This window comes from Trichomycterus rosablanca, chromosome 9 (assembly GCF_030014385.1).
Source record: "Trichomycterus rosablanca isolate fTriRos1 chromosome 9, fTriRos1.hap1, whole genome shotgun sequence".
Lineage (NCBI taxonomy): Eukaryota > Metazoa > Chordata > Actinopteri > Siluriformes > Trichomycteridae > Trichomycterus > Trichomycterus rosablanca.
The window spans coordinates 17,858,738-18,147,095 of NC_085996.1; the positions used below are offsets into that span (position 1 = coordinate 17,858,738).

The 288,358-nt window shown below is 38.2% G+C and overlaps 4 protein-coding genes across 10 annotated transcripts; 1 reads left to right on the forward strand and 3 right to left on the reverse strand.

The window, feature by feature from the left end:
* Positions 1-7,060: 7,060 nt before the first annotated feature.
* aig1 (androgen-induced 1 (H. sapiens)) lies at positions 7,061-46,221 on the reverse strand. Of its 3 annotated transcripts, XM_063001207.1 has the most exons (6): positions 46,081-46,221; positions 37,114-37,269; positions 29,544-29,645; positions 11,507-11,622; positions 8,800-8,963; positions 7,061-7,196 (listed from the first exon to the last, which is right to left on the reverse strand). In XM_063001207.1, exons 1-6 carry the CDS (start codon positions 46,219-46,221, stop codon positions 7,162-7,164), a joined length of 714 nt encoding a protein of 237 aa, XP_062857277.1. In that variant the 3' UTR covers positions 7,061-7,161. The 3 variants fall into 3 exon arrangements, with proteins under 3 accessions (XP_062857277.1, XP_062857274.1, XP_062857275.1); XM_063001204.1 differs by lacking the exons at positions 7,061-7,196; positions 8,800-8,963; positions 11,507-11,622 and adding an exon at positions 24,306-24,471; XM_063001205.1 differs by lacking the exons at positions 7,061-7,196; positions 8,800-8,963; positions 11,507-11,622; positions 29,544-29,645; positions 37,114-37,269 and adding an exon at positions 43,286-43,380.
* A 19,685-nt stretch (positions 46,222-65,906) lies between these two features.
* On the forward strand, positions 65,907-171,135 carry hivep2a (HIVEP zinc finger 2a). 4 transcript variants are annotated; one of them, XM_063002003.1, is made up of 9 exons: positions 65,907-66,196; positions 82,469-82,530; positions 148,803-148,915; positions 160,067-165,106; positions 165,316-165,467; positions 166,960-167,135; positions 167,249-167,350; positions 167,555-168,393; positions 168,932-171,135. In XM_063002003.1, exons 4-9 carry the CDS (start codon positions 160,340-160,342, stop codon positions 169,637-169,639), a joined length of 6,744 nt encoding a protein of 2,247 aa, XP_062858073.1. In that variant the 5' UTR covers positions 65,907-66,196; positions 82,469-82,530; positions 148,803-148,915; positions 160,067-160,339; the 3' UTR covers positions 169,640-171,135. The 4 variants fall into 4 exon arrangements, with proteins under 4 accessions (XP_062858073.1, XP_062858072.1, XP_062858075.1 ...); XM_063002002.1 differs by having other exon boundaries at positions 148,803-148,903; XM_063002004.1 differs by lacking the exons at positions 65,907-66,196; positions 82,469-82,530 and adding an exon at positions 118,855-118,904 and having other exon boundaries at positions 148,803-148,903.
* Positions 66,674-76,503, reverse strand: LOC134320563 (uncharacterized). Of its 2 annotated transcripts, none has more exons than XM_063002008.1 (3): positions 76,165-76,503; positions 69,386-69,781; positions 66,674-68,948 (listed from the first exon to the last, which is right to left on the reverse strand). In XM_063002008.1, exons 2-3 carry the CDS (start codon positions 69,777-69,779, stop codon positions 68,581-68,583), a joined length of 762 nt encoding a protein of 253 aa, XP_062858078.1. In that variant the 5' UTR covers positions 69,780-69,781; positions 76,165-76,503; the 3' UTR covers positions 66,674-68,580. The 2 variants fall into 2 exon arrangements, with proteins under 2 accessions (XP_062858078.1, XP_062858076.1); XM_063002006.1 differs by having other exon boundaries at positions 76,165-76,264.
* Positions 171,136-207,124: 35,989 nt separating the features above from the next.
* On the reverse strand, positions 207,125-281,703 carry adgrg6 (adhesion G protein-coupled receptor G6). The gene is made up of 29 exons (XM_063002474.1): positions 281,573-281,703; positions 277,806-277,897; positions 263,768-264,112; positions 261,239-261,838; positions 256,614-256,661; positions 251,684-251,746; positions 242,474-242,542; positions 233,045-233,115; positions 232,488-232,614; positions 227,669-230,365; positions 224,848-224,921; positions 224,648-224,700; positions 224,528-224,569; positions 224,038-224,171; positions 219,415-219,544; positions 219,191-219,279; positions 218,878-219,079; positions 217,639-217,804; positions 217,129-217,269; positions 215,635-215,754; positions 215,466-215,511; positions 215,252-215,358; positions 213,783-213,910; positions 212,731-212,999; positions 211,628-211,730; positions 211,239-211,522; positions 210,797-210,898; positions 209,683-209,838; positions 207,125-208,002 (listed from the first exon to the last, which is right to left on the reverse strand). Coding segments are annotated over exons 1-29 (6,645 nt in total). The 5' UTR covers positions 281,575-281,703; the 3' UTR covers positions 207,125-207,817.
* Positions 281,704-288,358: the final 6,655 nt, after the last annotated feature.

The window sequence follows — 288,358 nt, forward strand, 5'->3', positions numbered from 1 at the left end:
TCGAGCTGCTGCATTTTGAACTAACTGGAGTTTGTGTATGGATCTACCAGAGCATCCAGTTAGAAGAGCATTACAATAATCTAACCGAGAAGTTATAAACGCATGGATCAGTTTTTCAGCGTCATTAACAGATAGTATATTTCTTATTTTAGAAATATTACGCAAATGATAGAAAGCAACTCTAGTAATATTATTAACGTGTGTATCAAAGGAGAGATCTGAATCTATTGTGACACCTAAGTTTTTTACATCAGAGCTAGGAGTAACAGAGAAAGTGTTTAGGTTTAGCACCAGGTTAGACAACTTGTCTCTTGCAGCTTTAGAGCCAACAAGTAAAACCTCTGTTTTATCTGAATTAAGTAAAAGAAAATTACCTGACATCCAGTTTTTTATGTCGTTTACACAATCTTCTATCTTACTGATTGTGTCAGTATCATTTGGTTTGGCTGATATATACAGCTGTGTGTCATCTGCATAGCAGTGAAAATTTATGCCATGTTTATGAATAATTTCTCCTAGTGGAAGCATATAGAGTGTAAATAATAGCGGTCCCAGTACCGACCCCTGTGGAACACCACACTTTACTTTTGTTGTTTCTGAGCATTTATTATTTACATAAACAAATTGCGAGCGGTCAGTCAAATATGATTTGAACCAAGAGAGTGCAAGTTCTTTAACACCTACTGTATTTTCTAGCCTCTCCAGTAAAATGTTATGATCGACCGTATCAAACGCTGCACTAAGATCTAATAGAACAAGAAAAGAGACACATCCATTATCAGAAGACATTAACAACTCGTTAACTACTCTAATTAATGCGGTTTCGGTACTATGGTTGGGTCTAAATCCAGATTGAAATTTTTCGTGAATACAATTTTCATTCAAATAAGAGCATAACTGTTTGAAAACTACTTTTTCTAATATCTTAGAGACAAAAGGAAGATTTGAAATTGGCCTATAATTAGCTAGAACATGTGGATCAAGATTAGGTTTTTTAATCAGGGGTTTAATAACAGCGCTTTTAAACAATTTAGGTACATACCCAAGGCTAAGGGATGCATTGATTAATGTAAGCAGGGGCTCTACAATAGCTGGGAGTAAATCTTTAAGTAAACGAGTTGGAACAGGATCGAGTATACACGATGATGACTTTGATGATTTAATCAACACAGTTAGTTCATTTTGGGAGATTGGATTAAAGGAATTTAGTTGGATTAACTCGTTACTATTATCATCACTATTCTCACCAATGCTGCTCAGAGTGAGTCCATACTTAACATTGGGAAGTGACACACACTGACTCTGAAGTCATATTTTTTCTATCTTATCGTTAAAGAATTTTAAAAAATCATGGCTGGTACAGTCGGGTGGTATATTAGATTCAGTTTCATTGACGTTTTTAGTTAATTTGGACACTGTCTCGAAAAGGAATCTAGGATTGTTTTTATTTTTCTCTATTAGGGACGAATAATATGAAGATTTAGCTTTTATAAGGGCATTTTTATACTCAGTTAGAGCATCTTTCCAAGCAATCTTATACACTTCCAGTGTAGTGTGAAGCCACTTGCGTTCTAATTTCCGTGCTACTTGTTTAAGTGCGCATGTGTGGTCATTGTACCATGGAGCACGTTTTTTCTCCCTAATCAGTTTAGTTTTGAGTGGGGCTACGTTATCTAAGGTTGTGCGCAGTATGGTCTCTAGGTTTTGAGTTGCCTGATCTAGTTCTTTAGGTTCTGATGCTGATATATTTGGTAATTCTGGTAGGCAGTTTATGAACGCTGCTGCAGTTGCAGATGTAATAGTGCGCTAACATTTAAAATGGTGTGGTTGCTGTATATTATTGGATAGGGAGACTAATTAAATTAGTAGGTAGTGGTCAGAAATTAAGTCATTCTGTGGTACGATTACCAGGTTGTCTATGTTCATACCATAAGTAAGTATTAAATCTAAGGTATGTTTACAGTGCTGAGTGGGTCCCATTACATTTTGGGTAATACCTAAAGATTCTAAAATAGAATCAAATGCAATTTTGAGAGGATTACACTTATCCTCATAATGAATATTAAAGCCACCAACAATTAAAGCTTTTTTAGTTGATAAAACTAATTTAGAAAGAAAATCGGCAAATTCGTTAAGAAATTCTGAGTAAGGACCAGGGGGTCGATAAACAGTAACCAGCTTAAACATACTAGTTATGAGACATACATAACATACATAGCTATGTCAGAGATAAGAACCTCAAACGAGTTTGTTATGGGAGATGATTTTACAGTAAGACCTACGGTATGTCTTTGTCATAAATTGTGGCTATTCCTCCACCACAACTGCTAAGATGTGGCTTATGTTCATAACTGTAACCCGGAGGAGATGCTTCATTTAAACTTAGATACTCATCAGGTCTAGCCCAGGTCTCAGTTAAACAAAGTGCACTAAGACAATTATCTGTAATTATTTCATTTGCAATTACTGTTTTGCATGCAAGTGATCTGATATTTAGAAGTCCTAACTTTAGTTTAGCCTTACTAGGGTTTTCATGATGCTCATTTAGATTAATTTTAATTAAGTTATTTTGACATACTTTTTGATTTAGTTTTGGATTTAGTTTTGGCTTACACCTGCCACGGTAAACAGACACAGTCTCAATGGTTTGTGACCTAAGGATTGTCCGATGGCGACTCGCAGACAGTTGGTTAGGCCTGTTTGTCAGCTGCCTGGTCTTGGCTCTGGGTAGTCATTTACCTCTATCTGCCGCTACACTAACGTGGTGGTAAAGCCTGTCATCTATGCTGCAAGAAATGCGAGCAGCACCCTCCCACGAGGACACCATCCCGCTTCAAAAGACCAGGCCTTCCCTCAAAAGTGGACCAATTATCTACAAAATCAATGCAGTTTTCTGAGCACAATTTAGACATCCAGCGGTTCAGCGACAATAACCTGCTGTAGGTTTCGCCACTGGGTTGAATCGGTAAGGGGCCAGAGCACACTACTGCCTCAGACATCGACCTAGCTAACTCGCACACCTCTTTAACATTATTCTTAGTAACCTCAGACTGCCGTAAACGAACATCATTAGTGCCAACGTGGATAACAGTCTTCGAAAATCTACAATTAGCATTAGCCAGCACTTTCAGATTTGCTCTGATGTCAGGCGCCCTGGCCCCCGGAATACAGGTGACTATGGTTGCTGGTGTCTCTATGGGGGTTGTAATGTGCACGTGTCGGAGCTGAGAATCTCCTATAACCAGAGCACTTACATTAACAGGCTTCTCACCGGGTGGGTCACTGAGTGGGGAAAACCTGTTGGACACGTGCAACTGAGATGGTCGGTGCTTTGCCCTACGACTATGTCGCCGAGACGTCACCCAGTCGCCCCCGCTGTGAGGGCTCTAATGCCGGAGTCTGGAGTTCTGTACCTGAACTGCTGGCATTCGGGACTGCTACAGCTAAATCTAAGCCCTCACTAGTAGTAGTCTGTTCTAATGCCCGAATGCGCCCTTCTAACACTGAGATCTTCTCCGTCAGACTAACAACTAATCTACACTTATCACATATAAAGTTATCACTAAACACAGAGAAGGAATAACTGAACATGTTGCACTCGGAACAGGGATATAAAGCTCCTGCTGGGGCCATAATAACAAAGAAATGTACTTAGCTTTAGAAGATGAGTTGAAGTTGATGTTTAAGTTGGATTCACCGGTGCTTCTGCTGGTAGTCACAGAAAAACGGCTTTAATTCCGGATGAAACAGGCGTTGATAAGCTGAAATACAAAAACCAACAACCAAACAAACACAAACGCGCTTCGTTTCCGACAAAACGGCTGTAATTCTAAAGGAAAACGGTGTTTATGCGCCGGTGTACAAAATAAATAAACAACGCAGTTCCTACGGACAGAAAACGATTATAACTCCCCACAAAACAAAGGTGTTTAAGCGCTGAAGTACAAAAACAGCCAAACACAAACACGCTTCGTGCGGACAGAAAGCGGTTTTAATTCTGGATGAATAAGATGTTTATGCGCTGAAGTCAAAACTTGATTGAAAAAATAGCTTCGTTATTCCAATTTGTGCTTTGTTGCCTTTTTTTTATTTTTGTTGTTTGACTCTCATGTGGTTTAGAATTGGACATGACATTAGATGAACTGTCAGCTGAGTGGTAGCTCAGTAGTTAAGGTAAGGTATGCTCCACCACTTCCGAATGTCAATATTGGGCCCTTGAGCAAAGCCCTCAACTTTCGATTGCTTGGATTGTATTTGGTTTCATTAAAGCATTTAACAGATTTTTATCCAAAGTGACCTAAAATTGTGACTGAATACAGTGCAATCAACTGAGGCCTTGCTCAAGGGCTCCACAGTGGCAGTTTGGCAGTGGTGGGACTTAAACCAGCAATTTTTGGGTCAATATTCCAGTGCATTAACCACTGAGCTGACACTGCCCTATTCTGATGTCAGGAGATTCAAATGTTAGTCTTTTTTTATCTAAAAAGGGGAAAGATTACACATAGGGGGTTGAGAATTACTGACCCAGTAGCACTGTAATCCCCAGACATTCAGCAGAAACAGTATTTAACATTAAATATTTTTAACCCTGTCTTTTAGTTAACTATATACTAATTTGATTGTTTTATTTTATATATTTTGGCTATGCTTTGCAGTTTAGAGAAACCAGTATATAAATGGTTATACAGGTCTGTTTTCTTACTGGGTGCACCTATTAAAAGTTGATTGGTGTTTCTCAGTGAGTCATGCTTAAAACTAGAATGCATGTGTTTCTCATTTGATATGTCCTACATAACACACAGGGATTGTTATGTTTGGGCTAAGACTGTGTCTGTGAAGGCAAGGGCAAAGAGGCCAGAGAAAGTATGTGACAAACATTATATAACCCAGACAATGATTTTTCCCTTTAACTGACTAATTTGCTTTCCTTTTCTCAGCAAACTGTAACATACACTGATCAGCCATAACATTAAAACCACCTCCTTGTTTCTACCCTCACTGTCCATTTCATCAGCTCCATTTACCATGTAGAAGCACTTTGTAATTCTACAATTACTGATTGTAGTCCATCTGTTTCTCTGCATGCTTTGTTAGCCTTTAATGCTGTTATTCAATGGTCAGGACCACCACAGAGTAGGTATCATTTGGGTGGTGGATCATTCTCAGCACTGCAGTGCCACATGGTGGTGGTGTGTTAGTGTGTGTTGTGCTGGTATGAGTGGATAAGACACAGCAGTGCTGTTGGAGTTTTTAAACACCTCACTGTCACTGCTGGACTGAGAATAGTCCACCAACCAAAAATATATCCAGCCAACAGTGCCCCGTGGGCAGCATCCTGTGACCACTGATTAAGATCTCGAAGATGACCAACTCAAACAGCAGCAATAGATTAGCGATCACCTAAATAGTACCTGCTCTGTGGTGGTCCTGTGGGGGTCCTGACCATTAAATAACAGGGTGAAAGCAGGCAAAAAAAGTATGTATAGAAACAGATGAGTTTTAAGTTTACAGCATGTTTTTGTACACAGCCACTTATCCTCGCTAAAATTTTTCACACCTTCTTTTGGTAAGCTATCAATCACTGACTCAAAGTCAGAACAAGAGCATTTATTTTATTTTATAAGTATTTGAAAAAACACAGAAGTATTTATACACTTATACACTATAGTCGTGTACACTTGCAAAAAACGTAATAACCTGGATTAACGGTAATGTTCTGCCTAAACTTATAATAAACAAGCAATTTCATTTTCTTTATTTTTCAAATTAATTCATAATTTACAGTAAAATCTAAATAATCCTAGAGCATTGTATTTAATTTGCGTGACGAATTCATTTATCATCAGTAATGTTTATAATTTAGAAATTTGTGGAATTTCCTTTATGAGCTTTTTTACGTCATTCAACAGCTCCTCAGTTGGGTCTCAGTAAGTCTGGACTCTTCTTATTCTAATCAATTTATAACAGCACTTTGAATCTCTTTGTTGCAGCATTTAATTTTAACAGACTGATACTTTGACACTGTTGACATTTCTTGATACAATTTTATTGATATTGTTTCCTTAAAGATTGCAAGCTGTTCAGACCCTAATAAAGCAAAGCAGTTGTTGAGGTTTTGGTATTGGTGTGCAATGTCTTTTCCTCCAAAGACATTACAGTCAAAGGTTTGTCTAATTTATCCACAGAACATTGTTTGGGCTTGTTGTGGAAACCTTTTTGAGAAGCAAACGTACCTTTACAACCCAAACCTAAAATCTTACCTCATTTACTGGAACTGCTTAGCTCGTACTTGTTCCAGTCTGGCCAGTGAATGATTAATCAGAATGATTACATGTATTGTTAAAGACATGAGAAAATTGTTTTGAGTGTTACTGAAAATGTTTGTCTGGAATAATGAATAAAAATCATAACACATTTTATGAGTATTTACTGAAAACAACTCCTACGGTAACTTCTTGCTTTTCAGAGAGCAGTAAGAGTTGAGCATTTTTTAAGGAAATCTGGTTAATTTCTTTACAGTATCTTACAAAAAAACTATATTTAAACTAAATATAAAGTAGAATCTCAAAGCAGCCCATGCACAGAAAAATAGCTTGCTCATTTACAAACAGGTGAAACATATTGCATCCTGTTCTGATGTCAAGACAAGCTCTGTTAGCTGTAATGAACCAAATAAGATGCTCCTTACTGCTCCTTTCTTTAACTTCCTCAAACACACCACAATGAAACCATGTCCAATAACTACTGTACCCCAGCAACTGATTTTAAACTTGGTACTGAGAACAATAGGTAATTATTAGACCATATGCTTGTGGCTATGGACTATAGTTTTATAACACAGAATAAGGTATAATACTAAACATATATAAAAGAAAAGAATTTCAATTAAAAAGTAATATTTAAATATTTTTTAAAATCCAGTTGATCCATGTCTAAAAGATTTGAGTTTTTTGGATTAGGGAGAACATAGGATTGTCACTTCTGGTGGGGATAAAACGATTAGCATTAAAGTGAACTCTGTAGCATTTCTTTTTACATTAATTAATGATTACTCTCCCTGTGTCAGCTTTAATGTTCAGTTCAGATTTACTCTCAAAACAAAGGGATGTGGAATTGTGAGAACAGTCTTAAGATGATCAATGAATTGCACTGGTGAATAACTCAGTCCCCTTTATCCTTCCTGGACTCTACAGCACCTACAAACAGAAATAACAAACATAATTAGTTGTGTCCTGTGTCCTTTTTATTGTTGTAAAATTTATTACCTGCTTCTTGTGATATGTATGCTTTGTGTTTTTCATCTGCTTTCGTCTGCCGCATTGTAATTGTACATATTACAAGAGAAGATGGCAATCAGGACCACTAGCCAAACCAACCAGTGGTAATTGTGTAATGGTTTGTTTATTTTCATTCATTTGCATGGCAGTTGTGGTGTGTGGCCCTCATAGAGGAAGATTTTTGGTTCGCCAGCAATTCTAATAAATAAGCCCACCAACATCAAGCAAAGAGAGCTCTATAATGCAGCATTAAATGACCAGAGACACTGCAGGCACTTACATACTATCTCTCCCTGCCAAGTGTGTTTGTACAAGTCCAAATCAGAAAAAATATCATGGATTTCATGGAAATGCAATTAAAAAAATGCAGTGTTTCTTACATTTACATTTTATTTTATTTCAACCTAACACTGAATAGCAGTATCCATGAAAGGCTGAGTCTTTTAAAGATAAGTGGCTGTTAAAGACACAAAAGAGGGTTGGGACTCCATATTAACACTAATTTAGAATAATGAGTTTGACCAATCTTGTGGTTAATTGTTCTCATACTATGGCCCATATGGTATTTATTAGATTCAGAACAACACATTAATTGCAGCAGTTATAAGACTATGTGCTTAGGCTTGTATGTGTGGGTGCTCAAAAAGCACTCTGTGATTTGTAGGTCAGTGTTGTTTGGGTGGGCGGTTGAGAATGTGGCCCTTATCAGACTGCTTACACTCCCATCTGTCTACACTCCCATCCACAATACTCCACTGTGCTACATGCTTCAAACGATGCTAACACTAACATGTGGGTGCAGCCTAGTGTTTATATATGAGTTTAGACACTCTGCTTAAGTCTCCAATGAAACTAAGCAAAATGCAAAACTAAAGCCAATTTTTAGAAGCCACAAAGCCAGTCTATAAGAAGTTTTGTATGTTTTGCAGGTGTCAATGTACTTACGCTTCCTTCCACAACCAATAAACACGCAGAAGGAAAACTGGTTGCACCAGATTACCTCTAGATATCAATTAGTGAGTCACTGTGCAATAGATTGATGTTCCTGTCCTGCTCCCTATGTTTCAGGGTATTGTAGGACCTACCGTAAATCTGATTAGGATGAATCAGTTAGTGAAGATGAATTAACTAATAAATGTTCCACAAACACATGTTGATGCAATGTTTGGATGGTGACTAATTTTTGAAGATGTTTTACTTTTCTTATTTGCTATAATTTTCTTACTATCATTGTTTTATCTCAGCACAAGAAAAATCAAGCATGAATACATGTAAAGCTGAAGTCAAAGTAAGCTCTGGTTAGCTCTTAAGATTAGATCATACTCATTTGTACAAAAAATATGACAATGCCCAATTTAAAAGTGAAACAGAGAGGTGTGCAACATCTTAATAGTTTTTTTATTTAGATTTGTAGATGGCTAATCAATACATTTCAGTGGTAAATCTAGTGGATTAACTGTAATAGCAATGTTTTAGCAGGTGTGAAAAACTTTGAAAAACAAAGAACAACACACACACTTACTTTTTGAGGCATCCCAGATATAGTTGTTGAGGATTTCCCCCATGACATAGTAGAGGCTGATAAGTGCTGTGAGGCAGATGAAGAAGAAAACTTTGGCTGTGGTGCCAATGTGTTCCAGCAGTGGATACACCCAGACCCCGGTCACATTATGTACCCAACACATCCTTAATAAAACAGAGAAAAAGTAGTTTGTTACAATTCATCCTTGCACCTGTGATTTGTATTTTATAAAGCTGGAATGACAGGTAAGTGGCTAGTGTGAACTAAACAAACCTATCAGGGTGTGTTTTCAGGTGCCTTATGAAATTTGATGTGGTTGATCCAGTGTCTTTAATTTGTTTCCCACATTCTTTGCATGCTGGCTCTCTTTAGTCATATGCCAGAATTTTTTACTCCCTGTACCTGAAGACTACCATATCAAGCTCATGCTAGCCTGATGTTAGATTAGAACATAAGAAGAGCAGAAGAACTTGGACAGCCTCAAGATAAAGGACAGAGAATTAGGGGGAATAAAGAAAAAAGGATTAATACAACTATGGTCTCGTAACCAGAACAGGGCAACTACCATGTAAATAACTCTTGAAAATCATAACAAAAAATTACACCAGCAATTCCCCACACATCGATTGGAACAAAATAGTGCTAGGACTCGGATAACACACCTTAGCAATGTAAACTAGCTAAGGTCTAATGGTCTTAATCAATTGCTGCTCATAAACATTATTAAACATATTAACTTATACCACTTGCCTATGTTTCCTTGAAACCCAGTATAACCAATAACAAATAAAGTAAAAAAAAAAAAAACATTAAAGAAGAAATAACAGTAATTGACTCAGCTAAGCAACTTGCACAATCCTGTAAAAAAAACACCCATTAGCATCTGCCAGACAAGGCAAGACATGCTAATAAAACCATTCCATGTGCAATACCAAGCTGATGTTAGTGCTTTTAAAATTAGGTCACTTTAAAAGCACTTGTCCTCAAGGGCACACTTAACCAAAACAAAAATAGGTGAGTATTTATTGTTTAAAGCACACCAATATGCTATGCTTCATTCACAGAATACAAAATATGCACAATTGTCACCTGAAATGGCTGTGGATAGCTGCCTCGGCTCAGTAAACTAGCTGCATTCAGACACTATAAAAAGCATAGTGGCTCTTATACATATAACACTGCACAATGGTTAAGACAGCAACTTGCTAAAATGCTCAATAAAGAAGCAAGCATTTACTTATTTTAAATTGCTGCAATGTCCAGCTCCACAACCAATCCCCCACAGAATCCAGCCAGGATGTTAAATGTTAAGGATTAAAAGCAGTTCATTGCAACCCAACTGTTCACTCTGCCAGCACAATTTTTTTTTAAAAATGCAATGCACTTTTAAAAGGGCAATCACACTATGGCTATATACTGTATATGTGACGTAGTAATATTAAATGCTATAATAAGGTAACTCAGTCTCACCTGTCGCATCAGAAACTACCGTAGAAACAACATGGTTCTCTTAAAAGGGCAACAACTTACTAAATTACTCCTACCTGTTAGAACCCAAAATCAGAAACAGTTGGGACAGTATGGAATTTACAAATAAAAGAAAAATGCTGTGTTTCTTACATTTACTTTGACTTTTAGTTCATTGCAGACAGTATGAACTCCAGATATTTCATGTTTTGTGTGGACAACTTCATTTCATTTCTTACTATACATCAATTCCAGTGTTTCAGGCCTGTAACACATCTCAAAAATTTGGAATAGTGAAGAATTTACCGCTTTGTAATGTTATCCTTCCTTCTCACAACACTTAAAAGACGTTTGAACACCTAGAATAAGTGAAGTTATATAAGTTCAGCATGTGTAGGAGAGAAATCTTTCATGCTATTGGGGTGCATCAGTGCCTATGGCATGGGTGATTTGCATATTTGTAGAGGTTCCACTGAATTGGAGGCATATATTGGGATTTTTGAGAAACACATGCTGCCATAAAGGCAACATCTTTTTCCAGGGAGATCAATGATTATTTTAGACAATGTCAGGCCTTATTTTGTATGTGTTACAACTGTAGACACAGAATATGTGTATTTGACTTGCCTGCCTGCAGTCCAGATCTGTCTCCTATTGAAAATGTATGGTGCAGCTTGAAAAGAAGAATCAGATGATGGTGACCACAGACTGTTAAGCAGCTGAAGCCTTATATCTTTTGCAAAACTGCAAGAATTAGTGTCCTTAGTTCCCAAACTATTAAAAAGTCTTATTAACAGGAAAGGTGATGGAACATAGGGGTAAACACGCCTTTGTGCCAACTTTTTTGGAATGCGTTGCAGGCATTTGTATTTACATGTATGTATAAGTTCAATAAAACATTCAGTAAAAGATCAGTGAAAACATTAGGAATATTTTATTTGTACTTTTGTCAGTTAAATAAAGATTCAAGAAAATTAACAAATCAGAGATTCTTCTTTTTATTGCATTTTACAAAACGTCCTTCATCAATCTTTTTAACTAAATAAAATGTGTATTTTGGGCTTATTTGCTCCCAAAGCAAACAAATACTTGTAAGAAAGTGTTAGTGTATTTGGTCAACAAATACATAAACTCAGTGTTTCCAAAATAGTAGCGGGGTGTTTAGCATTTTGCTGCACCTAGAATTATACAAAGATTGCACCTGGATAACAGCATTGTAACAGTGAGTAAAACCAATTACCATAGAACATATCCTACTGCAAAACTGCATACAGCCAAGAGTCCACACAGCCTGCTGGGATATAGATGATGTGTAGTTCTCATCTCAATGATGATAAAAGGTAGCACTGTTGTATGCTGCAAACGAGAAAAGGAAACCAATTAGAATAATCATAAAACAAAATAGTAAATTATTATTACGGTATATAGAAGTACTGAATGACATTTCTGAATGCCCACACTGATAAACATCTTTTAGTTTAGGTGCTTTATTATTTATCAGCTGCAGACTAATTGTTTATCCTTCCTATTACATTCAACATACCTGTGATCTAAACACCTCTAAACAATTTTAGCCAGACTGTTTCTAAAATTGATTGATTTAATGGTTAAAAGTAACATTTGTTTTTACTCAGTATAGCATACAGGGTCATTTTGTTCCAAGACAGAACCAAAGACAGATAAATTCTTACTCCATACCATTTCATTTAGTAAAATAAGACCAGCAGTGGTACTCCTATCCAACACAAAAAAATCCCTAAAAACAGGTATAAACAGCAAACATTTGCTTCAATAGACCCCCTGTGTATAGTGTCATGAACAGAGGCATTACACAAGAATAAAGACTGAAGGTTAAATTACACATAATTCATTCATTGATTTAACCAACCACTTAATTCTAAACATGAATGTGGTGTTAACTTTACATTAAAGCAAATGTTGGTCACTGAATAACACAGTTTCAGTAGGACTGAATTAATGGGACCATAAATAAATTTTTTAAACCAACTTAAGAACACTTAAGACACTGACTGCATGGCATTACATACTCACACATTCACTTAATGCATGTTATTTAGAGGGATCAAAAGAAGAGAAAAAACATCTCACAGACAGTGACAAGGGGCAAGGATCGAACCCAAGACCCCAAAAACCGCGTTGCTGTGTGTTTTAAAAAAAAATAAAACTCTTTGTGGTTTCAAGAGCAAGTCTGTATGGGTCGGTAATTACTCCCAGCCTTTGTCTTCCAAACCAGATGTTGAATCTCTCATGTCATGTTTGTCTGTTCTTGTCTACTGTTATAGTCTTTACAGGTCAAGACATTCAATTTAAATGATTATGACTGCAGCTTCTGGAGGACCAGTACTGCTGGGGGAAAATTAGAATAATCGTAGTGGCCTTAAATCAGACAGGGGCCCACAAACATCTTACCACTGTCTTTGTTGCATTTTATTCGGAGATTTTGGGCCTTTGAGTTGCTTGGGCAGCGCAGCAGTTTAATGCTCCAGCCCACCACCACTGAGATTCACTTTTGAACCTCAGCTCTGCTATCAAGTGACCAGGTGCCTACACAGCCATGATTGGCTGTGTCTGTAGGGATTTTGAAAATGGTCAAGCAGAGATTTCTCATTGCTGCTGCAATTACAGTCTCTGCTGGCTGGTCCATACGCCTGCAAAAGGGTCTGTTGTTCACAGGTGGCACTGTGTGGCTCTTTGTACCCAATACTATGGTATGTGTGACCCCGCCTCTGGAAGGTAAAGAGAATCAGTCACTGGCTTCACACATGTCGTAGGGAACTCTTCTCAATCTCGGTTGGAGGGCTGCAGCAGCAAAAATTGGGATATGACTAGATTTGGAGAAAAGGGGGAAAGTAAAAATAAATAAATAAATAAAAGGTTTTAAAAGGTTTAGGCCCTATCAAATGTGTTTTGGTTTTCCCCAAATTCTGTTGTTTTATTAATTTTGGGTTGTTTTGTAAATTATTTGTATGCAATTCCACTAGGAGGTCATGTCACAAAGTTAATTTATTTATTTACTGTACAAAAATCATTGTGGACACAGGTTGACCTGTAACACACCATAGCAAAGATTTCAAAAGCAGCCAATATTTTCTTATTATGCTCAACCAGGGGTTCTCAAACTGTGGCATGTGGACCAGTTGAGGCTGGCAACATAAGGATGCTGCCCAACTTACATAGGTAAATGTAACAAGCTTTTTACACATTTAATGCAATTAAAACATAACTTGTAATGATTTTGCCTTTTAAATGTTTACAGCCACCAGATGGCAGCTATTGAACACTGACCTTAGCTGTCTCACTGCCTTAATTGACACTGAAACATTTGGTGGGAATAGCTTAAAAGAAGTGAAGAAACATGTGAAATTTTATGTTTATCCTTTCACCCAAGCATTTACACCATTTTTATGGCTAAAACGAAAGCAACATTTGAACTAACTCTTTTAAATAACTTTTCTCCTCCAGATCTTAAACCAAGCACTGCTGCTATAATTATGGTGAAAGATGTAATGCACATCATTTTAATTGAATGTTTGGTGGCAGAAAGTAAAAAATGACATAAATCTGGTAATGTTTGCATAGTCTGGAAATCTGCATAGAACCGTTATGCTGATTATTTAACATCTTGTAATGATGGCTTATTTATTTACTTATTTTTACAAATGTAAAAAAATGTTCAGTTTATCAAAGGGTGCTTGGGCGGCCGAGTGGTCTAATGCGCTTGCCCACCACCACTGAGATCAGAAACCAGCTGTGGCTATGAACTGGATGGGACACAAACACAAACGGCTGTGTCCGATGGAGTGTAGGTGGTCTAAGAGGTGCTTGGCTTCTGGCTGGTCGAGGCACCTGCAAGGCACCTACAATTGTGCAGAGGAGGCCTTAGCACCAAGAAAGACTGCTCATTTGCCAGTTTTTAATGGCACCACCCTGGTCCCTAATGCTGATGCCCTACTCCCTTATGGCACCACCCTGATTTCTGATTGGATTACATTGCCCTGATATCAGCCATTGGGAATGGCTACCCTACTTGATGGCACCCCCTGTGCCCATTGAGGACATTGCTCTGCTTCCTGAGGATGTTGCTCCTCTTCCTCAGTCCTGTTGCTGGTACCAGCTTCTATATAATCCTCCCCGTCTCCCCTCTAGCATTATTAGAATTACAGATAAAACCTACCTATTTGTGTACTGGTCCTAGGATATTCAAGCTATTATCACAAAACTTACATAAACAAATAAAAAAGTAAACCTCAATACTTATCTAAAACATTTAGAAACTATATGGCCAGCACATTCAATTGTTGGTAAACGGAACTTGCTTGACCTAAACAGTGTGTCTTTGATGGATTTTTACAAAACTTGAGGCAAATCTTTAAGACAATATTCATAGAAAGAAAAACAAGTTTAGGGCATAAGAGAGAAATGGGGCAATGTAGAACAGAGATAATTTGTCTTTTACAACTGTCAGTAATAAATGATTTGATGGATGCATCTACAAACTAAAACATGTAAGAGACATGATTCTCAGGGCAGTGATAGTCGCTGTAAATACATCAGCTAAATGATGCAGTAAAGAATGATTTTAACAAGACCCAGTAATTAGTGAGGTCAGACCATTCATCTTTGGTCAGTCTGGTTTATCAGTCAAACCCTTTTACTAATCTTTACCAGAGGGTCCAATAATTGTGAATGGGGACTGTAGTTAGACGTTTATCCATCCAACAGGTTTTCCATTTCTTCACATGACTTTTAATGCTCTTTTAGAGTGACTGTTTTTGTTACCTTCTTGACCAAGTCCCTTCTTGCCAACTTCAAGAAGGCTTACATTTTGACCAAGCTTCTTCCATTTCATAATTATTAAGGCCACTGTGGTCCTGAGAACACTCAATGCCTTAAATATTGCATTATATTGCCCTGATATCAATGCCTTGACAGCAGATATCCACAGACAGTTCCTTGGTGGTATGGCTTGTTTTTTTGTCCCAACAATGTAGTGTAATTTGTGAGCCTTATAGATAGATCAAGGTGTGTGCCTTTTCAAACTATGTCTAATCTATTCAAATATCAAAATTAAAAATCTAGATATATCATTAAAGATAATTAAAGCAAACAATGTACCTGGTCACAAACTGGAGAACCACAACAAAGAGTCTGAATACTTTTGAAAGTAAGATATTTCAGTTTTTGGTTTTATTTTTTTAAAAGTAATTTTGAATAACTCTAAAATGTGTTTTTACCTCATCATTATCAGTGATTATTATATATATCAGTTCATTATTGAAATCACATTGAACATGCGCACAAGTATTTTTTTAACCACGGTTTAACCGCAGGCTAAGGGGCCAGCCCCTTGTGATAACTTTTGAGACGGTCCCTAACTCAAGACACAAACAGCAAAAATCAAACATCTAATGTCAAACTAAGTTTAAATTGGTTGTAACCTGATAAGAGAAATACTAGCTTTTAAGTAGCAGGTACAGAAGGACTTTTGGAATGTATCGATCATATGTAATAAAGGCGCAACAATATTAGTGGGTATGAAGGTATGTAGAAGCACTGCTCCACAGTGACACATCTGGTCCCACCAGCCTCTAATGTAGAGAGACATCTTACTAAAATAAATCTCAAAGTCATCATGCAATCAGGCTTGTGTATAACAGGTGGATCAAAAAAAAGCCTAGTAATTTATGAGCAACTATGCAAAGAGACAGTTTGCCAAGAAATGCTTGTAATAAAGCAGAAGAACATTAGCCAGTGAGCTATTTCAGGGTCTCTGTGTATTTGCAAATGTAATTTGCACATCAGTACAATTAATAAGTACATAAGATAACTACGTTTTGAAGCAGCATAAGCAGCCTTCTAGATAACTTGTGTTTATATCAGTGTTTCAACATGGAGCATTACAGAGTATGACTGCATAACCAAAGTGTATGGATGATGGAATAGCCTGTCTGCAGTACAGACTCCACTCCCATTAAAAACGTGTGGTACATAATAAAGCAAAGAATATGACAATAAAGGGTACAACAAGTTACAACAACAAAAAATACAACAAAAAAGCAGCATATATTTTAATACCCAAAAAGATTGTTAAATGAAAGGTGATGTAACATAGGACACATGCTACTGTTTCATTATTTTGGAAAGTGTTGCAGGCATCCAATAAAATAAAGAAAAAAAATACTGTGGTTTTGTATTTTTAAAAAATACTGGTTAATTTATAAACAGCTGCACTGCATTATAGGGGGCTTTCCCAAATTTGGAAAATTTGACTGGATAATGAAATACTGGATACTAAAACTGCATACTGTGCACAAAGCCTAAAATCACAGCCTTAAAACAGAGTGTATGTGCTGCCAAAACAAGAACACCATGCTGGAACAAGTAGTGAAACCTTCTCAACTAAAATGACATTGATTTTCGTCAGACGTGGTTTGTGCTATTTACTTCTCTATTATGGATGCCACTTTCCCCCCGTGTCTTTCTTATTGTGGAATTGTGTACATTGACCTCAACTAAGGCAAGTGAGGCCTGCAATGCTTAAGATGTTGTTCTAGGTTATTTTGTGACGTCCTGGATGAGTCATTAATGTGTTCTTGGTGGAATTTTGATAGGCCGGCCACTCCAAGAAAGATTTTTATTTCTCCAAGAAAGGTTTTTTGGATAACGGTTCTTAGTGTTTCACTGGGGTCTAAGAGCACTGGTAATGACTTTGTAACTCATTTAGATTGGTAGATTGTACTGACTTTCACATCTGTATTTCAATCTCCTTAGAACAAGGCATCAGGTGCTTCTTTTTGAGACATTCTAGTCTGCTTCACATTGCCAGATTTTGTTGGTTATTTTACAGGTTTTATTGAAATTATGTTTTTATTTAACAGGACTGGCAGTAATCATTCCTGGGTGTGGCTAGTAAAATTAATTTATGGAGGAAGCACTCTCTTGACACACTATACCCTCACGGCTATTATTATTATTATAATACATTTTCTTTAATGTATTTTATATTGTTATATAATACATTAATTTATATTTTCATTATTACTATTTGAATACCATACAGCTATTCACATGGGTGTTTACTGTAAATGATTTTCATCGTAAAATTTTGTGAATATCACACATTGTCGGACAGCAATGTTAAACTTAATTCTGCTTCATGCTTCAGTGGATATTGCACAAGGTAGGAGCACTTAAGTACAAATTGTGAATCATAAATAACAAAGATAGGCTTGTGTTTTTAAAAAAAACTGAGTCTGTTGTGCCCAACCCTGGCATAACTGTCCAAGAGGTGCTTAAGTTCAGTTACAGTATGTGGGCGGTACATACTGATATGCCTATTTCTATTCATTACTTACTTAAGCTTTGGATTTGTGAGGATTTGGCATGTCCTAGGCCACAGTTTAAGTCCCTGATTAAGATGACACTTGCTGCTTTATTAAATTCTTGCCTGACTTAGCCCGTAAAGAGCTGTAGCTAGACACGTGGGCTAGTCGGCCGACCAGCGGAAAGCTCCCGGAGGGTATAGTGTGTCACGAGAGTGCTCCCAAGGTCAGAGCTTATGTTTCCCCACCTGGTCTCTCAGGCTGTCTCTGACACAGTACCAGTTGACAACAGGGCTCACATGACACCATAGTCCATCGCCCTCTGTCAGTGAAGAAATCTATGCTAAATACTTCAGTGTGGATTAGGAGGAGGTTGCGTGCATTCACCTTGTGCTAGGGCTGTTGTTTGTGCATTTGTCCTAATGGTGCAGTTTTGTCTATGCAGAATTGCCCATAAACCAGATGTGTTTTTATTTTGGTTGAGCCCCCATCTTGATTTAAAGTGGAAGCTCTTATTCTCTGACCACAATGCAAAGAAGTCTTGTGTTTGAGTCTTGTGGTTTTGGCCAGAGCATGAAGACTGTCTATGGAAAATTCCATTCAACATTCCACATTACTCATCCAGAAGAGCCGGAACTACAACCCCAAACCAGAAAAAAAAAGTTAAAACAGTGTGAAAAGTACTTGTGAACTGTTTCTTACATTTACTTTAACTTTTATTTCACTGCAGACAGTATAACTCTAAGATATTTCATGTTTTGTCTGGTCAGCTTCATTTTATTTGTTAAAATGAAAATAAATAAAAAATACGTGATTTTATATCAACAGGTGATTATCATCATGATTTGGTACAAAAGTATCAGTATCTACAAAAAGCTTAGTTTTTGGGATGGGCAGAGGATCTCCAGCTTGTCAACAAATGTGTGAGAAAAATATTGAAATGTCCTAAAAACAATAAATACACCCATAAATACAGTGAGTACACCCCTCACATTTCTGCAGATATTTAAGTATATCTTTTCATGGGACAACACTGACAAAATGACACTTTGACACAATGAAAAGTAGTCTGTGTGCAGCTTATATAACAGTGTAAATGTATTCTTCCCTCAAAATAACTCAATATACAGCCATTAATGTCTAAACCACCGGCAACAGAAGTGAGTACACCCTTTAGTGAAAGTTCCTGAAGTGTCAATATTTTGTGTGGCCACCATTATTTCCCAGAACTGCCTTAACTCTCCTGGGCATGGAGTTTACCAGAGCTTCACAGGTTGCCACTGGAATGCTTTTCCACTCCTCCATGACGACATCACGGAGCTGGCGGATATTCGAGACTTTGCACTCCTCCACCTTCCGCTTGAGGATGCCCCAAAGATGTTCTATTGGGTTTAGGTCTGGAGACATGCTTGGCCAGTCCATCACCTTTACCCTCAGCCTCTTCAATAAAGCAGTGGTCGTCTTAGAGGTGTGTTTGGGGTCATTATCATGCTGGAACACTGCCCTGCGTGTACTCACTTTTGTTGCCGGTGGTTTAGACATTAATAACTGTATATTGAGTTATTTTGAGGGAAGAATAAATTTACACTGTTATATAAGCTGCACACAGACTACTTTTCATTGTGTCAAAGTGTCATTTTGTCAGTGTTGTCCCATGAAAAGATATACGTAAATATCTGCAGAAATGTGAGGGGTGTACTCACTTTTGTGATACACTGTATTAGAGGGGATTGGCATATTTCTCCTTCTACAGTACATACATACAATCATGTGAAAAAGTTAGGACACTCCATGAGAACCTTTGTCTTTTTGAACATATTTTAACGTATAAACATTTGAGCTTCATTTGAACAGTATTGAGAGATGGAGCTTATATAACTAAACAAATAAAACTGAAAAAATTACCTTTAAACTCAAGTTGTAAAATGTAATGAACATAAATGGAAATTTAGAAAAATGGAAAAAAAAAGTTTAGGACAACCTATGCCCTATCTACAGTATATATATAAATAAAACTTGAATGAAACCAGGGCAGGCCCTAGGACCCCCGATTTTCTCACTGGAGTTCGGAAATAAACGCGCTTACATACAGGGCGATATGTATGAAACAGAAGGAAACTGCTGCTGTTGTGGGAATAAGAAAACGTCTGGTTATTATTTTAAGTAGTATTTGAGTTGTGTGCGCAGACATATCAGCATAACAACCTGTTTACTATTCCAATGTTTAAGTAGCGCAGTGGGCAGCGTGTCCAGAACCGGGGCTGCATGTCAGTGTGAAGATGGATTATGTAAAAATGTTGTTTGCACTATTGAGAAAAAACACAACACACAACACACACTAACACACCACCACCATGTCATTGTCACTGCAGTGCTGAGAATGATCCACCACGTAAATAATACCTGCTCTGTAGTGGACCTGGGAGAGTCCTCACCATTGAAGAACAGCATATATACAGGGGTTGGACAAAATAACTGAAACACCTGGTTTTAGACCACAATAATTTATTAGTATGGTGTAGGGCCTCCTTTTGCGGCCAATACAGCGTCAATTCGTCTTGGAAATGACATATACAAGTCCTGCACAGTGGTCAGAGGGATTTTAAGCCATTCTTCTTGCAGGATAGTGGCCAGGTCACTACGTGATGCTGGTGGAGGAAAACGTTTCCTGACTCGCTTCTCCAAAACACCCCAAAGTGGCTCAATAATATTTAGATCTGGTGACTGTGCAGGCCATGGGAGATGTTCAACTTCACTTTCATGTTCATCAAACCAATCTTTCACCAGTCTTGCTGTGTGTATTGGTGCATTGTCATCCTGATACACGGCACCGCCATTGGATGCACATGGTCCTCCAGAATGGTTCGGTAGTCCTTGGCAGTGACGCGCCCATCTAGCACAAGTATTGGGCCAAGGGAATGCCATGATATGGCAGCCCAAACCATCACTGATCCACCCCCATGCTTCACTCTGGGCATGCAACAGTCTGGGTGGTACGCTTCTTTGGGGCTTCTCCACACCGTAACTCTCCCGGATGTGGGGAAAACAGTAAAGGTGGACTCATCAGAGAACAATCCATGTTTCACATTGTCCACAGCCCAAGATTTGCGCTCCTTGCACCATTGAAACCGACGTTTGGCATTGGCACGAGTGACCAAAGGTTTGGCTATAGCAGCCCGGCCGTGTATATTGACCCTGTGGAGCTCCCGACGGACAGTTCTGGTGGAAACAGGAGAGTTGAGGTGCACATTTAATTCTGCCGTGATTTGGGCAGCCGTGGTTTTATGTTTTTTGGATACAATCCGGGTTAGCACCCGAACATCCCTTTCAGACAGCTTCCTCTTGCGTCCACAGTTATTCCTGTTGGATGTGGTTTGTCCTTCTTGGTGGTATGCTGACATTACCCTGGATACCGTGGCTCTTGATACATCACAAAGACTTGCTGTCTTGGTCACAGATGCGCCAGCATATACGGTATATACAGTGTATCACAAAAGTGAGTACACCCCTCACATTTCTGCAGATATTTAAGTATATCTTTTCATGGGACAACACTGACAAAATGACACTTTGACACAATGAAAAGTAGTCTGTGTGCAGCTTATATAACAGTGTCAATTTATTCTTCCCTCAAAATAACTCAATATACAGCCATTAATGTCTAAACCACCGGCAACAAAAGTGAGTACACCCCTTAGTGAAAGTTCCTGAAGTGTCAATATTTTGTGTGGCCACCATTATTTCCCAGAACTGCCTTAACTCTCCTGGGCATGGAGTTTACCAGAGCTTCACAGGTTGCCACTGGAATGCTTTTTCACTCCTCCATGACGACATCACGGAGCTGGCGGATATTCGAGACTTTGCGCTCCTCCACCTTCCGCTTGAGGATGCCCCAAAGATGTTCTATTGGGTTTAGGTCTGGAGACATGCTTGGCCAGTCCATCACCTTTACCCTCAGCCTCTTCAATAAAGCAGTGGTCGTCTTAGAGGTGTGTTTGGGGTCATTATCATGCTGGAACACTGCCCTGCGACCCAGTTTCCGGAGGGAGGGGATCATGCTCTGCTTCAGTATTTCACAGTACATATTGGAGTTCATGTGTCCCTCAATGAAATGTAACTCCCCAACACCTGCTGCACTCATGCAGCCCCAGACCATGGCATTCCCACCACCATGCTTGACTGTAGGTATGACACACTTATCTTTGTACTCCTCACCTGATTGCCGCCACACATGCTTGAGACCATCTGAACCAAACAAATTAATCTTGGTCTCATCAGACCATATGACATGGTTCCAGTAATCCATGTCCTTTGTTGACATGTCTTCAGCAAACTGTTTGCAGGCTTTCTTGTGTAGAGACTTCAGAAGAGGCTTCCTTCTGGGGTGACAGCCATGCAGACCAATTTGATGTAGTGTGCGGCGTATGGTCTGAGCACTGACAGGCTGACCCCCCACCTTTTCAATCTCTGCAGCAATGCTGACAGCACTCCTGCGCCTATCTTTCAAAGACAGCAGTTGGATGTGACGCTGAGCACGTGCACTCAGCTTCTTTGGACGACCAACGCGAGGTCTGTTCTGAGTGGACCCTGCTCTTTTAAAACGCTGGATGATCTTGGCCACTGTGCTGCAGCTCAGTTTCAGGGTGTTGGCAATCTTCTTGTAGCCTTGGCCATCTTCATGTAGCGCAACAATTCGTCTTTTAAGATCCTCAGAGAGTTCTTTGCCATGAGGTGCCATGTTTTAACTTTCAGTGACCAGTATGAGAGAGTGTGAGAGCTGTACTACTAAATTGAACACACCTGCTCCCTATGCACACCTGAGACCTAGTAACACTAACAAATCACATGACATTTTGGAGGGAAAATGACAAGCAGTGCTCAATTTGGACATTTAGGGGTGTAGTCTCTTAGGGGTGTACTCACTTTTGTTGCCGGTGGTTTAGACATTAATGGCTGTATATTGAGTTATTTTGAGGAAAGAATAAATTTACACTGTTATACAAGCTGCACACAGACTACTTTTCATTGTGTCAAAGTGTCATTTTGTCAGTGTTGTCCCATGAAAAGATATACTTAAATATCTGCAGAAATGTGAGGGGTGTACTCACTTTTGTGATACACTGTATATATATGGTGTATATCTATGGTGTAGATTGAACTCCTCCAGTGTTGTAGCGAACATCTAAAAAACAGTGGGAGTGGCAGTGATCAATTTCAGTGCCAAAGCCAGATCCTATCCTGATGTTCTTCAGGTGCAAAATCTCATTAGGAGAATTGTGACTGGTCCCGCAGGTCTACGTTTGTTGACTTGCATCAGACACCTTTAATATGTTTGTATGTTAATGCTTTTTCAACTAAATTCTGTTTTGGGGCAAATGCATAAGTCTACTATGCCAAACTGATTTACATTACAGTGCATTACGTTACAATTTTACAAATCTCCTTTGCACTGTGTATTATGCTACAATTGTGTTATAATAAAACAGATGTTTTCACATGCTTAATTAAATTTGAGGTTTACAGAGGCTAGGAACTTTATGTGTAGGAGCAAATAATGTCATAGGTCCACCAAGTAATAGATAAAAATTCTACTGTTAAGTCACTGTGTCAAGCTTTCTAAATATTTACTTAGTTATAGGATGAGGTTACTAGGCCAGCTATGAGTCCATTTTAATGATGGGATTTGAACAGAGCAACTCAATCATGAATTCAGAATGAGACTGTACACTGCCAAACCCCAAATGGTAGTGAAATATTAGCATCACAAAAATATTAACCAGCAATTATTGATCATTTTAAGTAATCTCCTAGCACTTACATAAAACCAAAGGAAATAGCTTAACTGACAGCACTTAAAACAAGGAAAGAATTATTTTACTAAAAATAGAACTTTTTTTGCTTGTTTAAGCGTTGTTTTTTCCATTCTCTTCACCAGCTCTGTCTCCCTCTATCCAGTAGAGCACAGTTGGCTAACTAAATGTACTTCCTGATTGTACATGTACATCAGAAGTGAAGTCTATGGTTTCTTCTGGAAAATGCCTTTTTCAGATTTCTAGTAATGTCATGTATGCAAACATTTTACATGCAAAATGCAATTAAATTTATTGTAAGTTAACAATTTCACATTCCAAAGTTCTGGTGCAAATAAAACTTATGCTGCAGACAGAAGTACAAAATAATGAAAGCAATAACTGTAAGCAATATAACATAATATAAATTTAATGTCAAAACCCATTTCATATAAAGTAATCATGCTTTTCATCAAGGAGTATGAGCTTGTGTGGCCTAATGGTAAGAGCCACGCTGCTAGTAACAGCAGTGCCTGAGTTCCAAGGGTTTGAATCCTGGACTGGGGTCACAAATACAGAAGGTGCATGGTGTAACATGAACCTAGCCATCAGGGGGACACATATCAGTGCACCTTTAGTGTCGGTACCATGCCAGTATAAACAGGAGGGTTTGGCCAGGAAGGGGATCCAGCATAAAAACTGTGCCAAATCAAATATGCAGAAAACTAATCTGCTGTGGCGACCCCTAATGGGAGCAGCCAAAAGGAATAATTTGTTCATAAACATTATAAGAAGGTTTGATTTGGACTGCAGCCGAGTTCAAGTGATAGGTTTCAAATTTTTATATGTTTTTTTTTTTTTTTGGCTAGTTATAACTTTTAGTTCAATTAAATTTTGTGTGTGTATCATTCAAATTATCCTTCAGGCCACCCAAGGAGGATGGGGTCCCTGCTAAGTCTGGTTCCTCTCAAGGTTTCTTCCTGTAATTTTAGAGGAGTTTTTCCTTGCCGCTGTAGCCCTCGGCTTGCTCAGCAGGGGTTTTTGGTCTGTCGGTCCTGAATTCTGTAAAGTTGCTTTGAGACAATGTCTATTGTAAAAAAAATTGCAATACAAATAAATTTGACTTGACTTGAAATATCAATTTAATAAATGTTTTAAATAAACACATCAAATAAATCAGCTTTTCAAGATCTTAAGGGTGTAGCAAACACTCCTGAAGTGGCTTTAAATGTACATTATTCTATCAATTAATTTATTGGACTCACAGTCACAGTTCCACCTGATGCTCCAGTTCTAACTCTAACACTTTAAATTCACATTCTGTGAGTTTTATAGAACATATGCCAGGTTGAAGGGCTTCAACTGTTGAAAGTGATAAGTAGGCTTAATTACTTTTATACTTTTACTTTTTAAAGTAGGTTGCATTTAATAATTACTGCAAATAAATGTCAGTTTGAATGTGTGCATTAAACACTTAAAATTAAACTATAAGGAAACAATCGATTTTTCGTTTGTTAAAAATGCTGACTAACAAACATTTTTAAAGTGCTCATGGTCATGTGATCATATTTGTTACACTATAAACTTTGAGCCTTTGAGAGCTTTGTGTAACCCACAAGCCATCTTCCGGATTAAACAAAGGGTAAGAACTATACCCTTGTTAACTTTCTTGGTAAAACACACATTAAATCCACAAGCCTGCCAGTCAAGTAAGGCCTGAAGATTTTAATTGGGTCTCTATAGGTACATTCACAAACGTGCAATCTAATATGTTTAAACTAATCTTATCTATATGCTAACTGCTCAACCAAGCAGCATGTTAAAACTAAATTCTTAACAAAAGAATAAAGAAAAAGAACTCAGTATAAAGCAGGAGTGAATATAATAAGGGAGATGCAGCAGTGTCACTTCACTGACTGATGACGCTTGCATCCAGAATGGATTCTTTCGTGAGGTCCACGTATAAAAGTTGTATACAGACCCGTTTCCTCATAATAGCAAATGCCTACATGCCTACATAAGCACAGGTCAAAAATATAGACTGGATCGAGTCCAGAAACTTTCTCAACTGAAGCAAATCAGACTTCTTACTTTCTTAATCGCTTATCCAATTAGGGTCATGTGGGGGAGGGGGGTGCTGAAGCCTATCCCAGCTTTTCAATGGCCGCAAGGCACACAGTAACACCTTGGACGGGGCACCAGAATTTTTAAAACATGTGCTATTGCTAACTGAATAGCTTTCTAAAATATGTAGTCATGTTACTGTAGTATTATGTTGCTGTCAAACTTAAATAGAGTCTTGGAAGTTGAATTAATGGTGATCGCTTGGTGGCCAATGTTTTTCAGATAATACATTTACAGTACTTTGTGCAGTAAAAAAGCTAAACTCTACCTTGGTCAGTTTAATGGGTTTGATGAACTGGTTACAAATGCTAATACAATTGCCTAAATCAAGTCTGAAAATGGTTGATTGTATGAACGAGTAGAGGAGTGTACGCTACTGAAAGCCTGAAAGAAGCCCATGAATAGTTGATGGTAAAGGAGGCTGGGAGGGCTGCTCTGGCAGAAAGACTACTGTGGTATATCACGTTTGTCTACCCTATTTCTAGTTCACTGCCCAACAAAGGCCCAGTGTAGATATAGGGGTTGTTTACTTTAGGTAATCAGTTATAATGGCCCCTGTACACAATGCGATTCATTCCAGGAGCTTGTGTCATTTAAAGCTCCCCTGAACTGACCTTCTGAATTAAATATGAGCACGGCCTGCAATGCCTAAGAGCAGAATGCTAGAGAGCCTCAACTGGCACATTCAAACTTTCCAGATGTGCCAGAAACTAAACCTGTTACAACTTTAGTTTGGCCTCACTGTTTAGGTTTGATGTTTTGATGTGTGTTGTAAGTTGTACTGTAAAAGGTCTGAAGGCTGCAATATGTACTTTTAGACGTGTCTGAGGACTACTCAAAATTTGGTTTCATTTTTATGTGTTACCCTGTGGTGGGTCTGGTTTCCCCAGAATTACCGGGTGCAATGCAGTAACACATTATACATATGACAAACGGACAAGACACCAATTAGTTACAAGGTCTCTGCCATCTCCACCTCAGACATAGCAAATCATGCCTGCATGAAGACGCCTGTCCAGTAGATAGCACCGCTGGGAATTCAAACCTTGGATCCTTGCGGTAGTGTGTTAGTGTAATTTTAAAACACCAGCTATAAATAACCTACCACTTTTTTTCTCAAACAACACAGAACAACTTTGTTGTTACAATACTGTTTTCCGTTTGAAACAGCACTGAGTTGTTTCTTTTAAATATGTTTATAATATGATGCCTACCATAAAACATTCATTACCTACATTAGGATTATAGTACTTATTGGCAAGTAAACAGTAGTTATGACATAACAGAAGCAACATGACCTTATGTCAGTTCCAAAAGCTTCAAAATTTGCTACTGATAAAATTAATGTTCCATCTGATAGAGGCCTTTTAAACACTGATGCCCTGTCAGTGCCACATTAATTATGCTCTGTTTGCCAAACACACAGCACATGGCATAAAATGTTTGAAACTGTCCGAGGTATGTAAGAAAATGCTATCAATGCTAACAGTAGTAGATGTTAGCTCTGATAGCAGTTTTTTGTGCTGTTTTGCTATTTGATGTCTCTTAATGTCCCTTGAACCAGGAACATTTCAGAACATTGCTGGATAGTCCTTCTCAACAACATACATTAAAACATGTTTACATTCCATACATTCCAATATTTGTGTTTGAAAAATATTTGTGTGTGTTTAATCACAGTCACAAGCATCCGCCAAACAGTAACAGAACCCAGTCAGTATTTCCTCCTGTAAGTAGAGGGAAAGCACAGGACTGTTGCCATGGAAGCATAAATAAACAAACAAGATAGCATGGAATGCAGCACAGGTGGAGTAATGCTCTCCTAGCTTTCAACAGCTAAACTGGCTGAGCTGGAACCTTCGCATTTCCAGAACTGTTTTCAGCAGTAGGATGCTTTATTTGCTTTTAAGAACCTTTTTTCTATTCTTAATTTCTATGTTAGGCCATCTAGTGGAGCACACCCAGTATTTTTTTTCTGATAGTGACAAATGGTAAAGTCATTTTAAATGCAAATGTTTTATGCATTGAACATAATTTCAGTTATACATTTTATATTAAATAATTAAAGCATATTTTCTTATTAAGGACACACAAGTCTGTAAGTCAGGGATAAGAATAAAACTGATTTTTCGACTGAATTTTATATCCCCTTTTATGTAATCAGTCATTCTTCAACAACCGCTTAATTTTGATCATGGTCATGGTTTGTGCCTGAGGGATTTGTCATTCCATGGTTCATGTTGGCTTTAATTTTGACCTTATACACATTTTGTAATACATGATGGAGTGCATATGTAAAGTTTAAATTGGAAGCTTTTGACTAAAAATAATTTTGATTATTTTTTAGCCTTTTTAAACTGCCTCTGTGTAAACTATATATATATATATGTACAGTGGGGTCAAAAAGTATTTAGTCAGCCACTGATTGTGCAGGTTCTCCTACTTAGAAAGATGAGAGAGGTCTGTAATTTTCATCATAGGTACACTTCAACTATGAGAGACAAAATGAGAAAAAAAAATCCAGGAAATCACATTGTAGGATTTTTAAATAATTTATTTGTAAATTATGGTGGAAAATAAGTATTTGATCAATAACAAACAAGCAAGATTTCTGGCTCTCACAGACCTGTAACTTATTCTTTAAGAAGCTTTTCTGTCCTCTACTCGTTACCTGTATTAATGGCACCTGTTTGACCTCGTTATCTGTATAAAAGACACCTGTCCACAGCCTCAAACAGTCAGACTCCAAACTCAACCATGGACAAGACCAAAGAGCTGTCGAAGGACACCAGGAAGAAAATTGTAGACCTGCACCAGGCTGGGAAGAGTGAATCTACAATAGGCAAGCAGGTTGGTGTGAATAAATCAACTGTGGGAGCAATTGTAAGAAAATGGAAGACATACAAGACCATTGATAATCTCCCTTGGGGTCAAGATCTCATCCCGTGGGGTCAAAATAATCATGAGAACGGTGAGCAAAAATCCCAGAACTACACAGAGGGACCTGATGAATGACCTGCAGAGAGCTGGGACCAAAGTAACAAAGGCTACCATCAGTAACACACTACGCCGAGAGGGACTCAAATCCTGCAGTGCCAGGCGTGTTCCCCTGCTTAAGCCAGTACATGTCCAGGCCTGTCTGAAGTTTGCCAGAGAGCATATGGATGATCCAGAAGAGGATTGGGAGAATATAATGTGGTCTGATGAAACCAAAATGGAACTTTTTGGTAAAAACTCAACTCGTCGTGTTTGGAGGAAGAAGAATGCTGAGTTGCATCCCAAGAACACCATACCTACTACGAAGCATGGGGGTGGAAACATCATGCTTTGGGGCTGTTTTTCTGCAAAGGGGACAGGACGACTGATCCGTGTTAAGGGAAGAATGAACGGGGCCATGTATCGTGAGATTTTAAACCAAAACCTCCTTCCATCAGTGAGAGCATTGAAGATGGAACGTGGCTGGGTCTTCCAGCATGACAATGATCCCAAACACACCGCTCGGGCAACGAAGGAGTGGCTCCGTAAAAAGCATTTCAAGGTCCTGGAGTGGCCTAGCCAGTCTCCAGACCTCAACCCCATAGAAAATTTGTGGAGGGAGTTGAAAGTCCGTGTTGCCCAGCAACAGCCCCAAAACATCACTGCTCTAGAGGAGATCTGCATGGAGGAATGGGCCAAAATACCAGCTACAGTGTGTGCAAACCTGGTGAAGACTTCCAGGAAACGTTTGACCTCTGTCATTGCCAACAAAGGTTATGTTACAAAGTACTGAGTTGAACTTTTGTTATTGACCAAATACTTATTTTCCACCATAATTTACAAAAAAATTCTTTAAAAATCCTACAATGTGATTTCCTGGATTTTTTTTTCTCATTTTGTCTCTCATAGTTGAAGTGTACCTATGATGAAAATTACAGACCTCTCTCATCTTTCTAAGTAGGAGAACTTGCACAATCAGTGGCTGACTAAATACTTTTTAACCCCACTGTATGTATGTACTGTTGCAAAGCAATCACATACTAACCATTCCATGGTTCAGCCACTGAGGTATAACATTGTCCAAGAGTCTTGGATACACCAGGTCTCTATCATAAAGGTACAGGGTCCAGAACATAGTCACCACAAACTGCAAAACAAAGAAATTCACAGAACAGTATTAGTTTTATTATTATTATTATTTTGTATAACCTTACTTATAGACAGTCCAGGTCAGTTACTGGTAGCAGGGATTTTAAAGTCTATTATAATTATAAAAAGAAATTATAATAATAGAAATAAAAAATTCTGAATTTAAAGAATTTAAGATTACTGGTTTTAAATGTTGGTGCCTCAAACCTAATGAATCTGAAGTATGATTTTTAGCTCCACATCCACCTAAGGGTCCTCCACCTTGCGTTTACAAACAATGATGGGCCAGGCAGTTTTCTTTAGGAGATTGCTTTTTGCTTTCACCATCTACTGTTCATAATACAGGGTGGGGCATAAAGATCTCCCACACTTGGAGTGGGCACCGTATGGGCTGTAGTGGCAGTAGAGAGGCGGGACAGGTTTCATTCGGTAGGCTAGGCTCTACCATTTTGTTGAAATGTTGGAGAACTTTCTGCGCCCGAAACTGGATGACTTGGATACAGAACATGTATGGTTTCAGCAGGATGGGGCCACAGCTCACACAGCACGACATTCGCTTGGAGTGTTGAGGGAAATGTTTCCTGGGCATTTGATCTCTTTAAGGGGAGACGTGGGGTGGCCGGCAAGGTCACCAGATTTAAGCCCTTGTGACTTTTTCCTTTGGGGATACCTAAAGGAAAAGGTTTTCCGACATCGTCCTCGAACTCTTGAGGATTTGAAGGAAAGGATCCGAGAGGAAATCGACGCAATACCACCTGAGATGACACGGAGAGTCTTGGAGAACTTCCGGGAACGACTCCATCAATGTATTGCCAACAACGGCCGCCACTTGTCTGATATAATTTTTAAAACCCATTAAAACAAAACTGTTTTTTATGTACTTTTCAGAAATATAAGCATTTTTTTTCTATATAGTTGGGTTCTTTTGGTAGATTCATTCAAAATGTGGGAGATCTTTATGCCCCACCCTGTATTATAAAAAAGGAAATCTAGAGAGTTTATGTTGGGGAAAGCCAGAAACCACTGTTTAATGTGCGTGACCTTTAAGCTCTCGAGTCAACAATGCATGAGAATTTATAATGCTACTGTGAAAAATAAATATACCCACATGGGCTCAGGAGTTCTTTAGAAAACTGTTGTCACTTAACAGAGTTTGCATCTATAAATGCAACCTGAAATTCTACTACACAAACAGAAAGCCTTTCATCAATTTTGGGCAGAAATACCTTAGAGCTCTCTTAGATAGTCTGAAAGACATTGAAATGGGTGCTGTGGTCAGATGAGTATAGCCACGATTTATCTTGATTTCGGGAAATAGATGTCAAATTCTCTTTGCCAAAGAAAAAAAAGACTGTTATCCATATAAGAGACCTAAATATGGGGATTCACAGATGCTCATCATCTAGTCTGACAGAGCTTAGAAGAACCGGATAAACTGCCAAAACACAAGTGTAAAAAAGCTTGTAGAGATATATCCAAAAAGACGTCTGGATACTTCTCAGTTTTTGATTTCTAATGAATTTTAGAATTTTTTTTTTAAATCCACTACAAAATAAAGTCCAGAAGTATGAATACTTTCTAAATCCAAAATCACCAGCTGTAGTTATAAATACTAATGAGGATTTATAAGGTCATGTCACAACAATAAATGGGAATAATCTATGTATGCCTTTTTCTGACCCAGCACACTTTCTAAAAACCTTTAAAAAATTATGAAAGCACACCTCACTTTTCCACTTTTTTGGAAATTCATGTGCTGGCTTGTTTTTGGAAGATGGATTACACCCCAAATTCTACCAACCTCTTGCTCCACACCATGCCACCTTTGGTGACATAAAATGAATAAAAAAAAACAACTGGCAAGAACCTTAAGTGTTTGAAGTCCTCAGTGCTAGAAAAGTGTTTCCACAAGCCATAAAAGTCCAGCTCTCCTTCCTCTGTCATGCCTTTGATCCACGCAGTCTTGACTGCTCCCAAACCATTTGCATTAATAGACCTCTTTTAAAAACTCTAAAAGATCCTGTTTTCATTGGTCATTTTAAATAATTCTGTCAGAACCCAGTTTCCAGTACTGCTCTGGTAACAGACAAATAAACATGACCGTGTTGAAAGGACAGGTTTGGTGAAAGAAGGTCATTGATGTGGTCTACTCAAGCATGGCTGACTTCCTGTGGAGATGTAGACTACCCAGTCAGGAGGTTTATTTTGCCTTTGCCTTCTCATCATCCTCAACACATTATTTATGCCACCATGACCTTTTGCACAAACCACATGCAGGGCAATGAGGTTTTCTTTCTCACCCAGTCAGGCCAAACCCATCTGCAGCCACAGGAGGGAACAACCATCCTGAGTGTTTTCAATAGCTGCTATAGAATGACCCCATTGTGGGGACAGTTTTTTTCAATAATGCTTTAACAACAAGTGTACATCAGGATATGTCAGTATTCAGACACCTACTTATCCAACAAAGGAAACTAGAGAAACATTTACTTCATAATAACATCACTCACAGAAGAAATAGAAGATGAAACTTTTGCCAAAACCCTTCAAACTTGTTAGAAAATTAGTATTCTTTAACTGTGCATCATTGAACACCACTGACATCTCTATTCCATGTTGCCATTTTTACCAGGCTGTACACAAAGTTCAGTCAGTAATGGCTTATTAACAAATGAAAAGAGATGTCCATATCATTTAAGATCCACTATATGTAACATTTACAATGCTTTAAAAACATTGAATTCTCCAAACCCAGATCGTTTGAGACCCACAATATGTAACATTTACAATGCCTTAAATGACATTAAATTCGCCAAACCATTCGTCACATTATTAACTTTCACAAACTGGGGTTCCTATAAATTTGCCTAAGCATTTTCTTAATCAGACACTAATTTTCTCGATGAAAAAACAGAAGAATGGAAAACTCTTATTCTCTCTCTCAGAAATCCCTGAGGTTCTCAGATGCTTAATGAAGTTCAAATTAGTAATGGACTGGCAATCGGTCAGAGGTGTTTCATGCCTTGAATCAGAACCACTGCGACTCTGACCAGGATAAAGCTGTGAACAATGAATGAATGAGTGAATTAAAGAATACAGTGGACCCTTGACTTACGAATTTAATTGGTTCCGACGGGCTGTTTTTAAGTCAAAATGTTCATTAGTTAAACCTATTTTTCCCATAAGAAATCATGTAAATAGAATTAATCCGTGCCAGACCTCCCAAACCACCCCCTTACCTAACCTTTCTAATATATTAAATGGTCTTTTTTTGTTATAAACACAAGTATATTTGCCCTTAAATCTTAAATTATAGAAAATACATTCCTGTAATAAACAATAATAAACAACAATACTCAGTAGTACTGTACTGTACATAAACACACATCACATTTCAGTACAGTACGTGTGCTGTACCATACACCATAATATATTGTATCTACCAGAAACAACAATAGCTCTCATATTTCACTATTATTTCCTTCTTTATTTCAATAGCATTGTATTTTGTAGGTGTAATTTCATGAAAGAAAACCTCCTTCTTCTCTCTTACTCAATGTCCCCTCTGTCTGATACACAGTGACAGCTACTGGCAGGAGTAATTATACAACAACAAAAAACTGCGCTTTCTCTGCACCTTCTCTGGGGACATTTTAATAGAATTTTACAAAATATAAAGAAAACACCGGAAAGACACTGTCCGCTGTCCAAATGTTCGCTCACTGTATATATATATATATATATATATATATATATATATATAGAGAGAGAGAGAGAGAGAGAGAGAGAGAGAGAGAGAGAGAGAGAGAGAGAGAGACGGTCGGAGTCAACTTGTTCGTGACATCACATGTTTCACGAATTTCGGTTCGTAATCCGAAATACGTTTGTACGTTAAGTTGAAAAAGATCGTTCATAACCCAAAATGTTCGAATGGTAAACCGTTCGTAACTCAAGGGTCTACTGTACATGTAAAAGGCCTCTTGGCAATTTTGACATTAAAGAAATTAGAATTGGAATTAGACATTACAATTCAATATTACTCCACTTCTAGTTTAGGGAACCCTTTTATCATTTTATCAGGCCCTACATGTGGTTAATGCTTGAAATAGTGATGTGACAAAAAATCTTTAAGCAGGGTTTAAACCTAAAATCATTTTGAGGGGGTGATTGGTTTAAAAAAAAATGGTAATAAATGATATCATGAAATAATTGCCCAATAGATCATGAACATTTTGTTTAAAAGTATTTTTTAATTTCCCCACATTACACACAAAAAAATAAGTAAAAATAAAACAGAGAAAAAAAACACCTCTTCTGAAACAGTGATGACAAAACATCTACTCAGTACTACTCACATTTAACTAACACCAGTTTGCCATGTTGCAATCAAAATATCTATAGTAATAGTTAAAGGACAAAACACATTATGAACTGATTGGTGTCTAAAAAAACTAAAAAAAACTTCTAGATATAACACAGAGCTTCTACACAGACAGATCTCTTAAATGCTAATAGAGTCAATAGATCTTAATCATAAATGATTTTTGGACTTGAGTCTGCACTCTTTAGAATCTGTAATTAGTAGGCAACATTCCTATCACATGTATATAAGCTACAGTAGACAATGTTGTAAAAAGTAATTGTAAAAATAACTGTTAGTGCTTATTTTTCTAAATAAAGATTTTAGATCATTAAACAAAACAAAACCTGCAACTTTTCAGTTTCTTTGAATTGGTATCATTTTCACATCCCTGTAAGATTTTAATCCAGTCTCCTCTGCAGATCTGTTGTAAATCATACATACTGCTAGATGTTGAAGCATGAACTGCTTATTACAAAACTTGCCACAACATCTCGATTGGGTTCAATTCAGGACTAGGCAACTCCAACAAGTTGTTGTCCAAAACATGTTTTTGTTTATTTTGTATCCATTAAAATGTGAACTTGAACACATTATGTCAGCTCATTACCTAATTAGCATCCCTGCAGCTGCTTTAGATTTAATTCATGTTTTTATTTTCAGCATGCAGAGGATTAACATTATACTGTACATTCTACAAGCACAGTTTTAAACCCAGCCCAACAGCTTAGCCCCTTAATACACCACATGGCAATAAAACATTTTACCTAGCCACAAAGTATAACATCTGCAGGTTATATTTAAATATTTCCACAAATTTATCTGATGGCTATCATGGATACAGAATGAATAAAAGCAAAAGGAAAGTATGTGCAGTTTCCTTTTGCCCAGAGCATGGGCCCTTAATTCTTGCTAATACTCTGGAGCTGTGTTATTCCATCTGGCATAGATAGATGGTCTATGCATTTGCAAAGCAAATTCCCTTTATATTGAAGACAATGTGCATTGCTGTCCCTTTTTACTTTATGCAAAGTCACATGTGAGCATGAAGTCCACATAGCGGAATAGGCAAACCAAATATACTCAGTGTTTGCTCTCATGACAAAAGTGGGATTTAAAATTCTACTAAACTAAAATTCTACTAAACTAGACATTTTACTTTTAAAGTTAACAAGCTTTAGTTGAATTAAAATAATCCCAGGACCATTTGCTGTCTATTTACATCTGATCAAACCACCTCATACATTTTCCATTTCTTCATTTTTCCATTCAATACAATTAAACCTTCATCTTAAGAAACAACAACCAAACATGTGATCTGGTTTTGGTGAGTAAATCAAGTGTGAACTCCAAATAAACATCTTACTTTAGCTCTCTAAACAGCTGTCTAAAATAAACTTAGTTTATACATTAACATTAACGGCATTTAGCAATTTTATCCACAGCGACTTACAATTATGACTGAATACAATTTGAACAATTGTGTGGTAAAGGCCTTGCTCAGGGGTCCAACAGTGGCAACCTGATGGCAGTGAGGCTTCAACCAGAAAACTTTTGATTACTCATCCAGTACTGAAATAAATCTTTTTATCAGATTTTGAAGGTTTTTATGGTCTTCCAGTCCCTTTTTGTCCTTGACCTATGATTACTCACAATTCTTTATATATAGTCAATATATCATTACTCACTACAGACTTTATTGAAGACTAGACTGAATAACAACTCTATTATTATTTATTTAATTTATTAATTTATTAATTTATTTATTTATTTATTTATTTATTTATTGCCAGTTATAACTTTTAGTTCATTTAATTCTGTGTTTGTATGATTTGTGTAAATCCTATTTATTTCAAGTATCCTCCAGACCACCCAAGAAGGATGGGCCCTGCTGAGTCTGGTTTCTCTCAAGGTTTCTTCCTGTAATTTTCAGGGAGTTTTTCCTTGCCACAGTCGCCCTCGGCTTGCTCAACAGGGGTTTTTGTATCTGTTGGTCCTGGATTTTGTAAAGTTGCTTTGAGACAATGTCTATTGTAAAAAGCACTATATAAATAAATTTGACTTGACTTGACATTAGAGTCATAGAGTCAATATACCATTGCCAGAACAACAAATCTAAATGGTGGCCCATAACATTTTTACAGTACAGTATATCAGGTCTAAAACTGGGGGAAAAAGCATTAAGAATAACAAGAGAACAAACAATTCAAATAAAAGTGTGAGGAAACAGCTATACAAATAGGTATTTATCTGAAAATGCTTATCTACATTTAGGGCATTAATAAAAAAAAAGATTAACATCTTGTGGTTACCAAGTCTCCAAAACTATCATCAGAAGCCACCTTCATGCCAACAGATTATTTATAAGGCTTGTCAGAAAAAAAAACTTTTCCTGTAAATATATATAAAATGAAAAAAATAATCTGTGATTTGTTATTTAATACAATATAAACACAATGAGAATTCAATGCCTGCAACACACTCCAAAATAGTTGGGACAGTGTTGTACCCTTATGTTTCATCACATTACTTAGTAATGAGACTGTAATTGTTTGGGAACTGAGGACACTAATTGTTTAAGTTTTGCAAGTGGACTTGTCAATTCTTCCTTGTCCTCCTCAACCGTCCATGGTTGCTGTTGTCTCTTCACTTTTCATCATACATTTTCGATAGGAAACAGATCTGGACTGCAGGCAGGCAGGTCAAGCACACATTTACAGGTCAAGGATTATTTTTTTCTCTTTTTTCCATGTAAGATTAAGATAATTTACCAATAATTTACATGTAAATTAAAACCTTTTAGTAATTTTACCAGGGGTGCCAATAATTGTGGAGGGGACTGTAAAACAATATGCAATGGAAATTTTCATTTTGTCATTATTAGTGATTAAAAGTAGATTGATAGGTTAATTACAATTAAAACACAATAGAGTGTCTGTGATAAAGGTATACAATGTCTGAATCCACTGTACTCTTGACATACGTGAGCCATTAGCTGCCCAATATCAGTTGCATAAAACATTTGTACTTATTTTTATTAATTCAGCAAAGCTATATGTAGGCTAAATACAATAAACCAAAATTAATAAATCAAAGGAACACTAACCACTCCCACAGGGAAAGCCAGAACAGCCATCATCCAGTCCCGTAGACCAATCAGCTTCCGGAGCTGCCGTTCCTGCTCCACACTGACTGTGCCCTTCATCAAAAGGCTGGAGATGTCTGTTAGTACACACACACCAAAGAACACAGCTTGGATGACCTGAAAAGAAAAAAGACCACGAAATACCAGTTTGTACAATGCTTTAATCCACCAGTAATGTGACATATCACCTGTATTAAAAATTATTAAAAAACTGAAATCTTTTAGAGGTGGAAAACCAAAATAAACTTAATAGTGAGGTTGCACACTTTTAAACTCACACTTAGTTGAAGCACTTAGTTTTTTGACAGCATTCAGTCTGTTTAGGTAGGAGTTTATCAGCACAGCACATCCTGACTTCGAACTTTTTGCCTACTCTTCTTTGCAAAAGTTCTTCAAATCTGTCAGATTGTGAGAGCATTGTCTGTGTATACCCACAGGTCACCCCACAGATTTTTAATTGGATTCATGACTGGGCTCTGGCTGGGCCATTGCAAAACTTAGATAAACTTCAGGTGAAGCCATTCTTTTGCTGATGTGGAGGTATGCTTTGGGTCACTGTAGTGCTAAACATTTCTCTACATTTTCAGATTTTTAGGCCTGAAAGTTATGTGCTGAAATTAATATCTTATAATATAAGCTTACCAATCAGTTTTAGACATTAAGCTATGCATGGATTTTAGGTGACCTGATTAAACACAAAAATTCAACAAACAGATTTCCTGACTCTTTGTCCTGGCGTTAATCCCGCAGTGCAGGGTCCGCTCTTGTGCACAGTCTTCTCCATTTGGCGCGATCTAGGATGTCTTCTGGGGCCGCGTTGACAATCTTTATGTCTATATTGATACGGTCCAGCCACCGCATCTTTGGTCGGCGCCCTTGAGGGTTCAGTTTCAGGGCTCTTTGGGCCACTGAATCTGCCTTGCTCCACGTGACGTTTCCATACCAGCGCAGCCTCGCCTCTCTCATCTTTTCTTGGATAGGGGCAATGCTCAGACGGCAATGCTCAGACGTTTCCGGACGTCCTCGTTGGTAATGCCCTCGTTGGTAATGCCCCAGACTCCACCTGAGCATCCGCATCTCCATGACATGGAGTGCTTGCTTGTGTTTTACAGATGCCGGCCAGCACTCGGTGCCATTGAGGGCCACTGGGCGGACGGCGGTCTTGTATATTTTGGCCTTGAGATGGTCAGGCATATGGCGGTCGCAAAGCACACCTGTGACTTGGCGCCACCAACAAACAGATTTCCTGACATGAACATAAATTCTCCAGCAGTTTGTCTGTGAAATAATGATTTGCTTATTATATCAGTATACTAACAGAAATACAAAATACATAAATTACATAAACATATATGTTATAAAACAAAATTTACAAATGTATTTCATTCTGTTAGAAGTATTGTTACTAAAAATACTATTATGTGCAGAAAAGCATGTTTTCTTTTTGTCAGCTTGGGTTTCTTTGAATACGCTAGATTCCCTTCACCTCTCAAAGGCATGTTGGTAAACTGGCAATATAAATTGCCTCTAGGTGTGAATTAGGGAGTAACATATGCGCCATTTTACTGTACATAAATAAAATCAAATTATGTTTTCATACCACACTTCCTCACTAAAGTTAGCATAAGCAGTTCGATGTGCACTTTTGAGTTTGCCAGCAGTGGTAAAAGATTAGATTTGAGGTACACATCCATACACACATACATACATACACACTGGACATGCATGAGAAGTCACGTTATGTGATAGCTCAGCTCATTGCCTCACTCCTTAAGTGTGTGATGGTGAGAATGGAAACCTTAATCAGAACACATTAAATAATGAATGAACATCTCAATGATATCGTAAACAGCTAAAATCACAGAAGTCACTTACAGAAGCCAAGTGTATGGTAAGTAGGAGGGTGAATATAAGGTAAGCATTAAAACAGTGTTAGATAGATAGATAGATAGATAGATAGATAGATAGATAGATAGATAGATAGATAGATAGATAGATAGATAGATAGATAGATAGATAGATAGATACTTTATTAATCCCAAAGGAAATTTGGAAAGAAAACTTATGAATTATAAAATGATCAGGATAGATTTACCTTGTTTGTCCTGGGAAAGAAATGCCACTGATAAGTAAGTTATAGCATTCAAATGATGACTCTCCGATTACTACACTACCATAACTATCTATTATTATAAACATAAAGGTCTAATAATAGTGCAGAATCATCTCACTGTTAAAACATACTTTAAAAGTAGGTGGACAAACTCCATAAGAAACAACGGCACAGCCAGTGAAAAGAAGTTTTGGCGCTTCTCATGTGAATGCACCCTAATTCAGAGTGGTGTCCACATACTTTTGGCCATATAGTGTATATGTCAACCAAAAAAAACAAAACAAATGTGAATTGTTTTTACAGCTAAATGTCCAATACTGCTAAGCTAACATACATTAATACATTTAGTTATACACAAAAAAGAAGATATTACGATTTTGAATATATATAAATGAATAAATGGCTTACATTTAATTTTGAAATAGTCTTGGAGCATTTTGTCTTAAAGAAAAAAAAATTCCCATTTGTTAGGCAATACACACATTTTTTCTTTAAATAATTCGTATGCAGTCACTAGTGGTATGGCATGTGTTGGCTGCCTTGGTTTTCCCCCTCACTAACTGGTCCACTTTCTTGTTGCCTGCTATTCCTACAGTGTCCCAGGATTGATCAGAATCTGAGTTTTTTCTAGAATGTCAATTATAGTTGGGTGTCAGAGTGTGTGGGCTTCCATTGTTTGCAGACAGGACTTAGTATCAGTACATATGAGAAGATATACTTTATTTGTCACATATACATATACAGGAGTACAGTACAATGAAATTCTTTCTTCGCATATCCCAGCTTGTTAGGAAGCTGGGGTCAGAGCGCAGGGTCAGCCACCTTACGGCGCCCCTGGAGCAGACAGGGTTAAGGGTCTTGCTCAAGGACCCAGCAGTGGCTGCTTAGCAGCGAGGGCGTTATACTGCTGTGTAGAGTAAATGAATTCCAGAGTCATTAGTAGGGCATATGCCTCAGCCGTAAAGATTAAGCTTTGTTGCGGCAGGTTTACTTTATTTGTATACTGGCCGGGTAGTATTGCTGCTGTTGGTCTGTTGTTTTTAAGCCATCTGTATATATGTGCGAGTATGCTGGAATTTCTCTCTGATTCTTGGAATACTTGAAAGTACATATTTGAATATGCAGTTGGTTTCTTGCTGTGGGCTCTGAGCATGACTGCATACATGGGCCAGTTTCAAGTGTCTGTGTTTGAGTGAGGGTTCTTGAGCCTTCACATATTGGCTTTGAATGAGGGATGTCAAAAACGCTTCTAGCGCCATTAGATGCCCTAATATAGTCTTATCAGTGTTCAGTGGATACGAATGAGTTTGAAGAAATCTGCACCCCACTTGAAGCTGGCCAGAATCTTTGCTATAGTTTCTTTCTGTTGCAGTCATTTTTGATGTATTGATGTGTGGGAAAGTCTAGGAATTTGGCCATTTTAACCACTTTTATGGGATTTTCATCAAGGAGGAGTTCTGGGTCGAGGTGTAGTGCTTGGTTTTGACAGAAGTGAATACACAGTGTTTTGTTTTACATAAAGTGAAAACCGTTGCTGACTGTAATCATGTATTTTCCCTGATATCCGATGCATAGGTCACCAACATAAAAGCAAAATAATGTGTCTGGTGGTATTTCTTTTGTAACACTGTTTATTTTAAGTTTGAAGAGGGTCCTGAGATTGTACATTTCTCACTCCTTCTGACACGTGCTGCAGCGAACCGCTTCTTTTCCACCCGCACAAGGCGAGCTCATATGGAGAGCTGTTTCTTGCATGAGGATCTCTGTTATTCCCCATCACTATGCAGACCTAATGCAGGTCCTAACTGCTGCAGTTATGAGAAATTACTTCCAGCATCACAACCTTCGGATATATCCGTGAGATTAAGATCTCTGGTGTGCTAGCATGTTTTACCGCTGCACCACCCAAGAACAATTGGTTCAATCAAGGTTTTTATAGTCTTTCCTTAATTTTGCAATGGGGATGACAGTTGCCTCTTTCTATGCAGGTGTAATTTTCCCTTAGTGTCTTATCTAGTTGAAGGTTTTCAGAAGCAGGGCCATTGAGTCTGGTGGTAAGTGCTTCAACATTTGATAATGGATGTCATCTGGGCCAGCTGCTGTGTTATGGGTTTTTTTGTAATAAGAGTTGTAACTCTTCTAGTGTGAAGTCTTGATTATGTGTCTCTGTGTTGTCGGAGAAGAAATCAATTCTATTTTCCTCCATTCGTGCTTGGATTATAAATCCTGGACTGGAGTTGCTGTCAAGTGAGGCTTTTTTAAGTTTAGAATCTGCTAGATTCCAGACTTTTGTAGATGGAGTGTTTGCTGTGATATCACTAATGAATGATTTTAGTGCTGCACTGATTATATAAAAAGTACATGTAGTTTGGTGGCTGCCAGGTCAATAAAATGCTAGGGCTTGGACATGGATGAAAATAACTGGGAGTGAATGGGACAAAAAGGGTATAAAAACAGCTGTGGCAGTTGAAAGAGTGTGCATATCCAAAAGCTGTATACAAGCCATGTTGTCATCAACAAGATGGAAATTTTAGAGTTGGAATCGTGTCAATATCCCAAAAACTGTGGGAAAAAAGCTGGATTAAAAAACAGGCTGAATAATAATAAGAAGAAGAAGACTATTGAATAACGATTTCGTGATTGCCTACTGGAATTTCTACACATTTTCTTCCTAAAAAATGCAAGTGTGATTGCCTCTCAGCAGTAGTAGAGTATGTGGGGGAGGGTTAAATATTTTTTGTGAGAGATGTGGGTATGCAAGCATGTAGTTGGTGGGATGCAAATACTTTTGCTCAGATATGTGATCTGTGTGTGCAAACCCATATTTAGTGGTGGTGCTAACGCTTTTGCTCAGACAGGTGTTTATTATACAGACAATTAGATGTATATCAAAAATAAACTGTGAAATATAAAAACTTTAGATGTAAGATAAAAAGTGATATATAAAAAAAGTTTTAAAAAATACAAAATTTACATTGCACATGGCATTTGTAACAGTAAATATGAGTCCAGATTATTTATTATTGTAAATGATCATGTCTGGAGCTCTGGTTGGGGCAGTGCTGCTTGTAGAGTCTGACAGTGGCAAGGAGCTGCAGTATCTCTTCTTTGAACACTGCAGGTGAAGGAGCCTGTTACTGAGGAACTTTCCACAACTGTGACTGTCTCATGCAGTGAGTAAGAATGACAGCTTGGCCATCATCCCTCTTTCCCCAACTGCTTCCACCGAGTTTAGTACACAACCCAGGACAGAACTCGTCTTTCTGATCCGTTTGTTCAACTTCTTCCTGTCTGCTGTCATTATTTCACTACCCCAGCAGACAACTCCATAAAAATGGCTGAAGCCACCACAGAGTCGTAGTAGGGATTAAGATGTTCTTGTATTTCGAAGGACCAAACACTCCTCAATAGATGCATTTTGCTCTGGCTGTTATTATACAGTGCCTGTGTGTTATCAGTCCAGTTTATTATTTAGAATTACACCCAGGTACTTGTAAGTGCTGACAATATCCATTCCCTGGATGTTCACCAGTTTTGGTGGAGTGAACTTAGTGAACTTAACCTGAAAAAGTCTGCCACCATCTCCTTGGTTTTACCTTTATCTATCTGGAGGCTGTCATCACCATGCAAGATGTAGCCGTGAAGTAGGTGGCAGTGGCTGCGTTACTGGTGAAGTCGGCAGCGTAAAAGGTGAAGATAAATTAGACCAGGATTATCCCCTGTGCTCCAGGAAATTGTGTCTGACACAAAGCCCTTAAGCCACACATACTGTGGTCTGTTTGTGAGGTAGTCCATAGTCCATCTGGCGAGATGGTGGTCCACCCCTGCACTCTAGATCTTGCTTCTCAGAATAGTAGGCCTGATGGTGTTAAAGGCACTAGATAGATCAAAGAACATATTCCTCACAGTGCTTTCTGTCTTTTCAAGATGAGAGAAGGATCTTTAAAGCCTTTAAGAGGACTGGCACTCTCACCTGTTTTAAGTTTAGGTGGAAGATGTCCTGCACTATCCCACACAGCTGGTCTGCACAATGCCTCAAAAGCCCAGGGTAGACATCGTCCAAACTTGCAGCCTTCCTTACTTACATCTTACTGAGTTTCTTCCTCACTTGTTCTCTGGTAAGGAACAAAGGAGAACAGGACTGAGTTCTGGGTGACAAGAGCAGAGATTTAAAGCACTGAGCTGTGGTGGTTGATGGGTGCAGTGAGGGTGGACAAGGGGGCATCAATGACAAGCAGGTGAGCACAGAAGAAACAGCAGAAGGGGAAGCTCCTGCTGGGTATGGTGTTCTCCACACATAAATTCATATAGTTCGTAATGCAGTTTGTAAGGTTGTCGACATCCTCATCATGTGACTTCCAGTCTGTTGTTTCAAAGCAGTCTCTCAGAGACTCATAAGCCTCATCAGACCAGCTCGGCCTTATGCTAACAGCTAAGAGTTCAATGTCCAAACTTGTTCAATAGTGATGTGTCCTGGGTTACAAACACAATCAGTCTCCCTCCTTTTCTCTTAACACTTTCTTTTGTCATGTCTGTACATCAAATTTGGAAGCCGTCCAGTACGATGTTAGCACTGTAACGTCTGTAATGTCTCTGTAAACAGCATTAGGCTAGACTCACAGAATTCTCACCGGTGCCACCGGAGTCAATGCCACCAACTCATCCATTTTATTGGGTAGTGATCCTTTATTCCCCATGATGACTTATAAAAGGACAGGTTTATTGCACCTCTTACAAGCGCGACGCTCAGCACAGGCACGTTACTCAGTTTCTGTCTCTTTAGTTCTCATGGAATATTAGTAAACTCCTTCAGGATAACAGCAATGCTAGCAGCAATACTCTGGTGTAAACAATAGGAGCATGGCTATGCGCAAGTTCCCTTGATATGAGTGCAAACAGTAGTCCCAAAAACAGCAGAAGAAAGACAAGTGTTTGGACCATGATTCAGTTGAGTTAATTAAAAATAAATAACATTTAAATAACAGATTTAACACTCAAATAATCAAAAAAGTGAAAAGAGGTTAAAAAAACCCAGGTAAAAACAAGTAAAAAGACTGCTGCAGCTGGCTGCCTCTCAAGCAGCACATCTTCAATCCTGCCAGGCTTTTGGATAACAATACTATAATTGCCTACTGCAATCATTGTAAAAGGCAAAGAAAAAACAAGCCGTTTATATGGAAAACATGAGTCATTACAGATAGTAGGATTAAACACCAGGTGAGTAGGCGCTGCATTTGACCATGCACAGACAGATGCGTCAGCTGACCTACATTTGTTCCAATGTGTTAATCAACTCCATATTTACCAGACAACTTCAAAAATATTTACTATAGTTAATACAAACTTTGTTATTAAAATGTCTTGTTCTTTAAGAGAAGAGAGTTTCATGAATAATCACAACACTACATGGCCCAATGTGCAGTTGAGCTATGCACACTTGCATGCTATGCATGCATATAGACCTGAGCTTATATTTAAATAAAACCTAATATATCACTCATTCAAAGTTGATTCATAACTACAATATCTAATAACTGACCACACCAAGTTTAAATGCATACATGTACACCAGAGGCTATATGTTCATATATATGTTGATTCTGTAGTAAGATGTCTGACAAGTAAGCACACCAAGTTTGAGGATCTGTGGTGGAATTTTGTTTTGATGGGATTTAACACACTTCAATATAATTATGAACACAAGCATATACCCTTGGAACTGTATCTGTGACAGACTCTTCAAGATGTTCCACATTTCAACTTCATTCTATTGTAGATCATCTTACGAGTGTCCACACCAAGCTTGAAGCAGATCTGAGGTGACTATAATGCATGTCAATGCATGTGTATACATCTGGATATATTTTTTAATCTCATAATGTATTCCTTATTACAAGTTGATTAAATAGTGCAAGATCTGACAAGTGTTGACTTCTAAGTTTTAACGCATGTAAACATATCTGGGTCCAATATATTAGGTAAAGCTCATAATATAGCACATATCCCTACTTGGTTTTATACTACAACTGAGAAAATATTTTCTCAAAATATTTTTTAAAGTTTTTAAAGTCTATATGCAGACATTAATAATTCCAGTATGCATTAGTGTGGTTACATTTACAAAACTTAAAATTTCCATGACAGAACTGCCTCAAACTGGGTGTGGACTTTTAATTTGATATTGTTGTAGAATCAAGCCGAGTAATTTATTTTAAGCTTAATAAACATTTAGGCCAAGGTGTACATACAGGCATTAATAATTACAGTATACATTAGGCTGGTTACCTTACCAAAACTCCAATTTTTTAAATAGATCTACTTTAAACTTGGTGCGGATACTTGTCTCCTATTCTACAATAGAACTGAGTTTAAATGATGGACATATTATGTGATATTTTTACAGATACAGCCTCAAATGCATATGTTCAAAATTACAGAATTTATTAAGATGTGTTAAATCCCTTGTGTTAAATGTCCACCATGGATCAGCTTCAAACGTATTGTGGTCAGTCATCAGATATTGTAGTTCTAAATCAAGTTGAAATAATTAATATATTATAAGCTTTATTGGAATTTTATACTTAGGTATATATGCATGCATGAACATAAAACGCGTTTGCAATGCACTACCTTAATTCAATACAATTTAAGCCGACAAGTATGTATAAGAGCAGATAGCTTGACTGTACGATAGTGTTAGTGTGCTTGTGCTGGAAGGAAGCATGTATGAAACAGGACTGCATTTTCTCCTGGATCTTCCTGTGATTCAATCTTTTAGGCCAACTCACATAAAATGCGTTTTGAAGAAAACTTACCAAGTCTATGAACGTCAAAAATTTCCAGCTGCCTCCGTATGTCTGGTGTGCAGGCATGTCTATGGCTTTGTAATTGCAGATGATGGAGAAATAAGATAAGAGTATCGCTACTCTTAGTATCTGAGAAGGTATAAGCGCCATGTTTGCCACTGCTGTGTTAGAGATGCTGGGATGATGCTGACGCTGCTGTGTGTCGGGCAGGAGGAATAATAAACGAAACAGAAATAGGCCGGAGGCAGTTGCTATTAGTAACAGCTGAAGCTGCCAAGCTGGGTTGTTACACGCGTTCGCGTCAAGTAATAACGCGAGATTTTCCGAGATTTTGGCTTATTGCGTAAGAGGGGGTATTATTTTCTAGTGTTCCCTTTGTGTCTATGAGACTTTAGTTCTGGTAATCATAGTTCAGTCCAGTGGTTCGGGGTGCCACCTGACCCACTCTGGAATTAAGCAATTAGTAAAACTATTTAATCTATGCAGAAATTCAATAACTCTACAAAGCCAATCAGGGATGTACAGTGTATCACAAAAGTGAGTACACCCCTCACATTTCTGCAGATATTTAAGTATATCTTTTCATGGGACAACACTGACAAAATGACACTTTGACACAATGAAAAGTAGTCTGTGTGCAGCTTATATAACAGTGTAAATTTATTCTTCCCTCAAAATAACTCAATATACAGCCATTAATGTCTAAACCACCGGCAACAAAAGTGAGTACACCCCTTAGTGAAAGTTCCTGAAGTGTCAATATTTTGTGTGGCCACCATTATTTCCCAGAACTGCCTTAACTCTCCTGGGCATGGAGTTTACCAGAGCTTCACAGGTTGCCACTGGAATGCTTTTCCACTCCTCCATGACGACATCACGGAGCTGGCGGATATTCGAGACTTTGCGCTCCTCCACCTTCCGCTTGAGGATGCCCCAAAGATGTTCTATTGGGTTTAGGTCTGGAGACATGCTTGGCCAGTCCATCACCTTTACCCTCAGCCTCTTCAATAAAGCAGTGGTCGTCTTAGAGGTGTGTTTGGGGTCATTATCATGCTGGAACACTGCCCTGCGACCCAGTTTCCGGAGGGAGGGGATCATGCTCTGCTTCAGTATTTCACAGTACATATTGGAGTTCATGTGTCCCTCAATGAAATGTAACTCCCCAACACCTGCTGCACTCATGCAGCCCCAGACCATGGCATTCCCACCACCATGCTTGACTGTAGGCATGACACACTTATCTTTGTACTCCTCACCTGATTGCCGCCACACATGCTTGAGACCATCTGAACCAAACAAATTAATCTTGGTCTCATCAGACCATAGGACATGGTTCCAGTAATCCATGTCCTTTGTTGACATGTCTTCAGCAAACTGTTTGCGGGCTTTCTTGTGTAGAGACTTCAGAAGAGGCTTCCTTCTGGGGTGACAGCCATGCAGACCAATTTGATGTAGTGTGCGGCGTATGGTCTGAGCACTGACAGGCTGACCCCCCACCTTTTCAATCTCTGCAGCAATGCTGACAGCACTCCTGCGCCTATCTTTCAAAGACAGCAGTTGGATGTGACGCTGAGCACGTGCACTCAGCTTCTTTGGACGACCAACGCGAGGTCTGTTCTGAGTGGACCCTGCTCTTTTAAAACGCTGGATGATCTTGGCCACTGTGCTGCAGCTCAGTTTCAGGGTGTTGGCCATCTTCTTGTAGCCTTGGCCATCTTCATGTAGCGCAACAATTCGTCTTTTAAGATCCTCAGAGAGTTCTTTGCCATGAGGTGCCATGTTGGAACTTTCAGTGACCAGTATGAGAGAGTGTGAGAGCTGTACTACTAAATTGAACACACCTGCTCCCTATGCACACCTGAGACCTAGTAACACTAACAAATCACATGACATTTTGGAGGGAAAATGACAAGCAGTGCTCAATTTGGACATTTAGGGGTGTAGTCTCTTAGGGGTGTACTCACTTTTGTTGCCGGTGGTTTAGACATTAATGGCTGTATATTGAGTTATTTTGAGGGAAGAATACATTTACACTGTTATATAAGCTGCACACAGACTACTTTTCATTGTGTCAAAGTGTCATTTTGTCAGTGTTGTCCCATGAAAAGATATACTTAAATATCTGCAGAAATGTGAGGGGTGTACTCACTTTTGTGATACACTGTATATCAACAAATGAGATGAAGTTGACCAGACATATAATATCTTGGGTTCATGCTGTCTCTAAAAGAACAAAAGTCAAAGTTAAATTAAAAAGCACTGTGGTTTATTTATGTTTGCATTTTTCATACTGTCCCAACCAGTAGCGTAACTATATATATATATATAATATATACAGTATATATATTTTTTAGACTTTTCTCTAAATTGAAAGAATTCTATGGATTATAAGCCAAAAACACACATAATTTGCTTAATAATTTAATGTTATGACTATTGCAGTTATGTGCTATTTTATAAAGCTTAGTTTATAACATTTCAATAAGTATAATTATCAATGTAATCGATAATATAAAAAATTTTTGTGACCCAAAAAAAATCATATTACTGTAGATGAAACAGAAGATGCAGTGGATCCAAAAAGCATTTAGACTTTTGACTGTCTGCAGACTTTATTTTGTTGTGAATTTGATTTTGAATGAATATAATAGTCATGTTACCCACAAATTAATTATCCATGAAGACAAGATGAAAACATAATAAAAATTTAACTGAAATATCTTATTTACAAAAGCATTCAGACCTGTGTATGTGTGATACCATGTCATTATAATAAATGTAATGATAATATTTTTATGTCATATATTTTTTTTTATGTCAGCCTTATAGAGAAGTTGAATTTATCATGTCAGCAGACTCACCATGCAATTTCTATTACTAAATATGACAAAGCCATGCCCACATTAGCAGCTTAATTAAACCATACCATGTTAATTGCAGATGAGCCAGTTTGTTTTAGCAACTGGCTATAAAAATCATTGTAATTATTTGGCTTACCATCTACTGAAATGTACTTGATTTTACATTGTGTGTGTTTGTGTAATATTTCAGACAGTAACTGCAGTGTACTTAAGCATGTGTTCCCCACAGCATGCTGTTGGCAGTTGGGGAGTTCTGCACCAGTTTTAAAGCTGAGGTTTGTTTTTTTGTTTATTAGGAGTTTCAACGTCATGTTTTACACTTTTGGTTACATTCATAACAGGAACGGTAGTTACTCATTACACACAAGGTTCATCAGTTCACAAGGTTATATCAAACACAGTCATGGACAATTTTGTATTTCCAATTCACCTCACTTGCAATCCTGTGTTCACAATACAAAAGGTTTTTTTTACACTTTCAAGGAATGGCATTAGATAAGGTATTTTGTTTTTGAAGACTCGTTATTGTTGTAGATTGTTGTGCAACAGCAGGCATCTGTGTAAAGTCCCTAAAATGTTAACTTGACAGATCCAATAATTCCCTCTCGTTCAACATGCATAGAAATCACTATTTTCAACATTATAATTTAAATATTATCATAACTATGATTATACACGCAAATATAATTTGTATGTGTTTTATTAACTGTGTACTTTATATGATCCAAAAACATCAAGGAAAAATATCTCTAAAATGTTCGTATACACACTTACAAGGACACTTCATCAGGAACACTTATTTGTTACATATATTAATTAATTATTTTTAGACTACACCTTCCATACAGAAAAAAAAAATTTATTTGGGCCTTTTCAATTGATAAATTGGGTACAACGGTGGCAAAGTGTACAGAGCAACTGATGGGCTACTGTCAGTAATTGTATATACACCTAGTGTTTTAATATTGCAGTTTTACATTTGCTTACACAATATTGCAGTTTTACAATGTCTCTTGCAATAGACACACTCACCACACACTTTATTAGGAGAAATACTTTTGACAATATAGTATATATACAGTATATATATACAGGTCCTTCTCAAAAAATTTGCATATTGTGATAAAGTTCATTATTTTCCATAATGTAATGATAAAAATTAAACTTTCATATATTTTAGATTCATTGCACACCAACTGAAATATTTCAGGTCTTTTATTGTTTTAATACTGATGATTTTGGCATACAGCTCATGAAAACCCAAAATTCCTATCTCAAGAAATTAGCATATTTCATCCGACCAATAAAAGATAAGTGTTTTTAATACAAAAAAAGTCAACCTTCAAATAATTATGTTCAGTTATGCACTCAATACTTGGTCGGGAATCCTTTTGCAGAAATGACTGCTTCAATGCGGCGTGGCATGGAGGCAATCAGCCTGTGGCACTGCTGAGGTGTTATGGAGGCCCAGGATGCTTCGATAGCGGCCTTAAGCTCATCCAGAGTGTTGGGTCTTGTGTCTCTCAACTTTCTCTTCACAATATCCCACAGATTCTCTATGGGGTTCAGGTCAGGAGAGTTGGCAGGCCAATTGAGCACAGTAATACCATGGTCAGTAAACCATTCACCAGTGGTTTTGGCACTGTAAGCAGGTGCCAGGTCGTGCTGAAAAATGAAATCTTCATCTCCATAAAGCTTTTCAGCAGATGGAAGCATGAAGTGCTCCAAAATCTCCTGATAGCTAGCTGCATTGACCCTGCCCTTGATAAAACACAGTGGACCAACACCAGCAGCTGACATGGCACCCCAGACCATCACTGACTGTGGGTACTTGACACTGGACTTCAGGCATTTTGGCATTTCCTTCTCCCCAGTCTTCCTCCAGACTCTGGCACCTTGATTTCCAAAAACAGTACTTTGGACCACTGAGCAACAGTCCAGTGCTGCTTCTCTGTAGCCCAGGTCAGGCGCTTCTGCCGCTGTTTCTGGTTCAAAAGTGGCTTGACCTGGGGAATGCGGCACCTGTAGCCCATTTCCTGCACACGGCTGTGCACGGTGGCTCTGGATGTTTCTACTCCAGACTCAGTCCACTGCTTCCGCAGGTCCCCCAAGGTCTGGAATCGGCCCTTCTCCACAATCTTCCTCAGGGTCCGGTCACCTCTTCTCGTTGTGCAGCGTTTTCTGCCACACTTTTTCCTTCCCACTGAGGTGCCTTGATACAGCACTCTGGGAACAGCCTATTCGTTCAGAAATTTCTTTCTGTGTCTTACCCTCTTGCTTGAGGGTGTCAATGATGGCCTTCTGGACAGCAGTCAGGTCGGCAGTCTTACCCATGATTGCAGTTTTGAGTAATGAACCAGACTGGGAGTTTTTAAAAGCCTCAGGAATCTTTTGCAGGTGTTTAGAGTTAATTCGTTGATTCAGATGATTAGGTTAATAGCTCGTTTAGAGAACCTTTTCATGATATGCTAATTTTTTGAGATAGGAATTTTGGGTTTTCATGAGCTGTATGCCAAAATCATCAGTATTAAAACAATAAAAGACCTGAAATATTTCAGTTGGTGTGCAATGAATCTAAAATATATGAAAGTTTAATTTTTATCATTACATTATGGAAAATAATGAACTTTATCACAATATGCTAATTTTTTGAGAAGGACCTGTATATATATATATATATATATATATATATATATGTGTGTGTGTGTGTATATATATATACATATATATATATATATATATATATATATATATATATATATACAGTGTATCACAAAAGTGAGTACACCCCTCACATTTCTGCAAATATTTAAGTATATCTTTTCATGGGACAACACTGACAAAATGACACTTTCACACAATGAAAAGTAGTCTGTGTGCAGCTTATATAACAGTGTAAATTTATTTTTCCCTCAAAATAACTCAATATACAGCCATTAATGTCTAAACCACCGGCAACAAAAGTGAGTACACCCCTTAGTGAAAGTTCCTGAAGTGTCAATATTTTGTGTGGCCACCATTATTTCCCAGAACTGCCTTAACTCTCCTGGGCATGGAGTTTACCAGAGCTTCACAGGTTGCCACTGGAATGCTTTTCCACTCCTCCATGACGACATCACGGAGCTGGCGGATATTCGAGACTTTGCGCTCCTCCACCTTCCGCTTGAGGATGCCCCAAAGATGTTCTATTGGGTTTAGGTCTGGAGACATGCTTGGCCAGTCCATCACCTTTACCCTCAGCCTCTTCAATAAAGCAGTGGTCGTCTTAGAGGTGTGTTTGGGGTCATTATAATGCTGGAACACTGCCCTGCGACCCAGTTTCCGGAGGGAGGGGATCATGCTCTGCTTCAGTATTTCACAGTACATATTGGAGTTCATGTGTCCCTCAATGAAATGTAACTCCCCAACACCTGCTGCACTCATGCAGCCCCAGACCATGGCATTCCCACCACCATGCTTGACTGTAGGCATGACACACTTATCTTTGTACTCCTCACATGCTTGAGACCATCTGAACCAAACAAATTAATCTTGGTCTCATCAGACCATAGGACATGGTTCCAGTAATCCATGTCCTTTGTTGACATGTCTTCAGCAAACTGTTTGCGGGCTTTCTTGTGTAGAGACTTCAGAAGAGGCTTCCTTCTGGGGTGACAGCCATGCAGACCAATTTGATGTAGTGTGTGGCGTATGGTCTGAGCACTGACAGGCTGACCCCCCACCTTTTCAATCTCTGCAGCAATGCTGACAGCACTCCTGCGCCTATCTTTCAAAGACAGCAGTTGGATGTGACGCTGAGCACGTGCACTCAGCTTCTTTGGACGACCAACGCGAGGTCTGTTCTGAGTGGACCCTGCTCTTTTAAAACGCTGGATGATCTTGGCCACTGTGCTGCAGCTCAGTTTCAGGGTGTTGGCAATCTTCTTGTAGCCTTGGCCATCTTCATGTAGCGCAACAATTCGTCTTTTAAGATCCTCAGAGAGTTCTTTGCCATGAGGTGCCATGTTGGAACTTTCAGTGACCAGTATGAGAGAGTGTGAGAGCTGTACTACTAAATTGAACACACCTGCTCCCTATGCACACCTGAGACCTAGTAACACTAACAAATCACATGACATTTTGGAGGGAAAATGACAAGCAGTGCTCAATTTGGACATTTAGGGGTGTAGTCTCTTAGGGGTGTACTCACTTTTGTTGCCGGTGGTTTAGACATTAATGGCTGTATATTGAGTTATTTTGAGGGAAGAATAAATTTACACTGTTATATAAGCTGCACACAGACTACTTTTCATTGTGTCAAAGTGTCATTTTGTCAGTGTTGTACCATGAAAAGATATACTTAAATATCTGCAGAAATGTGAGGGGTGTACTCACTTTTGTGATACACTGTATATATATACAGTGTATCACAAAAGTGAGTACACCCCTCACATTTCTGCAAATTTTTCATTATATCTTTTCATGGGACAACACTATAGACATGAAACTTGGATATAACTTAGAGTAGTCAGTGTACAGCTTGTATAGCAGTGTAGATTTACTGTCTTCTGAAAATAACTCAACACACAGCCATTAATGTCTAAATAGCTGGCAACATAAGTGAGTACACCCCACAGTGAACATGTCCAAATTGTGCCAAAATGTGTCGTTGTCCCTCCCTGGTGTCATGTGTCAAGGTCCCAGGTGTAAATGGGGAGCAGGGCTGTTAAATTTGGTGTTTTGGGTACAATTCTCTCATACTGGCCACTGGATATTCAACATGGCACCTCATGGCAAAGAACTCTCTGAGGATGTGAGAAATAGAATTGTTGCTCTCCACAAAGATGGCCTGGGCTATAAGAAGATTGCTAACACCCTGAAACTGAGCTACAGCATGGTGGCCAAGGTCATACAGCGGTTTTCCAGGACAGGTTCCACTCGGAACAGGCTTCGCCAGGTTCGACCAAAGAAGTTGAGTCCACGTGTTCGGCGTCATATCCAGAGGTTGGCTTTAAAAAATAGACACATGAGTGCTGCCAGCATTGCTGCAGAGGTTGAAGACGTGGGAGGTCAGCCTGTCAGTGCTCAGACCATACGCCGCACACTGCATCAACTCGGTCTGCATGGTAGTCATGCCAGAAGGAAGCTGACGCACAAGAAAGCCCGCAAACAGTTTGCTGAAGACAAGCAGTCCAAGAACATGGATTACTGGAATGCCCTGTGGTCTGACGAGACCAAGATAAACTTGTTTGGCTCAGATGGTGTCCAGCATGTGTGGCGGCACCCTGGTGAGAAGTACCAAGACAACTGTATCTTGCCTACAGTCAAGCATGGTGGTGGTAGCATCATGGTCTTGGGCTGCATGAGTGTTGCTGGCACTGGGGAGCTGCAGTTCATTGAGGGAAACATGAATTCCAACATGTACTGTGACATTCTGAAACAGAGCATGATCCCCTCCCTTCGAAAACTGGGCCTCATGGCAGTTTTCCAACAGGATAACGACCCCAAACACAACCTCCAAGATGACAACTGCCTTGCTGAGGAAGCTGAAGGTAAAGGTGATGGACTAAACCCAATTGAGCACTGTGGGGCATCCTCAAGTGGAAGGTGGAGGAGTTCAAGGTGTCTAACATCCACCAGCTCCGTGATGTCATCATGGAGGAGTGGAAGAGGATTCCAGTAGCAACCTGTGCAGCTCTGGTGAATTCCATGCCCAGTGGGGTTAAGGCAGTGCTGGATAATAATGGTGGTCACACAAAATATTGACACTTTGGGCACAATTTGGACATGTTCACTGTGGGGTGTACTCACTTATGTTGTCAGCTATTTAGACATTAATGGCTGTGTGTTGAGTTATTTTCAGAAGACAGTAAATCTACACTGCTATACAAGTTGTACACTGACTACTCTAAGTTATATCCAAGTTTCATGTCTATAGTGTTGTCCCATGAAAAGATATAATGAAATATTTGCAGAAATGTGAGGGGTGTACTCACTTTTGTGATACACTGTATATGTGTGTGTGTGTGTATATATATATACTATATTGTCAAAAGTATTCCTCCTAATAAAGTGCGTGGTGAGTGTGTCTATTGCAAGAGACATTGTAAAACTATATACTGTGTATACACTATATTGTCAAAAGTATTCTCTTACTCACCCATCCAAATCATTGAATTCACGTGTTCAAATCACTTCCATGGCCACAGGTGTATAAAATCAAGCACCTAGGCATGCAGACTGCTTCTACAAACATTTGTGAAAGAATGGTTCGCTCAGTGAATTCAGTGTAGAGCTTCATGGAATGGGTTTCCATGGCCGAGCAGCTGCAGCCAAGCCTAACATCACCAAGCGCAATGCAACGTGTCGGATGCGGTGGTGTAAAGAACGCCACCACTGGACTCTAGAGCAGTGGAGACGAGTTCTCTGGAGTGACGAATCACGCTGCTCCATCTGGCAATCCGATGGACGAGTCTGGGTTTGGCGGTTGCCAGGAGAACGGTACTTGTCTGACTGCATTGTGCCAAGTGTAAAGTTTGGTGGAGGAGGGATTATAGTGTGGGATGTTTTTCAGGTGTTGGGCTTGGCCCCTTAGTTCCAGTGAAAGGAACTCTTAATGCATACCAAGAGATTTTGGACAATTTCATGCTCCCAACTTTGTGGGAACAGTTTGGGGATGGCCCCTTTTTGTTCCAACATGATTGCGCACCAGTGCACAAAGCAAGGTCCATAAAGACATGGATGAGCGAGTTTGGTGTGGAAGAGCTTGATTGGCCTGGACAGGGTCCTGACCTCAACCCGACAGAACACCTTTAGGATGAATTAGAGCGGAGACTGTGAGCCAGGCCTTCTCGTCCAACATCAGTGTCTGACCTCACAAATGCGTTCGGGAAGAATGGTCAAAAATGATCATAAACACACTCCTAAACCTTGTGGAAAGCCTTCCCAGAAGAGTTAAAGCTGTTATAGCTGCAAAGGGTGGGCCGACATCATATTAAAACCTATGGATTAAGAATGTAAGTCACTCAAGTTCATATGCATGTGAAAGCAGATGAGCGAATACTTTTGGCAATATAGTGCATGTCCTAATAAAGTGCGTGGTGAGTGTGTCTATTGCAAAAAGACATTGTAAAACTGCAATAATGTGCAAGCAAATGTAAAACTGCAATATTAAAACTGTTTAGCAGACAAAAAAGTCTAACTATTATCAAAACTAATAATTTGCAACACTTCAAATAAGTTCTAATTTAAACTGTAATGTCTTATTGTGTAACTGAAACTTTCATTTTATTAGTTTGAACTGCTTTAACCTAGTTATGATTGCAGTGGGCTGATGCCACATGGAAACATTAGATGCAGGATGGGCAGGAACACACCCTGAACACTTCAGTAGTTAATTGCAGAACACACACACTTATACTTAAGGAAAATTTATATTAACAAATTCAGCTTCCGCATATTCTTGGAGATAAAAGGAATTTAGAGGGGAAACACATGCAGACACAGGAAGAAGTACAAAACTCTTAACACACATGATGTGGAGCAATAGTCAAACACAGGTTCTCAGGACCCATGCTGTTTTGTGACACCTACACTACCAGCCTTAACACTCTGCCACCATTTGCCATTTGTTAAAATTCATTTGTTGTTAGAACAGACAGATATGTAACAAATCTTGGTTACTTTAATGTCAACATAGATCAAAGGGATATTAACAAATTATTTACTAGCTTTAAACTGGAGGTTTTGACTGTCTTTTTCATTTGTAATATTCACCTTTCTGACAAGAAGAGACTATACCTATACCTATAAGACTGTCCTTCAGGGACATGCACTAAACAGTAAGGGCAACGCTGTGCTAATCCTCTGGTTCTTCAGGCATCTTCGGATAAGGCTGCATTCAAATCCCTTCACTCTTATGTTGAAATATCCTCACAAGTCAAAACACGCAAGTCCAGGCACAGGCATGTTACAACATATAAATAGCCTGGTAAACCTTATTAGGATGCCAGTTTGTTTGCACCAGCACAGTGCAACACATACCATCTCATAGACTGAGTCTTGTGCTTGTTTTAGAAACACAAAAATGCAATTCATCTAATAGAGGAAAAGGTATGTAAATGTTGCAATTATCACTCAGTTGTTGCATACATTTGACACAATTACATGTCCAACCCTAATAGTACAACCCCAAATCAGAAAACATAAGGACAACATGATGGAAAATGCAAATAAAATAAAAAAAATTTAATTTTAAATGTATGTTCTTTGATTTCATTGCAGACAGTATGAACAAAAAATATCTCATGTTATGTCTGATCAACTTTTCAACATTTTATTTGTTAATATACATCTGTTCTTGCATTTCAGGTCTGCAACGTATTATAAAAAAATTTGCAACGCTAAAGCATTTACCACTTTGCTTTTCCTTCCCACAACACTTAAAAGATGCAGTGAAGCGATAGTGTTTCAGGTTTTTTTGTCCCATTCTTCCTGCAAATACATCTTAAGATGTGCAACAGTGCAACACAACACTGCTGCAAATGTACTTTATTTACTTGTGCATGATGGTGGGAGTTCATTATGAAACCCTTGTCTTCAGGCATTCATCTGTCTGAAGGTCTATATGTTTTTGCTCATGGCAAGTCTAATGTAACCTCGTGCTTAAGGTTAAATATGCTAACAAACTAATATGTGCCTTCTGGTGACCTTGACTAGAAGGTCAAGCAGACTATAAAGAAAGAATGGACAAATAAATTAAATAGCTATGGAAAATGTATCAGCTAAATATAGCTCAGTCTGCTCCAAAAAACTGATACTTTCTATCCCTTATCAGGGTCATTCATACACTACAAAGCAGAAAATTGATATCTCTTCAAATGCCAACACATAGATGTGCTTTCCAGGAATAAATCTTTGCATGGTTGGTGTGGTAAAAAGTATGCTGTGTTTGGTCTATGGAGCATTTCACTATCTGGCAGTTTTTAAAATTTAGTCTAGGTTTGGTAAATGCTTGAGTGCCACCAGCCTAAATACACAATGGCAGTTTGGAAAATTGGTTCAGGAAGGTCATTTTAATTATTTAAGATAATTTGTTTAAGCAAAGGGAAATTATGCTACAACATACACAAAAACTGAGCTTTCAACTTTGTATCAAATTTAAACATTTCTGCATGACAATACCCCCCATGACAAAATATAAAGTGAGCTGTAAATCCATAAACATTTGTATTAGATAAAGCAGAAATTTACTATCTTGCACAAAACCCTGACCTTATTAAAATCAAACACCTTTAAAATGAATTGGAATGCTGACCATGAGGTATAACCATTATTGTCTGTTATTGCTTAATCTCACCAATGTTCTTCTGTTTAATTAAATATGTTCAGGCAAATAAAATGTAGTCATGTGTTGAAATCTCGTTGAAATCTCGAAAAAAATATTGTACACAGCAAATGACTATAATCCTCAGCTCCACCAAATTGATCACATCAGTTGCTGGGTCAGTTTGCTAAATACATTTATGCTTTTTGTTTTGATACAGGTAGAAAGTAAAAACATTTTCATGTTAATTAAATAAAACCCAAATCAATAAAGAAAAGTAAAATGCAAACAAATAGAGTAAGCAGTGATTTGTAAACTGTCTTTAAAACTGTTTATTTAAAAGATATGTTTTACCACTTCAATTTTTATTCTTTTGGTTCCTCTATAATAAGTGGTAGCTACAGCGGATTTGGTCTGCATGTTTATGTTGGATGCCCCTCCTGACACAACCCTCCTATTTTTATTCGTGCTTGGGACTGCACTGTCAGCACACTGTCAAGAGCACCTCCCAAAGGCCAGGCTGTTCGAAGTAAGTTACACACTTTATCATCCGCAAGATGTACTACAAATCCCAGAAGCTGTAGCACTTATGAGCATTTCTGGTAAACCTTTTAGGACCCACCATACTAAAAGTGACCTACCTGCTCCCAAACATTTTGAAGGCGAACCAGGCCATTGTAGGGTCTTTTTTGTAACAATGCTTTCTGGCTTTTCAGCTTTAACTCTCACATTTCCCAACCAAGCGGTCGATGGCATGTCTTTAGTCACTTTGCAGATTGGAGTTTTTTAGATATCTATTTTTACTTTGTAAAATCACATTCATAACCCTATATAGCCCTATAAACAGTCCAGATATGTAAATAGCTGGGATTTAGGGCTAGTAATGAGGTAAAAAAAAAAATAACTTAATGATTATATGATTTTAAACAGGTGATGTCAACAGGTGACTGTAATCTTGATTTTGTACAAAAGCAGTATCCACAAAAGGCTCTTTGAAGAGCAAAGATGGGCAGAGGGTCTCCAGTTTATAAAAAAAACAAAACAATAATCATCAAAGAAAGTTTAGAAGGATTTGGATATTTCTGCATAATATCATTAAACGATGTATGGAATCTGAAGGAATTTGAGTGCATAAAGGTCAAGGGGTGCAAGCCTAAGCTAAACACCCGTGATCTGCAATCTTTTAGACAGCTCTGCATTAAGAACCGTCATTTATCAATAGCTGAATGTTTAAATAGCAAAAACAATTTTTTGCTTGGTATTCTCGGTGCCAAAACAGTTAAGAGTTGTGAGAAGGAATGGCAACATTACAATGTGGTAAATGCTTTACCATCCCAACTTTTTTGAAATGTATTGTAGGCCTGAAATGCAGGAATAGATCTACGTATATTAACAAATGAAATGACACTGACCATCTTCATACTGTCTACAATGACAGAAAATCCAAAGTAAATGTAAGAAACACTTTCTTTTTTGTTATTTGTATTTTTCATGTCGTTCCAATTTCTATATTATTATTATTATTCTAACAATCATAAATGTTATGATGAATGTGATGCAGGATGGGCATCCAAACAAATTAATCTAAAAAAATTAATTAAGTCATAGTTTTAGGTGCAATGTCCTGTGTGCTATACACACCAGGTTTTAAAAAAGAAGGAGAATTGTAAGCCAGTTATTTACACCTTTGTCAATAAAGTCAATAAAGATCAAGGCTACCCTAAATGGGTAGGTTAAATGTAAACAAATAATTTGTTTAGTTCATGTTAGGTTACTACTGTAGATTCACACATTTTCACCAATTTTAAAAATTTGCTCTGTTGGAAAAAAAAATAATTATGTACCAGGCTTTTAAAACAATTGTCTCCACTTTTAGCACTGCATTATGAGAAGTGTGGTGGGTTTGCTTTGTCAGCTTTACTGAGAGTTTAATTGTATTAGCTGAAAAAAGCATTTCTCTGTGAAGGAATTCACTATCAGGGGTTATTAGCAGTCTGTCCTGTTACCCAGACAAGACTGACATTTGTCAGCTGCAATGTGTTCTTATGTAATTTTCTGGCAGAAAATCAAGTGAAGACAGAGCAGGGATTTCTCAGAGTGACGTGGTACTAATCACGTGGTTTAATGAGAAACAGTCAAAGGGCAAACGCTGGTCGTAGTTTACTGAGAGCAAAAAAATAGTAAAAAAGTAGGAAAATGCAGGTGGAAATGTGGAGCACTGCTGTCAATGAGTAATGGCTGGCAAATGTTCTGCTGCAAGTTGTTATTCTGTATCTACTGGAAACTTTAGTACATCCTAAGGCAATGTGTGTGAGACATGGATGGGGTATGTGTTTTATAAAAGACTTCTCAGTGAGTAATACCATGTCAGGAGGTAAGGTTTAGTGCCTATTTGCATTTTATTAATGAATCTTTTTCTTTTTTTAAGTCTGGGCTTGCTTTTCATATTCCACTGTAGAAAAAGTCATCTAGAATAAACATGAACTTGTGCAGAATGTTCCTATTAGAGACCTAGTTTAATCCATGAACAGGTATCATTCATTAATTTTTACTAACCACTTTATCCCTGTCAGGGCTGACATGACTGAAGTGCTCAATTACTCATTTTACATTCAGCATGTTTTGGACGGTGAGGAGACCAAAGTACCTATGGAACAACCTTTATTACAATATCATCTCAAATTCTGAAGTTAAGAAAGTACAGCAACATGGATCCCAAATTCAGGTTTTGCTTTATTTGACTTCTTGTGAGGTATTTTGTTTGCTTTCTCTATGTCCTTGAAAGTTTATTACTGGTTACTTCTGACTCCAAATAGCTCCCAAAAACATGAAGAATGTAGATTTGCTAGTTTAAACTATCCCTGGGTTATAGTGTGTGTTTCCCTGCAATGAACTGGTGCACATCTGCAGTGTTTCTGAGAGGAGCCAGACCCATCATGATCCTAATGAAATGGTTTATAAAAAAATAATTAATGAATAAATTGATGTGACCTTGGCACCTACAGTGCCAAGTTTTAAAAGAGGTTTAACTTTACCAGACAATACAGCATGTTGAAAAGTATTCCTGTGAAAGTGTTCTCGAAAGCAAAGAACTAGACTAAGAACTATGGTAATGCTAAGCTAACCAAGGGACACAATGACTAAACTTAATTGCTACACTAAATATTAAGCTAAGCTATTACAAGAAAAATATATATCAAGAAAAAAATATATTACATTGGGTTTATATTGTCTGCAATTAAAAAAGTCAAACTGAATGTAAGAAACATTGTGTTTCTTTTTTATTTGCATTTACAGTACAGTCCCAGCTTCCTATTTTAGGTGCCACAGACCTGCTCATGAACTTGCAAACAAAGCCACAAAATTAACGGACTTACAGTATAATAACTATTGTCACTGTCAGTTAATGGTTAATGCAGAGCAACCTTGCTTAACTCGGTGGGAATAACCTAAAGTGCCCTTAAAAAATGAATTTAGTTGCATGTAGACACTTGCACCAGCAACCGCAAGGAAAACAAGATAAGTGACTCAACAGATACTATTGAAACATGCTCTTTGGGCCAGGGCAGAGTTTTTTATGCTGTGCACTCTCAATGAACAGGGCAGTCTACTGTGAAATTGTCTCTGTGCCCAAGTCCCATGCTAACACTGATTTACGTGTTTGCTCAGGTATTGCTCTAACAGTTTAGATACTTGTATCCCTTCGGTGATGCCCTTTTCAAAGACATAAAATAGATAGAGAAAGAAAAAGTGAGAGTATGTTATAGAGAGGAAGAACTCAAAGATAACAAAAACACACAGGCATATGTTACAATTTATATAATCCAATATTCAGACAAGCAGAACATGATATAAACACACAAAAAATTTATTAGAATGAATGAATAATTTTGACAGATGACCGTATGAACTGCTTTTGCAGGCTATAAAGCTGCCTTTTCACTTCGCAAAGATTAACTTTGCAAATATAAGCCTACACATCCATCAATTTTTTTTTCGTGCTTTTGTAAATTTATTTAGTATAAGTAATATAAGCAGTCTGTGTACAGTATATGAAAGCAATAGGATAACTTTAAACCATAGTCTTTATATCTCATTCATTTTTTGCAGCAGCTGAAACAATAAAACAGCAACTGTTTCATAACAGTAATGTCAGTCAACTAGAGGTAGTAAAGTCTATACTTCGATTGTATGTCAGTGGTTTACTTAAATTGTCATTAACCGCTTTATCCTGGTCATCTGGGTCATGGTTAGTTTGATTCCATCCTTTTTTTTTTTTTTAAATCAGCAGTAGTGCCAAGTATGGTGCCAGGCACACCACAAACCCTGACCAGGATAAAATGTTTTAAATAAATAAATCAATAAAATAATTTATTTGTTTTGAACTACACTAATTAAGGGAAACTTAATAAAAAATTTACGGAACACTTAAATCACACATCGGATCTCGATGAACGAAAGATTCAAGTTGAAAATCTTTACTGATATAAATTGTGTAATTAGGTAAAGGTAGATAAAGGTTTAAAGGAAATTACACATTCTTAATTTCATAGCATTTTACATAATTTCCTAACTTATCAGGAAATAGGGTTTGTACATGCCATGAAATGTATAGGCACCCAGCCTTTATGAATGTTTTAAAAAAGCAGTTTAATGCTTACATTTTTTCCAGTTTAACTTTTAATAAAATAAATATTTTCAAGATTCAGTTTCATACATACATACATACATTTAAGAAAAATGCAAAATATTTCACTAACAATTGTTGTTTTTATCAGAATCCTGTTGCCATATTGCCATGAAATAAAGTGAAGAATTAAGAATAAACATATTTTGACAAAGAAAACCCAGCTTTCAGTTATTTTGATATTTAGTTGTTTGATACTAAGACGTTTAATTATTTTTGACTTGCTGCGGCATCCACTGATCTGTTACTCTCTTATGGTCACAAGTCACAAAGTGGAACGAGGAGTGGGAAGGATGGAAGTTATTTTCCTCTGACAATTAGTGTAAAACTAACTGTACCGGATGAGGCCGGTATCTCTGCCTGCACTCTGGAATGTACTGAGGAATCCAGTCACTGTCTGAACTCATGTATGCATAAATTTAGGACATTATTCTTGAAATTCAGTGATGCCACAACTATACAAATCTGCAACATGGCATTCCTTTTTTTATTTAGCTTAGCATGATATAATGTGATCTTATGTGAGATAATGTATACAAAATACAACAGAGTCTTTAGGACCCTGTTGCAGTGCAGCCTAAACACTACTGTCCCATTGTTCTGTCCACAGTGTGAAAAGTCTGCCTGCAAAACATGACTATGTGAGTGAGTAGGTGTATAACAAGCCAGGTTATTAAGGTCATTCACATGTAAACATAGGCTAAAACAGAAAGATTCCTCTATTTGGGGCCAAACTTCAGAACCCTTAAGAACACACGCTCAAACATTTTTAAAAATGTTTGTTTGTTGGGATTTTAACATCATGTTTAAAACACTTTGATAACATTTTTGACAGGGGACAGGTAGTTAAAGGTTACACATGATTCATCAGTTCAAGTTCAATGTCAAACACTGTCACTGGCAATTTGTATCCCCTATTAACCAAACTTTTATGTCTTTGGACTGTGGGAGAAAACCCACACAGACACGGGGAGAACATGCAAACTTCACACAGACAAGACCTGGAGCGCTCAACCTGGGAAATGTACCCAGAGGTGACAGTGCTACACAGCTGTAGCCTAGTGGTTAAGGTACTGGATTAGTAATCGAAAGGTCGCTGGTTCAAGTCTCACCACTGCCAGGTTGCCACTGTTGGGCCCTTGAGCAAGGCTCTTAACCCTCAATTGCTTAGACTGTATAATGTCACAGTACTGTAAGTCGCTTTGGATAAAAGCGTCTCCTAAATGCTGAAAATGTAAATGTAAATGTACCCACTGAGCCACTGTGACGTCCTTTTAAGATTGTACACTGGAAGAAACAAGTACTAAATTATTTTGTCTGTATGTCTGGATATAGTTAGCATGATGAGATTGCCTTTTTCTCTTATATGTCCAGGCCCCAAAAACAGAAAAGCAGTTTTTCTTTTTAAATATTTTTTAACTGATCACTGTTGTTTTTGGAAAAACCATTTTGGTTGTTTTTGGTTTGTAAGAACAAAGTCACATGACATTATGTATGAAAATTTGGTTGTTGTAGATATATGCACTGAAAATGCAGTGCATACAGCACAAATATTCAGATCCCTTGATATTTTGCTTGATATATTATATATTATATACACTTATATATCACTCATAATAAAGTGCAACAGTTTTAGATGTTTTTTAAATTCATTAAGGAGCAAAAACTGAAACTTTTTATTTATTAAAGTATCCAGACCCTTTATTCAATACTTAGATGCTTTTTGTCAACAAGTACAGCTGAAAGTCTTTTAAGATACTTCTCCACAAGCATTTGCCATCTTCGAGTATATATACAGATGTTTTATGGGGTTTTATTCCTGGCTTGGTCACTTAAGGACATTTGGAGACTTGTCCCAAGTGTTTGATCTAAATTAAAATAACTACAGGTTGTTGCCAACTGAGTTCTAGATACATATCATATATAATTATACAGCATGTAAATACCTAAAAAACACATTTGTGTTTTTTCATTATGAGTAATTAAGTGTAGATTGATGGGTGAAAGTGGCAATATCCATTCAAAATCACAAATTTACAAAACAAACTGTGCAAAAAGTCAAGGGATATGAATAGTTAAGAGAATGCACTGTACATTAAATTAAAAAAAGTTGTTAAGTATCTTACTGTAGATTAGGGTGTCCATATGTCCGATTTTAGGGCAGACGGACCGGTTTTTCATCCGTCTGTCTGCAGTCCGACACCATGCCTGGATGTCTGTTTGTCTGTCTTTGCAGGCTAACCAGATGTTTGTAACAATCATAATTAATTTGCCTGTCATTGGCTTATGAACATATTGTAGAAATGACTTATGGTTTTAAGCCACCACTTTCTGTGAGGACATCCCCCACTTTATTGTGGAGCATCCAGCACTGAAATGCTAGTTAATTACTACATTTTAATAACATGCAAAAATGAAAAACACTGTACAGGTCTGAGTGGTCAGCTCACTACACTTTCATTTCGAGGAGTAGGAAAGATGATTTTCATGCTTTTTGTACTAAATTATCACAGATAGACTCTAAATGTGGTGAGTAGAACATTCATCAGTTTGGCAATTTTCTAGTTAATTTGGTTGCATCACAAATATATCAATTAAGGTTTTGATTTTGTGTGCTGCAGACACTATCCTGACTACCCACTGTCATGCCCTGCTTTTTGGGGTCTGATATCCTCCTTTTCGGGGTTATGGAAGTGGCCACCCCACTGTAGATACACATGTAGATAAGTACACATGAGGTCAAACATAAAAGCATTAAATGTAAGCGCTAGAGTTCCGCCCCCAGTGGGGTTTACTGTAGGCGACCAGATGAGGCCGGTTTCTCTCACTGCACTCAGGCACGCGCTGGGGGATCCAATGACGTCACAGTCCAATACACGCACGCGCGCCCTCACACCTTCACGCTCATGCCTTATTCTGTTGCTCCCTCTCTATCTCTCTCTCTCTCTAGCTGTATTTTTCTATTCTGGGAAGCAGTGCTATGAATAACTCTGTCTACCGCCCTCCATCGTGAGCTTCTTCTCTCTATCGAGCAGGAAGCAAAAAGACGACACGAACCGGACTGTTTACACTCAACACACTTGACTGTTCCAGGAACGAGACGGCGTCATCAGCAGCATCAGCGCTCCTTTATCGTGCCTCTTACTTTCCTCTATCGCGAGTTTTTAATCTGGCGGCAGCGCGGTGGACCGCTTCACATCATGTCGGAACAGAACGGGAACGACTGGCGTTCCTCTGGATACTGCGGCCGTGCTTGAGAAAAAGCTTATCACGGTAAGCTAGCGAACAAACTCCTGTTTGCCTATTGAGAGCTGACATTGCTGTAGCGCTGTCTCCCAGTGCTGTTGAATGCTGCGAGTATGCTTACTGGAACTGCCGCTCTGTGGGGGAATACCCACTTCCCACAGGAGCATTGCGTAACATTCCCAGGAATTTGCACTGAATGCGCTGTGTTCGCCTAGGCGCAGGGGCGGATCTAGAAAAATATTCATGGGGTGGCGAGAGGGGGGCAGGAATTTTTGAGGGGTGGCAACATATGGCAGACGTATTTATACTGAATTTAATCACAGTTTGATGAGAAATAGTATGTACACACTTCAAAAGGGTCAGAGTGGCAGCGTTGCAGCCAGCATTTGTACAAGAAGAAACTATCCAAAGAAAAACGTACCCATGAAGATCTATGGACTGAGCTGTACTAAGGTGAGCATAAATACACTGTGGAAATAAATGGGTCATGGCACTCAAACAAGGTACTGGACATTGCTTTTATTTTTTACTCGAAACACACATTCTCCCCATTTGTCCCTTAGTAGCTTGAACAGATTTATACTGTATATACGAAAGAGACATTAAAAACAACAACAATAACAACAACACTATAACAGCTGAATGCGGCGATTTCCATTTTGCTCAGCAAAACGCTTAACAAATTTATCTAGGTCTAATGCTTTTGTGCGTTTTGATTCAATGCTGAGTACAGCCAAACTTGATAGTCTCTTTTCTGTCATAGTAGACCGCAAATAAGTCTTTATGAGCCTGAGAGATGAAAAACTTCGTTCACAGGATGCACTGCTCACAGGTAAAACAACTGCTATTTTACACAACCTGAACAACTCATAAAAAACATCCTGGTATGGGTCCAAAAACTGAGTGAACTCCATTAAAGTGGTAGGACTCTCCTTTTCCCCCTTTTTTCTGTCTAGTACTCTTTTTGTCTGATGTAACTCGTGTTTGAGATCCTCAATATTTGAATCATAAGCTTCAGCCAATAACAGAACAGCCTCCTCCCTCAAAAAAGTTGGACTTGACGGATTTAGTGCCTGGACACCCTGCATAATTTTACAATTTGTGTTAGAAAATCTTCTTCCTATTTCTCCAATCATGTTATCCAGAACTGGATAGTACACAGAGACACAAAAGGTGTGTTTGCTATCTGGAACTACATGCTGTCCCAAGGTGGAGTGGATGACAGTATCCTGAAGCACCTTTGTTGTCTGTCTTGGCCTCTTTGGTTTTCGCTGAGTTGTATCAATGTTACTTCGCTGACATAAATCTAGTGTTTTACTCCACATTTCCTCAAAAGAGGTTTGACTACGGTACTGGACCAGTGTCTCTTTAAGTGCTTCAATAAGTTCAACAGCCTTGGCATAGTCCACTGTTTTAGACTGGAGCATGTCTGATAAAAATTTGGAGTCACTCAGGACCTTTTTGAACAGAACAAGAGATCCAGCAAAATTCAGATCAATTTGAGCCAATATCCCTCTTGCTTCAACAGCTCTTTGTGGATGGTTCTCAGATGCGATCTCTTCAAGCACCTGTACTATTGCAGGCAACCTGTCCATAACATTGCGACATGCTATGTGCCTACAGGCCCAACGTGTATCACTTAGCTGTTGGAGTTCCCTTGGTGCACCATCAAACATCTCCCGCTGCACTTCCAGCCATTTGTTATGTACATAAGACCCAGACATGAATACATACAGTCGTTCCAATAATGAGAAGAAGTTTCCTGCATCTGCCACACTTTTTACAGCGTCTACTATAACTAAGTTCAAGCAGTGTGCACTACAGTGAACATAGAAGGCATGTTTGGCTACTTCTTTTATTTTTGCTTGAACACTTGCATGTGCCCCGCGCATCACTGCCGCGCCATCATAGCCCTGGCCTACAAAGTTTTTCTTGTACTCCAGCCCATGCTTCTCAAGGAAGCATATAATCTTGTCACTTAAGCTGGCAGCATCCAGGTGTTCTGCCACTTCAAACTCCAGAAAGCTCTCATGAACCACACCGTTGTAAAAATATCTCAGAACAAATTATATTTGCTCTTTTTTCTTAACATCTTTAGTTTCATCAACAATAACTGAAAACTGCTTGCTCGTTTTAACTTCCTGGATGATTTCCTCTTTGACCATTGCAGCCAAGCACTCAAGTATTTCATTCTGTATTGTTTTACTGGTGTATTTTGCATTTTTAACTTGTTGTTCAAGTCTTTTTTTAATGATGGGGTTATGGTTACCCAGCAAGTCTAACACAGACAGAAAAACACCCTTTTTTCTGAGTCGAGATACTCCCTGTGCTATGTTTTCTGTGGCTGTTAGAACTAAAATTTCAGCTAATGTTTTAATGTAGTATTGATTTTCAGCCACCTGCTTCTTTTTTTACTCATCCATTAGTCCAAACATTGAGGTATTTTTATCCATAATTTTCTTGTTCTCTGTCCATGCAAACATTGCATTTACATGGCCTTCAGATCTGGCATGAGAACAGAAACCACTGTCTTTCATTGTAGCCTTTTTCCAGTTACGATAACCCTCGAATGAGGTGAAAACAGTCCTTGGAGCATCGGGGAGGGAAAAATGCCTACAAGCAAAACAGTAAGCTGCATCTTTGGATTGCGAGTATTCTAACCAGGGATGAGATTTGTACCAGTCGCTGCGGAAGCTTCTCCTGGCTCCTCCCTGGAGGGTCTTAGGGAAACTCTCTCGCATTGGCTGCACTGGCACCTCACACCTGGACTTGGATACGTCTAGAAGATGGAGGGGAGGAAAGATTCAAACTGTATTACATCTGAACTAATAATACAATATAACAACTAGTAAAAACATAATCAATTTGGAACTGTCATTGATTAGTTATAACTATCAGACTGTGTTAGCACACACTAACATTTTAGCCTGGAGAGTATTTTTAGGTTTATTTGTGTAATTTTGGAATTTAACCTTAGCAATAGATCTAAAATACATTGTACACAAAATATTAAAACTCTGTCCCCATCTCATCACACTTTCACACTTACAAGTTTCCCCAATTATTCATATTTAAGCAAACATGAATATTTATATTTATTTGAAGAAGTCTAAGCAATGTCTCTTAAATACACCTTACAGCAAAATGTCCGTTTTTGTCATTTGTTGTTCTTATTCATATGTAACTTAGTAATCTATGCAGCAACAATTTCCATACCATGTGGACCAGCTCGACTGGAGATCGTTGGTGATGGCTCAGGCACTCTCCTTTCCCTTTCACTGTCTGAGCCCTGTGTGTTATCTTGTCTCTCGCTTTCTCCCTCCTCCATATCTTCACCGCTATGGTGTTCTCCTACCTCCTCCTGTCCCTGGTTGCCTTGGCCTATTCTATCTCTGTCACGTTTCTGTTGCCCTCCTCTCTCTCCTTCCACCTTATCCTTCTCTTCTCTCTCTCCTTCCACCTCTTTTATCTCTCCTTCCACCTTATCCTTCTCTTCTCTCTCTCCTTCCACCTCATCTTCACTGTTTACCTTGCTCGGTTGTTCATTTTCTATTTCTGTCGCCTCTCTCTTTGGTGAGAAAAAACTATGTATGCTACCCTTCCTCTTCATTTCTGTAAGATTCAAAGTAACATTCAATGTTTTCCTTGACAGACGTTGAATCAATATTAGCTTTTATAGCCTACTTTACACAGAACTAACGTCAGACCTAGCTAACATTACATGTTTACAGACATCCCAAATCTCCCGAAAGTTTCGGGAGTCTCCCGCATATACATAGCGGCTCCCTGATGCCCCCAAGTCAGATAAAATCTCCCGGAATCTAGAACGAGCGGCCAAGAGCGCGCGAGCGCGCACACACACACACACACACACACACACACACACACACACACACACGTGCATGCAGGCGACACAGACCTTTTTTCCCATCGCGTATTAAATCTGTTATCTGATATACAATCTAGTGCACTATGTAGGGAACATAAATCAATTGTCTTATATACAGTCTAGTGCACTATGTAGGGAACATAAATCAATTGTCTAATATACAGTCTAGTGCACTGTGTAGGAAACATAAATCAATTGTCTTATATACAGTCTAGTGCACTATGTAGGGAACATAAATCAATTGTCTAATATACAATCTAGTGCACTATGTAGGGAACATAAATCAATTGTCTAAAATACTGTCTACTGCACTATGTAGGGAACATAAATCAATTGTCTTATATACAGTCTAGTGCACTATGTAGGGAACATAAATCAATTGTGTAATATACAGTCTAGTGCACTGTGTAGGAAACATGAATCAATTGTCTTATATACAGTCTAGTGCACTATGTAGGGAACATAAATCAATTGTCTAATATACAATCTAGTGCACTATGTAGGGAACATAAATCAATTGTCTAAAATACTGTCTAGTGCACTATGTAGGGAACATAAATCAATTGTCTAATATACAGTCTAGTGCACTGTGTAGGGAATATAAATCAATTGTCTAATATACAGTCTACTGCACTATGTAGGGAACATAAATCAATTGTCTAATATACAATCTAGTGCACTGTGTAGGGAACATAAATCAATTGTCTAATATACAGTCTAGTGCACTGTGTAGGGAATATAAATCAATTGTCTAATATACAATCTAGTGCACTGTGTAGGGAACATAAATCAATTGTCTAATATACAATCTAGTGCACTGTGTAGGGAACATAAATCAATTGTCTAATATACAATCTAGTGCACTATGTAGGGAACATAAATCAATTGTCTAATATACAATCTAGTGCACTATGTAGGGAACATAAATCAATTGTCTAATATAGTCTAGTGCACTATGTAGGGAACATAAATTAATTGTCTAATATACAGTCTAGTGCACTATGTAGGGAACATAAATCAATTGTCTAATATACAGTCTAGTGCACTATGTAGGGAACATAAATCAATTGTGTAATATACTGTCTAGTGCACTATGTAGGGAACATAAATCAATTGTCTAATATACAGTCTAGTGCACTATGTAGGGAACATAAATCAATTGTCTAATATACAATCTAGTGCACTGTGTAGGGAACATAAATCAATTGTCTAATATACAATCTAGTGCACTGTGTAGGGAACATAAATCAATTGTCTAATATACAATCTAGTGCACTATGTAGGGAACATAAATCAATTGTCTAATATACAATCTAGTGCACTGTGTAGGGAACATAAATCAATTGTCTAATATACAGTCTAGTGCACTATGTAGGGAACATAAATTAATTGTCTAATATACAGTCTAGTGCACTATGTAGGGAACATAAATCAATTGTCTAATATACAGTCTAGTGCACTATGTAGGGAACATAAATCAATTGTGTAATATACTGTCTAGTGCACTATGTAGGGAACATAAATCAATTGTCTAATATACAGTCTAGTGCACTATGTAGGGAACATAAATCAATGGTGTAATATACTGTCTAGTGCACTATGTAGGGAACATAAATCAATTGTCTAATATACAGTCTAGTGCACTATGTAGGGAACATAAATCAATTGTCTAATATACAATCTAGTGCACTGTGTAGGGAACATAAATCAATTGTCTAATATACAGTCTAGTGCACTATGTAGGGAACATAAATCAATTGTCTAATATACAGTCTAGTGCACTATGTAGGGAACATAAATCAATTGTCTAATATACAGTCTAGTGCACTATGTAGGGAACATAAATCAATTGTCTAAAATACTGTCTAGTGCACTATGTAGGGAACATAAATCAATTGTCTAATATACTGTCTAGTGCACTATGTAGGGAACATAAATCCGTTATCTGATATACAATCTTTCACACAATCTAGTGCACTATGTAGTACACATTAATGTGTTTGTGACACAAACAGTTAACTTAGTAGCTCAGTTAGCAGCTCCTAAAAGTTCTGTTATCACCCATATCCTTTGGTGTGTGCGAAAAGTTTTTTAGCTGTTTTTTTTGGGCTTAGGGGGTCAGGGTCGTGGTCCGGGGGTACCTCCCTGAAATTAGTTTTTGCAACTTGGGATGTCTGTGTATAGTTAGCGAAATAATAATAATAATAATAATAATAATAATACATTTTATTTATATAGCGCTTTTCAAGATACTCAAAGACGCTTTACATAAGACAAATAATCAAAACAAATACGTACATACACCATACAAATCATAGTACAAAATCAAAATAGTACATCAACATCAAGAATAATTAAGATAAAAACAAAGACAGCAGCATAAGACAGTTCATTAAAAATTAGCTAAATTATGAGAGAGAACAACAAATATAGAACAATTTCTTAAAATTAGACAGAAACAGGACAGATTTACATGCAATCAGGAAACTGAAAACTTTACAAGTTTTAGGATCTAGGACTTCACATTTCTGTCGTGATCTAAGTATAAAAACTATTAAAAAGAATAGCAAAAATAAAAGCATTTATTTCGTGTTGTTACAAGTTAAATGCCATATTGAATAGATGAGTTTTGAGAAGTGACTTGAATTTGGACAGGTCAGGACAATCTCGTAGGTGTTTGGGGAGAGCATTCCATAAAGATGGAGCAGCTATGGAAAAGGCCCTGTCACCCCAGGTCCGGTGCTTGGTCCTAGAGGGTATGGACAGTAGGTTAGCCTCAGAAGAGCGAAGGCTACGGGAGGGAATGTGCTGATGGAGCAGGTCGGTGAGGTAGGATGGGGCCTGATTATGGAGAGCTTTGTGAGTGAATAGAAGAATTTTGAATTGAATGCGTTGAGCAACGGGAAGCCAATGAAGTTTTTGTAGAACAGGTGTAATATGATCACGGGAGCGAGTATGAGTAAGGAGGCGAGCAGCTGAATTCTGGATATACTGAAGTTTTTTTAGGATTTTGTTAGATGTACCATAAAGGATGCTATTGCAATAATCAATTCTGGATGTAATAAAAGCATGAATCAAGGTTTCGGCGGCAGAAAAGGAGAGTGATGGACGTAGACGTGCTATGTTTTTTAGATGAAAGAAAGCAGTTTTGGTGATGTGATTTACATGGCGGTCAAAAGAGAGGTTGCTATCAAAAATTACACCAAGATTTCGGATGTTAGAAGACGGAGACAAAGTGTCATTATCAATGGTAATTTGAAAATTTTTTGTGGTTTTTGCCAGGGTTGTAGGACCTACGATGATCATATCTGATTTTTCACAGTTTAATTTGAGGAAATTAGCTTTCATCCACAATTTCATTTCAGTGATGCAATTTGTCAGAGTGGAGTGAAGTTCAGTATTAATGGATTTGGAGGAGATGTAAAGCTGAATATCATCAGCATAGCAGTGGAAATGTAAACCATGCCGACGTATGATGTCACCAAGGGGGAGCATATAAAGAATAAACAAAAGGGGACCTAACACTGAGCCTTGGGGAACGCCTTGGGACAGTGGAGCAATGGCAGAACTACAATTGTTGATATTAACAAACTGTTGTCTGTTTACGAGATATGACCTTAACCACAAAAGGGCAGTACCAGTGATGTTGACAGAGGATTCAAGGCGGGACAGAAGAATGGAGTGATTAATGGTGTCAAAAGCTGCAGTAAGATCAAGGAGGACGAGAATATTAATTTGTCCAGAGTCTGAGGAAAGAAGAAGGTCATTTGTGACTTTGAGGAGGGCTGACTCAGTGCTGTGCTGGGGGCGGAAACCAGACTGAAATGATTCAAATAGATTATTGGAATTTAGGTGATCTTTGAGCTGTGAGGCAACAACACGTTCCAGTATTTTCGACAGAAATGGAAGATTGGAAATGGGCCGAAAGTTACTCATAATGTTAGAGTCAAGTCCAGGTTTTTTAAGTATGGGAGTAACAGCAGCCAATTTGAGTGATTGAGGGACTGAGCCAGAACTAAGAGAGGAATTGATTATCTCTGTGATAAGTGATGAGATAACTGGAAAACAACCCTTAACAAGTTTTGATGGAGCAGGATCCAAAACACAAGTGGAGCTTCGCATCCCTGTTAAGATCTCAGATAGGTCCAAATGAGACACAGGTGAGAACTGAGACAGAGGCTGGGTAATAAATTGAGGTGAGATAAGCGGAGAAACAGAGATGACAGGGGAAACTGTCAGAAAATTGTGGATATTCTCAACTTTTGTTTGAAAAAATGAGAGGTAAGAGTTACACTTGTCAACTGTAAAGGAATTGGTAGTATTGTCAACTGGTTTGAGAAGTTTATTTATTGTGGAAAAGAGAGTCTTAGGATTTGTTGATCCAGCATGTATGAGTTCGGAATAGTAAGTGGATCGGGCTGCCGTAAGAGCGTCTTTGTAATGTTGAAGATAATCAGAATAAATCTGATAATGTACTGTTAGACCGGTTTTCTTATAAAGTCTTTCAAGCTGGCGTTTACGGGATTTCATTTGGTGAAGCTCAATTGTGTACCATGGTGCAGAATGACTAAATGAAACAAATTTGGTTCTCAAAGGAGCCAGCTCATCAAGACATGAGGCGAGTATGTCATTATAGTAATCGACAAGGTCAGATGAATTACTAGACAGTACAGGACAGACAGACATCTTTTTAACAAGAGAATCTGAGAAAGCAGAGGGAGAGATATATTGAAGATTCCTGAAGGATATTTTACGTTTAGCTCTAGTGATGGGCCTAGTGACCTCAATGTCCATGATGATTGTCAAATGATCAGAGACAGTAAGGTCATGGCTGGACGGCTGATGAACTAGGACACCAGTAGAGCAGACAAGGTCAAGAGTATGACCTTTTTTATGAGTTGGAAAATTTATATGTTGTGTGAAATTAAAACACTGTAACAATTCCAAAAATTCCCTGGCAAATTTACAGTTGTTGTCATCAATATGGATGTTAAAATCACCCATAAGCAGTACAGAGGATGAGAGGGCACTAAGCTGGGTTAAAAAATCTGAAAAATCAGAGAGAAAGGAAGCGTTTGGCTTTGGCGGACGATAAACTACAGCAGTGACCAGAGGAGTAGGCCCTGACAACTTGAAAGCCAGGTGTTCAAAAGAAAGAGCAGCAGGAAAAGACAAAGTGGTTATTTTAATATCATCCCTATAGACTGCAGCAACACCACCACCTCGCCCTTCCATACGAGGTTCATCAATATACGAGTATCCCATTGGCGTGGTCTGATTTAACGTAAAATAATCCAAGGGTTTATGCCAAGTTTCAGTGAGACAGAAAAAGTCTAGTTCACTGTCAGATATAAATTCACTGAGTACAGTACTTTTTGTGTTGAGTGAACGAACATTAAGCAATGCCATTTTCAAGTGGTATTGTTGTGTAGTTGGCTGTGAGGAACGAGGAAGAGAACGGAGATTTGCTAAGTCCACTCCGCGTTTCCCATCCCACTCCGTGGACAGCGTTGTCATGGAGACTACACCGCTACTGGTGTGCAAGGCAGCAGCGCTCTGATGACGTGTTTGCGGAGCGACAGTGCGCACGGCTGACCAGAAGGATGGAATAGCGTTACCGTTTCGAAGATAAACAAGCTTTCTCCGGGAGCCCCTGTGAATATAACGAGGCCGGCGAAGGAGTCCAAGCTGTTTGATGACTGAAATACACGATGGAGTAGTGCAGTTGTTGAACTTCCTCAGCTGGTCAACGGAATAGTTCAACATTGTGCCGATCCCAGGAAAACTCACCCAACCGTTCACCACCGGCCGCAGACGCGATGTACAGTAGAAAGAACAAAAAGTATCAAAAGCACAAATAAAAGTATCAAAAGTAACATAAAAGAAATAGATCCACAAGGTGTGTAAAAAGATGAAAACGAAAAACGATAAAAATACAATAAAATACGGTAACGGTAGCGGCAGCCAAATGCGCCAGCGTCCACCATCACCATGGCAACTGTTCTTCAACCTGATTTTTAACATCTCAAAATCAGCATCGCAACTATACTAGCACTGTGCTTTCATTATAATTTAATTTCTTGATAGATAGTTACTCAGTTTTTACCTTTTTCCTCCCGTGTCTCCTTTCCTCGCGACTCCTGGCTCCCTCGCTTCGCGCCAATCTGACGCGCTGCGCCTCTCTGACGTTATCTCGTGCTGCGTTCACTGCAGTCGGACATTGGAGATTCGCTTGTAAATGTCAAATTGGCCATAACTTTTATTTTAATTCGTTGCTGCCAACTGGGGTGGCAGCAGGGGTGGCAAGGCTTTCTTTTAGGGTGGCATGTGCCACCCTATGCCACCCCGGTAGATCCGCCCATGCCTAGGCGCTGTATATTGGGCACCATTTTTGCCGCTGTGTCATCATTTCTGATCCATAAGGTGTTGTGTACTACACTGTGTACATGTATACATGCCTATCAGGTGTGTGTACATGCATGTATGAGTTCGTGCGTGTGTGTGTGTGTGTGTACCCAGGAGAAGGTGGGTGGGACGCTGGCTCGTTCCGGGAATGTTCCATGACGTGTTCCCCGTCAGTGAAGGGAGGGGGGAATTCTAGGTAGACTCGCACAGGGTGCTGTCGTTGGCAACGTGCTGTTTAGATTCACTGTGCCTGTTGAAGAACATCAGGTTAGCCTAACAAAATTCTGTTTGTATTTTTATATTGTTTGTTTTGTGCATAACACACAGACCAAATTCTGGTCGTTTTATTCTTCTTAGTCTGTCACAAAATCTTTTAGCTGACAATTGGTTGTCAAAGCGTTATTGCACTGAACTATTTCATTCTGTCCTGCCAAGTTTGTCACTCATATAGTATATGGCAGCACGGTGGTGCAGACTTGGGTTTTGATCATCATCTCTAATCACTGTCTGAAGTGTATTCGGAATGCTCTTCTCATGTCCATGTCAGTTTTTTTTCCAAGCACTTTGTTTTTCTTTTGACCTGTCATGAATATGCCCATAGCTGAACATGTGCTCTAAATTGCCCCTTGTTTTGGGTGAATGAATGGAATGAATCCATGATGGCTTGGTAGTTTATACAGGCTGTATTCCATTCTTCCAGTGTTTCTGGGTAGGTTTCAGGCTAAACTCAGGATGAAGTGTTTCCTAAAGACGAACAAAATATTATATTTATTAAATTAAAGTAATGGGAAAAAACAAAGCTAACCCAAATCTATATACAGTATTATTGGTATCTACAAAGGTATTATTGGCTGTAAGCATGTATATTGTATTAAGTGTATTCAGTAGTGTATTCAATTAAAATACATGCATAAAAGTTAAATATTTAGAATAGATGTAGAATACACTTTGACTAGGCAATTGTGAAAAACATTATTTACTCTGTTCCTCATTGTTGTTCTCTAATATCTTGTCCTGTGCTTGCCAGTTCCAGCACTTTACTGGCTTTAAGCTATTTTCCTCTTCTGCCAGTAGAGTTCTGTAATCGTTGCTGTTCTGTTAATGGTGCGGCAGCCATAGTATAGAAACAACTGCGAGAGAGACTACAAGAATGAGTGAATAATAAAAGTCTTCACCTGTTCATGATTAACTGTAGCCTACTTGTTTTCTCATCAGTAGTTTGTTGCTGTCCAGAGAGAGTGAAGACACAAAAAAACACACATAACCAGGTCTATTTTTGTTCATTTTCCATATGAGGGACAGTTTTTAAGGCTTTTTATTTAGAAACTTAATAAGAGAATATGTATAGTTTAATGTAACAGAATGCCCTTCAAAGTATTAGGAAAAACAGCTAAAGGCCATGATGGTATTTTACCATGCTCCAAAGATAATAAAAACTTTTATTAAGTTGAGACAGCATAGAAATACAACTAAAAACAAAACACAGCTTTTCTTACTCTAACTTTAACATTTATTATTACTACTGACAGTATGAACCCAATATATATCATGTTTTGTCTGGTCAACCTCATTTCCTTTGTTAATATACATCCATTCCTGCATGTTAGCCCTGTAATACATTCCAGAAAATTTGGGACTGGGGCAATGTAGGACTAATAATAAGGTAACAAACTAAATAATAATGTGATTTCAAACAGGTAATGTCAACAGGTGGTTGTAATCATGGTTTGGAACAAAAGCAGTATTCACGAAAGGCTGAGTCTACGAGGAGCAAAAAGGGGCAGAGGATCTCCAGTTTGTCAAGAAATGCGTAAAACAATTATTGCAATGATCCTCAAATAAAGATTGGAAGGAATTTGCATATTTCACACTCTACAAAATCATTAAATGATTCTAGGAATCTGGAGGAATTTCAGTGTGTAAAGGGCAAGAGTGCAACACCTGTGGTCTCCAATCCCTCAGATTTAACTGCATTATAAACAGTCATTCATCAATAGCTGATATAACCACATGGACAAGGAATTACTTTAGTAACAATTTGTCAAGCTCTACCATACAGAGTTACATTCACAAATGCCACTTAAACCTTCACTGTGCAACAAAGAAGCCCTATGTTAACCATGTCCAGCTGGGCTTGGAGGCACCTGGGACGGACCATCACAGAGTGAAAATGTGTATTGTGGTCACACAAATCACTATTTTAGATCTTTTTTGGAAGAAATAGACGCTGTGTTCTCCCCACCAAAATAAAAAGCATTATCCAGACTGTTATCAGCAAGTCCAAAAGCCAGGGTTTTTGAAAATGTCATAAACACAGTGTTTTTTTAATCAAGTTCTTTCCTGTTCAGCACTTTACTTTCCTATTTATATTCTCTGTGGGACATTTTGTTGCCACTTCACTTTTATTGGATTTACACCACTCTGTTTAGCTGTGTTGTATCATTATTGAACGGGGCAAGGTCTCTCTGTGGGAGATATGTACTAGATAGGAGATCTTGTTGGTTCCCCTGTGATAGAAGTGTGATATGGCATGGCCTCCACGTGGTGTTGATGTTGTGTGCCAGCCACAGATTTTGTGGCTGGAGCGTAACATAACATAACTAAACATGACATGACATGACATCACATTTTTTGTTGTTTAATGTCAAACACAGCAAAGCAATGACTATTTGTACCATATCTTTGCACAAAGATTTTGCATTTTCAATAGCTGTTGTTTATACCTCATCCTTTACACAACGATGGTATAGCAAAATATAACCTGTGCACTGTGCTGCACCAGATGTGGTTAACCTTGCTAAATTGTGCAGCAACTGTTACACTGGGATAAGGAGCATGTATGGTTCCGTATGCATTACAGCTAAGTATGAGACTACCACCAAGTAAATGTTCATTAATGTCTGAGATATATATATATATATATATATATATATATATATATATATATATATATATATATATGGTATATAGTCAGTAATTGTAGAACTTCAAAGTGCTTCTATATGGTAAGTGGAGCTAATAAAATAGACATAGAAATAGAAAATAATAGTGAGTGTAGAAACAAGGCAGTGGTGTTAATCTTATGGTTGATCGGTGTATATACTGTATATTTTATTGTCACTGTCTATTTTATTAGCTCCACTTACCATATAAAAGCACTTTGAAGTTCTACAATAACTGACTGTAGTCCATCTATTTCTTTTCATACTTTTTTAGCCTGCTTTCACCCTGTTCTTTAATGGTCAGGACCCGCACAGGACCACCACAGAGCAGGTATTATTTGGGGGGTGGATCATTCTCAGCACTGCATTGACATGGTGGTGGTGGTGTTAGTGTGTGTTGTGCTGGTATGAGTGGATCAGACACATCAATGCTGATGGAGTTTTTAAACACCTCACTGTCACTGCTGGACTGAGAATAGTCCACCAACCAAAAATTTCCAGCCAACAGCGCCCCATGGGTAGCGTCCTGTGACCACTGATGAGGATCTCAAAGATGACCAACTCAAACTGTGCAGCAACAGATGAGCGATCGTCTCTGACTTTACATCTACAAGGTGGACCAACTAGGTAGGAGTGTCTAATAAAGTGGGCAGTGAGAGAACACGGTATTTAAAAACTCCAGCAGGGCTGCTGTGTCTGATCCACTCATAACAGCACAACACACACTTACACACCACCACCATGTCATTGTCACTGCAGTGCTGAGAATGATCCACCACCCAAATAATACCTAATCAGTGTTGGTCCTGTGGGGGTCCTGACCATTGAAGAACAGGGTGAAAGCAGGCTAAATAAGTATGTAGAGAAACACATGGACTACAGTCAGTAATTGTAGAACTACTGTACAAAGTGCTTCTGTATGGTAAGTGGAGCTGATAAAATGGACAGTGAACGTAGAAACAAGGAGGTAGTTTTAATGTTATGGCTGATGTGGCTGTAACGTATGCTACATGTACATTTCTTTCAAAGAATGTCATAGTTTCATTTGCTGTTTTTCTCTAAAATATGATTTTTATCATGCACAATAATAAAATCAGGTGCTTTCAAGAAAGATTGGCATTATAAATTAAAACCTCTTTGTACTCTTTAGCATTCATGATTTGTTGACATCGGACTCAAAAACTTCAAAGTTGGTTTCATGTCATAACACTCTTGCAAGATTGCAAATAATTTAGTCTTCTAGCACCTGTTGTTCATAATATTGTGAAATGATTTAGGGAATCTGAACATATCAATTCATTGTAGGTCAATGCCAGAAAACATTGTTGAATATGCGTAACCTTTGAACTCTCAGATGGCATTGCTGTGTAAACCGTCAGTGATAAATATAATGCATGGGATTGGGGGTACCTCAGAAAAACACTGTCACCTAACACATTCTGCTGCTGCATCAAACAATGCAATTTGAAATTCAACTACACATGAGAAAACCATACATTATTTCTATGCAGAAACACCTCAGAATCCTTTGGGCCCCAGCTCATCCCAGAGGTTCCAAAAGACAGTAGAAACGTGTACTGTGGTCAGATAAGTCCTTGTTAAAATGTATTTTTTTTTTTAAATAGCTTGTTTTCGGAAAAAATGGATGTTGCGTTTTTTTGAAAAGAAGTATTTAGACTGTTATCAGCCCATGGCATGGGTGACTTGAATATTTACATATACTATTCTATATTATTGTTTATTATATTGTACTGGTATACATACTGTATATATTATTCTGTATTATCTCACCATTACTGAAATTAAACAATTTCTGGGTTAAGACTTTCAAATACTAAAAAAAGATGATAAAACACCTCACCTCAGTAGAATTACAATATGTAATGTATAAATTTTTGTTTACACATTAGGTGGTCCTATAATCACCCAAATTACCCAAATGTACAAGGTCTAGTAAAAAATTTGGTTTTTATGCAAGATTTTGACTTTAATTTAAGTAAATAATCATTCCATTCCCAGGTAACAGGGGTTTAAGTTCTAATAGTAAAAAACAAGCAAAGAAAATACTCAGTTCTCTAATTAATCCCAGACCATGGGCAAACCTCAATATTTTAGTATATTAACCGTTGTAAACCAACCCAGCCAGACTAAGCAGATGTGCAAGTTTGTATGCATACTCTTTTTCAGAGCAGTTTTAGCACATCACAGGTTGTGTACCCATTTGTACTGATGCCTCGCCTAAATAAATGCTGCTAATGACGTCCTAGCTCGCCTTAACTGCACAACAGGAAACACTTGTGGCCTCCCCTTCTTCCTGCTTTAAAATGAGGTAGTCTCTCTCTCTACCTGCCTCTCTCACTCCCCTTCCTTTTTTTGCTCTCTGCAGCAGCATCAGTCACAGCTGAAACCTAGTTTCTACTTCAGAGTTTTTTTTGTCAGCCACCGCTGCTCAGCTGGTGTGTCCCATTAGTGAATCTTCTTTACAAATGCTTGTAACTGAAATACCATGATTCTCTCCCTTTCCTGTTGATCGGCTTCTTCCTCTAACAAAGCAAGGTTTGCTAGAGAGTTAAAGAGCATGTAACAGTGAGTAAGCGTGAGAGGGTGGAGGGGTTGTTTTTGGTAAGAGTGGATATGTGCTTATGCTACTGAGCAATGTATATGACACAACTGGCACAGCAGAGATTTGGACCCCCCTATCCAAATCCAATAGAGATAGGTGGTAGGTGGAGTACACTTTGTCAGGTGGGCAGCTGGTCAAGCACATCACAGCAAGTAAAAAAGTGAGCCAAAAGGCCTGGATGTCACTAATGCCCTGTGTGATGCAAAATCTGTATGATGCAGGGGTTTGATGAGTGAACCGAAAAGACAGGGTGGGTGCTTGTTTTTTTAGTTGTGATTTTGGTGAACAGTTCTAGTGTTTGTGACGCAGTATGTTAAAGTCTCTGATTCATAAACACTGACTAAGACCATAAACTAATCTATTTGCCTTTGTGTTGTGGTTTGAGAGTCTATGTGTATGTTCATTTGTTTAACACTCCCTTTTCCATTTCTCACAAACAGGGTGTGTGTGGAGCATGTGTATCTGGATTAACTTTTGTGACTACTAGGGGACAACGCTACAGGTAAGATGATTTTCATATACATTGCATATACATTAGATTTGCAACTACTGAATATGTTTATTATTATTGTATATCTTGGGAACTGGGGAACTAGTTATGCTAGCCACTACCTTTAAAAAATTACACATTAATCAGGAATACACAGCATTTCAATATTATGAAGAAAACATTGAAAAAACAGTGAAACACATTTGAATAAATAATTTAATTTACCAGACCACGCAATAAGCTAGGCAGTTTTTTGAGACAGATTCAGTTAGCATCCCACTGCTTTGTTAGCATGCTGTCATTTACTTACATTAAGAGTACTTTCATGTTCACACTTGCTAGCCATCTGTTTGTAACAAATGTATTCACCTACAAATATGATGATGCCTTAGATTTTAAAACCTGTAGCTAGAACCAAACATCACTTTGTAGAACTTTTAAATTATTTTTGCAGTATCACCAACTGATCAGTTGGCCATAGAGAAGCAAGCAGTAGATTAAAACCTTCTAGGTGCTATCATAAAAAGATTTTTATATCTATATCTCTCTATATATATTTCTATATATTTTTTACAAATCATTTTACTTTGTACAGTTGATTGTAAAAGAAGTTAAATGTTTGCACTTATGTGTTCTTTAATGAAGTTAAGTGCAGTGTGGTGAAGCACTATCCATCTTTGCTTGCAAGGACTGAGCCTTTGGTGGACCCTTCTTTTATACCCAATCATGATACTATGAGAGTGCCATATCACATGCCCAAATGAATGTAACTTGTGAGACTTAATGTAGTTCAGTAGCTCATGTTTTGTTCTGACCATCTTGTAAACTTGCTCAGTGCTCATCATCTTCCTCCATTAGATTTTCTGATGCACTTGTTTTTAAAAGCCTGAATATGGCTGTCTTCAGTATATAGGCTTTACATCCACAAGTGGCTACTGGTCAGACCAAAGTATTCATCAACTGTAGCTTGGTGATGGTGATAATTGACTGTCTTTTCATATTCCTGTCAATTTGACCATCACCCAATTGTCTTCACTTCACCAACACATTCTGCAGTATAGTAAGACATTTATTGTTGATGTTTATAATTACAAATATCTCTCTATCTGGAATGTTTTTTTTTTCATTGTTTAATACCAGTGACAGTAAAAGTTAATCATTTACTACTGATCTAATCATTACTCTCTGATGATCATGCCATTTTTAAATTGTAGCCTCCAACCTTTGTTAATAGAAATGCATAATTCATAACCTATTAAGTTGAAGAAATTATTTATAACAAGAATGACGAAAACCATGGCAACAGACTGAGCCAGGAAAACACTTCCTACTGGTGAATACTCAGCCATTTGTATGGTTTCTGTGCTAAACATAGCTGTTTCTTAAAGCATTTGGCATTAACAAAGAAAAAAATAGCAATAGCAAGAAATAAATGCAGCGTTTACTGGCTGTCCAAGCACATTTTAGCCTAATGAGGTCCAATACAGTTTAAATTTGGCTTACTGTCTCGGAGTCATATTTTGTTTATGTGTCTTAAACTAGGTCCCAATAGGACAAAGTATGGCTGAGTTATTACCCAAAGAATTTAGAAGCTTGGGTGGGTTGATTGATATGCTTAGCTACACTTTGTCTAATTTTAAGCTGCACAGTCCATTTGTTTTTTGTAGATGACATTTAGCACAATTGGATGTAAACTCTAGTTTTAGAGGAGTTTTTTAACATTTAGCAGTAACAGGAAAATGGTTAGAATAACGAAGTGACTTTTGACTTTTAAGTGCCCCAGTGGCTATTTTTCACGCTTCAGAACTCCATAGTTGAAAATGCATTAAAATTTTCATGGTGGTTGGCCAATTTTTGGGTGGTTTGCAATCTGATTGGTCAGTGACGGCCATGTTTTTGTGATATGATATCAGGAGCATACAACCTGAAGTAGTATATGACACAGATGCACTATGCCAAACTTCTTGTTAATCGGACAATCTTTGTTTGCATAACATTATCTTGCATGTTATAGTGCAGTGCAGTTACACTATATTAGCATATGAACCTCCTGTGATATTTGCCTTTAAAGATTTGTGACAATCAGTGTAATGCTTGCTGAGTTTGAGCAGTATATGTGTGCATTATACTTAGCTTGCTTCACCCATGTTTTTGATTGGCATCTGACAACAACACTGTCAAACAATTCAGAGCCTCGTTTGTGCTTAAAAATTTATGTGATTTTGTATTTTATTCAAATAGGCTCAAAAACAAGTGGGTGGAGCTGTATGGTTCTTTAGTCTTTTATTGAGACAAGCAATTAGGAGAAAAATAATTTTGTCTCTACATTGTACTTGGTTGGAGATATTGGCCTTGATATTTGACTTAACACTATAGCAATACAATTACGGCTTCCGCAGTTGGTCGACCACATTGACGACGCATTTTTCAATATTTTAAATTGATGTATCGTTTTTAAAACTGTTTATAAATGATCCCTTTTAATTACAACGTCTCCATTCATAAAACCATTCATATGATTTCCCTCAGTACTACACAGCAACACTAGCGATGTTGCACGTCTATATTGTTTCATTAAACTTCTTATTCGCAAGATCTTGGAATACAGTATTTCTTAGCGAGTTTAGTTTAGGGCACATTCACTTGAGAAGCAACCAATTTTTGCGGTTGCCGCAGCGTTCAAAGCACAAAAAGCTTCTCATGTGAATGTGCCGTAACGCTTACCACTTTGTTTACATCGCTTAGAATTTGAAGTAAGTTTTGAGTGAATCTGGACTCATTCTGTCTGTACTGTACGTTGGACTTAATGAAACATGCCTACCTCTATTTTATTTCTGCTATAAGTTTAAGCACTTTGCTTTGTGTATGGAATGCCATAAACACATGTTGCACTTTGTTTAATATGGAGCACTTGGGAATTTGATAATATGGACATAAACCCTGTGTACATTTAGTTTTGTACCATATTATTATGTCATACGGTTTGTTGTTAAAATAAAAGAAGCTTAAATGAGATTCAAAATAAAATTTTTGGGAGGAAAATTAATTGTTTAGATTAATCTGTAAAATAGTCTATAGATTTATCGATAGAAAAATTGTCGTTAGTGGCAGCCCTAAATACCATCAGGCCATTCAGGCTGAGCCTGAGAGCCTGAGTAGCCTGCTACCTGTTGATCAAGTCTCATGAACGTACCACTTACGGTTTGGTCTCTTGTGTTATTTATTATCAGAGAAAAAGAATAATAAGAAAAAGAAAAGAAAACTATAAAAACAATAGGGCTCCAGCACGTTTGGTGAAGATCGGAAAGATCTTGATGACCAGAAAGGAAGTGCGTTTTTTATCTGAGTATGCATGTTTTGTGTGTGAGGTCAAATCTTTAAGACTCAAACTGTGCATATTTCCATGTGTACTGTTGTTTGTTTTTATGTATAAATCTAAGCATTATGAGTTAGAAACATAGCTGGCATGTGACACAGTTGCATGGGTAGGCTTTAGCCAAGACCAAGAGAAAAACTGATTCTATCACCAGCATCACAATCGTGGAAGAACAACCAATTCATTAAGCTTTTACACTTTCACAATTACTCAGTAACACTTCATATTGTTGTACTACTGACAATCAGCAAAATGTAAATGTGCTTTTCAAATGAGCTAAGAAAGCTTACGTTGGCACAGACTATCAGTCTATGATTTCTCAGAGCCGATTTCTTACCACATTCTTTTATGATGTTATGTGGACAATGATGTACTGTGAAGTGGCTTCTCTAAGGTGCTTCTAGGTTTTGGGTTAAAATGACTTAATAAATTAATTTATAAATTAATGAAAGGCCTTCAGTGGACTCAATTTAAGGTGTTTTATTTGTTGAGACAGGTTGCTGGTTGCTGATCATGTAGCACTTAACTTGGCAGTTGTGGGACCCTGAACCCCAGCAGTAGTGGGCTAGTGTAAAAAAAGCTTATGCCCAAACCTATGAGTAAACAGACTTCACTTTAAAGACTTTGTTAGTATACTGGGAGTATACTTGCATTGTGCTCAGGATAATGTAACACATTTTGGGATGTTGTTGTTGAGCTGTTTTATGTACTGTTGGAATCAGTGGATTTGAAATGACAGAATGGAAGTAGAAGGGCTTTTAGATATTGTGCTTTTTGCTAATTGGAGCAAAGCATGCTGGATCTCCTGTTTTCACAGTGGACAGAAGTGCAGCAGTCAGCTGACTGCCTCTGTCTGTCTGTGTCTCTGTAACAGTCTCCCCAGAGAACGTACAGTGTGTCAGGCATGAGGAGGTTGGAGGTCATACAGCAGACTTTTGTTACACTGTGGAATCCTACCTAGGGGAAATAATTTCTATTCTACAGTTTTAGGGCATGGACTATATGAAAAATTAAAAGAAACACTTTGCCTTGCTGATCCAAATATTATAAAAAAATTGTGCAATGGCACAAAATGTATTGCTTGAGTATATATACCAATGTCTTCTGGACATTCTTTTAAATTTATGTTCTCTTATCAGCCAGTGTGAGTTGTTCAGAATGTATATCAGTACAGAGTAGCCATTGTTAACAACTATGCTGCTAGTTGTCTCGTGGTAAGCAAAACGCTGCTCGTTGAGGTCGCCCACCCTTGGTAGCATGACAGGCTGTGTGAAGGCCAGCATTTGTTAAGTGAGGAGGGCAGGGTCTTTTTATGGAGTTATAACACTGCTTACTTCAAAATAGCTGTTTTTGCAAACAACAAAAGCCAGTGTTGGAGTGTTGGTTAATTGAATGGCAGGGGCGAAAAAATAAAAGGGCACCTACTGCATGACTTTGTGCCCTACCAGCTCGCAAAAAGCTATGATGCACCATGTATGATACAATAGTCCTCATTCTTCATTAAAATTAACATTTTGTTATTAGGCAATAACTATTAGAAAACTGTAAACCTATAAAATATTTCTATTACAAACACCTCTAAAGCTAAAACACAAAGGAAACTATTAATGCTAAATCTCAACTCAATATTGTGTCTGTGTTTTTCAAATAATGGAACTGGCTGAGCCCTATAAAAGCATTGTTAGTTTAATGCTTTATACAGCCATTCATAAATCCCTTTCTATTAGCAGCCTAGGGTGGAGAAATAGAGTCTTTACTGAGGCTCTCATCTACAAGGGCAGGAATAGATACCCATCTAAACCACTGAAGGGATTCCATACCCTGTTATTGGCTGGAGGGAGAAGATATGTGCTACTGGTCAGATCTTATCTTTTGTGCAGCCTGGTTCTCAGACAATGCACAAACCCCTACTAAAGTAGCAACACATACGCTGTTTCTATGGGAACACTTCCAGAATTACGCTTTGTCCTTGACTGAGTCAGGTGGAGATACGTATAAAATGAGTGTAGCTAAGATGAAAAAAAAGAGGAAGAATGAAAAGAGAGACAGGAAAGCATATGTAAATAGTTGTGTGGCCACAGATAAATAGATGAAGTGTTCTGAAAATGCCCTGTGAAAGTGTCATGTGATCATTAGTCCTGTTTATTTGGGTGAAGCCCTCATTGCCACATGGCTGATAGATTGTTGTCCTAAAACACTGATATCCCTCTCTCTTTACTTTGATCTCCTTTATCGATTTACCCATATCGATTTGATACAGGTAGAATTATATACCACCGCAGGACCTGATTGTCTTGGGCTCACAAGCGCTGTTTGCTGACTAATTGTGCCATCATCAAAAGCAAACGAATGTAGTTGGTTCAACAAAGCAAGCAAAGCACCACAGAGGCAATGTTCATGCTGGCACATAGGGAGGCACAGACCAAAAAATCTGCACTGAAATGTATTCTTACTCTTCTTCAGCTGAACAACAGTTAGCTGAGCGTTTGTAGCTGTTTTTTGGGGATGGAGTATGCACCCACACGTGCCACCCTTTTGCGCACAAATGCATTGGCAATTATAAATAGGTATGGTGCAACCGTATGCCACACACTGCTAGTTAATACTGTCAAAAATTGTTCTATATACTTTATTGGCTTTTTCTACCTCTGGCTTGGCTGACTTCCTGATAACAGCTCAATTTGAATTAAATAGCACTGGGTCAGGGACCAAAGCCCACAAGTTGCTTTTTCCTGTATGGCAGAGACTGTAGTGGGTGGCATGTGTCTGTAGTCAAAGCACATGGAAAGTAGCAAGGCAAAGTCAGGCCACATAAATTAAGCAGGAACTTGCCATGCCTTTTTTCTCACATGGGTCAAGCATCTTTCGTTTCCTCTTTTATAAACCATGCAAATGACTTGCTTGGGTAGTACAGCAGCACAGAACACTTCCTGTTGGAGTACAATTGGAATGTATGTATAAGATAGATCTGTTTGTGTCTACACATATTGATCTAATATTTTCACCTGATCTGTTATATAAGTCAGCAATAATGATTTTACCACAACTAACCACCATCATTAGCATGAAGCTATTTGCACTCTTACTGCATTTTCAGGGGTTGAAGTGGGTATCAGGGGCACTCGAGTGGTACAGGGGTCTGTTATTCTAGCCCACCATCGCTGAGATATCCAAAAGCACTGCTGTAGATTGGTGCCCTGTCCAGGGTATTCCCAGTGGAACCGGACCTGCTATAACCCTGACCAGGATAAAGCGAATGATGAAAATTTAATGAAGGAAAAGTTGGTATCAGTGCTTGGTGTTCAGTGGTTCAGTGGTTTCTTTTTTCCAAATATGTGCAAGTTGGATTATTGGCTACTCCAAGATATGAACAAATTTAAGGCTAACTGTTTGATGCTGTAGATGGACTTGCACCCTATCCAGAGTGTATTCCTGCCTAGTGCCCAGAGTCTCTGTACAGTGTCAAATCCAGACCTTGATCAAGACTAACTAACTTGTAATTGGTGCTTCCATTATAGGCATTGGCTACATTGCAGCAAATGACAAGAATTAAGTGGATTCTGAAAATGAATGAATTAATGAATACTTTTGATTCTGTTTGCCAAAATTACCCCTAGGTGTAATAAGTAAATGTGAGTGCATGTTGCCCTGTGATGGATTGTCAACCTGCCCAGGGTGTAGTCCTGCCTTTTGCCCAGTGTTTCTGTGCAGAAACAGACCCAGACCTTGACCTTGATACAGAGTCTAATTTGGGTAGTAAAATTAATGAATGAAAAATAAGCAGCATACTGATATTATTGCTGTTTACTCTTGCCCTGATTAAGCAAATAATTGGTATAAAATGAGTAAAAGTGATAAATATATAGGGGGTAAATTCGGAAAAAACCCTGCTTTTCTTTTTGGTCTTTCTGTCTTTTCCTTTACATTTAACTGGTAAAACAGGTGCTATGAAGGGCTTGTAGAACGGTTACTGGGTGGGTAGGTGAGGTTGTAGTAGAGTCAAGAAGCAGCTGCAGTAGACAGATGAATGAAGCAGCCATTTCCCTGTCCTTCCATCAATGGTGCTTCATCAAGAGTGATGCACCTGCAGTCCAGAAGAACACTCAAGGTTGCCTTCACCCTATTTAAATTAGCAAAGAAAAGTGGCAATCAGACTGTTTTCCCTCTGCAAACTGAAACAAACTGGCTAAAATAGAAATCAATTGAACCTAATGCCAATTGATAAGTGCACCTCCCAATGGTTGGACTGTTTTGGCCACCCCCCTTGGATATTAGCCAATTATGTCCATGCGGATGCCCAACCTGCCAATAGCACCACTGAGATCTCTGAATCCAGATATCTGAATCCCAGTGTTAGGAAGCTAGCTTACTTAATCGCTGCACTAACTAAGTGCATTATGTTCTAACAAAATACCTGTCAATACAATTTTCAAGGGCGCTGTTGTCTTATAGCAAGGAGGGTCCAGGTTTGAGTCCCTGGCTGGGCGGCTAGGGTTCTTTCTGTGTGTTCGTGTGGGTTTTCTCTGGCTGCTCCATGTCCTCCAAAGACATGCAGTCAGGTTAATTGGAGTTACTAAAAATTGTGTTTGTGTTTGTCTGTGTCTGCCCTGTGATGGACTGGCAACCTGTCCGGGGTGTTTCCTGCCTTTCGCCCTATGAATCGGACCCACCACAACCCTGACCAAGATAAAGTGGTGGTAAAACAGACAATGAATACATTTATTTCTAAACTTTTCTAAACATTTCTAAACTTTCATAACTTACACCGTTGGCCAGGGGAAAAATACAGTTTAATTACAGTGGGGTCAAAAAGTATTTAGTCAGCCACTGATTGTGCAGGTTCTCCTACTTAGAAAGATGAGAGAGGTCTGTAATTTTCATCATAGGTACACTTCAACTATGAGAGACAAAATGAGGGAAAAAAATCCAGGAAATCACATTGTAGAATTTTTAAAGAATTTATTTGTAAATTATGGTGGAAAATAAGTATTTGGTCACCCACAAACAAGCAAGATTTCTGGCTCTCACAGACCTGTAACTTCTTCTTTAAGAAGCTCTTCTGTCCTCCACTCGTTACCTGTATTAATGGCACCTGTTTGACCTCGTTATCTGTATAAAAGACACCTGTCCACAGCCTCAAACAGTCAGACTCCAAACTCAACCATGGCCAAGACCAAAGAGCTGTCGAAGGACACCAGGAAGAAAATTGTAGACCTGCACCAGGCTGGGAAGAGTGAATCTACAATAGGCAAGCAGGTTGGTGTGAATAAATCAACTGTGGGAGCAATTGTAAGAAAATGGAAGACATACAAGACCATTGATAATCTCCCTTGGGGTCAAGATCTCATCCCGTGGGGTCTAAATGATCATGAGAACGGTGAGCAAAAATCCCAGAACTACACAGAGGGACCTGATGAATGACCTGCAGAGAGCTGGGACCAAAGTAACAAAGGCTACCTTCAGTAAACACACTACGCCGAGAGGGACTCAAATCCTGCAGTGCCAGGCGTGTCCCCCTGCTTAAGCCAGTACATGTCCAGGCCCGTCTGAAGTTTGCCAGAGAGCATATGGATGATCCAGTAGGGGATTGGGAGAATATCATGTGGTCAGATGAAACCAAAATGGAACTTTTTGGTAAAAACTCAACTCGTCGTGTTTGGAGGAAGAAGAAAAACACAAGAACACCATACCTACTGTGAAGCATGGGGGTGGAAACATCATGCTTTGGGGCTGTTTTTCTTCAAAGGGGACAGGACGACTGATCCATGTTAAAGGAAGAATGAACGGGGCCATGTATCATGAGATTTTAAGCCAAAACCTCCTTCCATCAGTGAGAGCATTGAAGATGAAACGTGGCTGGGTCTTCCAGCATGACAACGATCCCAAACACACCGCTCGGGCAACGAAGGAGTGGCTCCGTAAAAAGCATTTTAAGGTCCTGGAGTGGCCTAGCCAGTCTCCAGACCTCAACCCCATAGAAAATTTGTGGAGTCCGTGTTGCCCAGCAACAGCCCCAAAACATCACTGCTCTAGAGGAGATCTGCATGGAGGAATGGGCCAAAATACTAGCTACAGTGTGTGCAAACCTGGTGAAGACTTACAGGAAACGTTTGACCTCTGTCATTGCCAACAAAGGTTATGTTACAAAGTATTGAGTTGAACTTTTGTTATTGACCAAATACTTATTTTCCACCATAATTTACAAATAAATTCTTTAAAAATCCTACAATGTGATTTCCTGGATTTTTTTTTCTCATTTTGTCTCTCATAGTTGAAGTGTACCTATGATGAAAATTACAGACCTCTCTCATCTTTGTAAGTAGGAGAACCTGCACAATCAGTGGCTGACTAAATACTTTTTGGCCCCACTGTATGTAGGTAACAAATGTTCCGCTGCTTTAGGGAGTGGCATACAAAAGGCCACACAAATCAGACATGACAAATGTGTATACTGGTTTCATGTCTGACTACACTTAGAAATGTAGACTACTGTACTACACCTGTACTACACTTAGGTTTTCTTGTGGCAGACTTGTGGGTTTTTAAAAAAAAAATTTTAGTTAGATAAACCTCTTTTTTAGGTAGGCTGTAAGATATTTAAACTGTATCTATTGTGTTATGACTGATCTATAGCTGCAGAGCAACATGTTTGTACAGTGATGTTACTAATTATACAAAAGTGCTGTTTGGTCACTGTTCCACTGCTTTCTGTCCTGTTTATATGATCATTGGCTTTACTTTGATTCTGCCTTTCATGAATGCTTCTCTGACATTATTGTATGTATGGGATTTATTTTGTAATAAAAAAGCATACTGGTGCTTCAATTACTCTTATTAGCAGCATGGATTAGATGTTAGCTTGCTATGACATGATTGCGCAGGGCACACGTGCCTCTTACATGTGTTTCCCAGTGTTAATTCTAGGTGACTTAGAATTGAACCAATAATTATCTGGTCTCTTTAGGGTAGCCTTTTTACTAAATGTCCACAAATAAATATACTTGACCAGCTGCAGAAATGACTCACAGTGGATTGTACAGAGGAGGTAGTCCACCCTCTTTCCTCCCACTGAGAGAGGCCTGCAGTAAGAGTGCCTATATTTCCAGCTCATTGCCGGCCAGGTCGTTAATCTGTGTACTCTATAATTAGTGGCCCTAATACTGTTCCTCGACAGCTGTGATTCATGCATGTGAAATAAGATAAAAGTCTCATGATGCAGTAGCTGATTAGTGCACTTCTGTCGATACAAATTTTTGCTGTAAATTGTAATTAGTTCAGGTTGGTATAAACGGAAAGATGCATGGCATACATGCACAGCTTGCGTTATGTACCATAAACTGATTTATCTATAGCTAATCAGTCCTCCTAGCTACACTTTTCAGTATGAGGCCTGATGCTTCAAAATGAACGTAGTTATACATGAAAAACAATCCCTTAACTATAACTCCAGTGAAAACAGCACTATTGGGTTGATGTAAAGAGAAAAAGTAACTCTGAACAGACATTACATTATATAAATATACTGTATGTAAAAGTATTCGAAAAATGAATGGTTTAGAGATATTAAGTAGTTTGCTTTTTGGACATAAAAATGGTTTTACCTCTTATTAAAATTACTACTTGGGCTATAAGACATGAACATAATTACCATCCGATAATACTTTATATGCGCTACATTATTAAGTAAAAGTGTGTTTATACAAGACATCAACTGAACAGAATCAGAGTTTGTAACTAAATAAAGAACCAGGATTTTAGGAAATATTAAATGCAGACAGAAATATAGAATGCATTAGAGGTGCATTTTAATGGCATATTTTGATACTGATGTCTTATTGATTCTGATTACCACCGGCTGATTTTCAAACCAAACTAACCAGTCACTACATACTGTATGTGGGCAGCAAGTTCAGATGATTTTGTTTAACTTTACCTGCCCATCCAACTCTCCTTTGCTGCTATTTAAATTTTTCAGAAGCTTGTTGGGAAGCATTTGTCAGACTTCAGTCCAATGGCATAAAAAAGAAGATTATTTAGGAACCATTAAAGATGTATCAACAATTGTAAAACTAAACATTAATTATAATCAGATGCCCCTCTATGCTATGGGAGAAAAAAATAGAATACTCTGGAGACCTCTAGGTGTTTTATGAAAGGTGCCATCCTACATAAAATGTGGTAAAAATGTGGTATTTGCCTGATCTTTCCCTTGCTTTATTTACCACTATGATAAATAGTAGGTGAGGTTTAATTATGGCACACATAATAAAGCTCATTTGTTCTCTCTAAAGCACTGGAAGGCTACATAAGCCTGGAGGGCTGTATAACAGCATCAGAATACATTATTGGGCAAAGCTGCCAAGCAGCAAAAAGGTATAGTAAATTGCACAAAACAATTGGCTAATTAGCTCAATGTTATTTTGGACACTCACCTCACTCACCCGTCAAAGTTCTGCTGTGATTGCTGAAGAGTACTCAGCACAGGTGCATAAAGTGTACACAAACTGAAAACCTACACACAATCCATGCTAGGTATTTATGTTTTGTTTACTTGTAAGTACCTTCTAATGAAAAGAAAAAAAAGAGAGCTTATTAGAGGGGTTACTCTACAGTGGCTGCTAGTGCATCTGTTAAATTTAATGATCAGAATTAATGCAAAATGCAATACCTACAGATAGAGCTGGGCTGTATGGCGGTACATTCGGTATACCGGCTTTGATTCTTTGTACAGTATGGATTTTTCATATACCGCCATACCGTAGCACAGTTAATTTTTAACAGCTGTAGGCTTCAAGCAAATAATATAATCATATAATATTGTTTGCTGCTAAAAGCACAATGGATCTCTGTGCAGATTAGATACAGCTCACTTGTTAACCAGGTAGCGTTAGCATAACAGTGTTAACAGATGAGAAAGGCTTTCTTGATATGGTGGAAAAAATAAACAAATACAGCAAAGACATGAGCTGTGTTGGCAGTTAAGTTTTTTTTTTGTTCTGACACATTAAAACACTATACTGTACTATTTGTTAGGACTTTTAAATATTATATTAATAATAAACTTTGTATATATTGCACCTGTTTCACACATACTGATTCCATCATATATTGTCATTTTGTGGGTCCAAGCAAACCTTATAGTACCCAAAACCATCACTATATACACGGTGAAATGAAAACTTTTTATATTCTATGTACTTATGACAGTAAAATCAGCCACAAACTAAAAAAAAAAAACATACTGTGATACAAAATTTTGGTCATACAGCCCAGCCCTTCCCACAGAAATAAAATCAACCTGGCAACCCTGGCAACTAGGTGGTCCTGAGATCCATTCAAATCATATACGTCCCGACTACCTCTGACTGTGTTTATTAACTGTCAAGACACTATGACTTTGCCTTGTTATAGTACAGATCAGTGGCGATTTCTCTAAGACTGCAAGGAAAGCTCAGCTTCCCCTAAAATGTCAAAAATTAAATGGTCAAATATGTACAGTTGTGTTAACATTTCATTGACTACAAATGCGTTAGAACACGTTCATCTTGAAGACGAGTTCGTTCAGAATCAGCTACTTATCACAAATCGACTCGATTTTGTTAACTTAACTCATACATTCCCGGAGCGTCAATGCATTTACCCGCAGACGCTGAGCGTCTCTTTGCTTCTATGGGGCTGCATGGGGATTTTGTCCCGCCCCCAGACGCTGAGCGTCTCTGGGGGTGAATGGGGCTGTGGGCGGGTCTGGACACTGAGCTTCTGCAAGATGATTGGAGGATCAGTCGAAAGGCTGAATGTGTGTTTTGATTGACAGCTGTCGCTGGGAGCTTCAGTACCATCGCGGATTTTGCGAGTGAAGTCGGAAGACAAACTGCAACCCATTTCATGCCATTTTCTTGAAAACTAACAAAGAGGAGAATTTATACATTTATATATAAATAAATTGACAAATTTTATGATGTAAGCCGACAATGAGCTTCCCCTCTTTGAAAGACCAGCAGCCGCCACTGGTACAGATTATACCTGTAGTTAATGCTGATCATTTATGATCAGATGAACTAAGAGTCTGAATGGTTGGAAACATTCTTGGTTACACAACAAAGCTCTTTTTTAAGCACACTTTCATTTCCTCCGAACTTGGTTTCCACATGTGAGAGGGTTGCCACCTGCTTGGTGTGATGTCAGTGATATCTCTTCGCTCAGCTTGCGGTGTGATGTGGCGGAGTGAGAGGAGGTGTTGCTGGTGCTTTTGCTCTTGCATACACACACACACACACACACACACACACACAGCAAAGACGCAGGCTGAGGAAGTGTGAGCTGCCAGTGTCAGGTCTCTAGTGCTCCCAGCGGCCCACACTACATACACTCAGCTTCCTGCCTGAGCCTGCAATCTGCTTTCTGCCTGCTTATTCCTTTGTGTGTACATGTATTCGAGTGCATCTTCACACCAAAAATAAAGTCTTTTTTAAAGGTAGTGTTTAAATTAAGTCCATTAGTGTAGACTAGGCCACAAACTTTAAAGTTCTATACACCTTGAATTGTCTGGAAGAAGAGACTATAATGTCTTAATTACAAGCTGTGATTTCCAACTTTTTCTGTAGCCAGAATTTCTCCACCCTGTTACTAACTCTGATTTACCCCTAAGCAAATCAGATTGTGTGGCAATGTGGGATTTTTTTAAGTTTGTAAGAAACAGATCCTAAAGTATTAAATCTTGGCAGGACTGCATCGGTAGAAGAGCAGGATGGTGGGGAGGTTGTCTACTTCATCTCAGTGCTGCTGCTTTTTTTTGTGTCCCATCTGTGTGCTTGGCAGTGGACATTAAACCAACATTGCCAATCTCCGGGTTCAACTTCTAATTTAGGCCCTTATACCCACCTGACAATCGGAGGCACATCCGCTCTTCTGGTTTCCATGGCACTCATGGCTAGCTCTGTTGCAGCTTGCCAGTTTATGCACATGCTGTGTTTCAGAAATTCTGTTCATAACACTGTAGGTCTTGTATGAGCACTAGTAATTCACTGTGGTATGCTTTGTTCTGTCACAAGCACCAGGCGTTTCGGGGAAAAAGGAAAGAGTTCATCTTGTCAGAATTGTTTTGTGCTAATGCACTTGCATATTTATTTCAGCCAAATGCTACAATGGATTCAATTTAACCAGTTAACCTTATTTTACAAATATGATCACAATAACACAGATTGTTCCAGAACAGAACATTTTAACTCACTGTCGAAACTGCAGAGTGTTTAAGGGCGGGTTTTTCCAGTTTCTAACCACTGTATTTTGTACATCATGGTGCTGTTGAATCCAAAATGGTTAAAAGTAGTTTCCAGTAGTAATTAAGTAGTCTGAATTAGTGCAGCTGTAGGGTGAGTCAAAGGTAGGTAATAATGGATACATTTCAATATATTAGTTAGCTAATAGACAGGCACGTAAGAAATCTCACAGCTTTTAGAGTATTTTTTTCCAATCAAACGTGGACCACGTGTTAAGTGCATTTAAATTTACAGCGACACTGAAAGCAATGCTGTTCAGATTTATTCTACTCACTAATACCACACAAATATAACTTACTTAATCTTACACATACACACAGATGTAAGTCATTTTTAATTTTGTTAAATGTCTGGTACTTTCTTGTAAGTCTTGTGTGGTTTTTTTTGCATTTCCAAAACTTCGTTCAGCATTTGTCCTAAATGCCTTGATTTCATTTACTTTAAGAATATTGAATAAATGAATAGATAAAGTGCACACACCAACATCATGCATTAAAATGGCTCATTATGCATTTAAAATCTCCATCAGGTTTAAACTAAACAAAACACACTTCAGTGTAATCATGTGTCAAAACATTCTGTCTGTCAGACAGAGATGTATTTATATATTTATTTCTTTATGTTATTAAATAATACAAAGTAAAAAAAAAATCACAGTCAGCTTTAATCAAAATCTTTCCACTTCATGTCAAATATGCACATAAGTCTGAAACAATATGCTGACTTACACAGCATGTGTATTTTTAGATTTTTAGATCAACTATTCAGAAAAGCCAGTGGAAGACAAGCAATCATATGGTACTAAAATAAATACCCATCAATTACAGTACCAATAATGTTGATATTTATAGTGTTTAGTATAAAGAACATGGTTTAAGATGCTTGTTTTCCAGTGATGTTGGGAAATGAACATCACCCACAAATGCACCAGCAACAGACATCAATGTGTTTTTGATGAATGCCAAGAATGTTCAAAAATGCTGACATTGTGCTGATGCACTTTCAATCAATTATTTATTTTTGGCTGTGAACGAAGAGCATAGTAAATGTTTAAGCAGTGGACGACAGTAGACACTGGTTAAAGTAGTACCCAAAGAAGTGCAAGGCTTAGTATTTTAGCCATGAAGCAGCCCCATATTATTATGTATTCACCTATGTACTTCACTTAGGGTTTGGTATTTTTGTTTTGACCAGAGTACATTTTTCCAAAAATGTTCTGATTTAGATGTGCTTGTGTGTAAATATTTCTTCTTCTTTTTTTTAGCACAGATGTTTTGCATGGAGTATAGCATAGCCATTGGGAGATACTCTTGTCAGTGCACTCTCTGTGCAGGTCTCAAGCCTGGATAAAAATAGGTGGGTTGTGTCAAGAAAAACATCCAGCATAAAACTGTAGCAAGTCTGTTATGCGGACCAGATCTGCTGTGGCAACCCCTAAATACAGGTTGAGATACTCTTGTCAGTGCACTCTCTGTGCAGGTCTCAAGCTTGGATAAAAATAGGTGGGTTGTGTCAAGAAAAACATCCGGCATAAAACTGTAGCAAGTCTGTTATGCGGACCAGATCTGCTGTGACAACCCCTAAATACAGGGACAGCATTAAGTCCAACTCATTGCCTTTAGTTTGTGTATCTGTTTTTCTTTTTTTATTCTGTATGCCACACCTGTCTGGAGACAGTAAACTGTGGTTCCACACTTGCAGATTTTAAAACCATTTGTATTAACAATGATGTTCCAGGTGTTAGTCATGCCTCTGTAGTACTTTCCATTTAAGTGTTGTTTGCTTTGGTTCCTGGGAAATTTAGGAAGCTCCTTCACTATGCCTTCACCTCATTTGCCAATTGTTTTGTGAATTGTTTATGCTTACTGGCAACATGTGACCTTAACACATTTCTTTTCTTTCTGTCATTTTTTTTATATCTCTGCTTCACCCTCAGTATTTTTCCCCTTTTATGCCTTTTTAGCATTTTGTCTTGCAGCAGGTCTTTTAGAATAGAACAGAATGCCTTTATTTGTCATATATACATATACAGATGTACAGTACAACAAAATTCTTTCTTCACATATCCCAGCTTGTTTGGAAGCAGGGGTCAGAGCGCAGGGTCAGCCATTGTACGGCGCCCCTGGAGCAAAGAGGGTTAAGAGCCTTGCTCAAGGACCCAACAGTGGCTGCACGGAAGAGCTGGGATTCGACCTTTCAACTTTTCAATTGATAGTCCAAAGCTCCACACGCTAGGCGACCTCTGTCCCACCACTGTGTTTCTTTTATGATTCTTTCACCAATTAGTCCTTCCCCTGCCTGATGTCCTACATGGTGCTGAAAAAGCCTATGGGAAACTGTTCTGGCAGCATCCCGCTGTTTCCTCATCTTTTTCTTTGCAGATGAGCCCACGGAAAGGATCTAAATTTAGCAGTTTCACTGTCTCTGTTGTTGCAAGCTGCACATTATTAGATAATTAGATGTTGCTTGCATTATGGTGGAGCCAGAACTGATGGATGCATTATACAATGCGTTGTATAATTTAATGCATATTTTATGTTGAGTAACACAAGAGCAGCCATATAATGAGGACAGGGATTTGTAGCAAAATGAAAGTTAGTGCAGTACTTCTTAGCCTGAGACAATTACAGATTGTGTGTTTACATTTACAATAATTAAATAATATTAAGCAATCAAATTTTGCTAATAATCCAATAAACAGGTTACATGCACTTCAGTATACTGATGATAAGAATCTTAAAGCTCTACATGAATTAGCATTATTTTCTTTAGCATTAGTACCTGTGCTAAAGCTGTTGAGTTTATATTTAGTTTACAATATTGTAGCATCACTACTTTTCAAATCATATGTGGACTCCTGACCATAAGCTTTTTGGACATTCCATTCCAAAACCGCTATATGGAGTTGGCACATCTTTGTGGCTATAAAAGCCTATACTTTTCTGGGAAAGCTGTTTAGTATCATACAAACCAGCACATTCACATAGATGCAGGCCATCGTACTGTACTGTCCATTTTACTAAATTATCTTCTGTTGGTGTCAGAACTTTCAGTGCCACTGCCCCTAAACTCTGGAATGTGTGACCTCAACACCTCAGAGCTTGCACAAATATTTCCTTCTTCAAATCAAAACTTAAAATATCTGTCCACTTTTTTCTTCACTTGTAGCAGGACTAACAAAAGGAAAAATACAGATTTGTAATGTTTTCACTGATCAATTTCATTGTATTTTGTAAATGAAAACAAATTTATAATTTGATGCCTGCAACACACTCCAACTGTTAACTGCAATATTTTGTTATACACTATATGTAGTATGGGATATCCCTTCTAATTTTTGAATGAATGTCTTTCAGCCACAACAATTGCTAACAGATGTAATAAATCAATTATTTAAAATAAATGTATGCTTCGAAATTTGTAGCAACAGTTAAAGAAGGCCCTTTCCTTCATTTTATCATGACTGTGCACAAGCAAGCTCTATAACGACATGAAGAAAAGCTTGGTTTACAGAAACTCAAGTGGACTGCACAGAGCCCTGACCTCAGCCCCACGGAACAACTTTGGAATGAACTGGAATATCAACTGAGGCTTTTTTGGCCAATATTAGTGCCCAGCCATACAAATGCTCTTTTCACTAAATGGGCACAAATTCTCACAGACATTCATCATACAAGTCTTGTAAAATTCCTTCCTAGAAGAGTGGCTGCTGTTGTAGCTGAAAAGATCACATAGCGGTCACTATATTTTAATACCATTTGTGAATGAAATGAGATGTCCAACAAGCTTATGGTCAGATTTTACTTGTTGTTCACTTTTTTTTGTCATCGTTAATTTAAAACTGCACACTTTCTCTAAATACATTTAACTTATGACAAATAAAGTATTTGTACTTGCTTTTGGATTTTTTATAAGGTGTGGGTACAGTTGACTTTGTGTGTGTTTATGGTGCAGACTTACAGAACATGACCAAGTTTAGCTGCTTATTCATGAAACTTTCCAGGGCTGCATGTCTGAGATGGTGGGGAAGTTCATGAGGCTGTCAGCCATATTTTTAGAAAGCATCAGATATTGTCCCTCAGTCTGGGAAAAGGCGCTTCAGATTTAACCTTAAACATTCTATACTCAGCTCTATTTTCTTAAAAACCTAACAAATCTAAGCATTATGTTGTAAATGGTAAAGCTAAATATTAAAATTCAAAAACTAATATTAAATATGTGCAGCATAGTGGCCCAGCAGGCAGGATTATATCAACTTCTCGGCCCTCAGTTCAATCATCATCTTCTTTCAGTAAGTTTTCTTTATGTACTCCAGTTTCCTTCTACCTAAAACCAAAACTACCTCCTAAAAGGTAAAACTACAAGCCCAAATCAGAAAAAGTTGGTACTGTATGGAAAATGCATATACAGGGGTTGGACAAAATAACTGAAACACCTGGTTTTAGACCACAATAATTTATTAGTATGGTGTAGGGCCTCCTTTTGCGGCCAATACAGCGTCAATTCGTCTTGGAAATGACAGATACAAGTCCTGCACAGTGGTCAGAGGGATTTTAAGCCATTCTTCTTGCAGGATAGTGGCCAGGTCACTACGTGATGCTGGTGGAGGAAAACGTTTCCTGACTCGCTTCTCCAAAACACCCCAAAGTGGCTCAATAATATTTAGATCTGGTGACTGTGCAGGCCATGGGAGATGTTCAACTTCACTTTCATGTTCATCAAACCAATCTTTCACCAGTCTTGCTGTGTGTATTGGTGCATTGTCATCCTGATACACGGCACCGCCATTGGATGCACATGGTCCTCCAGAATGGTTCGGTAGTCCTTGGCAGTGATGCGCACATCTAGCACAAGTATTGGGCCAAGGGAATGCCATGATATGGCAGCCCAAACCATCACTGATCCACCCCCATGCTTCACTCTGGGCATGCAACAGTCTGGGTGGTACGCTTCTTTGGGGCTTCTCCACACCGCAACTCTCCCGGATGTGGGGAAAACAGTAAAGGTGGACTCATCAGATAACAATACATGTTTCACATTGTCCACAGCCCAAGATTTGCGCTCCTTGCACCATTGAAACCGACGTTTGGCATTGGCACGAGTGACCAAAGGTTTGGCTATAGCAGCCCGTGTTATGATGTGGGGAGGAAGGACCCAGGGATGCGGAGGTATAACTAAAAAGGGTTTTTATTTACAAAATCATAAACATAATATACATAAAATAAAAGGAATAACAATAACAAAAAACACTTCGGGGAATCCCGAAGGCAGCCGGACGTCAGAGGCTGAAAAGGAACAAAAAAGGCATACGAAAGAAAAGGGGAAGCGCGAGGCGCGAACCCAGGACTCTTGCCTCCCGACCGGGAGCTTTAACAGCCTGCCACAGCGGCGCTAGTGGCAGACTCGCTCCCGGCGCTATTGAAGCAAAGAGTGGGTTCGCGAGATGGACCACCTCGCGCTGTTGGCCGTAGAAGGGGGGGGTAACACCAACGATAGCTGCGTGGCACGGCGCTTTCCAGCAACCAATGCTGGCTAGAGCCATGCCAGCTACCGGGTGTTATCGATTTGCGGGTTTCATAAGTTAAATGACAAAAGGCGCTGTCACCAGCCAGGGTGGCTGGGAAGTGGCCATTTGCTCCTGCGCTCCAGAGGGCGGAACGTGACGCTGTCACCAGCGGTAGCTGGGAGGGGGTCACGTTCCTCTGGGCGCAGTCATGGGGTCTCTAGGTGGCGACGGCTCGGCGGCTCGGCGGCAGCGGCCCGACGGCGACCTGAGAGCAACCACCAGGCGGCGGCGGCGGCACGACAGCTGCGGCACTCTGGCGGCAGCTTGGCGGCGGCGGCGGCGTGGTGGCGCCCACTAGCGGTGGCCCGGCGGCAGCGGCACGGCGGCGGCGGCACAGTGCGGCGGCACAACCTAAAGCTAGAAAAAAAAACAATAAACATAAGAGGACACCGCAGTGTCAAACAAACTCAAAGAAAGAAAAAAAGAAACAGCCAACTAGAGCAGAAGGTGCGACGGCTACAGCTCTGCACCTATCCCTTAAATAAGGGAAGGCACAGGTGTAGCCACTTCGCCCTAACGAGCTGGCCAGGTATTAAAAGGCACAGCTCGTTTCTGCTCTGTAAGGCCTGTGGCGTCAGGGAGAGATGGTACATTCCCCTGATGCCACAGAGCCTAACAGTACCCCCTTCTTAAGGAGACCTCTCCTGAGGTCTCCAGCCGGCGGTCCCGTCCCCACCAGTGGCTAAAAGCCACTGGGGGAGTGCCCCCCCAAAAAAATCTTTGGGAGAGGACGGGGTCCTCCGCTGGGTCCAGTAATGGTCGCACCTTGCTGTTATGATGTGGGGAGGAAGGACCCAGGGATGCGGAGGTATAACTAAAAAGGGTTTTTATTTACAAAATCATAAACATAATATACATAAAATAAAAGGAATAACAATAACAAAAAACACTTCGGGGAATCCCGAAGGCAGCCGGACGTCAGAGGCTGAAAAGGAACAAAAAAGGCATACGAAAGAAAAGGGGAAGCGCGAGGCGCGAACCCAGGACTCTTGCCTCCCGACCGGGAGCTTTAACAGCCTGCCACAGCGGCGCTAGTGGCAGACTCGCTCCCGGCGCTATTGAAGCAAAGAGTGGGTTCGCGAGATGGACCACCTCGCGCTGTTGGCCGTAGAAGGGGGGGGTAACACCAACGATAGCTGCGTGGCACGGCGCTTTCCAGCAACCAATGCTGGCTAGAGCCATGCCAGCTACCGGGTGTTATCGATTTGCGGGTTTCATAAGTTAAATGACAAAAGGCGCTGTCACCAGCCAGGGTGGCTGGGAAGTGGCCATTTGCTCCTGCGCTCCAGAGGGCGGAACGTGACGCTGTCACCAGCGGTAGCTGGGAGGGGGTCACGTTCCTCTGGGCGCAGTCATGGGGTCTCTAGGTGGCGGCGGCACGGCGGCTCGACGGCTCGGCGGCAGCGGCCCGACGGCGACCTGAGAGCAACCACCAGGCGGCGGCGGCGGCACGACAGCTGCGGCACTCTGGCGGCAGCTTGGCGGCGGCGGCGGCGTGGTGGCGCCCACTAGCGGTGGCCCGGCGGCAGCGGCACGGCGGCGGCGGCACAGTGCGGCGGCACAACCTAAAGCTAGAAAAAAAAACAATAAACATAAGAGGACACCGCAGTGTCAAACAAACTCAAAGAAAGAAAAAAAGAAACAGCCAACTAGAGCAGAAGGTGCGACGGCTACAGCTCTGCACCTATCCCTTAAATAAGGGAAGGCACAGGTGTAGCCACTTCGCCCTAACGAGCTGGCCAGGTATTAAAAGGCACAGCTCGTTTCTGCTCTGTAAGGCCTGTGGCGTCAGGGAGAGATGGTACATTCCCCTGATGCCACAGAGCCTAACAGCCCGGCCGTGTATATTGACCCTGTGGAGCTCCCGACGGACAGTTCTGGTGGAAACAGGAGAGTTGAGGTGCACATTTAATTCTGCCGTGATTTGGGCAGCCGTGGTTTTATGTTTTTTGGATACAATCCGGGTTAGCACCCGAACATCCCTTTCAGACAGCCTCCTCTTGCGTCCACAGTTAATCCTGTTGGATGTGGTTTGTCCTTCTTGGTGGTATGCTGACATTACCCTGGATACCGTGGCTCTTGATACATCACAAAGACTTGCTGTCTTGGTCACAGATGCGCCAGCAAGACGTGCACCAACAATTTGTCCTCTTTTGAACTCTGGTATGTCACCCATAATGTTGTGTGCATTGCAATATTTTGAGCAAAACTGTGCTCTTACCCTGCTAATTGAACCTTCACACTCTGCTCTTACTGGTGCAATGTGCAATTAATGAAGATTGGCCACCAGACTGGTCCAATTTAGCCATGAAACCTCCCACACTAAAATGACAGGTGTTTCAGTTATTTTGTCCAACCCCTGTATATGCATACATGAAACACTTATACGACATTTTGGCGTTGAGGATACTATGCAATGGAACATTTCAGGTAGTATGTGTCATATTTTTTCTGCAAACATGTCTTAAACTGTGCAACAGTACAGGATATTCATTGTTGCATTTTTCATTTATAAATGTTCCACACATTCTCTTTGGCAGGCCAGTCCAGTACCCATACCCTCTTCTTCTGCAGTCGTGCTCTTATTATGTGTGCAGCATTATCTTGTTGAAAATTACATAGACGTCCCTAGAAAAGCTATGGTCTCTGTAGTCCTCTGTGCTAGTACCCCAGCCAGGCAGCAGAAGTCACTGTTGTAGCAGCAAGTAATTCCCAGCTGGCCTTCCTTTTGTCAGAAACAGCCAATTGTACCTGTTGCTTGTGGCAGTACAGAACTTGGAATTTAGACAGACTGGTGCCCAGAGGCGATTTAACCTGCCTGTGGGCCCAGGGGCTACGGATGGTTGTGGGCCCCCATGTATAGTTTTCATAAAATCAGTACACAACGCAAGACACTAAGACTGTATATACAGTGTATCACAAAAGTGAGTACACCCCTCACATTTCTGCAAATATTTTATTATATCTTTTCATGGGACAACACTATACTGTAAAAATAAAACTTGGATATAACTTAGAGTAGTCAGTGTACAACTTGTATAGCAGTGTAGATTTACTGTCTTCTGAAAATAACTCAACACACAGCCATTAATGTCTAAATAGCTGGCAACATAAGTGAGTACACCCCACAGTGAACATGTCCAAATTGTGCCCAAAGTGTCAATATTTTGTGTGACCACCATTATTATCCAGCACTGCCTTAACCCTCCTGGGCATGGAATTCACCAGAGCTGTACAGGTTGCTACTGGAATCTTCTTCCACTCCTCCATGATGACATCACGGAGCTGGTGGATGTTAGACACCTTGAACTCCTCCACCTTCCACTTGAGGATGTGCCACAGGTGCTCAATTGGGTTTAGTCCATCACCTTTACCTTCAGCTTCCTCAGCAAGGCAGTTGTCATCTTGGAGGTTGTGTTTGGGGTCGTTATCCTGTTGGAAAACTGCCATGAGGCCCAGTTTTCGAAGGGAGGGGATCATGCTCTGTTTCAGAATGTCACAGTACATGTTGGAATTCATGTTTCCCTCAATGAACTGCAGCTCCCCAGTGCCAGCAACACTCATGCAGCCCAAGACCATGATGCTACCACCACCATGCTTGACTGTAGGCAAGATACAGTTGTCTTGGTACTTCTCACCAGGGCGCCGCCACACATGCTGGACACCATCTGAGCCAAACAAGTTTATCTTGGTCTCGTCAGACCACAGGGCATTCCAGTAATCCATGTTCTTGGACTGCTTGTTTTCAGCAAACTGTTTGCGGGCTTTCTTGTGCGTCAGCTTCCTTCTGGGATGACGACCATGCAGACCGAGTTGATGCAGTATGTTGCGTATGGTCTGAGCACTGACAGGCTTCAACCTCTGCAGCAATGCTGGCAGCACTCATGTGTCTATTTTTTAAAGCCAACCTCTGGATATGACGCCGAACACGTGGACTCAACTTCTTTGGTCGACCCTGGCGAAGCCTGTTCCGAGTGGAACCTGTCCTGGAAAACCGCTGTATGACCTTGGCCACCATGCTGTAGCTCAGTTTCAGGGTGTTAGCAATCTTCTTATAGCCCAGGCCATCTTTGTGGAGAGCAACAATTCTATATCTCACATCCTCAGAGAGTTCTTTGCCATGAGGTGCCATGTTGAATATCCAGTGGCCAGTATGAGAGAATTGTACCCAAAACACCAAATTTAACAGCCCTGCTCCCCATTTACACCTGGGACCTTGACACATGACACCAGGGAGGGACAACGACACATTTGGGCACAATTTGGACATGTTCACTGTGGGGTGTACTCACTTATGTTGCCAGCTATTTAGACATTAATGGCTGTGTGTTGAGTTATTTTCAGAAGACAGTAAATCTACACTACTATACAAGCTGTACACTGACTACTCTAAGTTATATCCAAGTTTCATGTCTATAGTGTTGTCCCATGAAAAGATATAATGAAATATTTGCAGAAATGTGAGGGGTGTACTCACTTTTGTGATACACTGTATATATATATATATATATATATATATATATATATATATATATATATATATGCAGTGGTGTTAAAAAAAATAGCAGTGATTTTAAAAAAGTGATTAAGCACAAAATCATTATAATAACTTTTTTTTTCATAAATGCAAATGCACTGAAAATACTACACTTTCAATTCTAAATCAAAACATTAACAAAATTTAGCTAGTTTGTGTTAATCCTTTACAGAAAATTAAGAAAAATGAATATTAGGCTGTTTAGGTTTCACTTTACTTTAAATTACTGAACTAATATTTAGTGGCATAACAATTGTTTCCGAGATCTGTGTTGCATGGAGTCGACCAACTTCTGGCACCTCTGAACAGGTATTCCAGTCCAGGATGATTAGACTACATTCCACAGTTCTTCTGGAATTTTGGGTTTTGCCTCAAAAAAACGTGTTTCAGATATCAGCCCACAAGTTCTCTATGGGATTGAAGTCAGGGGATTGGGCTGGCCACTCTATTACCTCAATCTTGTTTGTCTGTAACCAAGATGTTTTGGGTCATTGTCATGTTGAAACACCCATTTTAAGGACATTTCTTCTTCGACAGAGGGCAACATGATCTCCTCAAGTATTCTGATATATTCAAACTGATCCATGATCCCTCGTATGTGATAAATAGGTGTAACACCACGGTATGAAAAACATCCCCATATCATCATTTTGTACCACCATGCTTTACTGTCTTCACAGTGAACTTTGGCTTGAATTCAGTGCTCGAGGGTCATCTGACAAAAGAACAATTTTGCTTTCACCAGTCCACAAAATGTTGAGCTATTTCTCTTTGGACCAGTCAATGTGTTTCTTGGCAAATTTGAACCCATTCAGGACGTGTCTTTTTCTTAACAACGGGACTTTGCAAGGAGTTCTTGCTGGTAAATTGGCTTCACTTAATCATCTTCTGTACTCACTGGTAACTTCAGATGTTCCTTGATCTTTCTGGAGGTGATCACTGGCTGAGCCTTTGCCATTTTGGCTATTCTTCGATCCTTTCAAACAGTAGTTCCCCGCTTCCTTCCGCATCTTTCAGGTTTTGGTCGTCACTTCAAGGCATTTAAGATCATTTTAGCTGAGCAGCCTAGAATTTGCTGCACTTCTCTGTATGTTTTCTCCCTCTACAATCAACTTTTTAATCAAAGTACGCTGTTCATCAGAACAATGTCTGGAACCCATTTTACCCAGTATTTCAGAAGGAAATGTGCTATGACTAACCTGTGCAATATTTGCCACCCTCCTACATTAAATAATGGCCAAAATTGACACCCGTTTTTCTGCAGAATGAATGACTTCACCAATTGAACTCCTCACTGCTATTATTTTGAACAACCCCAATCAATGCTTCGATTACTCAGAATGAGCGGCATGCATGTCCTAATTGTTGGGTTTGTTTTGTTTTCATTACTCTACTACACTTTCAAGTACATTTTTTGCTATGTCGAAATGGCATTTCTACTAAAAACAGTGATTTATCAGGTTGATGGTGTTGGACTGCTATTTTTTTGAACACCACTGTATATAGGTCTAGTAACGTTAAGCAGGTTTCCAAAATCCAAAAATCCTTCGCTGTGCACTCACTGTGTATTGTGATTACATGTATTCTGATATTTCATTGTCTTTTAGTTATTTTTATATTTTACTTAACGAAAATATTGTCGTGTTTTTACTTTCGCTATCGCGGCACTTTACCGCTAGCATTAGCCACTTGCTACTAGAGGGTCGGCTCACCTAGCCGCTGTCCGGTGGGGATGCATGGGTCTTTTGCTGTGCGGTGGTGGAGGTGTGGGAATAAAGGCACACGAGAGGGTAGAGTCACTTTACCTGTTTAGTCAGGACTTCAATGAGCGTTACAGCACTTTAGACCACCTAGTTCCAGAACCCGAACTTTAATGCTGGGACCATAAGGCGAGTCTCATATACAGTGTATCACAAAAGTGAGTACACCCCTCACATTTCTGCAAATATTTTATTATATCTTTTCATGGGACAACACTATAGACATGAAACTTGGATATAACTTAGAGTAGTCAGTGTACAGCTTGTATAGCAGTGTAGATTTACTGTCTTCTGAAAATAACTCAACACACAGCCATTAATGTCTAAATGGCTGGCAACATAAGTGAGTACACCCCACAGTGAACATGTCCAAATTGTGCCCAAAGTGTCAATATTTTGTGTGACCACCATTATTATCCAGCACTGCCTTAACCCTCCTGGGCATGGAATTCACCAGAGCTGCACAGGTTGCTACTGGAATCCTCTTCCACTCCTCCATGATGACATCACGGAGCTGGTGGATGTTAGACACCTTGAACTCCTCCACCTTCCACTTGAGGATGCGCCACAGGCGCTCAGTTGGGTTTAGTCCATCACCTTTACCTTCAGCTTCCTCAGCAAGGCAGTTGTCAACTTGGAGGTGTGTTTTGGGTCGTTATCCTGTTGGAAAACTGCCATGAGGCCCAGTTTTCGAAGGGAGGGGATCATGCTCTGTTTCAGAATGTCACAGTACATGTTGGAATTCATGTTTCCCTCAATGAACTGCAGCTCCCCAGTGCCAGCAACACTCATGCAGCCCAAGACCATGATGCTACCACCACCATGCTTGACTGTAGGCAAGATACAGTCGTCTTGGTACTTCTCACCAGGGTGCCGCCACACATGCTGGACACCATCTGAGCCAAACAAGTTTATCTTGGTCTCGTCAGACCACAGGGCATTCCAGTAATCCATGTTCTTGGACTGCTTGTTTTCAGCAAACTGTTTGCTGCCTTTCTTGTGCATCAGCTTCCTTCTGGGATGACGACCATGCAGACCGAGTTGATGCAGTGTGCGGCGTATGGTCTGAGCACTGACAGGCTGACCTCCCACGTCTTCAACCTCTGCAGCAATGCTGGCAGCACTCATGTGTCTATTTTTTAAAGCCAACCTCTGGATATGACGCCGAACACGTGGACTCAACTTCTTTGGTCGACCCTGGCGAAGCCTGTTCCGAGTGGAACCTGTCCTGGAAAACCGCTGTATGACCTTGGCCACCATGCTGTAGCTCAGTTTCAGGGTGTTAGCAATCTTCTTATAGCCAAGGCCATCTTTGTGGAGAGCAACAATTCTATTTCTCACATCCTCAGAGAGTTCTTTGCCATGAGGTGCCATGTTGAATATCCAGTGGCCAGTATGAGAGAATTGTACCCAAAACACCAAATTTAACAGCCCTGCTCCCCATTCACACCTGGGACCTTGACACATGACACCAGGGAGGGACAACGACACATTTGGGCACAATTTGGACATGTTCACTGTGGGGTGTACTCACTTATGTTGCCAGCTATTTAGACATTAATGGCTGTGTGTTGAGTTATTTTCAGAAGACAGTAAATCTACACTGCTAGACAAGCTGTACACTGACTACTCTAAGTTATATCCAAGTTTCATGTCTATAGTGTTGTCCAATGAAAAGATATAATGAAATATTTGCAGAAATGTGAGGGGTGTACTCACTTTTGTGATACACTGTACAAAACTAACTGCAGAACGTCCGAACGCATGTGTATAAACCTGCTGCTGCATTCTGATTGGCTGAGCTGAATGTCACTCACATACTAGCTCTAACGCTTATGTTGCTTAACTGAAACCACCAATCAGAATTACAGCAGCTCGTTAGAGTTTGTCTGGCCAATCAACAGTCAGAAATATGAATAACGTGTAAATGATTTACAAAATCATTGGTTTGTAAGCTTCCCCATTCTTATTAACCAAAATAACTAACAAAATAAAAAAAATAACAAAACAGCCAATCCAGGGCCCTTAATTATTCGGGGCCCCTGGGCTGAAGCCCAGGTAAGCCCCTGCATTAATTTGCCCCTGCTGGTGCCCCACCTGAGCAATCCATAATTCAATGTTTAAAATAATAATTAATTAATGTTGGAGTCAGCTGCGGTGCCACATGCTTTGTGCTTGAGTCTTTGTTGGGGCAATAATTGCAACAGGGGTGTTCTGTTTGGGAAGCCCCCAGTGCTTATTTCTGGCACTGGCCAGCCAATCTGACATAAAGCCAAGTTTAAAATTGGCCATGCTACTCTGAATGATTGCGTTTAGCTGACACTGCACTGGAATAAGGGTGGGGTATTAAAGGGCACCAGGGTTAAAGGATTAATATTCTGCCATGTCTGGCTTTTCTAGTAACAGGTTCCTCAGATCAACATGAGAAGGGCTTCTCATGAGGTTGGTATGGCCCTGAACAACATGGAACTATAAACACGATTCCTTATTAGCCAAACCTTAGCATTTCAGAGTGCTATGGCCCTCTAGCGGTATATTGCCAGTTGTTTTTTGGAATACACAATGGCAAATTTTTGCAAATCAGATGGATCAGCAAATCCCAGAAAACGCATAAAAGACTCAGATTTTCTAAATATGACACCGATTAAGGTGAGTTTGCTACATTCCATTAACAGCAAATTAACTTTATGTACAAAGACTCTAAAGAACTGCTGTGATGTGTTGGTTGAGGGAAAGCCTCAAACTGAAATCAACACAATAAATAACAAAAATGCCATGCCATGCTACATTCTATTATACAAACTTAATCAGGAAGAATATAAAATGCTAAAGGAGATTGTTGTGGATGATCAGTGCCATAGCATGAAAGAAAACCTCATATTTACCAGGATTGAGAAAAAGATTGCTAATAACCCTAAGAAAAACTAAAAACCTTTTCCAATCTGCTCACAAACTCCTTTTGACACAATAACATTTAATTGTGTTTACAGACCAAAGAACAAGAACTTCTACCATGCCCAAAAATTCACATCACAACACACATTCACACATGTATAGTACAATGTAATTAAACACCTACGCATTCATATTAAAATCTGAACACATGTAAACTCATATCAGTAATCAGTAAGTTTGTAACCTGGAATATACAAGGAGCTGGTTCACAGGCTAAAAAAATAAAACATTTGAACTATTTAAATAAATTACAAGCTGACTTATGCCTTCTACATGAAAACTCACCTCATCCAATCATATCATTATAAAAATCACCTCAATTTAATCAAATATTTTCCTCAGGCTTTAACTCAAGACAAAGAGGCGTCTCAATATTCATCAATAAGAGAATAGCATTAGTCCACAAGTCCACAATTACTGATCACTGAAAAAGAATTTTATGATGTTATTTAATTTGATTTTTATATGCCAACAAAACAATATAGACACAAAAATCATCTCATCAATTGGAATTCATGCATCACCCAAAAAAAAAAAAAAACAATGCCTGAATAAGGACTGGCCTTTGGGAACTACCCTGGGTGTAAGTAACTGTAATTAAATTAATGCTTGGTCCAGGGTGTGTTCCAACTTAGCAAACAGCATTAAAGAATTGTGGCACAAGATGTTAAAAACATTCCATTAAGATTTTGGTCCATGACGACAGTTTGCAATCTACACACTCATGGTGCATTTCACCCATTCTGTCACATCCTAAAAGTGCTCTATTGAATTCAGATATGGAAACCAGAGAGCCTTTTAAATGACACCAAACTCAATGTCATGTTTATAAAACCATCTTGATATGACTTGTGCTTTGGGACATAGTGCATCATCATGCAGGAATTAGCACTTATAGGATGGGTCTATTGTGGATATAAAAGAATGCATATGGTCAACAGTAATTAATTCCAAGATAGTTTTGGCATTAAACAATGCTTGATTGTGACTAGGGAGTCCACTGTAATTCATAAAAGCATTCCCCACATCATTACCCCACCACCAGCCTGAAATGTTGGCACATGGTAGGCCGGGTTTATTGATATGTTGTTTGCTTTAAGTTTCTTCCTGTGTCCGTGTGGGTTTCCTCTGGGAGCTCCGGTTTCCTCCCACAGTCCAAAGACATGCAAGTGAGGGGAATTGGAGATACAAAATTGTTTATGACTGTGTTTGACATTAAAGACTTGAACTGATGAATTTTGTGTAATGAGTAACTACCTGTCCTGTCATAAATGTAATCAAAGTGTGTAAAACATGACGTTAAAATCCTAATAAATAAAAAATAAATAAATACAGTTTAATGCACACCCTCAACGAGGTAAAAAAATATTTCAGTATAAGAAGTATAAATAATCCAAGCTCAGTTACTGGGAAATATAAGTATGAATGACCACTATTAATATTGTTAAAAAATAGGTATGAAACCAATTGATCTATTTTTGCTTATGCTTCCTGTAAGACTTGATTAAATATTGATGTACAAAAAGTCAATTTGCTGGAAGAGTCTATTGCATGGTTCAATGAGCAATTGCAAGTAGTATTAAACAGTGCAGTGTTATGCTGGTAATAGCATTAGACATTGTTTGTTTCAAAGAACATGTTTAGTAGTTTATTTATGTATGTAGTTTGCTCGTCTGAATCACCCTATAGAACATCATAAATATAATGTTCTGACTTTAAATCAGCCTTTGAAAGACAAAGTTCTGTATTTGCTTTTTGACACATTTGATAGCAGACAGTATGAATCCAAGATATTTCATGTTTTGTCTGGTTAACTTTATTTCATTTGGTAAGTAATATTTATTTATTTATGCATTTCAGGTCTGCAATATTTTCCAAAAAAATTGGGACAGGGGCAATTTAGGGCTAGTAATGAGGTGAAAAACAAAACAAAAAATAATGGTGTGATCTTAAAAGAGTGGTGTCGAATGGTAACTGAAATGATGATTAAACAAAAGCAGTATCCATGAAAAGCTGAGTCTTTGAGGAGCAAAGATGGGCAGAGGACCTCCAGTTTGTCAAGAGATAGTTTTTTTGTGTTATTGTATTAATGTTTAAAACATGTTCCTCAAATAAAAAATTGAAGTGATTTGCATATTTCTTCCTCTACAGAGCATAAAATCATTGACAATACAAGGAATCTAGAAGAATTTTAGTGTGTAAAGGGCAAGGACACAAACCTAAGCTAAACACCTGTGATCTCCAATCCCAGATGGCAATCAATAGTTGATGGGCAAGATATTACTTTGTCAAACCTTTGTCATTCAGTACAATACAAAGTTACATTTATAAATGTTACTCAAAACTTTACTGTACAAAAAGAAGCCTTATGTTAATTATGTTCAGATGCAGCATCAAGTACTTTGGGCTCGGAGGCATCTTGGATGGATCATTAAACAGTGGAAACATATAATGTGGTCAGACATATCAGTAAACACCTTTTGCTCTGGACCTAAGACAAAAACGACCATTCAGATTGTTATCAGCTACTGTGAGATTTCTTCTTCAGAATTTTGAAATTTAAAATGGGACACCAACAACCCTGTATTGTTGCACACCGTAAGATGTGTTTGCAGGAAGAATGCAAACATAACAATGGTGCAACACATCTTTTAGGTGTTATAAGAAAGAAAAGTGGTAACTTCTCTACTGTCCCAACTTTTTTATGTGGGGCAGGCCTAATGAATGGATGTATATTAACAAAAGCTCACCAGTCAAAACATGAAATATTTTGAGTTCATACTCTCTGCAATGAAATAAAAGTCAAAGTCAATGTAAAAATACAATGACTTTAATGAGTTTGAAATTTTACATCCTGTCCCAGCTTTTTCTGATTTGGGGTTGTATTTACATCCTGTATTTTTGAGGTGGTTTTGAGACGGTTCATGCACTTTCATAGCACTGTGTGAGTGAGACAGTTTTCCCATACTCAATTATTTAGTTATGGTAAATTAAAAATCCAAACAAGACTAACAATGACATTAATACACTTTGGGGTCAAAATAGTAACAAGGCTGAGATATATTTTGTCGGAATGAATGCATTTTCATTATACATGCTTTGCAAAAGTATAAGACAAATTTCATTTAGTGGTTTGGTAAGATAAGCATAAGTAACACTTCAGACTGAGGAAAATGGGGAGGGTAAGAGGGAATATTCTCATTTTTCCCAGCATCTTTTGTACCGGAGCCTACTGCTGAGAGGAGCACTCAAGTTTTGGCTTATGCCCAAGTTAGCATCTTAGCCATTAATGCAATTGTTCAGTGCAGATACCAGCTGAGAGTCTCTGCCTGACCTTTTGTCTTATCCTGACTGAAGAGGCTGGTATGAAGTGGTAGCTGTGTTCCTAATGACATGAAATCATTTGTTTTTGCTATGTTACAAATAATGTCTGGAATACTTCATGTAGCATCAAGACACAATATTCTGTGCAGAGAAGCACTATTTTATACATCTCTGCACTGAAGCTTTGTACCTTAGGTGTTGAAAGATATTGGTATAGGTTATGATATGCCCACATGGAAAGAAAATACACACACCATCTAAGCATTTAGCTGTAGGCAAATCATATAGCTGCATATTGATTAAATATCAAAGTTTTCTTCTGCTTACCTTTAAAGCAAACAGGATGAGTTTGCTTGTGTTTCCATATGGACACATTTAGCTGTTGAATTATTGATTTGAAGAATATTGTAATGACAGAAGGGCATGCAAACATAGCAAAGAGTGTCTCTTAGAGCTACTATATTTTTTAGAGCAGATGGTGCATTTACTCTTGACTCAATGAAGATATTTCTGCACTGAATACAGCCTTTATATAATCTTACAATACGAAAGCTCTGGTTGTATGAATGCTTACATTCTGTACTCGTTCCACTTCTCCACTCTCTGAATAGCCACAAGAGTTTATGGAGTAAAAGATTTTTCTTCTTTTTCTGTGCCTGAAAACTACAGAAATTAGCTTTGGAATGTTTTATGATAATGAAAATAAATATTTAAGAGATGAATTTTCTATGAAGTAATTTGTACTGATTTTCTTCTAGAAGAAATTTTACAGAACATGACCACAACATTTGTAGATACCCAAACATTCCAGAAAATAGAATTCCAAAATACAAAAAAAAAAAAACATTCTAAAAGTTGGTCACCTCTTTGTTGCTATGCTTTATGGTTGAAAGTATGCCAAGTTTGTTGGACATTTAAAACCATGGGCGTCTACACAGATTCCCCGTATTCCAATTATAGGTATTGCAGTCTCCATTTTTCTGGAAAAACTTTCCATGAGATTTTGTGTCTGTGCACTTTGTGCCCATTCACTTAAAAGAGCCATTGTGAGGTCAGGGACTGGCTCTAAATCCAGTGTATCTCAATGTTTTCCATAGATATAGGTCAGGGCTCTGTGCAGGCCTCTAAAATAAATGTACACAAAACACGTCAAATCATGACTTTAGATGCTTACTTTGTGCATAGGGGTACACATGCTGGAACAGCAAAATGACGTTTTTAACTGCCACAAAGTTGAAAGCATTTAAATGTAACATCTTCCAAAGGATAATTTTTGGAACATAATCCACTTTACGTATTAGTGGACTCTTAATTGGTGTCTTTTATTTCCAGAGAGACTGCATAGCCAATGACATCTCCCGGCCAAATCATAGAACATATTTTTGTAGGTATCATATGCTTCTTTGTGGTATTCTTGTTGTTGTTTGATAGAGCAAAACCCAGAAATTAAATAGGGTGTAGGAATGACTAATTAAACGATCAACCTGTCAGTTAAAGAAGTCATTTAAATTTATTTTTAACAGCTCATGCTTTATTTGAAGTGAGAGTGAAGATAATGATCTATACACACGAGAGTACAGACGTGAATTGAGTTCACCTCTTGAGTTCACCCCCTTTTTACAGCTGAATCATCACACTCCCTCTCCTACACATGTCCAAACTTTATCCACTTCTTATTACCTGCCAGTGTTGGGTTCCTACACAGAGCCATATCATGTATGGAGAGTCACTCTAGGCTCCATGTCATAAATGGTTCTGCTCATGGTTCTGAGTGTTTATCTTACTGTTCTACATCAATTCCAATGTTTTTAATTAAATAAAACATGTGTGACTCTAAATTTGCATTCCTAGGGTGATTAGATACTGTACACTACATAGACAATGTAGTGTAACTATAATTTTATGCTCTATACAATTATTTATTCTGGAGTTTTTGATGAATGGTAACAAAAAAAATGGCATAAACAGCTGCACTGTTGCTTATTTAATAAAGAAAAAAAGTATTTACATTTACCCGACTATATTTAAAGACATTTTATTTTGTAGCATATATCAAAATATTATTTTGAGTTTAGGCATTACAAGCTTCTACGTGGTACTCATCTTTCCTGAGAGTGTTGTTTGCTCCTAGGCTTGTTTAGACAGGGAACATTAGCCCTGGAGAATCAGACCCGCTGTTTTTTTTTCCTTTTCTCTAACAGTCTCTGGGTGAGAGGTCCACAGGGGATCACAGAATCCACGCTCTGGAAGTCAGGGGAGGTCAAGTATATTTAGCTGTGCAAATTGGGTTTTCTAATAAGGGCAGAATGCATTTGACAGTTCAGAGAAAAAAAACTTACAAATTATTTAGCAATTTGGTTTAATCTAGTAATACCCAATGATTTTATTTGCACTAGTTTCAGCAGGCTGACGTCTATATGGGGTTTTGAAGGACTGAAGTGTGTAGCACATGTTTAAAACTGGGATTGCCAAGATTCTGAACTCCTCGGTTCGAAACTCGCCGTTGCCACTGGTCGGCTGGGTGCCATCCGGCGGGCGCGATTAGCAGTGCCTGCAGCAGATACTAATTGGCCACCATATCTGTAGGGTGGGGGCCGGACTATGTGTGGGGTGGGATCTGGCTGTGTAAGGACCATGATAGGCGGAAGAGACGCCTGTGCAGAATGCAGGGGTGAGAAGAGGAGGGCTGTGCACTTGTCAGAAGTGGCGTGTACAGCAACGTGCTCTCCTCAGATGCAATCGGGTATCCCTCAGCAGATTTCACAAAACTTAGGGTCTAAACAGACTGAGGTCCAAACCACAAATGCAAGTGTGTAAACTCCAGAGTGCCATTGACTGTGTGTATTTTTTTGGAAATAATATGCTTTCCCTCCTACCCAAACTCCTACCCAAACTGCACACACCTGCGCCAACACAGACTGATCCTATCACTAAGTCATCATATCACTGTCCAGCCAGCCAGGAATAGAAAGGAGAACGCATAACTCCGGAGGGATTCTGCAAGCATTAGCCTGCTGAACTATTTATAACACTAGAAGGGGGGTGCAGGAAGAGGAAGTGTTACCTTGTCTGCATGCCCTGCTTGGCATACTCATGGACAATCCCTAGGTCAAACGCACAAAGGCCAGACAGTTAAAGTATGGTGTGATAAAACACTGTCTTATGCAAGCATATATACCAGTAGGGCACTTTCAGTCTGTGTCTCCTGCTAGCTGCTGTCTGTCTTTCGACCCATCTTTTTGTGGTCATTTCTCGCTTCAAAGAAATGTAAACTTCATAATTGACGGAGCATGAGAGGCACAGCCTGGGCTGCTGAAAGTGCCTCTGAACGTAGTCTGTAGTGTAATCCCTCTGTGGGCCCTAGTGCTATTTTTGTTCCTGGATATGCGTCACTAGACTGGGTATTTTCTCTGGTGACTAGCTTACATCAGTAGGTCTCCTAGCATACGCTCTATCAGCAACTGTCTTCTGATTGATGGGAGTTTCACTTGGCCGTTTTGCTGCTCATATTCTTGACTTCCTAGGAATGGACAGGGGTAGTTTCAGGCCAGAGGAATGCAGCAGATGACTGAGGAGCCAGTGAAGCCAGGTTGGTATGGAAGTCCTTTTTTTTTTTTTTTTCAGCCTCTTTTTCTTTAAATGGCTGTGGTGTTTGTCTCAGTTCTTTGCGGTCAAAAGCTGACAGGCTAGCAGAACCAGAAAAGAGAAGCAAGGAAGCAGTGGCAGAGAAAGACAGCTTGTGTCAGAGTGGGTTTGTGTATTGTGTGCTTTAAAGAGACACTGGCTGGAAGTTTGTGGTTGATTGCTGACTATAAACTAATCTTACTTGTGTTATCAGATAAAAACAGCTCTTTCTTCCTTTGTTTACTGCACTGCTTACTCTGCCTCAATGGAAAGCTACCACTTTTATGATAATGTAGTTTTGAAAATCTTGTTCGGTTCTTGGCTCCACCGCTTTTTGTACCAGGCAATGCCAGTTTCCTTGGACAGTCTATGAAATTAGCAAGTTATGCTACTTTACTAGATGTGTTTCCTTTTGCTTAATCATTATCTGTAAATACCAGTTGTGTTGCTACCAATCAGGAATAACTTGCTACATGATTATATGATTATGATGGGCAGTTTAAAGACCAGGTACACCATAGGTGTGGGACTCCACCTTTTGGACAATGTTATGGCTGACAGATATCTGTGTAAAGGTTAAAATACCGTCTTACAGTGTTTTACTGACACTACAAATCTTGCTTATCAAGATTTCATGAGCATGGGGTAACCCCGGCATTGAGATTACACTGACCTTGAGACATTGCCTGTGGTGCGGATTAGGACTGAATTGTTTTCTCATTCTCTTCCTCTTTTCCTTCCTTCTTCTGTGAAGAGTTAGAGTCGGCCCTTCTATCTGTTAGCTTTGGAATAATAATGTAACTTGTGTTCTAAGTGTGCTAAAGCCTTTTCCATTAACTAATTTTTAGACGCTTCGATGCAACAGTGGCTCCCCCGAATCGCTTTAAGATTAAATGAAAGTGAAGCCTTTGTTAGGAAGTTAGATCAAACTGACACAAATGTAGGAATCTGTGTTAAACTGTCCAATGAGAAGTTGGCAGCAGGGCGGCACGGTGGCAAAGTGGGTAGCACTGTCAACTCACAGCAAAAAGGTCCTGGGTTTGATCCCCAGGTGGGATGGTCTGTGTCCTTTCTGTGTGGAGTTTGTTCTCCCCATGTCTGCATCCAAAGACATTCAAGTGAGGTAAATTGGAGATACTAAAATTGTCCGTGACTGTGTTTAATATAACCTCATGTGAACTGATGAACCTTGTGTAATGAGTAACTACCGTTCCTGTCATGAATGTAACCAAAGTGTAAAACATGACGTTAAAATCCTACAACAAACAAACAAACAAGTTGGCAGCATAGTGATGTAGAAGTAATGTTTACAGTTTGTTTTGCCCAGTTGCCGTTTCTTCTAGATTAGGGATCACTTTATACTTTATAATGTGTCCTTTTATTTTGTGTAATAATAAAAAAATGTGTATCATCTTATTGCTATTTATTATTACACTTTTTTTCAGAAGTTCATTAATTAATACTGTGACCCTAAGCTTAAGCTAAAAGTGACGTCATTCAAAATCGCAATATTAAACAGCACAATCACAATTAGACATTTTTTAACAGAAGTTTTGGGTGACTTTAAACAAACAAAAAATTGGACCACTTATTTTGTGTTTAATAGATTCATGAGTCATGTGACTCAGAGTTTTGTTTCTTCATAGTTATTTTAAATACATATATAAAAAATATAGTTACTGTGTCAGGGACCTTTGGCCCAAATATTCCAATTTTTGCTGTTGATTTTTGACTTGAGCTGCTCAACAGTCCATGGAGGCCGTTGTCTAATTCTCCTCTTCATGATGACATTTTCAATAGGAGAAAGATCTGGACTGCAGGCAGGCCAGTCAAGTACATGTATTCTATGTCTGTATATGCAGATCACTTATGCCTTGGTGCATATGCATCCTCATGCCATCACAGATGCTGGTTTATGTGCTTTTTGATGGTAACAGTCTAAATGGTCTTTGCCATGTAGAATCTATTGTCTGTTTGTCCCAGAAACAAGCTAAAATGTGGACTTGTCTGACCATAGAACTTGTTTCCACAGTCTTTCGGTGCATCTTAAATGACTTCTGGTCCAGAGAACTCACCTGCATTTCTGTGCAAAATATATATCTGGGCTTTAGTTGAAAATGTTAGTTGAAAATGATTTTCCAGAGCACCCCCAAGCCCACTAGGCTATGTCCATCACAGTAGAATGACAGTTTCTCGGACAATACTACCTTGGCTTGATGGCCATGCACATGGTGGTTTCTACCCTTAATCTTTTACGCATCGAGATTTTCTTTGAATCTTTTTTTTATATTATGCACTGTATGTGGTGAAAGACCTAAATTCTTTGCAGTCTTGCACTGAGAAACTTAGTCTTTAAACTGACTGACAAGTCAAGTAAGTAAAGTTTGGCACTGAGTGGTGAATCATGACCCACTTGCAAAGGCTAAGCCTTCAGTGGTTGCTCAGTCTTGAGGACCTCAACTGTTACTGGTTAAACTGATAATTGTGGAACCTTCCAGAACAGTTTTACTTGTATAACCATAGTTTTGTTTTGCCTCTGTTTTCATATTTACAAAATACAGTTAGGTTTTCAGGGAAAACACTAAAATGTTTTCTTTGTACTTTTCAGTTTTATATTATATTTCTAAATAGTGTCCTCTTTTCTGGAAATAAAGCTTGTATGAATCTCCTGCATGTTGTTGACATTCATTAATAGAGGCAGACATAACAAACATAATGATTCACATTTTAGTTTCAGAATAAGATAAATAATTGAGAATTATAGTTGCTGGGTTCTGTGACGCAAACGCTAACAAATTTTGTGCCAGAGCACTGTGGAGGTGTATATCTGCTGGTACTGATCCTGATCAACCCCCTCCCCTCTCTCCCTGTCAGTAAGAGTGTCCATGGTCCATGCTCTTGCTGTGATAAGCCCTCAGTACCTTCTGTCACACCCAGGCACCTGCCAGCCCCTTAGCAGGAAATTGGGTTGAAAAGCCTGGCTGCTGTACAAAGGGCAAAAACTTGTGGTCTTGTCCTCTTTTCAAACAAGGATCAGAGCCTGGTAGAAAAAAAAATGAAATATCCATGTGAATGCGATTTCTATTGCTGTGAATGATGTACATTAAATCATTCTTTTGAATCAAGGATGTGTGTTGATCTTGTTGGAATGTAGTACACTTTTGGAAGGTTAAAGAAAGTATAAAGAATAATTAGATAGTTTTTTTAATATTAAAATTTTAACCTAATATTGTGATAATCTATATAACATAATTCAGTAAATACACAGTTGTTGGTATAAGAACATTGTAAATCAGTACCGACTGTACAGCATGTGCTAAATCTTGTATGCCAGCAGTGTGTGATTTTGGAGCAAGTAGCTAGGTGTAGTGAGTGGGATGAGTTCAGGAAGTGGGCTGATAGGCATGTGGCCCTTTGCCACTGAGGCCCAGGGCTCCTTTCACAGATGGCTCACTGACACTAGCCCAGGTTTGAGACACGAGAGACAGTCTGTCAACTTTTTTAGTAGAAAAAAATTTAGAGGATAGGACAAAGGCATGGGGAAAGGCATCTGGCATCTTTCCCTAATGTAAAAAGGGCACAAGGTTTTGGCAAGCTACCAGAGGTTTCTGAGACAAAGATAAGTTGGATTTAGCATAAATGGCAAGAGATGGAAATACCACAGACTCCACGCAGAGGTGTGACAGAACCTCCAAGAGCAGCCAGGAAAACTGCAGGTTTGGTTCCACAGTGTTAACTCTCGATCTGCAGGTGTGTCCAACTGTCATTACTTGCCCAGCATATGCCTGTCCTAGTCACACTCCAGGTAAAAAAAAGCTGGTGGATGTGGTGGAGATTCACATTAAAACTACAGAAGGCACATTTTATGCACAAAGCTCTAGAATTCCATCCAGTTGATTCATCTTTATGATCTATGCATTCTTACCAGTCAATCAAATCAATATCTTGCATTTTGATTAAATGTACCTAAGTGTAGCTTACACTAAGCAATAATCAACATTTTGCAACAGAGAATGATCGGTTAACTAGGATGTAGAGATCTTAAATAGGCTGTAAAAATGGAATAGGTTGTAAAAAGGTTATAAATGGATAAATAATATAAACATAAAAATAATAAATGAAATATTTCCCCAAACTGAACCAGAGGAGATAGAGTGATGTGAGCTGAATGGCTGTCTCTTAAACCACACACAGTTAGTACTGTGATATTTGGGACACAGCAGCTCATATGGACCAGTAGCATATTATTTAACATGATTCAGTTTGGAATATTGTAATAAAATGTTTAAAGAATTTTCTCTTTTGATCATGCAAAGACACCTTCTCAAAATTAGCTGGAGGTCAAATTTAAGTTAAATTTAGAAACGTCCAAATCTGACAACAGCTCTATCGTTTGGTTCATCATTGCATGCTAAACTTGTTGATTTTTGTTTTGGTTGAAAATCAAGGTCAGTTTTACCTCACTATCTTTTAGCACTCTGGCCTGCAGCTCTTTGGCATTATTTGCTTTTCATCTGCTTCTCACCCATCTTGCTTTTAGTTCCAGGAAAGTCTGCTGCCCCAAGGCTGGAAAAAATATGTGGGTTATCTTACCAGGCAAGGTGGCTTTTGCCATTCAATTAATGTTTGTCTTCTGGCTTATTTTTCTTTTTTTCTTTTGTGAGCACAGGTTTGATTTTATGATTTGTATCCAGAAGAAAGCAGGAAAAAGGTGCCAGCAATGCAACATGCAATAAAAAGACAACTGAATCAGAGAAAACAGCTTAATCTACTTTTGACTGAAATGCTCTGGCAGTATCTGTATCACTGAGTGAAAGAAGATTTGAGGAAGGGAAATAAAAAAGTTGCAGGGCAGAATTGAGAGCAGTGGGCTGCCAAGGACAAGGCTATGCTGCTCTATTTAAAAACCACAGGAGTCTGAATTCTGCTGTGGGGTATATGTGTGTGTGTGTGTGTGTGTGTTTTGTTGTGTGTGTGTGTTTGTGTATGTTGAGAGAAGGTGTAAGTAAGTAGGAGAATAGAGTGAAGGAAATAGAAAACCGCCGCTAGTATCATACTTCTCATTACAGTGCCATCCGGTCCGACCACATACTTAAGCATCAAGCATGACAGCAAGAACTGCCATTCATTGTGACACTTCACGCCAAAGCTTACTGCTAAGATACTTAGCATATGTCTTATGAATGATCTTGGTTTTTATATGAATTATATACTTATAAACTTATTCCTATTGTTTTTTTTTTTGCTGGAATGAGAAAGAAAATTTGAACATAACAGAAGAAAGTTATTATGATGTTACTGCATGTTTTTAAATGACATGACCTGCCAGTGAATTACATTATTTAGAGCAATGATCCTTCTTGAAATTCCAGTTTGGCCTACCTATTAGTAACAGTCACCCAGGTGAGAATGTACAACAGCTTTTAAACTCATTTTAATGTACTAACTGTTCTAGCTTATTAATCACTTTATTAATTTTTCTTTAGTAACCTTTTCCCTCTGGGATAAATTAATGGGGCCTAAACTGATTCGGAGAAATTGGCAAGTAAGCCAGCAAAAGTTGTGTTTACTATATACAGTACTGCGCAAAGGTATTAGGCTACCCTTAGATTTGTTGTTTTAGCAATGGTATAATGACCATGTATAATTATTACTCAGTTTCTTTATTAGAATGCAGCCAGACAATACAGATAATTTGTATGCAGTATAAAAAAAACAGAGAAAAAAACTAAACCTAAATGGAATGGAATCTTAATTTCTGTCATTGCTAACACCTGCATTTGTCCTACTATTTTATGTCAAAATGACTGCTGTAACAAAAAGGTTTATTACACCAGGTGTGCATGACATGCTTGAGCATTACTGTACATACACATGTTGTATTAGTTTCATTCATTGAAAACTCACAAATATGAGTGAGACCAACTTTCAGTCACATTATTTCATTAAAAATGCCAAAGATCACAGATTTTGACAGACATAAAATCCTATCCTATCAGTAAGGCAACTCTTAAAGGAAAATCATCAAACAACTGGATACTCAAGATGTGATATTTAGCTGTTATAACGAAATGTAAAGAATCAGGAGAGGTCAGTGAAAAAAAAGTAATGGAAGGCCAAAAGAAAAATCAAAATATGATGAGTTTACTAGAGTTTTGATTAGGAATGGTCTTAGCCAACAGACCCCTTTTACAGAAGGGAGACAGGGTGAAAGGCTAAAACAAAAAAAGAAAGCTGAAAACTGAAGTGCTGAAAGAAGATTGGTATAATATACCAGAATATTACTTCAAAACAATCTCCACCAAAAGAGCTCAAGATGTTCTTAGTGCCAAGGGAGGTCACACTAAATAATGACTTTTGCCTGCAGAAGCCATTTTGTTTTGTACACATTTCATGTGTTTTCTGTTTGTATCCTAATAAAAAGACTGAAAAATAAATATAGATTGTCATTAAAACTTTGCTAAAACAACAAAGCTAGTAGTGACCTAAGATTTTTGCACAGTACTGTAGCTCCTATAATAAGCTCTTGTTATTATGTTACCAAAGTGCTCATTTGTAGTTTATAGCGAGCCAGCTGGGACATGGCCTGTGTTTACATCATGGCGTTATGTCATGCAAGGCATGACCAGTGAATAATACTTGAATAACACAGAAGTGATTATCACCACATGCTTTTACATTACATTGATCAGTGGCATTATGTATTGTAACTTTAATGCTAATGCCGATAGTTTAGCACAGTGCTAATCAGTCATTATTTAGAAGGAATGTCCTAATTCCAATACTGACAATACCAATACCAACATTATACCGACACTCTAAATCACTGTAGATGTGAAAGTTATGAGGAGACAATGCGGTAATACTGGTAAATTTTAAAATTAGTCTTTGTTTATGTAAATAATCTGTGTTGTGTTAGCCAGCATCTCTTATATTCACAGCCTACAAAATGCCAGTGTAGTGGTTTAGAAGATGTGACAAGTGCATTCTAAAATCTAACTTTTTAAACCCCACATGGACATGTGTTTTCCGCAGCTGATGCGAATGGCAAGTTTCTAGAGTGACCATGCAGTGCACAGTCAGCCTTTTAAAAAAAAATAGATAAAGATAAAAAGAAAGTGAAGTAAAAGAGAGAAGAGCTGGTCACTTTTATGTCTGCAATCACCCGAACAGGCGAACCAAAGAAAGTAATTTGGGCTTTATTTGGTTTCTGTCTACATTTATCACCTGAGGAAATGGCCAAGGTCAGCCAGGACATAATGAGAAGAAAAACCACAGTAAGAGCGGACAGTGTAGTCAGAGGTTTTTTTTTTTTGCATTACAGGTGGTAATAAATAAATAACAAGCAGAGCTAATTCATTCACTAAATTAATAAAAGGTCATTGAAATGTTTAAACATGTTTGTCATTGTCACAGTAGCTAGTGTTGTTGCTGCACAGCTCCAGAGATTTGTTTCTACTCAGTCTGTCATGTCCTTCCAATTTTCCTATTGGTTTGCACTGAGTGCTCTAGTTGCTTCAATATTCTAAAACAATTGATGAATTGACTATTCTAAGTTAAACATAGGTGTTACTGAGTAAATAATGCCCTAAAATACATTAAAACACCTTGTCCCCCTTGCACCCAGCCCTGTGTTTCTTGGTAGGCTCCAGCCCCACCTTGACCCTGATCAAGATAAAGAGATTACTAAAATGATTCTTTAAAACATTAGATTTGTCTAAATAAAGCTTATTCATTCTTTAAATTTATTTTATAAAATATTAACCCATTTTAATTAATACATAGACCTACTTGTCACATGGTGCATGCATGTTTTGCGCTCTGAAACAGACTGTTGCCCTGTCCAGGATCTATTTCTGTCTTGTTTCTGGTGTTTCTGGGATAGGTTTGGACCTAGACAGAATAATGCGGTTACTGAAGATGAATAAATGAATTATGCTGAGGCATTTTTATGTACCTGTTAGGCAACACAGACATGAATACATGAACATAGTCAAAATTCCTTGTGCTCACATACTCAGGAGAACACAAACAACTGTTGTGAGCTGTAGCAGATGGAGTGCATGCATGTCTGGCCTGCAGGCAGAAAGGAATGTGGAAACCTTGTAAGGCACCTCAGAATTTTCCATTCCCGCTGCGTACACATCCCATTATCAATTTTATATGGATGCTGGAAACTCCTCCAGCTGGGTAGCTCTCATGCCTGGCTGGGGGAGCCTTATGCTTAATCTGCGTGGTGTGCCTTTGTGGCCATATAGTTGTACCAATTGTCCACCCATGCGGCCCTGAAAAATGCAGCTTTAGTGATTTTCAGATGCCCATAGAACACTACATAATGAAGGTGTTATTTTTAGGGTTAGAGGGTACAGGTGAATGTGAGTGTGTATGTGGTGGTTCTGACAAATGCAGTGTAATTTAGTAAGCTTTCAATTGATTAAGTTTCCGTCACTGCTTATTTGTTGACTCAAATTTGTTTAAAAATGATTTTGGTCAGCTGTTTTTGTCCAGTGGCAAAATGTTAAAGGAATGGTTGATAGAATTCAGGTGTGTTATCAAAGAAAGTGTCTCATCCAGTTTTGCATTGCAAGTACAAAACCTCACAGTGCACTGATCAAGGTGCAAACAGAGTATTTGTGCCCATCACATTGTATTAGTGTGCACTGCTTAGCTAGCTGATTTCTCCAGTCATTCAGTCACTAATTGATTTCTTACAGTGGCTCTCTAGGCCATGACTTACATCCTACAAGTGTGATGGGCTAAAAAAGAAACTGTAATCAGTCAGAGTTAAGTCTTTTCAGTTTGCCACTTTTTCATCATCCTGCACATTTATCCATTAATAAAACACAGACTTCAGCAGCCAGATGGTGGGCAGAGCTTATGGAAAAATTCTGCTTTCACCTTCTTAAAAAGGCCAACTGGGAGATTTGATTGTGTTTTCTTTTTATTTATTTGACTGAGACTGATCTAATCTTTGATGGCACTCCAGGGAGATGCACTTACACACAGACAAATGTGTGTTTATATACCACAGCCACTCACACATAGAGTTACATGGGCAGAACAAGTACAGTTGTCTCACACATGAACTGGCCAATCATGTTTGTATGTGTGCTTTAGGCAAGATGATGATGGTTTGATTGCAAATTAGTCTGAGCCTCACAGAGAACCCAGTGTATTTCTACACATGCATACACAAGTTCCCAGCTATGTGTGGAAACCCCTCCACCCCGGCAAGAGTGCCGCTGCTGCTGCTGTAACAGCTGTCAGAATGGGTACACACACTTCTGTGGACACACACACATACACATCATCAACATTAAAAAGTACAGCCCAGTAATAGCTAGCCACTTTCTCCAAAAGAAGTGTATGGTATACACTACATAGCCAAAAGTATTTGAACACCTGACCATGAGCTTGTTGGACATTTTATTTTAAAAACAAATGCTATAAAAATAGATGTTTGTCAAACAGATACTATATGATGTTTTAGCTATAACAACAGCCACTCTTCTAAGAAGGCTTCTCATAAGACTTTGAAGTATTTCTGAGAATGTCAAGAAAGCACTTGTATGGCTGGGCAATGTTGGTCAAGAAAGCCTCAATTAATGTTTGAGTTCATTCCAAAGTTGTATAGTGGGGCTGAGGTCGGAGCTCTGTGCAGGCCTTTGGAGTTTCTTTAAACCAAGCTTTTCTTCATGTTTTTATAGACATTGTTTTGTGCACAGATGCACATGCTTAGAGAAGGAAACAGTCTTCCCTAAACTTGCTGCAAAGTTGGAAGGATATAATTTCCTTTTACATAATTGATTTATTACACCTGTTAGCAAGTGTTGTGGCTTAAACACATTAATTAAATTTAGAAGGGGTGTCCCAATACTTTTGTCCATATAGTGTATTTACATAGGGCTCCTTTTCATTCACGGATTTTTCACTGTGTGATGTTCACTTTATTTTCAAAAATGAGCCCACCGGTGCTGAGATCTTAAGTTTGTGAGTTAAAATCTCAGGTCTACTACTGACAGACTAGATTGGCTAATGTTATAGACACCACTGGATAACGTCTGCCGGGTGGGAGGGCTCCGGCAATTGCTGCTGCAATTGTGGCATCTGCTGGTCGATGGTGCCTGCATAGAGACGAGGGATAATGGAGATCAGTGTGCGACTCTTCGTATGCAATACTGATCCCTGTGTGAACCTGGCTTTTGCAGGTGAAAAGAAGAGGTTGGCATCTGCTTGTGTCAGAGAGGGTGTGTGTTAGGAACAGCCCTTCTTGGCCTGCAGCAGTGGAGGGAGGTACAACCAGGTTAATTGGAAATGACTAGATTGTGAGAAGAAGATAAAAAAATGCACACATACAATATTAAGTTACAAATGTTTATGGTTAAAACACAACACCTCCATGATCAATCTGAATTTGTTATCACATTTTGTCTAATTAATCTGGATGGTATAGACTATTCTGGTACAGGGCTGCAGCAGGTAGTGTTGACTCACTTCTCCAGGGTTCTGGCTTCTATCCAGAATTCTGCTTTCTTATGTACTATTTTCTTGTTGGTTGGGAAGGTTTGTCATGTTACTCTTGTCCCCTGTGAGTGTGTGTGTGTGTGTATGTGTGTTCTGCTTTGCCCTGCCCTGTTCTGCGGTGGACTGATGAGCTGTCCAGGGTTTATTCTTGCCTTTTGCTCAGTGTTCCTGGCATAACCTTTGGTGATGCAATGTGAGCTCCCCAAGGACTAGTTGCAAGCCCAACAATTACAAACAATAAGAGCATGAGAGGATTTCCTTTCTTTGGGAAGGAAACAGAATAAAGATGATTTAAACTAGAGAAGATATAATGTATTTATTTTTTATATATACATGTGTTCATGTACAGTACAATGAAATTCTTCATCACATATTCTTTGGAAGAAGCTGAATGTATGCAGGGCCATATCCTGGAGCCGAGAAGGTTAAGGGCTTTGCTTAAGGACCCAAGAGTGGCTGCATGGCAGAGCTGGAATTCAAACCCACAACCTTCAGTTAGTAACCCACTAGAATACATTTACATTTACATTTTCAGCATTTAGCAGACGCTTTTATCCAAAGCGACTTACACAATGAGCGGAACACGATGAGCAATTGAGGGTTAAGGGCCTTGCTCAGGGACCCAACAGTGGCAACTTGGTGGTGGCGGGGCTTGAACCGGCAACCTTCTGCTTACTAGTCCAGTACCTTAACCACCAAGCTATCACTGGAATACCACAGTTTCAGTAGAAGAAACTAAATTAGTCAAACACAGAATACTTGCATGGGTCCTAAACTACATGCAATATTTACACTATATTATTATACGCTTGTGCCCTTTTGAGGGTTTTATTTGGTCCTATGTTTAGTGATTCTGGGATGGGTCCTGGACCCATCATAACCCTGATCAGGACAACACAGTAACTAACGGAGGATAAGGGACCATCAAATTTGCCAACAGAGGAGCTGGCAAACACTGATAAAAAACAAGACTTAATAGGAAACCTTCCACATGGAGCAAAAGAGAGGGTGTGTTCGAAAACCTAGGGAGCTGCCTTGCTGTCTTACTGTCTTCATAGGCAGCTGACTTAGTAGAGAGGATTCTAATAATCAGTGACTTATAAGTCAGGTTATTCGAACGCACTACTTAGACAGCGATTCCATCGGGTTTAGCATTTCGCGTTTAGCATTTAGCATCTCGCCATTAAATTCATTAAACTGAGGTAGCACAGCACGCTAACGTCAATATAACATCTCCCTTCATGTACCGATAATGGTTAAATTTCCTGACAAGCCCGAACTTGCAAATAAAAACACTCGGTACAAGTTTATACAAGTTAAAAATCAGTAATATTTTATTTACGTTTGAAAATAACTCCATTCGTTTCTCCGCCCCGTCAGCCATTAATGCTGGGATTGTCTTGATCACTAAGGCAGCGTTCGATGCTCACTCGTTCTTGAGCCAAAATAACATTGAAATAATAAGATGCCTCAGAAGTGTGGATTTTAAGGCATCTAGGATTTCGAACAGCCTCCTTCTCGGGAGCGCGCACAGGATGACGTAAAGTGCTGCCTATGTAGACAGCACACTAGCTTTTCGAACACACCCTAAGTCTGAAAGAAACTGACAGATTTGCATTTTATTTTGCAGTCCTAACCGGCATGGCAGATGAAGTAAAATTCTGCAGCTGGGCCCAGTTGGTCCAGTTACACTATTTAGTAAGTAACAGTTTGCAGCCATAGATAACTTGTATGCAGCAGTTGACTCTCTGCTCCTTTAAAATTTTAAATCCGCTCCTTTGCAAAAGCATACTAGAAAGTAACTTAAATAAAATTTAACATATGAAGACCATTTTTGGCTCTAGGACCGTTGTAAGGCATTCCATAATGCAAGTGGCTGAAGAATGTTTTTGAGTCCTGTTAATTTTACACTTTACTAAATCCCAACCGGGTTTAGTCTCAGTGGACCTCATTACCACAAGTTACCAGACAGGGCAAAAACAGAGGGTGGAGGGCAGAAGTGACTGTGGTGGGAAACACAATACACAAACAAACACATCAGAAAGCACCGGGAGGCTGCGGTGCATCTCAGTGGAGCTGGAAAAACACTTACCATTGATGTTCTAATTAAGAAGTACTATGAGGTTTGTAGAAGTCCTCCTTAAAAGCAGGGTACATTCTGAATGAACTTACCCACCTTTCTGAGTTGTCGCTATGATGCAGCAGCTTCCCTAATTGATGGAAATTCATTTTCTGAAAATTAACTGATCTTGTACAGCGGATTCATGTTATGACAGGCATGGAAAATAGGCAAGAGTGCTGCACCATTTTCTTTCCCTTTCCCTTTGGCAGTGGCTAGCAAGCAATAGAAAAAAATCAGTCAGAACCAGCATGGGAAAAAGAGTGTTTGTGTAGAAGAGAGAAGGTAAGTAAGAGTGAGCAGTCATGTGTGAATTTTTCCATGGGTAATACTTAGCTGTGGGGAAATATTGGCTGTGTTCCACTTGCTCCACTGGGGAGCTTGTTGTTGTGAGAGAGAACAGGAGGGAAATCTGAGTAGCTTTTCTCCAGTGGAACCCACTTTCCAGGCCTGGAGGTGCCACCTTCTGTTTGTACAGAACTTGAGTAAGAAATGTTTTCTGAATAAAGGTTCTTTGTGACAGGTCTCCTTTAAGCTAGGATCTCTAAGGCTGTTCCAAGGTATTTGAACCCTGACTTTGGAGTAAATATTTTCCTTTTTGACAAGTAGAAAGTCAGACTATAGAGCAATGTGTAGGCGTGAGCATGTGTGGAGAGTTAGTCAACGTCATCTGCACAGTTGTGGGGTTGTTGCTCAAGTCTCTGGGGAGTCAAGTTAACACCTCTTTGTGACCACTTCCCCCAGCATCACTGACACGTTCCGACCTCACTAACTGCTTGTTAAATATAAGATGCTGCCAATCTGTAAACCTTGCTCTGGAATGGCTCTTTCTGTAGACCTTTTCCACTGCACAAAATATTGAAACTTTTGGATCGAAGAAATGGTTTTTTAACTAGTAACTGGAGTAGTACCAGAAGTTTCAGTTCCAGTACCAAATGCATCTGCTTGGTTCAAGCAGCAGCATGACCCAGTGGGACTCGTGGGTGAGGTTTTGGCAAATGTATTTTGCTAAGTGATTAGCCACACATTGTGCAAGACTTATTAACCAATAACTAATTGGTGCTGTGTATCTGCTATAAAAAGCAAGGTTTATAGTGCATACACGTTGTGGGCTGTGGATGTTTTTTTGTTGCTTTGTTTCTGTTATTTAGGCCACTGCATGGCTTTGCATTTTTCCCCTTTTGTTAGTGCATTTTTTAGCTACAGTATTGCTCTTCCCTGGTCAAGCATCCTACACTTGGGTTCATTTTTAATTATTGAAGGTGCAAAAACTTCACCTCGTCCCTCAGTAGCAGGATGCCACTTGTCCTGTTACAAAAAAAATTTACATTATACATCAGCCGCCCATGTAAAAGCAGATTTAATGCTAGAGGTAGACATCACCTCACATGTTGGCAGGCCTACAACTACAAGATACCTATACACTCACAAAGCCCCTTTTCAGGTACATTTATTCATTTCCCAATAAAAAAAAAAAGACACCCAGTAACCAGATGTTTCGGTGGTGGACCATTTCACACTGCATTAACACTAAAATGGTAATGACAATGTAGTGTTGTTCTGTTATGAGTACATCAGGTGCAGCATTGTCCTTAGGACTTTTAAACACTGTTTAAACTTATTGTTCAATTTATTAGGAACACATACCCTGTTAGCACGTGTGGATGTACAGTTAAGAGACTAGAGTTTTCTCTTTTTTCATTTGCATGATCAAAGGATGCTGTAGGCATGATTAGGAAGGTGGAAGATCATATGTGTGCCATCTTTATAAGTTTTTAACATCCTTACCTTGCCCATTTTATTTTATTTAATACACTTGCCATTGTGCAGGTTTCTAATCCTGTTATAAGGAGGTAGCCTTTTCGTCACTTTGGCTAAGGGCTCAAATTTTTTGGAAAAAAGGCTAAAACAAGAACATGGCCTTTGGTCCTGTTTGGACTGGTTCTGTTTTTAAGTGTACAGTGGAAAATGCCCTTAGTTAGATAAGAAGACCACATTATTGTGTTGTTGCCTGCTGTTTCCACTCCCCAGCCCTTTACTGCTAAACATAAGATCCTCATAAGGAAAGGATGTCAAGTATTTTTGCAGCTGCCTGGTTGTTAGAATGATTTTAATGAACTAATTAACTGATTGAAGACACACCTAATATCTCCTAACATGTGTGAGATTACAAAAGTAAAGACAGAAACTGCTTGTATTGCTAAAAGAATCCTGGAGGTAATGCTTTTATTTACGCTAATTTCACACTTTTGTCAGGGGATGTTTGTTGCTGTAGTGGCTTCCTCATTCTGCTATTCATGCAGTAAACCCAGGCTGTGATGGGTGATCTCTGAGAAAGTTGGCATGCTGAGGTGTGGTTGTGAATAGATAATGTGCTTTTGAGGACAGAGACAGCTTCCCACATGCTTCTTTCACATACTTTCCTTAAAGAGAGATCTTTATCATCTGTTCACATCAGTGTTCAAATGATATCATAGTGCTTTTGTAAAATTGTATACATACTTTCCATTCCTCTTTTGTTAAGTGTTTTGTTCTTCTCTTTACTTGTTACTTGTTGCATTGTATTGGTCAAAAAATAAAAAGGCCTATAACATCTGAGACCAAAACTTTTAATTTAGTAGTCAATATTAAAATCACTCACAGTCCAGAACTGTTTTGGTGGAGTGCATCTGTATTGTCATTCACTGCTCACTTTAAAAAAAATCTTTTGTCTAATATCTCTTTCTCTAAAATGCTTTAACATCTCAAAACTGTGTAAATATTAAAGTTTAAGGTAAAAATGACAGTACATAAAGCAGCCTTTTGCTGGCTTGCTTGCTAACATTCTTTTTTCAGATTTTTAGGAACTAGTCAGTGAACAATGGCAGCTTTCTGGTTTTGTAGCTGTCTTGGCATCCTTTGTTTTCCCTTGGGAACTTTTTAGCTACTTCTGGTTTTCTGAGTTCATCTTTTCTGAAAGGCATTTTGGTTGTGGCTCACCACTGGATTGAGTAGCTGAAGGAGTTGCACCCGGGTGCTCTTTTGGTTTCTTCTCCAGTCTTGATGTGTTGCCTGTCTTCCTTGGCGATCATGCTAAGTGCAGTGTTTCTGCTTTAGTGGTGCTATCACTGGTTTCTATTCTCAAGTCCTGCCTTGTGGCTTTGGTTTGATTTTGTTTATTTCTTAAGTTTCATAACTTTGGTTCAGCCACATTATTGTCCTGCTTAGTTAAGTTGGCAGGTACAGAGTTACACCTGGCTTCTCTGTCCCAAGGCCTTCACCACCCAAGACAATACACAGTCAAAACAGTAATAATAGTATTGATAACACACTCATTTACCTACTATTTAATACCTAGAGTGTGGTTTGGAAAACATGATTTGTATGGTTAGCCTATTAGCTAGAGCTAACAGAAATGATCAAAGATAAGTATTTGTAGTGATTTTTATCAGCTTTGAAAACTTTTTAGTAATGTAATTTCCAAATTTTTTGTAATGTAATTACCAAATGACCCCTCAGGATTATGTAATTAAAGCTTAGAATGTCGGCTTTTATATATATAATTTTAGCTTTTTTTATTTGTTACCTTAAAAAAACAAAAAGTACATTCTGATCAATAAAAATATTTTTATTTTATAATATTACTGATTTGTATTAGGGATGTCTCGATCACGTTTTTTTTGTTCCTGATCCCGATCATTAATTTTGATCCCGATCCGATATCGAGTCTTAAACCGATACTTGTATTTTCTAGATATTGTCTAGATATGAACTAGATAATACTGTTCACACAGTGCACACTTCAAGTACATTACAGTTATTCAAATTAATCCAATGTATATGTTTAACAACTGAATAGCTCTGCAGTGCTGTAGGAAAATAATTGCCTGCATCCAAGCTATTGCTTAATGTTCTTTTATTTTTACAAAATAAAAGTAAACAAACTTAGTGCAGCATTGTAGTAGTAAAACTAGAACACTCAAAATAAAGTGAAGGTTCTTTTTGAGGAAAATCAGCATCTCTGCCTTGTTAGCGGACAGCCGGTTCCTCTTTTCATCATGTAATAATAAACTCGCTGTATTCGGCTGAGTGTTTATTTTTTAGGTGCCGTATCAAATTGGTAGTAATTGTAGATCGTTTGGTTAAATGATATCTGGTTTGTTTCTTATGAGCCATACTTGTATGCTTGTTGTAACTGTAACAAACTTTTCTGTGGTTGTATTGTGACAATGGTTTGATGGACGTTTCTACGCGAAGTGAGTGTGTTTTGACCCTTTGGGGCTTCCATAGCGCATGGAATAACGCGATGACTCTAGCTGTCTGCTATTCGGTACCATAACAGAAGAAGTTAATAAAGTTTTATGCTCCCGACAATTTGTGAATATACCGTGTATTCATTTCTTTATTAAGCAAGTGCATCACTACGACGCTCGGTTATATAACTAAGCCAATCAGAGTGCTTGATACTGAGATGTCGTTCAGTCTTGTAACACGTAAACTCGTAAAAGCTGTATGTTATGGTCCTGAAGTTTTCATACTCGGATTAAAAGTTATTGTTTTGTAAACCGGTGTGATCCTTGACTCACACACCATATAAATAGTAAAATTCTACAGTAATGAACGCAGCTCTGCTCCTACCGCCTCGTGAAAAGCTCGCATTGCAGACATTACACTTCGCTATTGGACTTGTTTCACTTTCCAATTTAAAGTATTTCCACACAGCGGGCATGCTGACGTAAAACAAAGGATCGGGCTTAGGATCGGCCTTAGTAAAGCCGATACCAAACAGTTAAAAAATGCCTTGATCGGCCCCGATTCCGATCTTTGAGATCTAATTTGTATCAATATTTGTATACTGGCCATTTGCTTCAAATAAATGAGCATCAAAAATCCAAAAGACATATAATTACAGCTGGTACAGCAGGCGAAACTTAAAGTGTCATAAAGTTAGCAATAACATATCCCACCCATTTAGAGTGACTATATGATTGGTCAATTTTACTGTCAGTTTTATTGCTTGGTCCTCTGAAAATCTATGGTTACAGCACAATGTTCTTTCTGCCAACAACACAGCACGAAAATGGGCTTCTTTAATTGAATATTTTATTTTCCAACACAAAGTGAATGGCAAGTACAAAGTATCTTGGTTTGAAACGTCATTTTGTTATTGCCTTCTTGCTAAGCTGTCACGGTCAAGGTGTATGTAAAGTTTCAACAATTGCCCAACTTCATTCTTCATAAATAGTGGTGCAAAGCTAGGATGTGAACTATCCAAGACCAGCATTACACTACTGGTACTCAAGGGATGTATTAGAGGATGTATTGGAAAGTCTAAAAAGGGTCTGTATACTGTCTGTGTTCGGTTCACATCTATGTATGTACTGTTTACCTCTAAAAAGTGATGGCATTTAGAAGAAATATTAGTTAATGTAGGTGCTACATTGCTCCTCTGTCTCATGTTTGATGCCTGCCTCCAGTTACCTTCCAAAAATATACTAGTGGGTGGGTTTGCTAAAGGAATCTTTACTCTGGTTTATTTCACTATTAAATGAAACTGGATGTATTGTATGATCAACCCATTTAAATGTCCATTTTCTAAATCCTCTCCTAGTTGCTTGTCAGTCATCAAAAGAAGAGAATTCTTTGTGAGCATTTTAACACTTACCATGTCTAATGTAGTGGAAGGTTGTTAGAATTGGTACATCTTTTGAATTATAAGATTAAGATTGAGATGTGAAAGTTGCAGTGACAGGCTCATGACAAGCTTGTTGCTTGGAAACAGTGATTGAATTTACAGTAAAGCCTTATGGCCATGAACCCCAAACTTCCTCTTTTTTAGAAACTCCCCAACTCCTTGACAGACATCTTGTTAAATCTTATTTAGGAGTGTCTGAAAACAAATGCTTCACATATCCCTTTCTCTCCCTTTTTCTTTGTATTAGGATGCATACAGCAAATACTGAAAATATGTGATATACACAAAAAAAAAAAAAAAAAAAAAAAAAAATTTATAATTACTGTGACCTCCCTTGGCCTCCCTTTTTCCAATACTTTTCTCTATAATATCCAAGTCTGGACTCTGTGGAGGCCAGTCCATGACTGGCAGTGATTTATCAGCTGTTCTTCTTTCCAAATATGATTTATCTGCATTAGCAGTGTGCTTGGGATTGGTATTATGCTGACAAATAAAATTATTTCCCAACAGGCGTTTTCTAGACGGAACGCAGGATAAATTAAAATTTTGTATTTTTCAGCATTCATGTTCCCATCAATTTGAACAATATTGCCTCAACCACTGGCAGAAATGCAGCCCCAAACCAGGACAGACCTTTCACCATGTTTAACTGAGAGCTGTAAGCACTCATTCTCTTTCTTCTCTCTCATCTCAATTCTTTTTTTACATGTTGTTGACAACTGGACTCAAAAAATTCAAACTTAAATTCATCACTCCATAATACTCTGTTCCACTGATCTTCATTCCTGTCTTTGTGAGCTTTAGCATCTTAGCCTTTTTACCAGTCAGTTCCCCTTCTGTAAAAGGGATTTGTTGGCTGCTATGCTTCCAATAAGACCATTCCTGATCAAGCTTCTTATGACTGTAGAAGGACTAACTTCTCATCTGATTTTGAAACTTTTCCTCACCTTTCAGTCTGTAAAGCTTGTAAACCACTACTTGGGTATCCGGTTTATTTGCTGATTTCCCTTTAAGAGTGCCATTGCCGATGCAATATTATGATTTTTTTGTCTGTCAAATTCTGATCTTTGGCATTTTGAATGGAATGATGTGATTGAAAGTTTGTCTTATACATATTAGCAAACTTCCAATTAATAAAATGTATATAACATGTGTGGGCGGCATGGTGGCTCAGTGGATAGCATTGTAGCCTCACAGCAAGAAGGTCCTGGGTTTGATCCCCAGGTGGGACGGTCCGGTTCCTTTCTGTGTGGAGTTTGCATGTTCTCCCCGTGTCTGCGTGGGTTTCCTTCAGGAGCTCCGGTTTCTGTAGGATGTAGGGTGGCCACATTCATAGCCACAAAAAGGAGGACATTACACCCCAAAAGGAGGACGTCATACCAGGAACAGGGGGACATGATACTGCAACACACAGAATGAAACCATAACCCATATAACAGAGTTCTTGACCAATTTAAGCAAGAATTCTATAACAAATTACTGTTTTACTCACCATGTTGTGTCTACTTTTAATATTTAAGTCTGTTCCTCGCTGCCTCCAAAAGTTTACTAATTGACTCAGATATTCAACCACCCAATCACAGACTAGCATTTAGAGGGCGGAGCTTTTGCGATTGGCCAATGGTGGGCGAGCATTTGTTTCGACATGTACCTGAGCCAATTACAGATAATATTGATAAAAAATTTAACCAGTTCATTCCAAAAGGAGGATTTTTAAGTGTCCGTCCTAGCGTTGCATGGGCGGAGGACTGGCAGCTGAAAAACCGGACTGTCCGACCTAAAGCCGGATGGCTGGCCACCCTAGTCCAAAGACATGCAAGTGAGGTGAATTGGAGATACCAAATTGTCCATGACTGTGTTTGACATTAAACTTGTGAATTGATGAATCTTGTGTAACGAGTAACTACCTGTTTTGTCATGAATATAAGCAATGAGTGTAAAACATGATGTTAAAATGCAAATAAATAATAATAATAATAATACAATCTGCATAAAGCATGTCTTGCACAAACCTGGTGTCACAGCAGTCATTTTAACTGTAAATATTAGCACAAATACAGGTGTTGGCAATGACATTATTCAGGGTTCCATTCCATTTAGGTTTGAGAGCCAGGTTCTTGCTATTGCTCAAGTGTAAGGAAAGATCACACTAAATACTTGCCATTTTAGCCTGTCAAAGCTGTTTTAAACTGCATATGCATTTCCTGTTTTTTTCTGGTTGTATTTTAATAAAGAGACTGAAAAATAATTAGATTTTACTATTGCTAAATCTAACAATACTGTATCACCACGAGACATATGAAGATTATAATAAGTTTTTCAAAAGTTGCTCTGTCCGTGTGAATGGCTGATGATGTCTTTGATGTGGATTTTTGCAAGTTTTCGGTATAGCTTTAATTTGCTTTGACAAAGCTGGGCTTTTCATGGAACATGAGGCGTGAATGGCACCAGCACACTCCCAGTAGTTTCACTGAGCTTAAGCTTTGAAAGCTTTAATCCCTCACTTGCATCAAAGCGCCACTGTATGACTAAAGTGTGACAATGAGAGCAGTGCTTGCTGTCAGACTGCTATGTGTGTGACTTCTCTATCAAATTTTCAGTTGAGGGACTGGTTTTACAAACGTACTGTATCATTAAAGATAGAATTACAGGCTATTCAAGTGGTCAAAACACAAAAGCACAATAATACAATTGATGCATGTCTTGTACATTCCGTTCACTAGGGCTTTATTTATAGCTAGAATATAGTGTAGAATATCACTGCAGAATCCATCTTTTAAGAAAATGGTATATAAAGACATCCCTCTTTACACCATATGACCAAAAGTATGTAGACACTCATTCTAATTGTGTAGGCAGTTGTAGCCTAGTGGTTAAGGTACTGGACTAGTAATCCAAGGGTCACTGGTTCAAGCCCCATCACTGCCAGGTTGCCAGTGTTGGGCCCTTGAGCAAGGTCCTTAACCCCTAATTGCTTAGGTAAAATACTGTCACAGTACTGTAAGTCGCTTTGGATAAAGGTGTCTGCTAAATGCCGAAAATGTAAATGTAAATGTAATTATATGCCCATTGCTAAGATTTAGGCCCATTAGGATTTGGCTTGATGAGAGGTTTGAAGGCACAGTAAATACTTTTGGGATTAAATGGAACATAAATGGACATGGTTTAGTAACAGGTAAGTTCATGGTCAGGTATCCACATACTTCTGGCACTATAGTGTAGCATGGTAAAGATAGAGTTGTGAGAAAACATTAGTGACCCTTCAAAATAATCTAGATTTCAACATTAATCACTTGTAAAATGTGATATCCATAGAAGTATTAGTAACAGCTTGATCTTTGAACTGAATTGTTCACAGACCAGGCTAAATAAAGTACTTAAACAACATTCTTAAGCAGTTTGTGTTGCACTAGTGAAGATAATTTTTACACTGTTCTGGACAATCATGCCAAAGCAACTGAATTGCTAATTAACTTGACCATCACAAAGCACAGATTGTTTTATTGTAACTTTTTACTTGTATGGTTTGGGTGATAGTCTCCTTAAATTGTGTAACTTCTATTACGCTTCAATTGAAAGTCCCTACATTCTCCAGTATTTCTTTACAATTTTGAGCAACCCAGCACTAGAACTAATGCTTTCTTCACCATGCTTTACATTCATATGTGGGTTTTGTGTTTGTTTGCAAGCAGGAACATTTACAACCCCCATGTTATTAATTACAACACATTTCTTTTGTAGAGGTTGTTTTAACAGCGTGGACTGTGAATAATTAATGTGTTATTTATTATATATATTTGAGTCTTTATGTAGTTTAGGTAGAAGTATTTGGACTTGGGTGAAGATCATACCACAATTCATGCAGAATCTATGTCATTCTAAAGGATTTGCTACATGTAAACTATAGGAAGTGGTGTATAGCCATTAAGAATTAGGCTTACTAATGCTGATAAAACAGCAAAAATGCAACTGCACTAAATAAAATAACTTTGGGGTTTTAAATGATAGCAAAATGTCTGAAACAGAATCTGTGTGTCAGTCTCACTTTGTTCCACTGTAAATTGAATAATCATAGATGTCAAAACCCTTTCCTTAACTGGGTTGCCATTTAGGGTATTTTTGAAAGGCCACTATAAAAAGGAGACATACATGATGTGCCACTGTTCTGTTGCTGGGCTTTTTAAGCCTATCAATTACATTACTATAAAAACTCTCATTTTAACCAACAGAAATCTGCCAAAATCCAACTAAAGCGTCTGGATGCTTTTAAAGCTGTGGTTTAAGAAAATAAAACTGTGTCAAAAAGAGAGAGAGAAAGGCATGTAAGTGAGAAAATGAGTGTAAAATGGACAGACGGGCTTGGATGGCTTTTACAGATTGATTCAGAAAACCACACAGTGCCAGGTCCCTAGCCTTGTATAACAACCCTAAGATTGGCACGGATTGTGTTCTTTTGACTCATGCCAATATCATGAAGAATCTGGTGTTGTTTTTCTGTGAAAAGGTAAGATTAGGCCAAAAATCTTACCTTACACAAGCCAATCACACTAAACTCAGTGACCTCAGAATGTTAAGCTAAGTCTATAGGTCTGTGGCTTACAACCAGAGATGGTGAGTAAAGCTAACAAAATTACTCTGTTTTACACTCTGTATGATTTCTGTGATGACTTGTATATAATTGTGTCATCTGTTCATCATGTGGTGTCCCTTATAGAGTCATTCAACTTCCTGTTTGTCAGCTTAGGAAAGGTATTGACTGCCTCCTGCTTTCCTTACTGGTACAACTTAGACCAAACAAAAAAAAGCTTTTGTCATTATGCTCTGATGTAAAAGCCATTTCCTCCTTTCAACCTAGAGTGCAAAGTTGAAGCTACAGTAGTCATCGCTGAGTGTAAAGGGGAAAGGCAAGTGTTGGAGGGCTGAGAAGATGACACGAATTAACCCGTTTTGTAGGTGTCCAACTACCTCCCAAAAAGTGGTGATTTATGCCTGTTAAACCCCTTGTTGCACCAATCTGTTGCTGCCTAAATCCTGTCCATAAAGCCCTGAATACAGAGTGAGTGTCTGTATCTTCTACAACAGCGGGTCTAAACCATTTTTTAGACCCCCCATGTTAAAAAAATGTTTTTAGACTACCTTGACATGGGTTATAATGTTGTTTTTAAACAAAGGTTTAATAGATGTTTCTTTAGGCTTTTTACTGTATTGGTGATGTTTTGTTTGGAGGTCCTATCAGTTTATTTGACTTCACATAATGATTGAAAAGTATTTGAGGTGCACCTTTGCTCATGGGAAATTTGATAAATTCATAATGAAGGTATACAGTGTATCTTGGTATTTTCTGATTTTGGTTGATGTGGGCTTACTGCTAATGTTGCAAAGCCTGTGTAACTGGTGGTGGAAGCTTCCTCTACTGGGTCTATTTGTCCATTTTCAAACTCAACATAGGTAATTGGTAGTTTAAAATAGATTTTATTACACCACAAGAGGTCTACCACATTCTAATAACTTATTCATTTTGCTATTTTATCACAAGTGATTATTTATTCTCTTCTTAATAAAATGTAAGCCCTCTGGGCTAACTGAGCCCCCCTAGTGTCCTGCTACGGTAAAGAGACCCTGATTGTGGGCCGCACTACACTGCACTGCTGCCAATGCAGAGTTTGTGTTCTACATTGTGTATGTCATATTAAGTAGTACTACTAAATAAGGATGATATTTCAGTGATGAGGTGTCACCAAATGAGTGACCAAGTTATTGAAAAAAGGATTGAAAGGCATTTGCATATTTCTCCCTCTACAGCGCTTGGATCACTTTATTGCATAACAGGCAAGGGCACAAGCTGCAAACCCATGATCTGTGATCCCATTGTCTGCACTGCACCAAGAACCATTATTTAGCTTATTATTATTAATAGCTGATATCACCTCATGGGCAAGGAATTACTTTATTACTGTTGCACACCTAAGATGTGTTTGCAGGAAGAATGAGATAAAATAACATAGGGCAGGGCGGTATGACCAAAAATTTACACAGGCAGCTGCCTAAGTAGAGAGGATTCTAATAAGTCATCAACTTATAAGTTACAGTATTCGGACGCGCTACTTAAACAGCGTTAATAGTTTTCGCTTACTAAGCTAACACAGTTAGCCTTATGCCATTCAAACCAATGGGATGAGATGGCACAACGTACTAGCATGTCAACTAACATCTCCCTCCGTGTATCGAAAATGGTGAAATTGTCACTGACAAGTGACACTTGTACACATTTATACAAATTAAAAAATGATAATTTATTTACATTTGAAAAGTACTTGTTACTAGGGAGCATTTTAATGCATCTAAGAATTTGAACAGCCTTCTTCTCTGGAGCACATGTAGGATGACGTCAGATGCTGTCTACGTAGAGAGCTGGTTAACAAGTGAGCTGCACAACGCTCCATAGCGCTTTCAGTGGCGAACAATATTATATGATTTGCTGCCTATTGAAGCCTACAGCTGTTGTATTAACTATGCTTTGGTATGGCGGTATATGAAAAATCCATACCATACGAGGAATCAAAGATGGTACACCAAATGTACCGTCATACCGCCCAGCTCTACACACCTGAAACACTTCATCGCTTGGTCGCTTTATATGTGATAAATGCTTTAATGTTCCAACTTGTTTGGAATATGTTGCAGTCCTGAGATGCAGCAATGGATGTATATTAACAAATGAAATGAAGTTAACCAGACAAAACATTATATTTCTTGGGTTCATACTGTCTGCCATAAAATAAAAATAAAAATTGTAAGAAACACTTCAGTTTTTTTATTTGCATTTCCAAACTGTCTAAACTTTTTCTGATTTGGGGTTGTATCTCTATTAATAGTTCTTGACCTATATACTATATAATTTTACTAGGCGACAGCCAGTACCACCAGAAAATCCACTTTGGCCAATTTCCCGGCTGTTGCAAGGGGTAATGTGACACTTCAGTGTTGGCTGTCAGGGGAACACTCCTAGGCCAACAATAAAACACAAACCTCTGATGTAATGTCCACAGCTTTGCTGCAAATTCCACTCTGATGCACTCATCTGTCAGCCGTGCTTTTTCCATTAGTCTGCTATTGGGAGATGTTGAAATAGAGATGGGGCTAGAGAAGGGAGAATAAAAAGAATAAAGTGTAGAAGGGATGGCAGGAGTGTTTTGTGCAGCTTGAGAACAACAGATATTGCCGTTCAGATTGTTTGCACTAAAGCACTTGAGACAGTTTAGTAAAATCCACCACTCTCCCACATCACCTCCTATAAAGACAGAGCAGACAGAGAGCTGTCGCCGGGCTCAACCAGGCCATTGTTCAAATGTACTTTTCAGTTTCCTGCCATAAATTTTTAAGTTGTCCCATTAAATGTAAGATAATTGCACTGGATCTGCAGAACACCTGGAGCCACATGCTTTATTAAAAAGACACAGAGGCAGTGGAGTATTTAATAAAAGGACTTATATTAATTATGAACAAGGCACAGAGAACAAAATTAGGAAAAATTTCATGAAAAAATCCATTGTTGTCAAGGACAGTGAGTGGTCTGAGATATGGCAGGAGCACAAATCAGCCAGAGACTAGTGAATAGTAGAATAGTGCTTAAAAAATATTGATGCACTGGAACATGTTATGATTTTGGTACCATTACTGTTCTGTTTTACTACATTGTGTCATAATACTGCATTGTAATAATCTTTAATATAATAATATTTAATATTTCTGCAGATTAGAACCACTAAAGGGTAGAATATAAAAAAAAAGTAACTAATTATTCACACTGCCAGCTTTATACAATCATTCATCAGGTTGCACCATTTTACCATTTCACTCATTAAAAAACACACAGAGGAATTCACATAGGCACTCGGGTGGCACACCGGTGCTACCCCACTACCACTGAGATCTCAGATCTTACCAGTGCTATTAACCTAGTGGGGTGTCTAATAGGCAGAATTGGCTGTGCCTGTAGGAGTGAGGTCAACAGCATTCTTTATTGTTAACAGCAATGTGACCTCTGCTGGCTGGTTGAGGTGCCTGCATGTGTGGTAGATGATTCACATAGAGCATAGTGTGGCTCTCTGTCTGCGATACAGCTCTCTGTAATACTACCTCCCACAACAATACTGGTCAGGAGTTAAACAATTAATGAGTATCAGTTTTGATAGGAAGGCTATTTGGTGGAAACAACATAAATCTACAAGCACAGTATTTACTACATACATATTATTCATTAAACATATTATTATAATTATTGGGTGAGCAAAAGCATTTCACCACTAGATGTACTGTGTAAGTCTACTGTATGTATGTGACTTTGATTTGATTTAATTTATTGTTAGAGGGTTGGAAGATTTTAGCCTTAGGCAGGTGCACCTTACAGGGTGCTCGTTGGTTCCTATGGTTGCAGTGGAAAGGGGATGCAGGGTGATGACAGGGGCAAATCACTCCAGGGCTCTTCCTGCACTGTAATACCATTAGCTTATTAATGCCAGTTTGAATGATTAGACAAACTTTCCTCTATTACTTCACATAAAATGTTAATGAGTTTGAATAATTTTGTAGAAGGGAAGTAAGAGGAAAGCTCAGCACCCTGATAAATTTCATTTCAAATTTTGTTATGAAATGGTTTTAATTTCATTTAGTCCATTAACTATGTTTACTTTTATTTATTTTAGCTTTTTTATATGTATGAACTATTATATTTTACAAGTGTTAACACTTGTAGCTTTTTTTACTAAATACCAAACTCCCACTTTCAGTATAAAGCTTTTGTTTGTATTGCACATGAACCTTTAACATTAAAGTTCAACACAACAACTACAAATTTATCATGAACATTTTGTATGCTATGCAGTAGAATTTGTACTGACGATAGTATGATAAAAAAAATCTGTAAACAGTGGTTTCTTGTTGGCTGGTTTTAGGTACTCTGGTTTTCTCCCACCTCCTGAACACATGTAGTTAAGTGAATTGACTTTTCTATTCACACCTAGGAGTTAATGAGAATGATTGATTGCCTGGCACTCTTCCATGGGGTTTTAACACCTTGTGCCCAGTGTTCCAAAGATCCAGACTTAAAGTGGATGCTGAGGATGAATGAATAAATTCATGAATAAATACAATTCTTGCTGCTGAGCAGATTATTAGTTAAATGTTTTATAGCAGTGTCATCTGTTGTTAATATATTCAATTGTATTGATAAGATCTCAGGCAACTTAATTACATTTTACTGCAGTGCTAAATACACACACCACGTGTGTATTCCTAAATAGCTGTTAATGATGTTGATCATTACAAATGCTAGCAATGATAAAGCTATTGTACATGACCTAACTGCTCTGTTTTAGTCTGTTCAACATAGCTGCAGTGAGAGTTTATCTTCCAGGCTTAATAACCCTGCTTCCTGTGTTTACTCTGAGTAAACGCCATTACTAATTGTGATGCAACCCCACAAAAATGTCTTGTTTTTCTGGGTTCGCTGAGCCAGCATTAGTGCAAAAACATGCAAGTAAAATCATGCTTGAAATTTCTCCAGGGTTCTAGCTTACTGAAAGATGGTTAGTGTCTGAAAGTTCATTTCACAGCAGACAGACCACAAAGAGTTGACATACACATGTTCAGTCCTGTAAAGGCTAATGCAAAGCAAGAGCTAGGGATGTGGTAATGGAATACAGAAAGTACAAGCTTATGTGTGTTTTGCCATTTTTCTCTGTCTTTGGGTGTCTTACTAGGAATTGATCTTTTTTGGATTGAAATGAGCTGTTTCTTGCGTAATTTGCGGTTGTGAAATTCAAAATTTATTCGTGTAGCATTTAAGTGTCTCACGTTTACTGGTTAATTTTTGCTATGAGGTGGTCCTAGCAATCCTGCGGCAATTCAACTAGCAATCGATTAGTCAAAATGTCCAACATGTCGAAGTCCAAAGCAGCTAAAATCACTACTTGGGTAACTAAGTTTGGAAAATTCTGTGGATGCAGAGAGGGGAGCATTAAAACTGACATGACATTTTGTAACATGAATCCTCACTGGATGTTCTAGTTTACATTCTACATTACTACAATTTAGTAGTGCCCCATTCATAGGCGACCTTGTTGTCTGCTGCTGCGTTTACATGCGACCTATTAATCCATTTATATTCAGACTGATAGATCATCCAAAATAGAAAATTCAGATGTATATACCTTAAACTGTATGAGTCAAAAAATTATGACTGATTTATATGAAACTTTTATCCAACTGTACCAGGTGGGTACTATTTTAATAATCCATTAAGCAAAAAAGAAAAAAAGTATTCATGTTATTACTTTTTAAAGATTTATTAAATGTGGAGAGGGTACATTAAGGACCTGAGTGATGCAGAACATGAACTTTTCTCCTTGTCATCTGTGACATTTGGAGGATGTTTTTTTTCTGTGATTAACATTATTAAAGACTCATTTAAATAAAATAAAAAAACAGTTTAATAAACATTCAGCTAACATTCTAATGTAGCTGCTCATATGGGGTACAATATGCATGTAGTTTCAAATTGTTCAAATTGACAAAAATCTTTTTTTTGCATGTAAACATATCCAGTATGGTTATCACAGCTGCTTAATTCCTAGATGCATGGTGGTAATTGTTTGGGCACAAGCCTTTGAGTAGTCCCAGGACTCAGGACTCACTTTAATAATTATTTTGTAATGTTGTGGATTGGGCATAATTATTCACCAGCTTTTTGCAGTTAAAAATAAAAATTGCAAATTAAGATTAGATTAAAAGCAAACCCTATTAGGTCCTATTGTGGGTGGTGAGATTTGTGCAATTTGTCAGGTGCTGTCAGCTTCAAAAAAGGGTTAAAGGGTAAGATGAATTTGGACCACAAAATAAAGGGAAATGATAGGATGAAATGATTGTGAATGCCCAGGTATAGATGTCTTGCACAACCAATGTATTTTTTGTTCATTTTAAACCCTGCAATGGATTTATGCCTCATGCCCAGTGTTTTGGTGGAACCTGACCAGGATAAAGCAGCTGATAAAAATTACATGAAAATCTGTTTCTTTTTTGTGGCTTCTTTGTAACAGTATTGTTCTACTCTGGTTTAGTCTCTTGCAAATGGGTTCAGATATTATGACCTTGCAGGTGCAGGGCTTTACATTGTTACATCTTGCTTGCATGTTTCTACCACAATAAAGCTATAACATTTAGAAAATGACACAGGTCTAATGTATCTAGAAGAACATACCTAACCACAGTGGCTAACATAGAAATCACAAAAGACTTCAAGCTCTCTATGCAGCAGTGATATATATGTGGTCTATTAATAATATTTAATAATGGCTGTTACACTATTTGCAGTGCACTATACACCAAACATAAAGTAATTTTTGGTTAATCAGTACTTTTTTAAACCCTTATCTAAAAACATGCTTTTTTAATTTTATTTTGTGAGGTTAAAGAGCAAGACAATAACATACAGAATTATTAAACATTTTCAAACTCTTTCTATCCTAATTCCTTTTCTATCTCCACAGTGGTCTGTGTAGCATCAGTGCCCTGGCTAAAGGATACCTCTCAACACGCCTCAGGCTCCAGTTCTCCTACTTGACCCGTTTGCCAAGGAATACACCAAAAAGTGAGTTAATGGGTGAGTTCATGCACACACAGCTGAAAATGAGTCAAACCTGGCCAAGTCACATAGTAATCTACATTATTATGTAAAATGCAGTACATTATAAAACATGTTTTAATTATTTTGATGGTCTTTAAACCAGAGGGTAGAAAAATTCCAGCACAGCACTTGTAGAAGCAATTTAGAAATAATGGTGAGTCACATTTATTGAGAAGTCATGTGACTACACTTAAGTTTAGATTGAGGAACTGCTTTTAGTGTTAGAAAATTTTGTGAAATTAAACTGTTAAAACTTAAAATTAGTCAGAATGTGCATAACAAATAAACCATTCACTTAAAACTCAGGTTGTTTTAAAAGCCTCAACATAATACATACATATACATCTTTTCATTTTCCTTGTTTCTATCAATTTAGTAGTTTTCAGTTACCCATTATAATTCCTTTACCATTTGCCACATCCATTCTAGGCCCCAGACTAGCACACCCGTCATCCATGTGACGCCACTGTTTTTTACAAGAGAGTGCTGGCTTATTTCTTATTTTATTGTCATTAATCTGACAGTGCATTGTAAAATCTTTTGTGGCACATCTGTCTGCAGACAATTTGCGATTCTTTAAACATTTCAACTGCAGATTGTCAAACGAGTTGTACTAACAAGGACGTTTAAGGTGTTTGCTATAGCTCTCTTTTTTTCTGTGTGTATTGTTTAATAATTTTGCCAACAAAACTAGAAAGCTTCTTCTCCTTAACCTTAACCATAATTCTTACTCATTCCACGAAGCAGCCAACCAATATCTTTTGTTGGTGTGAAGTTACACACTATTGTAAAAAGATTTCAATCTAAAGTAATCTCTGTGGTGAGTTCCGTGTAGAGCGAGGCTGGAAAGCACGTTGATTGTGTGTAACCTTTGAGTACTCACATTGCATAAGAAACTACTGGGATACGTCATGCCACTGGGATAGATATAATGTGGGCTAGGAAGTACTTTGGAAAATATTGACACCTAATACAGTTCATCACTGCTTTTAGAAATACAACATGAAACTCAAAGACAAAAAGGACCATCCGTACATTGACCAGAAAAAGGTGCAAAAGCCAGAAATCTGGTGCATCAGTGCCCATGGCATGGGTGACCTGCATTTGTGTAAAGGTGACATCTTTACTCAGTAAATCAATAGTTATTTTGACAAAACAATGTCAGTTCTTATTCTGCAACCATATCAACAGCATGGCTTTATGGGCACATATGTGTGCTTGACTTGTCTGCCTGCAGTTCAGATCTGTGTCTTGAGAATGTATGACCAATCATGAACAAGAGAATCCTCAGTTTACGAATTATTAAAGAGTATTTAATAGGAGGTTTTGTAAGTTATGTACATAACAATATAGGCTATGTAAAACAGTTGTAAACATGCCTCTTTCATAAGCTTTTTAGATTGTCTTGCAGGCATCAAATTTTAAATTGCTTAATATTTACAAAATACAATTAAGTCTGTAAGTGACAATATTTTGTCAAAAAAGATTCAAGACAATTACCAAATCAGAGATTCATTTTCCTAAATGTCCCATATTTTGTAGAAATTGCATTTGTGTAGTATATGTGTGAGATAAATCATAAAAATCTGACCCAGTGCCTTGGCAATATAAAGTGTTATTTAGGGGCTGCAGTGAGGTCTTATTTTGCAGCAGCAACTGCCAGACTGTTTGCACACAGATTTAAAGCTGTTAACCTTCCACAGTGTTTGGAGCTGTTTATTTGGTTTACTCCATTATAGTTCCATTTTTGGGATCTTGGACCCCAGATGCTCTCTCGTTTGTTTTGCACTTTTCCAGTGGAAATCCTTGGAAATCAATATTTATTTTCTTTCTAATTAAAATTTAGATTCCACTGAAAGTGGAATCAGCATGTGTTAATCCACAGGCTATGAAGTCGTTAAAGGCATACAGATCCTACACCCCTCAGGCTGTATGTTTAAAAAGTTTACAACTGGCTACAGATTTATTGCTTATATGTTGTTAGGCATACTGTAGTTGTAGAGTTTTAAGAGAGGGATCCAAAGAGACAGTCAGACACCCAGTTCCTTCACAGCTGCTTCCTGACATTTCTGCAAAATGTGGTGGAAAATTTAATGAAGGCTAGCTGGTTTCAATGGTTTCAAGCTTAGCCAGTGGAAAATATAAAAGTCTTTCCATAGACAATTAAGAACAACTTTAAAACCAAACCCCTCCTTTGTTTCTAAAGCAATTCTTTGTGCTTAAGACAGACTAAATGGAAACATGTACAATTAACAGCTTCAGCTGCTTGACTGTCCTACGAGTTATATGTTTCCAAAGAATGATTTTTCCTTTCTCCACAGTGATTTTCACCATCATATCAGTCCAACAATACACAGCTTTTTTTTAGCCAAACTCCCTGGGTATCACTGTTGCCCCACAGCGAGAAGGTCCTGGGTTTAATTCCCAGGTGAAGCAGTCCCGGTCCTACATGTTCTCCCCATGTCTGCATGGGTGTCTTCCAGGTTTTCTTCCACAGTCCAAATACATAAAAGTTAGGTGAACTGGAGATACTAAATTGCCTGTGATGGTGTTTGACGTTGAACTTGAACTGTGGAACCTAATCACATGTCCTGTCATGAATGTAATCAAAGTGTAAATAAATCAATCAATCAAGAAATACAATAGGACATATGAATACTAGAATTGTGAGCATCAAGGGACAGTGGTAGCCAGAATCCCAGCTCTGCCATGCAGCTACTGTTGGGTCCTTAAGCAAGGCCCTTAACCCTCTCGACTCCAGGGGCCAATATACAGTGTATCACAAAAGTGAGTACACCCCTCACATTTCTGCAAATATTTCATTATATCTTTTCATGGGACAACACTATAGAAATAAAACTTGGATATAACTTAGAGTAGTCAGTGTACAACTTGTATAGCAGTGTAGATTTACTGTCTTCTGAAAATAACTCAACACACAGCCATTAATGTCTAAATAGCTGGCAACATAAGTGAGTACACCCCACAGTGAACATGTCCAAATTGTGCCCAAAGTGTCAATATTTTGTGTGACCACCATTATTATCCAGCACTGCCTTAACCCTCCTGGGCATGGAATTCACCAGAGCTGCACAGGTTGCTACTGGAATCCTCTTCCACTCCTCCATGATGACATCACGGAGCTGGTGGATGTTAGACACCTTGAACTCCTCCACCTTCCACTTGAGGATGCGCCACAGGTGCTCAATTGGGTTTAGTCCATCACCTTTACCTTCAGCTTCCTCAGCAAGGCAGTTGTCATCTTGGAGGTTGTGTTTGGGGTCGTTATCCTGTTGGAAAACTGCCATGAGGCCCAGTTTTCGAAGTGAGGGGATCATGCTCTGTTTCAGAATGTCACAGTACATGTTGGAATTCATGTTTCCCTCAATGAACTGCAGCTCCCCAGTGCCAGCAACACTCATGCAGCCCAAGACCATGATGCTACCACCACCATGCTTGACTGTAGGCAAGATACAGTTGTCTTGGTACTTCTCACCAGGGCGCCGCCACACATGCTGGACACCATCTGAGCCAAACAAGTTTATCTTGGTCTCGTCAGACCACAGGGCATTCCAGTAATCCATGTTCTTGGACTGCTTGTCTTCAGCAAACTGTTTGCGGGCTTTCTTGTGCGTCAGCTTCCTTCTGGGATGATGACCATGCAGACCGAGTTGATGCAGTGTGCGGCGTATGGTCTGAGCACTGACAGGCTGACCTCCCACGTCTTCAACCTCTGCAGCAATGCTGGCAGCACTCATGTGTCTATTTTTTAAAGCCAACCTCTGGATATGACGCCGAACACATGGACTCAACTTCTTTGGTCGACCCTGGCGAAGCCTGTTCCGAGTGGAACCTGTCCTGGAAAACCGCTGTATGACCTTGGCCACCATGCTGTAGCTCAGTTTCAGGGTGTTAGCAATCTTCTTATAGCCCAGGCCATCTTTGTGGAGAGCAACAATTCTATTTCTCACATCCTCAGAGAGTTCTTTGCCATGAGGTGCCATGTTGAATATCCAGTGGCCAGTATGAGAGAATTGTACCCAAAACACCAAATTTAACAGCCCTGCTCCCCATTTACACCTGGGACCTTGACACATGACACCAGGGAGGGACAACGACACATTTGGGCACAATTTGGACATGTTCACTGTGGGGTGTACTCACTTATGTTGCCAGCTATTTAGACATTAATGGCTGTGTGTTGAGTTATTTTCAGAAGACAGTAAATCTACACTACTATACAAGCTGTACACTGACTACTCTAAGTTATATCCAAGTTTCATGTCTATAGTGTTGTCCCATGAAAAGATATAATGAAATATTTGCAGAAATGTGAGGGGTGTACTCACTTTTGTGATACACTGTATATATGAATATTATACATACCCCGTTTTATATATATAGTGTATATATACACTGATCAGCCATAACATTAAAACCACCTCCTTGTTTCTACACTCACTGTCCATTTTATTAGTTCCACTTACCATATAGAAGCACTTTGTGGTTCTACAATTACTGACTGTAGTCCATCTGTTTCTCTACATACCTTTTTAGCCTGCTTTTACCCTGTTCTTTAATGGTCAGGACCCCCACAAGACCACCACAGAGCAGGTATTATTTAGGTGGTGGATCATTCACAGCACTGCAGTGACAATGACATGGTGGTGGTGTGTTAGTGTGTGTTGTGCTGGTATGAGTGGATGAGACACAGCAGCACTGATGGAGTTTTTAAATTTCGTGTCCACTCACTGTCCACTCTATTAGACACTCCTGCCTAGTTGGTCCACCTTGTAGATGTAAAGTCAGAGACAATTGCCCATCTATTGTTGCTGTTTGAGTTGGTCATCTTCTAGACCTTCATCAGTGGTCACAGGATACTGCCCACGGGACGCTGTTGGCTGGATATTTATAGTGAGGTGTTTAAAAACTCTATCGACATTGCTGTGTGTTATCCACTCATACCAGCACAACTCACACTAACACACCACCACCATGTTAGTGTCACTGCAGTGCTGAGAATGATCCCCAACCCAAATAATACCTGCTCTGTGGTGGTCCTGTCATATGTCAATGTCTTGTCTCAATTCTGACTTTTTGGATAAAATGTAAATCAAAATGCATGCCTGATGTTATAATAAAGGTTAATATTTAGAACAAGACGTCTGTGGACAGAATTGTATAGTTGGCATTAATAAAAACCAGCTTTAATAATAAATGATGCAGGTATTATGACAGGTTAATGTGGATATACCATATCTGTTCACAAATCACAAGCAGATCCTGTTCTTTCTTTCCTTGAGAAAATTAAGCATGAGTTGTAGTTCATTTGAAAGCAAATGCCCATCATTTGCCTAAGTGCCTAGCCTGTAAATGTCTGCTTCTTCCGGCACATTCTCTTGCTTCCTTCTGCTTTCTTCGAGTGCCTGGCATTGCAGCTGGTAGATAATTGCGCATTTGACCAAATGTCTTGATCCGGCTGCCGTGGTTTCCAGCCCACTCTGGCCAAGCGTTGTGTAACCCTCCCCCTTTCATAACGCAATTCATCACCAACATAACCCTGCATGTTATTCATGCCTTCCCCTCCCACACAGGAACTGTCACCCACGCTCCTCACCCCATCTTGAGATGGCTGTGGATGCTTCCCACGCATGCTTTCTCTCCAGCATTCACAAACTGTGTGCACACACACCAGTGCTAACAGACACATGTGCACACACACTAACACACTTACACACCAACACACTTACACACATTCAAGCTCTCTTGTTTATGATGTAAAAATACCTCATCTTTTATTTTATCACTTCCTCTCTGCTCCACATATCTCAATGACATTTTTTCACTACTCTGTGTTAAGAAAAAAAATAAAACTGTGTATAGTTTATAGATATTTATTTCTGCCTGTTTGAAGACCATGTGTATGGGCCCAGACCTTTTGAAATGTGCAACATACTGTTTTGACCCCATTGCTGTTTGCGCACTTTGTGTTTCGAATTTTATATTGAATGGATATAATTGCAGTTTTACCTGTCATCCATACTTAATTATCCAAATTACTTAAAAATCGAAAAACTAAAATATCTTTTTCAGCAAGTATTCAGACCCGTTGCTGTGGCACTCTATTTAGAGCTCTATATTTAGAACTCATATGGAGTCCATCTGTTGCAATGTGAATTGGTTGGACATAGTTTGCAAAGGCACAAACACAGGTCCATAATTGTCCACAATTTACACTGCATTGTAAGGACAAAATCCAGGCTATAAAGTTTAATATTTTTGAACAAAGTTCAATATTTTCATCCCTGTAACCCCTGTAAGGCATGTATTAGCACATACATAAAACAATATCTAAGGCAATTTTCACAGAACCACAGTGGCTTTAATGGATGAAGCTTGGCACAACCTTGAACCTTTCTTAAGAGTGCCGTCTGGCCAAATTGGGTGTTCAGGAATAGCACTCTCTAATTCTAAGTCTCAGATGGTAGTTCAACATACGCTCGCCATCTTTTTTGATTTTTGATGGAGCTTGAGAGAACTGCACATAAAGAGCAGGCTAAAAAGTACAAATCCTGGTGTGCAAGACTTGTGGATGTGTAAACAAGATGAAAAAAATGTAATATTGTTGATTGCGGGCCTGGTCTTCTTTACCTCCATAAGTACCTAATTTCACAAATGCTCTTTTTACTAAATTGGAACAAATTCACACTATCACATTCCAATACCTAACTTTACCAGCAAAATACATTTATTCTGTTATAGCCACAAAAGCAGTCAATTCCATATCAATTTTCATGATTTTGGAATGGAGTGCCTAACAATCTTATTATCAGGTGTTCATATACTTTTGGCTATATCATGCACTTATTTTGTAAATTGTATAAGCAGCACTTACCATATAGAGGAATCTCATAGATATTCAGTTGACTGTAGCCCATCTAATGCTCTGTATACTTTGTCACCCACCTCTACTATATTTATCAATGGAATCTGACCCCCACTGATCATATAGATATACTGGTATTATTATTATTTACAAATAATGGAGTTTATTTATTTTCTAGCCTTTTGAGTAGACAGTTTCTGACCACAGGACACTGTTGGCTTTTTGTGTTTTGTTGCACCACTGTTTTCTTCCTAATATTGATACCTTTGAGTATCCCAATAACATTGTTGCACCTAATACACTTATAACAGTACTTCACACAAGGAAGGTGGTAAAGTATACAGAGCAACAGATTACTTACCATGATTAATTATATTGTATTATTTATTATATTATATTTAATAAAATCATCTATACATTAGGTATAGCTCATAAAATAGGCAGTGCTGACCATCTGAATGTGATCTGAACCATCCTGTCTGTGTTGGCCTTTTACCAATTACGAATGCCATGCTCTGATCTGTATTTTATCTTGTGGGTTCTAATGAGCAATTAGCAGGATACTCTGGGTGACTAATTTGCACATATTTTGGGTGATAGATCCCCCAGACCTGCTAACATAGTCCAAAAATACACAGTAAAAGTTGCTGGGTAAGGAAAGAGACAAAGGTTTTTTTGATTGAAGACAAACCACAAATCTTTTTAACCCTTTGATGCACAACCTGGGTCAAAAGTGACCTAACTGAGTTTTTTATTTTCTATATCTTTGCAATAAATTAATTTCGTCATTCAAGCTTCCATGAATTTTTCAATTAACTTGTTTTTGATCATCACAAATCCTTATTTCAGTTTTATATTTTTTGCTTTTTTAATAAAAATCATTTTTGTATCACTACCCTTCTAATGCACAACATGGGTCAAAAATGTACAGTGGGGTCAAAAAGTATTTAGTCAGCCACTGATTGTGCAGGTTCTCCTACTTAGAAAGATGAGAGAGGTCTGTAATTTTCATCATAGGTACACTTCAACTATGAGAGACAAAATGAGAAAAAAAAATACAGGAAATCACATTGTAGGATTTTTAAAGAATTTATTTGTAAATTATGGTGGAAAATAAGTATTTGGTCAATAACAAACAAGCAAGATTTCTGGCTCTCACAGACCTGTAACTTATTCTTTAAGAAGCTCTTCTGTCCTCCACTCATTACCTGTATTAATGGCACCTGTTTGACCTCGTTATCTGTATAAAAGACACCTGTCCACAGCCTCAAACAGTCAGACTCCAAACTCAACCATGGCCAAGACCAAAGAGCTGTCGAAGGACACCAGGAAGAAAATTGTAGACCTGCACCAGGCTGGGAAGAGTGAATCTACAATAGGCAAGCAGGTTGGTGTGAATAAATCAACTGTGGGAGCAATTGTAAGAAAATGGAAGACATACAAGACCATTGATAATCTCCCTTGGGGTCAAGATCTCATCCCGTGGGGTCAAAATGATCATGAGAACGGTGAGCAAAAATCCCAGAACTACACAGAGGGACCTGATGAATGACCTGCAGAGAGCTGGGACCAAAGTAACAAAGGCTACCATCAGTATACACACTACGCAGAGAGGGACTCAAATCCTGCAGTGCCAGGCGTGTCCCCCTGCTTAAGCCAGTACATGTCCAGGCCCGTCTGAAGTTTGCCAGAGAGAATATGGATGATCCAGAAGAGGATTGGGAGAATATCATGTGGTCAGATTAAACCAAAATCGAACTTTTTGGTAAAAACTCAACTCATCGTGTTTGGAGGAAGAAGAAAAACCCAAGAACACCGTACCTACTGTGAAGCATGGGGGTGGAAACATCATGCTTTGGGGCTGTTTTTCTGCAAAGGGGACTGGACGACTGATCCGTGTTAAGGGAAGAATGAACGGGGCCATGTATTGTGAGATTTTAAGCCAAAACCTCCTTCCATCAGTGAGAGCATTGAAGATGGAACGTGGCTGGGTCTTCCAGCATGACAGTGATCCCAAACACACCGCTCGGGCAACGAAGGAGTGGCTCCGTAAAAAGCATTTCAAGGTCCTGGAGTGGCCAGTCTCCAGGCCTCAACCCCATAGAAAATTTGTGGAGTCCGTGTTGCCCAGCGACAGCCCCAAAACATCACTGCTCTAGAGGAGATCTGCATGGCGGAATGGGCCAAAATACCAGCTACAGTGTGTGCAAACCTGGTGAAGACTTACAGGAAACGTTTGACCTCTGTCATTGCCAACAAAGGTTATGTTACAAAGTATTGAGTTGAACTTTTGTTATTGACCAAATACTTATTTTCCACCATAATTTACAAATATATTCTTTAAAAATCCTACAATGTGATTTCCTGGATTTTTTTTTCTCATTTTGTCTCTCATAGTTAAAGTGTACCTATGATGAAAATTACAGACCTCTCTCATCTTTGTAAGTAGGAGAACCTGCACAATCAGTGGCTGACTAAATACTTTTTGGCCCCACTGTATTTGCTATGGAATTTGACAGAAACTACTGATATTTGTAAGTGTTTGTAGTCAAAAACATATTTACTGATCTTTTGAAAGACAACCAAAGATTAGGCTCTTGAATCTTGAATATGTCCAATACTATTTGCTTGCTAGCTGTTTACATATTCTAGTATAGATAGCTTTTATTAGCTAAGACAGCAAATACATGAATAACTGACAAATGTGCATATGAAAATATTCTTGAATAGATGAATATGGGTCATTTTTGACCCATGTTGTGCATTAGAAGGGGTTTGCTTAGCTTGTGCATCAAAGGGTTAAGAGGTTTGAATAGGAGTAGACAGGTAGTGGACTTAAAAATCAGTGTCATGTAGACCTACTACATTCATCTTTTCTTCAGCAGTATTGGGTATTGGGACATTAAAAAACCTGCATTTATTCCAACATACAGACGTGAATGGTTATGTCTGAGGGGGTATGACCCTGGGATTGATTGGTGTCCTGTTACTGCATTGTGCCCAGGGATTCCATGCAAGTCGAACCTACCACAACCCTGACCAGGATAAAGTGGTGAAAAACATAAAATTATTATTATTACTCAACAAGATGGCCACAAGTTTAGTCTACATAATGAGAATATAAAACCAGACATTACATGAAAGTATGCTAGTGAGCTTTAAGGGTTTTAAGGTTTTTTTTTTTACCCTTTTTATTTTAGGGGTAAGGGTATTGTGTTTATTTTTATTCCATAATGTACTATATTCATATTCTAAACATTGTATTGCATAATTATGCTGCATATAACTGATGCTATAAGTCAAAAAGCAACCATGTGTCTCTGCATTAAAACATTTGTTATGTCTATATTTATAAGGTAATTTTACTGTCAGGCTTAAATAAAAAAATGAAAACTAAACAAACCTAAAAGTCACTGTTTTAGTGTGCTATAAATATATGTGGCTTTTGCGCTGTGCTATTTTAAGGGGTTACACTGGATACCAGACATTAACGTCACAGTTTCCTCACTTGTACTCAGAGTTCTGAGAGTAAGAAAATACACAGACATGTTTGGTATGGTAAATCACTTTAAATGCTCAGTATCATGTACTAAATGAGTCTTTAGAGGAAGTTAAGATACAAGTATTTATTGAGAGTGGAATCATGTTTTAGAGTTTTAACTTAACAACTAAAAAGAAAATCAACAGTAAATGCTATAAAGTAAATTAAAGTAAATATAAAGTAAATTTCTTTATAGCTTGTGTTTCTCATTTTGAGTCATTTGTACATTTTTGTGTGGGCGTAACTGTTTCTGGTGTATTGAAGAAAAAATTATCTTCCTGTACAGAAGATAATCAAGATCCATGTTGTAAGCTTGAATTTACTATACTTTAATTAAACAAACATTCATTCATCCTGTTTAGGTGGATCTGGTACCACCATGAAACATTGGGCACAGGGCAAGAACACACCCACACTCACTTTATTATACCTACAGGCAATATAAAGTAGCCAATCCACCTTCTTTATGTTTGTGTAAGTAAACCAAAATACCCAGAGAAAACCCATGCAGTCATGAACTGAACATGCCAAACTCAAACCCAGGACGTATGTTGTGTGGCACCCACCATATCAGCTGTCTCACCAGGATTACCTGATAAAACATATGTTTAAATTGTATATATATAGGATTTACTGCTTTCTACAATGTCCTAAATATTGTTTGTATATATTAAAATGTTCTTTTTGTCTTCTGTTTTAGGTGACTAAGGATTAGAGGACCCTGAAAGCAAATTGTAGTAGAAGGACTCAAAGTGAGCTTGGATGAAAACAAAAGTTAATCAGTATACCCATGCCAAAAGGGTGATTGATGGACAGTGAGCAGTTACAAAAAATCAAATGAAAAGCAACGAAAAATGAAACTCGAGGACTTTTTATTACTTAATTGTTATTAAGTCATGACTATATATACTATATATGTGAATGCAATCTACTAAATAGTACCCTAAGTTACCCAGCTGCCATTAAGAACAAAATGGAGCCCCATGAAACATCTGCTGGACAAAAATGCAGTAAGGAGCCACGTGAGAAAAACCTTTTACAAAGGCAATGGGTTTCTGAGCCCTCTACAGGTACAAAGAGAAGCATTTACACAGAAGGTGTTGGTGAGGCGGGGATTACAGATTCTGTGAAGCCTCGTTTAAGTGGAGAATGTCAGACATCTTCAGAAAGCCAATTTTTCGCCCAGGTCTTACTAAGGTCTAAGTTACCACAATCATACCCTCAGCAGCCCATGCAAAAACCCTTCCTAACTGGTACAAAGCCACAGCCGGGCCTGGAGCGCCATGCTTGGCCTTTTCCAGGGCAGCTGCAGTCTCTGCCAACTGATGATATGTTTTCTGTGCACTCTCGCTCTCATGGAGCTTTTCCTCATCAAAAATCTCCAAGTTTACCTAGTGCTTTTGGCCAGTATTCTCAGTCAAGCTCTGAATCGAAAGAAGAGGGACATAAAAAGGAACAGAAACCTAAGAAACCAGGGAAGTACATTTGCCAGTACTGTGGAAGGGCATGTGCTAAGCCCAGTGTGCTTAAAAAACACATTCGTTCCCATACAGGGGAACGTCCCTATCCATGTGAGCCTTGTGGCTTTTCATTCAAAACCAAGAGTAATTTATATAAACACAGAAAGTCTCATGCTCATGCTATTAAAGCAGGACTTGTTCCATTTTCTGAGATAGCTGCTCGGGCAGATATTGATCAAGCATCTTCTATTGGTGAGGCAGAGGTACACTCTGATGGAGATCAAAGTACTGACACCGATGAGGAAACTGCAGAAAGAGCAATGTACCCAGAAAAGAGTGGCTCGGTACCCCAGATTTCATTTGAGTCTGAAAAAAGCACATTAGACAAGCGTGGAGAACCAGCATATGCTGACTCAGCAGACCTGACCCTGGCAAATATGAAAGTGCCTATCTTAATTGTCCCAAAACCAGGGTTTCCATCTACAGCCATAGAGTGTATGCCATTTACAGAAATCAAGGGGTCTCATATTGGTGGACATATTGCCAGAGGAGATGAGTCACATACTATAAAACAGAGACTTGCTTTGAGACTCACAGAAAAGAAAAGCCAGGACTCAGAGCCTTCTCAGAACCTGTTAAGTCCACACAGCAAAGGCAGCACAGATTCTGGTTACTTCTCTCGCTCAGAGAGTGCTGAACAGCAGATTAGCCCACCTAACACCAATGCAAAGTCATATGAGGAGATCATGTTTGGAAGATCTTGGTATTATAGACCTAACTCTAGATCTAGACATGCCATTGGAATGACTACTACTGCCATTTCAAACCCTCAAATTAAATCTTCCATGAGAGAGCTGGAAATTGGAAATATGTCAGATGACCACATATTTATAAAAGGTGTTTCCATTAAATCACAAATGGTTGCAGGCAGTGACACAACCCAGTACCCTAAAGGTTCTCTCCTAGAAGCTCCTTCTGACTCAGGGCCACTTATAAGAAGTAACTCAATGCCAACACCATCCCCAACAAACCTTAATGTTCCATCAGCTTTAAAAGGTAGTCTTTCTTTTGATGAGATGATGTCTCCAGATGATGTATTCTATCCAGGAGCATCTGGTCTTAGAAGGTTAAGAAGACAGGCTGCTTTTGAGCATGGGGAATCCGAGAACTATGGCAAGACGACAAGTCCATTCTCTACAATAAAAGTAGGGGAGAGGGGGCAATTGATACCTGAATTTAAAGGCTCTGGATCAGAGCTTGCTTGTCCTGAAATCCGTACATCATATGGTGCCTGCAGTACAAAAGTCGGAATGTCTGAGATGACCACGAGAAAACGTCGTAAAGAAAAGAGTGTAGGTGATGAAGAGGATTGCCTTGTGCAGTATGAAGGCATTCAAAGTGGTTCCTCTGAGACAGCTGTGGAGTATGATCTAAAACAGGGGAGTCAAGAAGGTTCAAGAGCAACCCCCACAGGTAGAGGATCTATGTATAGTGGTTACAGCTCATCAGAAAGTTTTGATAAAGGTACTGTTATGGGCCAAGAGGAAGTTCTTACCCAAGATCCAGACAGAAAGGCTGTAAATGTAATATCCGTCATTCAGCATACTAACTTACTCAGCAGGCCAAGCTCATTTGAAAAGTCTGAATCAATTGACCATCCATCGTATCAGCCAGAAAAAGCTTCCAGTCAACTCTCTGAACAATCTGATACAGAAAACATTGATGATGTGCAGAGTCCTGACTCTATTCTAAGGTCAGAGAGCATGGAACATCAGCAGCAGAGTGATAGTGAATTATCATCTATTTCACACAGTCAGCAATATCATATGCCCCACAAACTTGTACGACAACCAAACATTCAAGTACCTGAAATAAGAGTCACAGAAGAGCCCGATAAACCAGAAAAAGAACCCGAGGTACCAGCAAAAGAACCAGATAAACCAGTGGAGGAATTTCAGTGGCCACAAAGAAGTGAGACACTGTCCCAACTCCCAGCAGAAAAACTGCCCCCAAAGAAAAAACGTCTCCGTCTTGCAGACATAGAACACTCATCTGGGGAGTCAAGCTTTGAGTCTACCTGCACCAGTCTTTCAAGAAGCCCAAGTCAAGAAAGCAACTTGTCCCATAGCTCAAGCTTTTCAATGTCATTTGATAGAGAGGAAAGTATAAAATCAGTGTCACCAACCAAGCAAGATGAATTTGGTAAACAATCTGAGTTCTTAACTGTACCAGGGAGTGGTAATTCTCTTTCAATACCTGGCCATCATCAAAAGGAGATGCGCCGCTCTTCATCAGAGCAAGCACCTTGTGCTTTACCAACTGAAGCACTAGAGAACCGTAGCAAGTCATTTGACTATGGAAGTCTTTCACCAACTTCAAGGCAAGGCGAGGTATATGCTAGTGCATCGTCCATGAAGGAACGTAGGCGTGGATATCTGGTTAGACAGGCATCTTTAAGTGTCTACCCTGAAGCTGTACCTCAAGAACAAGTCTCTGAGATAAATATCAAGCAAGAGCTTTCTGAGCCACATATTTCACCATCTGTTTGGCAAGGTAATTCAAATGTATCTAGCGTGTCTCACTCTACAGCTGGAAGTGACCTAGGATGGCCCAAACGAGGATCATATAACTTGCTTCAGCAGAGCATTAGTGAAGACAGCCAATCAGAAGACTTTCAAAAGTCACCTCGCTTGCCAGGCCAACTCTCATCAGACAGTGAGGCTTCGGTACATGAGCACATGGGCCAGGATGTAATGCAGCACCCCTCACATCATAGTAGCTTGGTATCATCAGCTTTTTTGCCATTTCAGACAATGGTCTGGCATTCTGAATCAACCCGAAACAAACAGCAACAGACTTTCTATCAGTTGCAAAAACCACATATCAGAATGCCAAATGTACAGCCTATGCTAGAGAAATCGCACAAACCTCTTCATCAAATGCAAGCACAAAATGACTTAAAGGGTGATGGGGCAAGTCAAGATTATCCATACTTCTCAAGAGCTTCTTCACAAAACCTCAGCAGTTGCTTATCAAAGGTTTTTACCACAAACTCAGCTTTCTTGCAGCAAGTTCAGCCAGTCTTTGCCACTCAGAATTTAGGTTCGCAGCCATCACTTCCTGGAATGCAGGTTCCAGTTAGAATTCAAACCAATGTGCCATCATATGGTAGTGTTATGTACACAAGTGTTTCACAAATTATTGCTACTCATGCTCAAAGTACTAATTCAGTTAGACTAATATGCTCTAACAATACATCTACGAGTTCACTTTCAGGTATATCCTCAAATCACCCAGTGATGCTGAATTTGTCAAAAATATTAGGCCATCCCGAAGGATCTTCTCAATATTCACTTTGGAAAATTCCAGAATCTTTACCTGGAAGACTCAATACTGGAATTCCATTGTCATTAACATCAGGGACTATTTCTACAACAGATGCTTCTTCCAGTCTTGGAGGGAGTAAGAGAATGTTGTCCCCAGCCAGTAGTCTTGAGCTCTTTATTGGAACAAAGCAACAAAAACGGGTCAAGGAAGAGAACATGTATGGTCAAATTGTAAAAGAGCTAAGTGCAGTTGAGCTGAGTAATTCAAGTGCACCAAGTGACAGTGACACATCACCACAGACTAATCCTTTAAATGATTCAGATGATCAGGAGAGGATGTCCTCATCTCCACCAGCTAATTATCCATCAGCTATTTTGTCTGTAAATCCCTCTGCATCTCATTTACCTGATACACCACCCAAAGACAGTTTCACCCCACCTCTACAAATTGTTCCAAACTCATCTAAAAGATCTGAGTCCCCAGAGGAGTTTGATGTAGACAAATCAACACCAGAGGACAGCTCAAGCCCACAATCAATGATTTCCTCAAGTGATGCACATGATGAATTGAATACAACCATGAGCAGTAAGATCCCAGTAAATATGCTGGTGCGACTTGCTGCCAGTCACAGTACACTACTGCTCACTGATCTAGCAGACGTTGAACAGTTCTTTCAGTTTCCAAGTCTTCGATCAACAACAACTGTCAGCTGGTGCTACCTAAATTATACTAAGCCAAACTATGCTCAAACAAGTCCCTTATCTTCTGTGTATGGCTCTTGGAGTGTCAGCTCCTTTAACCCCAACCCACTCAGCCTCAGCACCAAGGCAACCTTGGCATTACTCCGGTCCAAACAGAGGAAGAACACAGAAACTTATACAGTGGCTAATATGTATCAGCAGGGGACTGGAAAACTTGTCTCATCTCTGTTGTGGAAACAGAAGTTTGAGCAGGTAATTCATTAGTGTTTGTTAAATCCATTCTTACAAGTAAGACATACTATTTAAAGAAAGAAAAGAAATAAAACTCTTTATAAATAAGATAAATTATAGTTTGCATATTGTTGACTTTTAAATGGTTAATGTCTAAATTGTACTCACTTATGTTTACATTTTAAGGTATTGGTATTACATGTTCAATGTATTTTGGTTTAAATCTTTAGATGAAGCCAGAGCTCATGCAGCTTGATGTTGGCAAGTTTGGGAGGAAAATGAAAGGGATTACCCCAAAGGACAAAGGGAAAGAAGAACATGGAGAGAAGGAAGCTTCTTCAAAGCAGGCTGAACCCACTCGCATTAAAATCTTTGAAGGAGGGTATGTACAGAGTACATAAATCCTGTAAAGTACATAACGTTAAATCCTGTGAATGGTTTGTGCTGGCACTCAACAAATTTAATGGAATTGTAAAAATTTTTTAAAATTGATCAGGATAATTAAGGTCAATGCTAATGAGATTATTAAAATATACTTTTTAGAAATGTTTTCTTTGGCAAATGACACAGGGAAAAGATACAATCTCAATAGTTTAGGATCCAAAGGTGACGTCTGATGGCGACTCACAGACTGTCAGTTTAGCAGGTTTGTCTGCTGCCTGGCTTTAGATTTGGTGGATGTCAGGTGCCTTGGCCCCTGGAACCCCTCCTATAACTAGAGCACTTTCATTAACAGTCACTAAGTAGGAAATACCTGTAAATCACATGAACCTGAAAAGACATATCTCCTGGTGTCACTAAGACATAGCCCATTTGCCCCACTGTGAGGGCTCTAGTGTCTGATTTGGAGGCTCTACCTCTGTGTAAGTGGCATTCAGGTTTGCTAAAACTGTTTCTAAGCATTTCTCACTATCACTGGTCCTCTCTAGCGAATGCACCGTTCTAATGATTAAGTCTTCCTTGTCATACTAACAACTAATTTACATTGATCACATGTAAAACTATCAATAACATACCACATTCAGCACAACAGAGCTGCTGCAGGAGCCATGATAAAAGTAAGATACTCTGAATGATAATGATAAATTTCATTTTTATATATTTTTATATTTTCTATAGTTTTTATATTGCACGAAACTGCACCTTTTTAAAATTACAATGTAAATTGCACATGCTAAATGTTTACAATGTTTTCTATGTTTACAGGTATGAATGTGTGTGTTAGAGAGAGTGAGCTGTGTGAATAAGATTGTCTTTACTGTATTTTTCGTGCACTGCAAGCATCTGTGTAACCAAAAACAAATTCCTTGTATGTGTGAGCATACTTGGCCAATAAAGCCCGATTCTGATTCTGATTCTGATTCTGATAAAGTGCTGTTTGGGATGGATCCTCTAGAGTTTCTGCTGGTAATGCCAGAAATGGCTTTAATACCAGATGGAAAAAGTGTGTTAATGCCATAGAGCAACAGGTACTGCGAGTCCCCAGCAACAGATTTCAAACAACAGGATTTACATTAGATCATACGAGCTCTACTTTAAACTAAAGTATAACACTATGTAGCTTAAAATGTTATAATATTAACTACCAGCACCACATAAATATGATTAACCAGATTAACAAAATGTTAGTTCTGGATGGTCCTTTTTGTCTTTAATATGTAAAACATGTAAAAAATGTATGTGTAAAACTGTATGTGTCACACAACATAAATGTCAGCAAGAAATTTCTGTGATTGCATCAGCATCAGGCTGTTAACTTTTTTTTCTCTACAATTGGAGCTTTGGTACCAGAATTGTATGAAAATACAAAAATGATTATAAGCATTCCCAATATACATAAAATGATTAATTATTACTAATTTTACTTATTTCAGGTTCAAATCCAATGAGGACTACGTTTATGTGCGGGGACGAGGTCGGGGAAAATACATCTGTGAAGAGTGTGGTATCCGTTGTAAGAAGCCAAGCATGCTCAAAAAACACATTCGCACCCACACCGATGTCAGGCCGTACGTCTGCAAGTTCTGCAACTTTGCTTTCAAAACAAAAGGTTGGTTTCTTAATTTAATTTTAATTTTAACGTCTATCTGTACACTTAAGTATAAAAAAGAGAGATTCATTTCCTTACCATTTCAAAAAATAAATCTTCCACTTTGGTTTCAGGAAACCTAACAAAACACATGAAGTCAAAAGCCCACATGAAGAAATGCCTGGAGCTCGGGGTGTCTGTGACATGTGTGGACGATGTGGAGGCAGAAGAAACTGGTATGAATCATTCATTAAGCATATTATGTAGAGTAATATGAATACTGAGATACAAATAATGATGTTCTGAGACATTTTTGTAAAGCATTACTTTTGGCATACTAAACTGTCATAAAAATACTGTAGGAAAAACATTATTATAATTTTTTTTTATATTTTTAATGTTTTTTTCCCTTCATTTCAATTTAAAAACAATTTGTTTAGGTTCCACTGCTGACGTCCAAAGAGATACTGGAAAGATTAGCATGTTAAGTATGACAGAACACCAGTTCTCAGATGCTGAAGATTCTGATGGTCCTGAAGAAGATGGTGATGAGGTTGACGAGGATGAAGAAGATGAGGATGATTATGATGGTGATTTGACACCAAAGACGCGTTCACGAAGCACTAGTCCACATCCCTATGTAATCCCATCGCACTCTGTCACTGCAGATGCTTCACTGCAGATGGGACCAGTTCCTAAGCAGCCTCTGTTTGGCTATTATAATAGTTTACCCAGTATTCAAATCACACAACTCATGGTGCCCAATGAGAAAGCTAAAGAGGGCCAAATGTCGGAAAACCAGAAACTGCGTGATGCTTTTGGTGAAGAATACAAAAACAGACTGGAAATGTCTGGCTCTATGGATGAAGATCCTGGCCTGTCTCCAGGTCATAGCTTATCCTCATTTGATTTCTCACCTTCTCGACTGTCCTCACCAGGCTGTGACTCCTCACCTCTTCGAGAGCCCTCGCCCACATTTAGGAGGTTCTTGTCTCCAATACGGGATCTCTCGCCACGGGGTCGTTTGTCACCTAGACGAGAAACATCCCCTCTTAGGCCTCTGTCCCCCAAGAGAGATATCTATCGAAGGGATTTGTCTCCAAGGAAAGACCTTTCTAGCAGACGAGAACTCTCTCCCAGAAGCCGCCCCAAGGGTATAATCAGACCATTGTCCCCCAGAAGACCACCTTATCCTCACAGTGGTCCTTGGACTCCTAACATACATGTAGATATGCCAACAATGACTCAAAAGAGAAGGAGTCACTTAGAAATGGAGATGGTAAGTCACTCTTATTTCTGTTTTTTTTTTTTTTTTTTTTTTCCATTTTATGGTGTTGTCAGTGCTTTTGGGGTTGTGATATTGCCATAATTTTTAAAATATATTTCAAATCAGTTTCTCATTTTACCATTAAGATTAATGATCTGTAAAACCAAAACCTTCAGTGATAGACCTTTGTGTATCATGTACCATTGGTTTATCATGAGATTTTAACAAAAGTAATGTAGACGTAGCAAAATAAGAAAGGTAATAATATAAAAAATACAGAGAGCTAGGCTCTGAAGGGTTTTCTTCCTGCATATATTTGTGAATTCCTAAAGCTGTAGCCTCCCTTACCGCTGGAATAGTGTTCCAGATTACAGTTGAAACATACGACTTATAAATGTTTTTCATTTAGATTTAAAACTGTTGTATAATTTTTAGTCATTGTTATAAATAGGAAATTATTTCATAAATTGCTAAGATGCTTTATGATGCATGTTGAACACTAAACGCATTAAAGAAATATTTTTTTATAACTTTATTGTTTGTTTTTTAGGATAAGATGAAGAGTTGCTATACTCAAGGAGATGTTTATAGCCCAGAGGATTCTTGCACCTCCCAGGGTCTGTTCAGCCATCTACCACTCCACTCACAGCAACAAACTTACACACCATTCCCTATGATTCCAATTGGTGGTATCCAAGTGGTGCCAGGCCTGGCCCTTCCCACTCGTTTCCCTTTCACAAAGTCCACTTCAGAGGAGTCCAGTGAGGCATCCTTCAGCTACTCAGAGGTTTGTGAGGCTAACAGCAACCATGGTGCAAAATATTTAAATCAATCTCAGGAGTCCTCCAGGGCTGTATGTTCAGACCTATCACTTTCTTCTCAGAGGCCCAGAGAAGACAGCAAAGTGATCAAGCAAGAAGAAAGCATTCAGACATGTACTAAAGCCATTGCTTCTTTGCACATTGCCTCAGAGGAACCCATCGAAAAGCCCATTGAGCCGTACCATCAGCACACATTTTCTCATTCATCCATAACCCAGCAAGAGAGTGCAATAGACAGTATTCAGCACTTTAGTAGCTCAGAGGTTAAGCATCCCCTGCACTCCAGCACAGAAACTGGTGCATCTATCACAACAAAAACACCCACAGAATGCCATCCTACAGTCTACAGTACAGGGGCTCCTAAACAGGACCCTAGTGAAAAACCATCCAGTGCAAAGAGGAGAAATGAGTTAACAAAAGACACCACTGACAGGTGAACAACGTAAAAATTACACTCAAATAATGTTTACACAAATACAGTCACACTCAAATGCTCATACAGTCTTTAAACAAGAAAACTGATTATTCAATAGTTTAAATCGACATGTACAGTGTAGCATGCCTTTTACAAACTGGTTTGCTGTTCTAACTATGGTTACTTCTTATTTAAAATGTCACATAATATACATATATGTTAACTTATACCTGTATATGAGCCTGACCAAAATTGCTTATGAACTCTGTCTGGTACTTTTAAATGTACGGATATGTGTGCCTTTTCTTTACATTATGCTTATATTATTATAAGCATATAAAACAGGAAAACATGTAAATATTTCAAGTTTTGTGTATCTGCTTTGTATTAAATGCAATTTGCTGTCTTTTTGGACACCCGAGTCTACTATGTGAAGTAACAATATAGGTATGGTTGCACTATATTTTTATATATATAAAATTCAAAGGCTTTTGTGTACAGCAACAATTCTACAATACTATTTATTGTATAATGTTTCATAAATTGTAATTTTTTTTTCTTAATGTTGTGGATGCCTTTGCTATGTAAAACATTGATTTTACTATTGCATATTTAAAGAAAATTATGTACACCATATGATGATTCATGTTTTATATATATATATATATATATAAGGAATCTTTGTACTAGTTTTACCTGCATATAAAATATTTACATAAAAGACTTACGTTTGTGCTTAGATTTGACATCATTGACACACAAAATATACAATACTGTAGCTCTAGGTGCTTGTGCTTTTTACTTTTCTTTCATCTAAATATGCTACACTAGTTTACTGCTTTTTTATATACAATTGTCAAGCATTAATTAAGTCAACATCCCCACACATATGCATTCACACAAAAGAATTTTAAAAAATCATAGAATGTTTATCATATTTAAAGTATTTAATTTGTTGATTAGTATGGGAAACATTCCAGCAAATGTAAATATTTAATACTTGTAATCCCGTACACTTTCACATTTATACACTGAAAGAGTTCATTTAGGGCCATGCCATCAGTCCATGGACTTTTACAAAGACTTACAAATGAATAAATTACAATTTTAGGAACTCTAAAATGCACCTTATATTTCTTAAACATAAAAAACATGCTATGTTAGTTTTGGAAATGGGATTTAAAATTTGAATGCTTTTTGATTTTCTGTGTGAGCTGGAGTATGAAACCAGAGCGCTTTGTGTGTTTATCTGTAACTTGTACTCCATGTATATCTATGTAATTTACTCCTTGAACATTTTTTGTCAGTAGTACTTGGTATTCATTGTTAAGTGTATTAACATGTTTAAACTTAAGGTATCAAAAGCATAAATCATTGTGATTTAGATAATGACAAACATAGTTATAATGGGTAACTTTGTGATGTCCAGTAAACAAGTCAATATCATATACAGTTTTGAAAATGAATGACAACCAAAAAAATCCGGATTGTGTTTTTAAATAAATACAACTATAAAAACTTATTGTCCTTATGTGCTTTAATTTTCTTTAATAAATGTTTTATGTTTTTTTTATTGAAGCATTAAGTACTGTGCTACATTAAAACACTTAAATGTTATATCTTGTATGTTCAAGACTCAAAAATCCACATCCACACTATGCACTTTAATACAGATTTAATACTTACTTATGGTATAAACATAGACAACCTGGAAATTGTACCACAGAATGACTTAATCTCTGATCACTCTCTACTAATTTATGAAGTGTCCCTGTCCAATAAGGTACAGCAACCAAATCGTTTTAAATATAAGCGCACTATTACATCTGCAACTGCAGCAGCGTTCATAAACTGCCTACCAGAATTACCAAATATACCAGCATCAGAACCTAAAGAACTAGATCAGGCAACTCAAAACCTAGAGACTGTATTGCGCGCAACCTTAGATAACGTAGCCCCACTTAAAACTAAACTGATTAGGGAGAAAAAACTTGCTCCTTGGTACAATGACCACACATGCGCACTTAAACAAGCAGCACGGAAATTAGAACGCAAGTGGCGTCACACTACACTGGAAGTGTATAAGATTGCTTGGAAAGATGCTCTAACTGAGTATAAACATGCACTTATAAAAGCTAAATCTTTATATTATTCGTCCCTAATAGAGAAAAATAAAAACAATCCCAGATTCCTTTTTGAGACAGTGTCCAAATTAACTAAAAACGTCAATGAAACTGAATCTAATATACCGCCTGACTGTACCAGCGATGATTTTTTAAAATTCTTTAATGACAAGATAGAAAAAATACGACTTCAGAGTCAGAGTGTGTCACCTGCCAATGTTAAGTATGGACTCACTCTGAGCAGCATTGGTGAGAACAGTGATGATAACAGTAACAAGTTAATCCAACTAAATTCCTTTAATCCAATCTCCCAAAATGAACTAACCGTGTTGATTAAATCATCGAAGTCATCATCGTGTATACTCGATCCTGTTCTACTTAAAGATTTACTCCCAGCTATTGTAGAGCCCCTGCTTACATTAATCAATGCATCCCTTAGCCTTGGATATGTACCTAAATTGTTTAAAAGTGCTGTTATTAAACCCCTGATTAAAAAACCTAATCTTGATCCACATGTACTAGCTAATTATAGGCCAATTTCAAACCTTCCTTGTGTCTCAAAGATATTAGAAAAAGTCGTTTCCAAACAGCTATGTTCTTATTTGAATGAAAATTGTATTCATGAAAAATTTCAATCAGGATTTAGACCCAACCATAGTACCGAAACCGCATTAATTAGAGTAGTTAACGAGTTGTTAATGTCTTCTGATAATGGATGTGTCTCTTTTCTTGTTCTATTAGATCTTAGCGCAGCGTTTGATACGGTCGATCATAACATTTTACTGGAGAGGCTAGAAAATACAGTAGGTGTTAAAGGACTCGCACTCTCTTGGTTTAAATCATATCTGACTGACCGCTCTCAATTCGTTTATGTAAATAATAAATGCTCGGAAACTACAAAAGTAAAGTATGGTGTTCCACAGGGGTCGGTACTGGGACCGCTATTATTTACACTCTATATGCTTCCACTAGGTGAAATTATTCATAAACATGGCATAAACTTTCACTGCTATGCAGATGACACACAGCTGTATATATCAGCCAAACCAAATGATACTGACACAATCAGTAAGATAGAAGATTGTGTAAACGACATAAAAAACTGGATGTCGTGTAATTTTCTTTTACTTAATTCAGATAAAACTGAGGTTTTACTTGTTGGCTCTAAAGCTGCAAGAGACAAGTTGTCTAACCTGGTGCTAAACTTAAACACGTTCTCTGTTACTCCCAGCCCAGATGTAAAAAACTTAGGTGTCACAATAGATTCAGATCTCTCATTTGATACACACGTTAATAATATTACTAGAGTTGCTTTCTATCATTTGCGTAACATTTCTAAAATAAGAAATATACTATCTGGTAATGACGCCGAAAAACTGATCCATGCGTTTATAACTTCTCGGTTAGATTATTGTAATGCTCTTCTAACTGGATGCTCTGGTAGATCCTTAAACAAACTCCAATTAGTTCAAAATGCAGCAGCTCGAGTGCTAACTAGAACTAAAAAATTTGACCATATTACTCCTGTTCTATCATCTCTACACTGGCTGCCAGTTAAATTTCGCATTGATTACAAAATACTTTTACTAACATAAAGCGCTACATGGTCTGGCTCCACAGTATCTGAGTGAACTTATTAATCACTACAGCCCAGCGCGTCCACTTCGTTCACAAGATGCAGGGTTACTTATAGTTCCTAGAATTAAAAAGATCACGGCTGGTGGAAGAGCGTTTTCTTACAAAGCTCCACAACTCTGGAATAATCTTCCTGCCTCTATTCGGGATTCGGACACAGTCTCAATGTTTAAGTCTAGACTGAAAACATATTTATTTTCTCAGGCTTTTGATTAGTATAGACAAAGGCGCAGAGCTTGGGGGTTCTTGGTCATAGAAACTTGTGGTGATCAGGGATGTTGGGTTGCTGTCGTTCTGCCTCTCTTGTCCGATCACTCAGGTTTGATGACGGTGGGGAGATGGGCGCTGATGTCCTGTGAAAGCCTTCATGACCTTGTTACCTGCTTGCTCTCCCTTTTAGTTATGCTGTAATAATTAGGGCTGCCGGAGTCTAAAACTCTCTGTAAAACTGTTTGTCAACTAGCATTGTACATTATTAACTACAGGGGTTGGACAATGAAACTGAAACACCTGGTTTTAGACCACAATAATTTATTAGTATGGTGTAGGGCCTCCTTTTGCGGCCAATTCGTCAATTCGTCTTGGAAATGACATATACAAGTCCTGCACAGTGGTCAGAGGGATTTTAAGCCATTCTTCTTGCAGGATAGTGGCCAGGTCACTACGTGATGCTGGTGGAGGAAAACGTTTCCTGACTCGCTTCTCCAAAACACCCCAAAGTGGCTCAATAATATTTAGATCTGGTGACTGTGCAGGCCATGGGAGATGTTCAACTTCACTTTCATGTTCATCAAACCAATCTTTCACCAGTCTTGCTGTGTGTATTGGTGCATTGTCATCCTGATACACGGCACCACCTTCAGGATACAACGTTTGAACCATTGGATGCACATGGTCCTCCAGAATGGTTCGGTAGTCCTTGGCAGTGACGCGCCCATCTAGCACAAGTATTGGGCCAAGGGAATGCCATGATATGGCAGCCCAAACCATCACTGATCCACCCCCATGCTTCACTCTGGGCATGCAACAGTCTGGGTGGTACGCTTCTTTGGGGCTTCTCCACACCGTAACTCTCCCAGATGTGGGGAAAACAGTAAAGGTGGACTCATCAGAGAACAATACATGTTTCACATTGTCCACAGCCCAAGATTTGCGCTCCTTGCACCATTGAAACCGACGTTTGGCATTGGCACGAGTGACCAAAGGTTTGGCTATAGCAGCCCGGCCGTGTATATTGACCCTGTGGAGCTCCCGACGGACAGTTCTGGTGGAAACAGGAGAGTTGAGGTGCACATTTAATTCTGCCGTGATTTGGGCAGCCGTGGTTTTATGTTTTTTGGATACAATCCGGGTTAGCACCCGAACATCCCTTTCAGACAGCTTCCTCTTGCGTCCACAGTTAATCCTGTTGGATGTGGTTTGTCCTTCTTGGTGGTATGCTGACATTACCCTGGATACCGTGGCTCTTGATACATCACAAAGACTTGCTGTCTTGGTCACAGATGCGCCAGCAAGACGTGCACCAACAATTTGTCCTCTTTTGAACTCTGGTATGTCACCCATAATGTTGTGTGCATTGCAATATTTTGAGCAAAACTGTGCTCTTACCCTGCTAATTGAACCTTCACACTCTGCTCTTACTGGTGCAATGTGCAATTAATGAAGATTGGCCACCAGACTGGTCCAATTTAGCCATGAAACCTCCCACACTAAAATGACAGGTGTTTCAGTTTCATTGTCCAACCCCTGTACATTCTCTGTTGTTTTACCCCGAGGGCATTCTGATGGAAACCCTTACCCGCCGAGGTTAAGGATTAAAGTCGAGACTGCCGGGACAACGATGCTGCTCCTGTCAGATGTGACGGGTCTGGAGTAATTGCAACGACAAGAAATCACTACAGACTTTATTGAAGACTAGAGCAGATAACAACTCTATTATTATTTAATTGTTTATTTATCTATTTATTACCAGTTATGACTTTTAGATCATTTAATTCTGTGTTTGTATGATTTGTGTAAATCGTGTATTTATTTAAAGTATCCTCCAGGCCACCCAAGAAGGATGGGCCCTGCTGAGTCTGGTTCCTCTCAAGGTTTCTTCCTGTAATTTTCAGGGAGTTTTTCCTTGCCACAGTCGCCCTCGGCTTGCTCAACAGGGGTTTTTGTATCTGTTGGTCCTGGATTTTGTAAAGTTGCTTTGAGACAATGTCTATTGTAAAAAGCGCTATATAAATAAAGTTGACTTGACTTGACTTTCAGAAAGAAAAAGATTTCGAAGTTTTATAGACATGCGAGTTGTTCATTTTAGCTGGGCTCCTAATTTGTTTAGTAGCAAACAGCACAATTTACAGCCAAATTTTAAGTGGCTTTAACTGTGCAAAATAATTGCTGATAGTGGTTTGTTTCTAACTTATTAATTATTTCTCAATCATTCAGAGTACAGCAATGATTATAAAGCCAACATAAATCAGCTTATGTCAGCTGGTTTGGTAAACTGCCTAGAGGTTAAGTTATTGTGTTAATTAATATAACATACATTTAGTTTCAATGCATTTGAAACAGTATTGTTCTTACTATGGCAATTTTTGTCAATGTTCTACTGAATTACACATCACAAAACCAACCATTCACTCATTTCCATGTCAGATATAATGTATAATGGGTAGAAAATCACTTGTATTAAATGATGAAGGGAGTTATGAACAGTTCCAATATAAGTCAATGTTGGCAAAAAGGATAAAGAGGAATTTTACATTTCAGCATGACAATGACCCAAAGCATACCTCCACATCAACAAAAGAATGGCTTCACCTGAAGAAAATCAAAGTTTTGGAACGGCTCAGCTAGAGTCCAAACCTGAATCTAATTGGAAATTTGCGAGGTGACCCACAAAAGGCTGTGCACAGAAGATGTCTTTTCTTCTGTGCTTTTGAGAGAAGTTGTTAACATATTGTAGCACATTATAGATCACATTATAGGTAGGAAAACTTTGAAATTATTACTTTTGGTCTAATTTTCTGCATTGAGAAAACATTATTGTAAAAGGGGTGAATAGACTTTTTTATACCCATATTATTTTTTTAATTTGAAGAAAACTACAGTATTGCAGTCATTTGTAAAGGGGATCAATGTGTTGTAAATAAGTGTGACATCCAACTCTATCACCTCTTACCTTTCTCCTCTTCACTTACAGAATTTTAGACAAGCAGCATTACATTGGATCAGTTAGATTAGGGCATTTATTTTTTTAAATAAATCATAGAATTTAAAAACCTACAATTCGTCTGTACAAGCCCAATTTCTGTAACCACAAACATTTGTGGAGATGCCACCACTCTACACTAACCTAGCATAATTAGAATAATTTTGTAAATTGCAATGGGCCAGATATCACATGGTATAAGATAAATGAAGATTTATCCAAAAGTTAGCTAAAATAGCTGCCAAGGTGATAAAGCCAAGTACTAAAAAAGAGAACTAGTGAATACAAACCCTTTGCTGAAGAAGTTTACAGTTACACTTTTTAATTCTTTGGGAACTGAGGATACCAGTTGTTCCATTTTTGCATGTGGATTTTCCCTATTCTTGTTTAACAGAAAACTTGAGCTCCTTGACAGTCCATCGTGGCTATTGTCTGATTTTCCTCTACATGAGGCCTCATACATTTTCAACAGTTGTCAGACCTGGACTGTAGGCAAGACAGTCAAGCACTATGTCTCTACGATGACATGGACCTCCCAGGATTTACCCTATGCACTTTAAGCTGATTACAGTCTGGATGGTCCTGTTTGACATGGAGAACTCAATGTCTGTGTTTTCAGGCTGATGTGCCTTGCTAGATTAGAACATTCATTGATGACATTCATTAAAACATGTTATACACTTAATACACTTGCTTAATTTAATAGCATTTTATTAAAATGTGAAACATAAGATTTAGGATCATATACAACCCCAAATAAAAAAAAGTTGGGACAGTATGAGAAATACAAATAAAATACAAACACAGTGTTTCTTACATAGACTTTTATTGACAGTATGAACCCAAGATATTTCATGGTTTGTCTGGTCAGCTTGATTTCATTTGTTAATTTACATCAATTCATGCATTTCAGGTCTGCAACACATTCCTAAAAAACTTGGAACTGTGGCAATTTAGAACTAGTAATAATGTTAAAAAAGACTAAATAATGATGTGATTTGAATGACGTAAAACATCAAACGTTTCATTGCAACGCTGCAATGAAATAAAAATCAAAGTAAATGAAACTGTATTTTTTCCATACTGTCCCATACTGATGTGGGGTTGTACTTTGGAACTGTGTCTTGTGTTTTCTGTGGAAAAAGTTTGGAAAACTGACTGGAAATGTTGCTGCTTTCAGGAAAGCATGTTTGGAACAACTCATTCTCAAACCCCCTTCTTTTTCTTTTTTTAAAGAGGCAAGTTCTTGGCAGGAAAAGAAAATGAAACCACAGCTCTCATTTTCCGTGTAACAGTGTCCTGCATTGCTTTACTCAGTGTTTTAACAAAGACCTGCTCTCATGCTGGTGAATGAGTGTTCTGCCATCACTGAAAAAATCATATACCTAAGGATGACAGTGGTCACCTTTACGTAGTAGTCAGGCTACTTTACAGTATTTTTTATCTGACAGATAATATTAATAGCCATTTAATATGTGCATGTAATTGTACGGTTAAGTAAAATGTAAAGTTTAGTTTTAATAAGTATGTTTATTTATTTCTCCTAAATCTTTGCTGCCCTCTGTTGATGGAGGACATTATCCTTCTTATCCTTCATTCCGGTAAGGAAATCTTTTTTTTTTTTTTTTTTTTGCAGACAGGTCAGTCCAGTAGCAGTAGCAGTTGCAGCCATACCTTTGTAAAGTGTGCAGCATGTGGTTTTGCAACGTCTTGTTGGAAAATGCAAGGATGTCCGTGGAAAAGATGTCAACTTGAGGGCTGCATATTTTGCTCTAAAGTTTTAAAGTAATGTTCTGCATTAATGCTGTCATCGCAAACAGTGTAAATTACCTTTGCCAAGGTACAATGCCATACCATGACAGACCCTGTTTTTTGGACTTATAACAGTCTGAATGGTCCTTTTAATTATTGGTCCAGAGCACCAGAGCATTTCTTCTAAAAAGAATACTGATTTGTCTGACCACAATACATGTTTCTACTGTGTGATGGTCCATTCCAGATACCTCAGAGCCTCAACGCTGCTTCTGGACAAGGTCAATTTTGCACAGTAAAGTTTTAAGTGACGTTTTTGAATGTAACCCTGTATTGCAGTGTTTGATGTAGGTTTGTCAAAATAATCCCTTGCCCATGTGGTCATATCAGCTTATGATGAATGAAGTTTCTTGATGCAGTGCCGTCTGAGGGATCAGAGATCATGAGTGTTCAGCTTAGGCTTGCACCTTTGCTCTTTACGCACTGAAATTCCTCCAGATTTCTTGATTTTTTTAATGATAATTTGCACTGAAGAGCAAGAAATATGCAAATGTTTGTAAACATTTTAATAATTTTATCACACATTTGTTGACAAACTGGACATACTTTGTGGAGACTTTTTTTGTAACAATCATCTGTTGAGATCATCTATTTAAAATCACATTATTCTTTCTTTTTTTTTTTACCACAGTACTAGCTCTAAATTGCCCTGTCCCTGTTATTTTTTTAATGCAGGAATTTGACCAGACAAAACATTAAATGTCTTAAGTTAATACTGTCTGCAATTACACTGCTCAAAATTAAAAATTAAAGGAACACTTAATCATCACAGTATAACACAAAGTCAGTTAAACTTCAGGTACATCAATCTGCCCAGTTAGGAGGCATAAGCTATTGAGAATCAAGTTCACCTGCTTTGGTGCAAATGAAAGTGACAACAGGTGCTCCGGACAGGCAACAGCAAGACAAACCCCAGAAAGGGAATGGTTTTGCATGTGGTGGCCACAGACAAATACTCTCTCCTTATTCTTCCTGACTGATTCTTCTATAGTTTTGTGTTTTGCTAGTGTCCTTGTCACTACTGGTAGCATGAGGTGGTACCTGCAGCATTTTCAGCTTGCACAGGTAATCCAGCTCCTCCAGGATGGCACATCCATATGTGCTGTCGCTAGAAGGTTTGCTGTGTCTCCCAGCACAGTCTCAAGAACATAGAGGAGATACCAGGACAGGGCCGAAAAAGGGCAACAACCCGGCAGCAGGTTTTTTGTGTGAGGAGGAACAGGAGAAGCACTGCCTAGAAAGTGACCTCCAGCGGGCTACTAGTGTGCATGTTTCTGAACAAACTGTGGGTCTCCATGAGGGTGGTATGAGAGCCCGACGTCCTCTAGTGGGACCTGTACTCATTCGCCAGAGAACACCAGAATTGGTAGGTCCACCATTGGCGCCCCGTTCTTTTCACAGATGAGAGCAGGTTCACACTGAGCACATTTGACAGATGTAAAAGAGTCTTACTTGAAAGTATACAAATACAATATCTTTTGATCAGACGTATAGGGTGTGTTCGAAAAGCTAGTGTGCTGTCTACATAGGCAGCATTTTACGTCATCCTGTGCGCGCTCCCGAGAAGGAGGCTGTTCGAAATCCTAGATGCCTTAAAATCCACACTTCTGAGGCATCTTATTATTTCAATGTTATTTTGGCTCAAGAATGAGTGAGCATTGGACGCTGCCTTAGTGATCAAGACAATCCCAGCATTCATGGCTGACGGGGCGGAGAAACGAATGGAGTTATTTTCAAACGTGAATAAAATTTTACTGATTTTTAACTTGTATAAACTTGTACCGAGTGTTTTTATTTGCAAGTTCGGGCTTGTCAGGAAATTTAACCGTTATCGGTACATGAAGGGAAATGTTATATTGACGTTAGCGTGCTGTGCTACCTCAGTTTATTGGTTTTAATGGCGAGATGTTAAATGCTAAACGCGAAATGCTAAACCCGATGGAATCGCTGTCTAAGTAGTGCATTCGAATAACCTGACTTATAAGTCACTGACTTATTAGAATCCTCTCTACTAAGTCAGCTGCCTATGTAGACAGTAAGACAGCAAGGCAGCTCCCTAGGTTTTCGAACACACCCATAGTGAACTATTTGGGAGGAGGTTCTGCTATTTTGTCCAACATAGTGCACTACATAGGGTGAAAGAAGTCTTTGAGATAGTGCCATTAGTCTCTGCTCCTCAGAGAACACTGTGGTGTAGAAATTATTATATTATTATTATATCATTAAGATAATAAAAATATAATGTTATTGGTAATGTAATGATAAAATAACACTACTAATAATAAACACCATTTAAAACATAATGCTTTACAAAAATGTATGAAGTTAGATTAACAGAAGATTTAATCTGCAAATTGCCTGTTTTCTTCAAATGTCTGTGACACCTTAGATTTGGGGCTAATTTCAGCTTTGGAAGGGTGGGTTTTAGACCTGTTAAACCTGTTTTGTAGCTTGCTGCTCCAGCAATCCAAGTAGAAATGTTCATTACTGTAATTCATATTCATCCTTTTTTAATTCTTATAAGTTAGCAGTTTTGTATATTTTAATATTTGAAATTGCATGTTTTGCAAGCTGTGTGTTTCTTTTAAGTTACCAGCAGTGTTAATTTTGACAGCAAATTTTGATTTAGTTTTAGTCATAGTCTTTTGACTAAAATGTAATTTAGTTTTAGTCATAATTTAGTCATCTGAATTGTTTTAGTTTTAGTCTAGTTTTAGTCGACTAATTATCATAAGAATATAGTCGACTAAATCTACAGTTGATTCAGTCGACTAAAATACATATTTGTTTGTTTATTAGGATTTTAACGTCATGTTTTTACACATTGGTTACATTCATGACAGGAACGGTAGTTACTCATTACACAAGTTTATATCGAACACAGTCATGGACAAATGTAGTATCTTTAATTCACTTCACTTGCACGTCTTTGGACTGTGGGAGGAAACCGGAGCACCCGGAGGAAACTCACGCAGACATGGGGAGAACATGCAAACTCCACACAGAAAGGACCCGGACCACCCCACCTGGGGTTCGAACCCAGGACCTTCTTGCTGTGAGGCGACAGTGTTACCCACTTAGCCACCGTGCCGCCCTAAAATAAATATAAAGGGTGTAAAATGTAAATGCTTTTTTATCACTTCCCTTAAATTATTTAAGTCATTATATACACTTACACAAAATGAAACATTTTTAACCAGTTATGGAATATTTTTAATGTTTGAATGTGCAATACACACAAAAACAGATTTAACTTATTTCAAACAACATCTTTATTTACCTGACCTTGCTTATTGAGCATAACAATAATAAAATATTAATGACCAGTAGGCCTGCTCTGCCTGAAACATATATGCATTGTTCATAACAAATTGCATATTACATTCTTTATAAAACTGGGTACTGTAAAAGCAGCTGTGACATTATGTTGCCATTATACTGCCAGCAGTGCCAGATGTTTCAGATGTGTTGTGTTTTTACCAGAGACCGTCGCCCCACATGGTTTACACATCGTCTTGTTTTTCATGACGTCAAATGAGAAATGTGTCCAGATATCGGCTCTCCTCTTTCTCCCTGTTTACATTGTGGAGTTAACCTGGTTCCATGAGTAAAGAAAGTTCACAGGCTAGTCTGGTCTTCCCGGGTTCAGATCAAATATGTGCAAGTGTGCTCTTAACGCGGAACTGCAAAAGATTAGTACTGATTGGATGGCTAATCGGCTTGTCCCGCCCCTCCTCATACGCTAAAGTAGTTTTGATTGGATCTCTTCCTAAAAGTCCCTACCTTCCACAAAACTAAATCAGTTCTGATTGGATGTCGTCCCTGCCAAACATTTTCGTCTCGTTTTTATTCGTTGACGAAAGTGTCGATTCATTTCGTCATAGTTTTTATCTTTTTTTGTAGTTTCTATTTAGTCATCGTCTCGTTTTCGTCATGAAAAAAAGGTTCGTTGACGAAAACTATGACGAAAATCATTCGTCAACGAAATTAACACTGGTTACCAGCTCACTTGGTGACCACTAGTTTAGTGATTAGACTGCTAGCTAGCCAGATCCATTATCCTAAAATGCAGGAGAACCTGTCAATTTTTTGTTAGCAGTAAAGATAACAGTAGAGTAGCCTTATAGCTCTTAGCTGCAAATTAATATCATAACGAGCGGGAGGGATATGTAATCAGCCTGTTTTTTTCACATGAAGTTGTTTTTATTTCATTTTATATTTCCACCGTATTTGCGATAGTAAATATTTTACTAATTACTAATAGTAAATAGTAATTAAATGTTAACCAAATCACACGTAATGCATTTATGCAGTACAGCTTCCGTATATCAGTTATGAAGACCGAAGTCATTTCTTAGTCGTTTGCGGCCTCTTGCGGTCAATTATAGACTCACATCTGCAGTATTCAAGTGCGAGCGAATGCTTTAGAATAAGTATTTCAGACTCTTTCAGTCGTAAATTCCTTATACACCTATTTACTTAATCACAGTTTTAAATTCTGTCTACATAGTATTTTTCTCATGATCTTGTCCTACTCTATTTACAGAAGAAAACAAGGCGTGTAAATTAAGCTGTGATGGATCTGTTACTTTCTGTTTTAGGTTTCATTTAATTTTTAGTTTAGGCTCTGTCACTTACCAACTACTGGTCTACTTTATTAGAAGACACCAATCAATGTGCCCTCTCAGTATAAGGCAACCTAAACATGCCTGAAGACTACTCCGTTAATGTTGCCTAAAAGATTCTCAGTATTGGCTGGTCTTCTTTGCATTCATCAATCATTGAAGTAAATGAATAGCATGCATTTTCTTCATTTAACAAGGACACCCAAGCACCCTATCAAAATAGTGCCATAAGACAAATAATAGTTTTCCTCCGTTTTACTGTAAGACATTAAAGATGTTTAGCCTCTCCAAAGTAAAATGTCTGGAGGTACATTATTTACACTCTATGATCAAAAATATGTGATCACCCTTTAATAATTGAATTTAGGTGTTTTAACACCCTTATTGTTACCACATGTACACAATAATAGATTTAATAATGATTTAATTAACTCTTTGCATCTAAATTTGTGACATCCGTTTGTGAACAACCCTCAAAACGAAATACAGTTTGATTAGTTTTTTTCCTGTAGGAAATAACCACAGAAAAGACCATTGTCTAGATTTGTTTGTTTATTAGGATTTTAACTAGGATTAATTAGGATAATAAGCTCTTTCTAAATTTTACATTAGTCCTTCACATTGCTGGCATAAACATCTCATTTTAGTGTTCATCAGAACACTAAACGTCTGGGAGTAGAGGATGCCATCATCTACCTGCTCAACCGAGTCTACGCTCACCTGGACAAGCCAGCCAGCACTGTGAGGGTCATGTTTTTTTATTTCTCCAGTGCATTCGGCCTGCTCTTCTGGGTGACAAACTGGCAGTGATGCAAGTAGACGCCCCCCTCGTGTCCTGGATTGTTGACTACCTAACTGGCAGACAACAGTATGTATGCCTGCAGCACTGTGTGTCGGATAGAGTGATCAGCAACATTGGAGCTCCACAGGGAACGGTCCTCTCTCCCTTTCTCTTTACCCTCTACACCATGGACTTCAGCTACTGCACAGAGAACTGCCATCTACAGAAGTTTTCTGATGACTGCAATAGTTGGATGTATCAGAAGGGATGATGAGGATGAATACAGGGCAACGGTGAAGGACTTTGTCGCATGGTGCGAGCTGAACCACCTGCAGCTCAATGTGACAAAGACAAAGGAACTGGTGGTGGACCTGAGGAGGGACAAGGCACCGGTGACCCCTGTGTCCATCAGGGGGGTCAGTGTGGACATTGTGGAGGATTACAAATATCTGGGAGTGCACATTGACAATAAACTGGACTGGGCTAAGAACACTGATGCCCTCTACAGGAAGGGCCAAAGTCGGCTTTATTTTTTGAGGCACCTGAGGTCCTTCAACATCTGCCGGACTATGCTCAAGATCTTCTATGAGTCTGTAGTAGCGAGTGCTATCCTCTATGCTGTTGCATGCTGGGGAAGCAGGCTGAGGGTGGCAGATGCCAACAGACTCAACAAATTGATCCGCAAGGCCGGTGATGTTGTGGGTGTGGAGCTGGACTCTCTGACGGCAGTATCGGAGAGGAGGACGCTGTCTAAGCTGCAGGTTATTATGAACAATGGCTCCCACCCACTTTATGAACAGTGATGAGACAAAGGAGCACATTCAGTGCAAGACTCATTCTACCAAAATACACCACAGAGCGCCACAGGAAGTCTTTTCTACCTGTGGCCATCAAACTCTATAATTCCTCCCTTAATGTGTGACACTATGGTTCATCTGTGCAATATTCAGTATTCATATGTGCAATAATAATAATGTAAGCATTTTAATTATTTAATTATGTTTAAATAACTTTTTAACTTCTATTTGCAAATTTTTCTTCTTTTTTATTTGTTTTAAGCTAGTAGAGTGTTTATTCTTTCTACATAAATGGGTGCTACTGTAAGAACTGCAATTTCCCTCTGGGATCAATAAAGTATTCTGATTCTGATTAGACTAGGTCAGTTAAAAACTTGGATTAAGTTTATTCTAGCCATTCAAGTGTAAACAGTAAGTGTTTACACCTGAATGGCTAGAATAAACTTAATCCAAGTTTTTAACTGACCTAGTCTAATCAGAATTTACACTTACATGGTCATGGCTCTCAGTTTACCTCCCAGGTTTGGAGATCCTTCATGCAGTGGACGGGAATTAATGTCAGTCACCTAACCTTAGGTCATCACCCTAAATTTAATAGACAGGTGAAGAGACTTAACCAGGAGCTGCGACATTACATCTGTTTATATCTACTGGCCCTATGTACAGTATATACCTCTGCATGCTCGGCTCCCAAAGCCAGAGGAAGACCACCAAGGCAGACCTCAGGAGCCCCAGAAACAACTAGGAGTTGGGGTTTTGTAACAAACTTCCAGCAATCCAGGCTCTAGTTTAGGTAGACAATAGTCTGAGGATACAAATCCGCTGAAACCCTGTTGGAACAAAGGCTTTGTATAGAAATAAATAAGAACATTAGTATATGTTAATTGTTAGTTCTCAGCTTAAGTGCTTAGTAAACAGGTGAGTTTTTAATCGTCTTTTGAAGACAGTGAGAGACTCAGATGTTCGGACAGACAGAGAAAGTTTGATCCACCACTTGGGTTAATGTATAGAGCCTTGACGCTTGTCTTCCTCGAGTTCTGGGTGAAGGATCAAGGTGAACAACACTAGTGGCTCGGAGGTTGTGTGGTACAGAGACATTTTTTTTAGTTCTCTAAGGTAGCTTGGGGATGGTCAATTTGTTGGCTTTGTAGGCGAGCATCATTGTTTTAAACTTAATGTGCACAGCTTCAGGAAGCCAATAAAGAGAATGCAGCAGTGGGGTGATGTGGCAGTGTTTAGGTTGGTTAAAAACCAGGCGAGCTACTGCATTTGAAAAAGTTGCAAGGGTTTAATAGTGGACATGGGAGCTCCTGCCATGAGGGAGTTGAAGTAGTCCAACTGTGAGATTATTAGTGATTGGACAATAATCTGAGTGGCTTTAATAGAGAGAAATGGCTGAATCTTCTTGATGTTGTTGAGGAGAAAGCGGCACAATCTTGTCATGTTGACTACATGGTAAGAGAGAGACAGCTGGTTATCCAGGACAACACCAATGTTTCATACATTATCTGATCTGATCTGGTCTGATCTGGGAGTCATCAAGAGAGATGACTAGGTCTTGGGTTGAAGATTGATCTCCAAAAATAAGTATCGGCTCTGTCTTGCTGGGATTAAGTTTTAGATGATGAGCTGACATCCCTAGTAAGAGGATATGACCTTACCAAGAGGGCTGGTGTAGATGAAGACGAAACTAAAACCTATGCTAAGCTACTACTAATGCTAAATACTGAAAACAAAGCAACTAATCCTTACACTAAGTAAGGGAAAAAAAACATAGATGTCAATCTCAAAACTAAGCTAACTGCTAATGCTATCACTAATGCTATTGCTAATGCTAACCTGAAAATAAATTTAAAAAACAGAGAAAGAATCCATACAGAAGAACAAGGCTATGAAACACTAATCAGAAAAATCAAAAAAAGTTGGGACAGCATGGAAAATGCAAATAATAAAAAACACAGAGTTTTTTACATTTACTTTGACTTTTATTTCATTGCAGACAGGATGAACCTGAGATATTTTATGTCTTGTCTGGCCAATGTCATTTCATTTATTAATAAACATCCATTCCTGCATTTCAGACCTGCAACACATTCCAAAATGTAATGTTGCCATTCCTTTTCACCACACTTAAAAGACATTTTGGCATTGAGGATACCAAGTGATTTAGTGTTTCAGGTTTTACTTTGTCCCATTCTTAGATGCCCTGCAAACACGTCTTAAGATGTGCAACAGTACGGGGTCGTCGCTGTCGCATTTTTAGTTTTAAAATTCTCCACACATTCTCTATTGTGTGACCTATGAAGATTCTCCAAAAATTAACAGTCTGGATGGTCCTTTTGTCTTAGGTCCAGAGCACAGTGTCCATTTTTTTCAAAAAAGACCTGGAATGCTGATTCATCTGACCACAATACACGTTTCCACTGTGTGATGGTCCATCCTAGATGCCTCCGAGCCCAGAGAAGTTGATGCCACTTCTGGACATGGTTAACATAAGGCTTCTTTTTTTGCACAGTAACATTTTAGTTGGCATTTGTGCATGTAACTCCGTATTGTAGTGATTGACAAAGGTTTGCCAAAGTAATCCCTCACCCATGTGGTTATATCAGCTGATGAAAGATCACAGGCGTTCAGCTTAAGCTTGCGCCCAGGGCCTTTACGCACTAAAATTCCTACCGATCCCTTGAATGGTTTAATGATATTATGCACTGTAGAGGAAGAAATATGCAAATCCCTTCCAATCTTTCTTTGAGGTACATTGTTTTTAAACATTTCAATCATTTTATCATGCATTTGTTGACAAACTGGAGATCCTCTGATCATCTTTGCTCATCAAAGACTCAAAGCCTTTCCTGGATGCTGCTGTTGTACCAAACCATGATTATGTTGACATCACCTGTTTGGAATCACATCATTATTTAGTTTTTTCACCTCATTACTAGCCCTAAACTGCCCCCGTCCCAACTTTTTTTGGAATGTGTTGCAGGCCTGAAATGCAGGAATGGAGGTATATTAACAAATGAAATTAAGTTAAGCCGACAAAACTGTCTGCAATCAAGTGAAAGTCAAAGTAAATGTAAGGAACACTGCATTCTTATTTTATCTGCATTTTTCATACTGTCCCAACTTTTTCTGATTTGGGGTTGTAGAAAACATGAGAAGGTCATAACACAACACAGGGAATCGTAAAATGCCTGACAAAGAGAACAGTACAAAAGGGGTACTAAATACACAGACTCATGGGGTAAATGGTGAACAGCTGTACATGATAAATATAAAAACACAGTGAAAAGGAAGGGAAGGAGACTGAGTGTGCATGCCACAAGGGAGGACTCAGACTGTCACAACTTATGAGTATTGTAACTTAAAAAAGTTTTAGTTAGTTTTTCAAACTAACAAATACTTCTCTTTCAAGCAACCCTGGCCAGAATGAAGCAGTGGTAAAACAGACATGAGTTGAATGAATGTTTTGCCTCCAAATATTACTTAATATTATATTATTTAAGACCTCGAATTTTTTAAATGATCATTTTATTTATTAACGAGGAATGTTGAATTAAATTAATTTTACTCTTAGTTATTTAACCAACAATTTAACTAAATTTAATTTAGTTACTGTACTTTATATAAGTTACTTACTGTATATAATAGTAATGATATAAACAGTCATTATCTCTGAATAGTTCCCAAAAAGTGTGTGACCTACAAAGAGAAAAATGTTTACCTATAGTGTAAAGCTAACTAGAACTTTTACAATACCACCAATCAAACATGGTATATTTTAAAGCCTAGATGGCTTGCCAGACCTAGACGGAGCCATGTATTTTGCTCTGTACCAGAAAAAGTACTCAGAATCTGTAATCTTAAACTCAACCACAAATAGATAATGCAGTGAGACACAACATTATGTCTTTACATGGCTTAAAAGAAACAAAATTAATGTTTAGGATTGGTCTGCTCAAACCTCTTAAGATCTTGTAGCCAGACCTGGAGTAGCCTAGACAAACTTTCTTATATTGCAGGACCTTAACTGAACATTTATAAAAACAAAAATATGGCTTAGTCATTCAACTGCCTTTTGAATCTTGTGTGTCCTAATATTTTAAGAGGTTTGGTTTGTTACAAATGTAAGACATGTATTTATGATGTTTAAAATAGCATGCTAAACACTATAGATCAGTGGTTCTCAAACTTTTTAGACCAAGTACCACCCATTATCAAACCAACACTTCTAAGTACCACCTACAGTATGTTTCTCATCACAGAACCACATATGGCACACATTAATTAGGTGTGTGTGTATATATTAGTGGTGGGAATTATGGCTTCTTGAAGGGAGCCGGATCTTTTGGCTCGGTTCCTTTTAAAGAGCCGTTCAAAGAAATGGCTCTTCGTTCTTCGGGAGGCGCTACTGGGTAAACTTATAAGACACCCCCGATATTAATATCAAATTTTGCTACCTTGCCTTAAATGTATTCCTAATTCAAACAACACTTAAACGAGAAAAAAAAGTTACTTCAAAAGGAAAAAAACTACAGAGAAGAGACGTACTGTGATTGCATCGCATTAAGTTTCAGAACAATCCTCTGTTGTGCAGAGATGTGACTGTGTTTGTTTCTGCTTTAAAACATAAGCGCCATGAAATAATCAGATTTAACACAATTAAACAAGTTTATAGTTTATTTCTCAATTATTTGCCATTATACTACTAGCTCTCTCTCTCTCTCTCTCTGTGTGTGTGTGTGTGTGTGTCTCGCTCTCCGTGATACTTAAAGTGTTTCGGATTTGAATATCGACAATAAACAGCTCTTATTACAATTTACGATTAATTCCCTCTACTGATGTGAAGCTGAATGGGTGGATTACAGTCTAGAACTGCACAGAAATAAAAGACTCGGTTCCTTTCGTTCATTTCAAAGATCCGTTCAATAGAATCGGATCGTTCGCGACTCATCACTAGTATATCTGCAGTTACCACTGACCATTTCAGTGAGTGCGCCTGTTTAGCGGAGCTGCCTCGTGATGTCAGGAACGAGATCAGTGAGATTCAAACGCAGATCTGCTCTGATAAAAGCGAGAGACCTACTGATAACTTTACTGATAACTTTTCTGAAATTTCGAGATGGAAACCGCGAACGTGAAGTATAGACGTAATGAAGTACGGTGGCTGCGTAGCCCCGAATATTTTTAAAATCACATTCGTTTTAATTAAACTGATTTTATTAAAACAGAATTATAAGAACTTTGAAACAGATTTTATTTAATTTATTTTATTAAATTTTTTATTTATTTATAATTATTAAATTATTTATTTTTTCGGTGCATGTAATTACTTTTCCGAGATTATCTGGCGTACCACCTCGTGCTGCTTCTCGTACCACCAGTGGTACGCGTACCACAGTTTGAGAACCACTGCTATAGATAGTTAAACATGCACAGCGGTTGTGTTTAAAATAGTACAAGAAGCATAAAAACAGCATGTCCTGACTTTGGCAACATTAGTTTTTATGTGAGTCACACAGTATTTATGTTGGTTACTTGCTACTCTTAGCTCAGGAACCGGAACAAGAGACTGTTCATTAAACTTCTTCCACAGACAAAAACAGACACAGGAGGTTAGAATTTGGCCTGTCTGAAGTTCATATCCCTCCCTCTTAAACCCCCCCTCACTTTACCTCACAAACCTAATTGCTGTAGCCAAGGGCTCTGGGACCAAATAAGTTGTTTTGTGTTTTACTAGGCCTTTAATTATCTCCCCTGAATGCAAAACTAAGCCTAATTTAGACCAACAAGAAAATGAAAACTAAGCTACAATATATATTTATATATCAACAGGTGTGGAAAAAAAAACTTTAAAATAAGAATGCTTTCAAAAATTAAAAGTCAATAGTTATTAACTATTACCTATTAACTTATTTTTTATTTTTCTCAATTAACAAAATGCAAAGTGAATGAACAAAAGAGAAAATAAAATTAAATCAACATTTGTGCAAAATCTGTTGCTATTTAATGGCTTCACTGTGACTTTTCAGCATTTGAAAACATAGGTACACCCAACTACAGGAAAACCGCATCAAGGGTGGTCATCTGGGTTAAATTCTGACCACATTAAGGTTTAGAGGCAGCAGATGATTAACTTATTTATATGGCCCTTAGCATTTACAAAAAAGTCTGGCACGCAGATGCTTTAATCGAGGTGTTTGAGTTGGTTTTTTTAAATTGTTTTAATGAAGATGGAGGTTTACCACAACGGGATTCCCTTGGTTTGGAGTCAGACAGCTTACTTATTTAAAAACAATGGTTTTCCTCTTTGACTTATGCCATTACCTTTGATCTAAAAAAAATCTGAGCAAAATTGTACTTTCAGAGTTCTGATTTTGTTTAAAATTAGGCACTAATCATTCTATATTACTAATATACATTATGTACAAACATATAAATACACTAAAACCACATGTATGTTGAGCATGTATGGTGGTGTGGTCCTTAGAAGAGGAATTGTACACAATGAAAAAAGATGTGGGAGGAGGTAGTGATGTGGACGGTGGTGTTTGGTGAGAATCCAGAGCTTGCTCTGACTCCACACAGCACAAGTTTCTTCTGTCTTCCGCATAGGCAGCTTGATGTTGAGAGCTTTTAGGCGCACAGTTCATATATATATATACAGTATATATATATATATAGATTTTTTTTTTTTTTTTTTTTTTTAAACAATCACTATGGAGCTTTCCCTTTTTTCCTTCTTCATCATTGTCCTAATTTTGATAATGGAACAGGCAGGTAAGTAAATTCGCTGTTTTTATGGCATGGGTTTGTTTAGTTTCTTGATTACAATTGGGAAAACACACAACTAATGATAGTCATTTTACACAGCAAATATTAATATTAAATATTTAAAGTCATTTTTCAGGTTTTTGCAATGAGATGTGTGCTGATTTCTTATCATTAAAATAGAACACAGTTTATTCATATTAGAACATAATTCATTTCATAAAGGTTTTATGTTTATCTTATAATTTAAAATCAATTAAAAAAACATATGAAAGTCTATAAAAATTATCAAAAGACGTCTGCAATTTATTGTTTATAGTTTACTTTTCAAATGTAATTAATCAATTCACCAAAATTAGCAAGTCAATGTGGCTAACTAAACATACACCAATCAGCCATAATGTTAAAACCACCTCCTTGTTTCTACACTCACTGTCCATTTTAACAGCTCCACTTACCATATAGGAGCACTTTGTAGTTCTACAATTACTGACTGTAGTCCATCTGTTTCTCTACATACATTGTTAGCCCCCTTTCATTCTGTTCTTCAATGGTCAGGACTCTGCCAGGACCACTACAGAGTAGGTATTATCTGGGTGGTGGATCATTCTCAGCACTGCAGTGACAATGACATGGTGGTGTGTTAGTGTGTGTTGTGCTGGTATGAGTGGATCAGGCACAGCAATGCTGATGGAATTTTTAAACACCTCACTGTCACTGCTGGACTGAGAATAGTCCAGCAACCAAAAATATCCAGCCAACAGCGCCCCGTGGGCAGCGTCCTGTAACCACTGATGAAGGTCTAGAAGATGACCAACTCAAACAGTAGCAATAGATTAGTGATCGTCTCTGACTTTACATCTACAAGGTGGACCAACTGGGTAGGAGTGTCTTATAGAGTGGACAGTGAGTGGACACGGTATTTAAAAACTCCAGCAGCGCTGCTGTGTCTGATCCTCTCATACCAGCACAACACACACTAACACACCACCACCATGTCAGTGTCACTGCAGTGCTGAGAATGATCCACCACCTAAATAATACCTGATTTGTAGTGGTCCTGACCATTGAAGAACAGAGTAAAAGCAGGCTAAAAAGATATGTAGAGAAATATATGGACTACAGTCAGTAATTGTAGAACTACAAAGTGCTTCTATATGGTAAGTGGAGCTGATGAAATGGACAGTAAAGGTAGAAACAATGAGGTGGGGCTGATCAGTGTATATAGGGCTTGATTTCCGCCAGCTCTGTAAAACATAAATCTCACTTTTGTCTTTTTGGCTCAGGGACAGAGGCAGTTTCACAAAACGGATGACTCTAAAAACAGTGTTGAATGTACATAAGAGTGAGGAAATACAGCTAAAGCACTAAAGATGTGTCTCTCACCTCAGCTAATGTCAGTTCATCGGCTGAGATTTAGGAGTGTAGCAGGATTTAAAACCATTGCTAACAAAAAGAAACATTTTAAAATAAGAACCACAGTGACTTCTGTTCTATAGGCAGGTAATAAGAACTTTATGCTTTATTCACATTCCTGTTTATTCAGTTCAGTAGACAAATTATTCATTATGTAAACTTAAATAAATCTCTAAGTTTAATTTACATGCAAAGTGTCCTGACCAGCTTAACTTTAGTGTGTTGACAACTATCATTACGTGCCATTTTGGAAATGCTGCTAGGGAGGCCATACCAACTGACTGCTTCATTAACCAGTTTGGTGGAATCCCAAATTATATGATCTGTCTACTTGGTGCTTCTCTGTGACTCATGGGTTTTCCATGTGCTTTTCATTAAAGAACACCAAGGTGGCTACTTACTGAGTGTATAGGGCTGTTACTGGCCATCTAGCAAATGTGGGAAACATCCTGCTGTAGTGTTTGCAGACCTTTAAAATATTTGCTGCTCAATCTCACTAGTGACAATAACTGGCTAAATAACAGCCTCTATTAAACCAATTATAGAGTGTTGAGTGGTCTCAGTAATTGTCATATAGTGATAACTGTGACGTGTACACTAACTTTAAATAGTGAGTACTATAATAGAGCAACAAAAAAAACTATTATTACAAAAATTGATAAAGGATGGGCAGAAAAAGACACAGGGAGCAGAAAAAAACTGGCTGTTTAATGCAATGCATTAAAAATACTGCATTTACTTACTCATTTACATACAGGGCAGTTCATGGAGCAAACTGTTCTGTATAATGCACTGGCCTTACCGCAGATCTGAATTCAATACACTACACTACTTTTGGATGAGATAGAATAAGAGATTTAATGCATGAATGTCCAGCTGGCAAATCTATTCAAATATACAGTGTATCACAAAAGTGAGTACACCCCTCACATTTCTGCAGATATTTAAGTATATCTTTTCATGGGACAACACTGACAAAATGACACTTTGACACAATGAAAAGTAGTCTGTGTGCAGCTTATATAACAGTGTAAATTTATTCCTCCCTCAAAATAACTCAATATACAGCCATTAATGTCTAAACCACCGGCAACAAAAGTGAGTACACCCCTTAGTGAAAGTTCCTGAAGTGTCAATATTTTGTGTGGCCACCATTATTTCCCAGAACTGCCTTAACTCTCCTGGGCATGGAGTTTACCAGAGCTTCACAGGTTGCCACTGGAATGCTTTTCCACTCCTCCATGACGACATCACGGAGCTGGCGGATATTCAAGACTTTGCGCTCCTCCACCTTCCGCTTAAGGATGCCCCAAAGATGTTCTATTGGGTTTAGGTCTGGAGACATGCTTGGCCAGTCCATCACCTTTACCCTCAGCCTCTTCAATAAAGCAGTGGTCGTCTTAGAGGTGTGTTTGGGGTCATTATCATGCTGGAACACTGCCCTGCGACCCAGTTTCCGGAGGGAGGGGATCATGCTCTGCTTCAGTATTTCACAGTACATATTGGAGTTCATGTGTCCCTCAATGAAATGTAACTCCCCAACACCTGCTGCACTCATGCAGCCCCAGACCATGGCATTCCCACCACCATGCTTGACTGTAGGCATGACACACTTATCTTTGTACTCCTCACCTGATTGCTGCCACACATGCTTGAGACCATCTGAACCAAACAAATTAATCTTGGTCTCATCAGACCATAGGACATGGTTCCAGTAATCCATGTCCTTTGTTGACATGTCTTCAGCAAACTGTTTGCGGGCTTTCTTGTGTAGAGACTTCAGAAGAGGCTTCCTTCTGGGGTGACAGCCATGCAGACCAATTTGATGTAGTGTGCAGCGTATGGTCTGAGCACTGACAGGCTGACCCCCCACCTTTTCAATCTCTGCAGCAATGCTGACAGCACTCCTGCGCCTATCTTTCAAAGACAGCAGTTGGCTGTGACGCTGAGCACGTGCACTCAGCTTCTTTGGACGACCAACGCAAGGTCTGTTCTGAGTGGACCCTGCTCTTTTAAAACGCTGGATGATCTTGGCCACTGTGCTGCAGCTCAGTTTCAGGGTGTTGGCAATCTTCTTGTAGCCTTGGCCATCTTCATGTAGCGCAACAATTCGTCTTTTAAGATCCTCAGAGAGTTCTTTGCCATGAGGTGCCATGTTGGAACTTTCAGTGACCAGTATGAGAGAGTGTGAGAGCTGTACTACTAATTTGAACACACCTGCTCCCTATGCACACCTGAGACCTAGTAACACTAACAAATCACATGACATTTTGGAGGGAAAATGACAAGCAGTGCTCAATTTGGACATTTAGGGGTGTAGTCTCTTAGGGGTGTACTCACTTTTGTTGCCGGTGGTTTAGACATTAATGGCTGTATATTGAGTTATTTTGAGGGAAGAATAAATTTACACTGTTATATAAGCTGCACACAGACTACTTTTCATTGTGTCAAAGTGTCATTTTGTCAGTGTTGTCCCATGAAAAGATATACTTAAATATCTGCAGAAATGTGAGGGGTGTACTCACTTTTGTGATACACTGTAACTAATCATGCAAATAGATTTATTTTTTCATAAAAGAGTAATGACATAAAAGTGTTTATTATATTTTGGTAGAAACATGATTAACTGACATAAATCACATTTTTTCCTTTACCTTTCACAGCTTTCCTGCAAGTTCCCCATTTAGAGAAAAGCCTAATCATGCAGCTTAGTGCCAAGGCCCAGCATCGCGAGAAACGCTGTTCCTGTGAAAACCTGAAGGACAGGGAGTGTGTGTACTTCTGTCACATTGGGATTGTTTGGATCAACACACCCAGGTACATACATCACCAAATAATTATTTTCCTTGCTTAAAATTGATAAATAAATAATAAATATACACTTGCAGTCAAAATAAATGGCACCCCTGAATATTAAGTGCACCATGTAAAATAGCTCCTGTATAGTGCCACAGTTTAGTAAAACACCTTCATACACCATGTCAAGACTGAGCATAACAAAAAGACACAATATAACCCCAAATATTCAACCTGTCATTAAGAACTATTTTTAAAGTAAAGAACAAGGAGTCCTGTAGGTAATGATATGACCCCAAAGAGCCCTGATCTCACACAGCCAATAATCTCAACCTGTGATTAATTAAAAATTAGATTCACCTGTCCCCACCTTTTCAGTGCTCACATGACTTTAATTAGCCTTTGAATGTTAAAAAAGCCAGTATTGTTCCTGAAAAGTACATATTCCAGTATTATAATATGCAAAGACATTGGCATCTTGGCTTCAACAGTTCAAAATGTTATCAAGAGGTTTACTACTCATGGAACAGTCAAGAACCTGGTGGAGGGAGGAAAAACAGGGTTCTGTAGGTGAAGTTGAAGGCAGACCCCTTTGCATAAAATAAGGCATAAAAAGAGCACCTGAGATTTACCAAAACATACACAGACAAACCATTATCCTTCAGGAAAAATGCTCTATTGATCAATAAAACCAAATTAGTGCATTTTGACAATGCATACCAGCAATGGCCAGCAATGAGTTCAGATCTTAATCCAACTGAAAATCTTTGGAAAGAGCAGAAATCTGCTTTTAGGGAAACAAACCCTACAAACATGTAAGAATTTGAGAGAATTGCACTGAAAGAAACCACGAGCAGACAGGTACATTAAAAATGTTTGGAGGCCGTTATTGTTGCCAAAGATTGTGCAACCAAGTATTATGGAAGGATGCCTTTAATCCTGTCCATGCTATATACTATGTTTCTTCTTTATTTTGTTTTTAAAATGACTGCATGTACAGTGTATCACAAAAGTGAGTACACCCCTCACATTTCTGCAGATATTTAAGTATATCTTTTCATGGGACAACACTGACAAAATTACACTTTGACACAATGAAAAGTAGTCTGTGTGCAGCTTATATAACAGTGTAAATTTATTCTTCCCTCAAAATAACTCAATATACAGCCATTAATGTCTAAACCACCGGCAACAAAAGTGAGTACACCCCTAAGAGACTACACCCCTAAATGTCCAAATTGAGCACTGCTTGTCATTTTCCCTCCAAAATGTCATGTGACTCGTTAGTGTTACTAGGTCTCAGGTGTGCATAGGGAGCAGGTGTGTTCAATTTAGTAGTACAGCTCTCACACTCTCTCATACTGGTCACTGAAAGTTCCAACATGGCACCTCATGGCAAAGAACTCCCTGAGGATCTTAAAAGATGAATTGTTGCGCTACATGAAGATGGCCAAGGCTACAAGAAGATTGCCAACACCCTGAAACTGAGCTGCAGCACAGTGGCCAAGATCATCCAGCGTTTTAAAAGAGCAGGGTCCACTCAGAACAGACCTCGCGTTGGTCGTCCAAAGAAGCTGAGTGCACGTGCTCAGCGTCACATCCAACTGCTGTCTTTGAAAGATAGGCGCAGGAGTGCTGTCAGCATTGCTGCAGAGATTGAAAAGGTGGGGGGTCAGCCTGTCAGTGCTCAGACCATACGCCGCACACTACATCAAATTGGTCTGCATGGCTGTCACCCCAGAAGGAAGCCTCTTCTGAAGTCTCTACACAAGAAAGCCCGCAAACAGTTTGCTGAAGACATGTCAACAAAGGACATGGATTCCTGGAACCATGTCCTATGGTCTGATGAGACCAAGATTAATTTGTTTGGTTCAGATGGTCTCAAGCATGTGTGGTGGCAATCAGGTGAGGAGTACAAAGATAAGTGTGTCATGCCTACAGTCAAGCATGGTGGTGGGAATGCCATGGTCTGGGGCTGCATGAGTGCAGCAGGTGTTGGGGAGTTACATTTCATTGAGGGACACATGAACTCCAATATGTACTGTGAAATACTGAAGCAGAGCATGATCCCCTCCCTCCGGAAACTGGGTCGCAGGGCAGTGTTCCAGCATGATAATGACCCCAAACACACCTCTAAGACGACCACTGCTTTATTGAAGAGGCTGAGGGTAAAGGTGATGGACTGGCCAAGCATGTCTCCAGACCTAAACCCAATAGAACATCTTTGAGGCATCCTCAAGCGGAAGGTGGAGGAGCGCAAAGTCTCGAATATCCGCCAGCTCCGTGATGTCGTCATGGAGGAGTGGAAAAGCATTCCAGTGGCAACCTGTGAAGCTCTGGTAAACTCCATGCCCAGGAGAGTTAAGGCAGTTTTGGGAAATAATGGTGGCCACACAAAATATTGACACTTCAGGAACTTTCACTAAGGGGTGTACTCACTTTTGTTGCCGGTGGTTTAGACATTAATGGCTGTATATTGAGTTATTTTGAAGGAAGAATAAATTTACACTGTTATATAAGCTGCACACAGACTACTTTTCATTGTGTCAAAGTGTCATTTTGTCAGTGTTGTCCCATGAAAATATATACTTAAATATCTGCAGAAATGTGAGGGGTGTACTCACTTTTGTGATACACTGTATGTTGACAGGTGAACTTTTTAGCTGAATGCTATTAAAATACAAACCCAATTTCTTGAGAAGTTGGAATGTTTTGTAAAATGCAATAACTAGAGCAATCTGTGGTTTGTTAATTCTATTGAATATTTAACTGATAAAAGTAGAAAGAAAAGATTTGCAACATTTTTACAAATCAACTTAGAACTGTACTGATCATCTAGAATTGGATGCCTACAACACACCTAAAAAGTTGGGACAGCGGCATGTAATCACCTGTAATTGAGACTTTTAATGGTTTGGGAACTGTGGACACTAATTGTTTAGTTTTGTAAAAATTTTTTCCATTCTTGCTTGATTTAAGACTTCAGCTGCCTTACAGTCCATGGTCCTAGTTGTCTGATTCTCCTCTTCATGACGCACTGTACATTTTCAATAGCAGACAGATCTGCACTGCTGGCAAGCCAGTCAAGCACACACACTTTTGTGTCTGTGAAGCCATGTTTCTGTAGAAACATCATTGGGAGTATTGTCTGAGGTCAGGGCTGAGGTCAGGGCTCTATGCAGTCCACTGGAGTTTCTTGCTTTGTATACAGATGCACAATAATCAGTACAATTCTAAGTTGATTTGTAAAAACATTGCAAATCTTTTCTTCCTACTTTTTTTGTTTTGTTTGTTTTTTTAAGTTTAACAACTTTTTAATGCTGGAACAGGAAAGGGCCTTCCCTATACTGTAGCCGCAAATTGGAAGCAAGGGGTGTTTTGCAGTGTTAATTTTGACAGCAAATTTTGATTTAGTTTTAGTCATAGTCTTTTGACTAAAATGTAATTTAGTTTTAGTCATAATTTAGTCATCTACAGTCGATTCAGTCGACTAAAATACATACAGTATTTGTTTGTTTATTAGGATTTTAACGTCATGTTTTTACACATTGGTTACATTCATGACAGGAACGGTAGTTACTCATTACACAAGTTTATATCGAACACATTCATGGACAAATTCAGTATCTTCAATTCACCTCACTTGCACGTCTTTGGACTGTGGGAGGAAACCGGAGCACCCGGAGGAAACTCACGCAGACACGGGGAGAACATGCAAACTCCACACAGAAAGGACCCGGACCGCCCCACCTGGGGTTCGAACCCAGGACCTTCTTGCTGTGAGGCGACAGCGCAACCCACTTAGCCACCGTGCCGCCCTAAAATAAATATAAAGGGTGTAAAATGTAAATGCTTTTTTATCACTTCCCTTAAATTATTTAAGTCATTATATACACTTACACAAAATGAAACATTTTTAACCAGTTATGGAATATTATTAATGTTTGAATGTGCAATACACACAAAACCAGATTTAACTTATTTCAAACATCTTTATTTACCTGACCTTGCTTATTGAGCATAACAATAACAAAATATGAATGACCAGTAGGCCTGCTCTGCCTGAAAAATATATGCATTGTTCATAACAAATTGCATATTACATTCTTTATAAAACTGGGTACTGTAAAAGCAGCTGTGACATTATGTTGCCATTATACTGCCAGCAGTGCCAGATGTTTCAGATGTGTTGTGTTTTTACCCGAGATCGCCCCACATGGTTTACACATCGTCTTGTTTTTCACGACGTCAAATGAGAAATGTGTCCATATATCGGCTCTCATCTTTCTCCCTGTTTACATTGTGGAGTTAACCTGGTTCCATGAGTAAAGAAAGTTCACAGGCTAGTCTGGTCTTCCCGGGTTTAGATCAAATATGTGCAAGTGTGCTCTTAACGCGGAACTGCAAAAGATTAGTACTGATTGGATTGCTAATCGGCTTGTCCCGCCCCTCCACATACGCTAAAGTAGTTTTGGTTGGATCTCTTCCTAACTTGTCCCTACCTTCCACAAAACTAAATCAGTTATTGGATGTCGCCCCTGCCAAACATTTTCGTCTCGTTTTTATTTGTTGATGAAAGTGTCGATTCATTTCGTCATAGTTTTTATCTTTTTTTGTAGTTTTTATTTAGTCATCGTCTCGTTTTCGTCATGAAAAAAAGGTTCGTTGACGAAAACTATGACGAAAATCATTCGTCAACGAAATTAACACTGGTGTTTTGTCAATACAATTATGGACATAGTTCCACAGAAACACTCCAAAATACTATATGCACAGTAAAAAGTCTTTAGTACAAAAGAATGTTAACCATTGAATAAAGTCAGTGAAGTCACATGTCTGTCTGTAATTTAGTGTGGTCTTGTTAATTTGGTTCATGCATGAAGACCTAAGGCAGACAGACTCTGTGAAATGTTGCTATGGACCACAAAGCCATTTTAAGCCATTCTGTGTGTCACACAAAACTTCCCAGTATCACATGTGTGAATGATATACTTTTACAATAGATGGATGCTCCTCATCAATCATCAAACCTTATATGCCAATTACCAGCCTAAACTTAAATAAATAGTTTTGTACGTTTTAGCCATGTTATAATTCTCATTAGTTCTAGCAGTACTGTCTGTGTTAATGTGAATATTAGATGGGCATGGATAGCCATTGTCAAATTTTTTTCATTTTCAACAAAACTGTCCTAAATTATTATACTATTTTGTGTACAACTAGTAGTATATGTTCCACAGTTTGAGAACTAGCTGTACAGTTAGCATTATGTAACATATGCAGTTGCTATCAGAAATACCTCCTCACCTTATTCCTCCTCATCTTAGGTATTATATTGATGTGACCCTGGACAGGTCAGCAGTCCATCACAGGGGCAAACACACACACACACACACACACCCTTAGGATCATTGTTAGTAGCTCCAACTGGCCTAACTGCATGTCTTTGGACTTGCGGGAAGAAAACCAGAGCACCTAGGAAACCAGCAAGGACACAAGGAGAACATGCAAACTTCACACAGAGAGGACCTTGGTTGCTCAGGCGGGAAATCAAACCAAGGCCCATCTTGCTGTGAGGCAACAGTGCTACCCACTGCACCACCATGTCGCCCTCTTAGTAAACAAGGAAATAATATTTATAACATACAAAGAACTAGACAACATAGTTTGACAATTTTAAGTTTATAAATTTAAAAAAGCAAAAAAAATTGTCTTGTTTATGTTCACCATTATTCAACCCCCACCTCAGTACTTGGTAGAACCTCCTTTTGCCATGATAATCTTTAATAAACAGTTTCATTAAGTGCTAACGACCTTCAGGCACATCTTTTTTACACCTAATCCCTGTCTATTCTTCTTATACAGAAACTTCTTGCTTATTGAGATTTAGTGGTTGTTGTGCTGCAACTGCTTTCTTTAAATACCTAAGATATTTTTTATGGAATTAAAATCTGGAGACTTGGGAGTGCCACTCCAAAATATTTTGGGATCTTTTCCTTTTTTGGTTGACTTGGAATTATCACAAAGGTTTACTTTAAACACAGAATGAATGTTTCTTCTCAAAATGCCTTGGTATTTTTTTAAATAGATGATGCCAGTCACATGGACAGTTCCTCCTCATCATCACTGATCCACCTCTATGACTGTGTGGAATGTGTTATGTGTTTTTTTTTTTTTTTTTTTTGGTCATAAGCCTCACCTTACCCGCACCAGACAAATTGCATATCCACATGGCCAAACGATTCCAGTTTTGATAGCCAGGCAGGTTTGTGCTGCTGTGCTATACATTTGGAAATTCCAGACAATATTCCCAATGATGTCTCAGGGTTATAAATATCTTTATACCCATTGCCCTTTCGGTGCAATAAAATGATCAAGTCTCAGCTTTTGCACAGCTCCTTAGTTTTCATTATGGCTGCAACACACCTTGAATACATCTCTGGGCAGTGTTTATATGACATGTTACAGCTAAAGCAAATTAAGGGTTTTTATCGAGTTTCCAGTCATGTGGTAGCCCAGACTAGCAGTAGGTTTAAAGATCAGCAGTATTATGTGAGAGCTGAACAACTGTGACAGAGAAGTTAAATAACTGTGATCAAAATATCCTGATACTCTAAAATACAAAAAAAAAAAAAATCAACAGAAACAATAACTGATACACAATTTAAAGCTAAATCTGGCTCTGCATAAAAAGTTTTGTTTTTTGGGGATGTTGCATAATTCTGATTGCACCTGTGTATGTACATTTTTTCATACTATTTTAGTCAAGTTACTCCTTATGGAGTGGGCTCCCTCCGAATGCGCCCTCGAAGAGATGTGAGACGATGCTTATGCACAAAGAAGAGTGATACTGAGTGCCAGACATTCTGCTCATATTGGTATTCTCAGTAAGTGTTACATCATACTCATTAATCTATAATATCTTAAAATCTCCATGTACTGACCTATTACTCGTGATAAACAATTACATACAAATCTTTTATATTTTACAGAGGTAAAATCTTCCTCCCCCAGAATATACAAAGAGTATACAAAGAAAGATATAAGGCCACTGTAAAGAAGAGAAAAAACAGTGCCACCCACAAAACCTGAAGAATGGCAAGAAAACTGTTATGTTTGCATTGCATTACCTAACATGGACATCTGAATCAGTTTAGTTTCAAGAAAAATGCCTGTTAATTGTTAATCGTTATAATTCAAAATTTGTCAACCATTACAACTTGCAAAATGGAGCATTTACATATTTAATTAAAAGAAACTGTATTTTGTTATTGTTTTTATGAACTTAATCTTCTATATACTGTATATTCAAAAGACCCGTCATATGTACATAAACTTTTAACCAATGCACAAAAACGTGCATGTCATTGCCTGTTTCATAACAATAGAAACTGTTCATGTCACATTCAGGGATATATCTCAGACCACTGTTGTTGAAGTGAATGTGTCACAACAAATCTGTGTATGGGGCTGCTGGTCAAGGCACCTGTGCTAACTTCTCGCCATTGTCGAAAGCACCTATGATAAGCACACATGCATCAGAGCAGGTTGTCTGATCAGAAGAAACTTTTTCTTCAAGATGATGTGGGCTGCTGGACACTTGTGCATCGTTTACCCTGAATATATGCCATTACAATGCGCTGCAGGACGATTGCAAGATACAGAAGCTAAAGGACCTGCTGGTAGTGTCCTGGTACCATATACCAGAGGACACCTTCAGACTTTTTATTGAGTCAGGAGACTAAGAGCTAAATTCACAACATAGTAGGTGGGAGGTCCTAAAGTTTTGGTTCATTACTGTATGTAGCTCACATGAATACTTTTTTTGCACCTTTTATAATAGGACGGGTCATGTCTCGCCACTGAGGTACCTGCAAGATTTAAAGAACCCAATATGTGCTATAGAAAAAAGAATAAAGAGAGGTAACAAGTACAAACACGTGAGTGGCTATAAAAAGAGTCGGGCAGCCATGTACGGGGCCCCCTCATAAGAGGGCCATCATGCTGCTTCTGGAGGCAGATTGCCTGTCCAAGTTGGTTTGTTTGAAAGAAGTCACCTCACTACCAAGTTTCCAAGAAAAAAGATTACATATGCCAACATTTGCACTGGTGTGAAAGAATCCAGACCGGCATTATAGTTTAACAAAGAATAGATACTGAATAGAACAGAACAGAGACAACTCTGTGAGGAGGAAACCATAATTAAATAGAGGGACTTTCACCTGGACTAAAGAAACGTGCACAGATAGACCCCTAGTGGTGCTCAAGCACCTGCCATTTTGCCCTGGATGAGAAAAGTGCCCTTTCTGCTGGAGCCCAATTTTTTTCTACATTCATTAATATTTAAAAATAAATATTACCCTCTCTGTCATCAATTCCCCCCAAAAGTGTTTCACTAGTTTTGTTTTATTTAAAATCTTACTTATTTTGATGTGAAAGCCTGAAAAAAAAAAAGCATGAGCACAAACATTTTGCAGGAGAAAATCAAGTAGCTCTCACAGTAAAGTGTTGAAAATAGATACAAACATACAGTATTTTATAATTACAGCATCCTGGCCAAAACACTGTGTAGGAAAAGTCACCTTCAGTCAAGGAGTTATTTTCATGCAAGCATTTATACTTCAACAGTTGAGGTTTACAAATGAGGAATAATTTTGCTAGTTAATTAACATTACAAACTAATATATGTAGAAGGCTAATTATAATGCTCTATGATATAGAACAGCATACAAAACATGATGAATAAATAGGAAAATGTTATTTAGCTGTCTATTTGATTTTATTGGCATAATAATAGGCCCATTGTTAACATTAACTACCCAAAGTGGGTTTCTAATTTGAAATCAAAGGTAGGTCTTAAGTTGAGCTATTTTTTGATGATTATTTAATATATTGTTTGGTTATTAAAAAGCGCACAATATGGCCTTGGTTTTTTTGCCTGTTTTTTTATTTATTCAATTTGATAATTTGAGTTATTTGATTAGATGTGTATTGATTGTGTTAACAAAAATAAACTAAGCTTGGCTTGAGCACCTGCCCCCAAAAATGTCTGTGCACGTGCCTGTCAAGGAACCACTACAACAAGCCATTAAAGGCATGATACTGTAAACCGTCACAATAGTGCCAGCTGCTGGATTTACCAGCCAAGTTCTCAGAAAAAAAACGACTATATAGAGGGAATGTCTGCCCTGCTCGTTATATGGCCATTTCTGGTTTGTACTAAGTTCCCTCTCTTGTTTCTATCCTTGTCTGTCCACTTTCTCTGCTACATGCTGCAGATGTTTTTGTGCATTTTTTAAAAATACTTTTATTACTTTCTGCTGTTCTGCTCACCCATTTTTTTATTATTTCCCTTTTTGGTTTCTGGCTCTTTGGTCACCTTGGTCAAGCATCTTGCACATTGGGCTAATTCTTAAAATCCTGCAGGTGCTGGGATACACCTGGCACCTCAGTCTTAAGATGTAACCCACCCCATTACACTTTGACTGATCATCTAAAATTCCTACAGTTTTTTTGTCTCTATAAAGAATTGAAGGACTGTTGTTTTGTTTAAAAGACATACAGAAATATGAGGAATTGCTAAATGTAGCTGATATTACAGAACTTTATATGCACTTAAACGGCAGGTATATTTATTTTGTTTAATGAAGAATTTTGTAAATAAATACATTGGTTTTCATTTTTGATATTTATGTTGTTTGTTTTTTAATAGATGTTTTATTTTAAGTGACAATGATCATGTTTACACCAAGCTGTTTTATATTATATGTCTGAATTTAACCACTTATTATTGCTTAAACAAATACATTTATCAGTACCAGGTTAAATAAAATCTGATAGCTGCATTGCACATACTAAGCAATTCAGCACATAAAGTTTGATAAAAATTTATGCTTTACTTGTTTGGTGATTTTACATCACAGTTATTTATGAACTGTATAATCCTTCAGTCATGTTTTATCACCAATGTATCCTGGTTGTGGTTGTGTAGGGTTTAGTTTCTCGGAATCACTGGTCCTAATGCAGTAACACACCCTAGATCAGGGGTCACCAACCCGGTGCCCGCGGGCTGTTTCGAAAAGGTTGGTGACCCCTGCCCTAGACAAGACGTCGATCTATCGCTGGACCTTGGCCATACATACATTAAAAAATGTATTGTGAGACTGCGAGACATAGCTATAATAGCTATAATGCATGAGATTTGAAAGGTATGGGGAATCAAACCAAATGCCCTTCAAGATACTGCCTTCATTTGCTAATACTACAGATAAACACTCCTATTTAAATATTTAAAGCATCTATCTGTTCAGCAAAGGGACCAGTACGATGCTCATAAAACTAAAAAAGGTGAGTTGTCTTTTTATTAAAGGCATTGTAATGTGTAATATCCTAACCTCCCTATCTGCATAATCTAAAAACAATGGCTATATCAAAACCAGTTGAATTTTAATTGTCTTTTATTTATAATGTTGAATAGCTTGAATATTTTTACTCCATACAGTGCTGTAAAAAGTGGTTGCCCCCTTTTGATTGCCCGTTTTTCATAAAGTCAGAAAAACAAAAATAAAAATAAAAATAATTCCTCATTGCATTTTCCATAATTATAAAGTGGGGTTAATTTATTGTATAGCTGTGTATGTACAAAACTGATTCAAATCCAATAAAACAAAGGCATGAGCCAAATAAGTCATATTAGTCTTTTACATTGCCGTGGTAGATTATTAAATTCTTCTTTGCAGAAATGCTTTAAATCTTACTCACAGCTAGGTTTTATGTGTCCTGCTACATAATTAAATTACACTTTAGCTGCAGTTCATGGGTGACAACATTTCTATTAATTTTTAAAACATTTTTGGAATTAATATTTTCCTTAAAAACAGCATGACGTCTAAGTTCTAACTCAGCAAAACACCCCCCACCATTACAGTACCACTGCCATGTTGGACTGTTGTTATTATGCTTTTAGAAAATGTTTTATTTGCTTTTTACCAGATATAATAGAACCTTTGTTAGACAGAATATTAAAATACCTTTTAATACCTCTGAAATTGCTTTGTAATGAGTTTTTATTGTAGAATAGAGTTTGGGTGACAGTTTGACTTTTGCACTTACTTAGTTTATCCCACCAATATTGTTCTTAAGAGTTAAGTTCTTCATCGGTACAACAGAAAAAAGTGATCAAGAAATCATCAGGAAATTGATTATTCATATAATTGTCAACATTTTACATCCATTTACCACTTGCATTTCAGCTTCAAAAGAAGAGGAAGAAAGTGAACAAGTGAGCACATAGAACATTATTGCTGGATCCATGGTGTGTAGTTTACTGCTACTCTTGTTTTTAAAATATTGTTTTTAGATTTTTAAGGAGACAGATCAGATAGCAGCTTGTTTAAGCTCTTTAATATAATATACAGTTAAACTTACACATTCTCAAAAAGTGTAAGTCATGGTAGAACAATGGAAATGTAATAACACATGAAACATTGTAGGTTAACTCTCTTGACAGTTTATAATAATAATAATAATAACAATAATAATAATAATAGTAAATTTTTAAGTTTTTATTTTGACAGACCTTGATGTTAAACCTAACTGTTTGTAGACAGAGCAGCTCTTTGGTAGAGCAATGAGCAATGTGCATGTAGTTAAAACAACTCTTCTATTGTTTATCAGTAGTAAAGCAGGTATGGGCTTCAGTCATAAATAGTATAAAACAACTATACAGTGGAAATGCTTACCTGGTCTAATTTAAGGATAAAAAGGTTACCAATAAATATAGTAGAATGACAGAGTATGGACTGTAATGGCGTAATGTTGATTTTCTAATCTATATCTATGTTTAACTAATGTTCTAAATTCTTGGGAACAATGGTCCTGCACATGTTTGTTACTTAGAAAACAAAAGTATACACAAGAGAAAAGTATAAACAAATGTACAATGACTATGTCTATACAAAAAAGCTGATTTAAATCCAAAAACAAAGGCATTGCATCAACCACCCCCTCCCCCATCCCCAAAAAAAGACAATACAGTAAAATATACAATGAATATTTCCAGAACTTAACATCACAGTTTGCAAAACCCACTTTTTAAAAAAAATTTCTCATGGGGTTAAACTTTTTTTCTGTCACTCTGATTGATTAGTTAAATATGATACAGTATACACATGGCTAGGAATTTGCTGATCTTAATAAAAAATGTCTGTCCATCACAGGTTGATGCCCAGTGTACTTTCTATTTAAAACTTGGTGGTGTTACCAAAGCTGTCTGACAAAATGATGTTTTTGTAGAAGTTATCTGAGCGTACAGAACAGTAGCCTTTCACCTTGTCCAGAACCTGGTGAACAGGTAAAATGGAGGAGTTGGATGCGTCGGCATCAGAAGCGCTGCACTTTTGGCCACTTTGGTTGGAGCAACCTTTACCTGCAAGTCAAGCCAAAACAAGTTAGTGCGTGGTAAAGTATGTGGTGAAGGAAATAGTTGATACGTAATCCTTAAAGTTCTGTTATGGGCTATTGGTTTTACATTTTCTGAAATCAATCTACAAAGCCCTTTTCTAAAAATGCAATAAAAATCTGTTATTTTGTTAATTGTCTTCAAACTTTATTTAACACAAAAGAACAAAGAAAAGATTGTCATTATTTTCAGATACAAACAAAAATGCAAGACTTGAGCTGCTTAACAGTCTGTGGTTGCCATTGTCCTCTTCATGATGCAGGATATATGTAGAACAGGAGACAGATCTGGACTGCAGGCATGCCAGTCAAGCACACACCTTCTGTGTCTATAAAGTCATGCTGTTTTAACTCATGCAGAATCAGACATTGTCCTGCTAAAATAGACATGGAGTTCCTGGGAAAAAAAATCATCTTGACGGCTGCCTATGTCTCTCCAAAACATCGATGGTACCTTCACATATATATACATTTTTTTCTCAAAAACAAGCTGAAACGTAGACTTGTCTGACCACAGAACATGTTTATTGACTTTCAGTCCATCTCTGATGACTTTGGTCCCAGATAATTTGCCTGCGTTTCTTTTCATGATATTGATTATATGAACTGTAGATGGTGAAAGACCTAAGTGTTCTATTTAGAAACATTCCATGCCATTTTACTGACCCACACTGTCTGGTTAAAGTGGTGGCACTAATAGTGGTGGAATACAAAGAGCAATAGTAAACACTGCACCAGTTCATTGCAGGGCATAAGAAATTCACCCACTCATATTCACTCACATAAAGAGGCAATTAAGAGTGAGCAATTCAACTATTGACATGCTTTAAAAAGCTGGTCAAAAGAAATCCACACACAAGCAAAAAACAGGGGCAAGGACTAAATATGGATCCAGGGACCTGTAAGGTACCAACACCACCATCTGTGGCAACAGGTAATCCATATTATTATTAATAATATTAGTATTAGTAGTATTAATATTACTTTAATTATAACACTGTATAATTTCACTGGCTAGCTAACCAGATAATGTTGACAACTGTGGCAATGTGCAATTCACCAACTAATGTGCCATTTTCTAATTTAAAGAATTAGAAAAACAAATTTTTCACAACATGACTTTAAATTAAATCCAGTCAGTATAAGTAGGTGGGAGGTGTGAGGTGCACAAAGTTACACACAAACTTGTGTTGTTTTACCTTAATAAGACACTCCATTGCACTAGCGGTGAAAAAGACCTATACCACAAGCATAAATAAAAAACAAACAACACTACTAAATTTGGACAGGCAGCAATTCAGTGCAATGAGTACCACAGAAAATAGCTTTTTGGGTCATACAAACATTATGTTGTATCATACATTATGTTGTATCACATAAATAACCTTAAACAATGTATTAAAATATATAAAAAATCTTGTCTACATAGTGTTAGCATGCCAGCTTTTTTTGGAAAAGCTCCAATGGCTAGAACATTATAATAAGAAATCTTGATAATGATTGTTATATGGTGCATTGTCACTTGCTGACAAGCATAACGTTTCCACATAATACACATTAATTATTTTAAATTTAGTGGAAGAGTAAAATATTAGAAACAAGTAACAATATAATTACTTCAAGCAGTATGTGTTAAAAAAGGGCTCACCTGAACTTCTGTGATGCTTTGCAAAGGGATTCAATGTGGCTTTTGCCTTGGATGTCCAGTGGGCAGTGGTGGAGCCAAAGGAACTTGAGGACAGTGATTTTCCAAGATTGTCTGAGCTCACCTTTTTGGTGTTGTTTGTAGGAGTCTTGCTCCAGTCTGCAACAATTGAGTGTTAGGTCATGTTACTTTGCAAGAATATACAGTACTTTAACATTTTAAATAACTCTGACAATTTATAGTAGACTACTTGATAGGTGGAGCAGAACAGATGTAGAAAATTGTTTAATATTTATGATACAAATCTGACAAGATTTTCTGTTCTCAAAAAAGGACATTTTTGTGTTGCACTATTAAAATTATTGTTATTATTATATGATATTCATTATAAAATCATAGACCACAATGTGTGCTTTATACACATATTATTCATGCATAGCATTAACTATCTTTCTAGTAAAAAAGTAAATTCAACCAAATTTGTAAGCCAGAATTAAACAAAGAAAGCAGCAGCTCTCACACACTTCAGTCATTGAATGAAAATGACTTAAACCTGTTATATACACCCCTGAGCAAATAAATGGGCTAAATTTAAAATTTATTTTGGGTGGAACTTGTTAAATGCAAAAAACAGGATCCTGTAATCTGCTAATTATCTTGAGTGTGTGAATGTGTGTGTGTGTACTGTTCGCCTGATGAATTGTACCCACTGTGTCTCTGAATAGGATAAAGCGGTGGTAAAACAGACAATGACTTAATAAATGAATGAAAAAAGACTTTTAACATTTTGGCTGACCAATTTTAATATAATTTAATTATATTTTGCAAATATGAATGTGCAATTTACAAAGAATGAACAATTTATGAAATGTTCATGATGCCTTATTGGTGAAATAAGAGTGAAAGGTTTAAAGAATTTTCAAGTAACACTATTTCATAACATTACACAATAAAGAATGGAAGTATATTAACAATTAAAATGAAGCTGACTTGACAAGAAATATATTGGGTTCCTACTGTCTGCAATGAAATAGAAGTCAAAGTAAATGTAAGAAACTTGTTTTTTTATTTAAATTTTTCATACTGTCCAAAGTTTTTTTATTTTTTATATATTTACCTGAATTATCTGACAAACGTAGCTTTCCACAGCACAAGTATCTTCTCCACTGCTTCTGAACATTTTCTTTCAGAGCACAATGGAATATGAATATGAATAGCCCTGTTAGATGAATGAAAGAAATAATAAAAATGTTATTTTTATGGATGTGCTGGTTTTCTGTGATCACATAATATGACAAAAATGGTCGTCTGTCAGTAACAATCATGTTGTCAGCAATTATAGCTTCAGAAATTTGTCCTCATTTGTAATTGTTTAGCTTCTTAGCAGAACTACAAAAAGAAAATGTGTAACTTTGCCATGTTTTAAATACATAGTGTATTTCAAGAGATTTATATTCAGTTGGGACTGTTTGGTGTAAAATTGATTTTGTGAAGCATATTTGCACTCAATATGTTTCCGTTAAAGAATAACTTTTCATGGTGTTTAACTATGAACACACCTTGCAGGGAGTTAAAAATGGAGAAGAGGTACATGAACACCAAGCTGACAGGGCCCCATGCGAAAAAAGCAAAGCCCCAGGTCATGCCAAGTAGGAAGGTGAGGCTGATCACACTACGTAGGTTACGTAGCACCTCCTCCTGAAAAGTGCGGTTGCTGCGCTTGCCATTTCTGCCACAGATCTGCATCATCACGACAATGAACATTGCCACATTCATAAGGAAGACAATGGAGAAATACGCCACGCATGTCACGTAGAAGACCACCCTTTTTTGTATCCAGCAGCTTAAAAATAGGAAGATTAAGATAAACAAGAAGATTATTAGTATTATCTTAACCAAATCACAACAACTATTTTAAATGTACATTTCAATGATATTGTTAACATACAATTCCGATAACCCATGGCTATTTTCTTCTCTCCCGTAATACTCCTTGCCATAAGAATTTTTGTCCACTGCAACCACAATGGCTACGATCACAGCTGGAAGACCTAGATAACCAAGCAAAAAGAAGATAATACTTTAGTTGGTGTAGTACAGTATAGAGAAAATAAAGATTAATAGTGTAGTTTATTGCAATAGTTTTTCCAGTCACCAAATTTAAATCTAATTAAGCATCTTTGGGAATTGGTAGAAATATAAATTTGCAGCATAAATGTGGAGCAATTATGATGATAAAAATCATGTAAACATGGATAAAAATCTACACAAAACTAAATCTTTACTACGAACACGATGTTTCTAATAAAGTGGCTGGTAAGTATACAGTACTGTAAGTCTTAGGTCAGTACTAGCTTTGTTGTTTTAGCAAAGTTTTAATGTCAATCCATATTCACTTTTCAGTCTCTTTAATAAGATACAAACAGAAAATACAAGAAATATACACAAAATAAATTAAAAACATTTTTCACAACAAAAATGGCTTCTATAGGCAAAAGTCAGTATTTAGTGTGACCTCCCTTGACACTAAGCACATCTTAAAGTCCTTTTGGGGAGACTGTCCTGAAGTTCTTTGAAATAATCTTCTGACATATTATACCAAGCTTCTTTCAGCACTTCCCAGGGTTCGTCTTTAGATTTAGGCTACCTTATGTTGGGATGTTTTGATAACCTCACTGCAGCTTTATTATTTGATTTGCCTTCTTATTTAGTTTTGTGTATAACATACATCACTTTAATTTGTGTAATTATGTGTTTTTCTTTATTTGATCAGTACGGCACAGTTGGCTAATATAGTTGACTTACCCATAATTATACCACATGGATTTACACCTAGAGAGAGTGATTTCGGATATGTGGGAAAAGCAATTTTTGTTTTCCTAAACTTTACAATGCTCTTTTAGTTCTTTGCAGTAAGTTTGGTCATAATAGTCATAATAGTCATAAATCGGTTAACAACAAGCCATCACCTGAAAAAAAATAATAAATGCTTGCCAGACAGAATTATATATGTGAGATGCAACCACTAAAACAAAAAATACTGTGACTCACCCCATCCAACAATGCAGAACTTGAGGATGTACCTTCGGATGTAGGTGTTGAATACCTTGACTAAGGCAATATACATGTGAATAGACTCAAGGCCCATCCAAGTGAATGAGGTGAGCAAGAAGAAGTGCAGCAATGCAGCCACAGCTATACACAAACCCTGCATTTCATAGGACGCCAACCAGCCATCCAGCAGAAACACCATGTTGAGGAAGAGTAGCGAGGTGCACAGATTCATCAGGATCTTTGATGGATAATCTCTTCGCAGTTTCCTAAGTAAAAAAGTCTTGTATGAATGCATTGTGCATGTTAAATAATGATGAAAAACCACCCAAGATTGGGAAGTGATTTCCATAAGATTTTGACATGCGCTTTTATTTGTAAAATATAAAAGAACATCCTTAAAATTGATCGGTAATGCTTTAAATACCCTGCTCATTTAGATACTAGCAACACGTATGCTTTGTGGCTAGGAGGTGTGATAAAATCAAATCAGTTTGTAACAAATCCTTTCTGAAATCGCATGGCTTTACTGAGGTGCCAGGTGTAACCCTGCACCTGCAAGAACTGGAAATGAATCCAATTTAGCAGAGGTAGCAGCTTAGCAGAGGTAGAACAATACTGTGTAATGAAGGCGGACAAAGAAACAAAATAAAGATCTGAAATAAAACAAATACGTCTATATGAAGACAGAGATATCGGGATCGGACCCTGGATTTCAGTGGTAGTGCTAGTGGGCTAGCACACCATAACACACACCATAACACGTACTTTATTGTGTATGGATTGTAAATAATTTGTTAATATGAAGTAATAAAAAGATCTGTGATGTGGAGCACAGCTGGGCAATTTATTTACAGCCACACCTCAATTAGAAAATACATTTGGCCTAGATTATTTTGTATTAAAATCTGGTCCCTGTACCTTAAACAAAATAAAGACAAAACAGGCTGAAATTTTACAAATAGATGTACCTAAAAGCTAAGACGACATGTCATTGCAGTCTTTTGTATTTTCATATTTCAAGAAGCACAAAGACCATGTGTAAAACTTACTCAAATGCAATGTAAGTTAGTAATGTCACAGCTGAGAAGATGGCTGAAAGGCCACATCCAATGTACGTGATAAAGGTGAGAATCCTGGTGTTCCTTTCATTAATTTGTGCTGCAGCCCCAGATATGTCCTATATAAAGGAGAGACAGATGTTTTAGACAAAATATTTCAATTCACAATATTACAAAAACAGTTTGTCAGCATGTTTCTGCCTGTTTATACATTTACAAACATGATTTAAACATTTAAAGCTTTGAATTGCATCTAAACCTACATTTTTTCAGTCTGCATATACAGTGGAAGGAAACCAACCACTGGGAATCGGAAATGACAAAAGGCAATTCCTCACACCCACAAAGCAGGGATAAATGGATAAAGTGGACGCCTAAAGCATTATTGAGGATTTAACAATAAGATGATTGTTGTTTCTGCCAGACAGGCTAGTCTGAGGATGTCAAAAAATTGTTGAGTTTTGCATACATAAAACAAAACATCCAGTGAGCTGCAGGTCTTCAGGTGAAAATGCGTTGATGATGATGAGAAAGGTAAAATAAGAATGTCAAACCCTGAACTTACAGGAAGTCTATGATAACCTAAATAACTACTAATAAAACCAAGAAAAGAAAAAAAAAGTCTGGTCTAGTCTGATAAATCCCAGTTTCTACTGCAGCATGTAGAAATGAGGGTCAGAACTTATTATCAGTGTAAATCCATAGATCCACCTCATGTCTCTTTCGCCCAGCCCTGTGTCACTAGGCTGGTGGTGATGATTGTGTGGAAAACACCTTAAACGTTTTCACACCCTTAAGTATCATTGTTGATCATGTACATCTTGGCTACAATTTACTTATAATGATTACATATCCAGCATAACAATGCACAGTCTCACAAAGCACAGATCAGGTTAAGCTGGTTCCCTAAGTTTAGTGTATTTCAAATGCCGTTCAAGTCAGCTGATCTGAATCCAATAATACACACTTAAGATGTGATAGAACAGATCTGTTGGAAGGTTTGTATATTGTGTAAAGACTATTAAAACTATTTAAATAAAAACCTATTAGCACACATAGTAACAACCCAGTAAGCCCAAACATACCCTTATCCAACCAAACAACCCACATCTTCCCATGTGAGAAAAAAAGAAATAAAAAAAGCAAAATTCTGAAATTATAAGCAAAGTGATTTTACAATAATGTTAAACAGGCTCACCAAATATCATAAATGACATTTATGACAGTTCTAAACAAGCATCTTTTTCCAGAGAAAACAGGACACTTCACTAAGCCAATGATTTTATTACAGTGGGGAAATGTTTTCATTAAAAACATTTTTTTTTAAACTGTACCATGGGATACTATGACACCTCTAGAAATCTTTATTGCAAACAAATTTAGGCTGTTAGTGTAGATACTTTCATGGAAATAAAAAATAATACAAATAAAAACACAAAACATGGTGATATGCATCTTACCATCAGAACACCAAAGTGTGTTAAATGGTTACACAGACACACTGTTCTGTTTTCACTTGATTCTGGACCGAGACGACAACCCTCACTATTCCATCCTCCATTACCATCTGTTGGATATACAGTAAAATTACACATCTCCAGAGACAACACATGTCCCGTCATACACAAAAGATAAAGAACATACTTGACAAAAAGTCAATAACTGCAGACTTACTTTTCAGGCCAAAATCCCAAAACACACATAGTCGATTTGAATTCCTCTGAAATAAAGACAGATTGATTCATATTCCTAACATGATATTTATAATGTAACGAAATGTAATAGAAAATGTAGTGGGGGACTACATGATCCTTATTCTGGTAAAAATTGTTGTTTAGGATACCTGGTACTGCAGATGGGAAATTTCTATTTGGACAGGGTCTCTCAGATTACTAATGGTCAAGTTGCCAACACTGCTGGCCACCACATAACTGTTTAAGGTCAGCCCGTTGCTCGGCTCATCCTAAAGAAAACAATTAGTATTCAGTTTCACACAATGGTTCCTGGCAAAGACTGTACGAACTAGAAATGGAAGACACACAATCAGATTTAAAAAGATTGTTTGCAATACAATGATCTAACCCAAGAAACTTTATAAAAACTAATATTTAATTTATTCCCAACTGTGGATAGGTGTAATTGTATTTTAATGTGATTTGGATTTTAAAATGATTGTCTGGGGTTTAGTATACTATTGTGTTATCAAATATTTATTTTACAGAATGTGTTTCACAGGTGTGCAGCAGTACTGAGCTACATTTATTCTAATAAGTAATTTGTAATCTGTACTTGTAAGACAGCATTTGTTAGTTGTAGCATGTTTTCCTGATAATTTATATTTGGGGCTGAACCTCAAGTGCTATCACTTTATTATGACTAGATTGTAGGTTCTGAAGTTCAAATTCTACATAGTTGTCTGTGCAGTAAAAAAAAATAATTTGGCTACCAGACCTTGTGTTAGAAAATATCCCCATGTACAGACATGTGGAAGATGGCAAAATACAAATAAAACAAATCTAATAAAGGGTAATAGTTGGAATATCACAAGACATATCACATACATAGATGGCATTTGCATATGGCAGTTACACTTTGCCGCCTGTGAGAGATCAGCAAATCTAAAAATTAAGTAGAAACTGCAACCTTGCTACTACTATTATAAATAATCCGAAATGGCCTATTTAATTCTACCATAATAATGCACTTGTTCTTGATATCCTTCCAAGAAAGTATTTTTTAGGTAAGAAATTACAAAATTATATTTACAAGGTATAAAAACCTTCTCAATAGATACTTTCTTACTTCTACTCAAGGAATTACTTGGATAAGTAATTTTACTCGTGTGAAGTAAATTCATCTTTACTTGTTTATATTTTTACATTACCCAGTTTTTCAAAGAATGTTTTTAAAGATGTTTACTGTTTTTATTTGCTAAATTTTACTAAAAAAATTGTTATTATTACATATTATTAATATTAATTACAAAATTATTAACAGGTCAAAGTTAATAATTAAAAGTATTAGATGTACCTAAATTACTACATTTATATGAACCAATGATTAATAATTTTTTGCACAGATATTAATTGACCCTAGACATTAGTACTCATAGTCACAGGGTATTTTTACCAGATCTATTACTTTACCATAAGTGATCCAAAACGTAATAAAAATAAAATAAAACAAATAAAAACATTAAATAATATGTGAGTTAGATATCTTTAAAGAAAAAGTTAGTACATTTAATATTGTGCACCATAACCCAAATTGTCCCTTGCCATCACAGTAAACAAATAAAACACAAATAAAATCTATCTCTGTTTGGGACAGCTCTTACCTGAAAAAGTCCTGTCTTGCTGAAGAACATGAAGTGAATTCTGGAAATGGTCTCAATCTCAGCTCTGCTCACATTATGAAGCAACGTGGCAGGCAGAGAAATAACAGCTAGGGGATTCTGGATATCTGATTCAAAATCAATCTGAAAAAAATGGTGCAGAGAAGAATGTTTCTTATTACTCAAAAGTTCTAGACATCCTTTGAATTTAGCAGTCCTCAGATAATCACTAACTTGATTCTGATCTTCTCATTTGGAGTTTATTAATATGGTAAGTGAGTATACAGAATATTCTCAAATTGCGTAGCTCCATGTAAAGCAATGTAATTCAGAAGGTCTACTGCAGTGATCAAATAATATGAACATCTGAACAAGTATTAATAAAATACAGCAATCTATCCCTGTTGTAACATCATCATGCCTTAAACTTCTTTAAGCTGTGTGCTGTTAATTTAAGCCACCAAGCCTTATTGCTGTTCGCTTGAAACATACTAACAGCACAGAAAGTGGTACCTGAGGGTCAGAAGAATTTAGAGCTGTAAAAGCACTGAAATTGGCCCCGCTGAAATTGCTAATGTTAATGGCAGAAATTCCCACTGCCAAGTGCTTAGAGGTGATGGCCAGAGAAGGGCCATCAAACTCAATCTTCTGCACCAGTTCATCCACAGTTTTCAGAGTTCTAGAAGAAAGAACACAGTCATGAAGCACACAAAATACAAACACACTTTCCAGAAATGTTGGGTTATTTTTAATAAAATGAAGTAAAAACAAGAGTATAATTTTTTACTTGTCTTGAACCGTTATTTAATCAAAAAGTACAATGAAAATATTGTGTTTTCACTGACCAACTAAAATGTATTTTGTAAATATAATGTTTACCAGTGTGTTACATCACCTAATACTACACGGAAAAGTGGAACTGTTTGCCTAATCTTGTTTGATGCAAACCCTTAGCTGCTTGATTATTTGCAATTACTTGTTTGGCAACTTCAGTGCCGGTCCCAACACAGATAAATAGGAAGTGCATCCAGTATAAAAACCAAATCAAATATGTTGCTGTGATGACCTTTATCGAAACTAGCTAAAAGAGATCATTCAAAGTTTGTTTGTTTATTTATTAGGATTTTAATGACAGCTCAAGCGCATGCAAACTCTACACAGAAAGGACCCAAACCACTCCACCTAGGAATCAAACCCAGGACCTTCTTGCTGTGAGCCAACAGCACTAGCCACCGTGCAGCCCCATTCATTCAGAATAATGTGTTGCTGCATTGCACATTTTGGAAAGACTGAAAACTTGAATACTAAATAGAGAAAAAACAACAAATTCAGGTATACTTGATTTATTCTGCTAAGTAGGTCAAATAAGGTCAAAAATCCCAGGTTGTTTCAGAAGCTTGCTCATGGCTATTAGAAGCAGCTAATTGATTTGAAAATGGTTAAGGGATAAATATTAGGTGCGTTATGTATATTCTGAAACAAAAACAATTTTAAAGGATAAAGAAGTATGTTTTTATGTATTACTATTGGATGTAAACTTTTAAACTTTTCCATATAAGTTGGCAATTTTACAAGATTTACAAGTGTAGAACCTTAATCTAATTCAATATCAAAGACAAAAGGTAGAAATCATGCTGTTGGTGATATAAAAAATCAAACAAAGGAAAAGTCTGTCTTTAAAAAATAACATATTTAAAATTAACCAAGTTTTAACTGTTAACTGTAACTAATACTACAGCCAAAAATACATACCTTTCCGAGGCAGCCAGCTGAGCAGAATCAGGGCTAATCATCACATTGGAGATTATTGTTACCACAGTAGAGGCCAAGGTGGCATTGATCCGGACCACGTTTACCAATTTCTGCACCATATGAACCACCTTGGATATCTCAACATGGGAGAGCTCGTTGTTTGTGATGTCTGCAAGCTGAACGGCCACCTCTGCAGCATTTTCTGTTATTTAGAAAGGTAAACTCTGTAAATCTGACTTTGACAGTTACTAAACTATGTGTGTTTGATGATTAAAACAAAAATTAAGAGTGAAAGTACAAATTAAAATACTACCTTGTGAAATGTCAATGTCTTCTATATCTGTGCAGTTTTCAAGGTTTGGTCGTCCCCAAAATGAAGTATAATTTTCTGTGCTGATCATGCTGAAAGAATGACATCTCATTTTAATCTTCCTTTTGTGTATCATTTTTCCAGTATTTTTGTCTTTTAAATCCTGAGCTCACATCCTTATTCAGTACTGCATTGTTAAACAGTTAAAGGAACATTAGGCTACATACCATGTCCTGGATGCATTCTGTTCTTTGTAAGGGAAGCAGGGAAGGATGACTGAAGATGGTAAATTATTGACTGATGGTCTGCTCTCAGGCCATTTATAATGAAGTGGATTCTCCTCTGCCTGGCAGTTTTCTAAAATCACAACCAGACACATTAAATACATGACAAAAATATTTAAAACAACTCTAAAAAGTCTCTCTTCACCTACAGGCAGTTTAAAATTACACTCAGCATTTTTGCCACACTTAATAAGCTAAAATGTTTTTTTTTTGTTTACAGTCGACCCTTGAGTTACGAACGGTTTACCATACAAACATTTGTTGTTTATTATTGTTTATTACAGGAATGTCTATTCTATAATACTATAATACTACTATAAAGATTTAAGGGAAAATATACTTGTATTTATACAAAAGACCATTTAAGACATTAGGTAAGGGGGTGGTTTGGGAGGTCTGGCACGGATTAATTCTATTTACATTATTTCTTCTGGGAAAAATAGGTTTGTAGGAACAGCCTTTCGGAACCAATTAAATTCGTAAGTCAAGGGTTTACTGTATTAGCTAATTCTCACTCTAAAAATATAAAAAGTCTAACCCTTAAAATAATTTTTTTTTTAACAAAACAATGTGTTATTAATTAAAACAAACAAAAAAAGTCAAAATTCTTTCACAGTAATATTACATTTACAGCTATCAGAAAGATTTAATTGCAGTTGCTGCAGATAAAGAATCACAGTGCAACCAGTGATTCATTTTAGCAGGGCAATCACATTTTACACAGGTGATACAGGTTTTGCATATTCCTTAAGAATATTCCTTGTGTGTAACCACTTTATTGTGTTGTTCTAGTCATAATACAATTTGTATGAGATTTTAAAACAATTTAATGTGACGATTATGCTAAAAAAATCAAAAAATCAGGAGGGAGCAATTTTTTACAACACTGTCCATTCTTTTACTCATGGGCTACATATAGGCATTTGCCCTAATCCAATATGGCTGAAAAGTGTGTGTATGCCAGGACATATTTAAATATTTGGTAGTCATACTTTTGTTCAATAAAAAATAGTTAATGTATAGCACATACTATACTATGCTAAGCTATGCTATACCAAACCAAACCAAATTTTGCTTTAGCAACATAAGACAGTAGCTTGTAGGCCTCTCCAGGTCTCCATCTAACTATTAGATGATCAGATGTTGGCCAATCTGTTTTGAACTCATCCTAAAAGATGACCTTACCTCAGAACTCCACAGTCAAATCCTAATGATTTTTTTCTGCAAACCACAGCATGGAATTGCTTTGCTTTTCATTAATAAGGAGTTGTTACATAGCTTAACCCCAGCTGCCTTTTACTACTTTTGAGATACTACTAGCACTGTTTTTTCACCCAAAGCAGTAGTTTTTATGATTTTCCTTTTTAAATGAGATTTGGCTCAGGTGATTATTTAATTAGTGCCTCATCTAGTAGAATGAAGTGTGCCTGTGTTGAAATTCAACAGACACTGCAATGGAATGGCTGACATGTGGAGATGCTCATTTAAGAAAAATCTAAAGTGGTTTCTTAATTCTTTCACTTACAAAATCCATTTCCCTGAAAAGTTGAGACATTTCCTAAAATAACAAGAATCTGTGATTTTTGGTAAATTTATTTAACTGTCAAATTACAAAGAATAGATTTCCAGTGCTTCTCTAAGCAAGGTAACTGTATTTTGTAAATACACATTTTGATTTAGATGCCTGCAACAGACTGAAAAAAAGGGCAAAAGCATTTTTACCATGTGTTACACATTCGCCCCTTTTAAATTACTCTTTAAAGCTACTTTTTTAAAGCTAATTTTTTAGTGTGGTATTGAATCCCACCTCAGGTAATTGGATTATTTTCTCTTGTTTGTTCTTTGTAATCAGCCACTTAGTTTACATTTATAGATCCTTTTGTTTCCTTAATTCTGATTCTGGCAACTGACAAAAAAATGGATCCTATGTACTCTATACCCAATCATGTTTATTTTGGACATTTCAATACAGCATAACTGAATATTCTATAAACGTATCATTGTTACCTCTTCCCTCTCTTAACTTTTCTGAGTGTTTTGCAGGCACCAAATTCAAAATTTGTTAACGTGTACAAAATAATTACAATAAGTTGGTCAGCCAAAACATTTCGTTTTTAATAAATTTGGGGTTTGTAATTAAAAAAAATAGTAACGCAGTAATAGCAGTAATGCTTAAAATGCTGTGTTGGGCAAGATACTTTAAAAATACACTTTACCACAAATGGCAAATTGCAAGTTACTGTACAAAAATGTAGTTCAGCTAGAGTAAACCTTTTTACCAGGTAAAAAACAGCAACAATGACTACACTAAAGACTTTATACATTCTTTACTTTTTATCTATTCTATTTATAATACTAATAAAGGTAAGTGTTAATAAACCAATATAAGTATTAAGTATTATAATAATCAACAAATAATAATACATGCAACATACAGTGGAAATCACAGGAAATCCCATTGTAGGATTTTTAAAGAATTTTTTTGTAAATTATGGTGGAAAATAAGTATTTGGTCAATAACAAACAAGCAAGATTTCTGGCTCTCACAGACCTGTAACTTTTTCTTTAAGAAGCTTTTCTGTCCTCCACTCGTTACCTGTATTAATGGCACCTGTTTGACCTCGTTATCTGTATAAAAGACACCTGTCCACAGCCTCAAACAGTCAACCATGGCCAAGACCAAAGAGCTGTCGAAGGACACCAGGAAGAAAATTGTAGACCTGCACCAGGCTGGGAAGAGTGAATCTACAATAGGCAAGCAGGTTGGTGTGAATAAATCAACTGTGGGAGCAATTGTAAGAAAATGGAAGACATACAAGACCATTGATAATCTCCCTCGATCCCGTGGGGTCAAAATGACCATAAGAACGGTGAGCAAAAATCCCAGAACTACACGGAGGGACCTGATGAATGACCTGCAGAGAGCTGGGACCAAAGTAACAAAGGGACCATCAGTAACACACTACGCCGAGAGGGACTCAAATCCTGCAGTGCCAGGCGTGTCCCCCTGCTTCAGCCAGTACATGTCCAGGCCCGTCTGAAGTTTGCCAGAGAGCATATGGATGATCCAGAAGAGGATTGGGAGAATATCATGTGGTCAGATGAAACCAAAATGGAACTTTTTGGTAAAAACTCAACTCGTCGTGTTTGGAGGAAGAGGAATGCTGAATTGCACACCATACCTACTGTGAAGCATGGGGGTGGAAACATCATGCTTTCTGCAAAGGGGACAGGACGACTGATCCGTGTTAAGGGAAGAATGAACGGGGCCATGTATCGTGAGATTTTAAGCCAAAATCTCCTTCCATCAGTAAGAGCATTGAAGATGGAATGTGGCTGGGTCTTCCAGCATGACAATGATCCCAAACACACCGCTCGGGCAATGAAGGAGTGGCTCCGTAAAAAGCATTTCAAGGTCCTGGAGTGGCCTAGCCAGTCTCCAGACCACAACCCCATAGAAAATTTGTGGAGTCCGTGTTGCCCAGCGACAGCCCCAAAACATCACTGCTCTAGAGGAGATCTGCATGGAGGAATGGGCCAAAATACCAGCTACAGTGTGTGCAAACCTGGTAAAGACTTACAGGAAACGTTTGACCTCTGTCATTGCCAACAAAGGTTATGTTACAAAGTATTGAGTTGAACTTTTGTTATTGACCAAATACTTATTTTCCACCATCATTTACAAAAAAAATCTTAAAAAATCCTACAATGTGATTTCCTGGATTTTTTTTTCTCATTTTGTCTCTCATAGTTGAAGTGTACCTATGATGAAAATTACAGACCTCTCTCATCTTTCTAAGTAGGAGAACTTGCACAATCAGTGGCTGACTAAATACTTTTTGGCCACACTGTAATTTTTTTTTATGAAGTTCAGGTGGCATTCAGGTTTAAATCTTGGCAGCACTATTAGCTGGCTGGACATCTACACAGACATGATGGCCTATCCTTTTGGGGAAGGGGGGGCTGCACGTTGTCCATGGTATTAAAGCCTTGATGAAAATGAAATGAATTTCTTTTCCGTCAACTTCATTTTATTAATTTAAGTGAGCAAAAATCTGTGTGCAATAGATAAAGACATTCAATAAGTAAAAGTATTTATTATTTAAATATATTAAGATATTTAATGATATACTTAATGTAAAAAGACACACCAGGTAACAGTGTGTTGGTAATAAGCTAATAACTAATGTCATTAGCTAAATTTTAACATTTTAATAAATTTGAAGATTTGTTAAACTGACAATTTATAACCCTAATGCTTATTATTATTATTTGTTGTTGTTCGTGTGCAAGCCACATTGGTTTCAGTGCAAGAAAATACAACAATGCAGTTTTGAATACAGAAAAAAAATTGTTTACCTAATGAAGCTATTAAAAAATAAAGCTACAACCTTGTTACTGAGAAATATAGTTACACTAACATTCACAACGTTCATAGTTAGTGTACTGCAACCTTGTACTGTACTAAAAAGTACAAGTGCAAAGTACAGAATAATCAGTCTGTAGAAAGAGTTAAGACAAGTTTTAGTTGAATCAAACAATGTACAAAAAAAAGAAATTTCATACCAATGACTTCTACTGCAACATTGTTTAGCACCAGACCAGTTGCAGAAATGCTCCTCAGCCAGTTCTCAATGTCAGTGTCTGTCAAAAACTTCCCTCCAGTGTGTTTATACATTAGCAGGGCTTTAAAACTGTGTCTGAAACAGCAAAATGTACATTTATGAATTTCTTACTTTGTGCATTTAGTTTTGCCATATTCATAATAGGGTGAATTGCTTCAAAATTTCTGTCCTTAAAAAACAACTTCTAATGATTGGATCAAATCCACCTACACAAAGTAGTCTGAGCATGTGCTTAAAAACAAATAATAAAAAATTTATATTATGTACAAATTAATTGGCATGGTCAATTTCAAAAATGTGCTTGCTTGCTTTTCAGTAGCACTAAATACTAAGGAATTTTGAAATTTACAAATTATATATGTAAATGTCCACAAACAACTTTTCAATCAAGGCATGTTGAATACACCACAGTAGTTAGAGAGGTAGTTTACCTTGTATTTGGGGTACTGGATAAGTCTGTGTTAGGTTGAACACTGAAAAAAGGACAAATACTTGTTAATACTAACCACAACATCAATATCTGGTAATGCGTGGTTAGCAAACCTTTTTACCTGACATTTAATAGGTAAACAGTGTAGTTCCAGTCCTGAAATGTTTGGTTAAACTAGAAGAGATAGATCAACAGACAGATTGATAAATTGATTGATGCAGTAAATGTATGTGTATATAGAGTTGAATACTGTGTTATGTAGTTTACTCATTTTAGGCAGAAATGTTTAAATAATAGTAGTAACAGGATATGCTGTTATACCCAACGTGCCATGGCTTCATCTGTAATGTCTTGATCATCTGTTACAGTTAGAGAGATCCTGTAGAATACTTTCTCTGCCAATCAAAAACAGTAAAATAAATTTGTTTACAAAGTTGTCTGTAATAAAAAAAACAAAAAACACTTTTATACTTCTGTGGAGCATAGCAGTAGTGTATATACGCCATAATATTAGTTAATAATAATAATTTAAATATGTTAAAAAACTTTTTGCACCAAGACTTCAGTAGTAATAGAATTACTTAAAAAAAACTTAAACAGACTTACTAACTTAAAAAGATATTTAGATTCTAAATTCTTAATTGTTAACATGATAGAAAATATTTTAAATATTGGATTAAATATTGGAATGAATACTGAACCTCTCTGTTATAGGACCCATCATATAAGGAGAATTCCTTTTAATGTTTGAACAAAAAAAACAAAATTTATGTCACACTCACAAATTAGCACCTATATTTTTCTATTTATTTTATTTTTTGGCTGAAACACAATTATACTTCCACATACAAAACCCATTAATGAAAAAGTTTGGACAGTTGAGAAGTTGTGTAAAATGCAATGAGCAGGTGAATTGGTAACAGGTGAGACAATCATGAATGGGTGTAAAAAAGAGGACTAAAACAAGGATCAGTCTTTGCAAGCAATGATTGGCTCAACACTTTGTGCCAAATTCATGAGAGAATTGTTAATCAGTTCAAAAAGAACATTGCTCAATACAAGATAGCAATTACTTTTACCATCTACTGTTTATAATATTGTAAATAGTTTCAGGGAATCTGGAGAGATCTCAGTCCCTGTAGGGCAAAGCCAGAAATCACTGTTAAATGTGCTTGGCCTTTGAGCTTCCAGATGGCATTGCATGAGAAAAAAATTATGCTACTGTGATAAATATAGCCACATGGGCATGTGAGTACTGAAGAAAGTCATTGTCACTTAACACGGTGTACTGCTGCATCAAGGAATTCAATCTGAAAATATATTACACAAATGTTGTACATTAATTATATGCAGAAACGTCTCCGATTTCTCTGGGCCGAGTTCACCTCAGATAGACCGAAAGACAGTGGAAACGTGTGCTGTGGTCAGATGAGGGCCATTTAGACTGTTATCAGTAAAAGGTGCTAAAGCCAACATCTGCCATGGTATGGGGGCATTAGTGACCCTGGCATGAGTGACTTGCATATGTATAAAGGTACCACTGACATGAAAATGCATATTGAGATTTTAAAGAAAAACATGCTGCCATTAAGGTGGCATCTTTTCCTGAGAAGTCCAGATTTTTTCAGCAAGACAATGCCAGGCCTCATTCTGTACATACTACAAAAGTGTGGCTTCGTAGGCACAGAATGTGTGTACTTGACTGGCCTGTCTGCAGTCCAGATCTGTGTTCTATTGAAAATGTGTGGTGCATTATGAAGAGGAAAATTAAATGAAGGTGACCACAGACTTTTAAGCAGCTGAATCAAGCAAGAATGGACAAAAAAACTACTTAAAAAACTGTAACAATTAGTGTCCTCAGTTCCCAAACCATTAAAAAGGGTTAGTAGGAATGCAATGAAACATAAAAGACATAAAATTTTAAATGTGTTAATATTAACATAATGCAATAAAGCTGATCAGTGAAAACTGTAAAAAAGTTTCTTTTTACTTTTGTCAGTTTACGAGTATTAACAAATCACAGATTCTTCTTTTAATTGCATTTTACAAAATGTCCCAACCTTTCTGGAAATGGGGTCTGTACTTAATAATCACACTGACCATTTATAAAATGTTACTTATTAAAACTTATTAAAACTAATACATCAGTTATAGTTAATAATATCTGTAGCTAGTCATCAAACTTATCTTATTAACCAGCTTTTTAAATCTAGCTTTTCTTTATAACGTTTTAGATTTTAAGGCCGTATGCAGATGAGATGTTACCTCCACCATGCTTTACAATTGGAATGAGTTTTGATGTTGGTGTGCAGTGGCTGTTTTTTCTCAAAACAATAGATTCAGTCCATCACTTATAGCTTAAAAGGGGTAGGATGATACAGGACAGTAACCCAAACACACTTGTAAATCAACAACAGAATAGTTATGAAATTGTGATTTGGAATGACCAATACAGATTCCTAATGTTAACCCAGTTAAGATGCTGTGGTGTGACTTGACCTTTGAAAGATCGTGTGAGGAGTAAAATAAAAAATAAGCTGATAAATAGGCTCCTAAAGACAATGTACAATATGGGTCCTTAATTTTTGTTTCTTTAATAATAAATGATCTATTCATATGTGAACCAACTACTGTTATGCCCCACAGAAAGCACAAGGTGGCTCTCATGTATTTCATAATGTTAGTGCTGGACTACGGCAAATCTCTAATGCTTCCTTCTTAGGAGACTCTAACATGGAGATGTAATAATTTCTTTTAGACAGCAGTACGTTTAGTAATTTTACTCATCTGAAACAATATTTTTTCAGTCATTAAAAAGAAATTTTAAATATATTAACAATTTTTAGCTGTAAACATTAGAACAGTCTCCTAAGAAAGAGAAAATAAAAATCACACAATGAGACTCTACACCCCACTTTTTGCAATATGAAGAGCACTAGAAAGCAGTGATTTGTGTTAAAACTGATGTTAATAATTTCCTTGTGCCACTAAATTAATGACCATCTAAATCTGAAAATGACAAACCGATAATTCCCTCCCCCTAAAACAACTATTCTGTAATAGCTAGCATACCAAGCAAAGATGTAACTATAAAGAAGATCTAATTTCTTTCTAACATCTATGTTGTTATTGGAAAACATACTGTTCCCGGCTGAAAATCCACACAGACATGAATTATGAAAGTGAGCTTTACATGGACATGAAGCAAATTCAGCTGGGTCTGTAGTAGTCCCATAGGTGGTGCCAGTGGGCAAAGACTGCAAGTTTGCAATGGCTTCCCTAGAAGGAATTGTTGGAGGAAGCGTGCCATTTACTGGGACAAAGGACTGGTCGTCAGTGGCCGGGTGAGATGGATGCGTTTCTCTGTCACTGTCGGCAGGCCGGACAAAAAGCATATTGTTGATATTGCCTGGGGGCTTTGCTGATTCATTCTTGACCAAAAATGGCTGCTCTGTTGTTGAGAACTGGGCATATTTAGTATCCTGAAGGTGCTCACTGTGGTTTCTTGAAATGCTGGTATCCACTGGGTAACTGGGTAAAATAGGGGTATGCGCACTTGCTTCTAACCCTAAAGGACTTGACTGTTTGCTGGGAAAGATGGTGTCATAATTGAATCCACCTGCTGGTTTAGAGAGAACTGACATTGCTTCATCTATAGTCTCATGTTCACCTAGAGTTGGGACTGGTGAAAGCAGAGCAATGGAGCTGGAGATCGGTGAGCTTTCTTTGCTTGGAAACTTAGACTGAAATATAGTGAGTGGATGTTCTACAGTGGTTGTGAATAAGCTGATCATGCCATACTTTATTGAGACATCCGTTCTATTATGAAAGTATGTACTATTTGGATTAATTGGGTGGTAATTAGTGCCTATGCTGGTGGGTGTGTCTGGGACATTATGAACTTGAATGTGTGCTGTGATATTGTTAATGTAATTGCTGGCATCATCCTTTGCCTGAATGTATAAGCTGGTTGGTTTGCTATGTAAAGTGTGTGTTCTTGTAGGAGTAATGAATCCATTAAAATCCTGAGACTTGGTGACAAATATGGATTCATTTTGAATTGTGCTTAAAAATTGAGTTGATGAACTAGGAAAAGAAAATGTATCCTTGTCTTCTGTAAAGCTCTCTTGCTCAGAGTTTGTTTTCCTATGTGTGGCTGTTGAGATGTCCTGCCATGCTGCCTGAGACAACAATAAACTGGGGTCATAAATGTTGTGAGAGGGTGAACTAAACATGGTCAGTTTATGTAACCTCTCAGTTCTCATTTGAAAACTTGAATGAATAGAAGTATCAAATATATGTGATGTGGCCCAGTAATCTGCCTCAGAAGGACTGCTGTCCTTTCGTCTGTTTAAGCCTATGGATAGAGTCTCCAGCATTCTGTCTACAATTGATGGCTCTATTCCATGAGGTGAATCTAATTGAGTCTGACTGACCACAGATGATGCAATATATGTACATCCATTGTCCAAATATGAAGCAGCAAGTCCTGTAGTATTTAAATAGTTTAAGTTGTTATTAGTTAAATCTTTAATTGGGATAAATGGATTCTTTGTTAAAGGTAAAGCCAGGTCACTGTTGTCTTTTGAATTGTATGCAAATAGACTTTCAGCAGATTTAGAGGTAAAAGTCAAGAAAACATCAGCAACCAGTGAGTGGGATAATGGAGTGGGCCTGATGATCTTCATTAAATAACCTTTTTGCACTTCTGTAGCAGACATCAAGCTGGTGTAGTAACTATGCTCCTCCAAAACAGTCGGGGTACTGCGAGGTGAATCATCAAACAGCCTTGATTTAGTGGTTGAAAAGTAAGGGAGAGCAGGGGTAGGATTTTCTGTTATCAAAAAAAAGCTACCTACTGTAGGCCATTTTGTAAATAAAGCTGTTTGATAAGAGAGATATTGATCGGAGACGGCGATGCTGGAGTCATGAGTGGTTTGTAACATCACATTTCTGCCATAAGCTTCTGCCGAAGTAACAGTCTGTCCTTGTGTAACCTCTGTGGGTTTTAGTAGATGAGAAGTCACCGTTTTGTAGGTAGAGGATGGCAATGGTACTGAAGGGGATGGACTGTATGTTGTTTGTTCACCCAGTGTGCTTTGTCCAGGTCGTTTCACTTGCACATCTATTACGTCTAGATCTGAAATAAGCATGCTGCTCCTTTGCGTCTCAATATGAACCACTTCTGTCCATGGCAAACTAGAATTTGATTTGTGCGAATAATCCTGCCTGGTAACAGGTTTGCTCATATAATTGGGGGGTGTTGTATTGGAGCTGTTAGTATGCACACTGTCTATTTCTAGCATGGACATGTTCAGGGGGATATCAGTTGCCAGGCCTTCATCTGATGAGTATGTAGAATCAAAGTTAAATAGTCTGAAATCATCCTCATCTAAATCAATATCATAAAATAATTCTTCTGAGCTAGAATCAGACGGATAATCATGTGTCTCAGATCTGCTCTTGTTGCTTTCACTGAGACCCCACTGTGCAGTCAATGGCTTCTTCTTCCGATTACTAAGTGATGCCACCTCTGTTCGGTTATGTGATAACAACACCTGGGAATAAGCTGGCCTCCTTGTTGTCAAGTTTGTTGTCTTTGCATAAAATAGTTCTTCAAGAAGTTTGGGCATAGGGGATGCAGTTGTCATGCTTTTCTCAGGCAAGGAAGGTGGTTTAGTCAAATGTACAGCAGAGTGGCTGGGGGTCTGAGTAACTATCGTCTCTGGTTTCTTTCTTACAGGCCAAATGAGAGGAGTGGAGATAAAGCCAAGAGAAGTTTTGGAACTCCGACCAACAGGAGCATCTGGAGGTCGAGAAGGTGGATGAGCAGTAGTTGCTGAATGCAAAGTTAGTCGCAGAAGTGACCTAAAAAAAGCAGCCATCTCTTTTTCTGAGCCAGTCAGTAGACAGGAAATTGGGAATGGAGAAAGCAGGATGTCATTAATACTGATTCTGAATAACGTTACATAACAACATTATGCTTAAAAAGTATGGTACAAAAACAATATAACTTGTTGTATTAATTAAAAATAAGTACTGAAACAAAATCAGTTACAGTTATAATAAAACCAGTGAAGAAAATGTAAAAAAAAAAAAAAAAACCTGAAAACTAAAACAAATGTTAACAAGAGTCATATAAAATTGAAAATGTATCTCTGTAAGCAAACAACCTAAATGTAAAAAAAAAACAATGATTCTCGGAGATCATTTAAGAGCACACATGACCAATTAATGTTAAGATAGCACAAAAGTAAATGATAAGGAATTAATAAACTACAACCAGAACCATATAAACACAAATCTATGCATTGTTATATGTATAAAGCCAAGTACAGCTATTGAAATTAAGGTTTAGAAAAAAAAATTATTTTCATATACAGTAGTGTTCAAAAAAATAGCAGTGATTTTAAAAAAGTGAATAAAGCACAAAATCATTATAATAACTTTTATTTCCATAAATGCAAATGCACTGAAAATACTACACTTTCAATTCTAAATCAAAACATTAACAAAATTTTGCCAGTTTGTGTTCATCCTTTACAGAAAGTTAAGAAAAATGAATATTAGGCTGTTCAAAAAAATAGCAGTGCCAGCATTTTTCTTTAAAAACTCAAAAAAATTATCTATAACATGAAAAAATGTTTGAGGTTTTACTTTACTTTAAATTACTAAACTAATATTTAGTGGCAAAACAATTGTTTCTGAGATCTGTGTTGCATGGAGTCGATCAACTTCTGGCACCTCTGAACAGGTATTCCAGTCCAGGATGATTAGACTACATTCCACAGTTCTTCTGCAATTTTGGGTTTTGCCTCAAAAAAACGCGCTTCAGATATCAGCCCACAAGTTCTCTATGGGATTGAAGTCAGGGGATTGGGCTGGTCACTCTATTACCTCAGTCTTGTTTGTCTGTAACCAAGATGTTTTGGGTCATTGTCATGTTGAAACACCCATTTTAAGGACATTTCTTCTTCGACATTGGGCAACATGATCTCCTCAAGTATTCTGATATATTTAAACTGATCCATGATCCCTCGTATGTGATAAATAGGCGTAACACCATGGTATGAGAAACATCCCATATCATCATTTTGTACCACCATGCTTTACTGTCTTCACAGTGAACTTTGGCTTGAATTCAGTGCTCGATGGTCATCTGACATACTGTCTACAGCCACTAGACCCAAAAAGAACAATTTTGCTTTCACCAGTCCACAAAATGTTGAGCCGTTTCTCTTTGGACCAGTCAATGTGTTCTTGGCAAATGTTAACCCATTCAGGACTTGTCTTTTTCTTAACAACGGGACTTTGCAAGGAGTTCTTGCTGGTAAATTGGCTTCACATAATCATCTTCTGTACTCACTGGTAACTTCAGATGTTCCTAATTCTTTCTGGAGGTGATCATTGGCTATCAACTTTTTAATCAAAGTATGCTGTTCATCAGAACAATGTCTGGAACAACCAATTTTACCCAGTATTTCAGAAGGAAACGCGCTATGACCAAGCTGTGCAACATTTGCCACCCTCCTAAATTAAATAAGGGCCAAATTTGACACACGTTCTTCTGCAGAATGAATGATTTCACCAATTGAACTCCTCACTGCTATTATTTTGAACAAGCCCCTTTCAATCAATGCTTGAATTACTCAGAATGAGTGGCATGCATGTCCTAATTGTTGGGTTTGTTTTGTTTTCATTACTCTACTACACTTTCAAATAAATTATTTGCTATGTAGAAATAGCATTTCTACTAAAAACAGTGATTTATCAGGTTAATGGTGTTGGACTGCTATTTTTTTGAACACCACTGTAAGTACACGTGGGTGGGTAGTAGTGACATCTGCTCTGTTCTGCTCTCCTCTTGGCCTATCTACTCCTTTCCAGCCCTTTTTCTTCTGGTCCTATATTCTAATCTCCTCTTCAGTATTTCCTCCTTTTCTCACACACCTCCATGTTACTTGCTTTCACTGCCCTGTCAGCATCCTCATACTCATCTCTTTTGTCTGACCACATCAGAGTGAGCATCAAGGAAATGAACGATGTTTTCCAATGTTCAGGAAATGGAGTATTGACCATATCTGATGACTGGCAATTATTACATCAGGAAACACTGACTCATCTCTTGTACCACTGTAGTCTTCTATTATCTGACTAGTACTCATTTTCCTACTGTTTAATTGTTCTATTTCTGAGGCTGACCAAAAAACTGGTGAACGTCACTGCAACCCTTCTTCTTACTCATTATGATTTAACGTGAATGAAAGCCGACTGTAGAAAAAATAAAACCACTTGCACTTGAATGAAACACATACAGACTTTATTGAAGACTAGAGTGAATAACAACTCTATTATTATTTATTTATTTATCTATTTATTACCAGTTATAACTTTTAGATCATTTAATTCTGTGTTTGTATGCTTTGTGTAAATCGTGTATTTATTTAAAGTATCCTCCAGACCACCCAAGAAGGATGGGCCCTGCTGAGTCTGGTTCCTTTCAAGGTTTCTTCCTGTAATTTTCAGGCAGTTTTTCCTTGCCACAGTCGCCCTCGGCTTGCTCAACAGGGGTTTTTGTATCTGTTGGTCCTGGATTTTGTAAAGTTGCTTTGAGACAAAGTCTATTGTAAAAAGCGCTATATACAGTGGGGAAAATAAGTATTTGATCCCCTGCTGATTTTGTAAGCGATCAAAGGACGTCAGGGACGTCAGCTCCCTTGAGATCATTGACAAGCTCCTCCCATGTAATTCTGGGCTGACCTCACCTTTCTCAGAATCATTCTTACCCCACGAGCTGAGATCTTGCATGGAGCTCCAAAGCGAGGGCGATTGACTGTGATCTTGTATTTCTTCCATTTTCGAATTATCGCACCAACAGTGGTCTCTTTCTCACCAAGCTTCTTGCTGATGGTCTTGTAGCCCATTCCAGCCTTGTGCAGGTCTACAATCTTGTCCCTGATGTCCTTTGATAGCTCTTTGGTCTTGCCCATGGTGGTCGAGAGATTTGAACAGAAGAAACTGATTCTGTGACAGGAGTCTTTTATACAGGGACAGGACTAATTTGTGTGCCTTTTGTGCACATAACCGGTCTGTGGGGGTCAGAATTCTTGCTGGTTGGTAGGGGATCAAATACTTATTTCCCTTAATTAAATACAAATTAATTTATAACTTTTATTTAAAGTTTTTTTTCTGGATTTTTTGTTGATATTCTGTCTCTCGCTGTTAAAATAAACCTTCCATAAAAATTATAGACTGTTCAAGTCTTTGTAAGGGGGATCAAATACTTATTTTCCTCACTGTAAATAAAGTTGACTTGACTTGACATACTGATATTTATCATAAGCATGTACAGCTACACAGAATATTATACAAACATGCAATAGATGAAAGCCATCTACTATAATACACATGCATCACAATGATTGACACTTTAACGAGACTTTATGTAGGTTTTCTAACAGATAATGTTAAGACATTGACTTTAGTTGAAAACACCTGTGACTATTGTTGGTCGCTGCGTGAACGTGTGGCTAATTAATTTTTCATGTAACTTAGCTATGATAGCTAACATTAGGGATGGTTGATGTATTAACACTCACAGATCGACAATTACTGACATGTCATAGCAAAATGTTTCCATAGTGACATTACACAAAGCTAGTAATACAATATAATAATATATTTACAGTGGAGCCTTGCCAATCTTGCACAATTCGTTTCAGGAGACTCTTTGAATTGCAAATTGTACGAATTCTGAATCATTATTTTCCTATAAGGAACAATGTAAATTGGATTCATTCATACCTGACCCCCAGATGAGTGCATATTTAAACCTAATAATAATAACACTTAATACATAACAGCATACATAAAAACTAAAACACCAATCAATGTACATAAAATTTAACTGCAATTTACCTGTACAGAGCAGAGCTGATTGCATAAGTGGAAGGTGAAGAGAAGGCAGGATGGAGGGATGTGACACACTGTCTCCACACAGCTGTTTTACGTTAATCCTGACTAACATTTTTTTACTTCTTGAATTATAGGTAACCTATACATGCCAAGAATTGTTACACCTTTTGCCACATTAATCCCTTTTATTGTCTTTTTATTTTTAAATATGGATGATGTAGTGGATTTTTTCATACCTTACTAAGTGGTCCACTTTTAAACCTTGCAATAAATAGTTTTTCACTTAATTGTCACTTCCACTGATTTTCTTTTAGGGTTGGTTGAATCACTAATCTTTTTTGGACCTACAGTTACACTGGTTTTAATAAACAACAATAAAATAACTTATAAAAAAAATATCTCATGGAGCTTATACAAATAATGCCTGGCAAGCGAGAGCCAACACGATTTGCATGACTGATCGCATGACTGGGACTTGGTTGGGATAGTGTGGTCCATATTTGGACAATCTACAAATGCTTTAAATTTAAATTTTATTCATGTTGGAGAGACAGAGCTGGTGGGATTCTACTATTACTACTATTCTATTTAAATTATTTTAATATTGTGTGTGTGTGTGGGGGGGGGGCTTCTTACATTAGATTGCTTATAATTATAAATGGCAAAAGGTGTATAGGCTCTTTTCAAATTTCAATGTTTTAATTTTTTTATCATGCAAATTATTAAAATACTTTCACATAATAAACACATAGATCAAATGAATATTTCAATCTTTTACAAGGATTCGTTTATTAAAATTTAATTTAATATTTTGGCTGATTTTATTGTAAAAATAAACACATTTTAAATTTGATGCTTGTGACACACTAAAAAGATCTGGGCAGGCAAATATTCTAAAAAAATGTTAATGAACTGGTAACAGGCGAAAGTATCATGATAGGGTGTAAAATGAGGATCCGCTAAAGGCTCAGTCTTTGCAGGCGAAGATACACTATATTGCCAAAAGTATTCGCTCATCTGCCTTCACACGCACATGAACTTGAGTGACATCCCATTCTTAATCCATAGGGTTTAATATGATGTTGGCTCACCCTTTGCAGCTATAACAGCTTCAACTCTTCTGGTAAGGCTTTCCACAAGGTTTAGGGTGTGTTAGAGTGTGTTTATGGGAATTTTTGACCATTCTACCAGAAGCGCATTTGTGAGGTCGGACACTGACGTTGGACGAGAAGGCCTGGCTCGCAGTCTCCGCTCTAATTCATCCCAAAGGTGTTCTATCATGTTGAGGTCAGGACTCTGTGCAGGCCAGTCAAGTTCTTCCACACCAAACTCGCTCATTCATGTCTTTATGGACCTTGCTTTGTGCACTGGTGCGCAGTCATGTTGGAACAGGAAGGAGCCATCCCCAAACTGTTCCCACAAAGTTGGGAGCATGAAATTGTCCAAAATCTCCTGGTATGCTAAAGCATTAAGAGTTCCTTTCACTGGAACTAAGGGGCCGAGCCCAACTCCTGAAAAACAACCCCACACTACAGTATAATCCCCCCCCCCACCAAACTTTACACTTGGCACAATGCAGTCAGACAAGTACCGTTCTCCTGGCAACCGCCAAACCCAGACTCGTCCATCGGATTGCCAGATGAAGAAGCGTGATTCGTCACTCCAGAGAACACGTCTCCACTGCTCTAGAGTCCAGTGGCAGCGTGCTTTACACCACTGCATCTGACGCTTTGCATTGCGCTTGGTGATGTAAGGCCTGGATGCAGCTGCTCGGCCATGGAAACCCATTCCATGAAGCTCTACACTCTGTTCTTGAGCTAATCTGAAGGCCACATGAAGTTTGGAGGTCTGTAGCAATTGACTCTGCAGAAAGTTGGCGACCTCTGCGCACTATGCGCATCAGCATCCGCTGACCCCGCTTTGTCATTTTACGTGGCTACCACTTGGTGGCTGAGTTGCTGTTGTTCCCAATCGCTTCCACTTTGTTATAATACCACTGACAGTTGACTGTGGAATATCTAGTAGTGAGGAAATTTCACGACTGGACTTGTTGCACAGGTGGCATCCTATCACGGTACCACGCTGAAATTCACTGAGTTCCTGAGAGCGACCCATTCTTCCACAAATGTTTGCAGTCTGCATGCCGAGGTCCTCGGTTTTATACACCTGTGGCCATGGAAGTGATTGGAACACCTGAATTCAATGATTTGGATGGGTGAGTGAATACTTTTGGCAATATAGTGTAGGTCTTGGCTACCACTTTGGACTGAACTTTGTCAGAGAATGTCAATCAATTAAAAAAAAAAAAATTTCCTAATGCAATATGGCAAATTAGTTAGGACTTTAGGATCCACCCATCCACCATAAATAATATGTTGCAAAAGTTCATGAATTCTTGGAATAAAAAAGACCGAAACCATTACTGAATGTGCATGACCTTTGAGCCCTCAGACAGCATTGCATGATAAACCATTATTGTATGTCAAATCACCTAATCCAAAGCGATAAATGTAGCCACATGGGTTTGGGAGTACCGCTGTTACTTATCACAGTAAACCCAGAAATGCAACTTAAAACTTGATAATGCAAAAAGAGCCATACATCACTTTTATGCAGAAACACAGCCAAGTTCTTTAAGCCTGAGCTCATCTCAGATGGACCGAAACAAAGTAGAAATGTGTGCTGTGGTCGGAGAAGTTCATGTTTAAGGCAAAGTTCTCCACACCAAATGATGTGAGGGTTCAATCAAGATTTGTCTACTATTGAAAATGTATATTAGATTATGAAGTGGAGAATCAGACTACAGTGGCCCAGCTGAAGTCTTGTATCATTAATTAAAATCCTCAATTTTCAAATGATTAAAAAGTATAATTAAAAGGTGATGTAACAAAGGAGTAAACATCCCAACTTTTTGAGTGTCGCAAACATCAAAATATAAATTAGTTTTTATTTACAAAATACAATTAAAATGCTCAGTAAAAACTTTGGTATTTTTTTCCTAGTATTTTCTTTGTGCTGATTTTAAAAAGAGATAAATCTCTCCTGCTTTACACAAATAAATTATTCAGCGTAACTACAAATATAAACTAAAAATGACATTTTTCTCTCAATAGCTAATATTAACATTATGAGTTATTTAAAACCCATTTTTAATGTTACAAATTAATATATAAGCTATATAGAAGCTATAAAAACTCACTAAATACTTTGTAAAAACAAAGGTTTTGTACTTGCTCAAACATAAGGTCGAACTATTCCCTGTCAATTCTATATTGTGTCAAAAAATGCTGTGTATATTGTGTCAATACTGTAGCTTACAGCAACCACAAAATGTGACATTTGAGAAATTAAATGCAAATTTAAGAAGGCCCTGTTTTAGATTGGTGATTTTACCCCAATTAGTCAATTGTCCCTACTGTAATGGCATCCTATATACAGTAGATATATAAAATGGTACAATTGGACATCCTTAAAAATCCAAAAAAGTACATGAAAATATATTTACATAAAGAGTTACATGCAGTGCTGTTAAACAGTATTTCCCCAAGCCAATTTCTATTATTTTTGAATATCTGTCACATTAAAATGTTTCACACCATCAAACTATTTCTATATTAGACAAACTAACCAACCAAATTTTCCAAATGAATCAAACCTACTGTGACCCTGACCAGGCTAAAGCTGTAGTAAAAAAAGGAATAAATAAATGAATATTAGTTAAGTGTAGAAGGTGGTGGAAATAGTTATGCTTACCAGTGGTTTCGGGTAAAGATTTGCTAGAAGGTAAAGATATGCTAGAAGCATCTGTGTATGAAAGGGTAATAGAATGATCTGTTATAGACAATGTAAAGTAAGAACATGCACTTACATCAAGATACAGCGAAGACCAAAAGTTTCAGACTATTTGACATTTTTCTTGAATTAATTAAATCTCAAATGAAAGAACATGAACAAGTACAAAGAACATGAAGACCCTAAAATAACAAGCGTCAGTGCTGACTGTAATGGACTTTCCTCCACAATCACCTGACACTATCAACCATTTATTGGTTCACTTAAGGACAGAGAAAGCCAAGCATTCAGTAACATCACATCACAGGATGCTCTTTGGAATATTGTAAATCCAGACTATGATAACATGGACTATCAGATTTTTCTTGTTTATGCCAGCTGGAGTGCATTCTGTCTTTACGGCAAAAGACGGCTCTAAAAATGACTAAGCATTAATTGGTAATGAAACATGCACACACATACAGTGCTGTAAAAAAAAGTATTCGGCAAATCATCAAATCATGAAAGTTGAAAAATGAAAAAATGTGTTGTTCAGTCCTAAATGGCCCTATGTAAAAAAAAAAGTCATTTCTACCTTAGCAACTATGATGTCAAATTCAAATGCAGATAAAGATACAGTCATTAAAATCCCCCAGTCATTGCTAAAGTCATTGCTAAAGTCATTGCAAAATGGGGCTGATTCATATACAGTGTATCACAAAAGTGAGTACACCCCTCACATTTCTGCAAATATTTTATTATATCTTTTCATGGGACAACACTATAGAAATAAAACTTGGATATAACTTAGAGTAGTCAGTGTACAACTTGTATAGCAGTGTAGATTTACTGTCTTCTGAAAATAACTCAACACACAGCCATTAATGTCTAAATGGCTGGCAACATAAGCGAGTACACCCCACAGTGAACATGTCCAAATTGTGCCCAAATTTTGTGTGACCACCATTATTATCCAGCACTGCCTTAACCCTCCTGGGCATGGAATTCACCAGAGCTGCACAGGTTGCTACTGGAATCCTCTTCCACTCCTCCATGATGACATCACGGAGCTGGTGGATGTTAGACACCTTGAACTCCTCCACCTTCCACTTGAGGATGCGCCACAGGTGCTCAATTGGGTTTAGTCCATCACCTTTACCTTCAGCTTCCTCAGCAAGGCAGTTGTCATCTTGGAGGTTGTGTTTGGGGTCGAAGGGTTTTCGAAGGGAGGGGATCATGCTCTGTTTCAGAATGTCACAGTACATGTTGGAATTCATGTTTCCCTCAATGAACTGCAGCTCCCCAGTGCCAGCAACACTCATGCAGCCCAAGACCATGATGCTACCACCACCATGCTTGACTGTAGGCAAGATACAGTTGTCTTGGTACTTCTCACCAGGGCGCCGCCACACATGCTGGACACCAACTGAGCCAAACAATTTTATCTTGGTCTCGTCAGACCACAGGGCATTCCAGTAATCCATGTTCTTGCTGACTGCTTGTCTTCAGCAAACTGTTTGCGGGCTTTCTTGTGCGTCAGCTTCCTTCTGGGATGACGACCATGCAGACCGAGTTGATGCAGTGTGCGGCGTATGGTCTGAGCACTGACAGGCTGACCTCCCACGTCTTCAACCTCTGCAGCAATGCTGGCAGCACTCATGTGTCTATTTTTTAAAGCCAACCTCTGGATATGACGCCGAACACGTGGACTCAGTTTCAGGGTGTTAGCAATCTTCTTATAGCCCAGGCCATCTTTGTGGAGAGCAACAATTCTATTTCTCACATCCTCAGAGAGTTCTTTGCCATGAGGTGCCATGTTGAATATCCAGTGGCCAGTATGAGAGAATTGTACCCAAAACACCAAATTTAACAGCCCTGCTCCCCATTTACACCTGGGACCTTGACACATGACACCAGGGAGGGACAACGACACATTTGGGCACAATTTGGACATGTTCACTGTGGGGTGTACTCACTTATGTTGCCAGCTATTTAGACGTTAATGGCTGTGTGTTGAGTTATTTTCAGAAGACAGTAAATCTACACTGCTATACAAGCTGTACACTGACTACTCTAAGTTATATCCAAGTTTCATGTCTATAGTGTTGTCCCATGAAAAGATATAATGAAATATTTGCAGAAATGTGAGGGGTGTACTCACTTTTGTGATACACTGTACTTTGGGGGATACTACTTGCTTAACTGCAGGTTTTATCTTGTCCTATTCTTACCTCAGATTGCATTTCGTCGCTCTCCTCCAACTTAGGGTATCCTCTTAACTATGTAATTTGTTTTCTCTTTCTCCTTCTCCTCTGGTGCTCATCTATTTAAGCTGCATCAGTGTCCTTAGACTGTCTTTTGATGGTTCCCTTTTCCCTAGTCACCAAGCTCTATTCTCTCCCTGTCCTTTGCTCTGCCTCATCTCTTTTACCTGATAACAGCTCTGTTAAAATCAAACTGCTCTTGGGGAGGACTAACAAAATAAGCTCTAAAGTAAGCATGAGATTGGTGAGGTTTGTATTACTCAGTAAATGTACTTTTAATTCTGTTTTGTGTGCGGAATTGGTGTTCACATGACACACTTGCAACTGGTTTGATCCTAGCTTAATCTTAATTAGTTTCTAAATTTTAATTAATAAAACAATATGCAAAACAGTCAAATGTGAAAACTGTGAAATGACAAATTAAGCATATGAGTCCCTGAAAATCATTACTTCATCTGCACTAACATTACATGAGAAGTGTGTCAATAGGTTCTTAAGTTTCTCTGCACCATAGAAAGAGGACCATTTGACTTTTCTTGTTCCAAAACAGTAAACCATGACAGAATATTCATTGCACAAGCAGGGAAATCAAATCAAATACAGTTTCACAGCACTGCATATATACACTCTTGGGCAAAAAAAAATTCTTACTTTGGTAGATTTAGGTATATTTTTGATGAATTTCTCTTTGTATACAAGAAAAATGAGTAATTTACCCTGTTTCCAGCATCACCATCCCCACCCCCTTCCCAAGGAGTGCATTTTTTTTTTACTTATTGCTAAGTTTGCAATGAAACCATAAAAAAAGAAATTCTGGGTTTAGATAGTCCAGATCTGTCTCCTCATGAAAATGTATGTTATATCATGAAGAGGAGAATCAGACCTTAGCCATGGACTGCTGATTAGCTAAAATATTGTATTAAGCAAAAATGGGTACATTTTATCTGGCATAAATTATTTAATGCATTTTCCCCAGTTTTTCTCCCAATCTAGTCAAAGCCAATTACCCAATTGGATGTTACTTCCTTTACTGCTACAGGCCTCCACGTCACTAACACACGCCCCCTCTGACATGAGCAGTAGCCGACTGCTTTTTTTTCATGCAGAAAGAGTCACGCACCAATCAACATTATTCCTTGTCTCTGTGCAGGAGCCACTGATCAGTCAGCAGAGGCCGTAACTGCAGCAGTTATGAGAAATCCTCTCCAGCACTCCCACCCAAAGACATGCCAATCATTGTCCGTATAAGCACCCAGTCTGGCGGTTGAGGAGCAGAAATTCTAACTCGTTAAGTCCATGATGTCAGCTCTGGTGTGCTAGCATGTTTTACCGCTGTGCTACAAATGTCATTATTTCAACTTTTGTTTTGACATCAAATTCTACATTTCTTTACTGTACAGTTGTCAGTTAATAAAGGTTTAAGAGAATTATTAAATCATAGATTCTAGTTTTTATTGCATTTTACAAAATGTCCTAACTTTTTGGAAAAATGGCATTTGTAAAAAAAAAAATAGAATCAAAAAGTAAATGTTTAGTTTGATATGTTTTAATAAATAGTATTATAAAAAAAATGATTTGTATAAATTGTAACACTGTAATGCAGCGCATAGTTTGATTTTCATACAAAAAAAAGTGCTATATTGGGTGTAGACATCTGATCTAACCAAGTCATTTTACAAAACCAATCAGTGTACACTCCTGGTGCTTAACTCCAAACCAGGGGTGTAACTGCTTGGGTAAAAACTGTGCACCAACTCATAGAGGTTTGGATAAAGAGTATGTAACTGAAGAGAGACAGTAAACTCCTTTTAAATCTGAACCAAATTAAGAACTTATGGCAGCTTCAAGACAACAAAAGCAAACATTGCAAAAAACCTGTGTATTTATATAAGTTTTTCCACTTTTAAATACTCATGCAATGGTTTCATGTCAGCATTAACCAATAAAAACAAAACTTAACTTTGTTTAAATGTGGATTAGTAGTTTAAAATGCTTACCGTTGGTTGCTACATTAGTAGGAATGGTGTTAGTGGTGACAAGGGATGAGGCAGTAGTAATTAAAGATGCTGGTAGCAGAATTGGAGAAATGTTACAGTGTCATTAATTGGATGTCAATGCCATAGCAAAAATGCATCAGCTATTAATAAAGCAACCGTACACTCTTGTGTAGCACAAGTAAAGCAAAGATGCACTAAAATATGAGAGTGATACCTGAACCAGACAGTACAAATATAGGTTTACCCATTTACAGTGGATAGAATAGGTCTGTACATCCCTGTGACAAAGCCAGGTTTTTGTGATGTAAAAATGACACCAAAGTGAATAATTTACACCATTAATGTGACATAATCTAATAAAAACTAAAATCTTTGATAAAGTACTTTTTGATTTTATGTGAGTAGGAGTCTTATCAGTGTTATCACATGTTTGCCCACTCTTTCTTGCAAAATCTGTGAGATTGCAAGATTATTCCCTGTGCACAGCCCTCTTCAGGTCACCCCACAAATTTTCAGCAGGATTCAGGTCTGAGCTCTGGCTGGGCCATTCCAAAACCTGGTAAAGCCATTATTTTGTTAATGTGGAGGTATGCTATGGGTGGTTGTCATGCTGAAAGGTGAAATTCCTCTTCATCTTCAGTTTTTTTTAGCAGAGACCTGATATTTATACACCTTGACTAAAGCCCCAATTCCAACTGAGAAAAAAAAAACAGGCCAAAGCATAATGCTGCCACCACCATGCTTTACTGTTGGTATGTTATTCTTTTGGTGATGCACAATGTTGTTTTTGTGGCAAACATTCTTTTTAAAATTATGACCAAAACATTCATCCTTGGTCTCATTAGACCATGACACAATTTCCCACATGCTTTTGGCAGACTTGATGTAGGTTTTTGCTAAATGTAGCTGGCCCTGGATGTTCTTCTTGCCACTCTACACCACAGCCCAGACAGTAGTAGACAGACTGTAGTACACAACCAGTACTTGCCAGAAATTCCTGCAGCTCTCTTAATATTGCTGTAGGCCACTTTGCAGCCTATTGAAGCACATTTTTTCATCAATTTTAGAGGGAAATACAGTTCTTGGTAATTCCTCTGTTGTGCCATAATTTACTCACTTGTTGATGACCGCATTCACTGTGTTACATGATATGTAATGTCTTGGAAATTTTTTTGTTTCCTTTTATTGACTGATACCTTTCAACAAGAACATCCCTTTGATGCTTTGTAAGACGCAACTAATTAAATTTCAGGAAAGCCCTACTGAAAAATCTGAAGTTTATATGAGTTTAATCAGTTTAATTGATGACAGGTGTCACTGACTAGTATTAGTATTAGTACTAGAACAGTTTGAATGTAATTGGTTATTTCTGATCATAGCCACATCCGAAATTATAAAATGGTGTACACACTTCTGCAATCACAATATTTTAGTTTTTGTTTATTTCCCCCCTTTAGGTTAGGTTAGTTTTAGGTTTAGGTTAGTTGTTCAACTGATATAGGTAGGTAGGTAGGTAGGTAGGTAGGTAGGTAGGTAGGTAGGTAGGTAGGTAGGAAATTAATCCAAAATGATTTTTTACATCACAAAAACCTGACTTTTTATATTCACTATATATGTGATAAGTAAATAATTCTATTTTATAGTTTTTCTATATTTCTATATTATATTTATTATGTCTGTTTTAAAAAAGGTTTTAACCAAAACAATGATTTAATATTCAGTGCAACACTAAAAAAAATCAAATGAAATACAGTCACATTTATATTTCTTATGAGATTATATCTGTGGATGTTTCTAGTAAAACTTCTCATTTCAGATTGAGACTGTTCTTTATCTGTACTTTATTAGCCTGATACAACATGCCGACTTTCCCCATCATTTACACGGTCATACAGTCACACTCTGGATTTAATCTGTGCTATGGGTCTGCTTGACACCTCCGTTTCTGGTTCACTTTCTTTCCTCTGTATTCAATCCTAATTCTTTTTTCATAATGTCAAAGCTGTTGATTCAGCTCTTCTTCAGTCTTTAGTCCTGCCACATCAAACGTAACTACCTGTCAGCTTAAGACTACTTCCACCTCACTTCATAAGAAATGTCCCTCAGTTATCTCTGACCCTATCTGTCATTTCATTAACTCATCTCTCACTTCAGGTAATGTTTCTACCACTCTTAAAACTTCTGCTGTCACTCCCATTCTCAAGAAGTCAGCTCTGGATACAACCACCCTCAAACACACTTTTTAGCCAAACTGTTAGAGCATTGTAGCTTCTCAAGTGCAGTCTTCATAAAGAGATCTCTATAAATCTGTTCAGTCCAGTTTCTGTACAATGCATAGCACTGAAACAGCCATTTTATTTTTAACCATTTACATAGTATATTCCTAATTATGACATCCCCCGCCTTTCAGCTACTGCCATTACTAACACTGCACTTTCCTAGTTCATATTCTACATCTATAATAGATTTCACTTTGTTGCTTTTGGTAGGCGTCATTCTGCTATTAGTGCTGTTACACAAGGTGTTCCACAAGGATCAGTCCTTGACTCTCTACTCTTTATTATCTATATGTTACCTGTCAGTTAGATTATCTGCCTTCATGGACTTGATTTTCACTGCTATGCTCATGATATTCAGATCTAACACTAACCTTCCACCCTGCATTTTTATTTAAGACCTCAGTCAATGGATGAAAAGTAACTTTCTGAAACTATACACTGTCAAAATAGAATTGTTTTTATAAAGGCTAAAGCCCAATTTTAATCACTGGCCTTGGTCTGTAACTGTAAGTTTACTGGACACTTAACCTGGATTATGTGACAGTAAAAACTTCAACTGTAGTCCATAATTTAGGTGTACTTTTTGATCCTGGTCTTTCTTTCAAACCTCTTATTAGGGCTCTGGTCAAAAAAAAATTTTTGCATCTCTGTAACATTGCTCGTCTTCGCCCTAAGCTCTCCATAAAAGATACTGAAACTGGTTTCTTCTTTAGTGTCATCCTGCTTGGACTAATGCAACCCACTTCTTATTGGTGTTCCAAACAAAACCATTCGCCCTTGACAGTATTAAAACGCTAGTCAGTTACACTAGTAACCTGTCCCACTTTGTATCCAGTTAATCTCTACATAGTCTAAGACCAGCCTATTTAACCAAACTCATGAACCATTTTTGCCCTGCCTAAATATTTATGTCCTCTGCTGAGTCTGGTTCCTCTCAAGGTTTCTTCCTGTATTTTTAAAAGAGTTTTTCCTTGCCACTGTCACCCTCGGCTTGCTCAACAGGGGTTTTTGGTCTGTTGGTCCTGGATTCTGTAAAGTTGCTTTGAGACAATGTCCACTGTAAAAAGTGCTATACAAATAAATTTGACTTGACTTGGCTATTACACAGGGCATCTGTCCTAAAAGTAAGTTTGTTCACTGTTAGAGGCAGATCTTTTACCATCATGCCCCCAATCTATGGAAGACATTACTTTAATCTCTTTGTGTCACTATGGGCCTTCAAAGCTCAACCTAACATGTACCTCTTTTCACAAAACACAATATACAATTCTTCTACTTACTGAAGCCCACCCCCTTTTTTGACTCAACCCTGGGGTTAAGAAAGGCACTACATAAATGACAAACTACAGAAAAAAATAAATAGAACCTGAACACAAAAATTTGTAGAAAAATGCCATATTTAAGGTTTGACCTGTGAAACATGGAGTTTGACCAGTGATGTCCAAACCTTTGCATACTTTACTTGTAATTTGATATTAAATACTCCATCTTAGAGAAACTGCTGGAAAATCTTTAAATATTTAGAAAATAATCTAATACAGTAGACCCTTGAGTTACGAACGGTTTACCATACGAACATTTCAGGATACGAACGATCTTTTTCAACTTAAAGTACAAACAAATTTCGGATTACGAACAGAAATTCGCGAAACACGTGACGTCACGAACAACTTCACTCCAACCGCCTCTCTCTCTCTATATATACAGTGCCATCAGAAAGTATTCACACCCCTTCACTTTTTCCATATTTGTTACGTTATAGACATATTTGAAAACAGATTTGAGTTTTCTTTTAAAAAATCTACATGAAATAGCCCATAATGACAAAGTGAAAACATGTTTTCAGACATTTTTGTAAATGTATAAAAAATGTAAACATTTAAACTAGGGCTGTCGAAGTTAACGCAATAATAACGCATTAACGCAATCTCAATTTAACGCGATAAAAAAAAATAGTGCCGTTAACGCAAATTCTATTTGGCCCTGCGAGTCATCCGTAGTTCATGTTGAGACTTGACCATGCACCAACGTTTTAACGTCGGACTTGCCACCGTTTGTTTCATTTGCGGTTTGTTAACATAATGTAACCGAGCATTGTAGTGATGCACTTGCTTAATAAAGAAATAAATACACGGTATATTCACAAGTTGTCGGGAGCAGAACACTTTATTACTTCTTCTGTTACGGTACTGAATAGCAAACAGCTAGAGTCATACCGTTAGCCAAGCATGCTATTCCATGCACTATGGAAGCCCCAAAGGGTCAAAACACACTCACAATGTTTGCTGATGGAGAAATTTTAACCTACAATCTGACATTTATACGAAGTCAAGGGTCTCTGCTGGATAGTATTACTGCCTAGTATGTGAGTGAATAAAACAGCCTTACAGTTTTCTCTTGTCCCAGCAGTTTTTAACATAAGTACATTTAGCATAAAATGTGTTCACCATTTTAATTGTAACATTTCACTTAAAAATCCTTGTTTTCTATAACATTTACACAGATTTTTTTTAAATGCGATTAATCGCGATGAACTATATGAAATTCTGAGATTAATCGTGATTAAAAATTTTTATAGTTTGACAGCCCTAATTTAAACATAATAGCTAAGTAGTGTGAATAATAAGTATTCACACCCATGGCTTAATATTTTGTTGAAGCACCTTTGGCAGCAATCACAGCCTCAAGTCTACTTGGGTATGTCTGTACAAGCTTGGCACACCTGTTTTTGGGCATTTTCTCCCATTCTTCTCTGCAGATCCTCTCAAGCTCAGTCAGTTGGATGGGCAGTGTCTGTAGACAGCCATTTTTAGGTCTTTCCAGAGATGTTCAATTGGATTCAAGTCCGGGCTCTGGCTGGGCCACTCAAGGACATTCACAGACTGGTCCTGAAGCCACTCCTTTGTTATCTTGGCTGTGTGCTTTGGGTCATTGTCAAGTTGGAAGATGAATCATCGCCCTAGTCTGAGTTCCAGAGCACTCTGGAGCAGGTTTTCTTGAAGAATCTCTCTATATTTGGCTGCTGTCATCTTACCCTCTATGAGGACTAGTCGCCTAGTTCCTGCCGCAGAAAAACATCCCCACAGCATGATGCTGCCACCACCATGCTTGACAGTAGGGATGGTGTTAGCCAGGCGATGAGCAGTGCCTGTTTTTCTCCAGACATGACGCTTGTAGTTCAGGCCAAAAAGTTCTATTTTGGTTTCATCAGACAGAGAATTTTGATTCCTCTGGTCTGAGAATCCTTAAGCGGGCTGCCATGTGCCTTTTAGTGAGGAGTGGCTTCCATCTGGCCACTCTACCATAAAGGCCTGATTGGTGGAGTGTGTTAGCAATGGTTGACCTACTGGATGGTTGTCCTATCTCCACAAGGGAACACTGAAGCTCTGCCTTAGTGACCATTGGGTTCTTGGTCACCTCTCTGACCAAGGCCCTTCTTCCCCGATTACTCAGTTTGGTCGGGCGGTCAGATCTAGGGAGGGTTCTGGTGGTTCCAAACTTCTTCCATTTCCGAATAATGGAGACCACAGTGCTTTTCGCACTTGTGCCTTGACACAATCCGGTCTCGGAGGTCTAAAGACAATTCCTTTGACTTCATTGCTTGGTTTCTGCTCTGATATGCACTGTCAACTGTGAGACCTTTTATAGACAAGTGTGTGCCATTCCAAATTATGTTCAATCAACTGAATTTACCACAGGTGGTCTCCAATCAAGTTGTAGAAGCATCTCAAGGATGATCAGTGTAAATTGGATGCACCTGAGCTCAATTCTGAGCGTCATAGCAAAGGGTGTGAATACTTATGTACCTATTATGTTTAAATGTTTACATTTTTAAAAGATTTACAAAAATGTCTGAAAACATGTTTTCACTTTGTCATTATGGGCTATTTCATGTAGATTTTTTAAAAGAAAACTATACTCAAATCGGATTTTGAATATGTCTGTAACGTAACAAAATGTGGAAAAAGTGAAGGGGTGTGAATACTTTCTGATGGCACTGTATATATACAGTGAGTGAACATTCAGACAGCGGACGGTGTTTTTCAGGTGTTTTCTTTATATTTTGTTAAATTTAATATTAAAATGTCCACAAAGAATGTGCAGAGGAAGCGTAGTGCTGAAAAAAAGGAAAAAAAAAAAATCACAATTTGTTGTGTTGTATAATTACTCCTGCCAGTAGCTGTCACTGTGTATCAGACAGAGGGGACAGTGAGTGAGAGAGAAGAAGGAATTTGGCTCAGTAAAGTATTCTTTCTTTCGTGCAATTACACCGACAAAATACAACACTATTGAAATAAAAAAGGAAATAATAGAGAAATATGAGAGTTATTGTTGTTTCTGGTAGATACATTTTTATAAAAAAGGATATGTTATGGTGTATAGTACAGCACACATACTGAAATGTGATGTGTTTTTATGTACAGTACAGTACTACTGTGTATTATTGTTTATTACAGTAATGTCTATTCTATAATTTAAGATTTAAGGGAAAATATACTTGTATTTATAACAACAAAGTCCATTTAAGACATTAGAAAGGTTAGGTAAGGGGGTGGTTTGGGAGGTCTGGCACGGATTAATTCTATTTACATTATTTCTTATGGGAAAAATAGGTTTAACTAACGAACATTTTGACAGCTCTTTGGAACCAATTAAATTTGTAAGTCAAGGGTCTACTGTAAATAAAATAGTAGTAGTATACTGTAGTATTTTTAATTAATTTAATTTATTGCATGACATTTAAAGACCTTTTGTGTCTGAGTAAATATGCATCCAGTGTAAAATGAATCATTTCTGCTCACAAACTCCGAATTTATACTTTACAGTGACCACACATAAATATAGCATTTTAAAGTGTCCACACTTAAATATAGCATTTTAAAGTGTCCACAATTAAATACAGCATTTTAAAGTGTCCACAATTAAATACAGCATTTTAAAGTGAAACATGTACTGTACATGTGTACATGTATATATGACAAATAATAAAGAAATTCTATTTAAGAACTCACTTTTAACTTGGATTTAAAGACGTGGACAAAATTAAATGCATAATCGTAGCTTCAATCATTCGAGTGTTAACATGTCAAGTATTTGACCTCAAACAGTCATTGAGTTCCTGCTTAACTGGATGATTAAAGTCTTGTGGTCTAAATGTTTTGATTTTGTGCTTTGACATAGTACCATACTGAAACTAAATCAAGGGTGCTTTCACTGGCTGTGTGTATTTAAAAAGACAAACTGCTTTGTTTAAAATTTTACAGTATAATAAAGTTGTTTATATCTTGAAGGTACGGAAACGTTGAAATGAAATCTGAGGTTTGGCCTATGTTCTTCCTACTATAAACTTAACCAGCGTAACTTAAAGATTCACTCATAAATTCACATGCCTAACTGTTACCAAATATCAAAGGACATAACAGTAATTCCTAATTCTAGTTTAAAACTGTTTTCCTGCTATTATACAGTAAAGGTATTGTTAGCTAATACATTCAAATGTTCAGTATTTCAGTAGCATGGGGGGAATCACTGCATTACACTGCATTTGAAGTTAAAGTAAACAGTTAAAGTTGCAATGCAGCAAACAAATGCAACCCCTACTTCCAGAAAACGTGGGACTGTTGAGTAGCTCGTCAGGCAAAAATTCAACTTTTGAAAACTGCAACTATTAATTTCCTCAATTCCCAAACCATTTATAAGTCTCATTAATAAAAAAGCTGAAGAAACACAGTACTAAACATGCCTCTGAATGTGTTAAAGCCATCAAATTCTAAATGTGTTCATATTTAGAAAATACAATGAGGCTGATCAGTGAAAACTTTAGAAATCCTTTTTCTACTGTTGTTTGTTAAATAAAGATTCAAGAGAATTACTGTAACAAATCCCATATTCTTTTATTGCTTTGTACAAATTGTCCCGACTTTTCTTGAAATAGGGGGTTTTATCTGAAAATATGGTTAAATTAAGACAGGGACATGTTTTACAAAAAAACTATCTTATATAATATAGATTTTTAAAAAAAGAAGTTCTACGTTTTGTTGACAGCCTGTTTAAAGAAGAACGCTGTCTTTAGACAATTAAAGATCAGTATTTACAACTCCAAATCAGAAAGTTGCGACAGTGTGGATAATGCAAATAAAAAAATACGGGTTTTTTTTACATTTAACTTGACTTTTATTTAATTGCATGCAGTATTAACCAAAGATATTTCATTTTGGTTTGGTTAACTTTATTTTATTTGTTACTATACATTCATTCCTGCATTGCAGGCCTGCAACACATTCCAAAAAAGTTGGGAAGGGGGCAATTTAGAAATAGTAATGAAGGTACTTAACAAAAAATAAATACTGATGTTATTTCAAACAAGTAATGTAAACAGATGAATATACTGGTACAAAAGCAAAGATGGGCAGAGGGTATTGGTACTGGACTGACCAGCCTGCAATTGCCCTGACCTGTCCCCAATAGAGAATGTGTGAAGAATTTTAAAACAAAAAATTCAGCAACGACGACCCTGTACTGTTGCACACCTTTAAATGTGTTTACAGGTAAAATAGGACAAAATAAAACCTGAAACACTTCATTGTTTAATATCCTTAACGAAGTAATGGCAACAATAAAATGTGGTAAATATTTACTGGAATATTTAAATTTTTTGGATTGTGTTTTTTTTGGAATGTGGCCTGAAATGCAGAAATGGATGTGTATTAACATACTGTCTGCAATGAAATTCAAGTCAAAGTAAATGTAAAAACTGTGTTTTTGTTTCATGCATTTTGTTCATTTATTGATAAACTGATTTAGCATTTTCCATACTGTCCCAACTTTTTTTGATCTGGGGTTGTAAGACACGCATGACTTGATGAGGTCTGCTGCTATCATTACCATCACTGTCCTGAAACAACAGGAATATGGGAAAATTGTTCCTTACCTGGGCAACTCACTCCATGGGATGCACAAATGGTTTGAGAAGTAGTGGCTGGCAGAACTGTACCTTTAAACAGAAAATAAACTGTTAACAGTTTACAATGGAAGTCAACGGTTGTTCATAGTAAACTGTCTAAATTATAAAGAAATTATTGTTTTATGTGCAATGATGTGGATTGTTACTCATACAAATGGAGAAATGTATTTGTTGTGAAAAGAATAAATATGTCATGAAATTAAAGGTAATCTACACCATGAACAAGTATAACCATTCACTAGTCAATTTCCAGTACACCCTGACTTCATCAAACACACACACACACACACACACACACATGAATTAGAAGAAAACATGCAGTTTTCTAAAAACATGCTTTTTCTGGATCGGCTTGTTACAAAATCTGTGATATAAGGGTCATTGCTCCTTTTTAAAAATCAAAAAACAGACTAAAAAGAATTTCAGTTATTTTAAAAAGCTGATACAAATATAAAACAATAAATGTAAGGCTAACATGTGTCTCACTGACCAGTCTCTGTTACCGTTTTCCTTAACTTACACCAGGAGTGTAAAACTCATTTTCACAGAGGGTCACATCTGCATTATGGTGACCTCAAAGGGCCGATTGTAACGTATCCTGCTGTGATTGCAGTCTGCCTTTTAAGTCTTAGACAATTTGTTGTTTTTTTGGAGGCTAAATTCTGTGTTTGGTGTCAAAATGGCAAATTTTTTACTGTATATTTATAATGTATATCTACATTTATATTGCACTTCTTCACCACAGACACGGCCTCATAACACAAGAGACATACCGGTTTCTCTTCTTGAAGCACAAACTTGTATTCACTTCCCCATCTTTCATTAAATTTTCTTCCTTCTGCTTAAATTTTCTCTTCTTGTACATTTTGGGATTATTTGTAAATATTTCTCAACATCACTTGTTGGAAAACCGTCTCAGTTAAACGCTGATGTGGAAACACTGCCATCTAGTAGCAGGATGCAGTCACTTTGCAGGTCACAAAATCGGCATGCAGTTTATGCACGATTTTACAGTGTATTTTAAGACAATCAAACGGGCTGGATTTGGCCCACAGGCCTTGAGTTTGACACATGCGACTTAAGTAGACAAAAGTAGACCGTCCACACAAAAAGGGGGTTGAGATTAAAATTTTAGTATATACAGGTCCTTCTCAAAAAATTAGCATATTGTGATAAAGTTCATTATTTTCCATAATGTAATGATAAAAATTTAACTTTCATATATTTTAGATTCATTGCACACCAACTGAAATATTTCAGGTCTTTTATTGTTTTAATACTGATGATTTTGGCATACAGCTCATGAAAACCCAAAATTCCTATCTCAAAAAATTAGCATATTTCATCCGACCAATAAAAGAAAAGTGTTTTTAATACAAAAAAAGTCAACCTTCAAATAATTATGTTCAGTTATGCACTCAATACTTGGTCGGGAATCCTTTTGCAGAAATGACTGCTTCAATGCGGCGTGGCATGGAGGCAATCAGCCTGTGGCACTGCTGAGGTGTTATGGAGGCCCAGGATGCTTCGATAGCGGCCTTAAGCTCATCCAGAGTGTTGGGTCTTGTGTCTCTCAACTTTCTCTTCACAATATCCCACAGATTCTCTATGGGGTTCAGGTCAGGAGAGTTGGCAGGCCAATTGAGCACAGTAATACCATGGTCAGTAAACCATTCACCAGTGGTTTTGGCACTGTGAGCAGGTGCCAGGTCGTGCTGAAAAATGAAATCTTCATCTCCATAAAGCTTTTCAGCAGATGGAAGCATGAAGTGCTGCAAAATCTCCTGATAGCTAGCTGCATTGACCCTGCCCTTGATAAAACACAGTGGACCAACACCAGCAGCTGACATGGCACCCCAGACCATCACTGACTGTGGGTACTTGACACTGGACTTCAGGCATTTTGGCATTTCCTTCTCCCCAGTCTTCCTCCAGACTCTGGCACCTTGATTTCCGAATGACATGCAAAATTTGCTTTCATCCGAAAACAGTACTTTGGACCACTGAGCAACAGTCCAGTGCTGCTGTTTCTGGTTCAAAAGTGGCTTGACCTGGGGAATGCGGCACCTGTAGCCCATTTCCTGCACACGCCTGTGCACGGTGGCTCTGGATGTTTCTACTCCAGACTCAGTCCACTGCTTCCGCAGGTCCCCCAAGGTCTGGAATCGGCCCTTCTCCACAATCTTCCTCAGGGTCCGGTCACCTCTTCTCGTTGTGCAGCGTTTTCTGCCACACTTTTTCCTTCCCAGACTTCCCACTGAGGTGCCTTGATACAGCACTCTGGGAACAGCCTATTCGTTCAGAAATTTCTTTCTGTGTCTTACCCTCTTGCTTGAGGGTGTCAATGATGGCCTTCTGGACAGCAGTCAGGTCGGCAGTCTTACCCATGATTGCAGTTTTGAGTAATGAACCAGGCTGGGAGTTTTTAAAAGCCTCAGGAATCTTTTGCAGGTGTTTAGAGTTAATTCGTTGATTCAGATGATTAGGTTAATAGCTCGTTTAGAGAACCTTTTCATGATATGCTAATTTTTTGAGATAGGAATTTTGGGTTTTCATGAGCTGTATGCCAAAATCATCAGTATTAAAACAATAAAAGACCTGAAATATTTCAGTTGGTGTGCAATGAATCTAAAATATATGAAAGTTTAATTTTTATCATTACATTATGGAAAATAATGAACTTTATCACAATATGCTAATTTTTTGAGAAGGACCTGTACATTTAGTATATTTTTATATACATTTAGTATATTTTTATTTGTGATTTCTTTTACCTTAGCCCAAACTATGTTGCTGGGAGCAAATTATTTTTAATTATTATAACACTATTAATAAGATAAAATATTTAGAGAAAGAACATGATTTTAAAACTACTTTTTAACCGAGACTGTTTTGGGCTAGTTCTATAGAGCACAAAACCCTTGATTATAGTGTCTGTATTTAGTATTTCCTTGTGGATTTTTTCTAACCTACCCAAAACATACAAGAAGGTGGACTGAATAATCTCTTCTTGGGTGTAAGTGTGTGAATAACTAAGTGAATAACTATGTGATTTGCAACTGAATGGTAACACCCCAACATTCGGTAATTGTATGCATTCCTGTGGGTTCCATAAACGTAATATTACCCCTTAATATCAATGAAATACCAATAAAGACATTTGTGTGGCATTTAATCATTCTTGCTTAGAGCTTTGTCTAGTTGTTTAAAGCCCTGCCAAGGAATGTCAATTTCTCTCAACACCACAAGTATCAACTACACAGGGCTCAGTTCTGCTTTGTTCACAAGACACGAACAAGATACAGTGTATCACAAAAGTGAGTACACCCCTCACATTTCTGCAGATATTTAAGTATATCTTTTCATGGGACAACACTGACAAAATGACACTTTGACACAACGAAAAGTAGTCTGTGTGCAGCTTATATAACAGTGTAAATTTATTCTTCCCTCAAAATAACTCAATATACAGCCATTAATGTCTAAACCACCGGCAACAAAAGTGAGTACACCCCTTAGTGAAAGTTCCTGAAGTGTCAATATTTTGTGTGGCCACCATTATTTCCCAGAACTGCCTTAACTCTCCTGGGCATGGAGTTTACCAGAGCTTCACAGGTTGCCACTGGAATGCTTTTCCACTCCTCCATGACGACATCACGGAGCTGGCGGATATTCGAGACTTTGCGCTCCTCCACCTTCCGCTTGAGGATGCCCCAAAGATGTTCTATTGGGTTTAGGTCTGGAGACATGCTTGGCCAGTCCATCACCTTTACCCTCAGCCTCTTCAATAAAGCAGTGGTCGTCTTAGAGGTGTGTTTGGGGTCATTATCATGCTGGAACACTGCCCTGCGACCAAGTTTCCGGAGGGAGGGGATCATGCTCTGCTTCAGTATTTCACAGTACATATTGGAGTTCATGTGTCCCTCAATGAAATGTAACTCCCCAACACCTGCTGCACTCATGCAGCCCCAGACCATGGCATTCCCACCACCATGCTTGACTGTAGGCATGACACACTTATCTTTGTACTCCTCACCTGATTGCCGCCACACATGCTTGAGACCATCTGAACCAAACAAATTAATCTTGGTCTCAACAGACCATAGGACATGGTTCCAGTAATCCATGTCCTTTGTTGACATGTCTTCAGCAAACTGTTTGCGGGCTTTCTTGTGTAGAGACTTTTCATTGTGTCAAAGTGTCATTTTGTCAGTGTTTTCCCATGAAAAGATATACTTAAATATCTGCAGAAATGTGAGGGGTGTACTCACTTTTGTGATACACTGTATATCACAACAGCTAAAGTTCATGCATCTGTATTCATTTGAACACCTAATACAAAGTCTGTCAGTTTAAAAGAAATAACAATAAGTGGTTGCTCTGGTGCACATTTAAAAAATGTACAAGGACCAATAAATACCCCTACACTAAGCTATCAGGTAATATAGATTTTAAAAAATCTTCCTGGTTATGGCATGATTTGAACATAGACCAAAGAGACATTTTTAAACTTTTGGTAAAAGCATGTGACTGAATAGTAATTTAATCTTAAACAATTGGCAATCAAGAAATAACACAAAAAAGAACAAAACAATAAGGGTTAAGGTCCTAACAGATGCAACTTGAATCTTGGTGATGAGAGGGCTTGAACACTTAACCTTTAGAACAATAGTACAGCACCTTAAATTTATTGTAATTACCAATGATATAAATATTTTACATTAATGTAAAACACCTTTTTTCTAGATTTACACACAACCCTCATTTTTACATTATGCATCATTTAAAATCAATGGAATTTTACTGCTGTTTGCTGTAGATTCACTGTGTAGCATGCTTCAGAAAACGGTAGACAAGCAGTTTGACAAAGCTTCCAGCGTGTTAGCAGCACACTCACCACTAGATGAAATCGTTGTTGTTAGATTTAAGCAATGTGGGTAACAGACTGTAAAAACAAAATGAGAAATTAGTAGGGTTATGCCAGCAGCAATCAGTACAACAAGCCACATGTTTAATGTCGACTTTCTTGTATGTCATTCTTTAAAGGTGTTAGGCAAAGCAAAAGCAAACTGTGCATTAAAATCACAACAAAATGTGGGTACTGTTAATGACTTACATAATATGCTACTGTATTATAAAACGTCTGAGAAATGAGATCAATCTGTGTTTTTGTTTTTATATGACAGCCAAACCATCAAATGCACTGCACTGTGACCTTTCTGGCAAGGTGCTGAAACACATTAAAGGTTATCAGATCTGCCATAGAGAATTAATCTAATCCTTCCCCACCCTGAGGCATGTCTAACACTAACAAAGACCAAATGTTCAGATGGTTTGGGCAGCCTTTTTCCAGCCTCAGTGACTGGAAATTATGCCGTGACTGCATTTAATTTAAGTCTCTTTGGTTTTCAACACCCTTACAAGTACTCAAAAATGCATGTTGATCCAGAATACGCAGAGACATTTGATATTAAATCTTCAATAATAAAAACCTAACTGTTTGTTTTGTTATTTAATTTTGTTTAGTTATTTAGGTTACAGTGCATAGATCTACTTTGTATTCATAAATATGAACATACATTATGCATTTGTAAGAATAAACAAATGGAGTTCTAAATATGAAAGCAGTGAAATAATTACAGTTCATGCAAATTGCACCTGTTTTTAATAATAATAAAAAATGTTGCAATTGGATTATTTAATGTATTTAAAGTACTAATCATTGTAAAAAAAAAAACACAGAACTTACCACAAACTTAGAAAAAAAAAACATTTAAACAACAGACAACCCTGTCAGTAAAACTGTTTTAATAATCCACAAGTGAAAAGATCATGGAAAAAGCAACATCGTCACCAACAAGATTTTATAACATGCTTTTAGCTTAATAATAAGAAAAGCCAGCGTTCATTCGAGAAAAGCTGCAGGACAGCCTTAAAAAGCCATTTTTTGAGCAGAGGCAGGATTAGGCTAGACACAAAAACTATATTAGGAGTCTAAGAATCACAATCGTAGTACATAGCAAGGACACAGGCAGACAACAAAACACAAGAATGATCCATTATCAAAACTCAGAACAATACGCAAGGTTTGAACATGGCAAAACAAAACACTAAGAACCAAGAATAAAAAGGACTAGGTCTAGAACACAAAGATTTGGTTAAGTTCTAACAAATTAAAACACTTAGAAACACACAAGGACACACTGAAGGTATAAATACAGAAACTAATCAACCGCTACTCAAGAAAAGCATGTGAAAACATTGCCATGGAAACTGCAACACCAAGGAAAGGTACTAATCTAAAGTGCATTAATCGAGACAAGAGAGGAGGCCCTGGGGCATGATGTATTTCCTGCACATGGCAACTAGAGAAATAATCACAACATTTTCTTAGCTAGGACTTGAATTTTCAAGCAACAGGACTGTAGGTGTGACTGAAGGACCTGCTGGGATTGGCAACAAAACTGGCGGGCTGACAGGGAATGGTGACAGAACTGGAAGACAATAGAGACTGGTAACAGGACTGGATACAGGAATCAAGCAGGCTGGGATTGGCCTCAGAAGAAACTGGAAGGAACAAACAACAGGACGGGAACTGGAACTGGAGTTCCCACTAGGACCTGCAGTAGGACTGAAGAGAAGCAAGAAACCCCTCACCACCAGATCCAGCACGGAAAAAGTCAGGAGACCAACATGCCATCAAATTAGTGAACTGGTCAAAAGGTGCAAAGAATCTTAAGTGGAAGGTGGTACAATGTCCTCTGCAAGCACAAAGAGCAGGGCAGTGCCATAATGGATCAGTGCAACACTGTTAGTGAGCAGGCACCACCATTAGAAAGTGAAGTGGCACAGTGAGCGCATGGGGTTGAGCAACATCCTAGTGGGAACTTGAAGCAGAGTCAAGACAATAGGGAGAAGAGCAGCACCTTCAAGGAGTAGGTGGGGCATTTAACTTAATGGGGACAGCAGTGCCAACCATGGCACCAGCAAGGACAGCAGTGGGGGGAAATGATACTATCAGGGACAGCAGTGGGGATTCTGGTGCCAGCAGAGACAGCAGTGAGCACAAGGATGTCAGCCCTAAAGACACCAATGCAACCAGTTGTGTTCAGTATTTGGACTTTGGAACAAAATTGACTATCTGCATGGGACATGATCTGGTTTTTGTCATTACCAGATTTCAGTCCTCAAACGCATGGTGTACCAGCATGGCTCAAGGTTATGCTGTCATTAAAACTGAGAAAACCCAAATCATCATTTTAATGGTGGATCCACATCTTAGCACTTTCCAGCAAAAATTTGTGATTCACTCACAAAGTAACTGCGTCTTTGTGAGTGATAAAAGATGTAGTGACAATTGCTAGACACAATTGCAATATTTCAGCAATAACTTTATCAGAAATAATAATCATAGTCTATATCAAGGGTCAGAACACAGGCATAAGACACATAAATGATCTATTATCAAAAGTCAGAAAACTCCACTGCTTAAAATCCCAAAGATGCACATTAAAAATTTACAGAAATTACAGCCCTAAATCAAAAAAGTTGAGATAGTATGGAGAATGCAGAAAAATGATTACAGTAATGCAGTGTGTCATACATTTACTTTGACTTTTATTATATTGCAGACAGTGTGAACCCATGATCACAACACATTCCAAAAAAGTTGGGACGGTAAAGCATCAAAGGGGTCTGAAAACCACTTTGTTATGTTGTTATTCCTTCTCACAACAGTTAAAAAACATTTTGGTCTTAAGTTGTGCAAAAGTACGAGGTAGTTTTTCGTTTCAAAATTCTTCACACATTCTTTATTGGGGACAGGTCAGGACTGTAGGCAGGTCAGTCCAGTACCTGTACCCTCTTCTTCTCTTTGTGCAGGATGTTGTTTTGCATTGTCTTGTTGAAAAATGCATAGACATCTCTGGAAAAGATGTCGTCTTAAAGGCAGCATATGTTGCTCTAAAATCTGTACTTTTCTGCATTAATACTGCCATCACAGAAGTGTAAATTGCTTTTGTCAAGAGCACTGACATAACTCCATAGGTAATATTTAGGTAATATTTGTGAATGTAACTGTGTATTTTAGTGCTTATCAAAAACACACAACCCAAAAGGATAGATATTAAGTTATTTCTTATAGTAAATGTCTCAAGGATGTAATTACTAAAAGCAAAGTACTAATGTATTGTGGTGTTTTTTTACCAATGTATTGTAGTGTTTTTGTTCATGCTCATAAATACATACTTCGTTGTTCTTCATACTTTATTTTTGTTAAAAGAAAAAAAAGAAAAACAACTAAAATCTCTTATTCACAACATTGTCAGCTACACTGTGTTTGCTTTAATTATTCAAGAATTCAGTTGGAGTCCACCAGTTGCAATCTGAATTGATTAGGGATACAGGAGACAGATTAGGACTGCAAGCAGACCAGTCCAGTACCCATACCATCTTTCTTTGAGGGACATTTCAATAATTTTCTCACATTTCACATTTTTCACAAACTAAAGATCCTCTTCCCATTATATATAAACAAATGAAATTAAATTGACCAGACAAAACATGAAATAACTTGGGTTCATACTTTCAGTAATGAAATAAAGTAAATGTAGGAAAAACACTGCATTTTTATTTGAATTTTTATATTGTCCCTGCTCTTCTGATTTGAGGTTGTAGTTTAAAAAGTCATACACTTGGGTCAGCAGGAGGAACCAGGAGGCTGGTAAAAATCAAGAGATAATTAATGTAGCCTAATACAAGACCATCCTTGAAGAAAAACTCCCACTGGGGTGACTCTTCACTTTTTAACATGAATCAAAGCATATGGAAGTGATAGCTCGGTGGTAAAGATACTGGACTGGCAATCAGAAGGTTGCCAGGTCAAGCTCCACCACTGCCAAGGTTCCACTGCCCTCGATTGCTCAAATTGTATTAATTCATAACTGTAAGTCACTTTTGATAAAAGTGTCTGGTAAATGTCAGAAATGTAAATGTAATGTAATGCATACAGCTAAAACATTACTGCAATAACTCTGAATGTTCTCGACTGGCCCAGACTTAAACCATCCAATTTGATGGTGCTTGAGAGGATCTGCCATGAAGAATGAGACAAACTGTCTAAATCCAGGTGTGCAAATCTTGTAAAGATGTATTCAAGAAGACAGCTGAAACTGCTACTAAATGGCCTTTTACCTACAAAATAAAAGGTCTGAATAATTTTGTAAATAAGATATTTCAATTTTAGATTTTTAATAAATTTTCACAATTTGTCATTATGGGCAATGATGTGTAAATTAATGGGTAAAAATATCAACTACATTAATTCAAAACCAACTTCATTAAACAATCAAATGTGCAAAAGGTCAAGGGGTCTGAAAACATTTAGAGTGTACTGTATATGCAGTAAAAGAATAAATAATAAAAATGAAAGTTTGGTAACTGGTTTACTTCCACTGTATATATAAAAATATGCTCTAAATAAATGTGTTTAGACAGACAGTGTAGGAACACACATTTACTTACTGCAGCTGAGACTGGAGTCAGTTTGTGCATATGAAACCGGGATCTCCCAGAAGCTGTTGTCCCAGTCCACTACGTTTCCCACAGCATCACAGGTAAGTGCAGAAAGCGCAGAGGAAGTCATGGCTGAACTCCACAAACGGAAGTTGTAGATGATGCCCTCAAAGTTTTTCCCAGTTGCTTTTTCACTACCCATCTCGAAGGAACCTCCAGGTTCCACACTTGAGCCAATAGAGGCAGAACAGATTTTATCTTTGTAGTTTCCTTTAAAGTTCACGGCCACATGGCCATTTGTGTTGGACCAAGTAAGGCAGAAGGGCTGCATTTCCGAAGTGAAGTCAGTAAACATGACCAGGTCATCAATGGGACATTTGATGTTGTTTATGTTCAGAACTATGGAGTTTCCGGAATGGCCAAAGCTCAAGGAGGAGTTTTTGGTTGTGTAGAAAAAGATGGTCCCCGTGCCTGTATGAGAGGTGCTAGAGATCTCAAAGCATGCTGTGAACTCACTTAGCTGTGGGATAGACTTAGAACTGGACACTCGAACCACTTCCAGAGCGTTCTGGGGCAATGTGACCTTTTGGTTTCTCAGTGCCACTGCAACTGTAGGAAGTAAGGAGGGAGGGTTATTTAAATATATTTTATATATGTATTATTGTGACAAAATAAAACCAATTTTAGACTTTTGTGCTTACAAATTTTAGCTTATGTCATCACATTAGCAAACTATGGAAAGCAACATTTAAGATAAATAAAACATAAAAATGTCATGTAGCACAGAATTATAGAAGAATCTTTTTCCAGAGTTATCTTGGTGGTGCATTGATGGCATGAAATGCATTCACAATATTAAAAAAAAAGTATTTGTCTTAAGGCCCAAAAAAATAATTTAGTTTTATAAAACATGATGTCCTTCTCCCCTCTAGTACAAAAACAGTAATGTCATTGGTCCCCTTTTCTAAGGCTTTGTTTTGCAAATAAATAATTAAAACATTCTGGCACTACATAGTGTTTATAATAGATTTTCTCATCTATATATTTTTGAGATATCATGTAAAAAAATGACTAATAATCTGCTCCACTTTCTGCCTTTTGCTTAAGCTTATAACAGCATTTGGCAAGTCGGATTAACCTGTTAATTTAAACATGTTGACGTTGACAAAGCTTTCAACTCCATTCCCACATTCCATCCAATTTTTCTTTTATTCACACGCTCTGTCTGTCCTCAACACTTCATGTGCTGACACATCTATTATATCTGGAATCGGTTTCTGCCATGTTTCTAGTCTCTATGTCTTAAATATGGAAACGGACACCGTATTGATTAAATTAGTTGTTTGGCAGTTACACCTTATTTTTCTATTTATTTATTGATTTTCTCCCATTTTTTTCCCAATTTAGGGTAGTCAGTTTGTCTTTCGCTGCTGGGGATCCCTGATTGCATTCGAGGAAGGTATATTTCCTGTTCACGCCTCCGACGATCCATGCGCAGTCCCTTGCAGATCCTCTCTTTTTCACCCATGCTTCTGCACAGCCGCCTCTATCTGCTAATCAGGGTCCTTGCACAGCGTTTGAAGACCCCACCCACATAGTCCGGTCATCCTGCCCCCTAGCAGACACGGTAGCCAATTAGTGTCTGCTGAACTCACTGCCAATTATGCCCGCTAGATGGCACCCAGCCGACCGGCAGCAACGCCGAGTTTCGAATCGAGGAGTTCAGACTCTCGGCGCTGGTGTGCTAGCGGCTTATCCCGCTGTGCCACCTGGGCGCTTCACACCTTATTTTTTAATCACAGCTTATCATATATGAATTTTACTAATAGACATTGCACTCTGGCAAGTTATGTGCAACATCCACGCTGGCTGAAGAGGGGCTGCAGGCAAGCACATACCTATTCTGAATTATGTAAAGTTGGAGTTCACATCTTTACACTTGTCAGCTGATAAACTGGGTGCTACACAGCAAGATGGTTTCTAAGATCCAAAGATGCATTCTGTCTTCCGGTCACAGTCAGTGAGGAATTTTGCACCAAATTTAGCAAATGTGTTAAAAGTTTAGTGCTCAGTGGTTCAAGTTTTGTGCTCCCAACAAAAGTGATGCATCTATGGCCTCTGAATGATAGCCTTGTTAAAATGTCATAAAGGCACATATTTAATTCTCTGGTTATTTTTGTGTTTGTATTTTTAAGATATTTAGCAACAGTAATACACAAACGTGTAGTGTATCACTGCCAGAACTGGTAATGCCATTTGTAAATGTTTAACATATGCCTACATCTCCAGATGACCAGATGTAGAACTAAGAGGGCAAATGAGTCATTAAGTCATCTGACAAACAAAAGCAAGTAAACAAATTGCTAGTGACAGTGGTTAAAAATTCTAATAATGTTATCAACAAGTATTTTAACCATAATTACAATTATCAATAATAATAATGGCAAAAGTAATGCTGCTAATAGTTGTAACACAATCATGAAGAAGAACCATTAGAAAAAAAAGAAAACAAGGTGTTTAGAGAGCATTTAAGCATACCTCGCCTGTAACTGATACTGAAGCCTTTCTTCTGGACACTAAAATCAGAAATAAAGGATACCACCATGACATTGGTGCTGGAGTTGAGAGTCAGTCCATTGGCCGTCAGGCCACAAAACTTAACACTGCTTGCACCGGTGTTGACACTGACACTATCGTAGATGCAGCCGTGAGCTTCCTCTAGTTCAAAGTCAAGGAAGGTAAGCTGCAGGACAAAGCCGGCCGGAGCCTGCAGCGTCCACTTGCAAACCTTGCTAGGGGGGTAGTCACTGGGGTAGCACGGTGATGTAAAGATCCCCTCAGAGGCTGTGAGCACCTCTTCACACTCAACCTGGCAGCTCAGCACTGCTGGACCAAAATAATGTATGTATATCATTTAAAATCATTTCAAGGGGGTAACAGAATAGAGAATGGACAGCAGAAGATTAGAACAAGATGATACTCAGGAGACAGTAACGGACTGGGAGAAATCAGAAAGAGAGCTGTTAAATAGGACCAAAAGAGAGCAGGCAGGAGGGACAGCTGTTTTCTGAAGAGACAAAAGTGTTGGTACTTAGGTTCTCTTTTATTTATTATTAAATGTACTAAACTATTAGAAAAATCATTTGTGAGATATATAAAAGAGTTTAAAAAATTGGTATTGTAGATATACAAAAAGTGAGTAAAAACAACCTGCTAATTTTTAGAACATTAATGTATTTTGATTTCATATAGTTAATCAGATTTTTCTGTGACATTTAAAAAGCTCATTTCAAGAAAAGCGCAATAAAAACAAAAATCTGTAATTTTGTAATTATCTTGAACATTACTGACATAGGAACAAAAAAAGATTTCCAATGTTTTCACTGACCAATTTGACTGTATTTTGTAAATATACACAACTTTAGTATTTAGTACTTGTCTGCAATACACCCAAAGAGAGTTGGGAAAGGGCAATATAGGCATAAGTATATAAAATGTTTATGTTACATGACTTTGAAACATTCCACAATGGGTATCAGGGTATGACGGTATTGACAGAAAAAAAGCATAGGCTTATTATTTGCATGCGAATATGGGTTTTGGCTCACCACTTTGTGCCAAACTGCGTGGGACAATTGTCTATTCAGTTCAAAAACAACATTTCTCCTTTCACCTTAACTGTATAATATTGTATTAAAAAAAATCTTTGTCCATGTAGGGCAAGGCCAGAAACCATAGTTAAATGTTTGTGACCTTTGAGCCCTCACTGCATTAGAAACTGTCATGATGTGGGCTTGGGAGTACTTTCAAAAAACATTGTTCACCACTGCAACCTGAAACTTTATTGCACAAAGAGAAAGCCAAACATCAATTATATGCAGAAACACACCCAAGTTCTCTGGGCCTGAGCTCATCTTAGATGTAACAAGACATGTGTGACAGTGGACGTGTGTGAGGTATTCAATAAATCCATGTTTCAGCTGGTTTGTGGGAAAAATTTACACTGAGTTCTCTGTGTCCAATAACCATCCAGACTGCTTTCAGCAAAAGATGCACACGCTCATTGCAAACACAGAATAACATAGCACAGCCGGAGACTATAATTTTTAATCTCTTCTAATCTTCTTTACACTTGCTCCCTATACCCTAGCACTGTACACTTAACATTCTTAAAGGGCAAGACAATATGCATATAATTCACTTTCACGCTTGATAACATCATTAACATGTGCCACTGATCTACAACTCATCCGCAACAGCCATTCAGAAATTAAAACACACTGATCTACTTAAACTTTTAGCTTTTCAAAAAATCATGTTCTACTGCCACATCTAAAAACACAATAAAATTTAAACACAATAAAAATCACTTTAAATGATAAATCGGACTTGGATAAATCGGTCTTGTCCCGGCTTAGAGATTTCTCACATTCTCAACGATTAATCCATTAGTGTTATGAAATAAAACAAACTACACCGTTTCACGTTTTCCTCTTCAAAATCCAGCAGGGTTTTTTAATAAGCTCGCTTTGGTTTTTAATAAACTAAAAACGTGACAGAACTTTAACGAAAAAACCCAACTCTAAGTCAATTCAAATTGGTCCTGTCACACTGATAGCCTCTGTGTGCTCATATGTGCCACGCCCCTCTTCTCCGTGAGCACACTCACTCCTGATTGGTCCCCCTGAGCAATCAGCCCCAGCTGATCCTAATCAGGGAGCATTTAAAAGGAGAGCTGAGGAACAGGCTGGCAGGGGTTATTTTGGTTATTTTTGGTGATTTTTGGTTATTTTTGGTTATTTTTGGTTATTTTTGGTTATTTTTGGTTATTTTTGGTTATTTTTGACTTGTTTGTGTTGGACTCCCTCAGGTGATTACTTTGGTTTCTTTGGACTCTGGTTTGCTCTATGTTTCTTGCATTTGTTTGTAGTCAGTTCCTAGTTTGTGTTCCTAGCCTGTGTTTAGCCAGTGTTCCTAGCCTGTGTTTAGCCAGTGTTCCTAGCCTGTGTTTAGCCAGTGTTCCTAGCCTGTGTTTAGCCAGTGTTCCTAGCCTGTGTTTAGCCAATGTTCCTAGCTTATGTTTAGCCTATGTTCCTAACCTGTGTTTAGTCTGTATCCCTAGTTTATATTCCCAGTCCGTGTTCCCAGTCTGTGTTCCCAGTCCGTGTACCTAGTTCATGTTCCATACTCTTGTCATTCCCTTGTTTAGTTCTTTAATAAATATCTTGCCATACATCTCTGCGTGTGTGTCCGCCCCCTTTGTCTTGTCTTTGTCGAGATGTTTAGTGTTAGTAATTTTCTGGAGTTTGACTCCATGAGGTTTCCTCTAACCTTCTTACTTTACAAGCCAGCTCCCTATGATGGAAGCGACCTTTTGGTTGAGGGCTTTCTGCTTCAGAGCCAGCTCTACCTGCAAAACCTTCTCGACCCGCAGCCTTCTGAAACACAAAAGGTGATGTTCATGATGTCAAGGCTGAATGGTGCTGCGCGAGAATGGGCGAGGCAGCTCTGGACTGAGAAGGGAGCTGTGCTGAACTCTGTGCAAGAGTTTGAGGGCCTCATGCGAGCTCAATTTTCTCGTCGTCACCCCAAGGGCTCCAGGGGTCTTTTTGTTTGTTCACCGGCCCCAGTGCCGTGTTCTCAAGTTCGGGTCAGTCCTAGGCCGAGTTCGTCTGTCCAATGTCTCCAGTGTTTTCGCAGCTGAGTCCAGTTTCTCCAGGGTCCAAACAGCTGACTTCTGACGCATATCCAGGGTCCAAGCAGCTGATTTCGGACGCCTCTCCAGTGTTTTCGCAGCTGAGTCCAGTTTCTCCAGGGTCCAAACAGCTGACTTCTGACGCATATCCAGGGTCCAAGCAGCTGATTTCGGACGCCTCTCCAGTGTTTTCGCAGCTGAGTCCAGTTTCTCCAGGGTCCAAACAGCTGACTTCTGACGCATATCCAGGGTCCAAGCAGCTGATTTCGGACGCCTCGCCAGTGTTTTCGCAGCTGAGTCCGGTCTTTCCAGGGTCCAAACAGCTGACTTTTGACGCATATCCAGGGTCCAAGCAGCTGATTTCGGACGCCTCTCCAGTGTTTTCGCAGCTGACTTCGGACGCCTCTCCAGGGTCCACGCAGCTGAATGACGTTTCTCTAGTGTTTTCGCAAGTGACTTCGGACACCTCTCCAGGGTCCTCACAGCTGAGTGCTGTTTCTCCAGTGTTTTCGCAAGTGACTTCGAACACCTCTCAAGGGTCCTCACAGTTGAGTACTGTTTCTCCAGTGTTTTCGCAAGTGACTTCAGACGCCTCTCCAGGGTCCTCACAGCTGAGTGACGTTTCTCCAGTGTTTTCGCAAGTGACTTCGGACGCCTCTCCAGGGTCCTCACCGTTGTTTCAAGGAGTTTCTCAAGGATTTTTGCAGCTGACTTCGGACGCCTCTCCAGGGTCCTCGCAGCTGAGCGACGTTTCTCCAGTGTTTTCGCAAGTGACTTCGGATGCCTCTCCAGGGTCCTCACCGTTGTTTCAAGGAGTTTCTCAAGGATTTTTGCAGCTGACTTCGGACGCCTCTCCAGGGTACTCGCAGCTAAGTGACGCTTCCCCAGTGTTTTTGCAAGTGACTTCGGACACCTCTCCAGGGTCCTCACAGCTGAGTGATGTTTCTCTAGTGTTTTCGCAAGTGACTTCGGACGCCTCTGCAGGGTCCTCACCGCTTAATTTAGGAGTTTCTCAAGGATGTGTGCAGTTGATTAATGACGTTTCTCCAGTGTTTTCGCAGTTAACTTCGGACGTCTTTCCAGAGTTCTCACAGCTGTTTCAAGGAGTTTCTCAAGGATTTTCGCAGCTGACTTCGGACGCCTCTCCAGGGTCCTCACAGCTGAGTGATGTTTCTCCAGTGTTTTCGCAAGTGACTTTGGACACCACTCCAGAGTCCTCACAGCTGAATCAAGGAGATTCTCAAGGATTTGTGCAACAGATTAATGACGTTTCTCCAGTGTTTTTGCAGCTGACTCCGGACACCTCTTCTCAAGGGTCCACGCAGCTGACTCCGGACGCCTCTTCTCAAGGGTCCACGCAGCTGACTCCGGACGCCTCTTCTCAAGGGTCCACGCAGCTGACTCCGGACGCCTCTTCTCAAGGGTCCACGCAGCTGACTCCGGACGCCTCTTCTCAAGGGTCCACGCAGCTGACTTCGGACGCCTCTTCTCAAGGGTCCACGCAGCTCACTCCGGATGCCTCTTCTCAAGGGTCCACGCAGCTGACTCCGGACGCCTCTTCGCCAGGCTCCACGCAGCTGACTCCGGATGCTTCTTCTCAAGGGTCCTCGCAGCTGACTCCCGAAGCCTCTTCGCCAGGCTCCACGCAGCTGACTCCCGAAGCCTCTTCGCCAGGCTCCACGCAGCTGACTCCCGAAGCCTCTTCGCCAGGCTCCACGCAGCTGACTCCCGAAGCCTCTTCGCCAGGCTCCACGCAGCTGACTCCCGAAGCCTCTTCGCCAGGCTCCACGCAGCTGACTCCCGAAGCCTCTTCGTTAGGCTCCACGCAGCTGACTCCCGAAGCCTCTTCGCCAGGCTCAACGCAGCTGACTCCCGAAGCCTCTTCGCCAGGCTCAACGCAGCTGACTCCCGAAGCCTCTTCGCCAGGCTCAACGCAGCTAACTCCTGAAGCCTCTTCGCCAGGCTCCCCGCAGCTGGTTTCTGTTCCTGAGTTGGTGTCCTCTGTGGGCACTTCTGTTCCTGAGTTGGAGCCCCCTGTTGGCGCTTCTGTTTCCGTGTTGGAGTCCTCAGATGGCGCTCCTGTTCCTGAGTGGGCGTCCCTCGACGACGCTCCTGTTCCTGAGTGGGTGTCCTCTGTGGGCACTTCTGTTCCTGAGTTGGCGCCCCCTGTTGGCGCTTCTGCTTCCGTGTTGGAGTCCTCAGATGGCGCTCCTGTTCCTGAGATGACGCCCCCTGATGGAGCTCCTGTTTCTGAGACAGCGTTCCCTGACTGCGCCTCTGGATTTCTGTCGGCAGCCTGCGTCCCACCATTGTTAACACGCCTGCCTGAGGACATATTTAATGACTTCAAATTTACCCCGCAGGGACCGGGACCTCCTTGTTTTTGTTGTTTAAGGCACTCCAGGTGTAGTGCCTTTGGGAGGGGCATCTGTCACACTGCTAGCCTCTGTGTGCTCATATGTGCCACGCCCCTCTTCTCCGTGAGCACACTCACTCCTGATTGGTCCCCCCCCCTGAGCAATCAGCCCCAGCTGATCCTAATCAGGGAGCATTTAAAAGGAGAGCTGAGGAACAGGCTGGCAGGGGTTATTTTGGTTTATTTTGGTTATTTTTGACTTGTTTGTGTTGGACTCCCTCAGGTGATTACTTTGGTTTCTTTGGACTCTGGTTTGCTCTATGTTTCTTGCATTTGTTTGTAGTCAGTTCCTAGTTTGTGTTCCTAGCCTGTGTTTAGCCAGTGTTCCTAGCCTGTGTTTAGCCAGTGTTCCTAGCCTGTGTTTAGCCAGTGTTCCTAGCCTGTGTTTAGCCAATGTTCCTAGCCTGTGTTTAGTCTGTATCCCTAGTTTATATTCCCAGTCCGTGTTCCCAGTCTGTGTACCTAGTTCATGTTCCATACTCTTGTCATTCCCTTGTTTAGTTCTTTAATAAATATCTTGCCATACATCTCTGCGTGTGTGTCCGCCCCCTTTGTCTTGTCTTTGTCTAGTCCTTAGCCCCACCGTGACAGGTCCATCACGTTTGATTGACATCCACATCTTCCAATTGTGGACACTTTTGTTAAACAAGCCAAAAATGCTGATAAATGCTCTATGTGTAAAAGTTAAAATAAAAACAGCAGTTTTAAGTGTGATGTTGTAGGTTTTGTATTTATTCCTTTAGTATATTTGTTTCACAGTCTAAGCATTGTTATTTAGATAGCTAGTTTAACCATGGTGCATTGAGACATGTATTATTACTGCTTAGTTGTTTGAGAGGAGAAATGACAGTATTGGATTGGTATTGGTATCGGCAGATACTCAATTTGCAATATCGATATCGGACATAAAAAAGTGGTATCGAGCCAGCCCTACTTCCTCATTAGGTTGTAGTAGACTAACCAGTCTCTAGAGCAGGGGTCGGCAACCTAAGGCACGCGTGCCAAAGCTGGCACGCGATACACGTTTGCCTGGCACACTCGCAGCCCTGCACATAAGTGTATTTTATGTGCAGGGCTGCGAGTTATTAGTTGGATCCGTCCCTACACTTTATGCCTCGTTCCCTACCTCTTGATTAAACTTAACAAGCATAAATTACTCCACCTTAACTCCATTCGCCACCTCCTCCTATGGCCAATTAAGGTGGAATGATTTATGCTTGTTTAAGGTAATCAAGGTGTCGGAGTGAGTCGGCTTTCAATGCGAACTTTAGTATAATATGGCTGCTAAACGCACAAAAGTGGATGTTCGTTCATTTCAACAAGACTGGACAGATTTGTATGAATTTATTCAACAAAAAGACCGGGCTGTATGTGCCATATGCTGTGAAAGCGTCGTTAGTCGCACATCAAGTGTGCGCCGTCATTTTGAGACAAAGCACCAAAGCTCATTTAGGGATGATGCTGAAAAAAACGAATCAATCAAACGAGCAATTTCAAGGTACTATAAACAGACGAGTGTTCTTCAAAATGTAAGCCATGGTAAAAGTTATGCCACACTTGCAAGTTACAAGATAGCTCAGTGCATTGCTAAACGTGGAAAGCCATTTACTGATGGAGAATACATTAAAGAAGCCTTTTGTGCAGCAAGTGATTTGTTTGACGGTTTGACGAACAAAAACACTATCATTGCTAGGATTAAAGACGTGCCTGTTTCAGCAAGAACAGTTGAGCGTCGTATCACAGATATGGCGGGTAATATCAGGGAGCAGCAGGTGACCGGACTGAAGGACTGCGCTGTGTTTAGCGTTGCGCTTGATGAAAGCGTGGATATTAATGATTTGCCTCGTTTGGCAGTTGTGGCCAGATTCTGTGACTCTGTTGGAGTACGAGAGGAGTTATGCTGTTTAAAACCCATGTACGGCACCACAAAAGGTGAGGACTTGGCTAAAACCTTTGTTGAATATTTTGAAAGGATTGCCGTTGATATTCAAAAAATCGTTGCAATCACCACTGATGGCGCCCCCGCAATGGTGGGAAAGCAAAAAGGATTCGTCAAAATAATTGAAGACAAAATTGGGCACCCTGTTCTTAAATTTCACTGCATAATACACCAGGAAAATCTGTGTGCAAAGATGTCGAATTCTGATCTTAACACAGTGATGGCAACGGTTGTGAAAATCGTGAATTTTCTGCGAGCTCGCTCTGCCTTAACTCACAGGCAGTTCCAAGCACTGCTTGATGAAATGGATTGTGCATACAAAGACATCCCGCTTCACTCCAGTGTCCGGTGGCTGAGTAGTGGAAAAGTGCTTGAGAGTTTTGTGAACTGCATTGATGCAATCGAAGCATTTCTTGTTGACAAGGACCAGAATTACCCAGAGCTGGAAGATGTCAGATGGCTTGAGAAACTTATGTTTTTGACTGATATTACATCACACTTGAATGAACTCAATGTTTGCATGCAGGGAGCTGGACAAACAGTCATGGGGCTGTTTGAGACATGGAAGTCATTCACATCCAAGCTTAAAGTTTTTGCAGAAGATATAGAAAAGGGGACATTTCGCTATTTCAAACACTTGAGAGAGATCTCCACTCGAAATTCAGTCAGAACAGCCAACATTTCCATGTACATGAGAGAACTTGAGTTGGAATTTGCCAGGAGATTCCAAGATTTCCAGACACATGGACCAATGTTTTCCTTTCTCATTCATCCGGACAAACTTAGTGTGAAAGACATGGACTTGTCAATTTTCCAATGGATAGGCATTGATGGTTTTGAAATGCAGCTGATTGACTTTCAGAGCTCATCTCTGTGGACAATGAAGTTCTGTGAACTTCGGACTTCACTTGAAACATCTAAAGAAAATGCACAGTCCCTGTTCATGTTTTGGACATCACTGCCAGAAAAATATGACTGTTTGAAGAAGGTTGCATTGGCGATGCTGTCAGTCTTTGGATCAACATATCTGTGTGAGCAGATCTTCTCACACATGAATTCCATCCTCAACCCCTCACGAAGCAGGCTTACTGCAGACCACTCTGCTCAAAGTCACCTCATATACACCTCCAATGCACACTAAGGTAGGGGTGCCTTTCAAATCAAATCTTACTATGTACAGACTGCACTCTCAGTTGGAACAGTTAAATGCATTAGATGCAAAATAAAGGGACTCCAGTGAACAAATGGAGAAAACTTGAAACAGGAGTGGCCGGCCTTACTTACGTCTCAGTTAAGGTCAACGTACTTAATTCCACAAAAAGAAAGACATTAGGCAAAAATGGCATTTATTGGAGAGCTGCAAGGCACAAACCACTGCATTTAACAAAAACATCTAGATATTTTCCCAAGACTTTTGGGATAACATTCTGTGGACTGGTGAGTCAAAGATGGAACTTTCTGGAAAATGTGGGTCCTGTTCCATCTGGCGTAAACCTAACACCACATTCCACCATAAGAACATCATACCAACATTCAAACATGGTGGTGGTAGTGTGATGGTCTGCTTTGTTTCTGCAGGACCTGGTCATGGTAACTGATGGAACCATGAACCAATTTATCCATAGTTTAGATCAGCAATTTCCAACACAATCAACCCAGCTCACCTGGTAACAACACTGCAGTGGTAAAAGTCATGCAAATTCCATTTTGTTCCGTGTTTATGTGAACTTGACTTTATGCATTGCTCTGATGCCACATGAGTGGCTGATTGTACATCACACACATTAGCAGATGTACATGTAGGTGTTCATATAAGCAGAAAATTGCATTTATTTGCACTTGGCCAGGAGGTTCCTGATGCAAATATACCAATGATAAATCTCTACAAAAGATATGCTTAATCTACACTAAATTGCCAGAAAAACTGGTACAACAGGCTACAATAGCGGCTAGTGGTGGCTCAGTAATGGTATGGGGTTTGTTAAGCTGGCATTCCATGGTAAGGCTTTAAAGTGGACTTGAAATATTAAGGGAAGCAAGTATATGCATATGCACCATTAATAAGCAGATATGTGCAGATGCTTATGCCTAGTTCACACTACACGATTTTTCCCCTGATTTTCGCTCGCTGACTAGTCGCCGCTAGATGTGGCAATTCGGGAGCAACTCGGCATTCGTTCGGCGATCTAAACTCGGCTCTCAATCGCTATGTGTGAACTGTTCAACGACTCGATCCAAGCGGCTCGCCGAGCGCTCGCCGACTGAAGAGAGATATTCTAGCATGTTGAACATCTGGATCAGTTGGTTGCGACTGGCAATGAGTGCGGTGAGGGGGATAATATAGTTTCTATCAGAATACATCGGCACCAACACTGCATTACAAAAAAATATTTATTAACCTCCAACTCACTACAGAACAGAACAATCCCTGCTTGTCGCGTTGCCAAATCCACTCGGATTCATTTATTTTTCTCCTTGATTTTATGCTGCACATCAGCGCACAAACAACTTTGATCGCTTGCTACTTGTTAACATGCATTTTTGGACGTGGTATCATTAAACCTTTCGTCAATTCTCACGTTTGTTTTCGTGACAAAACATAGTTTGGGAGACCAGAGAAGCTCACCTGCGATTCCAGGTGGTGATAGATCGTGTAGTGTGAAACCCCCTATTGCCGATCAGTCGTGTAGAGTGAAAGCCACACCGACTTGAAAGACTCCCGATTACAAGAGATCCAGTCAAGTCGTGTGAACTGTACAGCGATCTGACAACTTGTAAAGTCGTGTAGTGTGAACTTGGCATTAGCTGTTAAGACCTAATTAGCAAATGAGCTTAGTTAAGGTGATGTTTGTAAGTAATGTTGATGTTTTGAGGTGCTGTGTTTGGTGAATAAACAGCCTTTGGTTTGTTGATTTTTTCTTTGTAGGAGCTTGATTTGTGGTTAACTGATTTGTCTTGCTTTGGTTGTTTAAAATCCTGGTGGAGCGCTGCAGTATGTGAAGTTGTTTTAATGGATTTCAAGTCAGCAGCATTGAATTTGGTGTTTGGAATAGATAGGGGTAGGTTGGGATGGATAGCGGGAAGTGTTGGAAGGAATAAGATGTTGTTTAGTGGCCAAGATGGCATGGTTGATTGTAATGTTTAATGGTGTGTTTCAAGCTGGGTACTATTCTGTTAATAAGAGTGGTTAGTGGAAGTGGTGGTTTTAATGTGGAATGTTGTGATGCGGAAAGGGGGGGAGGGGCTGGTCATGGGCCTTTGGAAATTCTGGTATTCGGATGCAACATTTTACTCACAAACAGTAGCTTCTCATGCCCATCTGTAACACTCCAAATGGACTTATAAAGTCCTTAAACACTCCCAAATTTTAGGCTTAAAATGTATTTTGCTTCAATACAAAGTAAATCTCAATAAGGGAAAAAATAATATCACACAGAAATATTTCACAAACCATTTTACAACCATTTGCTGAGGCAAAAGATTTAAATATGCAACCAATGCATTCTACAGGGTCTAACAATCAATATAACGTAGACCAGACAATAATAAGAGCTACATAATCTCACAGAAGAATGTTAGCAGCACCAGGAACAACACATTATAAAGGAAGAATTTAAAAAAGTTGAGTTTAAGCCAGCTGATCCAAGCCCAGTATCCAAGTGGTTTACAATTCTTCACAAATAGATGAGGTGGTGCTACAGAACCCACCTTACTGTTTAAATAATTCATTTATGGCACCACCTGGGTCTTCTTTCTTCACCTTACTGTTGCAGCCTAATTACTCTGTTTGTGAAATGAAGGCAGGGACTTGTTCTACAGTAGCTCATAACTGACTATATCCAGCAAACACCGTCTATGCTGGAATTGTATGAGAAACAAAGACTTGCATTTTATTCCATGAATGTAAAAAGAATGAGCCGTTGGTGCGGCATACCACAGGGCAGATTGTGTTACAAAAGCAGGGATGCTAGACTGACACAGTGGGTAGAGAGGTGATCAAAAAGGGGCCTTTCAGAAACAGACAGCAATGAAAAGAAGCCAAATGCCTGACACGCAGCACGGATAAAAAAGCATAATTCAATTCACCTGGGATATAAATAGCACCCTTTCAGCAACATCCCATATGGGAATGCTTTAATCCTAGACACTTCATTCTCTCTCTCCTTTTCTCTCGGCAGATCACCTGGTGTTTTTACATCAGCTGCTGTCCACAGCTTTAGAATGCTTTTCTTTCATAGGTTGCTTAATATCAGGTGTCATCATAGGTGTAATATCAGGTGTCATTCATACAGTGTGTGTGTATGTGTGTGTGAGTGTGTGTGTGTGTGTGTGTGTGTGTGTGTGTGTGTGTGTGTGTGTGTGTGTGTGTGTGTGTGAGCGCGCGCACGCTTTTCAAAACACGTGTTCAGGCAGCACCTGGCCATTCATCAGTGTTCTACAGGACAGAACCACACTGCAGACACATGGACACAACATCATTACACTAGAGACAGCGATCTCTCCACCCAAAATATTTCAAAATTACTTTGGAATTATTGCTATATCAAAAACATCAGGGCTCATCTCTAGAAACACACCCATATTGAACTAAGACAAAACAAGGTCATTTAAAAAGATTTCACATACATTTGTGCTTTCACTAAGGAAATGACAAATAAAAACATCAAAAATATTTACACAGTCATCGTTTGATATAACATCTATTTTGATACATAAAATATAGCATTATAGTCATTAGCAAACCTGGGTATGTGCTATTTAAATGAAAACTATTATTAGCAGTAGTGGTAGTAATGTTACTAATACAGTGAGGTAAAATGAATATTCAACCATTTTTGATGTCATATATAATGTATAGACAATGTCGTTATAAATATTTACTATGAAAATAATTATGCATTAATAGCCTTATAAGATGTTAAAATCAGGTTCAAGTAAGGTAAAACTCCTCTCTACTGTAAATTGTTCAATTTATGCTTCCTTCGATAATGTGAAATGTTCCATGGTCATTTGAAGAGAAATCTGAAGAAAAATTTACTTTGTAATTCAAGGATACTTTTGTATTCAATGGATTAAGCACACAGCTTAAGCACACAGCCAATCTTTTTTCTAAAATTGACAAGCTACTGTATATTACTGCTACTTCATTTTTATTTTTTGTCTGATTTGAACATTCTTCTGATTTCTGATAAACGCTCGTGTGCAAATTGTGGATGTGCTTTATGGAACACTTGTAGACTGTAATATTGTTTATATAATGCTTTTATGTACATATACACTATTTAATCTACTAATAATATGCATTAAAATTTATTAAATAACAAATACAAAACTGGTTGAATAGTTTGATGCCACGGTATATGATTTTAAAATAAAATGCAGTGTGATTTTGTTTTTCAATTTAGAGAAATAACAAAGGAAAAATTATTCATTTCATTCAGGTTTATGTTTTATGGAAACATATTTCCAATCAGGATTTTTTAATTTTATTCTTATTTTTGGAATGCTCCAAATCAGTGCTGATTTGGGTAAGGAAAAATAACTGCAACATTAATACCCTTTCCAAAGACTACAGGTCTCCAGTAAGACTCTAACAGGGTGGTAAAAGTAAGCTGCCACAGCAGACTCACCACCTAAAGATTTTCGACCCAAAAGCAGTGGCTAAACAAAATCAGAACAAAAAACAACTCAGGACTAAAGAGGTAAGAGCGGTAAGTGGAACTGTGACTGAGCACGGCACTACATTTATTAATTTTTTAGGTAAGGCTTTCTTCCATTATAAATCTGTGTACACAGTAGTCTCAAACATCATACAAAAGCTTTATAGGTTTCTGATAACCCTGTGGGCTTCCAATGTTGGTTTTGGAGGGCATGACAAAGAACCTTAAGTCAAACAAATCACACCATTTCTAAGAAGCTTAGTTTGTGTGCCTGAAAACATACATGTTAGTTAAAGAAGATTTAGAGTCATCACACATGACTGGCCTTACAGTCACACAATGATCTGTGCAATATCATTTTAGGATTATTATTATTATTATTACAAATAAAAAATACAGAAATAACAATAATAAGATATTATAAAATAAGTCTGATCAAGATTTTTTTTTTTTTTTGATATTCAGATGTTCTGGGCTGGAACTGCAACTTAAAAATGTTATGTGCCATACATTTAAAATAAAGCATAAAAAGTTTAAAATAATGTGTCCCACCAAGCAAGTTCAGAAAACATGAAATACAACCAAACAAACAAAAAAATAAAACAAAAGGAAATTGCACATGCATACATTTACAAAAGTAATAAGACAATGTTAGAACTAGGCAAAGAAACTTGAAATGAAGAAAATGAGAAATGAAGAAAATGAAGGAAAGTAATTAAATGAAGCATAACAAAAGATTAAGAACAATTACAAAACATAAATTAAACACAATAGCTGATATCAAATGCTAATTTATAAAGTATTTAACTATAAAATGATATGCAATAACTATTAAAGTAAAACAATAGCTATAACATTTTCTTTACCTGAAGTCTTTGCGTTGCACATCACAAGCAGGACAATTGGGAGAAAACTGCGGAACTTCCATCTCCACCATCTACCACTAATGTATGAAACCCTGTCAAACAAATAACAAGAAATGATCGATACTCACAGCAATGTTCTATTTTCATGTTAAACACTACATAAACAGTGCATTGCATCTTATTATATATTGCTCCACAGTTCTGCTGGTCACTGCATGCACTGTAATACATTATACCTAACCTAAAAACACATTACACTAAATTTCAACATTTTGTAGGAACATGATTAGAAAAGTCCAGAACACAATTCATAGCCAAGGCTACAGAGCAGAAAACATTGGCTTAAATCCATATATTCATGGTAAATAACCATTTCCTCTCTTTCCCACTAACACACATACAGAGTTACGCAAAGCAGTACAATACTTTCATTCATACTATGTCTCCCATTTGAAAAGCTTCTACTACTTTTTATGTATTTGTGCTACGAAAGCAACTTTTGAACAAGTAAATACAGAATTCCTACAGAATTATGAATATTTTCCATGTGAGCAATAATAATTACTTTAACAGTAGCATAGAGCTACACAGTGAATACCAAAGAAACCAATCAGCTAATTACTTAATACAGTATAACATATAACACAAAACATTTATTAAAAACTAAAACCAAATAAATTGTGGAAATAAATTACATTTCTCAAGCATCCAAATAATTTCAGTTTTATAAACTAAATGTTACAAGCCCACCTGCCATAGAGATCTGTGGTATGGCTAGGTTATTGAATGATGTCCTTCTGCCTTCCCAAATATGGCTGGAACAGAGGGCATGGAGGTGCAGATAATTGACACCTCAGTTTCTCTAAACTGACAGTCACCTGCACCTTACTGAACATTAATTCAGTGGATTTTTTGTTCAATTTCTTGGGTTTATTCCTTACAGATCCTAGGACAAACTCCTAGGACAAACCTCAGCAATTCCTGTTTAATAAATAATGTTGGCAGTGTACAGTTGCATGCAAAAGTTTGGACAGCACTGTTCAATTTGCATGTTTTGTTGATTTTTAAAATTAAAAAGAAATAGACAACCTCTGCTGTACAGTATTTATCTCTTTTCATTTTGCACAGTTACTAGGGATTTGAATAATACATTTTGAAAAATAAGATAAAATAAATGTGTCACATGCATAAATATGGACACTTCCTAAGTCAAAACTAGAATAAATTTCAAGTCACGTTGTCATCAGAAATTATCAGCTGATGACACATTCAGAACATAATGATGTCTCTGACTCTACAGACCCAGTGCGAACACTAAACAACCAAGGGCTTCTTTAAGCAGCTGACTAAGCATTCAAGTCAAATTATCCCAACAAAGCAAGGGACAGCAAATAAGATACAGTTATAACATATATAAAATGACTGTCACAAATGGTCTGAAGCATGTTAGACAACATTTTAGAGATAAGACATTTTGTCTTATTTTTGTTAGTGTGTTTCGCAATACTAACCCTGTAAAAACATTTATTTGCTGCAGAGGCTGTGTATACCTACTTGTATTTTCAAAATTAACAAAATAAGTAATTTAGCCAGAAATGCCCAAACTTTCACATACAACTTGACGACTAGAGTTAATGGTATTAGTGGTAGATGAAAAGAATATCACACAAAACTGAGAAATTAAAACCACAACAAACACCAATTTAAGTAATCTTTTTCCTTAAGTAAGAGTTCTAGTATGTGAAATTCACAGAATAATAAAAGTAAATATTAAGTTAAAATTGTACCTAGAGCTTTAATTACTCTTCTCAAGCCATTAGTGTAGGCACTTTAATGAGCACTGGTCCAGTGGGGTCCAATGGATTTATGCAACTCATTCTCACAATGAGTGAGAGGAAAAATCCTTTTTACTGAGTAACTAGCATAATAAAAATGTGTTTACATTGAATGCTACAGGATGTTACATTACACAGGTTCTAGAACATTCAATGCAAAGCCACAAGGGGTGATTAAAGTCACACCGTTTTGTCTTAAAGAATTTACAAAAGTTGTGTATTTCAGTTCATACAATTGTATTTCAGGTGGTAAACTATTTGCAAAATACATATGCTCTTTTAGAGCAGCAACTTAGTCTTTCCATATTGGTTCCTACAAATGATTAACACAAAAGTTCTTTATGCCAGTTTTTCTAGAATTTCCTTTTTATAGATCACGCTACAGTTGGCATCTATTACAACAACACAACTAAAACAACAAGTTGACAAAGGGATGAAGCTAACATACCACAACCTAACATTAAGTAACTACAATTATAATGAAGCCACTTATGCAATGCTTTTTAAGATTCATGCAAATTATGACATTATACAGCACATAAAAACATAGACATTGTTCCAAACGCCCACCCTTGAAACATGCAAATGGGCACAAATGGAACCAGCTCTTGCTGCTAAAGGCGAGATGGATAAAGAACTTAATTCATCTGCTAGTAAGAGTGACTCTGAAAGCCTTAGCCCTGACATTCACACTCTAAAATGTCTGAAAACAGGGCCTGAAAAATTATGGAGTGTTCCAAGTACACAGCTATAGAACAAAGTGTGGTGTGAAGCCTTGGAGTAAAAAGTTCCATTTAAAGAACAGACAGATGTTACACCCATTACTTTTGTTGTTGTGCTTTAATTGTTTTTATTTGCCGCCCCTCTTTAAAAAGGCTACAGCTACAATTTTATAATCTTTACAAAAGGCTATTGTGTTTCTTACATGTTTAAACACTTGTTTAATTAGTGAATTAGTTATTTACAAGTGCAATGCACTAAGTTTTTTAAAAGATGAATTCAGGCAACTTCTACAAAGAATTTTGGTTCATAAATGTGATTTCTATATAATTGCCTACAGAATTCCCCAAAGTGTTGATCTCACTCTGATGAACTTACTCTAAGTGTACTTTTTATATTTTTTAATAATTGTGTAATAGTTCAGTTTTACATAGTGTCAATGTAAAACAGCTGACCAAAAAATACATGAATAAACAAAGGTTAATGCTAAATAATTTGTTCAGAATTTTCAAGTATCGTTAAAAATTGTTTTAATTTATGTAAAGATAAATTGTTTTACAGTATTTACAATAGTTTATTTGTTGGTTGTACCATTGACATTTAACTTTTACAGTGCAGTGAGAAGACAAAACGCCCCCCCCCCCCACACACACACACAGTAATAGAACTGTAAAAATTGGCTTTAATTTCTAATGAACAATAAAAACTGCCTTAAAAATAACTCAAGAAATAACTAAGCGAGTTCCTTGGTAAATCCCAGATTCATAGGTCCTTGTTTAATGATGGTTTGTGCATATAAAAACATATAATTAGTTTATGTGCTACTATGAGGTTTAACCGTATAGTACTTGTAGTTCTGTAAAACAGACTATTTTTAGACTATTAAAATTTAGACTATTATATTTCTTCATGAGACCATATTATTACTTACTGAACTAAGTACTTAGTATTAAATACGCATTTACAAATTCATTAGCAAACAATGGGCTTTTTAAAATTTCTCTCAGACGTTGGTTACACAACAGTAAATCCACTCCTAACTGCGCAAATCCACAGCAAAAGCATCACATCATCTCACACAGTCTTTCAAACTGCACAGTTAGTGAGAAAGCAGGAATACAAAAATGATATGAAATATTAGGTAATTCCGCAGCATAAAGGTAATGATCTACTGATCTAATAATAATTTAAATAATGATAATGTGGACTTACATTATTTCATTCAAGCTCGTCTCTTCGGAGGATCATTATTTCTTCTCGTCAAGTCCAGACGAAGTTTTCAGTCTCCCAAAACTTTCTCAAAGCGTCGAACAACTTTTCATACACCACAAACCACTTTACCAGAAAACTGAATGAGTTTACTAACAGAAAACGGAATATATTACCGTACGCATGTAAAAACATGTATATAATTTAATTTTACAATGAGAAAATCCCACAGTGTGTGAGAAGAAGCAGATGTGCTGGTTCCTGGTTTTCAAAGAGATGCTAGTTTACTCAGTTCTGACATGGTGTAGATCTCAACAGCGCCCCACCCTTCACTCGCACCAAAATCTCAGGACAGTTATTCCAATATACATGCTAAAATCTAAACACGTTTTCTAAAATCAATGCAAAACATTTACAACTCGTATTCTGTTTACATTTATACCCCTAAACAGGTTCCTTCAGCAATGATGTTGTAACTTTTTGTAGAATAATAGATTGTTTATTTAAGGACTGTTTTATGCCCAGACTAGCATATGAACATAGTTTTTTATTGTTCTGCCTAATTTAATATGCCAGGAACTATGAATATTATCAGAAAATATGGAAACTGCCATATTTCCTGCCACCCTGTAACTGTAGCCTGGCACTGTGTTGACCTTTAATAGGTACATTCATCTAAAAACAACTGAAATTACTTAAAAGTGGTGATTAGATATTGTATATGATTTGTTAGTTTATTACATTTTATTATATTTGATTACTAATCAAACAGAAAAAATGGAATCAAATTTAATAAGCTAATGCATGCCAGGAATCTTCCACAGTTACTTTGTGTGTGGCAAAAACAAACTACAGGTTTATTATGCTCGTTTTCTTCAAAATTCTTGATAATTATTAACAGTGAATGTGGGAATTTAAGGCACAGTTCTATTGTTTAATCTATTGCTTGACTTTAGAAAGTCAGCACACTTGTGCCTGTTTCTTAGTGTGTTCTTTAAAGTTCATCTTCTTAGCCATGGTGAAGAATGACTAAAAGAATTGGACCTTTATATCCCAGTGAAACTGGAATTTCTATACATTCTGGAGCAAATAAATATGATACACACCATATGGCATAAAGTAGTTGCACATGCTCATGAGTTTACTGGACATCGCATTGCATAACCAGCCACTGCCATTAATATGGAGTTACCCCGCCTATTTGGCTTAAACAAGCTTTGGGAGGTTTTAGGTGTGTTTGTGGGCATTTTTGCCCATTCAGTTTTTCTTGCTGCATAAGGGTAAAGTAATGGGTAAATAAGTCAGGAGAAAGAAAGGGCCTGCCTAAATAAATGAAAGCATTTATACATCTGTTAAAACAGGTATGGGTAAAACAGTAATACTCCATAATTAGGAGGAGTGTCCACATACTTCTGTACCCATGGGTACAAAAGTATGTGGACACATACAGTGGGGCCAAAAAGTATTTAGTCAGCCACTGATTGTGCAAGTTCTCCTACTTAGAAAGATGAGAGAGGTCTGTAATTTTCATCATAGGTACACTTCTGTGAGAGACAAAATGAGAAAAAAGAATCCAGGAAATCACATTGTAGGATTTTTAAAGAATGTATTTGTAAATTATGGTGGAAAATAAGTATTTGGTCACCCACAAACAAGCAAGATTTCTGGCTCTCACAGACCTGTAACTTCTTCTTTAAGAAGCTCTTCTGTCCTCCACTCGTTACCTGTATTAATGGCACCTGTTTGACCTCGTTATCTGTATAAAAGACACCTGTCCACAGCCTCAAACAGTCAGACTCCAAACTCAACCATGGCCAAGACCAAAGAGCTGTTGAAGGACACCAGGAAGAAAATTGTAGACCTGCACCAGGCTGGGAAGAGTGAATCTACAATAGGCAAGCAGGTTGGTGTGAATAAATCAACTGTGGGAGCAATTGTAAGAAAATGGAAGACATACAAGACCATTGATAATCTCCCTCAATCTGGGGACCCACGCAAGATCTCATCCCGTGGGGTCAAAATGATCATGAGAACGGTGAGCGAAAATCCCAGAACTACACGGAGGGACCTGATGAATGACCTGCAGAGAGCTGGGACCAAAGTAACAAAGGCTACCATCAGTAACACACTACGCCGAGAGGGACTCAAATCCTGCAGTGCCAGGCGTGTTCCCCTGCTTAAGCCAGTACATGTCCAGGCCCGTCTGAAGTTTGCCAGAGAGCATATGGATGATCCAGAAGAGGATTGGGAGAATATCATGTGGTCAGATGAGACCAAAATGGAACTTTTTGGTAAAAACTCAACTCATCGTGTTTGTAGGAAGAAGAATGCTGAGTTGCATCCCAAGAACACCATACCTACTGTGAAGCATGGGGGTGGAAACATCATGCTTTGGGGCTGTTTTTCTGCAAAGGGGACAGGACGACTGATCCGTGTTATGGGAAGAATGAACGGGGCCATGTATCGTGAGATTTAAAGCCAAAACCTCCTTCCATCAGTGAGAGCATTGAAGATGGAACGTGGCTGGGTCTTCCAGCATGACAATGATCCCAAACACACCGCTCAGGCAACAAAGGAGTGGCTCCGTAAAAAGCATTTCAAGGTCCTGGAGTGGCCTAGCCAGTCTCCAGACCTCAACCCCATAGAAAATTTGTGGAGGGAGTTGAAAGCCCGTGTTGCCCAGCGACAGCCCCAAAACATCACTGCTCTAGAGGAGATCTGCATGGAGGAATGGGCCAAAATACCAGCTACAGTGTGTGCAACTTACAGGAAACGTTTGACCTCTGTCATTGCCAACAAAGGTTATGTTACAAAGTATTGAGTTGAACTTTTGTTATTGGCCAAATACTTATTTTCCACCATAATTTACAAATAAATTCTTTAAAAATCCTACAATGTGATTTCCTGGATTTTTTTTTTCTCATTTTGTCTCTCATAGTTGATGAATGTCAATGTCTCTCTATGATGAAAATTACAGACCTCTCTCATCTTTCTAAGTAGGAGAACTTGCACAATCAGTGGCTGACTAAATACTTTTTGGCACATAACACATAACACATGGGTACATAACTGTTCACCCTTTAAATATTAGTTACCAATTTATTTATATTAACTTTAATAATTACAATCCTAAATTATGTCTTTCCTAATAAGTTAAAGTTATTTTTAAAATTAGTACATTTTTCCATTTTACTAAACACTTCTATTGTTATTATTAGATAAATTATTTAGTTAAATCATGTCACTTGCAAATCACAAGCATGTCTAAACACTCAATTTAACATCTGATCATCCAATTTTTTACGACTGTGGCCCCTGAAATTCACTTGGTAAACAAATACATAAATTGCAGGTGCTACTTATATTATACAGTGATCAGCCATAACATTAAAACCACCTACTTGTTTCTACACTCACTGTCCATTTTATCAACTTACTATATAGAAGCACTTTGTAGTTCTACAATTACTGACTGTAGTCCATCTGTTTCTCTACATACTTTGTAGATATAAAGTCATCTATTGCTGCTGTTTGAGTTGGTCATCTTCTAGACCTTCATCAGTGGTCACAGGACGCTGCCCACGGGGCACTGTTGGCTGGATATTTTTGGTTGGTGGACTATTCTCAGTACAGCAGTGACTGTGAGGTGTTTAAAAACTCCATCATCATTGCTGTGTCTTATACTCTTATACCAGCACAACACACACTAACACACCACCACCATGTCAGTGTCACTGCAGTGCTGAGAATGACCCACCGCCCAAATAATACCTACTCTGTAGTGGTCCTGGGAAAGTCCTGACCATTGAACAGCATGAAAGGGGGCTAACAAAGCATGCAGAGAAACAGATGGACTACAGTCAGTAATTGTAGAACTACAAAGTGCTTTTGTATGGTAAGTGGAGCTGATAAAAAGGACAGTGAGTGTAGAAACAAGGAGGTGGTTTTAATGTTATGGCTGATCATATATAACTTTTTGAAGTACAGAAATTGTATCTATAAAGTAATACACTATCCCAAATCTATTTAAATATTAAAAATCCTGTGACAAAAGTAAGAAGTCACTCCACATCTTACATGCTGGGGAGGATGGAAAATCCAACATGATTTTCATTTATGTTTCCTCTATAAGGAAGAAAAAGATTCAGGCAAATGCATGCAGTGATAACACTGCTGGCATCTAGATAAGATTGATGCCATTTTCTATCAGACTTCAGGCTACAAAACAGTTACCAACAAAAACAATAGCCTCCAGAATTCAGTGCCACAAAACCAAGCGGAACTATCTGGCGTACAGGATTGCTTCCTGATCGCATTCACTAATGAGGCCAGTTCAATTCCAGCTGGACTTATTATGTACAATGCACACTCAGTAAATTAATTCTCCAAGGTGTTACCAGATTCACTGTTGTGTTAATAATTTCACTGTAATAAGTCAGCAAATTGCCACGAAGACGTAATGCAGAGTCTGTGGTAAAATTCCATGCTTTGTTGCTTTTCCTAGTAAACATAAATTTTACACATCTACAGAAAACAAACCTCTGCAGACTTCTTTACCAAAACAGTCCAAACATTTGCATGTATTTGTCTTATACATGTCTTCTACAAGCATATATACATATATTTAAATAAGGTAAGAAAATACATATCACCAAAATAAGATGCATTTTATGTACAACCCCAAATCAGAAAAAGTTGGGACAGTTACATTTACTTTGACTTTTATTTGATTGCAGACAGGATGAACCTGAGATATTTCATGTTTTATCTGCTCAACTTCATTTCATTTATTAATAAACATCAATTCCTGCATTTCAGGCCTGCAACACATTTAAAAAAAAGTTGGGACAGGGACAATTTAGGGATAGTAATGAGATGAAAAAACTAAATAATGATGTGATTCCAAACAGGTGATGTCAACAGGGCATTGTAATCATGGTTTGGTACAAAAGCAGCGTCCAGGAGTCTTTGATGAGCAAAGATGAACAGAGGATCTCCAGTTTGTCAACAAATGCATGAGAAAATTATTGAAATGTTTAAAAACAATGTACCTCAAAAAAAGATGAGAAGGGATTTGCATATTTCTCCCTCTACAGTGCATAATATCATTAAACGATTCAAGAAATTGGGAGGAATTTCAGTGCATAAAGGCCAAGGGTGCAAGCTTAAGCTGAAAACCCATGATCTTCGATCCCTCAGAAGGCACTGCATCAAGAACTGCCACTCAACAATAGCTGATATAACCACATGGGTGAGGGATTACTTTGGCAAACCTTTGTCAATCACTACAATACGGAGTTACATGCACAAATGTCATTTAAAACTTTACTGTGCAAAAATTAAGCCTTACGTTAACCAGGTCCAGAAGCAGCGTCGACTTCTCTGGGCTCTGAGGCATCTAGGATGGACCATCACACAGTGGAAACGTGTATTGTGGTCAGATGTATCAGCATTCCAGGTCTTTTTTTTTTATTTTTTATTTTTTTTTATTATTTATTTATTATTATTTATTTATTTATTTATTTTAATGATCTATTTTTTCCCCACTTTTTATCCCTATTCTAGTCAAGTTCAATTACCCTGATTGTGTCCTCTATACTGATTCGACCCTTTGCCGCCGACTGAGGACGCCACTCAACTGACTTGCGCCCCCTCCGGCACGCAATCAGTACAGACTTGCATTTTTCACCTGCACGAGCCGAGTTCATACACCGAGAGACACTGCGCACGGAGGGTCACACCCCCCTCAATGTTATTCCTCAGCCCTGTGCAGGTGCTGTCAGTCCACCAGCAGGGACCGCAGTTGTACCAGTTATGAGGACCTATGCTCCGACTCTACCCCAAGCCCATGAACAACAGCCAAATGTTGTTCATACTGCCGCCCAACCCAGTCGGAAAGGTAGAGCTGAGTTTCGATACGATGTATCTAGAAACCCAACTCTGGTGCGCTAGCGTACTTTACTGCTGCGCCACCTGAGCGGCCATTCCAGGTCTTTTTTGGATAAAATGGACGCTGTGTGCTCCGGACCAAAGACGAAAAGGACCATCCAGACTGTTATCAGCAAGAAGTCCAAAAGCCAGGGTCTGTCATGGTATGGGGCTGTGTCAGTGCCCTTGGCAAAAGTAATTTACACTTCTGTGATGGCAGCATTAATGCAGAAAAGTACATTGAGCTCTTAGAGCAACATACTGTATGCTGCCTTCAAGACATCATCTTTTCCAGGGACGTCCATGCATTTTTCAACAAGACAATGCAAAACCACATGCTGCACACATTACAAGGGCATGGCTGAGAAAGAAGAGGGTATATGGGTACTGGACTGGCCTGCCTGCAGTCCTGACCTGTCCCCAATAGAGAATTTTGAAACAAAAAATGTGACAACGACGACCCCATACTGTTGCACATCTTAAGATGTGTTTGCAGGTAGAATGGGACAAAATAAAACCTGAAACACTAAATCGCCTGGTATACTCGGTGCTAAAACGTTTTTTAAGTGTGGTGAAAAGGAATGGCAACATTACAAAGTGGTAAATGCTTTACTGTCCCAACTTTTTTTGGAATGTGTTGCAGACCTGAAATGCAGTAATGGATGTTCATTAATAAATGAAATGAAGTTGAGCAGATAAAACATGAAATATCTCAGGTTCATACTGTTTGCAATCAAATTAAAGTCAAAAGTTATTTGCATTTTCCATGCTGTCCCAACTTTTTCTGACTTGTGTATCTGCAGACACTCATCCTTCTGAAATTCCTGTGAATAAAAGTTGTACCACAAACACCAGAGTAAG

Excerpts from the sequence above, each read along its gene's own strand:
- aig1 (XM_063001207.1), bottom strand. The coding sequence starts at position 46,221 with ATGGCGCTTATACCTTCTCAGATACTAAGAGTAGCGATACTCTTATCT. Across the intron at positions 29,646-37,113 it reads TGGCTTTCCCTGTGGGAGTG|TTTGTGGTGACTATGTTCTG; the intron begins GTTAGTGTTCCT and ends TTTGTTTTGCAG. Across the intron at positions 7,197-8,799 it reads TATCTGGGATGCCTCAAAAA|GTGCTGTAGAGTCCAGGAAG; the intron begins GTAAGTGTGTGT and ends TTCTGTTTGTAG.
- LOC134320563 (XM_063002006.1), bottom strand. The coding sequence starts at position 68,061 with ATGCGCGGGGCACATGCAAGTGTTCAAGCAAAAATAAAAGAAGTAGCC.
- hivep2a (XM_063002003.1), top strand. The coding sequence starts at position 160,340 with ATGGAGCCCCATGAAACATCTGCTGGACAAAAATGCAGTAAGGAGCCA. Across the intron at positions 167,351-167,554 it reads TGTGGAGGCAGAAGAAACTG|GTTCCACTGCTGACGTCCAA; the intron begins GTATGAATCATT and ends CAATTTGTTTAG. Across the intron at positions 168,394-168,931 it reads GTCACTTAGAAATGGAGATG|GATAAGATGAAGAGTTGCTA; the intron begins GTAAGTCACTCT and ends TTTGTTTTTTAG.
- adgrg6 (XM_063002474.1), bottom strand. Across the intron at positions 232,615-233,044 it reads AGGAAAAACTGCCTGAAAAT|TCATCAGATATGGTCAATAC; the intron begins TACAGGAAGAAA and ends AATAATTGCCAG. Across the intron at positions 211,523-211,627 it reads AGCCATGGGTTATCGGAATT|CTGCTGGATACAAAAAAGGG; the intron begins GTATGTTAACAA and ends CCTATTTTTAAG.